Here is a 288,358-nt window from a genome sequence, read left to right as displayed (position 1 = left end):
TTGACATTTCTCTCTGAGTTTGGCAATTGGTTTATAGGTTCTCCTATGATTTATTATTTTTTATTATTTATGATTTATAGCATATCACTTTTAATACATTTTTCTAATTTAAGTTATATTTCTATACTGTGTGGCAATTAAAACAATTACTTTTATTAAATGATGTATTGGGTTGAAATGTCATTTTCCTTTATGAATTCATGCTGACTTGCTTGCTGTTTTTGACATACTTTTTCTTTACAGCATTAGCATTCTATGGTGCAGTTGCATTAAACTAACCGAGCTAGGCAGGCATTCAACCACAGGACTTCAATTATATGATGCTCAAAATTGTGAAATGTAGCTTCTCAGTTCCAGCAGTAGAATTTACAATGCAGATGATTAAGTTTGCATAAGCTGTGATTCCCATAAACTTCCTTGAATACTGGAGTACTCCAGATGGAAAACAGAAAATAAGAAGGGGATAGACTCAAGTGGGTTGTGTAAACTGAACTGTCATGGTCTGGGGACCCCAAGACAAGAAAGACGTCGACCTCTTGGAACAAATCCAGAGGAGGCCACAAGGGTGATCAGAGGTCTGGAACACCTCTCCTATGAAGACAGGCTGAGAGATTTGGGCCCATTCAGCCTGGAGAAGAGAAGGCACTGAGGAGAACTTACAGCACAAGTACCTAAAGGGGATCCACAAGAAAGCTAGAAAGGAACTTTTTACAAGTGCATATAGTGGCAGAACTATGGGGAATAAATACCAAATTACAGATCCATCTACTTTCCGTTGATCTCATAAGACTAACCATCTCAGCTAGAACTTACACCTCTAAAAGTTATGAGAGGTTGTGAGAAGATGCAGCCACAAAGACAACTTTGGGAAAGAGTGCAAATTAAGAAAATTAACCGGGGTCCATATGTATATATTGCACAGCTATGTTCACTATGGCTCAATTTGTTCAGCAGACAGCTTTTTTTAGTGCCAACTGACACTTTTTATGGCTTGTAACTTAGGTTTCAGTGCTGTGCTAATCAAATCTTGCTGTCATAAATACCTTGCAAAGTGTGACATATCTGACTTTGACAGAATAGGGTACTGTTCACTTTGACACTTCATCTGCCATTTCATCCACTTCATTCAGGGGAATCTGAAAATTACAAGGGAGTTGAAACAGATGAAACTAATGTGGTTATACAAAGGATGCCAAAAATATTTTTTAGATTTTATGTAATACAATATATTTCCAGAAGTTTTTAAAAATATCCTGTAATTAGCAATTATATTCTCTTCTGCCATTCAACAGACTACATTAAATTATTATTTCTATTGTCCAAATTATATTTCTTGAAGAAATATGTTGATTACTTTGTACCTACAAGATTATTCTTTTCTAATTATCCACTGCACAAACGGTAATCAGTTGTGCTGCATTGCAGCATCAATTCAGTAAAATAATGGTTTATAAAAAATTGTCTGTCAGTAAGGGGGAGAGAAGCCTCCGATCTATAGGACTTCTGCTAGCTTTTATCATGTTTAATTTGCTTCATCATTCACATTATTTTCTTTCTGATTCCTTAGAAATTGATAAAGAAGAATACACAGAGTACTTAAATAATAAAAGTGCAGATCCGTTCTTCTATACAAATTAGCCACTGAAAAAGTTAAATAAATTACAGCCTCAGTGCATAATTCCCGTCTTATTAATGCTGTCTAAATCCCAGTTTCCAAACATATCCTCCATCAAGACACATCTCCTTCATTTCACCTCTATCTGCTGCTGTTAATCCACACATTTCCTCCACTTACGAATTCAAAAAACAGCATTTCAAAGAGCTTTTCTCTGGACAGGAGCATACTGAAAATATTGCTGTTACAGTAGGAAATAAATAAATAAATAAATAAATACCTATTTCATCTCATTTGTATGGCAGCAAAGTCTTCTTCTAGGGAAAACTATACTATCAAAGTGTAAAATATATTTAAACAATTAGGTTATTCAGGCAGAAAAGAAGAACAGGTTCTGGAAACATCTTTTGATGAAAAGAATTTATATTCACCTTCACTGATTCCCTTCTGAAACATATTTAACTTCATTCTTCTTTTATATGTCAATTTGCCTCCTCCAACACAAGCACATTGGAATTCCTGACAGATACCTGTTCTGTAAAGCCTCCAAAGTTAGAGACTCGGCAGACTTGCTGTGGACTTTTCTGATGTCTCCTAGCCATTTGAAAATTTAAATAATAATTTGTTCCATTATTTCTTATGTAGTTCACTATGTATACAGGATGCAGGTTATTGCATTTGCAGGAAGCTTGTGTGGTTTTGAAAAGTATCTTCATGCCAGAGCCACAAGAACATCCACACACCCTTTTTAATCATCTTCCAACTAAGCAATTCTCACAATAACTTAACTCATAAATGACTTTCAAGTGAGTTGGAAAAACATAGCAAATATAAGTAGTGTTAAAATACAGAGGATTGTCTAGGGACACCATACCTTATTATTTTAAGTTAGTAAGTGGGGATGGAATGCTTGTTTTTTTTTTTAGTGGACTACAGAATCAGCAGTACTTTGGAGGGTGTTTGGTTTCAAGATGACATGGGAAACTAAGAGCATGGCTACACAGGAGGTGCTACCTTTAAACTGGAACATTCAACTGCTTAAAGGCAGATAGGAGAATAGCTGACTAGTGACAGCTCTGACAGGAAGAGTCTGAAGATTAACCTGTGGGAACAATTTCTATATATTTCAAAGAAAAAAAACCCATTAATTTCAGAGGATCAAGCATCAATAAAAATAAAAGGGCAAGTAAAGACATCCTAGTGCTCTGCTTATCAGAAACATGTGTCCCTCCGTATGACAGTATTTAGGTAAGGACAGTACGTTCATAAGGACAGGTGTGCCAGTTAGAAAACCCATGGAACAATGCAACACAAACTCACACAATATACATCATAAAATGCAAAGTGAATGAATATTAATTTCAATCTTCCATGGAATTCATTACATTTTATTTTCTACTTTACCTTCAGCTGCTAAAAAAAATATTCATGCAGCAAAGCTATCTTTTTGAATGTCTTCATACCTGTACTAAACACTGAAGTGACAAAGAGAAAGGCAGTGGAGGGAAACCTTGTCCATCTCCCCATCCTTGTAGCTTCAGACCTGTGAGTGATTAGAAGTTGGTCACTTTATTTAAGATAAATAGCTTTACCAAGAAAGAATATTATCTAGCCTTTATATTTCCTCTTGGAGCCGTTCCACTTTGTAGTAATAAATTATTGACTCAGTTGGTGAGAAACAATAGCATTACAGCCATAGGGGTTAGAGTGTACTGATGGGAAATGAAATTTTCATGTTCAGGTTCTTGCTTCAGTGAATATTCAAAAAGTCATCAGAAAAAAAGTTCAAAGACCAGTAATCCCAACTCAAATAACCTAATTAGAATAGTCTGTATGCATAAGAGACATCAAACAGGTGCTCTCAGCTGTTAGGGGAATACCCAGTCAGTACATTATTGCCTAGTAAGGAGGCAGTAATTTCTGAAGTAATTTCATTTTTTATATTGCAAGTGAATGGTCAATACATTTTATTACTGGACAAAGTAAAATAATGACTTCTGGGTCCTTTCAGAGGGGAAGGCTACCTGGATCTAAAGCTGCTTAGCTCCATGATAAGATGCTTTGTCTTAAGAGGGAACTCTTTGTACTGTTGGATTGCTTCCATAGCTTTTCACTCATTCTGCAGATTAATATGTCTATTATCCCATGTAAATTTTTATGGGCAAGGTCACTGGATTCATAACTATTCCATTAAATCCATGAGCCCTGTTGAGATGGATCCACAAGTCCCAAGGGAGTTAGCAGATGTTATTCTGAGGCCACTCTTGTTAATGTTTGATGGATCATTGTGACTGAGAAAAGTGCCCAAAGACTGGATGAAAGCAAATGTCATCCCCATCTTCAAGAAAGGCAACAAGGAGGACTCAGAAAACTACAGGCCAAAGGGCCTCATTTTTATCTCTAGGAAGTTTATGGAGCAGCTGCTCCTGGAAACCATTGCCAGGCACATTAAGGAGGAGAAAATAATGTAGTCAACATGGATTCACCAGGGGAAATTCATGCTTGGTGACTTGTTAAACTCCTATGAGTAATCAGCTTTGCTGGTAGATGAAAGGAATATTGTCTACCTGAACTTCAGGGAGGTTTTTGACATTTATGTACAGAGCAGCATACAGACATACCTGAAGGGATAGTGCAAGGAGGAAGGAACCAGTGTCTTTTCAGTGATGCTCAGTGAAAAGACAAGAGGCAGTGGGCACACATTGAAATATGGGAGATTGCCTCTGAACATCAGTAAGTGATTTTTTACTGTAAGGGTGACTGAACCATGGCACAGGCTGCCCAGAAAGGTTGTGGAGTCTGGATCTTTGAAGACATTAAAATAATGCCCAGATATGATCCTGAGGAACTGGCTCTAGTAATCCTGGCTTAATCGGGGGGTTGGACCAGATGACCTCCACAGACCCCTTCCGACCCTGTGGTAGTGAATTCTCCTTGAGATGCATTTCAAGGACTGGCATTACAAATTTCACTGCAGAGATAGATCCAAATGGACATGGGATTTAAGTTCCTTAAGTTCCGTAAGAGAAAAAGAGTAAGCTTGAGTCTGCAAGCAATTTCTATAAGTAGCCTTCTAGAATACGGAAACCCAAGTTGCATTTCAAAGGTATTCATGCACTGTATTCAGTAACTGGTCAATGTAGAACCCGATCCTTTTGTACAACTTCTCCCAGCAACAAAAACTCCAACAGGTTGACACCACCATCACTCCTGTCCCAGGCATATTTAAAATGCAAATAATGGTCTTCTTGAAAATCTATTTGCATAAAAGTTGCAAGGCATTTCAGGGATTCTCCACATCCTCATTTCTCCATGTGGCTTGAAAGTATATTCGATAAAATATGTAACAAAGCATATGATTTATAAGATAGAGTAAAATGGATGATTTGGGAATTGAGCTCTTGTTGATATTGAACTTGGTGCTCACTCTCTGTGAAGTTTCGAAAAAAAATTATGGAGCTGAAGCATAAATCTGCCACTACAAGTTTTCCACACAACATTAGTACTCCTTTTGAAGTAACACCCCTCTTAAAAGGTTCAAGCCTATGTTTTCACTAACTCTCCATTTCATGTGTGTTGATACTATCCCAGATGTAAGAGTGCAGGACAGCTTAATGAATCTATTTGGAAATACATCATAAAGTGTATTATTAGGACCATAAAATTCTATGAATCATACAGAATGATATTGAAGAGCAAATAATATTCCAACTAAAGTAAAAGAATCTAAAATTATAGACAATGTAGTTTAGGAAACAAAACAGTGCTTTTATAAATATATGCCCACATTTGGCTTTTTTAGTCTTATTTCATTGCTGAATTCAAATACCTTTTTAATAAACTTGTCACATTACAAATACATGTAACATTCCAATAGAAAATAGGATAAGCAGAAGTAATTAGTTGGAATATGTAGAACAAAGAATTACCCTTAAAATATTTACAGCATTAGTTTTGATATTCCCTTTGAATAGTTTATTTGCTTAAATTAATTAAAGTTTTACAGGAGCTTTCAAAAGGATAGTTGCAATCTGAAATCTTAAACATCATATTTTCCATGTGTTAGAATTGACTGTTATGGTTTAAATTATTAACACAACAAAGGAAACAATTAGAAGGTTTGTTTAATTGAAGATGTTAATTTATAAATCATTGCTTCATAAATATATCACTTTTAAAAATAACTAGAAACAATACTGATAAAGGAAAATAAATGAGCAGGGTTTCAGAATTGTAAAAGAAGTATTATGAATAAAAAAATGGGTCAGGCTTTAAATTTCCAGCCTCTAAGGTCTATAACCATCATATACTGAAGTCAGAAAAACAAATTTCAACTTCCAAAAGTGACATTCAAGTAAACGTTCAGCTCAGAAGACTGACATTATATTACATCTATTGCAGTAAACAAAAGGAAGATAACAATTCATTGATGCAGTGCAATAAATGGACAAAGAAGAAAATTTAAAGGACTTAAATAAAATTAAACGTGCAAAGAGATGTCAATTATTTTAAAGGTTTAGTTACTTTTCGTATAACTTTATGACATATTTATTTAAATAATATATATACATTTGTTTCAGTACAGATCTTTTCTCAGTGTAAGATTTTGAACAGGAAACAGAAACTGGCATATTTATAACACTAGAAAGAATTTTATTCATGAATAGACAGTGTAATCATCCTGTCAGTGGAAGATAAAATATTTCAACATATATTTATATTGTTAAGACACACATCTAATAGACCCAACTATGTTTTTGTTATTCCATTAACTAGATTAACAATGTATGGTATGAACATGCCTCATGTACCAGTTATATTGCTTCGTACATCTTAATGAATAGCTGCTGATAAAGGGGGCAATAACACGTTAACAATGCTGATATATAACATGCCTTGAATGTTTTTTTTATCATTAATATTTAATAAATTAATTAATGTGTTGAAGTAATAAAGCTTACTTTGTGTTATAGCAGTGGAGCAATATATTTTGGCTACTAACAATAAAGCCACAAATAAATGCTTTTAGTTGGCAGCCTCAAAGAAAATTATTTACACAATGCTTACACAGCACTTCAAGGAAAAATGCAAGCACATTGAGTTGATAAAAAACACTCTAATAGGGTATAAGATGGAGAAAAGTTCTCCTTTATTCATGAATTTACAGTTTTTCCCTTGTTGCTACCCCACTAATTGACAAGGAGTTTAACTTCATGGAATAAACTAGCACAAAACAATAGAGAAAAGCATTAAAGCATTTGTCAAAAAGATTACCCTACTATCATTTTCTGTAGAAAAAAATAATTTCTCTGACTATTACTGATTTAAAATAATTTATTTGTTTAAGTTTCTTGACCTGTATAGAAGTTCTGCAACTGTTTGATACTCATATAGTAGAATGTGAAGACTACTAGATAATAAATCCATGCAAGAAAATTTTGAGTATTTAAGGAACATAAAAATGTCTGTATGGGGAGAGACCAATGAATTATCTAGCACAAAAGCATGTCTATGCCAATGTTTAGGAAAGAATATAATAAAAAAAAATGAAGAAGCAGCAAATCCAATAAACTTATGTTACATATAATTTTGTAGAGTATTAGTGAATAAAGCATATATGGTCCTCATTTGCAATTACTTACATATAGATAATAAGAAATAAGACAGTGACTTAAATTGCTGAGAGTGTCAAGTTTTATGAAGACTACAGAAATCACTCAGCAGCAGCCTCAGTGGGCATTTGCCTTCTCCAGATCACCTGACAACAGCAAAATGAACTTGCAGTGCAAAACTTAAAATAAGTATGGACTTCTTCATAGTCAACCTTGAAATGGTCTCATGGTAAGGGAGCACTGCTGTGCAGTGGTGTGGAAGCATTACTCATGTAAGAAAGAAAAGGAGGACCAAACAAGATCTGTTTAGAAGCTGACTTTGTGTAACATCTGTCTACAGGTCTGAATACAAACCAATACAGATTCATTTTCATTTACATTATGAAGGGTGCTAAATTTCTCAGAGGAGATGACAGCATTTTTATTTGCGGACAGTGGAATGGTATTAAAACAAAACAAACAAAAATGTCCGGTTCAGCTGTTTTGTTAGAAACTGTGAAAAGTGTCAGTGCTTAGGTCTTCTGCAGTAACTGTGTGATTCAGGAATAAATTGGGCCAGTGACACTTTGAAATAAAGGCAAGTTACAGCTTCTGTCTGTAGGCACTGAATTTATTAGCAAATGTAAAAGTACCCACTGCCACACTGTGACATTCTGTGTTTCTCCATGTCCTTTCAAAGTGTCCTGTCCATGTGCTATATTTAGCATCATATAGTATAGCAACTATGCCACTCATATCTGGTTTCTTTTTCTACTTCAATTTAGACTATAACTGTGCCACACCCTGTTTTACCTTCCCTGCAGTGGTTACTCTTATATGTAGTTTTTACAACAAGTTACTTAGGAAATAAACTAAAATAGAATAAAGGTCTATGAAGCATCAGTGAGCCCAAATTGTGAATACAGTGAGAACATCTGCTTAGTAGCTACTTGATGCTAGCAATATCACATTTTTAGCTCTGGTAAAATAATAATTATAAATACATAAACCAAAAAGATTTGCAAATAAGACAGTGTAGGAAATGGATGAACTTGCACTTTGGGACAGATTTGGAATTCTTCTTGTTTAATAATGTAAACATCATTTGATAGCTAAATAATAAAAAATCAGTCCCAACAAGCTGTATGTAAAAAAGTCCTTAAGTGAACTGCTGTTAAAAATCAATGCTTTGACGAAAGACAGAATTTTCAGGAAGGACATTGACCAGAAAGTTTAAACTTTTTCTTAATGTCCAGGGGCAGAAGGTGCCCCTGCCAAACCTCCTGTCATTTGTGAGAGGCATCCAATCAAAATATTGGTGATAACCAATGATAATAAATAAATATTTTGTAACACTGTAGAACAATATATATATATATATATATATATATACATATATATATATATATATATATATATATACACACGTACATTTTACTTCAGGATGTGAATGGTATGACCAACAAAGGCACAAAGAAGTGTGCAGTTTTCTCTGGAAGGCATAGTAAAACTTGCAAACAGTGACACAAGTAGCAGATATGGCAGACAGAGAACATAAAAAATAAGATTAACATAATGGTCTGCAAATAAGCAAGGCATCCTGATAAATGTGTGAGAAGGATGAAAGGAAAATGAAAACCAAGAAAATCAGTGGGCACAGATGAGATTCCCCACCTTTTAAGAGGGACAATCATCATGAAAACACTAGTCTTGAATGAGGGAATCCAGGTAAAAAGAATACTTCTGCTTCATTCCAATTTTCTTTGTTCTCAGATATGGTAACTAAGAATAACCAAGGACCATGGGCCTCAGTGCTGTTTGTAAGGCAGCAACTCCATGCTATTGTGTATACATTTAATTTGGGGTATAAGTTTCAAAGAGTAACAGCTGTGTATATGAACTGCCCAGTAATAGCAGTAACTGTCAAACTGTGCTCCTAACAAAATTCAGTCAAATATTTAAAAGAAGCCAAGTGAATCAGACAATTGTCACAGTGATTCCTAAACCTCAGAGAGACATAACATGAATAGGTGTATAGAAATATTTACATACATATGTGTGTGTATGTATTAGTCTGTGTTCTCTATATATGTACATGTGTAAAAATATTCAGATTTAGTAATACATATTTATTAACTCCATTCAGTTGTGATTTTCATGGACAAACCAGAACAAAATCAGTTTTTTGAACAGTTATTGTACTTCTTTCAAAATGGGTCAGCTAAAATCAATGGATGCTTTCCACTGACTTCCAATGAGTCCCAGGTAAGGATGCAATCTCTGGGAGTTCAAACTGTGGTAATAATTGCTGATGGAAAAATTTTGAAGCATGTTGAAATGTTCCAATTTTAAAGCAAACTTTTTGATATTGATTCAAACTTTCAGGTCTAGTAATGAAAAACAGAGGGAAAATATTAGTGGATTGCTGGCCTGTTCCACATGGTAACACCATCAGCAACGTCAAGATAGCACAGTCTGTTAGTGGACATGCAGCAAGGTACATCAGCATCACTTCAAGTCCTAACTGTTACAACCAACCCCACTTCAAAAACAGCCAGAACAGTTTTTTGTTACAGCCAAAACCCCACTCTGTACTGGATATATTAAAAAGGTAAGCACACGCAGAGATCTTCAAGGGTCAAAAGGTATTGAGCTATAATAGAGGTAAAATTAGTGGTAAGGAGTTACTATTTCAGTAATAGTAATAGACTTTTAATATCTAATAATGCATATTGCATCTGCATAATAGTGAAAGTAGACATCACAAAGGTGGCAAGTAAATTAGTGAAAGAGGTAGTGGTGTTTGAAAGTTTGACACCTTTTATAGGTGAAAAAAACTGAAGGAGTAAAAATGGTTAAGATAAAAACTATGGCATGCCTTTTAATAGCAGGCATAAATTAATTTAGTATTATTAATAAAATAAATAATTAATGTCAGTGTGAAAAACATGAAGCTGCACAAATTAAGCAGTGTGAAGGCTACTACTCAAATATATTTACCAAATCATTCTTCAAAGAAATTTATAAATTAAGAAAACTGGAGAATGACTAAAAAATGTTGCTTTGGTAGTAAAGTTGTTGCTTCATTGGAAGAAAACTGTGCAAATTTTTTGCTGCTCTTGTGAAAGCTGGAAAGATTTTGTTCTTTTTTTTAATATCTTTACCAGTTTACTATATACCATGTGAACCTCCTGTCAAAAACTGTCTCTTCTTTCATGGTTTTTAATCTATAATCTGTGCTCCTTCTCTATGTCACTGAGCAAATTCAAAAATTTGACAATCTATAGTACACAAAAGCATAGCAAGCTATTTATAACTATAATTCAGAGGCTGACAGATTCTACGTGAGACAGGGCTTGCTGCCTGCAGAATCTCTTTTCCATTTGACAGTGTACAAACTCACCAAATCCTTTGAAGAACAATAAAAAGGCATTTGGACATGTTAGATGTTTCAAAACTAGCAAGTTTCCAATAAGTTAATGAATTAAACATATTATTCTGTCTTACTATTCATTCCTTTCCCCTGAAAGGATAACAGACAAAATAATCTGTGTTCTATACAAGAGATTTATTTGAGAGGGCACTTTTTTACAACTACTTCATTGTGGAGGCTGTTAAACGGCAAATGAACATGAAGGCGTGCTTAAGATGGAGTGCCACTATTAGTTGAAGGGAGATGGACAGGAACTGTTTATGAAGTGAAGGGGGGAAAAACCCCACAATCAACAATCATGGTGAAATTGGTTCCCAAAAGCTGCTGGTTTGGATATTAACATTAGAAATCTTGCTACTGTGTGGTGTGAAATTCATAGTGTTCTGAATACAATGGATATAAATACAGAATCACAGAAAAGTTGAGATTAGGAGGGTCTCTTGAGACTGTCTAGTACAAATGCCTTGCTAAATTACACCAACTGGAGCAGGTTGCCCCTGACCATATGCAGGAGGTCTTGAATGCCTCCACGGATAAAGACTGCACAGATTTTCTGAGCAGCCTGTTTGGCACTCTCAGAATAAAAATGTATATTTTTCTTATGTTCCGATGGAATTTCTTGTATTTCAGTTTCTGCTCATGTCTTTTCTACTTTTACTGGATAGAGCTGAGCAGAGTATGTCTCCATCTTCTTTATCACTTATAAACACTACTAAGTTTCCTTCTGTCTTCCTTCCCTTCTCCAGTCTGAATAGTCCCAGCACTTTCACCGTGTCTTTGTACCAACAGATGCTTCAGCCCCTACTCAACTTTGTGGCCTTTCACAGGAATATTCATATCTCTATCGTATTTGAGAGCACTGAACTAGGTCTGGCAGTTGAGATGTATCTCCCCAGGAAAAGATCCCCTCCCGAACCTACTCGCAATAGTATAGCCAAGGTAACCCAGTAGGCTGTCATCCTGGTTTGCCAAAGGAGCACATTGCTGGACATAGTTTCTTATTTGTGGAAAGGGATTGGTTGAAAAAAAGGGGAGGCAATACATTTTAGAGTGACCACGTCTTAAAATTGTCTCAAACCAAGGCAACCAGGAAAAAAAAAGCCTGTTGAAATAACAGTAAGGCTTATATGCAACAGTGTGTTTCATCATAAACTAAAGCAGAAGCTAGATGCTAATGCAACAGATGAAAATTTCCTCCCTTATGAAGTTTAACTAATTTAAATCTTATCCTAAAAGTAGTTCAAAATTCTGGTCAAATTCACCTTCTATTAGAGCAAGATTAGCAATTCAGAGTTGTCAACAAAAAATCAAAGTTTATCAGTTAATATTTGATGGAAGAAACATGCTATATAATCACAAAGTTATTTAGATTAACATGTTAGTGCAATGTCGAATAAAGACTAATACAATGAAGATATTTTCATAAAATTAACATATTAAGCAGTGAAGGTGCAAAGGGCTCGGTTGAAAGTGATGAACAGTCACAATGCTTTCTGAAATCAGGAAAATTTTAAATTACATTATGCATCCCAATTCATGTCTCATTAATATTAATATTGTTTAGACATCTAGGAGAGGGAGAACTGAATATATACTTCCCAGTTGTTATCTTTATCCAAGAATTGTTTTCAGAGGAGGCAAATGAGCTCTTGTGGCAAAGCAGATCAACAGTCTACTGGGTTACTTTGGCAATTCCATTGCTAATAGGTTCTTCCAGCTGATTCTTCTAATTTCACTTCACTCCTTTGTCTCCCATTCTCGATACCAAAACTCTTTTCACTACTCTTCTGTGTCTCTGACAAATAGTGGGTAGAATAGCAGAAGTCACAAGCATATCTTTCTTCCCTTTAAGTCCAAAATTGTTACTTTAAATCACTGGGGTCCATGAAGTACTTGCTCGATATCAACAAAACTTATTTCTTTTTAAGATGTTATGGATATGTCTTGCAACCAAAAAAAAACCAACAAAAAACCCCAAACAAACAAGCAAAAAAACCCCTCCAAAACAAACAAACAAGTATGAAAGAAGTCCATATCAGGTCATTTCCGCTTACAAAAGAGAACTGATAAAAACAGGAATGTGTCTGGATAGTTATGAACCTGCTATACCATCTACTATTTTAGTGTGAACAAATACATTATTTAATAAATAAATAAATAAACAAACAAATATCCCTGCAAAATATGTTACCTTTTTTATAAAAGTTAATAATATGATATTGGTAAATTAATAATTTAAGAATACTAGAAAAATATTGTTCAGGTGTTCTCCATGAGGCTCAGACTGGCAGGAAAAATGTAGCAAGAATGTTTATAGGTTAAGATGTGTATATGTTTGTCAGACCATGACAGGAGTAAAAAGTTTAGAAATTCACTTATTTTGATATATACATGCTTGGTCTTCCAATGATCACACTGGACTATGGAAAAAAGTAGAAATCCTTACCAGGGCAACATACCTATACAGAGATCAACAAGTTAACTTCTGACTTAAAACATACACAAAACATATATATTGAGATAACAGATGAAAATAATTGATTTACTTTTGTTCTGGAGTGTGGCAAAAGTGAAAGTTCAGGTCAAAAAATGCTATGCAACAGTGTTGCTATGTGTGAAACATCTGCAGTAACATATGGGAAAAACCTCAAATTAATATTAGCTCACCAAAAAACCCACACAAACAAAAGGAAGTCTGAAGATGATATTGAGTAAAGACAGAAAGAAGAAGTGAAAAGTCTAAACATCAAGGAACCATCACAGATATAGACATAGAAATTGCATAAATTAATTAGGAAGAAAGGGATAACAGAAGTAACAGCCAGCAAAATTTCAAGAATGACAAACAGAAGTTGCAAAATATGAATTTAAATTAATGGCAGAACCAAGACTTCATGCTTTGCCTTTACTTTGCAAAAACTTAAATATCCCCCCCCAAATAACAAGCAGGGAAGGTTGGTCTTCTGAAATCTTGCCCTTGAATGGTTTTGTTGGGTTTTTTAAAGGAAGATTTTAACGTGAAAGAAAAAATAAAATTAGCATATATTAAATTCAATAAGTGCACTTCTCATCCAGTAACAGAGTAGGTAAAAAGTAACTTTGAGAAGACTGCTAAACCAGTAGAGGCAGAACAGGAGCTTTGAAGTTGCTTTAGCAAGAGAAGATAGAAAAAGTCCTTTGAACAACTTACGATGAACTGTTTGTGTCAAACCAACAACTGAGTTCTGTGGTGGTCTGTGTAATTCACTGAGAATCTAAGAAAAAAAGTCAGGTATGACAACCATTAGATTGTCTTTCTGAAATTCCTTCTAGCTTGTGTATATGCTTCTTAACCTACTTTAGTGTGACATCCTACAGATCTATCCCTTTTTTTAACAGAGCCTTTTACCTCAGGGTGGATTGATAAAGGGAGCTCACTTGACAGGAAACCTCTTATGCAAGATTAAAGGCAGGATTTGCTTTGTTTTTTGGAGCCTCATGAAAAGCTGACATCTATGGGACAGAAGGGCACATGGTCCCGACTCTGAGGCTGTCATCACAGACCATCTAATGCCATAGAGCATTTGAAGGTTTCACAAGTCTGTTCTAAGGTTTGGAACTATTTTCTGACTGGAATATTAAGCCTTTCCAGAACATTATGTAATTTTGTTTATATGGTAATTGAAAGGTAAAACAAGTATTACCTTAGGCATAAGGAGATGATATGCTAAACTAAATTTTCCGTAGGTGCTCCTGGTGCAGATATCACATTTTCTTAATACTAGCTTGTCATTTCTTGGACATTGTATTAAATGATATGAAATTATATTTTATAATTTTTGTACAAAACAGCAACTTTTGTTGAAGCAATGTGTAAGATTATTAAAATCAACAGGGAAAAAACTTTAAAACTCTTTGTGAAGATTCATTTGGCTTTCATCAGAAAATCATGAAGAACTAATCCGATGATAAAACTAACATGTGAATTCTCTCTTTATACACATCTCTTTCCATACCAAGAAAATGATTAAACATTACTAACTTTATTCAAGAACACAATATAGAGAATGGAAGAATTATTTTCTTCCTCTCTACAGCAGTGAGGGTCAGCACTTTCAGCTTTCTTATGTTAACTAAAATATTTTCTGTTACATACAGGATATTGCTGCAAGCAGGTTTCATGTTATAGAGATTTCATGGTTTGTCAGACTGGGGGAACCACAGCACAAGCTGGCTCAGGCAGTTAAGTCCAGGGCCAGCAGTCTAAACAGGCAAGGGTGTGATAATCCAGTCATTCATGGTAAGGAGACAAGAATTTAAATACTCTGAAAAAACGGTTCTAATGAAAACCCCAGTTTCATTATCAAAACAGATATGATATCTCTGGGGTTCTGAGATCCCCAGTACTCAAGACTTCTTTTTTTCTACTGCAATCTCAGAAAAAAAAAAGCTTTGGTTGCATCAGATGTTTTAGAAATCCCAAGTTAATTTAGTGCCAGCTGGAAAGCCTATTCAGATAACTAAGAATCCATGAAGTTTCAGAAGCCATAAAGTTTTTTCTGGGATTTTGAAGTTTCTGGAATTGTCTTGGGACTCAAGAAACTACAGAGCTATATATGTATTTAACATGTAAGAAATTACTCTGTATGATCCCCTATGGTTTTACTGTCCTGAGATCGTCACCTGGATTTGTGCATTAGTAAAACCCTTAACACCATTTCTCACAGCATTCTCCTGGAGAAACTGGCTGCTGCTAGCTTGGTCAGGTGTGCTCATTGCTGGATAAAAAACTGGATGGACAGTTGGGCTGAGAGAGTGGTGGTGAATGGAGATACATCCATCTGCTGGCTGGTCACAAGTGGTGCTCCCCAGGGCTCAGTACTGAGACCAGCCCTGTTTAATGATTTAATCAATGATCCCATGGACAAGGGGATAGAATGCACACTCAGTTATTTTGCAGACGACACCAAGCTGGGCAAGAGTGCGGATCTTCGTTAGGAAAAGAAGGCTCTACAGAGGGATATGGGTGGGCTGGATCAATAGGATGAGGCCACGAATTAGTGGTGGACTTGGCAGTGTTGGAGTCAATGATCTTATAGGTGTTTTCCAACCTAAACAATTCTATGATTCTGTGATTTACCATCTGTTGTTTACCCCACTCATAAAGCAGAGAGAGTTCCTTCTTTGTCTAAGGAACACTTAATAACATTTAGATTAAAAATTGTGTAAATTTTCACCATTCCAACACTAGCTTAAAATAGTCACATATACAAATAACACTTCTTTCCAGAGATAGTGCATGATGCCAGAATGATGTTAAGCATAACAAAGAAAACTTCAACTCAGCATAAAGGGAAACATCCTGAAAATGTTGGAGTGATGTTTGGGTGTCCAAAGAAACATTCATGGCTGCCCCAGCAAGGCCAATGTGATGGGCTAATCAGAATGGTGTTAATGACATCACCATCTTCGAGCAGAAAAAGAGAGTTCAGCACATATTTTCCAAAATACAGAATTTCCAAAGCCTTTTCAGTTTTTTTTCCGCTTAAATGATGTCTGAATCTGTATTATTGGACCCAAAGCAATCTGAATACACACCCTCATTGTGTTCTGATTTTTGCCAAAAAAAACCTCTAACCACTTTCTTTCGACTGCCAAATCCAATTGATGAGATCAAATTCAGGCCATGAAAATTTTCCAAAAGCGAGGAACAGCCCCATAGTCAAGGGTGTGCTAGATGCTAAGGACACATTTATTATTGTTCCAGAAAATAATCAGAGAAACTTCTTGATGAAAGGCCAAAATCTGAGAATTCAGAAGAATCTCAATTTTGACATCTGTTTTAACAGATGTGGGTAAACCATGTCAGGGATGTTTTCCTGTCTTTGAAAATTGTTTTTTAGCCTAAAAGCAGAAGAGGATCCACTGCATCATTGGCAATATTAGGTGTATTAGTTTGCATTTCAAAAGCAATGGTTTAATGCAGCAAATTAACCTAATGTACATCCTTTGGGAAAAAAATAAATGTCTCTCTTATTGTTTTTTACAGGTAATTGAGCATAATCTGTTATTCTATAATATGAGGAGAAGTTTAGGGTGCCCTTGCACTGCAGCAGTAATTTGGAGGAATGGGAACTCATTTCGTGTCCTTCCCCATCAAGGTATTTATGAGTCAGATCTGAAAACCTAAATGCTGCATGACTGGGTAAAATTTCCAAAAGTTGTGAAGGAATAGAAGCCAGAATGTAAGAAAGAGGCTTTACAGTAGAAGGACTGTAACTATAATTCTATGAGAAATAGATTTTAATGAGATGGAATAAGATCCTGCAACAGGGAATCCCAAATTAGATATTTCCAGGACTAGTAGGCAGACTTTTACATAAGCCTACACATGTTGGGGCGGCTCAGCCTGCTCTCGGGCTGAAACCATCAAATGTCAGTCACCAGAAGAGATCACTGAGGTCTAGGTTACCTCCCCCTGGGTGGCTCCAATCCTAAATTACCTCCCCCTGTTCCAGAAAGTTCTCCCTTTTTTAGTTATTAATTGGTTCCCTGTTATGACTCCTGCCTCCCTGTTTTCCCCATTTGTTCTGAAAAATTGTATCCTCCCCTCTGCTTGTACCCCATTGGTTGTTTTCCCTTTTCCTGCCTTACTCCACCCCCCTATAAAGGGGGCTAGCCCGCGTCTCCTCGGGGCTTTTGCTGGTCCCTGGTCCTTCCTGCAAATAAGCCTGTTGGAACTCACACCAGGAGCCCCTCCCGCCTTCTTTGCCTCCGGGCTAATGCGAGCCATTCCATCGGCTGCCCGACGTGTTTCCTCTGAGGAGGAGCCAGCGCACGCACCCATCCCACGCCGATTCCACTGAGCCGTGCAGCGAGGACGCTGTGGCGGCCAACGCTGCGTCCCCTCTGCCCGAGGGCACACCGGGGATTGTGCTGACAAGCCCCCGGTTGCGTTATACACATTCTTTGATCCACATGCTAAGACTACTTAGAGAACACTTACAAGCCCTTACTCAGATTTAGCTGCCTTGCCGACAGCGGTTACACTGATTTTCATGCTTTTGTGCATGTTTCTTACAGTCTACATCAGCAAAAATGGTGAGTGGCTTTTTTGAAGCCTTTACTTTCCCAATACCTCCTGAAATAGTTAATTTATATGGCCTTTACCTTCAGGAAAAGAAGAAATCTTAGGAGATACGAAGAAAAAAACATTTATTTTGCCATATATCATGGTTCACCTCTAGGCTAGAAGAGCCAAAGGGGAAATAATAAAACAAGAATTTAAGGGTGAAGTCAGAGGAAGAGATGATAGCTATTTATGCTGCCTCTGACCTTTTAAATAGGGTCTTAGAATCTGGCCCTAAATTTATCCCCATAGAAATTATATGTGAAATTTATACTCAGAATTTTTGGGGGTTGTACTTAGTCCACAATTAGTTTTGTCTCTGGTGAGTTCACTATTTGTTAATTTATGTAACCTCTTGTTTCGTATATGTATCCATGTCTCATTACTGGCTTAGACCTTTTTGCCTTCCTCTTTTGAGTTTTTATGTTTATCCATGTATTTTTCAAATTCTTATGATTCACATTTAAGAACTGATTCCTGTTTTCAGATCTCTGTTAACCTGTTGACTGTATTTGTTTACTGCCCATTTCTCATCAGGAGTCTTGCACAAGACTCTGTTGAAGTGCTATAAAACACAAAATAATACACAGTTCAGAATAGATGCATCATTAGCACAAACGTGCTAGGAGACAAATACACACAAGATATTTGCACATTTGTTATGGTTCACATTGCTTTGGTAATGCTTTTATTTTACCAGTTCCTATGCATCTTAGAATATTTTTTCTGTTTACTTGCTGTCTTGTTAAGGTGTGACTAACCAGGATGAGTTAATGTTCTGCAATGCTGAAAGTAGCCCACTGTTTTCCTTGTCTACTTCCAGCTGCCTACCTGTTACAAAAACAGTTTTTCAGTACTTTACATCAGACTCTGTGAAACACAATGTGCAAAGGCACAGTATCAAAAAAAATAACAGCTTTTTACAGAGGAACTTCTTACAAAACTACAGCTACACCTGCCATTTAGAGCACTGGATGTTAGGCCTTGTTTTCATCTTCAGGGAATCCTCCCTGCTTGACTTCCATTTTAATGAGAACAGCAGACATCACTGTGGCCAGTCCTGTTTATCAATGACCTGGAAGAGAGGATCAGGTGCAGTCTCTCTAAGTTTGCAGATGACACCAAGTTGGGCAGCAATGTTGATCTGCTGAGGGTTGGAAGGCACTACAGAAGGATCTAGACAGGCTGGATCAATGGGCTGAGGCCAATTGCATGATGTTCAATGAGGATAAGTGCTGGGTCCTGCAATCGGTCGCAACCCCCTGCAGCACCTGGGGAAGAGTGACTGGAAAGCTACCCAGAGAAAAAGGACCTGGTGGGGCTGGTGGAGAACTGCTGAACATGAGCAAGCATGTGCCCAGGTGGCCAAGAAGGCCAATGGCATCCTGGGCCGCATCAGCAATACTGTGGCGAGCAGGACATACCAGAGCGCATTTGAGGTGTTGATGCTGCACCTCAGGTCCTGTGTTCAGTTCTGGGCTCCTCACCAAAAGAATATTGAGGTACTGGATTGTGTCCAGAAAAGGGTAACAAAGCTAATGAAGGGTGTAGAGCACAAGCCTTAAGAGCAGCTGAGGGAGTGTACTAGTTTGAAAACAAACCAGTGGGAGGCACCAAGTCAGAATAACAATTTAATGGGGAAATTAAAGAAAAGGAAAAAAAAAAAAAAAAAAAAAAAGAAAACACTGGTTCAAACTGACAGAGTCAGGATACAACCTGACACCCTGTTAGTCAGGGTGCTGGTAGCAGTCCAGTAGAATGGTGACTGCCATCTTCCTGAAGTGGTGATCCTGTAGAAAGGGTCTGCTCTTCCTCAGATGGTCCAGTGGTGGCTATATAGCTCCTGTCCTCTGGAAATCCAGTGGAAAGGTTGTCTCTGGTGTCCAGAATCTCAGATTATATCCTGGATGGAATGCTTGGTTCCTCCCTCTGGGTGGAGCATCTCACAATGGGATAATTAGTCATGAGGCCAGGTGTTGATTAGGCTCATTAAGAGAAGATAGTCCGGAGCGAGTTATCTCTGAGTCAGGCGGCAGGACAATGATGGGCCATTAGCAGAAAGATAGTCTGGGGGGAGGAGGCAAGGAAACACTGCCCCACCTGATTTCAGCAGCTCATGAGGATGGTAATAGAATACACTGCAACCCAGGACAGGGAGCTGATGTTGTTTAGCCTGAAGAAAAAGTGGCTCAGGGAGAAATAGCCTCAACTTGTGCCAGGGGAGATTTAGATAGGCAATCAGGGAAAATTATCTTCCAGCAAGAGTACACCTGCTTTGCTCCAGCCCTTCCCCTTGTTTTCTGTGACCTGGGGTTAGCAAAAACTGGTCTCACTAACAAAGAGTGAGGGAAAGAAAGCATTCAGGACTTTCATGGAGAAGATGTACATGCTAGGTATCAGTCTTGATGTCAATGACAAAATATACAAATATATCAGGAGAAATGGAAGCTGGGACTTAAAGTACAATATTTCCAGTAGATTAGAAATTCACTGCCAGCAATGTGAAAAAACACCCCAAACTCCCAAATCTATATCTACAGAGTATCTATGTGTAAAATATATAAACCTATGGAGAAGGAGAGATTTTGGGCTCAGAATACCCCGAACAGTGTCTGTTTTATTTGCTTAGACAAATAGCTAGCACATCCAGAGGGACTGAGCTATGAGCAAGATATATGCATACTTAGACTCACAGTTTTGACTGAGGAATTGAAAAAAAGTGTTTCTTAACATATTTGCAAAAATCTTCTTAATAAAAGCTCCAGACCATTCCAAGGTGCTATTAGGAAACGAAACATGTTTTCACATGCTCTAAAATTCTCTATTAACATATATGATTCAATATTTGGCTGTTTCCTAGATAAATTAGACAGAGAAAAAATTCTCTTAGTGGACTTCACAGACTTAAGCCACATTTTTTTTTTTTCCAATCTATATTTCTATGGAATAGTTATTTGTTTCAACACTACTTTGCATTTATATTTTTGTGGTATAGATAATGCAGAAATAAATAACTGCCATCAAAAGCTTTGTGTGCACACAAAAACACACACACACACAAACACACACACAAGATCTTCCAGCTGAACTGGAACTGCTACTGTTATTTGACTCCTTAAAAAATACCTCTTAGCTATCTTTCCCTCTGGATGCTATCTTTCTGTGGCTTTATTTTATAAGTTACACTGCCTCAAACGAGCAGTGTAGGTTATATGTGTGGATTTGACACACAGGAATTTGAAAATCTCTTAAGATGGGGTTGACACCTGAGCTGACAATAAAAGTAGACTTGATCAACACAAGTGACAATGAAAAATACTTGTACTGACTAATTTCAATGAGGACACAAGAAATAAACACTCTTTAAAGCTTTCAAGCTCAGCTTCAAATAGAACACATGTAAGTAGACATGATTTTTGTCTCTCTCTGTCCTCATCATGAGTAAGGTATTAAGTTTACTGATCAGTTTGTCTAAGAACTTTGATATTTTACTGCTGGTTCTGCATCATTTAGGGGCAAAAAACTCTTTTAGCAACCATTCCCAAATTTTTTTTTTTTTTTTTAAACTATCATTCATATGAGCACATTTTTAGATATTTTGTAAACTACTATGGAAAATCCTGCAAAAGCTCATATGCACTTTTCAACTGCTATGGAATGTTTAGTATTTAATCTGAAGGATAAAAGGGTAAGAGAATGGAAAAAATTCTTTGAAAACCTAAATGCCCTGGATGTCTTATAGCAACATAAAGAAAAACAGCAGACACCTAATTGCCATCTTCACCTATACAGCTAAAAGAGGTCTGCTATAAAAATTACATGTAATCAATATGAATGCAGCTATAAACAGAACCACACATGGCACCCTGCAATTTAATTCTGTCCTTACTACTGCTGGGTTCCACTTCTATATTTATAGTATGCATAATGAATGAATACATTTTAGAACTGATCCAAGGGGGGAAAAAAAATCGCTTTCCTTTTTGACATATTCAGAATCAACTACTTGTTTTTCTTAAATACAAATTAAAATATATTTGGGTTGTGGCTGAGCTGAGGAAGAATTGAGTTTGGTTTGTGTAGCAAAGAAGCTATGTGAAGGAGAACATTTCATTAAGCAAAAGAAAAAATATATATATCATAAACATAATAAAAATTCAAATAAAATAATAAACAAATTTGCAAAAATAATAAGCAGTAGGAAATGCCAAATAATTAACAATTGAATATATATTGTTTTCAGATGTACAGGTATTTGTCTGTCAATCACTTTTAAAATCTGTCTTCCGGCTTACCTTAACAATAACTTTAAAAGTATTTACCATTTAAATATAAGATACATAATTTAATGGATAACGTGTTGAAAAATAATTTTCCAGGTGTTTGTGATTTTGGGTGTCTTTCTATGGTCACCTTATGCACCTCAACCTTAGTTAATTTTTCCTGAAAACTTGGGTCCTGAAGCATCTATTGGGGATTCATTTTCTGACCTGTGCCATTGTGATGGGTAAATTAATCCTCTGCATTCAGATTTTTGCTCTTCTTTAGTGAAAAAAAAAAAACCTCATAACTTAACAATCTCTATGTAACTCAATGAGAATTTAAAATACAAGCTCCGTGACTTATTTTTAATTAATTATGTAAAATAAAATTTTAAAGACAATAGAGCTAGAGAGTAACATGAACATTATCAAGAACTAAGTAAAAATACTTCTCTGTTTTCATAGCAAAGGAGTAACAACACTGTTGTTATGTCTGAGATGCATAAAAAGATGTGTGGCCAACAGCTGAAGGGAAGTAAGCAGGTCGCTACTCTGCTCCTATGAGACTCCACCTCAAGTATTACATCCAGCCCTGGAGTCCTCAGTACAGGAAAGGCCTCTTGGACGTCTTGGAGTTTGTCTTGTGGAGGAGGGCCACAAAATCATCAGAAGACTGGAACACCTCTCCTATGAGGGAAGAGAGGCTAAGACAGTTGGGGTTGTTCAGCCTGAAGATGAGAAGGTTCCAGGGAGATCTCATTGCAGCCTTTCGGTATTTAAAGGGTGCCTGTAAGAAAGACAAGGACAGACTTTTTTAGCAGGGCCTGTACTGATGTGCCAAGGGATAATGGTTTTAAACTAAAAGAGAATAGATTCAGATAAGATGTAAGAAAGAAATTTTTTAAAATGAGAGAGGTAAAACAGTGGAACAGTTTTCCCGGAGAGGTGGTAGACGCCCCATGCCTGGAACAATCAGGGTGGACAGGGCTTTTGAGAAAGCTGATCTAGTTGAAGATGTCCCTATTCACTGCAGGGGCGTAGGACTAGATGATTTTTAAAGGTCCCTTACAACCCAGACTAGTCCTTGATTGTGTGATGCTATTGTTACTGAAAATAGTAGGTTTAGAATGGATATGTTGCATTCACTATTTGTAGTTGCCAAAATCTTTGCTAGCAGGAAAACCATGAAGAAGCAAACGTTTTATAAATATGCAAGAATCTTTTTCTGCATGTTTAAGAGGGTGAGAGTGCATGCCAAACAGAGAAGAGATTATTTTGCTTTGCAGTTTGTGTCCGTGATCAGACCCAAGGTCCCATAGAGTGTGCACAGAAGACCTGACCAATACCACACACATCACGTCTGCCTCTATGTGTTGCATTATTGTTTCTATATGTGCTGCAACTCTGAAAGCTGAGATCTGTGCTTTCAAGAGTCTGAATGTGGCAGATATGCTCATGTCATTGTCTATGCCATGGAAAAACACATTACATAGAGACTGAACTGCCCATGTTGCCATGGATCCTGGTGTCACCTTGGAAAAGCATATGTTTTTCTTTGTTGTTGGAAACTACTAAATATTCTTCTGTTCAGACTCCATAGCACCCTTTTCCATGCCTCATCTACTGCTCTGATATAGCTGCCATTATAACTGATCTTGTACTTTGTATTCACAACATTATTATTCAATAACCTTTCTTTTCTGTTGAGAAATTGCCTTCTGTCCTTGTGTTTGACCTTTGAAGTAATTCTACCTAGCAGACCTTTCTTTTATTTTAGTATTTATAAAGCATCATCCACTCTTGCAAAATGATTCATAGAATCACAGAATGGTTTGGGTTGGAAGGAACACCTTGAAGGTCATCTAGTTCCAACTCTTCTGCCATATTCAGGAAACTTTCCACTAGACCAGGTTGCTCAAAGCCCCATCCAACATGGCCTGGAACACTCCTAGAAATGGGGCATCCACAACTTCTCTGGGCAACCTGTTACAGTGTCTCACAACTCTCACAGTGAAGAAATTGCATAAAAACATTCTAATAGAATAAAGATACCACCTCCACTGTTGCTGAAAGACTGTTTATTCAAATTCAAAGTTCCTAAGCTCTAATTTTCTCTGCAATTGATTTGCTCCATAACCTCAGATTTTTCTGTGATTTAATTGGCTCCGTTTTACTTTGGATTGATATTAACTAATTCAGTGTGATTCTTTTGAAGACTTAGTAGAGCATTGTTCATGATATGAAAAGAAAAATGTTACATGAATGCATATTATCATGTTTAGATGCTTTGCATCAGCCTGCTGCTCATTGATGTTGCCTATAAGCAAGAATTAATGAAGTGAACTGTATCTGACAAAAACGTCTTCAGCAATTGCTAGAAGTATAGTGCTATGAATATACTAAAAGCTATGGCACTGTCATTGCACTCAGGCTGACAGGCTTTGCTAAGAGGCAAGGAATGTTAACTTAGGCTTAGATCTGTTAAAATACTGTACTCTGGACATGGCTTCCTATGTTTGGCTGCTTTGTTGTGCCAGCAGGATGAACACCTGACGATCTGCAGCAGCTAAAGCCTGTGAGCTCAAATATATTGATCTGCTCATGCTGATATTGTTTATTTGGCTACTGGAATGAAGCTGATTTATGCCAAGTTGGTTTAGAAAACTTAGAAAACACTGTATAACAACATGCATCTATCCAGAACCGACCATACACATCTGTCCAAGCTTTAATCATTCACCAGTCTTTCAGATTGAAGGGAATTCTTTTTTTATGTTTTTTTCAAGTCTCAGGTTTACAGTTTTATTGTTGAATAGTTGCATACATTGTTGTATACATTAAAAGTATAGTGTATTTCATATTAAGGAGTTTAATTAATGTTTTACAATATAAGCTCCTGAAAAGATTTTACCTACTCAGAATTCTTCATCTGGTTTAATATTTTAAATAGCAGGGGTTTTTTCTTTAATTAAGAAAAATTAGTAGTTAATGGACTGATCAACTGTGAAACCAAAACCAAGTCCTTTTTTAAAAAGATTTTATATTCAATGTGCCTAAATTTTGCTTCTGCTTTGAAAGGTACAGATAGAGAACAAATGCAGAAGGAAGGCCATGATTTATTCTCCTCAGAAGACACATTTGAATATAAAATGTTCTTTTCAGCAACTTTAATAAATATTTGTAAGAAATATACATATGTTTTAGGTACTGACATAAAACTATATATTCTGAGCACCCTAATCAATCATTTCTTTACTAATTCCTGCTGACCGTTTGTCTGGGAAGCATAAACTTCTTAGCTGTGTTTTGGCATATTTATTCTACAGTTGGTTAGTATTTTGAGACAGAATAATTTCCTCAGTGTATCATCTGAAGTCTACTTATGCTCAAATAATCCTTTCTTTCTTCTAAAACTTTAGTATAATTTTTGACATTTCCTTATCCTTTTTGCTATGATACATTTTATGAGATACAAGAATTCCACTTGTGTCTAAGAAAATCTCATTAGATTAAGCTACAGCTACAGCTTCAGCATTTCAGCTTCACCCATGAAAGATCTTCACTATACAAGATATTTTTCTTTGAATTCTAATTTCTTCTTTGATAGTTCCACTCCTTCTTTGTGGGTCCTTGCAAAATAAATTTTTTCTTAGAGATATTAGTTGTGGATGTTTTGGTGTGTTCTTGCTGCCAGATCTCTTTCTGTTTAATATTCTTTTTTCTTCTGGATGTATGACAAAGATTTGATATAATCTTGTATCTTATCAAAAAACAAACTACTTTCTCTAACTTTAAATCAGGTTCTTAATAACCTTTCCCTCACTTTTGGGGATTACTATTATAACACTGTTTACTGAGATTCTAAATGCCTTCCAAAGATCTCTCAGTAATCTCAAGACTTCTTTTAAGTCTCTTTTATGAGCTTCTTACATAAGACTTCATATTCTCTCAAATATAGACTCTAATTCTTTTAAAGGCTTACATTTTTTAAGGTATCTTTGAATTTGTTTTATACTCTTCTCAATAGCTATGAATGTAATGCAATTGTATAGATTGGAGTTTTTACCTATGAGTCCCTTATTTAAACCTTTTATTTTTTTTCCTATAGGTTCACTTCTCATTCTATCTCTGCTGCTGTTACCTTGAAGTGCCAAATTTTGCTCTAACTTACAAATTATAATTCTGTTAAATCCTCAAGATGAAAAAGGAGCGAATTTTTTTTTTCTTTTCCTCAGTTAACAATATGAAATTAGTTTTATATAGACTAGGATGCTGCAGAGGTAGTTTTTCTAGCTTGAACAGTCAGTATGTATGGCTTATCTTAACATTTTTCTAGTCTACAATAATACTTTTAAACTTTTCATCAGAATAGATAGCATGCAGTTTTTATAGTAATATCTATTTAAGGCTATACCATAATCCAAAAATACGAGAAGCAAGTGCAGTAATATATACAAAAAAAAAAAAAATTAAACATGAGATGTATGAGAATCAGTGTAATAGAAGAGCTCTAAGGTACTCTTTTTTCAAGTGTGATCAAAGATGATTGACCACTATTTATTGGTCTGCAGTTCTGTGTGTGATAGAGAACAGAAAAAAGTTGATCATTAGAGGAGTGGAAGAAAAATGAAACTGTAGAGAAAAAAGGCTAAATTGAATGCACTGGTAAAAATTAGACAATGACAGAAATCAGGACAAGAGTGAAATAATTTCACTTGAAAGTTTCTTTTAAATGATGAGAAATGCTGCAGTGTAGACCTTAACAAAGGATAAAATTCCCTTCTCCAATCTGCACTGCAGTTCTTAATGGTACATTCTGCAGTTGCCCTGCATACAGGGCTCCCACTGATACTAATAAATGCTCTTTTCATAGAACTATTGCAGAATATGAATAGAAATCAAGAAGATAAAAATTTTGCTGTATAGAAGGGTTTCCTGATGTTCAGAGGGAAGCTCCTGTGTTTCAGTTTCTGCCTCTGGTCCTGTCATTAGGCACCATGGAAAAGACCCCGGATCCATCCGGTTTACACCCTCCCTTCAGATATTTATATACATTGATCCCTTTCCCCACAGCCTTCTCTTTTCCAGGGTGAAGAGTCACAGCTTTAAAATACCATTTTAAAATACCCAATTAAGGAGTGTTATTAAAGAATTTATAGAACAATAGGTAAAAGATTTTTATGATTTATTTAATTTGAAATCAACACTGGTATCAATTTAAAGAATGTATAATTGTGGATGCTAGCAAGGGCTAGCAGAGGAATTTTCCTGTGAAACTTTCCTTTCTCATAAGGAAGCAGTTAGAGAAATCCAGCTTCTCCCAGCTTCTCTGTGAAAGTTCTTGTTCTCATGAGAACTGGGTGGATAACAGTTTTTAAGAATGTAAATCATTTTTGCAGCTGTAAATTGTTGTGGAAGCTGTAGAATTGTTTTCAGTCTTGAGAGAAAAATATGCGGAAATGGGTGTCTTACTGCTCAGCCTATCACCTTGGGAGGTGGAGCGCCAATAGGCCAATCATGTAATTTCTCTTTTGCCAACCATGGTATAAAGGTTATGGATGATTAAACGAGGTCACTTCAGCCATACCTTACAACCTGGATTTGTGTCGTGACTCCATCGTTACTGGGGATAACATCGACATATAATATGTTAGTTGACAAAGTAATTGCATTTATACACATGTGGTGTATTGCATATATTTAGATCTGAATGAATTTGTAGAATTACTATTAAAATAAATCTTCATTTTAAAAAGAAAAACTAATGCAGTATTTGATTGATTATTTTTAAGGAATTTCAGTAAACAATCTTCATGATCCTTAGTATTTCATATATGACATGTTTTAATACTTGTACTCAGTACAAGAACTCAGTTATAATAGTGAAATGGATTTTCAAATACGTATCAGTAATTTCTTTCAAAGACCAGAAAATTAAAAAAGTTACAGGTAAAAGAGTAAAATTGTACATTTGGTAGACAAAGACGGGGAAAGGAAAGAAGGAATTTTTAAAATTCAGACTAGCTCAATCTAAACTGACTGGGAGTCTAAAATAGGTGAGCAAGATTTTTTTGTTGTTGTTTGTGGGTTTTTTTATCCTAACTAAGATAAAAACAATAGAAAAACAGAGATTATAAGGAATCCAAAGGAATTTCTGCTCAGACAAAGCAAATAGCTTATTCCAAAGCCTAGTAATTAAGGAAAACCTTCAACTTCTCATCTAACTTCAGACATACGCAGTCTGCTTCTCTCTTTGATGTATTGACTCAAGGATTTTTTTATAATCAATACAGAGTAGCAGGAATTTTTAGGCTGTGATTTAGCTCATCTTAAGTAGATATCTTAATTTAGATGAATCACATATTGCAACTGTCTGGTTTTTTTCATTAACAATAAACAAAAGCTGAGAACAACTACCTAAGATGCAGACTTCTCCATTTAATTGGATAAACCCTCTCTCACTTCATTGGGTCTTGGATTTCTAGAAGCAAAAATATGTTTTTTTGTAACTGTATAATGAAACATATCAATATGCTAAATTAGTCCAAAATAACCCATGAGGGGAAGAGGATGCCTATTAAACTGAAAATGAGTGATTCTGTTCACTCTAGGACTGATTCTGCTAGTTTCCCACGAAGACAAATTGATTTGGGGATATTGAGCTGACCAGCTTGTATTTAAGTTTTAATTGTAACTGAAGTCCTTGGTGCAATAAACTTTCCATGGAAAACAGTAATAAAAAGTAGTAATTTATTATCCTCAAGTTTCTGAATACAATAATTTTTAAATAATTCAACAGTTAAGCAAACACACACGTTCCCCTTCACATGCATCCCCTTCCACATCTACCCAGGTGCCTCCCCCACCCCCCCTCCCCTCCCCCCAACCAGCCAGGATCAGCACAGCAGATATTTAACACCTTAGAAAAGACTGAAATGCTAAATAGATCTCTTCCTGTGCAAAATATCTGGTACAATCATGGGAAAATTTTATTTTAATGTCTACATCATATTTAAAACACAGCTTTATATTTTATTTCATTTGCAGAATATTTTCATTTAATTTGTTTAATTAAAATCACTTATTTCTCATGCACTGTATTTCTATGAATATTTTCTTCTAAAAATAGAAAAAAAATTATGTATTTTCAGGATAAAACATTGGCTTATACAATTTAAACAATAATGATATGGAAGCATTTATTTGTCCCTCACTAAGGTGGAATAAGTATTTAATCACAGACCATTTACAATTAAATACTTTACATTTATAAGATGGTTTCAAAAATTTTTGATCCTCATTGCTTATTCATTGTAAACAGTAATTTTTCAGTGAATGGAAAGTATGTGTGGCATATGTACATCAGTTAAAACACCAGTTACTACTAATGGCCAGGCCGAATTACAGTAAATAATGCCCTGAATGATGTTATGCTGCCTTCTTTGTCACTTCATGACACAATAAAGTGTTGAAATAGAGTTTACCTCTTTGATAGTCTCCCATGTTGAAACCCATCCCATCTATTTTATATTGTAGTTCTTATACCTTTTAAAATTTGATATGTTCTACATGGTTTTCATTAGCCTTTCTGTTATAGTAGTGAAAATCACAGATAATAAAATTTTGTGCAACTTTGAATATAAACCGAGAGAAAACTTGCTCCTATACTTAAACCTGAATTTCTTCTGTATTCAAACTTTATTTCACAACCATCAAGAGTCTCATTTGTTGCTGCTCAAAGCCCTGTTCAATCTGATCTTGAACACTTTCAGGAATGGGACATCCACAATTTCTCTGGGCAACTTGTTCCAGTGCTTCAGCGTCCCCCCAGTAAAGAATTTCTTCCTAATATCTAATATATGCCAGAATTAATAAATCATATAAAATCTGAGGAAAGTTTTGAAATTATTTTGATTTGAAACCCTTTTTGTATTAATAACAACTTACAGATGACTAAATTATGTGGATGGACATTTGATCTTGACACTTTTTGAACAGTGCATGGAATTTAAAATTAAAACCAGTAAAATTACAAACTTCTTACAATTTACTCTTTCCTCTGATATTCAAAGTTGCATATGCCAAATCTCAGACGCTCTCAGAAGAAGTTTTTCTTTCAGACTAAAATACGGTTTATATAGAACACTAGCACTAGTGAAGGTTCTCTGGGCGGTAAGGCGGAACGCCTTCTCATTGGGTTTGTGTACACAATGCATTTTATCCAAACTGGAGAATTCATCCTAGGTGTGTTACATCCATAATTCTTACTGCACCAGGCCTCAAGATTCTGTGAAAATGATCCTGTGGACCTTGAACATAGCTCATGTGAAACAGATGAGAGGTGGTGCTAAAGAAGTTGAGGGAGAGAATAAAGAGCATATGGCCCAGTAGAGACACCAGAAGCTACTTTTTCATATGATCCACAGCCTGAAAAATTGTTTAGTTCGATTTAAAGGCTGTGTTTGACAAACAGGGCTGAAATAGATCTTCAGAATATCTTGTAGATCAAAATCCCTTTAAACAAATTACCCTGGCCAATTACCTTGCTGCTGATAATTCGCACTTCACCCCAACTGATCAGGCCAAACAATGTTGTTGCAAAAGTATTGTGAAAAAGGTAGGCACATATTCACAGATGCAGGGGAAAATCCCCTTAGATGATGATTCCTTAGGAAAGTGTAACAAGTTATGTACCCTTACCTACAGTGCAATATCGTTGGTGGGTTCACCATATGTCAGCACCACTTTAGAAAATAAAAGTTTGATCCACAAAAAATATTTAATATGTCCTGTCTTATCTGCTTCATTTCAGCCAATGAATAGGCTATGTTCCATTAGCAAAGTGTTTATAGTCATATTTTATTTAAACTGTGATAATTCTTTATTTTTTTTCTAAATCCAGCCACTGTCTATCCATAATGTCCATGGTAGGGGTGTAATTAAGTTTCACATTCACCGAGTCAAAAATATCATTCTCGTTATCCTTTTATTAAATTCCTGACACCTAACATCAGTCTGAGATCTGAGAAACAAACGTAATTTGCTGTTTGCCAAGTATCATCTATGTGATACAAATTCTACTTGTAAATCACACCCACACGCTGCCATATGATACTACTAGTAATGTCTTCACAACCTTTTCTTCATCGTTAGTTATTTTGGTGAAGTGAATGTTTAGAACATAAGCAATGGCATTTGTTCAAGATGTGCCAGAAAGAGCTGCAGTCTGTTCACTTCTTCGCTGCCCACGTTAGCACTGTGCTGTAAAAAAGAAAGATTACTAGGAAAAGTGTTACTTTTAGTCTAAATTTGTAAATGATATTCGGAATGCCCTGTTAAATGGCAAGATGCTATTTTAAAATATGGCATCTTAAGGGAAAAAGTCTGCTTTAAAGAGGTTTTGAGATGGTTGTTTCTGGGGGAAAAAAAAATGGAGGCATCCCAAGGTCTTTAGCTATTTTGAAGATTGGTTAAAAACACAGTTCCTTCATATAGGAAGAAAAGAGGACAATAAACGCAACTCATTTTAAAATGGACCTATATATGTTTCTGGTTGGGATTACTGGACATAATTTCTTGTAAAGTCGAGGGACTGCAGTTAGCTCTCTAATATTTTCCTTGCTTGAAGTTCATCTGCATTTGCTCCTATATCCAGAGTCTCAATTTATTAGTGATGCTATAGTCCATCTATGCATTGAAATATGCAACTAGAGCATGTGTCTCATACTTTCTAGTTAAAATTGGCTGGAACTGAATTGGTATTTACAGTGACTTATATTACAATATTCTTATTTTGACAAGTTTTCTTTAGACAATCTTTCAGCAGCAATATCAAGTAGTACAACTTGCAGCAGGGAAAGCCTTGTGAGAAGAGAAAATAGCTACACTCCTGCTTTCTCAAGTTTCCTGTAGTTAAATCAATGCCAAAAGGCTTTTCATAGTAATACTACTGTCTTGCAGGAGTACTTGATATAATCCTACCTTTGATAAAATTACTAATGGGCTACATTTTGCACACGGCAGAAAATTTTTGTTTTAATAATATGGTTTTAATAAGTTGAAAACATGAACTTATGCACCAGTTATATTGACATTCCATGTGGAATGTATGACTACTTCCTAAGTTTCACAATCTAATTTAGAAAATGTTCACTCTGTGTGACTTAAAAATAAGAATTCTAGGCATCTTCATTCATGCTGTTATTTTTTTAAAATAAACTCATTTTACCAATAGAAATATTTTTCCATGACAGCTATGGAAAATACCTATGTTTACTCAGTATTGCAGCATCAGTATATTGTTTATAATTATTTCAACATGGTCCCAAACATTTCTGACTGTAGACAGCAGAGGTTAGCAACAGTGAATGGGAATAACTTCTGAACAACTTCAGTAGGTTTCTCAGGAAAAGGCTTGCTTTCTGCCGCAGCAAATTTTCCCTGAGATATTGTCTGGTTAACAGTTGCATAAAAAGAGTATTTTTGCACAAATCTTGAGACAAATTCTGTCTCAACTTTACCAGTGAATTCAAAGAGGGTAAAGATGGGGCTTCACACACCTCTGTGCACTTTCAGTACCCAGAGGGGGGTGACCCCTGAAACAAGTTTTTTATCTCTCTTCAGTGCACAATGCATATCATCACTTCATACATCTTTTTCTGGGACTCATGGCAACTAAGTACTAAGAGGCTCTCTTGCTTGCTAAAGTGGGTTCACCAAAAAAATTTGTACCGTTCGCAAATTTGAACACGACTACAATAGAATGAATTCAAACACTGGCAGGATAATACTCTACCCCAGTAGTAACATGCCACCATTAGAAGACTGTGTAAAAATATTGTGTACATGCCCAAGTTCTGGGTTGTTTAAAGTCTTCACTCTAAATATATTTTACATTTCGGACATATTAAAAAAAAAATTATACTGGAAATGAGCATCTCTCACTGGCTCAGGGAAATATGAACTGCACATCTTCATGATTCTAATTCATTGGATTTCAGGCAAATTGACACCAACTCTTTTTCCACAGGTTTTCTATGAAACTAAGGAGTGGGAGAAAACTTTAAACACTGAAGATATGATTTTGTACTTCACAAGTTGATGGAAATTTTGCTATTGGTTTCAACAGCAATCCATATATCAATTCTTGCCTTTGACCCAACAGCTTTTCCTCCTTGGTAATTCAGCTCCTGGTTTTGGCAGAGTAAGGAATACTTTTACTTTGTGTTCTTGGGTTTTTTGAGGTTGAATATATATGTTTTCTAGCTGCCTTGCTCTTGAGAACAAATCATATGTAACGTATTATCACAATCTCTATTTATGGCACATTTTCCATTGCAAATTTTTACAGATTGTGTAGGAAAAGACAACAGCTTCAAAGCCTTATATAATTTTGACTTTCGTGCCAAATGAGCCCTCAGAGAAGAACCACTCAATTGATTCTTCTTTTACTCTATTCCCTTCCTTTCAAAGCACTCAAGACACAGTGCCTTTTCAGCCATCAGTTGCATCAGGGCAGTGGGAGAACTTTATTTTACTGAGAACACTCAGTATGGTCCAGGATTGTAAATCTGTAAACAGTAAGCTTGGGTGTTACATTAGGTGTCAAAGGCTGCAATAAGACAGAGTTCCAGGACAGCCACACAGATCACTATCGACATGCTGAATCTCACTCGAAGTACGTGAGAGAATTATATCATTTTGATTTTTGTTCCAGGAGAAGAAAGCAACAACATGCAGCAGCTGTTGTTTCTCATGTGGAAGCTCAGAATGAGACCATGGAGTCTTCATTCCAGCAATGTTCCAGCCAAAGTTGCAGGTAACTGTAGCAAGAACTAGATCTGAAATGTTTAAGCAGATCAAGGAAGAAAAGGAGAAACTTATTCATCTGTAGAAGATTTTGAAATTCTAGGGCAGGGAGTGTAGCACATATTTTATATGGTGGGCTCACTGGTCTGACACTGAGCCCAAGCAGAAACATGATGTAAAAAAACCCAAACGCACACGTATTTAAATACATTATTAGTAGGTAGTTGTCCTTCTGTGCTAAATGCCACTGGGTCCAAGAGCAGCACTGTCTTTCCAGAAAGCCTGTTTTAAATCTTCCAACTTGCAGCTCTAGTCCAAGCAATCCCTGTAAGTAAGGAAAAATAATCCTAGGATGTCTGTGTGATGGGAAACTGTTCCATGAGTCATGTATATGTTATAGACTCTCCACTTGGAAAGCACCTTCGAATTCAAGACCATGTCCTGAAAAAAAAGTAGATAATCTCAGCAATAGGAGTCAGTGAAATTTTGCTCCATTTTTCCCTTTTTATCTTGCAGAGATTAAATCTTACCTATGTTCCACTCAAACACAGTGATGGACAGGAAATTACAAAAAAGCTGAAAACCATTTTAATTTTGATGGAAGAAATAAACTGAATTTTTAAATTTACCGTTTTTCTTTCCCAGTAAATGTTGCTGAATGTCTATCAGGAAAGGAGAAAGCAAAAAGTCTGAGAAAATCCTGAAAAATAAATTTATTGCTGAGACAAGTGTATTGTATTACCACTGTCACATGAAATAATCAGAGGGAAAAATTTAATTGGGAAGAACTGCACATCGTTCTGGAAAAAACCTCCAGCAGCAGTCTTACAGACATCAGTTCCTGGTACCAGTTTTAATAGTTGGGGTTTTTTTAAATTTTGTATAAGATAAAAATATTATTGCACCTTTAAGTTTTCTTAATATAATTGTACACATGGCCTTTTTTAATACATATGCTATAGGACACTGTGAAAGTAATTAGCTATAAATATAAATGCAAAAATTTATAACTATTTAGAATAAAGTAAGTCTAATGTGATATAATAAAAAGAAAACAGCAGTTTTCTTTTGATGAAAAAAAAAACTAAGGAAATTGTAGAGTGCAGGCATATTATTTCACTTCCTGATGAGTAGGTTTGCTATGGCCAATGGATTTCATTAGGAAGAAAGAAATTCCTTTTGAACCAAAAACTCAAATTGAATTTACATGAATGCTATGATGTTTAATTTCACCAATCATGAACAAAAATTCTCATCACTTGATATGGAAATCATGCTGGTAGTGGACATCAGGATACCTGGCCCATGCATCTGGAACATGAAAAAGCATTAGCAGGCAGGTAAGACTGTGCTCCTGTACCAGTGAGAAGAGAGTGCAACAAGGACATTTTCCTTTAAGAGTCTTCAGGATTAACAGCAGAATAATTTTTTTCATGTGAAGTATTTATGAATATAATTAACCTTTAAAATAACATTGTTTTCAAAACCTTGTTTACAGCATCTCTTATAGACAGTTATTATAGATATAAAAATAAAAGCATTTTTTTCAAACTGTTGTGCACTCTAAAACAATCTACAATAAAAATAGTATTTTCTCATGCTGGAAATTATATGAATTACAATAACGCCTTGTAGCACACTTGGCACTTTAGTCTCTTGTTTAACATAGTTTTTTATTCATCTAACAAGTTTCACATTGACTATTTTTCAACCTTAATTAGTGGTGCCTTTGTACTTATGCAGCATCCATGGAGAATTTCTTAGGTTTTATTCTGTACGTGATCCTAAATGGCAGGTTCTGTATTCTGCCATCTGTCTAGCTTTCCTGTTTGATGCAGCTTCTGAGAGGTATTTTCAGATTTGAGGACTACCTTCAAGAATGATGTTAAATATATGCATTTTACTTCTTGGTTAATGCAAAACTATTTTTCCTTTACAGCACAGTAATAATAGGAGAATAATGATGATAGATTCAATTCTCATACTAATATACCAAGAACTATTATCATCATCAGAAACCAAGCAAGTCATATTTATTGCACATGCAGTACCACCACTAATGCACATTACCCTGTAAATTCAAAATGAATCTCTATCGTAGGAGTGGATTGAATTTTTCTATTGATATTTTGCTTAAAATGGAAAACTAATTATTTTGACAGCCAATTCATATTTCCAACCTTTCAACTACTGCTTTCAAACAATTGAAACATAGCAGTTTATAAAACTATACAGTACAGTACACAATACCAGGTCAGGTCAGACACATTAAAAAGAACAAAAAACAACGGACAGATTCATTCACATCTGCAAGTCCTCAAGAATATACAAGCTCAAATGTCTCCAAAAAATCAGGCTGGTAGCACAAGCAATCTTGCTTACATCACCCTCCAAAGCAATCTTCTGCACCCCTGCCTAATACACCTTCTGCTCTATTCCTTGGACTTCACATTTGCTTATCTACAGAGTCCTGCCAACTGAGTCAAAGTTTAGATAATAGTTTTCTGAGATTTAGAAATGCTGTGTTACATTTATTTATTTCATCTCCAAGATTACTGTAAGTTTCTGAAGTTAAATATGTGGAGTATGTCACACACATATTTTGCATATTAATTCTCCTTCACATTAAAACTTCTCACAGAGCTCTGTGACACCTTACTGCAAAAATATATAGCTGAAAAGAGTGGTTAGGGGAAGTTAGAATAGCCAGAAAACCATGTAAACAATCTAACAATAGAGCCTTGAATTTCTGAATTAATTGTGAATATAATGAATTCTGAATATAATTACACCATGTAAGGTCAAAATATAATATTTAAAATATTTTCATATAATAATGAGCATGGGAAGAGAGAATCCAGACAGACATCTTTTTGAAACAGTTCCAGGAAAAAAACATAATCTTAACTTGAAAGTATAGCATTAAATATTTTTATACAACCTGAATTGTCATTACTTATGACATTACTTATGTCATAAAATAATATGATTTGTATAAATGAATTGGAAAACAGGAAATAAGCTAAGAAAAAGATTCAAGCTATAAAAGATATGAGTTTGTCTTACTGTTTAAAATTTTCCTTCTATTCCAGATTAAAAATATTAGGTGGCTAAATGGTCACACATTATTTTAAAAAGCATCTGGATATAAAAAGCACATAAATTTCTGTAGGACTCAGATGTCAGGTATTTCTGAAAACCTTTATTTGACTGCTTCCCAACCCTGACTCAGTCCACTTAAACCCAGCTGTATTTCAGATGTGAGTGAAACTGTACATGTAATGCATATAGGTTACATATAATCTGCAGAAAAAGCTAGATAAATTTGAAGATCTTTTTCATGTCATTTTAAATGGCATTTAAGTTCTTTGTACAAACACACAGATGGGATTTCTGCTGTCTTCTTAAGGCCACTTCCTCCAGAGACCTCTCCATTAAATCTCTATAGTTCTCCTCTTCTGGTGATCCCCAGTCAGCACCAGGATTGTCCAGCTGTGTGTAATTACTGTATGCTATTGCTGTGCACTGAGGGGTTCTGTGTGACAGCATCACGTGAGCCATCTTAATGTCACCCTATTGCTATAAACTGAGGTACCTCAGCTGGACCTAAAGGGACAAGATTGTGCAATGATTTCATAATATAAATTAGGTACTAAAAAGGGGGCTGGAGAATTTAAATATTTCTGCTTCCAGCTTAAGCAACACTAAGTCTTGGTCTTTATCTGAAAAATTACGTGAATTAACCCATTCGGCATTCATAGGCCAGTAAAAAATTGTGAATAATATACTAAGGACTGTCAAAAGAGCAACAATTGCAATAATTAACTTATAAAAATAATTTGTTTGAAGAAATCAGGAAGAAGGAGTAATCATGCATATATCCTACCCTGAGTATCATTCTGTTTATTTATACAGGTTTCTTATTATATTCCCATCTAATGCATTGGATGTGTGCTTGTGATGACACAAATACTTGCAAAACTTGCCAGATAAACCATGCATTCTCTTCAAACAGCAAAACATTTATTTACAGTTGGATTTGCTAATTATATTTGGACTTAATGTTCTTAAAGGTCTTTTCCAAGCTAAATGATTCTATAATTCTCGAAGTCACACATCCTGCTCTATTGAGATATGTCATCAGACTATGCTAATACAAATTTTTGGAACTGCTAATTAAAATTCTACAACCACAGTGAAGCTGGGGAGGGAACACAGGTCACTACCATTACCTTGTGGCATGCCAATACTTCCTTTTAATCACAATGCTTTTCATTTTTAAATCCATGACATCAGAGGCACTAATTAAATGTCCTTGGAGCAGGAAGGAAGCCTTCTTCTCATTTTACTGATGGGTAAGCTGAAATGCAAAGCAGTTAATTCAAAGTGAAAAAGTAATAAGGTCAATACTAAAACTCATCACAGTTTTGTTTACTACCTTAAATGCTTACTATCCCAAACACAATAACAACTGTAAAAACATTGTGGCTACTTACTTTTTTCCTATACCTACATGGCAGGTAGGTATATATTGATTCCAAACAATGGTAATCCACAATAAAGCATCCTTGACATCATGTTCAGGTTTTGCATAGTGAGCTCTTCATCTGATAAAGTTATTCCATTGCAATGGTTTGGGGAATATCTTAGAAGGCTGGGTGTTTGGTTTTAAACCATCTTGACCATTCAGGTATTCAGCAGTCATAAGAAAGTTTAAAATAAGATATGCATTGATTTTCGTATATGACAGACATACTTCTACAACAGAGAAGGCTGACCTAACATTTTACTACATATGGGTGAAGTGGTGTTCTGTTCCCCATAGGTTTTTCTATTTATTCTTAACTGCTTTCCTACCAGATTAGTGAGCTAAACTAGCTCAAAAAGGAATCAGATGAGTGCCAGAGCTTTCAAACAAAAAAACAGATGCAAAATGGTGATTTGTAAGTGCCTTTGAAAATATAAGTTTTTGTAGTTTTCATAGATACATGACATTCTCTAGAATGATATTGCTCCAATATATTTTTTTAGTTTCTAAATTTTATGCCTTCTTTTGTCTATTTTAGTAAATAAATTTTCTTTGATATGTTCTTTCAAGCTGAAACTGGTTCTAGTAGGTATAAACACACTGGTAGGTAAAAGTAGACTATAAAAGATAACATTCAGAATGTATTTCCCTTAACTTTCCATTAAAGCAAGTGAAAAAGCAGGCAGGAGATATTCAGATAATATGCTATGTGAATTGAAAAGAACCTGTCCTTATTTGAAACAACTGAGAAACTCACACAAAGAAATACAATTCAGAGAGATTAAAGGGTCACATATGATGTCAAATCTATACTTTTAATGATTGAATTAAACAAGGTTTCTCTAAGTACAATCATATAAAATAAAGGTGAATTTGCAGAAGCAATTGAACTAGATCTGTTTTATAAATACAGTGTTTTCTAATTAAACTGAGGATTCAGGAATCAACCATGAAATTAAAAGGATTTAGGAACATACAAATACCAAGACTGGCAGATTATTAGATTTAACAGTCTCTTTGAGATAACATTTATTTTTAACTTCTTCTTGTAGTGGGTCTGATGCCATTAGGAATGCTGCAATTAAAAAAAAAAAACAAACAAAAAACCCCAAAAAACCAACACTCTCAAAAAGCTTTGAGAAAGCAGAGAAAAGTATGATTTATAGTGGTTAAGTAGTCCTTTAAAAGATGTCTCTTGGAAAAGAGATAAAAAAACTCTAATGACTGTGGAGTACATTACGAAATTGTAATGAAGCATGTAAGGGGCAAGAGCCTGTAATAAAAATAGTATGCTGGGTTCATCTGTTGAAAACATTCCAGAATGGTTGAAATTATGATTCATTTGTTATGGGAGAAAAGAAAAGAAGAAAACATAAGGAAAAAAAATATTTTGAATGTACTTTCCCTATTCCAAGATGGTATGGTGGCTTTATTTCATTTTGTCACTAAGGCTATTTCATATCTTATCAAATGTTTTGCAGTAGAGAGTGAGAGTGTTCACACTAACCATACAATATTGATGGATCTCTATACAGCAGCAGATATGGTTTAGCAGTCCTTCACAATTTAGTCCTCCAAACTGAATGAGTGTGGCAGATTTAACCTCACTGCCCAGTCCACCAGAATCCTTAATTATCTTTAAAAATGCTTTTCTATATCTCATTATCTGGACATGTCTCCCTATCTCCACTTTGAGCTCCTTGATCTTTCATCTACAGGACGAGATCAAATTTAGTCTGCCAAGGATACAGCCTTTCAAAACCACATATTTTATCTTCTGTGTTCTTAAAAGTATATTCATACTGCAGGGATCAGTTTGGAAGGTCCTAGACTTTTTGTTTCTCAGATCTGTTGCTGTGTAAAATAGCTCTTATTTAAATTTTTTCTGTGCTAAAGTATATGGTCTGTGCTTAAATTATTGTGATGCTAACGCATTATCATATATTCTGTAGTCTTACAGAGTATGCAGCAAAGTATTCTGTTCTTCTGAGGATATTTTACTATTTTTATGAGAAATGCTGAAGGTCTGAATTTAGTTGCAAAGGTCACTAATTCGCAGATTGCAAAATTGTTAAGTCTAGTAACAGTAGGGAAAGTGTGCTGTTCTGTGTGTGTAAATGTCAAGTCAGCTGCTGTTGGGATAAAAAGCATGAACATAACCAAAGATCTCTGCATGGATATAAAAGAAACAAATAAGAAGATATTTATTGTGATTTCTGCACTAAGGAACAAGAATAAGTATGAAGCGCTAATTTCAGTGGCTAGACAGTATCATCTTTGGGCCAGTTCTCTTCAACATCTTCAGTAACAACTTGGGCACAGGACTTGAAGGAATAATGAGTAAGTTTGCCAAAGACACCAAATTGTGAGGAGCTGTCAGCTAACTCCCTTGAGGGCAGAGAGACCCTGCAGAGAGACCTTGACAAATAAAAGAGATGGACAATCACCAAACATACGAAGTTTTACAAGGGCAAGTGCCGGATTCTGCACCTGGGACAGAGCAATCCTGGTTGTGTACGTAGACTAGGGAGCAAGAGGCTGGAGAAAAGCGCTGCAGAAAGGGACCTGGGGTCCTTGTCAATGGCAAGCTGAAGATGAGTCAGCAGTGCCGTGACAGCCAGGAGAGCCGGCCATGTCCTGGGGCTCACCAGGCACATCATCGCCAGCCAGGCAAGGGAGGGGATGGTCCTGCCCCATTCCCCACTGGGGCAGCAAGTGCTGGGGCAGTTTTGGGAGCTATTAGAGAGCATCCAAATGAGGGCTACAAGGACAGGACTCGAGGAAATGGCACGAAGCTGAGTTAGGGGACATTTAGGTTGGATATCAGGAAGAAGTTTTTCATCCAGAGGACGGCTGGGCACCAGAAGAGGCTCCCCAGGGAAGTGGTCACAACATCAAGTCTGTCTGAGTTTGAGAAGCATTTGGACAATGCTCTCAGGCACATGCTGTGATTCTTGAGGATGGTCCGGTGCAGGGCCAGGATTTGGACTCAATGATCCTGATGGGCCCTGTCCAACTCAGCTGATTCTATGATTCTATCCTGGCCACTAAAGGTATATTGCTTGGTCTCACCAGATTTTGATCTGCTATTGTTGGTTAGAATTTGTTTACTAGTGACATTCTGTAGCATATACTGGGTAATGATGTTTATCACAAAAGACAAAGTGCCTTTTCTCAACAGAAAATTGAACATACACTCTATAATCTTGAAAAAATCTTTTCCTTGAAACAACACTGTTTTATGCCAAGTATTCCTTCCAGACCTTAAGGAGAAAGAAGGCAAAATGATGGGTCATATTGCAATGAAGTATTGTAGATGTTCCAGTTCATTAGACCTATATTTATACTTCCACTATCCTTTTGTAAAAAATCATGGTTTTGTATAGCATGTAATTTTCTAGCAAGACACATTTTTGCAACTGAGCCCATCAGTCTCTGTGAAAATATATTTTAAAAAGCACATGACATATAAGTAGGCAGTGACAAGTGGAGGAAAAAAGTATGAGAAGCAGCTCTCTATGATACTAAGGTGAGACAAGAAGGAGGAGGAGGTGCTCCAGTTGACAGAGCAGAGGATCTTCTGCAGTCCCTGGAGGACATCATAGTGAAGCCAATTGTCTCCCTGCAGCCCGTGGAGAACCATGGAGAAACAGCTACCTACACTGCAGCCCATGGAGGACTCCACACCACAGCAGCTGGATGTGCCTTGAAGGAAGCTGCAGCTTGTGGAGGGAGGACCAGAAAGCCATCCTTGACCTTTACCACATAATGGAAGAGTATGTGCAAATGTCAAAGAGCTGCTCTTATCTACTCTTTCCAGTTATTGTCATAGGTAAGTAAAAAGACAATATAGGAATTAGAAGCCTAAATGCTTTAGCTTGAGGCTCCCATTCTCCCTGCCTCCCCCCCCCCCTTCAAAATTTAGTTTTATATGATATAAAATTCAATATAAAGTTCTTAAGGCTTGGTGTTCAGGTATTATAGAAAATTGGAAGTGCAAATAACTCTTATCATTGTACTTTTTTTCTTTTCACAGAAGTAAAAAATAAAATTACTGTTTGCTAAGGATTTATGGAAATCAGTTGGTAGAGGTGGTGAGAATGAAGAGTATAATTAATCTGAAATGAGAATATCATTTAGGTACCTCAGTTGTGTACAAGTTCTTTGCCAGGAACTCTAGACTTTTAAACAGACTTGGGACACAATAATTATCTCTGGCAATATTTTAGTGTCTATAGTACATTCATCTTTAAATAGCTCTATCTGTTTTATAGTTATGACTTACATTTTAAATTTTATTTGAAAAGAAATATTTGTGATTCAGATCATTTACAGTTCTGAAGCATTGCAGTTGTTGACAGTTTTTGCTGTCTCCTGAGGGCAGGAAAATAGTCTTTGTAACAATACTGAAACAAACTAGTTGGAAAAAATATTTTTCTTCATTCTTTTCTGTCTATTCTAACAGGCACAGCTATGAGTCTTACCACTGCTATGAGTCCGAGCTGCCTTGCCATGGATGGCAAACTTGTAGTGGCTGGCAGTTTATTTGCACACATTCCTGATCCTGGTTGTTAACTGTTGTGCAGAAGGATCTGTCAACTATTTTCACAGAAGGACATTCTTGAATTGCTTCACTTGTTTCTGAACCAGAGAACTAAGCTAGCACTGCATTTCTGAGATCTTGCTGTGCTAGCCCCCAAACTCATTTCCTTAAAATGAATTTTACTTTAAACCAAAGCTCTTCATTACTTCATGATATAATCCTGTTCTTAATGTTCAGGATATTGTTTTATAACCACAATAATATATTCCAGTAAGCAAATATAACATCTGTCTTAAGTAGTATACATCACTTGGCTTTGTTTCATGGATCATAACATATGCAAGAAATGTAATTAACAATAAATGTACAGGGTGGGGTAACTGGCCACAGGTTTAGGATTCTTTCTCCAATTAATTTTGCTTTGAAATTTAGCTCTTGTCATTTCAAGTGTGCCTTTATTAAAGCAATCAGCCTGTACCACAATGAAGAACAATAAACAGTGGCTGACCATCACACATCAGTTCTAATAAAAATACTGGTCCAAGCCCCAGAGTAGCACAGGGGACTTGTAATAAAGCCACAGTTCTGCAGGCATTTTCTCAGCCTGGAGAACAGCAGACTGGGGAGATGTTATAGCAGCCCTTCAGTATGTGAAGGCAGCCTAGTAGAAAGAGGGAGATGGGCTTTACACAAGAGCATGTAGTGATAGGAAAAGTGTTAATGGCTTTAAAACCTGAAGAGGATATGTTTAGTTTGGATATTAAAAAGAAATTCTTTACCATGAGGGTTGTGAGACACTGGAAGATGTTGTGGATGACCCATTCCTGGAAGTATTCAAGGCCAGGCTGGACAGGGCTTTTGAGCTTAACCCAGCCTAGTGAAAGTGTCCCTGCCAGTTGGCAGGGGGCTTTCATTTAGGTGAGCTTTAAGGTCCCTTCCAACCTAAACCATTCTATTATTCTATGATAATATTCATACTGTGCAGTAGCAGTAAGTAGTTTAAGATAGAAATAATAACAGACAGTATTGATTCTGAGAAATCGCAGTCCAATGAGTTTAACTGTTTCGGTTTTACATATATGGTCAAAATAGCTGTATTATTTCTAGTAACAGGCCTGGCACTTAAATATTGTACATACAAGAGTTTTATAATTTTTAAGGGTTCTGTCACTTGGGAGTTCCTTTCCTTTCCTTTCCTTTCCTTTCCTTTCCTTTCCTTTCCTTTCCTTTCCTTTCCTTTCCTTTCCTTTCCTTTCCTTTCCTTTCCTTTCCTTTCCTTTCCTTTCCTTTCCTTTCCTTTCCTTTCCTTTCCTTTCCTTTCCTTTCCTTTCCTTTCCTTTCCTTTCCTTTCCTTTCCTCTCCTTTCCTCTCCTTTCCTTTCCTTTCCTCTCCTTTCCTCTCCTTTCCTCTCCTTTCCTCTCCTTTCCTCTCCTTTCCTCTCCTTTCCTTTCCTTTCCTTTCCTTTCCTTTCCTTTCCTTTCCTTTCCTTTCCTTTCCTTTCCTTTCCTTTCCTTTCCTTTCCTTTCCTTTCCTTTCCTTTCCTTTCCTTTCCTTTCCTTTCCTTTCCTTTCCTTTCCTTTCCTTTCCTTTCCTTTCCTTTCCTTTCCTTTCCTTTCCTTTCCTTTCCTTTCCTTTCCTTTCCTTTCCTTTCCTTTCCTTTCCTTTCCTTTCCTTTCCTTTCCTTTCCTTTCCTTTCCTTTCCTTTCCTTTCCTTTCCTTTCCTTTCCTTTCCTTTCCTTTCCTTTCCTTTCCTTTCCTTTCCTTTCCTTTCCTTTCCTTTCCTTTCCTTTCCTTTCCTTTCCTTTCCTTTCCTTTCCTTTCCTTTCCTTTCCTTTCCTTTCCTTTCCTTTCCTTTCCTTTCCTTTCCTTTCCTTTCCTTTCCTTTCCTTTCCTTTCCTTTCCTTTCCTTTCCTTTCCTTTCCTTTCCTTTCCTTTCCTTTCCTTTCCTTTCCTTTCCTTTCCTTTCCTTTCCTTTCCTTTCCTTTCCTTTCCTTTCCTTTCCTTTCCTTTCCTTTCCTTTCCTTTCCTTTCCTTTCCTTTCCTTTCCTTTTTTTTCTCTTTTCTTTTCTTTCTTTCTTGAGTTGTCTTTTCTGGTCTTTTTCTTTTCTCATCTTTTCTCACCTTTTCTTGTCTTTTCTTGTCTTTTCTTTCTTCTTTGACATTAATTTGCATACCATTAAGTAGTTACAGTTAATGACTCTTCCCTAAATATCATTTTTAAGTATAAAAATGGATAAATAACAAAATTGTGAAGATAGAGCATTTCACAGTGATTGTAAAGTCAGAATTAGAGTTAGATATTGAAAAATCAGAAATACAAAATTAAAATTATGGAATAGATGGTTTTAAGGGATTTTATCTGTATTTCTGTGATACAGATTATGACTTCAATTTTTATGGAACATATCTTCTGAGAATACATATTAAAAGTTACTACTTTAGATAATGAAAATATTTCCAAAATAAGGAAATTAATTTATGCAGATGAAAATATAATATTCAAAATATTCAACATCCAGTACAAAGGACTACCATTATATATTAAGCTTCATGGAGATTTCTAATCTCACAGAAGCATAGGAAGGTTTTTCAGCTGATTAGAAAATCTCTAAAAACAATTTATCTTTGAAAAAAGATAAATAAAGATCAGAAAATGGAACACATCCACACTTACTATATGTTGGTTACTAAATATTAGGTCTGTTGAGTGGATGAGTACACTTCCTGTTCACACACACATATTCCTTCCCTCTTCAAACAGTTGTGTGATTTTGGGTCTCAAAGAAGGGACTGTTTTTTCTGTTCAGTATGTTTTGGTTCTCAGAGTCAAGGGGTATTCTTCCTGGATGTGAAGTTCATAAAATTAATAAAATATTTGGTAAAAATTGTTACACCTTCATGTGAACCATTTGGGCTGCTTACATACAATTCTTTTTCTAAATATTATGGCAATTAAAGAATAATTATGTCAACAACAGATCATCTTTTGTAGAAAGACATCCATGGCATGTTATTACACACCTATGGCATACATTTTTTATTAAAGGACTTTTTTTTCCAAGAAATCTCTCTACATTTAATTTTTCCAATTATTGAACTCTGGATTCATTAAAATATGAAAAAACTCTCATTAAAACCAACACCTTGCTTTCCAAGCATCAGCTACCACAAATATATTTGGTTTCTGTCTAGATAATACCATTCTGTATAGGTAAATTTTAGGTATAACCTTGAAAATAGATTTTCTTTTATCAGTTTATATTTTTTCAAATATCATTCTTCTACAAACATTGTTAAATTTAATATAATAATAATAATTGTTTCTAGACATTTTGACAGCTAATAAGATAAGAAATCTACTATGGAAACTTGCCTAAGCTCATTTCCTTTACAAGACCCTTGTGAGATGTGGAATGTAGCCAACAACATGGTGAGAAACCCATTCCGAAATTACCAACTGAATAACTTGATTTGATGAACTTAGAAAATTCTTAAGTGTTATTAGCAAAAACACAGTTTGAGCAAACAGAGTTCAGATTAAGAAAGAACAGGTTTGTTCATTTGTTGGATTTCTGGAGGTCGATATTGGAAGCATATCGCTACAAATACAGTGAAAGAAATATATATTGATTCCTCAGCTCCATAAAAATGTCCAGTAGAGGCTTTGTTTGTAAGAGGTATGCAATAAATACACACTTAATTAAATTACAGACACATACTTTTGAATGGACAAATCATAAATTTACCCTCTTGAAAATCAATACATCAATCATTATAGAAATAATATGAGCAATAAATGAAATTGCAAGCTGGTTTTAATTAAAAGGTAATAGTGCAAATATGTCATGTATATTTTTTCAAGATCATATTGCAGTGCTTCTGCCAACTATAAATACTACCAGAAAAGCTGAAAATAAATACCTTTCATGGCACTTAGTTTAACTACAGCAGTTTTCACAGGAAGCACTTAAATAACCAGCAGTACATTAAAGTTCCTATCAGGCCTTCTGGATTAGTACTTGCAAGTTACTAAAATGTATGGACCATGGTATAATTTAAAGTAATTCGGTAAGAAAATATATGCTGAGCATATATGGTACCCTGTCCTTAATTCCTATCTTGCAAAATAAAAAAGTAGCCATCATTATAAATATGCAAATTAAAGCATATGGAACATCTATGCAAAGAATGCACTATAAATTCAGGTAGAAATTATAATCTATTGAAAAGCTGATCAGTGAAGAGAATGGAGCAGATGCTGGGCTGCATCACATCACTACAATTGTTTGTCTTCATCTGACAGAAACCTATTGAGCTGGAAGATCCATTTTAACCTTAGTTTAAGTAGTGACTCAGAGCACATACATTTAAATAACCTTCTCCAGATCTTTTCATGTCTTCTATTTTCTTTATGAATAGGGAGAGCTTATGCTACAGATTGCAGAGACACTAAGTAGTGACTAAAGGAACTTGCCTATCAACTGCTTAAAGGTAAGTGGTTTTCCCACCATCCTTCTTTTCTTTTCCTTTGGAAAATCTAGAAAGATTTCACTAGAAACAGTAAGGTCATCTATCACAATATCCAATACATCCAATGAATGATGTAGAATAAATATTGTTCTCCATAATGTCCTTATTTTACCCTTTCAAAAACTTGACTTTCAGTGGGAAAATTTGGTTATTTAATCTTGGATGTTTAGACTCAGTGAAAATTAAGTTCTCCACTTTTCAAAGGTAAATTGTTAGGAATTGTTGTGAGAATTGCTTCTTCAGCAATACGTTTTAAAAGTTATTGCCAAAAGGTAGTAGTGAAATTTGGAGTGTAGGAAAAATCTGAAATAAATTAAAAAAAACCTCACCTGATTTGTAGAATAATGTACAGACACATATAAATATACATAAATAAATGAGTATTTTATTCCTGTAACCAAACCATCCTGCACAATTTAAGTTGCTTAAAACCATAGAAATATTACAAGTAGTATTTTCAATTACAATAGAAGAAAGCACTGCTATTTACTTAGTACAGAAAATCATATTAGAAAAAATATTCAGGCCAAAATAGTTTCAGAAGCAATATGGTTTCAAATAGACTTGGATACTTTCTACTCCTTAAACTGCCAAGGGCTACCCTTACATTGTGGAAGATAAGTGAAAAAGTGGCAACTGAATAAAATGTATCATTTGATTGTTTGTTTGTGAGATTGAGTTTTTATTTTTTTAATTTATTTTGTTTTGTTCTATTTTGTTCCTAACACAAAACTTGTTTATTATTTGTAATGTTAATTAATCCTATCAGGAGATATTTAGGTTTTGATTTTGGAAATATATAAAATTTACAACAGTTTTTATAGAAGTAAGTGGCTAGAACGCAACACCAAACAACTATCTGGAAACACATTTTTAATGTCATGTTTTTCAAAAACAAACTAATTCACAGAAGGCATGTTTCAACCTTGAACTACAGGTACAATTTACTAGCTGGGCATTTTTGTTTTCATAGCTCTAAATACGATTTGATTTGGTGGCAACCCTATTAAAGAGAAAGGTGTTTCAGAATCTTTGGTTTCCATAGGACACTATCATCTAGAATACTAGTGAAAAACTCACTGAAATTAAAATTCTCACCTTTTTCAGATGTGACCAAGTAATCATTGTACCCCTTTATTCCTAGATACTTGAGACTAACCATTTATTTACAGCAGAATTCCTTACATTGCTTTTTAAAGGTGGCATTTTTTTCTAAATACTTTGACTTTTCTGAAGAACAGTGGAAACCAAAGTCTATAGGAGTCAGTATCAGAGCATTACAAATTAATTCACCAGGAAAAAGAACCAGATAGCAGATGAGGAGATGTACTTATTTTTTCGAGTCTAGATTCTAATAGTGGGATAACTGCCCTTGGAGCAAGATGGCAGAAATAGACATACAAGCAGGTTGCTCTGAAAAGTCTGGATGAGAAGCTCTGGTTTGATAAAGTGCAAGTGTGTTCTGGGATTCTGGAAACAAAACAAATGGTTTTGATCAATGACGGGAGAAATAGTGGAGAAGTACAATGGGAATACTCTTATTTAGTGGGCTTGTCTTCTATAGACAACACCACAATTGTTTTATAATATTGTACAAATGACAGAGCAGTCAATTAGACCATTTCTGGAAATTTTTGCCAGTGTTCCAAACAAAAAAGCTTTTGCAAATATTAGCAAAAAACCCCACCTGTTTATCCAAAAAGCATTAAATTATAGATTGTAAAGGCAATTAAAAATGCAAAAATTGCCAATGGAAAGCTAATGGGTGGCTAAACATGTATCCACAGGGTACATGTCTCTAAAGAAATACTAAAATACATTAATTCTTTATATCATAATCCTATCCTCCTTCGTATTCTAAATGTGAATTAAAAAACATAATTAAGGACTCTATACATATATGTCAGATTCATCTTATATATAAAGCAAAAATGTTTTCACTGGTTTTCTTTAAGTTCTGCTGACTGCATTACACATTAATTTACATGCTTTTTTGCTTCTTTCTGCTATCAATACTGTGCAACTCATGCCATCTACAAAGTATGATTTCTCTCACCTAAGTAAATATATTTAATCTTTAGGGTCCCTTTATATTAAATTGACAGAAAAGTAATTAATTTGTTCCACCTAACATTGATTCTTTTGGTAAAGGTCACCTTGAGAAAACTTTTTTCTGCTAGGATTCAACTCAAGGATTGAAATAATTGAGAAGACTGGTAGGCACTGGAGCATGGAGAGCCCTTCAGCCTCTGTGGATATATATTACAGAATAAAATTATCAACTCTCTAAACTCTATTGACTGTACTGAACAGAATTCTGACTATAATCTGTTTCACATGTAGATATCCCCTTTAAAGATATATGGTAAGATTAATCTCACCTCCTGTTCTGTGCAGGTATTTGTATTTCTATTGACTATTTAGGAAACCTAGATGAATTTCAGATGTCTAAAGTTAGGTGAAGCCTAAGTTAGGTGAAGCCCAAAGTTAGGTGAAGCCCACTCTCAACACCTAGAAACTCCTCCCTATAAACTGCAAAACCCACAATGCTGCAGTTCTGTAAAATTTGCCAAAGCAATGACTATAGCATTAACTGAGGTTGCAAAATACCTGCACACAGACATTTTTCAAGATATTCACAAGATATTCTTTACATAGGAAGATTTGAAGACACATCTTTTATCTCTTTGCTGAATAAAACCCCCAAAATATATTACATTTTTGAATTTAGCACTATTTCTATTACAATTATTTAACTTTGCATGGCTTAATTAAAAATCATCCAATTCAGAGAAAGATTGGTAAACCCAGATAGGAAAGAAAATCAGAAACTGGTTACTCAGAGTGTGAGTAGGAAGACAGGGAAAGATTTAAAAGAGTAAGGAAACTAAACAGAAGCAGTGACAATGAGAGACATCCTGCAAGTTTCCTGCAGGGATTATGTATTATTTAATCAGTGACAAAATTATAAGAGCCTGCACATTTGATGTCTCACCACAGGAACACAATAGGCATTATGCATAGTCATAATTGCCAAAGTAACATGGCAAAGAGAAGGAAATACACAGAATAATATAACTGAGTAATAAGACTTTTTCAATAATTGAAATTCAGGTGGTGAATTATTCAAATAACAATTTTTATATTGTAAAGCAGCAGATATGGACAATCTGGTAAACTGCATATATGTATCACTTGAACTCAGAAAATGATTCACAGAAAACTACAGATTCTAGTTTTGATCAAAAGTTCCTGAATGTCAAATAAGAAAGTATAAAAATGCAAATCAGAACATTTGTGTAAGGTACCAGGATCCAAGGATCAAGAAATTTGTCAAGGCTGAAAAAGCACAGCTGAATCCTCACAAGCTCAGCCTATGCTAACAAATTAACAGTGAATCAGAGTTTTGTCTATTACTAAGGGCAACTCTGTGGAAAAACCCTGCATTCATACCATTAAACTATTAAACTCCCTTATGCTTCAGGACATCATGAATACATCCACAGTGCCTTTTGGGGGTCATCCATAGTCAGTGCTAATTCCCCAAATGTCCTAAGAAACGCTTTAGGAGACTGTAACTGGCACAAGCTTTTCAGGGATCATTCCTACAGACTAACAGAATATGAAATACTGTCCAGGAGCATTTCCAGGAGCTTTAAGATATAGATGCAACCCAAGGCTTCACTACCGACGTTGTTTACCATTCCATTTACTTTTCAACTCTTTACTTCAAGCTTAGGCAGCTTTCACAACTGTGCATTCAATAAACCTCTCTATCTGGTCATTCTGTGATTTCTCAGTCTGATGCCCTTGAATATTAAGTGTGTATCTTGCTCTCATTAATAGCTTTCCTTCTGGCATGCTGCTTCCCTGTACACTCGGGTGTACTAACTGGAAACCACTTCCTATCTGTTACACCAGTTTGTAATCCCAGGCTTACTTGTGAGGTGTGAAGACTAAGGTATGGCTCAAGAAGGCTTCATTAGAAATGCCTGATAGTCCACTATATGATTTTCATTTTAAGTTGCTTAGCAACCTTTCTCTGGTATCAATCCCTGCATACAGATTGGCAAAAGGCTCTACAAAGGAAAGGCAGATAATCAAGGAAAGGGAGAGATATATGAAAGAAAAATCTGCATTTATTAAACTTATTTTTGTGAATTAATTCATGCCTGTTCATTTTTTCACTGATTATTAGTAGAAGAGCAAAGATGTCATTGTAATCTGTGCCCCTCTCCAGTTTAAGATGATGCCAGGAATTAATGGATTAAAAAAAAAAAAAAAAAAAAACACAGAAAAAGAAAAAGAAAAGAAAAGGATTTGTGTCATGACAGTTGTAGACTGAAGGATCTAAATGCAAAAATCCATCCACTCTTCCCTCGAACTTCCTAGTGGGCTATTTAGATATTACTTTATGCTTTTTAGAAAGGAAATTCTTGAGAGTTAATAATGGGCTCATTTTTAATGCTTTCCAGCTTTTTTTTCACATTGGTACAAGTTCTATAAATGAAAAGCTGTGGAGTTCTGGAAACTGGAACTGCTCTACAACACAGACTGTTATTTACCATAGGCTTGAAATTAAAGACACTTTTAACTTGTTTTAATTTTCATAATTATATCAAAGGCTGAATTTGTGGAAAATCTTGCATCATTATCATATTATGCATATATATCAGGATATAGATACTGTACCGTGACATAGAATAATATCAAAATTATCTTTTTATGGTTATGTCTACTTATATCTGGAGTCTAGCAACAGAACCAACAGAAGTAACATACCCAAAATAGTGCAAAATCAGCTGCTTCCAAATGAAGGCCAAATGTTGTACCTCCCTTTGACTACCTTTTGATAAAGGCCATGTGTACTTCCCTTATGTATTCAGCTAGAGCCCTAAAACTTTGAAGTACAGTTTTATACAGGCATGGGAATGGATCCTTGAATGAACAGTTATAAAGCACAAAGAGTTGTGCATCCAGCTTCAAGCACTTCCCTCTCAGTACGTGACTCCCATGGCTCTTATCTCAGATATCCCTTTGGTGTACTCACTAATAGTGTAAGGAAATTTAATTTGAAAATTTCTCCTCTTTTTTATATTGTACAAGATAGAATTTTGCAACTGAAGGCAGTGATCAGAAAAAGACACAATACCATTCAACTCTCAAACTCCAAAAATTTAGACTAATGGTGCGGAAAGGATTGTGAGCAGGATAAAAATTATAGAAGTATTAAATCTCTCATAAAGCCTTTTTTTTCTATTCCCTAGGTATTCCACATGTCAGAGGGATATGGACTCAATTCCTAATAGCTACTGAAAGAAAAGACATAAATTGGGATTTACCTCAGTAACATTTTGATTTCTTAGTCTTGTGTCTGAGCCTCTGACATCTACTTCCCTGTCTATTTAAATAAACATGTACCTTGTGTTACTATATATTTTGACTGGTTTTGTTGCAAGAGAAAGTGAACTCATGTAAACTTGGGCTGAAGATGAAGGACTTATGATGCTGACCACCTGAAGCAAACACTTCCTGCTTTGGGTAGATTAAATCAGTACAGGCTTCTTGAGGCTTGTGGGCAGCCATCCACAGTGATGTGCCACTGGGAGCTTGGTCCATATTACTGATTATGCATGGAACTTGAGCAGTTTAGCTGGTCACATGAATGCTGACACCACTACAGAAAAGATCAGGCATGGCTGTCAGGTCTGTGAAGAGACTGTGTTACTGTAGAAATCTGTCAGTAATGAATTCTTGCAGTAAGTATTGCATGCAGTACTTCTGACTCCTATATCCTTATCCAGTACACAATGTGATGACAATGAAGGAAGAGGACACTGTGTCTGTATATCCTCCCAGGCCCACGCAGAACATCCTTTATATGTTTTCCTTTTACAATCCCATCTATTCCTACTTAGCCCCCCTCCTCGTCTGTGTCTTATATTATAAGTCTTCCACCTTACAGGGCAAAGTGGGAAAACACTACCATCCTACATTCTAGTCAGTGAGGGAGCAATCTTCAGCTGCCAGCATCTGTGTGCTCTTAGAGCAAGAAGCTAAATCATCAGCCACACTGCACTATAGATAGCAACTGTAATATTTATTGGCTGAGCATATGTGATATCTGCATGATCCACCTAATTGGTTTTTGCTGTGACAGATGGGAACCATGGTGTCCAGGTGTGCTGGGTTTTGCAAACTTTCTGCTTCTGTAAGACTAGAAGTTGTGACTCCTCTCAGAATTTTCTTAGAGAGATGACAGCATTTTGTCCATGAAAACTGAATCTTCTACTTTCTAGGTAGTTCATCTGGGGTTAGGGGAAAGAGGTCTTGCTAGCAGAGAAGGAAAAATAAACCTCCAAAGTTTGTGGGTTTTGCAAAGCAGGGTAATGATGGATTTGAAGAAGGAGCAAGACTGAGCAGAAATGTGGAGGGAATGAGTAGGAATAGGAGGTTTTAGTGTGATGCCCTGCAGCACTTTCCCTTCATGGTGTTGTATTGTCATCTTGATAAAGCTGAGTCACCTGAATGACTCCAGCTGAAGGCTGTCTATCCATAATATCTTCCATTGTGTAAATAGGGAAGTAGGATGTCTGCCTGTAGGCAGTCATCTCATGATTAAATGCAGTTTTGAAAACGCACTAGCCTAAACTGACATCTCTATTTTTAGGCAACTGAATCACATCCCAACAGGAACTAATGCGGAAGTATGAGTGGTCATTGTGAACCAAAGGATCTCCCTGCAATCTCTCTCAAATTTCCTACAATGAATATGAGAATACTACTTTACAGAATTACAAAAATATGGTTGATGTACCATGGAACCTTCAAGGAAAAGAATTATGGTGAAAAAATAACCCAGAAAATCATTATGAGTTTAACAATTAGCAACTGAGAGGAACTACAAAGTCTCTGAGTCCTACTTAGGTATTGCATGTAAGAAATGTTATAAGGTGATGTCAATTAATGCATTATAGATGCTGTACAGCCATCACATCTCTTATTATCACATTTTCTTTTGCTGCATTTGGCTAGAGTCTGAAACACTGACATTTAAAACTAATCTGTTGGGAGAAGTGCTTCTAAGTCTAAAATTAAAATTGCGTATATATGTTTCAGGAGTTCAGTTGGGAAGTAAGATATTGTCTAGCATCTAAATATGTAATTAAACAAAGGCTCCTTAATTATACTATGCTCATTAACTCATACCTATAATAAATGCCCATCTTTAAATATTTATATGATTGAATTCATGTTGTTGAATAATGTACTTCAGATGATTTCTGTTTAAAACAAAACCATTACTGTGCATATTGCCATTGTAAATGCAGTGAGGTGGTAATAACTCAATGTATTGCAGGGCTTAGGGTTTTTTTTTAAGATGGACAACTACAAATTATATTAGTGTAATTTTATGTCAAGTTTTATATTAATGAGGATGACCAAAAATGCCCTGCAATAGGGAACCATGAGATTTATTTGAAGGGACTGTTTTCAATAGAATGTTATTTCAGCTTCTGGTTAAAGCAAGCCTTGTCCCTGCAGACCTGGAAAACTCAAGGCAGGTAGGTGTTTCTCCTGTCTTATTTTTCAGTATATCCAATATTGTTTTCAGCTACTGTGAGGAGATATATTCAGTTATGTATATATGATATAGTCAGATGATAACAGTTACGCTGTTATCATTCTGTGTCGCAGCGGGGATTACTGCAACAAGTATATTTCAAACCAGGAGTCCCGTGGAAACGAAGTATATATGGACAGATTCGTGGTAGATGTTTCAGAGATGTTCATTTCTCCAGCCGCATGGCCGGGGCTCTGCCAAGGAGCTGCAGCAATCACGGGACCCGAGGGTCCTTGCCCGCTCAGGGGAACCCAAAACAACCAATGGGGAACGAGGCTGACCAGGGGCAGGGAAACCCCGTGTCTCCCCCCCAGGGCCCCTCTCCCAGGGCTCCACGGCAGGGGGGAAGGGACCCCAACATCTCACCCGTTTTATTTTAGTAAAAGGAGAATGAAAACAACTGGATAAACATAACAAGAACAGTTTCAAGACAAAACAAGCCACCCTCCTGAGTCTTTAAATGTCCAAACAGATTCTGTGGAACATCTTAGGGCTGACGGAAGGGAGACAGAACTCTCCGGGCATGCTTTGTGGAGAAACTGAGGCAGGAGAGGGCTTAATTTCTTCCCTCCTCCTTTTCATCCCCCCCATGGCATCGGAGAGGAATTGTAGGGAAAGGGAATTGTATAGGGAAGCCATGGGGTGAAAAACGGATTAGGAATAAACTGGGGATAGGGTAAACTTAGGAAAGGGCTCATATTGGGTATAGGGTAAAAGGGGAAGTAGGCTGTGGGTAGGGAAATTGCTGGGATGGATATTGTTTATAATTTTGTGCATAACGGCTGCCTTTGACTGGAATACCCCCAGGCCCAGTAACATTTTCTGCTTGTAAACCCTTCTTTCCTTGCACTATATCAAACTGTACAACTTCTCCATCTCCTACACTTTGCAGGTAATTTTTAGGGTTATTCCTTTTAATGGCAGTTCTATGGATGAATAGATCTTCCCCTGTATCATCTCGTGTTATAAATCCATAGTTGTTTTTTACATTGTACCATTTCACAGTTCCTGTGACTTTCGTGGCTACAATTCTGCTATTCTCATGTCCACCGCATCAGCAGAAGACTTCATGTATTAGTTTCTCTCTTGTTTGTGAACAGGTATGAAATATAATTTCCAAGTTAGACTCAAATTTGTTCTTAATCTATAATTGCTGTATAAGAAGGTATGAGTTCTGAGCTTTTGTGCACACCCAATGCACTTAAGTCATTAATTTTTGGGGTGGTCCAGAAATTCCCTGTGAAGCTATCTGCATAGTTCTGATAATGGACTGACTGGAGAAAAGTTTATTGACTAAAATCTTAGTCATCTTCCCAACAAAGCCTATGACTAATTTGCAGAGGACCTCTCCAGGTTAGAATTTCAAACTCTCCCTATGATTCTCCCAGGTGAAATATTTCGTCCGTACCAGTCTTTATGTGCAGAGTATTGACTCACATCTTGGGTTAAAAACCTGACCTTTTCAGAAACCCCAAATGGTTCCTGTGCAGAACTGACCAAACTTTGAGTAAAGGAGATCCTTGTAAACAGTCACTATAAAGTGTTTGTGGAGATACAGAAATGGTCACATGTGAATCTGTTGCGCATACCGAGGATAAGCAGGAGATGTTTCGCATGTGGTTTAAGTAATGGATCGTACACATCCTGGTCATGTGGTCATGCATGTCAGGGAGCAGCAAAGAGCAGGGCTGCCCCCTGAGCTGAGCTGGAGCTCTGGGTGACCCTGGCATAGGCTGTGGGCAGTCATGGACAGGGCCAGTCCCATAGAACCTGATCTAGGCAAGCAGAGCAGGGGTGGATGCTTTGCTGGAGGATGCAGGTGAGGCTGCTGGGGCATGTAATGCATGGCCATCTTCTTTGAGATTCCCCATGTAATTCCCATCCTCAATGCAAGGATCTCAATACTCAATACTTTTTTCTTTTTTCTTTTTTTTTCTTTTTTCTTTTTTCATTTTCTTCCTTTTCTTTTGTTTGTTTCTTTCCTTTTTCTCTCTCTCTCTTTTTTCTTTTTCCCCTCTTTCTTCTTACTCTTTTTCTTTTCTGTGGAACACTTAAGCTCTGCTGGAAAAGCTGTTCTCTGATAATGTACACGATCAGAGTCAGCACTGGGTACTAAGGAAAAATCACTGGAGAAAGCCTGGCATGCAGTCAGTAAGATGCTAACTAGATCTAGGTATAACCCCCAAATTTCTCTTTTGTTTGAGACAGTATATTTTTACAGGTCCACTTCTAGGTAAAAAACAAAAAATCTTACATGAGTAGCTTAAGGTACTTTTGTCCTTTCTTCTGCTTAGGTTTATTTGTTGTTAACTGACATAATTATTTCTTTGTTTTTGCTGATTATGTTTTATAGTGAGCATTCAATTCTTTTTTTTCCTTATTTTTACCATTCTTTCTGAGAATGAGGGACTTATTCTTTTTAGCCTTCTATTTTATTTTTTACTAGACAATTTTCTTCTATCTTATGACTTAAAAAATGAAGTTATTTTTAATGTAAATTCTGTGAAGTATTAAGTAAGCAAATAAAGTATCCCATGTGTGTCTGACACATGAAAAAAGTTATTTCGACTTTTGAAACATAAATTGTTGGTAATAGAACTAATGATATCTGTAATTCATATTCTGAAATAAGTACACTGAGATGAGCTTGTTACAGTCAATATTTTAGGGTAAGACTTCAATAATGTATAAATTATCTGAGGTTACTGGTGTGCTGTATTACTAGGCCTGTTATAAAGCTGTGCAAACAAAGCCCACACGGAAATAGAAAACCAAATAGTAATCATGTAGCACAGCCAAATTTCCTCCCAAACATTTCTGGCAAACTTGCATGCTGGTATCAAATACCAGAATGTGTATTGCCTTCCTAGTCTATTGATTTTTTTGATCCCCTTTATTTTAGTCCATAGAGTAAGAATAGAATTGAACTTCTGAAATAATAGATTTAACTAACACAAACTCTATGTTTGTTATGATGTAACCCTATCCTTCAGGAGAAATTTCGTATTTATATCTCAATGATTAGCAGACTTGTTTTACCATTCAGATAAAAAATACAAGCAAAATACAAAGCTAAGCTTCATTTTGTCTGTTTTGGGTTGTTTTGGTTTTTTGTTTGTGCTTTAGATTTTTTGAGTGATTGATTTCCACTTTATCTTGGTCTTTTCTTTCTGTCAGTGAAACAAAGCATAGAGCTTTTATCAGCAATAAATGGTTACTTTCAGTTGTCTTTAGGTATCTAAGCAGAGATCTGTACTTAGAATCACAGAATTCTTTAGGTGGAAAAGCTCTTTAAGATCAAAGTCCAACCACTTACAGCACTTCCAAGTCCACTAAATCATGTCCCTAAGCACCACAGCTATGCATCTTTTACATACCTCCAGGGCTGGTGACCCAACTGCTTCCCTGAGCATCCTGTTTCAATGCTTCACAATATGTTTGGTGAAGAGATATTTCCTAATATCCAATTTGAATTTCCCCTAGTGCAACTTGAGATTATTTCATCTTGTTATCCCTTGCTATTTGGGAGAAAAGACTGATCCCCACCTCACTGGATTCTCCTTTTAGATAGCTGGAGAGGGCAATAAGGTGTCCCTGTACCTCCCTCTCTCCAGGCAAAACAACTGCAGTTCCCTCGGATGCTCCTCATTTTGCTCCAGCCACTTCCCCAGCTCCATTGTCCTCCTCTGGACTTGCTTTGGACTTGCACTTGCTTTGCCTTTCTTGTAGTGAGGGGCTCTTACAGATGGAGTGATACACTTCACTCATAAGAGCAAAGCAACAATTTACTTTATTGATATAAAACAGCGAGTTGAACAACTTTAATGGTAAATGAGACAGAAGTTTAACAAGATTTGATGACCAGGTACACTTGATTATTTACTATATAGGGTCAGATAAAACTATCAACAAGACCCTCTAAGTCATGAGGTTTTGGAAGGAACCCCCTGCTTTTTAAATTCCCTCTCTGGGAGGGACCTAGGTATGGCTGGATCCAGTACCTGCCCCTAACTTGTTCAAAGGCTTATGTCTACAGGATTAGATGTGCAAAATCATTTCTTTATAGAACTCAGCTAAGATTTCAAAGTTTAGCCTGCTGTTAATCTCTTACCAAGGATCTGCTGTGGAATCTCTCAGCCTCAAGGAATAAACTTGAGAGGCATCACTGCTAAAGGGGAGATCCTGGTGTGTAGCCCATGGTTGTGTGGGAAAGCTCAAAGGGCCCTGAGCTGTCCACTATTTATAGTGTAATTATTGACCTATAGTCATATCTGCATACCAGAAAGAGGTGTGGGTCACTGTCTCCAGACAGACCTTGGCTACCCCATTGCTCTTGGTCACCTTGTCATAGAAGGAGATCATGTTGGTCAGGCAGGAGCTGCCTTTCATAAACCTGTGGTACCTTGCTGTTATCCACTGGTTGTCCTGTACGTGCCATGCGAAGGCTCTCAAGATGATCTTTTTACACTGAAACAATAAAACAGACCAATTCTTGTCTCAGCAATTCTGCTATTAAATGAAAGTTCAAATTTAGATGTTAACTTTATTCATAGTCATTTTATACCCATTTTTTCTTGCACCAACATTTATCCCACAGCTCTAATAACTCTTATTTTTATGCTCTACATTTTACTACTGCCTTTTCGAGCTTCTTTTCACCTGTTTTAACAGTGCTAATAGCTCTTGTAGCTGCTACTCCTAAACATAACTTTTATAGTCTCCTAATCAGTCAAGTCATCTTTCTCTGGGCACAAGTATACATTGGGAGAAGAGTGGCTAGAAAGCAGCCATGTATAAAGGGAACTGGGGGGCCAATTGACAGCAGGCTCAATAAGATCCAGCAGTATGCCCTGACAGCCAAGATGACAAAATGCATCCTGGGGTGCATCAGGCAAAGCATAACCAGCCAGTCAAAAGAAGCGATTATCCATCATACTGTATTCAGCATTAGTGCGGCCTCACCTGGAGTGCTGAGTGCAGTTCTGGGCCACACAGTGTTAAGGTAGCCCAATGCATCCAGAGGAGTTGGAAGGAATGTCCTCTGAGGAGCAGCTGAGGACTTCGTGTTTGTATAGTTCAGAGGAAATGTGGATGAGGGGTGCTATTGCTCTATACAGCCTCCTGGGGAGGGGGAGAGGGAGGTGCTGAGCTGTTCTCCTTGGTATCTAGTGATAGGAAGCATTTCTTTACCAAGAGGGTGGTCAAACACTGGGACAGGCTTCCTAGAAAGGTGGTCAATGCCCCAAGAGTGTCAGTGTTTAAGCATTTGAACAATGCCCTTAATAACCTTTGTTCAGTATTAGTCAGAGAGCTGGACTGGATGACTGTTGTAGAGACCTTTCAACTGAAATAGGATATTCTGTTCTATTCTGTTTTCTAAACCTTTGTAAAATAATTCTGATATCTACTGGGAGTAGCAGGGCACTTTTGAAACTTTCCCTTCATTTTTTTCCACACCTGTATTAATTTGGCAGAGTACAGTCATGGTCACAGAAGCAATATTCTACTGATAAGCTTTCAGTTAATCCAGCAGAAACTCACTCTATAAGTTCCTATACACATGACCCCACTAAATTTTGTCCCATTTATATTACTGTATTTTGGAAGTTCATCTCATTATTCCCTTATATAACATTCAGGTCTTGTTATGTATTAATGATGTCTCCCAAGAAATAAGGGTAGGAAGAGTTTAGAAAAGACAGAAGCATTGCCTGATATTTTTCTGTATTATTAATGTGAAACAATAGAGAAATAATAAACTTTAGTAAACATGAAATAAAAAGTCTAACATTATTAGAAATAGTATCTTCCCTTAATTTAACCTTATTCTCTTTTCAATTCCCACACTGTCTCTCCCAGTGTTACCTCTGTTATATAGCATTTCTAAGAAGCGTATGGCTTCCATTCTATTCATTTCAGTGCTCTGCCTGAGGATAGAGAACTATGATCCTAAGTCACTTCCTCCACTAATTTTACAATTATGACCTACAGAGCATGAGTTAAAAAGTCACTTTTGAATTAATCTCTGTTCTTATTCATTCAGACTTGGAAGTTTATGCAGGATAGATTCAGTGTAATCCTTCCTAATGGATTTGGTAAATACAAGATCAAGCAGAGAGTCCCTTACAAGAATAACCGTGCTAGGATAAACAGATTACAGCATGTTTAAAGAACACAGTATCCTGATTGCTGCCTTGACATCCATTCCACTTCTCTTTTTATAGGGTAAAGCAGCAGTCCATGATAGTGTCTGATATGGAATAGCTGAGAGCTGGGAAATAAAATCTGTTTTGCAGGCAGACTCTTTGTAACACATAACTGATAAAGAAGCTTCCTCATGCACTGTTATTCAGCCTGAGGCCTGTGTTAAAAATTATTTCAGAAAATTCAAGATATTAAATGTTTAAAAATGGATGAGCGGGCATCCATTTGTTGCTATTCATCACTTTTCTAATTTTCAAAAGCATTTTATGAGTTTTGGTAGTCATGTCCCTAGCACTTGCTGAAATAAATTTAAAATGTTAAGAATGCTCTAGAACTGGAGTTTTTACTGCAGTAAAATGACACTTATGAAGGTATTAATTTTATTTTCGTAAACCTTATGAAACATTTCACCAAATACTCATAAGAGTTTAAAAAAAATATTAATCCTCTTTAACAAAATATTTTATTGAAAAGCTGGTAAATGCTTTCTGCTGTTTTTGAGTAAAGCTGGCAAACTGATTTACACTGTTTCAAGTACTAATGCATAGAACCCAAGATGCAGTTCTTCTATAATATATGATTTTTAAAAAAATAATTAATAAATAATGTAGTTATTGGGTTTTGATGTTCAATTACATTTTAAAAAATTAAAATAATCTATTTTCTCGGAAAAATATTTTAGGTAAGGTACACTGGTTTTACATCTTATTGTGTTACCACTGAAGTCAAATAAAAGTTCTGTAAAAGATTATGTAACATAAAAGAGCCCATAAAATCAAGTACTTCAGATACATAGGATACCAATAAACTAAAGAAGACATGTAACTTTTCATTTTTTCTGGGTTACACTGGCATGCCTTTAGCTATGGACTAGTGTCAAAAGAAATATTAATCAACTCCCCTGTAATGACTCATATTAAAATACTGCAGTTGGATAGGATATGTTAATTATTTTGCATTTTGTCATTCTAAGAGTAATTTTCAATGCCATTTGCGATGTATTTTTTTCAAGATGTCTATTGGAGAGAAACAAATTTTTAATTTGTTAATATTCTTTATTAGACTTCTTTCTTTGCACGCTACTTTCCAGACAGAATGTTCTTTGATTTCTAAATTTGAAGGGAGAGAATTGCATACTGAGAATATGGCTGCTCAAAAAACCACTTTGCAAATAATGACAAAATTACTGAATCTGCACCCCTATGTGTTTTGGTTTGGGTTGGGTTGGGTTTTTTCTTCCTTTTGGGAGTTATATGACAGTAATGAAGGTGTTGATAACTACATGCTATCTGGTAATGAAAAGCCATGATGTCAATAGACTTATGGAATTAGGTCTCTTGAACTTCACTGTTTGAGATGACATTGGCAGATAAAAACCACTTAAATCTCAGACATGTGCACTTTCAACAGTTACATAATGTATCTGTCTCAAGGGGTAGACGAGGAGGAAGGTCAGATGGGTCAAAGCACCAGTCACAGCTGTGGTGTGTGATCAGGGAGCTGGGCTGTGAGCTCCTGTGGGTGTCACCTTTGTGCCCTTTTCTGCAGTCTGAGTCTCGTGCCTCTCTCTCTTTCCTAAATACATGTGAGCCAGAGCACATGGGGGTCCCCTGCCTGGCTGCAGTTTGGGGTGAAACGGGATATTTATGGCAGTGTCAACTGCACCCTCAGGATCTCCTCCTTTCAGAGAACCTGGCAGCTCCCAGCTACCCAAACCTGCCACTTGGCTCCTGTCACTTTCCCTCCCTCCTTACTTTTTTCAGAGCTCAGTCTCATACTTTGCTGCTAAGATTTAAGACTTTCTTAGTGGATGATGATTTTCACTGTTTCTACTATATGTGAAATACCAACTTTTTCCTTGCAGTAGGCAGGTTTACTGTTTTTATTCACTTGTAAACTAGTTACTTCCTGATCTGAAAAGGAAGGATTGGGTTGTGGCTTTTTTTCTTTTCCTTCCAAACACATAACTTTCCTTAAAGCAACAAATTTTCACTTTTTGAGTCAGTCCAAAAAGGTGCTTTAGAGCAAACTATTAGCAGCCAGAGCTAAAGGCAGGACAGAAGATTGTAGATTGTTAAGGTTACTAGTATCAGTATTTTGCAAATACTTGAGAGAGATGTCTTGGCTGTTTTTCAGGGGTAAGATTGAGCTGGACAAATGCAGTGCTAAATGACATTTTTTAACTTTTAAAGCATATCAGATGGTTTTTATATATATATATTATAAGTAAGACATTAAAAAAAGGAAAAAGGAAAAATTCTTGTTAGGATTTGATTGGAGCATAACTACTAATTAGATTCTTGGTATAATGTTTCTGTCTTAATATGAATAATCACCTTGTTTATGCATTTCTTGCTTATAATTTTGTGAGCAACAAACTCAAAGAAAATGAAAACAAAGCAAGCAGGATGTGCAATTCTCAAAAGTGTCCTTTCTTGCTCCTGATGGCTGGTTTTGTCATGATATCTGTCTTTCTTTACATTTTGATATTTGGCTTAGAGAAGCTGTAAATGGCTGACAGGTTCTTTTTACATTTAGTTAGATTCCAGCTGGGACTTTATGTATGGATTAGCTTGAGGCCATGATAGCGAACAAAACATTGAAATATAAAACGCTTTCTTTGCATTGGAGGCCACCTTCTACAGAGATTATGTATAAAATTAAAAAGTGAAAAAATATTCTACACCTGGCAGAAAGTTTAAGAAACTCTTACTGTTAGATGCAGATTCATATGCATTGTATAAAGATGTCTATCTATTAAAGAAAAACTGAAGTGTCCTTTTACAATGATTTTCTCTCTGCTTCCTGTCTTTCTGACACACCTGTTTCCTACAGAGTCTTAAGACACATGAGCACATGGAATTTTCTTCATCTTTGTGTAAAATCCTTATTTATATCAGGAGGATTTAAACTGTGAATTGAAGGTGTTAATTTTACATTTCCAGAAGCTCACCAGCCCTAAAGAAAAGAGATTTGACAAATCCTCCCTACAAAATGACTGTGACATTCTAGTTCTGGGGTTTTACTCTGTGAAAAAGTCAGGAAGACATCTAATTTTTAATTAGTTCTCCTCATTTGGGAGATCATCTGATTTTACTGGCAGAATTAGCAAGTGAAATCACTCAAGAGCTGCCATGTAAATGTCCCCTACCCCTAGGGACTCAGTATATTAAATGAGTACAGTGTTAACCTGGAAACATTATTATTGATTTTAAATGAGAGCAGCTCTGAAATTTGGGGGAAATCATTAAATTGAAATAATTATTTTGATTCCATTCTTGATCACTGATAATGGAAATTAGACGTGTATATCTCTTTTATGCATAAAAGATGACAATTTCTGTCGCTCTCCTGCATTTTGCTAATTATAATAAATAATTTAAATTAATTCCAGACAAATTTTATAGTGTTTTCTGACAAACAAGAACAACTTGCAGGACATATCAGAGAATAAAAAAGGCCTTAACGCCTTGATTTTTAACTTCTTTTGCTAACTTATACATAATATGACATTTTACTAAAACAATTTAGAAAAAATATTCTGAGATTTTGTTAATTGGTTTATTTTTCCAGTGCCATTTAAGTATTCAAATTCAACCGTATTTCTATGGCAAATTTTCAACACTCAATTTGATTACAAATAAAGACCATTTCTGGAGTATCAGAATGGAATCTCATTTACTGCAAAATTTACAATGCTTATGTAAATTCTAAATGACTGCACCCTGGAGCCACACAGACAGCTGTCACATATTTAAAGCTCAGCCCGCCAAAAGTTCTTGAATAAGGACCCCAGCCTTACTAGAACTGTCATTCTTATCACTCATCCTTTTACTGCTTGAGAACAAACAATGCCCAGAGATAAGCAGAGATTTGAGTAGCTATGCTTCTCAGTCACTATTTTTATTTTTCACTAATTTTACTGCTAATGAAAAAGGCTTACTTAAAAAGAATCAAGCATTTCCAGTTAACTATTAAGACTGAAAACTAATTTATGTAAAAATTCACCTGTAATGACATGTTCTTTTAATGTTTTAATGTATACATATATATATATATGCATATGCATATGGATTCATACACAATCATAGACTCATAGAACCCTGTAGTTTGAAAATTACCTTTCAGATCATTGAGTCCAGTAAATGGTAGTAAGAATATCTGATATAATCACAAAAAAAATACATTCAGGCATAATATAATAGCATAGCTTTCCCAAATCCCTTCTATCTTTTACTCCAAAGATGACACGTCTCCTTAAAATAATTATGCATTCTTACATTTTAAAACATAAATTACTGTAAAAAGACTAGCAAAAAGTGGTCTTTATTTCAAAAATCCACTCTAAGTCAATGGGGACTGCATCTTCTAAAATCAGATAAGTGGTATGCAAATCTAGCACAATGCAGAGGACTAATTTTAAATGTAAGCACTCTGAAAGGATAAATAGAAGCAGAGGGGGGAAAAATTTACATATTACATTTATTGTCATAAATGAAAATACAAGAAATACAACAACTCTTCATGAAACTTTGCAGTCTTTAGAAGTATAGAAAACTAGATACTTTCACCAGGGAGAAGTTCATCCAGTTTTTGACAGCCTCAGATATACATTCCTTTCTTAGTCACTAATCATTTTTAGAAATAACGTGCAAGAGGAAAAAGGTTGAAATAATGATAATGAAATACAAAAAAGAGAAAATACTGCATTTTTATTTAAGGCAAATTTTAAGATTACATTTTTCAAAAAACAGATTCTGTTAGAAACTGCATCATTTCTTAGACAGCTTTATTGTATATAGTCCTACAAAATTTAGGGAAGTGTTCCAAATTTCATTGCAATAGATTTTGGTCTTCTTCTACTAATACATTATTAACACCTTTAATACTAATAAAGGGGAAAAAATAAGAAGCAATTCTATCAGGAAAATGTATTATTATTTTCAGTAATAACTGCATCTGCTCTCAATGACTAAAATCAAACTTGTCGTTATATAAAACACTATACCTAAAAATGGAAATTTGTTTCTAAGGACTATCAAGGAGGATATGAAAACTCATTAATGAGTTTAAAGACTTCTGTTAAACAAAAGCAGAGCACTTGAAAATGCTTAGAAATCAACACAACTACATACAGCCTGGAAAAATATATTAGTAAAACAGAAAGGGATTCAATTCTATAGTGCTCTTGATCACATAGTCATTTCCAGCTGCAGAATACTGATGTAAATCATTATAATTTTAATATTTCTAAGAAGGTAAGTATGTATGTATACTCAAAAACCAAACTCATTGGAATCTGTGATTTTAGATTTCTGGGACTTTCCACTATTTCTTTCTATTGTTGGAAAACTGAGTATAAAAGCACCTCCTTTATCAAATTTTCTGATAATTTTGACTTGCAAATAAAGCCCAAAATGTCAATATTTGGATGGCCCATAATAAATGGATACTTTCTGCATATTTCACTGAAAACATAGTCCCTTTTACTGCTTTTTTCAGAGCTTAAAAAAAGAAACCATTTTGGAAGCTTTGCCAATAAGCTTCCCTGAGTAATAATTCAGTGAATAATATGTTGGAATATATAAATAAGTGATAACCCATTATTTACATATATATGTTCTGAGAATATTAATTCCAGTAATGAGAGAGAGTATCTGTCTGATTTATAGGCCAGTCACTATAGTTTTATACAAAATAAGGGGATGATTAATGATTTCCTTTTCACTTAATTTCAAACTTTTTTATCTTTTTCTGTTATGATTTCTCAGAAAGTTGCATCTTATGTCCCTTCAAAAGAATACATAAAAAAGTATTACCCTAACAGAAAGATACATTCAGCTATGAAAGAAAAAGATCTCCAGGTAGCTGGAACTCAACAAGGTATAATCAAAGAAATATCTCGAGCAGAAGCTGTTTCAAACACTTGAAATGTACAGTAGAGTTTGTAACTGTGTGTCCTCCACCTGGCTGCTACTGGTTCTTTGGGTCTTTTGAGTTACTGATTTTTATCCAGCTACAAAAACTTTCCAGCAGAATCATGTTTTATTAACCATTGCTATGTCGCAGGTCTCAAATTGCTACACGCAGACCTATCGTTCCCATTTACTACAGACTAGCATACAGATAGTAACTATGTAATGAATGTTGATTTTAAAGTATGTACAAACGTTATGATTCAAAAGTTCTGTGAAGAGATCATCTAAACTCACTATGTGCCTCCCTAGCTCTGAATTTCCACAGAAGTACTTTGGTGTGACCTCCTTGGGAATCTTTCAGTTAACCAGCATGTACATCCCATGGACCTAAAAAAAGTATGGTTGCAGTGTTATTTCCAAGCCATTGGCAAGACTTTTGACTTTTTGAATTTTAAATAACTGCTGAGAGACAAACTGGTACCTCACTTCTAATTGACATGATTTCTCTGCTGTCAGAGGAGTAGCCCAGGCTGTCAAAGAGCTTTGTTTACTCCACACTGTACACCAACAGGGTAAAAGTAACCTCCCAGACTTCCCAGGAAAAAGCTTTAGAGATTATATTAAGAGATGTTAGGTTGAAGCAGATAAATTATCTTGGCTTCTTCTTTTGAAGCGGTGCTTATATGCAATAAGAAAATATTTAATGTGTTAGAGACATACCACAAGTGTAAAAATAGCTCCTATATCCTCTCAAAGTTGATATGAACTTGAAATTCTGAATTAGGAGGGATAAATGAATCCAAAATTTTCAATTTCTCTCAGCTTTTCAACTGCTGCACTATTACTGTGGATTACTTTACTACTACTGGTAATATTTTTTGTTTATTATTACAGTTTATGAGGGACAAATATGGTGGCAAAGTTTGTTCACTGTGGTTTGAGATATCTATATGGCCATTCAGAAGACATTGGATTCAGTACACAGCTTTGAGGTTAAAGAGATAGGTTATGCAAATGGATCAAAATGAGAGTCCCTGCAAGCCTGCACATAAACAAAGCAGTGATACTAGTGATTTAAAGTCAAAAAGGGACAGAAACATATTTTTTGACACTACATGCCAAATCCAAATTTTGGGTTTGGGCAAAGCCAAATTTCCAAACCCCAAATTAAGACTCCATTGTGTCTTGCCTCTAATCAGATTTCAGGGGTAGCATTTGTTTCAGGTTGGATCTATCAGTTACTCATGCAGTTACCACTTTAGACAGGCCTCCATAAAACATAGCTACTTTCCAGCCTGGATACATGGATCTATGTATCAGCTTGTAATACTCAAATCTGTAGGCCAGCAAGACTTCTAAGACTGTACACTGTAGCTAATTTCCACAGTAAATTTTGGGAAGCATAATCTAAGTGTGTTCAATATCACAAAACGTGAATGGATGAGAACAAAACAAGAGACTTATCTCTGCCACTGCAATGCAGAGAAAATACATCTGTAATTAAAATTATCTAACTATAATCTAATGTGGATGTTTGTTTGTCAGGATTAATTATAACACACAAATGTTGTTTATGGTTACAAGTACACAATTAAGGACAACACAGTATAAAATTCAAATAACATATGGCATTTGTAGAACCAGCAGTGCCACCATAAAAAACATACCAGTTGTCATATTTTATTAATCTTATGATAAACCATTGCTGCATTGTAATTAAATGAGCAAGACAGTCAGCCAACATCATTATCAGAGCTCCTGTTTTCTTTGAATCTCTTGTAACTTAGAAATCCAATTATTTATGAATATTACATTGTTTTATTGAATGTGAATTACTGTAGGGATAGCAGACTTGAGTTATTCTCCAGTAATATTATTCCAATATAGCAATGATTTATGCCAAGTATTAATTCTGTCATGTTTCATATTGTATCTATTTATGCGTAGTTCTTGGCAAGAATAACTAGCCCAATATTCCTTAGGTAATGAGCTATTAAGTTCAACAAGTGAAGTTACAGTGTCCTTCGAAACATAACATTCACATTTAGCTCTCATTCATGTCAGAGGTTAATAATTTCACAATTTAATAACTTCCATCAATCAAAGGTAATCAATATTATTTTGTTTCGTATGGTGGAACGAACATAAAATTTGGTAACATATCAGTAGCAACCAAAACGTGAAAAAAAAAAAATTCTTTTCATTATTTGAGAAGTTTTTAAGAATTAAAATACTACTGAAAATGAAATGAAAAGCTAACACATTGTGAAAAGATAACCCTAATTATTTTCATTACAAAAATAAAACCTGGAGATATAATCCAACAACAGATGAAGTATCTTAAATTAATTTTGTGTTGCAGTGCTGACCACTCTTTGGATAAATAATCATTAAAATAATGTCTAATCCTATATTACTGATTCTGCAACAACAAAAAATCAAGAACCTTAAATCTTTCAGGGTCTTGTACACATCTTGTAAGTGTTCATCTTAACATTGAGGGGTACCAGATAAAAGACATTTTGCCCCAGAATGTCTTTGGTATTACTATGTAGACAGCTAAATAAACTATCATCCTATTCTGATTTTAAAACTCAACAATAGGTCAAGTAGACACTCCAGTTACTTCACTAAGAAAAAATCATTTGACCTAAAATGGGTGAAGTGGTTCAAATGGCAAACTAACAGTTGCAAAAACAATTTCTAGTAAATTCTTGGAGATCTGAGATAAAAAAGAGACTAATTATAGGTGAAATACTGAACATATTGCATCCAAGAAGAAATTAAGCAGAATTTTAAACTTAGACGACTGTCATACATGTTTTTCTTGTTCTCAGTGAATATAAAAATATGGGCCACAATTACATTATATAAACCTCTCAATTGAGAAGTTACAATGTCCAATCTGCTTCTTAAATGCTAAGTATTTTCAAATTACTTAATTTTGTGTACCTAAATCTATTCAATTGACATAAGGAGTCAGTTCTCACAGCAGAATCCTTTCTGGAAAGGGCTCTGCAAAGGATTTATCTGAAATTGAAAGGATTGTGGGAGAAGCTCTGGCATGTGCATAAATAAACAAGAACAAAACACCTCACATAATGAATCACATGAATTTTTATCAAAACACATGATATTTTGTCTAAAACTGCATTGATATCTGGATTGCAGAGTAAACCTGACTGATTAAATACATTTTCATGTGCAGGCAGAGAACTACATATTTACAACTCTTAAATCAATAAATTAAGATGCTATGAAGGACAGAAATAATTGATATGTGGATAGATACGATCATTCAGTAGCTTATGCATGTTTTGGGTTTTTTTTTTAATCAAGACAAAGAAATATTTTAAATCTTGCTTTTCAAATTGCAGCTTTATTCCACAATAATCTATTGACTGGAGCACAGGGCATGTGACAAACAAACAAACCAACCAAAACAAAACCAAACCCACCAGAAAACAGTACATCTAAAACTGCAGGGAGAGTAGGAAATCTGAATCTACAACTACTATATCCTAATAAACTTCTATTGAAAGGGAAACAAAACTCTTCTTGCTGTGCTCTGTATCTTAAGAAGAAGGACTGTTAATCATGCGTGGAGAAAACAGCCTCCCTGGGGATTGGTATTGTCTGAAGAGTAATGGCACTAAACAGATACTTCTCACTACTGGCTAACTATTGGCTCATCATTCAGCACTCTAGTCTTCTAGTCAGTCTCAAATATATCAACTTGTTTAGGAAGCTAATAGTCCACCAAAAATGACTGGGATTTCAGTCTACAATGAACAGATCTGAAAAATAGACTTAAAAATAAGGAACCACAAAAATATTCTGCAGTGCCTAGTCCTTTCCAGAGCTGAACTCAAATTAATTTCACACAACACTTACCCTGTTTGTTTCTTTCTATTAATGGAGTATTTTAATCATACTGGAAACATGTTTGTTATAGCAATGTTTTGTAAATAATATTTTTTACTGTTTCCAAATGAGCAATTCATAAACAAAGTATATAGAGAGTAATTACATGAAACAATGAATTTTGGAACTACGAGAGAAGAGAATTTGCTTTTAATGTAATTGAACTAATTTTTGTCATGAAATTGGATTGACATATTTTGGAGTACACATCTGTAATTGCTTCTGCAAAAATAAACAAACAAACAAAAATCAAACCAAACAATCAAGCAAAAATAATTCCTAATCTGCCCAAGCAGTCTGGTGAAAGAGAGGAGACCTAACAAGTATGACTTATCTGAATGAGAGCAAGAAAAGGGATTTGAGCTCTCTGAGACCTCAGAAGGCAGTCCTGAGTTTTCTGGACTGTATACAGCTCTGGATAAATTATATTTGTGGATCATAATGAGAGATGTTTGTATGACAGAAAAATACATAATTTTAATTATATGTTGTGTAATTAATTCAAATTTCTATACAAGCAGAGTAAATATTTGGGCAGCTCCAAAAGGAATTTAAAAATTCAAATAATTTAAAAAGAATTCAGTGCTTTTTTATGATTCTGGGTCATCTTATTAAATGCCAGGCTAACATATTGCAAACCACTATCCTCTCTTTTTAATGAAAATGAAATAATGAAAAATACTTCCAAAACCTTCTGCATAGATTTTTAAAAATGTAAATTAAACTGTACACTTCAAATTGAATTAAAATAGGAGAAAGAAAGATTCTATAAATCTTCATCAGTGAACTCATGCCCAACTCTAACAGAAGACATATTTCAAGGAAAGGTTTCTTCTGTCATATCTTCTGACACCTTCATTTCTTCCAGTTTCTTCCATCACACTGCCAGAATACTATTCCCAAAAAGTGCATGAAGATCAAAAAACCTTTAGAACAACAGAAGGAACATAACAATTGCCATATCAAAAGGGGGGGGGGGGGGGGCGATGCGGGTGTTATTTTCTTATTTTTTATTTTGGTTTGGTTTTAATTTCCCTTCTTAGCCATTCTTCATCTCATCATTTACATGGCCATTTCTGTAGCATCACTGGTTTTCAGTCATAGAGGACTTTTATTTCTCAATTTCACTTGACCAAAATGATTCCATACATGATACTCTGCAGGGCACATTACCAAGTTAGACTTCTATCCAGCCAGGTAGCTTTCTATCAAGGAGGCATAATATGACATGGGAGTCTAATGAGGTTAGTCTGTGCGTCAATAATTTCTGTTGGACACTAACTTCATTGAATTTATCTGACTTTTCTGACCAGTTATTCTTTCTAGCATCTATATAATTCCAAATAAATAGGTTATTAAAGTACAAGTAAAGAAGTACTGACAGGAGAACTTAGTGGCTGTGGTGCCATTCAACTTTCAAGTGCATCTGAGACTCAGACATCATATTTCTATCTGTCCATATAATACACTTGGTTAAGAGCTAACACAGCATTTATGAATTTATGTTGTGTAAACACACAAACACAATGCACAGGCAAACCAGACTTCTACAGGGTTTGAATACACTATAGCGAGAAATACCTAAAACCGTACATAAAAAAATTCCAAAAAAACAGGCACTAGTAAATGAAATATGCCAAATATTAAAAAAAAAAAAATACTGCCAGTAGATGTGTCTTTAGGTATCTTAAGCAGCTGCAACTTGAAGGAGAAGGACACAAGGGACTGTGTTATATTTGTCATGTCACTGAATGGTAAGGCAACTGGATGGTGCCAAGTCTTACCATTGACTATAACGCAAAGCACAGATTTAGCTTTCAAAACTACATGTGATATCTGAGCACAATAGATTTTGAGTGTGTGCAGTCTGGAGCTCATTTGCAACTTGCATGACCCTACACTTACTCTGTCCTATGTTCTTACCAATTTCTGTCATTTGGCCACAGAACTATCCTTTAAAATCTGCCTTACAACCTAAACTACATTTGAAAAAGGACCTGGAGACAGCAGAGGGGAACTAGAGATTAAAGACTTTGCCTCTGTTAGTAGCAAACCCAAAGACTTTAAGTGTGAGAAACATTCAGAGAAGGGTCAAGTTCCAGATAATATCTGTACAGAAAACCAGATCCACTGATGGGCTATTTCCACACTTGGAAAATATACAAATATCTTTTGGAGTTTAGTGTACAAAATCATAACTAATAGGTATGTTTCAGCTACATTTTATTCAATAAATAAATAATAAAATGTAATACACAGCTAAAACAGAGGTAATAATTTTAAGTTCTCAAAGTAAAACTCCAGCAATTGGCGGTAATTTTCTTTATAGTTAAAATGAAGAACATGGAAGGAATAATCAATACTTCTGAAAGCAGAATCGACTTTTGAGTGCATTTTTTAATTAACTTCTTAAATCACAGTTTGCTCTTAATAACATTTTAACATCATGAAATATTTTGTTTGCAGTGTTCACAAATGTAGACTATTTTTTTAATTAGCTAAAACCTTTCATTCTCCTACTTGATGACAAATCTTCATACAGAAAACACAAATACAGTGGACTGCAAAATTCTCAGCCACAGCTTTGTAACTAATTTTTTTCCTTTCAAAGTTTTTAAGGATCATTTAAATGAAATCTAAAGGTCTAGAAGAGAATTTACTTTTTTTTCTAACAAGAGAGATATTAAAGTATGTTTTTACAGTACAGATAATTTTCAGTGAGAAGATGATGTCAAAGTTGATAAACAAGCAACAAATAAAACATGGCATATAACGATGATGCATAAATATGATAATAGCATAGAAGTAAAACTTTTTGCAAGGCTAGAGTGCTTGAGAAAATTAATCAAAGCCAGATGGCTCTGATAGTTATTTGACGTCTCTCAATGCCAAACACTACTAGTGGTGTTACTGGAAAAGTTAACTGACAACAGGTATGTTACGAAGAGAGGCACAAAAGTGATGGGCACTTATTTCTACCTGTGCTATAACAATTTGGCATTTTAGTCCCCTTAGTTACCTGTGTTAATGGTATAAGAAAAAGCTTGTACTTAAGTGTCCATAGACATGAAGATTGGCTTTAAACAGCTGTGAACTTACATAAAAGGTGAAATCCTGTTAGGGTTGCAGGTCCATGGCTATGCTGCTGGCTATAACTGTGTCCCGAGATAAAGTTAACTGAGCTGGACATGGCACGGCAGGGGAAATGGCTGGATGTGACAGATAACAGTATGAGAATCTGAAATAAATTACAGAGTACCATGAGTCATGGCATGGGGTGCAGAGGTGGTTAAGGCAGAATTATCCAAAAAATGACCAAAATTCACAGCTAATTGGAGGGATAACTTGGCATCTTCATGATGGCAGTTTCTCGCAGGCAAGCAGTGACAAGGCAACCACGTCAGCAATGACCTACAAGGCTGAGGTTACAAAAGGAATGGTCACAGAAATACCCAATTTGGATAAAGATGCAGCAAAACAGGGATCAATAGGGAAGAAGTAATTGAGGTCTTTGTAGATAGGTAGGTGGACATTGGGGCATAGAAAGGGAGGTGGCAAAAAGAGAGTTAAGATAAAGGAAAAGCAGTAATAAGGTATGTTAATGTTGAAATTGGTGCAGCCTGGGTGTACCTTCTGGGCAGTCCTGCACTTAATCACTGTAGCCTGAATCAGGACTGTAGACAAAGCCTGCTGCTCTGAGCATAACACAGAAGGTCAGCCCTGAAGGAAAGACATCTTGAAGGAGCACACCTGGAAAACCAAATCTACAGTGTCTCCACAGGAGGTCTCGTTCCTGACAGCACCCACATCTGCCCATCACCTCTAACAAGAATAAAATTTTGATACAAACATTCCCATGCAATTCAGATTTCAGGTTTTTCAGCTGCAGATGTAATTTGAAATAATAAAAAGAGATTCACTGGAAATATGATGTCAACATTTATTAATTTGGAGATGTCAAAGGAATACTTTTCTTAAATTATTTTTTTAAATTGCTAGTGTTCATGGCTTAGGATTTGTCCAACCACAATTAACAATTTGTACTTTTAATAGTACCAGAATGCTTCTTTTTTGGACTTATAAAAAGATAGAGATGTGAAGCAAGCAAAAGGCAGACAACAAAGACTGCACACACAGGATAGATTAAACTACTAGGAAAATTTTGCCTGAGATCTGAGACACTTTGTTTCCTGTACCTGAGGAAGAACTTGGATTAGTATCTTGAATTTATTGTAATTAAATGGCATTTTCTCACCTTAATATTTGGCAGTATATGCATACACATATACAACATTGCTGGGCTGCAACTCTCTTAAATGGTACCACCAACTAAGCTATAAAACATAAATACATAAAACATATACTAGCAAGAAGAGAGAAAATTCTTTTCAGAAGTATTTGTTAAATTCTTTATTCAGTTTGCTTTTTTTTTTAATGGAGCCTTTATGACCAAATGGAGAACTTTCAATATCCACTGCCTACTTTAAAAAAAATTCGGAATAAACTGCAAAAAAAAAAGTAATTTATTGAGCTAGAATCAAGTGCTACATGTTATAGAATCCCTTGCTTCAAGAAGACTAAATATGTATAACCTTCCTTTTTATCAAGTAAATTTCAACAGAGCCTAATTGTGCAGTCTGTCTACCCATCCATCTCTAAATGACATTCTCTCTGTGCAAAATGCTTTTTCCATAATTTTTTAGTAAACTAAAATATTTTCACCTCATTTACCTTAGATTTATACCTCTTGCTCCACAGAAGCAACACATGACGAACTCTGAGCAAGAAAAACATAAACTTTCAGAAGGAAGCAGCAGAAGTCTACCCCAGCAATAATAATTTCTTTTCTTGATTAGAAACAATTAAATATGGATTTAAAGAAATGAAATTTCCCATCTCACCTTCTACAGATTTATCCTCCATTTGAACACTATGAATTCCAATAAGGATTTCATTCTATAGCACTTTAGTGTATTCAATAAAAAAGTAAATTTATCAAAACATGAAATATTTAAAATTTCATACAGTACAGGATAAAGAAAAAAAAGGTTACCATGTGACCAAATTATAGGATACTAGTTATTTTAAGAGATAACCTGGTATGGTTTCAATTTTAAACGGGTAGGCAAAACACTCAGCTGTCCATTACCAGTTTCTTTTTCCAAGTGGACATGAGTCACATTCATTAAAATTGTCATATTTCAGCAACTCTGACATTCAGAGACAGTTTTCAAAAGTATCTTTGAAATAGTCGCTTCTGTTGTCAAGATGCCATGGAAGTTACAGCCTCCATGGCACTCTACAGTCAACTGTTGGAGAAATGGATGCATGCTGGAATGGTGGCAGTGACTTCACAACTCATAAGCAGGCAATGCTTCTTAATTAATTAAATAACATTAATTAATAAGATAAGACAAATGAATTCATCTCCTTGCTGAAGTGCCTTGTTCAACACTCTACCTTACATTCCTTGAAGGAAAAAAAAAAAATGTGACAAAACCCAGAAATCAATCAAAAAAGACATGGACTTAAATGTAAATAATGTTTTTTCATTTCTTTCAACATATTCCATCAAATTTTGAGTTTTGCGTTTGTATTCTTACCAAAAGAAATATCCTAGATAGTTTTATGATCCAGTTTAAAAAAAAGTCGCACCATAAACTCTTCTATAATTTGGTCAAAAGCTTATGGTTGGGCTTTCAGCTCTGAAACTCGTCCATGAAGATGCCTAACTCATATCCACTAGATCTATCTCAAATCCTGTAGAAGACACTTTCAGTTAAATCCTTTTCATAGCTGTTACTTTATATCTCTATTGTCTTTAGGTTTCCTTGTCATCAGGGTTCTTCATATTTTCAACTATATGATACCTTTATATATACTGTAGATGTAGCTAAGGAGCTAAATCTGCACAACTAATGCAGCTGCAGTACTAAGGCTTATAAAATTTCTTTTCTGTGCCTTCAGTGCTTTGCTTATCAACTGTTTTGAGATGGAAAACATGAGGCAAATACAACATATTATTACTTTCCATACAATCTAGGTTAATAAAAATGAATGCTATATTGGGATATTTTCCAAGAATTGTTTACTGCCAAATGTTAATGAATACTAATTTGAATTTAATCAGGACAGAATTTCCCATAAATTTCCAATTAAAAGGAATATATTTTTCTATTGCCAAGAGATAAGTGGTGTTCAACAAAGTTTAAAATATATCTAAAATTCAAATATGATTGATACACACTTTACTAAATACATATCAAGAGGTATAAAAGCCAGTTTATTGGAGAATGGCATACAATCTACTTAACAAAGAGATTTAATTTATGATTAAATGTTGGGTGTGTTGTGAATCAGATATCAGTGGGCAGCTATCTTTAAAGGTACAAAGATAAATATTCACTAATAAGAAAACCTATATTTAACATTGAGAAATTTATTTCAATTTTTTGTTTTGGAAGATGAGTTATTCCTTAAAAAAAATTATGAATTCCACCAATGTTAATAATCTGAAGACAAATTTCAGATAACTATTGAACCTGAAATCCACACAGAATCATAGAATGGTTTTGGTTGGAATGGATGATGAACTTGTTCTAATCCCCCTGCCAATGGGCAGGGAACATTTCATTACACCAGGTTGCTCACACTTCCAAGAATAGAGCATTCACGACAACTCCAGCCAATCTGTTCTAGCGTTTCACCACCCTCTCAGCAAAGAATTTTTTTCAAATATCTAATTAAGCCTTCCCTATTTCAGTTTGAACCCATTCCCTCCTTGTCTTCTCACTACATGCTCTTGTAAAAAGCCTCTCTCCATCTTTCTTGCAGGCTCAGTTCTAGTACTGGAAGACCACAATCAGGTCACCCTGAATTCTTGTCTTTTCCAGGCTGAACAAACTAAGTTCTCTCAGCCCTTCCTTGTAGGAGAGATGCTCCATCCCTCTAATCATCTTGGTGGCTTTCCTCTGGATTTGTTCCAATGGGTCAAAGTTTTTCCTGTACTGGGGACCACAGAGCTGGATGCAGCACTCCAGGTGGGGTGTCACCAGACAGGAGTAGAAGGCAGAATCACCTCTCTTGACTTGCCTTTGATGCAGCGCAGGGTATCTATAATTTCCTTGCCTGTAAGCGTACATTGTTGGCTCATTTCTCATCGCTCATCCAGCACCATTCCCAAGTCCTTCTCAGCAGGGCTGCTCTCCATCAGTTCACTCCCCAGCCTGTGTTGATACTGGGGACTGTCCCGACCCAGCTGCAGCACCTTGCACTCGATCTTATTGAACCTTATGATATTCCCATGGACCCACTTCTCAAGCTTGTCCTGGTTCCTCTGGATGGCATCCCCTCCTTCAGGTGTGTCTACAGCACCACTCAGCTTGGTGTCATCTGCAAATTTGGTGAGGGTGAGTCATCGATGAAGGGATTAAATAACACTGGTCCCAGTATGCACTCCTGAGGGACCCCACTTGTCACTTATGTCCATTGGGACTCTGAGCCATTGACCACTTCTTTCTGAATGCAACTTTCCAACCAATTCTTTATCCACCTAGTGGTCCACCCATCTCTCTCCAATTTAAAGAACAAGGGAAAAACCTTTACTCCTGGTTATCTGCAACGCTTAACTGCTAAATTCCTTCTGGCTCCATTTTGCACATCTGTCATTAGTCATCTTCAAGACTAATCCATTATTAAAATGGCTAGCTTGCAGCAGCCTTTCTCCGTTTGGTCACTGGGCTAGTATTAATTTTCCTGTCTTCAGTAAGTTAACAGTAGCCAAGATAGCCATGGCAATGGAGGGGATACATCCTGTCAGCTTATTGGAAGCAAAAGGATAAGCAAGAAAGAGCTGAGTCATTACTTAAGGAGTACCAAACATAATTGATGCTGGGAAGGATGAAGTGTTTACACTTTCCTGCTTCAGCTTTCATTAAGGAGGTTATGGATTAATGGACATCACACCAAGACAAAATAAGGAAAAAAGTTACTTAGATATAGGTCAGATGAAATTTCATCAAGTTGATGAACTTTTCTGCACAGGATTTAGAAAAATGGCTGAGAAAAGAGAATAAATGATCTTCCAAAATATTAGGAAAAAGCAAAAACTTTTTTTTTTTTAAAGGAGGAAAATCGCCCTGGCAAACTGGCTCCCATTGAGGAAGAATGTTAGTACAAAAAATATGGAATATCAAAAGATGTTTATTGTTGGCCAGTAAATTATTCCCTAACAAATTTCATTCAACCAGATACCTCATCTCATTGATATGTTTGAAATATTAAGGTATTTCATATAGTGTTTGGTACTATTTTCTTAAATGACCTAGAAAATTACAGTGAAGAAAAATCTGCCACAAGGTAAGAATATACATGGTTGGAAAACTGTACTTGGCTGCTGTTCATTGCACACAGTAGCACAAGAAAAAATGTTGTGCATGTTTACATATGTATTTGTCTTCACTATTGTTTAATACATTTATCATTTTATAACAGAAAATAGAGTAGACTATTCAATTTGCAGATCACTTCAGACTTGGAGTAGGCTTTGGAGACCACATTAAAATTTAAAGAGACTTGAGAAACTGAAGTTGTTTATCTTCCAAAACAACTGCAAACTGAATGCCAACAGTAATGCACTTTTAGCTTAAAAGAATATGAAAGATTACTGTTGTCTTCACTTAAAAACTACATCCTAATAGTCAAACTGCACATATGAATATTTGGGGCAAATAAGAAAAGTGCCCAAAAGTTTACCATAATGATTCTATTACCTGGTATTTTCTTCAGTCCCCTTCTTTTAGATTATCAGAAATAACAAGCCTTCTCTTTTTAGGTTTTCTAGGTAGCAGTACTTTGTACTGCTGATATAATTTCTACTGGACAGTCAATATGTGTTCTGGCCATTGCAGTATCCTAATTACTGACCTTCTTTGTTAATTATGCCTTCTTATTAGTTATATGCTGTTGCAATCAAAGTGCCAAGCTCAGGTTAAAACAAAATAACAAAAAATATTTCACTTGCAGCTACAAAGTTTCGTCTCAATTTTACATCTAAATTTAAGTTATATGTAACCTTATGGAACTGCTAAAACATAGTGGAATACATTAAAAAAAAATACAGACTTTCCATTAAAAGCATTTTCTAAAAAACCAAAAAAAATCTGTCAGTTACAATTTACTCAACTTTGAGGAGAAAGTTGAGGGTAGAAGGAGAGAAAGAGAGTTAGAGAGAGATTAAGTAGAAAGTTATCACCACCATGTAGATTTTTGCAGCATCCCGCTGGTCCTTCTTCACCCTGGTCTTCCATGGTGGGGTCCCAGAGTCATTCTTCTGGAAGTAATGCTTTTGTACAGTTCAAGTCCCAGGTTCCAGTCCACAGGGCAGAGATGCCATTCCCACAACCTGGGTTATCATGCGTATCCTTTCCCACAGTTTCCGACCATATAATTTTTTTTGTCTGGATAAGTCTTATCTCAAGTTCCCATAGTCTGCACACTATGGTGTACTAATTCCAAGTCTTCACTTTTGTTAGACATGGAATGAAGGCCTTCCTGTTTTGCCACCTGTGCTTATCTCAAGTTCCTGATGTGGTGTCTTATCTTATGGGAACTTTCTTCTTTAACAGTGTTTTGAGAAATGCAAATGCATTCTTTAAGTCCTCCCAACATTTTACCTCTAAAAAAACCTCTGGGCGAGGGATTAAAAATATAGCATAGTTTTTCAGGAAAAATCAGAGAAAACACAGTAGGAAAACAATTCTGCAAATAGAAATAATTATAATCATGTGAAACTTCAGATATATACTTATGTAAAACATTTTTTAGAGAGTCCATAACCATAAAATCAAATCTTTCTGCTTTTGTACTATGTACTTAAAACCAGGAAATTTCAAGCAATTTGTGATCTTAAATTGTTAACAGTTATTACTGTAAGCGTCATGACATTTGGATGGAAAACTATCCTTTCAAGTTGTTCAAACAATTACAATCCTCTCATCTGAATCACAAAGCATTTTTTTCAACGGAAAAAAACCCCAACGGTATACACTTTGGGACACTCAGTTCAAATGAAAGTGTGAATAAGCAGATGACAAAAAAAAAAAAAACATTCTCAAATATTTGGTTTTTCAATGTGGTCAGACACTGAATGTAAACAATCAAAAGATTATTTGTACACATAGTCATAGACAAAGCCCCGTCTTTCGTTTTCAAAAGGAAGGACAAGATAAGCAGACAAGAGCTTATTTTATTGCCTTATGCTCAGTGCTGAAGAATTTTTTTAAAGAAATAATAAATTTCTGTAAAAAATACTGTAACTTCTTACACTCTTTAATGCTTTGATTGTGATATGAGATGCGAAAGAATGAAATGCATTGTAAATAAAGATTTCATTGTCGTTAACAGTTACTTTAAAATTAAAATGGCAGGCAGAGATCTCCAAGAGCACAACTACATCCGTATTTTATTGTTAGGATTCCCAGAAAGAGCATGAAGTCAGAAGTTGTCCAAACATCTACCATTTCTTGAAAACAACAGAAAAATATCTGTAACTATGCAATATAAAATTTTAAAGTACTCTTACTCATGCGGTGACAAGGCACTTGATACAAGCAATAAATACATTGACTGAAACTAGAAAGTTTAATTATCATGGAGAAAAGGCTAGTAACTTCCTAATCTGGAAATACACAAGTTTTCAGTCTGGGAATCTGTCTACTGAGACCAGAAAATACAGGAAGGATAAGGTATTAAAAGTTTGATGCTAAACAGTAACTCAAGCCAGAGAATATATCTCTGTGAGGATAGGGGTCTTACATACCATGAGAGATGGGGAAAATAGGGAAATGCTTCTCCTGTTAGTGTGTGTATTCACAAGAATTTATAGTAGTAGGGACAGAAAGCTACATCCAAAGGGAAGTGAAACTGTGAGCCGAAGAAGAATTGAGGGGAATTCATGATCATCATGTTACTTGTTTTAATCCATAGTATTAGACATTTAAGGAGCAACAAGATTTGCCGCTTAAGTAATTGTGTGAATGAGATGGAAACAAAATTTTAGATTATTTGATTTTTTCTTGATTCAGCTTAATTACAGAATTTTGTTTATATTTTTCAATGGCAAAGAAAAAAATAGAGGTTCATTTTAAACGTTAATAGAAGTTAATCTCTCTTCTGTGCTTCAAAATATTTTACTCTAATTGTAGGTTGCAGGAAGAAAATGTTAATTTAGAAATGCATACAGTAATGCTGTTAGATGGTAAATTTTTGCTCTTCATTTTATTTCTGAAATAGCATAAACTTTAATATAAAACGATATGATTACACTTGCTACTACATATTAATCTGAGCAACTATATTATATTCATCCATGTATTCCTCAATTAACTGTCTATATACATAATGTAGTGCAGTTGAAATTAATTAATTTCTACTTATCTATTTTTCTACTTAGATGACAAAGTTTGCAATTTAGAAGGTAAACAATATTATCAGATGGGATTCTTTAAAACAACCCAATATTCACTTACTTAGACAAAACATTTTGATTTTTATGGTTAAATTTTTTAGGTATATTATGTTTTCCTAGGAAATAAAACAACAAAGTAAATCATAAGTCAGATTCATTAAAAAAAAAAATTCTTTTAAAACAACCTGTTCACAGAGGGTCATTACAAAATATCTCACAAATGTTTTCAATGGCAAAATTCGCTGAAATAGTATTATTTTTAACTTCAAAAGAACCTGTAAGCTGAAGTATAAGCATCGTAAGGTCATGTCTAGAACAGTAAACAAAATCTCCCTATGCCTGTTCTCTGCTCTGTTCAGCCTCTGGACCCAGGCCAAATGGCATGGCACAATTTACCTCCATATGGCTAAATGCTCTTATCCTCCAAAATGCTGCCTGTATTCAAAGTGCCTACTGAGTATGTTCCCTGACTTATGCTAACTTCTGAATGAGTGTGCAAGATGCTGGTATGTACAAGCCAAAACTGTTTTAAGACTGTGATGCCTTATCAGTATTGACCAGTATGCCAGTTACATTGGCTGTTTAATTTAAGTAAGTCTAATATAATTTACTACTACATGTGTAGTTGTAAAATTCTAGCAATTCCCTTTTTATAGAGCCTATTTTGCAAACCATTGGTGTCTACATTACTGTGAGTTGCCAACATATATTTGGAAGTTTTCAATTCAGATTAAAAAATAAACATTGAATAAAAGATCAGCAAGAAACCGCATATTTTTTGAACAGAACATGAAAGCAAACCAGTTCTAAGAAGATTCTGAGTCACAGAAAAATGACAGCAACTATTACTGAATCTAGCGAAGAAAAACCACCCTATTTTCTTTGCATCACCAGTATTTCCACAGAGATCTATATCATTCACAGAAATACCACTAAAAGTGTTAGTTTGAGATCAAAACAAAACAACATAGTGATTTTTATAAGATATTCTACCACTTAAAATATATAGTAACAGCATCTACGTGAATCAGCAAGAGGTACGATGACCAGCCTCCAAATGCTAAGGGCTAAGGATATTATGTGGAGTATGGCATAGGAGCAGAAAGGGGTATGCTCAAACCTGCAGTAGATGGAGTTCAGCTGTTTCTCTTGACCATAACTTAGGAGAGAATCCATGACACTTTCTTCAAATAAGGAGGATTTATAGCCAGCTTGGGAACTGTGGGTAAAAACTATGTATTTCACAAGAGAACTGACAACTGTTACAACCAGAGAAATTGTGGGAAATGATTTAGGAATTTAAGAACCTTAATATTCCTTAACTTTCCTACTTTTTGAAAATAATTGGTGTCATAATTTCATGTTGTCTAGCCTTAGTTGTGAATCTTTATCCATGACTAATCCTGTAGCATTTACATTTCTTAAGTGAAATTCTCTGACCATTTAAAAACTGCTTGAGGGTGTGTTTATACAACTGCTTGTGATCATGATGAAATGGATTAAGAAATTACTGTCCCTCAAGCTTATATAAAATAAGCAACTGCTCTTCTAGGCTCCTGCAATGCAGAATAAAATGTATCTGTTCAAGTTACCACTAGGGGTAATTCATATATCATTTTTTTATCCGGCATTACTAAGGAAGCACTCAAAAAGAACAACTGTGGAGAAGCAATTTTTTTTACCAACTGAAATAAATGCAGTTGGTCATGTCACCACACTTTCAGAAACCTGGCCTGTACTGTGCTCTCACTTTTAATTTTGAGAAATGACGCCATTTAACTTTTTAACTTACTGAAGGTAAAATCATTCTCAGAAGTTCAATCTCAGTTGAAAACTCACTACAAAATAAACATACATAAGGACTGACAAGTGAATCAGCTCTGGTTTATTTTTGTCTGGTTTTATTATTCCTTTCTTGCCATTAGAAAACAATCATAGTAAATAAGCGTAGGCATATCTATAGTATTTTAAATATGACTATGCATACTACTATGGGAGGAAAATCAGCTCAACAATTTGACTCAGAGGAATGCCAAAGCATTATGTGTATACATTATAAACAATGTAAGAGTTTAATTTCCCCCTACTACCACCTATTCCCAGTGTTTCTCAATTTACTTACCAAAACAGACTCAGAATATATCTACACATCATAGAACTTGTTCAAAAGCTTTGTACACAGCAAAAGTTTAAATAATAATTCTAAAGCATTATTTATTTGCTTGAATCACTTAGCACACTGACATTTTCTGCACAAAGCTTGATCTCTCAATGGATGTCCCATCCCATCAATTTCTCAACTTTCTTTAGCTTGTATTCTACAGTTCTGTTTCATAGCATCTTTTTAACACCCTCTAGCTTCTGAATGTATAATTAACCACCCACAAAATAAGCATCTTTATAGCTGAAGTGCATGTTCATTCATTCATGCGAGAATTCCCACACTGAAGTGAGAATTGTTGTAAAACTATTCATTCTAGTACCATCCTTACCCAAAGCACAGTGCTGTCTCTTAATTTTTTTTTTTTTTTTTTTTTTTTGGTGCTTGTTCTCATCACAATTTAGTGTCTTCTGGATTAAAAGACAGGATAAAATTCAGTAACAAAAATATGCCTTATCCTTTTAATTTGCTGAGAGGTATATCCCTTCTCTTATTAGTAACTATCATTCCCCAGCACACCCATAAGCTCATCAACCTCAGACTCATTTGCTGTATCTTTCGACTTTATGTAATACAGAGACTCACACAGACTAAGACCACTCTTAACCCTAAGGGGTTTCTTGGCATGATGGTTCCTCTGTTGCTTGTTTTATCAATCAGTAACTGCAACTGAAGTCAACTTCAGTCCTAATCCCCCAGTTCTCCCTGGAGTACCACATGTAAAGAACTTGATGTAAATCTTGTACCTAACAATAAACTGTACTCCAAACCTTTGCAACAGGAAGGAGGAAAAAAGAGGGTTAATAAAATCTGACTCGTTTAGATACCTACTTCAAGTTTCTTCTCTTTGGAAGGGCTTTTTACTACTTGAAAGATTTATTAAAAGGATATATATCCCTAGGCCATTTTTTCTACAAAACACGAGCATGAGACTTCCTTAGCGACATGATTATGTGAATTTATTTCATTTGAAGAGCATTAGAAAGGCAAAAACACAAAGGGAAAGTGTCAGGAATCTGACTCATAACAGGACCATAAAGATTAACCACTTTCATCTGTTTGCTTGACTAATATGTAAAGAAAAAAGAGCCATGAATACTTTCAAGCAAAGTCTGTAAAGTTATTCAAGATTTGAGTGGCAATGAATAATCCAGGAAAACTACATCAGGGATGAAGTTAAGAAACGCTGTTTAATAAACAAAAACACAATGTGATATACAGCGTGCAACCAACACACAGGAAAAGTTTACCTGTGATCATTATTATTTTGGCTATACTTTATGGAACACATAAGGTACAGATGGAAGGCTGCAAGACATCAAAATCTTTCCCTTTGACAACTTAAAAGACAAGTGTAATTTCATAGTTCTGTTCATATGTCTATGTCAATCCCATATGAGTAGACTAAGACATACTTGACTAGTAAGCTAATTACATTAGAGTAATTCCTATGAGTAAGGTCCCTAGAACTCCAGTAGAGAACCATTTTTTCTTCTTCTGGATGGAGAAGCAAGTCTAGGCAAATTACAGAGTTAAGTTAATCTTTTTATGTACCAGAAGTTTCAACTGAAACTCAAACACATTTTGTGTTCTTGTCATGCAATAATTTAGAATATGTTCTTAGTCTCACTGGCATATGTCAAAAGCATTCACTGGGAAACATGAAGATAAGAATCTGTGAAAACCTAACTAAACCAACCTGTTTAATTCTTTTACTTCATGCTCAGGAAACCAATTTATTAATTAACTATCAATACTGACAATGACTGATTTTTCAATGTAGCTTTTCTTGGGGGTAGCTCTTGTTTACTGTACATTGACAAAGTAATTGTGATTGTGATATGAACTACGCTAATCAAGACAATTTTCCAGATTTCATTTTATGATACTCAAGTGTTCACTCATCTTTATGTAGGAGAATCAGGCATACATGCCAAATTAATGCATCTCTTACTGCAAAAAGTATTTATGTACTAAAATATGAAAGAATCAAGTAATGCTAAGAAGTATGTCAGTGCCTATACATGGTATTTTGAAGTGATTTTTGTTATTTAAAAAAAAATTCAAGACTTTATTTCAGTTACTGACATAACTGAAATAAAAATATATGAATAACAGATAACCTGGAGTATTTTCTACCTTTTTTCCTTATAATTGCTTGATAGCTTGTACTGTGACGGGTGATAAAAAACCTAAATCACTTTCTTGGGTGATACTGTAATATATATTCATTGAGTGACCTCTGGAGTATATGTAGAAATATACTTTGTTGGAATGCACTGTCATTTATATTTATCTATTTTGGTGAAGATAGAATGTCTAACCTATCAATTGTTCACATCAAATGATCAATTTAAGTACTAATGCAGATTTTAAAATGACTAAGATTTATAACATGGCAAGGAAATGATGCAATTCTCCTCAAATCAGAGTATCTGAATTGGCCTAATCAGTTAAGAGGTATTAAACACAGAAGAGATAGCAACCTGTCTATCTATATGTTCATTGATTAAAACTATTTTATATGTAGATATCCCCATCTTTTAGAGCATGTAACTAGGCACTAAGTAGCCAGTATTCACTATAGATGATTTTATATATTTCATCATAAGAGACGCATTTCTAGACTCTCAGAAATTATTGAAGTTTCATCTGTCCTATTCTAGATGAAGATTTCTAGGCATTTCTTCCTGCAGTTCTCCTAAGCAGCACATAGTCAGATCAGTTCTCAGATAAAAACGAACTGTCTCTTTTGTTTGGTTTAGAATGGTTTGTGTCTCTTTTTTTATCACTGAATACTGAGAGCAAACTTGAGGCACCAGGGAGTTTTCAGTCCAGCTGTGGTGGTATAAATCAATCTTTAAAATGCACAGTGGCAATTTTTCTTCCTTTGAAAGTAGGACTTGGTGCCTTGAATTCTTGCACTGTTAAATCCAAGACTTTATCAGTATTAAACACAAACCCTAATATTGGTTTGTATCCAGAAGCAATACTTCACTGATAAACTAAACAAAACAGTAATATACTTCAGCCATGAAGTAAATATAACAGTAATAAAATTTTTAATTTGTGTTTGATTTCTGTGCTTCCCTGGAGGAATTTTCAAGCTATAATACTTTATGAATGAGGAGTTAAAACAGACCAGCTTGAGGGAAATAATTTCTTCAACCTCTTTTCGTGATTTCACAAAGAGTTAGAATAACAGACTTTTGAGAGCTCATGAGTACATGGGTAAAGCTGGCCAATGCAAAGATTACTGGATGAAAATACAATCTATTTCATCATTTTCTTAGGGATAAATCTTCTTCTAAAATATTACTTGGTAAAGTACAGGTGAATTGCAGGCATTCTGTGTATCATCTTATTGCCACCAACTTTTCACGCATGAGGTTTATGAGCTAGCAGGTGACGATGTGCAGTTTTGCTGCCATATCCTCTCCGACATTTCACCATAGAGCTTTTAATTCTGTAATTATGTCCCCAATGCAGTGTACTCTGTGACACCCCTCCCAAGTGGGCAGATGTTCCTAAGCAGATTTCTTATGTTATGAAAGGAACCTCCTTTGGGTTTAGCACTGTCAGACTGCACTAAGAGCAGGTATGAAAGGTAAGAAGCAGATGTGTTGTGCAATTTCTGTTTGACACACTGTTCCTCTAGCCAATGTTTTCTACTGGTACAGTAACACTGAGCCAACAGGCTAATGAATGGAGCCGGCAGAATACATCGTTAACCTGTAACCTCATCCAGGCTGCATGCAGTCTATTAAGTCTGTACTCCTATGATTCACATTTTTGTGTTTACTGCTGCTGATACATTTGTTGTTGCACTTTATTTGGCTATATTTGGTATATATACAGCTGTCTCAGAACTAAAATACCAAGGTGAGGAGACCTGCACTGGAGACAGCACGAGGCTGTGAGGGGCAGTTAGTGACCTGCCGACTTACTTGCACGAGGAAGCCTGAAGCATCTTTTTCCCTCTGTCTCTTCACACTGACGGCCCCAGAGCACATCTGCGTCACATGCAAGGGAGGGGGCGGCTTGGTGAGAGGCGCCGAGATAGACGGAAAATTGTATACTGAGGACCTTGACAACCTCACGGGCGGGATTTTTTTTTTTTTTTTTTTCCCCTCCTACGTACAGTGCATATAAAGGAGCTCCGTTCTCTTTCTGTGCCAGCTCTCGGGCATTGCCATCTCAGATAACGGAAGGCATGGGACTCCCCAGAGAAACGGGATGGGAAGGCGGGACGTGGAGAGAGGCTTCCAGGTGACTTTTTCCTCTCTGTCTGCACTCGGTCACGGAGCTGTAAGAGACTGAGGAAGTGCCACCTGCCTCCCGCTGTGGCTGCCGCCGCCGCCGCCGCTCCTCTCCGGGCTGTAGCTCGCTCCCCCGTTAATCAGACTAGCGCGTCGTCGCAGCCTCCCCCGCCCGCTCTTCCCTCGCAAGTGTCCGTCTCCCCTGAGAGGTGTCTCTCATTTCTGCCTCTCTCTCCTCCCCTTTCCACTGATCACCGTGCGGTTCTCGTCAGCTCTGGGCATCTCTCTCTCTCTCTTTCTCCCTTTCCTGCTGGGTGTCTCTACCTCCTCTTGGCTCTGTGCATCGCTCCATCCATCCTCCCTCTCTCTCCGCACTGGTGTGTGCGCGAATCTCTCTCCGCCCGGCAGCTGCCACCCCTCGCCCTACAAGCCCAGCGCCGCCCGGAGGAGCCGCCGCCGCCGCTGCCGGAGCGGGGCCGCCCCGCGCTGCCGCTGCCGCCGCCGCCTGGCCCTGCCTGGCCGCCGTGAGTCCCGCCTCAGCCCGCGCCCGTCCCCCGCCCGCCGCGGCACCATGTCCGGCTCCGGCAGGAAAGACTTCGACGTGAAGCACATCCTGCGCCTCCGCTGGAAACTGTTCAGCCACCCCTCGCCGGCGGGCGGCCCGGCGGGGGGAGGCTGCCTGCCGCCCGACAGCAGCTTCGAGCACTGGGGACCGAGCCAGAGCCGCCTGCTGAAGAGCCAGGAGAGAGGCAACGGCGTCTTCTGGAAGAAATCCGCCTCCTCCGCCTCCTCCTCGGCAGCCACCACGGCCAGCCCGGCCAACGGGACACTGCTGCCCGCCGGCGGCCGGCTAGCCACGGGGCACGGCCCGGGACCGCCGCCACCCCGCACCGTCTTCTACGTGGAGTCCCTGGAGGAGGAGGAGGAAGAGGAGGCGGTGCCCGGCGGGATGGAGGTGGCCCGCGAGCCCGAGAAGCCCCTGGAGCCGCCGGAGGGGGAGGAGGCGCCGGGGGGCTGCGCCGATGGAGGCAGCCGGGCAACAGGTGACGGAGGCGGGCACAGGTAGGGGAGCGCGGCTGCTCCGGCGCCACCTGCGCGGCGGGCGCGGGCGGGTCCGCGGGGGTCATCGCGGGGCTCTGCGGCCCCGGAGGACAGTGGCGGGGTGGGTGCAGCCGGGCCAGTGTGCCGGCGGTGCTGCGGCAGGGCGGAGGTCTCGGGGCGGGAGGATTCCTCCGTTTGAGCTGGCAGGGTTTGGAGGCGGAGAGAAGGGCGGCCGGGGGACTGCCCGAGAGCCCCGGGAGAGACCGGCCAGCCTCATGGTCAAAGTGCCGCGGATCACGGATTCTGCCCTTGGCCTTCCTCTGACCTTGCCCCTTCTCTTGGCCTGCGGCTGCTTCTGACCTGCCCCTGTCCCTGACCTGTCCCTGTCCCTGTCTCTGTCCCCGCCTCCGGCCCCGCTCCTGGGCTGCCCCTGCCCGCGGGGCTGGCCCGAGAACCGGCGCTTGTCAAAGCCGGCGCTCCGCGCTGGGGATCGTCGCTACCCAACTTTGTCAGAAGTTTCTTAAAACGCTGGCGGGAGGTAGTGTTGTTCTGGCTAGTGGGATGACAGATGAAAGCTCAAAAGTAAAAGTGTCCTATTTCCTGAAACTCGGTGACTAAACCGTATTGCACCCTACCTCAGAGAAAAATAAGAATTATAAGAATTTTCAGAGTCATGAACCCAGTGACACCTGAGAGGATGTGAGAACAAGCAAGACACATCCAGATTCTTGTTTTTCATACAAATGTGTTAATGTTGAATTGCTTTTCTTTCTCAATCCCTGCCCTCCTTGCCCCCAGCTGAAACAGAAATTAAAATCATTTGAAGAAGGAAATGTAGTTAAGAGAGAGCTTTCAGAAAAACTCTGATACAGATAGTCCTAAGGGTAAAATGATTCATTGCTTTAGCTCTGCTTGCCCCCACCTCCCCATGGTTAAGATTACTTCATTTTCATTTCCCTTGTCTTTTTTTTTTTTTTTTTTTTTTTTTTTGTGTACGGAGAGAAATGTACAGTTCGGTTTCTAAACATGAAAAGAAATGAAAGGAATGATTTGTTTTTTTCCTATTGAAAGTTAAACATACAGTATTAAATATTAGATGAAGGGACAGTACCGTGTGTATGTTTGGATTAGTACGGCTGGAGATAAACATACATGTAACTGAGTATGTTGCACCTTTTCAGAGAGCCCTAAAGCATATATTGTCTCCTTTAATTTCTTATTGTTTTGTCAGTTAGCATAGTTCATTTAGTAGGAGCTATATAATTTAAACATGTGGAATAGCTGATAAGTGACTTAGGGTATGTTTTTAAAGAAAAAGCAATACTGAAGTTTTTATGAATATTGGAAGTTGTTCTGAGCAACAAGAAGGTGCTTATCCTAGGATTCAATTCGAATTTTAATCAGATACACTACAAAGACAGGTAAAACACTAGCCCTAAAATTATCTTTTCAAGGCTTTTGAAGAGTGAGTGGGAGAGGTTAAAAACTAGTACAAATATAGTTTCATTATATAGACTTTTCATTTAGGTGTGTCACTGATCTGAGACTCTGTAAAGATCTGCACACTAACAGAAACTTACTGAGTTTTAATGGTACCCCTTGATTTGCACATAAGAGTCGACTTGGTAGAATTTGTGTACTCTGTGACGTATCTGATTACTGCACTTACTGCTCTTGATTTTTATAATCCATTTATTCCATGTTCTTCTTTCATTGCTACTGAAACAACACATCTAGTCATCAGTAACTTGTAGTCCTGTTGAAGGAATATGCTTAAATTTGTTCAGATTTAAAGTAACTGTGTCAGGAGAGATGATTTTATTATTAATGAAAATGCAACCTTTTGAAGTATGAAAATGTTTAAGATAGTTTTAGTCTAAGACTTTGCTATTTCTCATCAAAGAACTTTTCATTTACCTCTATGAACTTTGTATGTTATGGCAAGAGGTGGGCAAGTGCTGCAAAAATGGCAGTTCTGTGCCTGAAAGTCCTGTAATCCAGGTCTTCTAATGCCCTGGAAGTTTCTGTCTCACTCATTCTGTAGAGATAAGTCTTATAAATGGTGCCAACTTCTTTACTTCACTGTGACTGTAGGATATGTAAATTACTCCCCAGTCCAGAATGACAGATACTATCAAATACATAAACAGATGAACATGTGGGACTTCGACCAAGCCTTTAGGCATATACCTGGATTTTTGGTACAGAAAGTGATAACTTCTGAATTTCCATAGTGTTAGTCCTGCCCATATTTAACAACTGCTTTAATATTTGAGGACTGTATAGTAAACAATATTTTTGTTATGTGAAAGTGGTGAGAATTCAATATTTGAATATGTTCCAGTATAGACCGTGTCAACATTATTTCAAATGTTGTGAACAGGAGGTCTCTGGGCAGTAACAGCTCGAAACCCAGTGGTAGGACATAATATGAGGAGCAGTTTGACAAGCTGGCTTTGGTTTTATGCTTGGGATTTCTAATTTTTTTTTGTTATTTCTGCTATTGACATATATGTACAAGTGAAAATTACTTTTTGGTTTTTATTTTTAGTGTGTACTTGGGATCCTTGTATCTCCCAAAGAGTTTTCATTTGGTTCTTGTTTGGGTTTTTTGTTTGTTTGTTAGTTTCTTTTTTTTTTTTTTTTTTTTCCCAGCTGGTCTCCTCAGCTTGAGACATGAATTTTGTACTGGTATCCTTTTTCAGCTCAGCTGGGTTTGTTTTTCAGTGGAGTTTTAGTTACTGTTTCTACATCTAAGCTAAACACTAAGCTGGATGATCTCAAATTCTTAATTTTAATTTTAGTGTTCTGTTAGATATTGTGGAATAAGAAGTACATTCTACTTTACTGATTTGGGTTTTTTGCATGTTTCTAAAGAACATCCTGTCTTGTCAATTGTACAGTACATCTATTCATAAGTAAGGCTATGTGTATAGTCCTACTGGCATTAAGAAGACTGAAGGGTTAGACAGGGCATGTTTTAAAGTACGTACTTAATTGTTCTATTTTTCATATTGTATCTGTAAAAAGAAAAAAAATGTTTTATGGCTAAGAATTAGTGTTAGAACACTGTCTGCTTGAAATTGCTTGGAATTGCTTGGAAACATGCATATCAAATTGGTTTAGAGCTGGCATGACAAAATTGTCAATAGATACAGTGGATATTTAAAGATGGTTTTTTTGATCTTCATTTCCTAAGACAAAACTGTTAGGAAAAAAAAATCTATAATGTGAATTTATAATTAAGATTTACAAATCAGCCCCAAAATGCTTGGAAAATACCAGTGCAAAGATTTGCGATATATCCATCAGATCCTCGCATTTTATAATGGAGGTTTTACATGATCATGACAGCTCTTTTCAGGTGAGGGGTTAATCAACCCTCAACATGAATGGGATTCACTTAATAGGCAAAGAGTTACTATTTTAATCCCTCCTTCCTGAGTGGATGGTAGCATGTTTTGCTTGCCTTGCACTGTTCAAATCCTGTGTAGATGTAATTCCTCATGTGCTCTCAGGACTATTCACCACTATACTCAGTACATGCCTCACAAACTAGTAACAGGTTTATTTTTACAACAGCCCTATTTTACAGTGGAGGACTGAACCAGAAAGAGAGAGAAAAGAGAAAAAAAACCATTGAATTGATTGGTTTCAGAGCATATAGCACTTTTCTCCCACTAGTTCCTCTGTTCTCAGTTGCACTCATAAATGATGAGCCCATCTGCAAACCAGCCCCAGAGTCCTCTGGTTGTGTGCAAGAGGAGTGGAGAACATGGGATTCAATTAACATTTTGTTTAAGAGACAGCTCCAAGAAGGATATGCCAGATATGCCTAACCCACATAAAGGAAGCACTGACAATGCAGAAGTCTTTCATAAAACATACAATAATTTGAAAATAGAGCTTCTGAAAGAAAATGTCAAATCCTCCCACAATTAGATACTAATAGTGTACCTTGAAGCAAGAACTGAGAGGACTGAGTACTGTGCCTTCCTCACACAGCAGTTTCATGCTCAAATGTTGAATTGCTAGAAAAAGTAATGAGGAAAGCATTTTACTCTGTTGCTGTCGAGTTCGTCAATGTGAAGTAAAAAATTCAGTATTAATGGGAATCCAAAAGGCTAATAAATGAGAGAATGATATTCTAACTCAAACATTAACTTAGAAATTTAGTTTGCAAGTCTCTGTGGTCAAAACTATTTATTTAAATTAAATCATTATGATCAGTGTAGAATCAGGAACATAAAAATGTACATGATTAAACTATAGGATCAAAGCTTTTGTACAAGCATTTCTTTTGTATTTTTCTGTTCTGAGCCCACAAATCCTGCATTTTGACTCTTTTGCCCATTAGTCTCTCCCACTTCCAAGTCTTCTTCCTTTTCTTCTAGCAACTTACAACCTTCTGGTTGGCATGCATCTATAGAAAGTTATGAACTTGGAACTGGTCAGGATGAGCAACATTCTCGATGCTGCTTTCTAATTTATTGAGAAAATATTTTGACCATATTAGAAAATGTAGATAAAATTGTCATAAAAATTTGCTACTTAAGTACTTCATGTACTGTTGTAAGTGTATCTAGTCTCATGAGAGGTTTCTGGTCTCTGGTTTCTACGTAAATGGAGTTTCCTGTTTACAGCTTTCATCTCGTTACCTGAGCTTACAAAAAGAGGACAATCAAGGTACCTTCCTATGTCTTAGTCTATCCTGTGAGCTCTCACACCTTCAGGTATTTTCACAACTGATCATGGCTGTGGCCTTTCTGAGGTGATATCCACATCTGAACCATAGCTTCTGCTGTGATAACCAGATCCTAAAATTAGATACTAAAGAAGTCAAATTAATAGCTGTGTATGTTTTTATACTATCTCATATAGACTTCTTTGTTAAGAAGGTAATTTAATGCTTAGGGTGGAATATAGATCACACGATTCTGCATTTCCGGTGATAAAAATAGTGCAAGATCACATAGCTGAAGACTGTATATATACATGTATGGAACTAAATAAGTTACAAGGAAAATCCAGGTCTAGAACTTCCTAACTTTAAAATCTGGCTCTGCTACTTGTAGAACAGCATTTCTAAAGCTTGGCTGTTTGTTTTGGTTTGGTTTTTGACAAAAGAAGCAGAAGAACGCACAAGTCACTTCATGTGCTGTCATTTCTTTTGTCCACCACTTGAATGCAGAACTGAAACTTGAGGATTCACTGTGTATCCCACGGTCACATGAACTGACATCAAAAGAAAGTTCTTAATTTTTATGTGGGTAATTACAATGGTGATGGTGGACTCTCTGCAGAAAGATTGAGGAATTCAACATCTGAAGAATGGCAAGTCTTCAGAGTCTTCCGCTGCATTTGGGATTCTAGTGACAAGCAAGAATTCATATAATGTTCTTCTTGGTGCTCCCAAACTTACTTTCTTTTGTTACATCCTCTTTACATTATTTTTGTTTTGAGTATCCATTCTCCTGGGTCTTATTCTAGCTTTTTTTCCTTCTTTCCACAGTCTCAAAGGATTCCCAACTGCCTTCCTCAAATCCTAGGTTCCTTACCCAGAAAGCATTACTTGGTTTTACCAACCTCTCTTCCCATCTACCTTGTTGATTTACTTACCAGGTTACTTTCTGTCCAGCCTTGTCTGTATCTTGTCAAGATACTTTCAAAAATAAAGTCAAATTTCCCCTAGTTCATTATCAGCTTCGTGGACCTCTCATTCTTCTGTTTCTCCCTATTTCGTAATCTTTGGATTTCAGTATCATTTAAACCTTCCCTTATCTCCTTTGTCAGTTTTAATAAAACCCTGATAGAATTCCCATTCCTATGTTTTTACCTCAGCTCCCCATTTTACTATGTTCTCTGACTTGTTTCATCACCGGCTGCCAAGTTGATGATACTATTTACTATGTTTAATGGGTCAGCAAGATACTTTCAATTGAGTAACTCATTCAGTCCATGATGGGGATTTATCTTCTCTCATCTCATCGCTTTCTTAGATGCACATATTCGAATAAGGTGAAATATCTTTCAAATGTTCCTATTTCTCTTCATTGAGTGTAACAGTTATCTAAAGTGGCTAGTTCAGGTTCAAATGTTCAATTTAAATGTTTAATGTTCAATTAAATTTGATTAAAAGAACATAATTTGAAGTCTACATTGCAAATTCAAACTGTTCTAAAAAGACAGAATAAAAGGATAGAATTAATTGAATCTATTATATATTCACAGCGTTAGTAAAAAGCATATCTCTCATCTCATTAAAAGTATGGATGCTGCTAGAAAACATCAGCCCATTAAACACACTAGAAAGGAAGGGACTTGACCAGTTTTTTGGTTGTTGTTACCCGTGTACTTTAAACATTGACAAAGCCATCCATTCTTTTTTCCTCTGGACTAACTTGCACTGTTTTGCATGAATATTTCAAAAAATTTCAAAATTAAGAAAAGATTTGGCAGTGAAAATATCAGTTGCATGGAGAGTGACTGAATCAGTAAAATACCTCTAAAACTATGGACCTCATATGGGTAACATCAAAGAACATTACAAAAGGGAAATGCTTTTCAACCTGTTCATAGTCAAAGTGAAAGCAAGTACAGAGAACAGCCATCTGGAAAATCCAGTTGATGGTGCATCTTTATAGATAAGTCTCCAGAAATACTGTTGGCTTGAATATATTTTTTTTTTCCTTGATGAAACCATTTCTGGAATAATAATAGTAGGGACATACATAAGTCTATACAAATAAATAGATATCATCTACATTTCTCTCTGTATATAAACATCATAAGATTTACATATAGTAAAAGTGCATTATGTATATAATTTATATAGTTATTAATAAATAAATTAGAGTTGATTCCTTTATACCCTTTTTGTGAGCAGTGAAGTTCACTTAAATATTGTGCATGGAAAAAAAATTAGAGCATATTGTTGGAATCTGTTCCATTCATAAGAATGGTGCTGATACATATAAACATGCTCTTAACACATGATCATTTCTTTCTAGCAGCTACTTCTTATCCTTGTGACACATTTTTTTTATAACCGGTTGGAATCAGTTTAAAAGTTTGCTCTTTCTTTTTATATCTCAAGCTTGCATTTTTTAGGTGAAAACTGCTCCTTAAATATTATGCTATGATGTTTTGGCAGAATTTCCTAGCATACAAATTTTCTGGTGTTATTATAACAATTTTTTAGAATACAGAATTGATGACCTAAAGTAAACTATTTACACTAGAGAAAGAATTAGATGTTATTAAAGTTTCAGAAAGGAAATTTCTCCTATAAAAAGTTAAGAGCTGCTACAACTTCCTCAGAAAGATAAGTAACTCTGTAATCATCCCTAGTAAAAAATAGAAAAAAGATCCCCCAAATTCCCAAACCTTAATTTTACCAAACATTTAATTTCAGCAGTATCTAAAATATCTGATTTTTATTTCAAAAAGTCATAACTTACCAATAATTTAAGGCAAACACAGATCCAAAATACTAAAATATTATGATTTTTTGGTAAGAGTTTTAGTAAAGCTTATAATTTTCTTTAGATGTTTTTCCATTAGTATTTTAAATCTTCTATTTCAGAATTTTTGAAAATGTTAATTTTAAATGTAGTAACAGGTTAAAACATTATCATCATTTACACTTTAAAAGTACTCTTTTAATTTATTATAAAATAATAAGTGAAAACATTTTTCTGCATAATTAAGTATGTTTCTCCAAAGCTCATGTTAAAATTTAGCAGGAAGCTTCAATACATGCTTCAAGTTTATGTCACATTGTTCTTTCCATATCTCCTATTTCCAGCTGAAGTCTTGAATGTTTGTACTGGCAATGCTGAGGATTACTGTTAGTTTAGACCAGTGTTACCATTCTCTTGTCATAAAGATATATATTCAAGGCATCAGAGGTGATTGTCATGAGTAGCCTGGTTTTCCAAATCACATTTGTAATCATACCTCCTATTTCTTCCCTCTTCAGGCCTTTACTCCGTATCTCCCTGCCACATTTTGGCTGTTGTGTAGACCTGTCCTACCCATTAGGATCCTGAATCCATTCTTTAACTTACACAGGCACATCTTATCTCTTGATTTCCATTTTCACTACTTTGTATGAAATTTCATCTGTTCCACTTGACCCATAAAAAATATTTACTTTAATTAATGAGATAAAATGGAAAATAAATGATCATTACTTAGTTCTCAGAAATGAGCCAACAGAAACAGACATAGAGAATTAAGACTTGGTTCAATGTGGTGTGTATTCCAAAGTTTGGACTTCAACTTACTATATTAAAATGGAATGTTAGAAATAAAACATGTATGATTGTGCAGAACTGAAAATAAGAGATTTTATATTTTAGTGTTTGCCATTATCTCAAAATGTATTTGAAAGATGGAAAAGTCTTTTTCAAAACTTAAAAATTATTTCTTGAATCTAAACCAACAATCTGTATCACATGGGATTGATTTTCTGAGTTTATTAGGCAATGATTTTCTTGCTCTTTAATAAGTAGCTGGGTGTAATTCATGGAACACATCATCTGCCATTCATTCTTTTTTTAACTGTATCAGTCAAGTCTTCTGTTTTACTATGTTTCATCAACATTAAAATATCCAACCTTTTGTAACATCTGTATTTTCCTGTCATCTGTTTTCATCCTTCCTCCCACTCTAACCATATGGAAAAGCAGCACTGGTTTGACACCTTGGTGTCTTTTTGCTCCTATGTAGGTTTGCTTCGTGCAAAACTCATGGAGGAAAACAAAACCAAATCAAATAATCTCAAAAGATCCTTGAATCTGAAAGAATATAGTCGCACACTCTGTCTTTGCTGAATATAGTCCTAGGATTGAATCCTATTTGGGCTCCTAATTCTTTCTAGAGATTCTTCAATGGTGTCGGTGATCCATACCTAAAAATAGAGTGTAGAAATATGTAAGGAGAGAAAAGTACAGGATGCATACCTCATGTGTAGTTTTGTTGTGCTGCATGATTTTGTTGAAACTATTCTTTCCCAGATTATTTTATATTCTAGCCGTGAGTAGGTTCTTTCAGAGCATAGAAGTTTGATCTTCAGCAAGTATGGAGAAAACATGATAAAAACCACTGTGTCTGTATTTGCAGGAATATGTGGCACTTCAGATACTCAACTTTCAGTTCTTAGACAGACTTTCGATTGCCTACAGAGATGTAAGTTCTTTTCATGTTCTAGACCAGTCAGGTGCATCACCAGTCCAAGCCTTCAGGCTTATCTGCTCACTGCTTTTTTCCCATATTCCTTGTTATTTTTCTACTTATAAACTGGAATCTGTAATGTTACAGTACATCCATCCACTACTAATCTCCACATGCGTTGCTATATTTTTATTAATGCAATCAAATTGTGATAGTTTATGAATGTCCAAAAGATTAATTTTTTAAAACTAGTTATATTATAGAGTTTTATTATGCTAATCATCATGCTAAATGCAAACCTTCTGCGTGTAATGTCTGTTGGCTGTATTTATGCTCCATTTATTTATTGAGTTCTCTTCTGTCAGTTGTTTCTTCATAATTTTTGCTATTAACTTATCCACAAAGATAACATACTTTTTACATCGATTTTATGAAGTTCAGAACAGAAATACCCCAAAAGAAATTCCGCACCCCCTTCAAAGGGGCAATAGTAAGCACAACTCCAAAGTATATGAGAGATTGAAAATAAGGAAGGAGAGAGGAGAAAGAAGGGAAGGGGGAAAGTAAACAATATGGAATAAACTACTCAATATTTTCAGTCAGTGGAAACAATTTTTAAAATATTTTTAGTCTTCTGTTGATAGACAAGGATTTCAAACTACTGTCACATCTCAGAAGTTGGTTTTTTAATAGCAAAAGCTTAAATTAATAATTGTTTGCTAATAACAATGCCTGCACCAACATATTTGATGATAATTAATCCTCCTGAATTAAGTTTTTGTGTATCTTGACTCTGGTATTTTAATTTAGAAGATTAATGACTTTTGTTTAAAAAGTAATAGTCTTTGAGAAGATAGAAGTTTAGATGAAAGTGAATGCTTCACTGTTCATCAGAGATGTAAATAGAACTTATGAAAACTGCTATAAAAGGGATCGAAGAGGAAAGCCTTGACATGCAAAATTAGGAACAGTAGTTGTATCAGTAGGAATTTTTCATATGTTTCTTTGCACCCGGTACTGTCATTTTAGTCAATAAGGACTAAATAATGAAGTAAAGCATATGCTTCTTAAAAACAAAACAAACAAAAAGAGTCTTAAATGATTCACCCATATCTTACAAGAGAGAACTAAAGTGCACAATAATCTTGAAAAAAATAAAACACCTCTGAAAAAATGAATATGGAGTAGTGCAACTTGCTATCCTGTCACAACAATAATCAGCAGAGATGTCAAGTAGGATCAAATGTCTAGATAGCATTCTGCAGAAGTGTTGCACTTAGTACAAAGCAAATAAAATATGAATCAAGTATTCCACACTGCTGCTAAAATTCATAGGAGTAGATGAACAGATACATAGCCCACAAAAAAAGAATTCCTATTCTTGGATCTGTTTGGGTAGAGCCTCAGCTCTACTGTATTGTCCAGAACAATCAAGAAACACATGGATTGTCTGAAGAAATTCCACATAAAAAAAATCACTATCATTTTAGGAAACATGTTGTATCAAGAAAAGATTATCACAGGAAATAAATTTTATTATATTTTTTAAAAACCAAGCAGATTTCCTGGTAGTGGTGTGGACTCTTTGATATCTGGGATTATAACATTATAATAAACTAGACAAACTTCTGTCAATCATGACATGTTTAGACGTGACAGTGTTTTTGCCTTGAAGAAAGAAGCACATTCAATAATTTCTCACAAACTGTCAGTCAATATCTTTCTATGAAAAGGTTGCCTGCAGATGCTGACAAAGATTAAAAAAAAACCCTAACCTTTTGTATGAGGACTAAAAGTTTTTTGTTATCATTCCATTTTTACAACAATCATCGAATATATCTTTCAGAATTTAAGTACATCCTCTCTTTATGTTTTATGACTTCAGCTGAATTGCTTTTCCACTGGACTACTGTGGTATGCTAGATCTCATGACTACGCATAACCAAGATCAGTCCCCATCATATTAGACATTTAACATAATGCACAGACTCATGTCTTAAAAATCTTGGTGTTTAATGAAATTGCACTAATTTAAAGTAAGTGCCAGAACTATTATTTGTGGGGGTTTTGTTTTGTTTATTTGTTTTGTGGGGTTTTTTTTTGTGTGTTTGTTTGTTTTTTAAGACAGAACACTGAAGCAAAAATACCTGAATTGCATGGGGAAATTTATAAACTGCAACTAGGTATTTTGAGTCTGAGTCCTTAAAGACAAGATGCTAAATCTCCACCAAATAAATGTTATAGTAAAATAAATTTATCCACAGTACTCATTAAAAAAAAAGTTTAAGTACATAATTAAAACTTCTGTATTTAGTTCATCAAGCTGTAGCTCTTTAATTAAGTGAAATTTAGTGTGTTCCTTTTAGTGCACAAGCTTCGTTGTTATCCCACCCAATTATCCCACTCTATGTCATATTTCTCATTACATTATCTTAAAAATATTGTGGAAAATATAATGAAGTGTATTGCTTCCAGAGAGTGAATTAGATGCGAAATAAAAAGTTAAAAGCAACTTCGTATGGTTTCCTAACAGCACTAAGTAACTGCTAGTGCCATCTCTCTCACCACCATGTAAGTTGATAAGTTGATTTCTCTTCAGGTGGCACTGTTTTCATGATGGGCTTCAAACATTACTAAAGCTGAGAGTTGAAATAAGATGTTTTTATGTGTAAGGCTCTTAATTCTCTCATAATAAAAGAGTACGCATCATTAAGAGTGTAATGCACATGGTTGTCTAATCAAGGAGATTTCTGTCTGAAGTGTCCTGTTTCCTTTGTAGTGGTGACTGGAAATGTAGCAAAAAAGAGGAAGTGAGTAATTAAGAAAGGAAGGAATGTACCTTGTCTTATGAACTCTAAGAGGCTTACTTCAGAAGGAGAAATTCATTGGAAGGTTTCTTTCCAAATTCTGGTGATTAAGAAATGATACAGATGTTTCTTAAATTTTTGGTCTGGTGTTGAAATTAATTCCTTTGTGCATGACACAAGAACATTTTGAAAAGATCAGTGAAAAAAAAATACAAAAAACTAAAAATAGTGAGATTAATTAATGTCAAATGAAACTTGGAAAGTACCCTTTTTTCTTTTTTTTTCCCTTCAATCTAAGTGTTCTATTACAACAGAGATGTGTCTAGGCATATGTTATTTTGCAAGGTGAAGTTAAATAATGTCTCTCTTTGAGGGCTTGTTTTTCTCTCTTGCCTTTTTGTGTAGTCTAAACAGAGCCACCCATGTTTATTGTACTGTAGGAAAAGCTCAATATACTTCAGGATTTTTACTTTGCTTAGCTTTTATGTTAACATATGAAAACAGCAGTTGAAAAAAACAACCCAGTCCAACAGATGGTTTGTGCATTCTGCTACAAGCAGATGATCGGTTCTCTCTCTAGTGTATGCAGATAACACTGTCTGCTAAAAGTTTTCAAGAAAGTAAGATTATGGCCTAAATTAAGCAGAAAAAAAGTCAATATGTCTTTTTTTTTTAATTTATGTTAAATGGCAAGGAGTCTACATATTTCAACATATGTACAGTTGTAGGTTTTGGTGTATATAGATATAGATAGACAAACCAGAAGAATGCTGATTTCTGGAAGTATTGCTGCCTCTCTTTGCAAATATCATGTTTGGATTATCTCTTGCAAACTTTGCTGTTGGGGCCACAACATGAACCTTTTATCTCTGTATGTTTGAGTATATTGAAATAACTAGTAGATGGGTCTCACTTTCCTCCTTGATTTGTATTGATTTTTTTTTTTAATATATATTTTTCATTATTTATTCCCAAATTTCCTGGAGAAAGTACAGACAGTAATATTGGGTTTTTTATCTTTTGAAAAAAACACTACATTGGAGGAGACTCTGATGGAGCTCAGAAAAATACAATTCCCTTTGGTGTGCAGGTGAAGTTTAATTTATCTAAGATTCCTTACCATTACCATAACAGGCAATCTTTTGTCAGAAAACAAATTCCAGCATCATATCGGAGTAAGCAGCAGTTGTAATTGCTTTTGTAGAGGTTTTTCTCTTCAAGAACAGAATTTCGTCTAAAAATATCTAAAAAATGCACAAAACCAACACAAACTTCATATCATGTACAGTAGACAATTTTAAGAATATCAAAACTCAATCTAATGCTGATCTAATTTGAAGATAAATTATCTATCAAAACCAGGTATTCCTAATGACTATTTTTGTAAATATGTTGCATGCCTTGTCTTTGCTGTGTGGTATTTCAGAAAATATGGTAAAATTATGCGTATTTTTGCCATAACCTTTGTTTTCCAATCCCTGATTTGCTGTATCTCATGATAATTCATATAACAATGTCTGATGAATCCATGTAGCAAGTGATTACATTAAATGAGTTCATGTAGCAAATGTCCTTAAGCTTGTTTGAAAATTAATGGAAGCCAAAATGTGTTGAAAGTAGGAACAAATAATCCCTGTGTGTACAATTTGATCCTTCTACTCCAATTCACTGTGGATGGAAAGGTCAGTCAAAAAAGATCTGATGTTTCTTTCTTTAAGCAAAGCAGGGATGAACATGGAAAATTCATGGAAATATTTTTGTGATAAAATACTGTTTTACAAGAAAACAGTGGGAATGAGTGATTCCACTGCTACCATTTACTGATTTAAAATTAATAATTAAGATTTTCAGAATTACTGAAACATCTTATATGGCATATGAAAAAAACCCAGTCTCACTAAAAAAAAAAAAAAAAAAAAATTCACAGATCATGATTAGATACTTAAAAAGCCCAAAGACTGTGACAAGAACTAGTACTAAATTACTCAGATTAATATGTTGGATTGAGCTGATAAGGACTTTTTATTTAGTAATTTTTGCATTCTGGTTCATGAAATCATCAAGGTTCTGACTGCATTGTTAGAACTTTGGAAAATTATTTGTCTCAAAGTCCCATCAAATAGTTCAAGAGATGATTGCAAATTTAATGGAAGAAGTAAATATATATTTTATTATTAATTCTGAGATCACAGATCATATTTTGGGGAATTTGGCCACCACATGAATTTTTTTTAATGTGTACTTTTTCTGAGCACAGAAGTTCTTCTCTGTGAATAGTTATCTCGCTTAAGTAATCTTTTGGGTTTTAGAGGCTGCTATGTTTATATATACTTGCTGTAGGATTGAGAACAGTGTCTTGGGGTGACTTTATGATATGTATCCCCTGTTGCCACTCTATGCCCAGACATGATTCCTGTGCCTTTCTGTGTCTTTAAAACTGGATGTGAGAGAAAAGAAAAGAAGCCAGATGAACTTTTCAAAAGAAGTTCATGCTCCAAGGTCACTCTATCTTCTCTGTGTGCTTCTGTGGAAGCAAGAGCGGAGGAAGCACCCTTTTTGCAGCTTTTCAGGCAGCTTTTGGCTCTGTTTCTCCATAGAGAGAGAGAGAGTTAAACTTTTTTTTCTCCCTGGGACTTTGACCTCTTCTTCTTCTCTTCTGGACTGTTCAACAATACCAGAACACAACGGGAGACCCTACAGTGTTGGCCTGGAGGGAGGCCTACGCCAACACAGCTCCGAAGAGGAGAGAGAGACCATGCCCAAAGAAAGGACTCTAAAATCTTCCCAGGTTTCTCTCCACAGCGAGAGGTTTTATTATTTAGCAGCATTATTCTTTTCCCGTGTGTTTGTTAAATAAATAGGGTTTTTTTCCTTCACTTTCCTCCAAGGAATTTCTTCCCGAACCTGGTGGGAGAGGGGTGGCTGTAACCTGCCTTCTATCCGAGGATGTTCAAATTCAGACGTTCCTCCAAATTTGTCTCAAACCAGAGCAAACAAATAAGGCTTTCAATAACAGTAATAAGTTTTAGATGGATGAACTTCACTTTATTCCATGCCTTTTGAAGAAATATGCTAAATTAATCTTATATTAAAGTTTATAATTTACTATGAGCATAATATTTCAGTCTTATTTTCCATTACTGCTGATAGCTACTCAGTAAGATGTAGTGTCAAAAGGAAATGAGCCATAACAATCTTATATATAGGAAATAATATATTTTTTAAGAGCTCAATAGGGGCAAAAAAAGTGCAATATTATTCTTCTGCTAAACCTTTTGTCACATGCTGTGTATTGTCCCTGCTCTATGACCTTTTCAAATGGCATTTCATTTTAAATCTCCACATTGTTCTAGAAACTAATTTCTGAGATTAAAGCAACATTACTTAGGTTTTATAATTAGAAAATTTGGTAGAACTGACATGCAAACCAGAGGAACTAGATTTTTAGTAAGCTTCTTCTGACTACTGTAACTTTTCTTACTGTTGCTTTTGTATATTGGATTATTAGGTCAAAAACAATTTAACAACTTTTCCAAGTTTTCTTTGCTAAAACTGCAGGCAGTAAGCTTTGATGAACCTCTTTCAGCCTTGTTTTTCCAGTGATACATTGGATATCACATTACAGTGATACAATTTAATTTTATTCATCTAAAAGAAATACATCTAATTCAGTAGTAATCTTGTCAACATAATGTACTCAGTATTTGAATACAGCTTGTCTGAAGAAAGAAGATGTGGCATATACTGCACAAGATGAGTTCTCTATCTCTGTGATGAGAGGGAAGCAGGATCCCAGTTCTTGAGTGAGATCCTTATTGAGGTAGAGTATCTCAATGGATTTTAGCCATTTACATTTAGATTACCCATTTTGGTGTATCTTTCTATATTCTGTAGTAAATGGAGAAAAATATATACTTTAAGCCATGGTTCAGCTGACATGTATCAGATGACTACAGTAGTATGGATTGGATTGTGCTTAAAAAGTGCTTAGATTTCTGTGCTATCCATTCTATGTTTCCATAAAGATTGTCCGTGAATAGTATAATGAAGAATAGACTGGGGTAAGGCAGAATCTGAATTTTACTCTTCTAATGCGCTTTAATTTCTGGGAAGGCAGCCCAAGCCTTATCATCTTAACCTAAAATGATAAAAGAATGAATTAGAAGAGAATAAATATTCTTTTAAAGGTAGAGATAAAGAATAATTTTTAGCTGCTGTCTTTCATGTGTAGATGAAAGATGAAAGTTACTTCAAATTACAACTACTACCCTGTAATAGAAGATATTAGGATAGAAATGTAACTCAGAAGGTTCTAAAACAGATAGAAAACAAGAATTTCACAGTTCTGATAAAGAAAATTGTGTAAACTGTAATGAAAATTCTGCAAATTAGAAAAACATATACAAAATGAAAATTTCAGAAGTAAATTACTCTTGCAATTGAAAGTGTTCTTTTCAGTCCTAGGTACATATTTTCACCTATGGAGAAGTAAGAGAACCCCCAACTTTTTAACAGTGCTGAACCACCTGCTGAGGCATCTATCTGAATTATTTTTAAATGTGCTTAAGAGCTACATATAAGAATTTCATACAGAGATACTTTTTAGAGATACTGGATTTCTGAATTCAAACAGAATGTATTCCGACTGAGGCTCAGCCTTACAGAGCCCCATAGCTATTGAGAGGTCTGCTAACGGTATCGACTAAAATACTTTTGATGTCTGGTGACAAGTAGTGCCTGATCAAATTTTGAGATTGGCCAAGACTAACTAATTGAAAGTTTTGAAAGAAAGTTTGTAACAATTTCATTTTACTGGATCTCAATGGTTTTTTTTTTTCCTGCTATGCATCGACCAAAAATAAGTATAGCGTGAGAAAGAAGTATCAGAAAAGCATCTCCATAAAGCAGCAATGCAATAACATCTGTATTTCTTTCCTTTCTGGTAGATATACTAGCTGTCTTTTAAACAGAGGTTATCACGAACTCAACTCTTGTCTTAATATTTCATAACCTTAAACCTTATAAAACTTTAACTCTGATATAAAATTTTAATAGATAGCAGAAGATGCTGAATAAGAATGTTTTGAAATGGGTTCTTTAGCACAAAGAAAGAAGCACTGAAGTAATTGTGAATATTTCATGTTATAAGAACTAGCTTCAATGTCAAGCTTCATTTTTTCGAGAAAAAAATATCCATCAAAAGGTTAGTTATAACCTTTGGAAAAGGTTACTTTAATAATACCAAGCAGGGAAGCATATGAAATGTTTGCAAGCTTTTGTGGTTTTAGTATGCATGTTTCTGATGTCAATTAAAAATATCATCATGCAGGGAAAAGTGCATTTTGAAGTAAACACTGGTAAAAGCTTTATCCTCCAGAAAATGTTTTAAAGGAAAACAAATAAGGGGCTAATGATTGACATGTATTTCAGGTTTAAGTCTGCAAGCCCCAGTTTATTGTGGGAGTTAAAGAGTAACATTTGAGTTTTCCGTTAATTCTGACTGACTACACCATTTTGCTTGGCTTCATTGGTCCCACTAAAATTAGAAACCAAAGTCGTGAATGACAACAACAAAATTTAGGAAGGTCCGTTTAAAGAATCATGCCTGATATCAGGAGTGTTTGATCACAGTTAGATGGTGTAGTCCATTTATACCAAGTTCCTCCAGCCATGAGTAGGTTGCTTAAAGCTATATGTGATGGGACTATATTAACAAGTTCTTGGCTAACTAGTATGATTGATGGCTATCCAATGTTTTTGTGTTTCCTATCCTCAACTCAGAAATAGCTTCAAGGACTGAAATGAGGGGCATTTTGTTTTGATCTGTCATTTCTTTGCTTCCTTTCCATGCCCCAGTTGCTCTGTAGCTTACAGCGCTGTCAAAAATGGGTCACCTTATCACTGATTACACAAGTTGTGACAAGCATTAATGTGAAGGAGACTTTTACTCAGAACAAAGGAAACAGCTTCTCAAATTATCTTTCCTCCTTCTTTTCTCTCACCCTTTTTCTCTTTTTTTTTCTTCTCATTCCAAAGCATTGAGCTGTATTGCTGTCATAGCCCTGTGAAAATACTGCTTTGTAAACTGCAAACGTAATAAAATTGCCGGTCATGAAAAATGACTCAAGTCAATCTTTCCTGTTAAGTCCATGTAATGGCTGCAGTATGTACTGTGCTGTACTGAGGAATGAGAGTATAGTCTCTGCAGGAACTAACCTACCAATATTTAAGCAGAAGTAAATCAGACAACGATGAATGGTCTTCTTCTTTAAGAGTATTCATAAAGTCTCTACTGTGCATTTGCTTTGGAGGCAAAAGTTTCCCAGACTTCTGGAACCTTGTGCAGCTTCTGTGTACTAGTTTTTCTTCTATCAGGTTCTAATTTCATTGCATACAAATTTCCATAGGGGCTTTGAGAAGGTTTGATTCAATAAAATGATATAAAATTGACTCTTCATTTTACATCTGGAAAGTGTGGACTTTAGAGACATTACCAATAACTGACAGGGATAAGATGCTCACCAAGGTATGTATGCTGCATCATCTAAATGTATGGTTTCTGATTCAAGAGGTGATTGTAAGAAATATTTATTTTAAATAATATGACTGTGGTGGTATATTATGCATTCTAGATTACATATAGACACATACACAAACAGATTAATCTTCCATTCCCACAGAATAAAGATACTGAAAATCTCTCAAAAAGAAACTGTGTCTGTATTTTAAATTTTTAAGAAAAGAATAGTCTTTATTAAGGGAATGCTAAAAGACGATTAAAATGAAATTACTGTCATATCACCTTTTTGAGAAGTTAAAGACAAAAACTCACTGTCAGATCAAAGATTCCAATATCTGACTTAGTAAGTGGCTGCTAGCATATATTAACATAAGGAGAGTATCAAATGGTATACTATATTTATTAAGAAAATAAAATTATCCACAATGAATCCAGAGTTATCTTCTAAGTGGTAATAGCCAATTTTTAGCCAATTTAGAGCCTATTGTTTTCCATATGTGGTGATTCTTCCCTAGTCTCCTTGATTCTGCAGTTATCAACACTGAATTTGATCTACTGTTGTTATCATTCACATGTATTACTCAGTCATCTGGAAGCATGAGATCTTTCTTATGCCTCTATGATCAGGTTAGATGTGATGATAATTAATAATTTAAATAAAATACTTTATATACTCATTTTTCTTGGGTAAATAATTAACAACAAGCCCAACACACAGATTGTTCAGGGATGTTTCTGTGGAGATCTCTTCAGTATTAAAAATGACCATTTATTTAAATTCTTCTAAATTCCAATCTTTTAGCTGATCATTAATTCATTAAAGATCTTCTTCCTTTAAAACTGGATAGATTCTTTCAAAGGCTCTGAGGGGACAACTTAACAAAAGTTTTATTGAAAACAAAGTACATATTGTTCATATCATATTCATATAATTGCTGATCCCTTTACATACTAAAATTTGTAAGCTTAGGATTTCTTCCTTGTAACCCAGTTTGAAAATGCAACTTCTGTATCCAAGTGTATTTAAACATGTTTCTTATTTTATTTTTATACTAATTTCCTTTTAATAGAGGTAAGACAATGACTAGACCTCTTTTTAAAGTTGATTTCACACTAATAGCTTCTGTCCGTTATTCTGATATCAAAGGTGGTTTAAGTAATAGCTTAACCCACAGCTGATTGCTGTGTATTTCATAGAAAATTAGTGGATGAATAGCAAATTATCCAGACAATTTATCATTTTATATTTTATGAATCCTTTTCTTTTAGCAATTTCATTTTGTGACTACTTGTCAAATTTTGTTTCCAGTAAAAAGAAGACATCTGGTCAGAGAATCTACATGTGTCCCTCTGTGACTGAACTCTATTGTAAATAGAAAATTAGAAAAGATACATTAAAAAAACAAAACAAAACTGCACAAAGCATAGGACTTTCTGTATTTAAAACCTTGAAAAACACATATTTTTATGCAGTTTCTTTCCAGGTATGATTCACTTTTTCAGGGTGTGATACTACAATATTTCTACTATCCATTTCTTGTTCTTTGCTAGAACTATCATCTTCATTTCAAGAGAGTCTCGAAAAAAAAGGAACAGGCATCTGAGAATATGAAACTAAAAGATTGTTCGGTTTTAGAGCTGTCATTCTGTCAAGCTTTTTTAAAGTGCATCAAAAAATACAAGTTCATAATAACAGAAAAATAGAATGGGAAGAAAGAATTTATTTCCTCTTTTTTCTATCATTTTCTATCATTTTTCAGTATATAAAACAAAGCTAGAGATATGATAAAGACTTAATTTTTAGTAAAAGTTAATCCAAAGATTAATTTTTGTAGGAATGCATAATTATGAAATTAATTGTCTTTAATTTCTGTTATCAGGTGTTTAGTGATGACTGTTAAAACCTCGGCAAATAGCCTTGTGGCTTTGTTAGTACAAGGAGATAATGTGTCATCTCACACATAGATCATTTGATGCCCAGTGAAGTTTATTTGAGCTACTGAAGTTTTACCATTTATTTAGGAAAAGGTTTGACTTCCTCATGACTTTACATTACTCATATGTAACGAAGCATCTTTGGGAAGGAAGAGCAGAAAGAAGGAAAACAGGAGTCATTTAAATGCTTTTTAAATGTTCTCACCATTTGGTTATTCTCCACATGAAAGGTCTACTAAAGTATACTATCTCCTAAGATAAAGGCCAAAGTTCAGGAGACAGTGCAAGCCCAGGGCATACATCAGAATATAAGCATGCCTGTTACTGACTAGTTTGGGTGTCTAAACTCTCTGCATTCTGTGACTTTTGGTTGGTTGGTTTTTATTTATTTAATTTCTAAGTTACTTAGCAGAAAGTGATCTGCTTTAATGCTGGAATTCTGATAAATAACTACTATTTAACCATATTGCCTCTTAAGTATTCTGGAAGCTTCTGATTTTTCTTGAAAATGCAGAAAAATAGCATGAGAAAGAGTTCCTCCCTTTTGAAGAAATCAGTTCAAATAATTTGTTTATTAATCTTTCAGTGTTTATGTTTGTAGAATACTGTGACTGATAAATAATTGCAGAATTACAAGAACTTCAGATATGATGGTGCATTACGCTGCTAATGAATTCTGTGCCCAAAATTTTCCTGTGAAAAATTTAGGCAAATAGAACTGAAAAATAATTCTTCAATAAAATGCAGTCACCTACATTGTAATTTTATTTCCTTTTTTAAGAAAGTTTGAACACATCTCTGCATGACTTGGGAAAGACTGTCTTTATTCTTTAAAGGGGTCTTTTGATATTATTTGTGCTGACTAAAGGATTATAAAGGTGTTAATAAACTTAATAGCATAGATTAAAAGCATAATTAGGGAATTATGTAATCACACCTCATTTCCTGCTCACTTTTAAATGCATCTACTAGGAGAAATTCAGAGTAACTTACAGCAGACAGCTAACAGGAAGCACAAGCAATCTCATTAATATAAATATTTTCTTAGGTTAGTTATGTACAGATATGTATGAAAATATATACACATACATATGACCTATATGATCAAAATATATCTTTTTGTTTTGTGGAAACTGTATGGGAAATAGGCTTGGATGCTTCTGCACTCTAGCAATCATTCCTCCCCCAGCACAGAGGGCTGAAAGACTGGGGAAGAGGAGATTGAATAACCCCATCCAATCCTGTGGAGAATACCAGAATGACACGTAACTTGAAAAAAATGAATTAGTTTTAGTAAAAAAAAAAAAAAAAAAAAAAAAAAAAAAAAAAATAAAGCTATGCGGTGCAATAATACTCTAAATTATTACTATAATTGATAAAAGGACTCCTGCTCTCAATGCATAAATTCCCACTAGCCTCACAGAGTTTTGAATTAAGAATTCATCTCTAGAAAGACTTACTTATTTCAAAATAGAGCATATGTGCTGTTATTTCAAAACAAATTTAATGTGTTAAAATTTTATTTTAAGAATAAGATATATACATTAAATACTAGAAAATATTATGCTTTTTTTGGTGTGAAATACTTGATATCAATATGTTTTACTGAATATATGAAAATAGTTTAAAATATTTATATCATTAAAAATTTATGACCTTTTTAATAATTGTGATTTAAATTAAATAATAAATCAAAATATTTGGAAATAACATGCCAATTGTTTTGACTCACAGAAAGATACTATTTTATGAATTTGTGCCAGCCCTGCAATGCTATTAAAAGATCATCTTGACTTCTATCTAAGAAACATTTTGTTACCTCTACAATAGTTCAAGTTTTTAAATAGTTTTTAATTATATTATTTATGCTATATTAACTTGTGAAATCTACTGCAATTTTGAAGTAAACAAAGGGAGAACAGAGATGTGCACGTGTACCCAGGAAAACAGTGCTCTGTGGGAAACAATGGTTTCACTAATGTAAATCCCAAGTCTCAAGGATACATTTATTCCTGTCCAAATATTCTATGGTTTCTCAGCCTAATCACTGTTTCTTAGTTAAAAGAATATGGATTGTTAATAGTGACCTGGACAATACTAACTTGGGTAAGTCTGCGCCACACTGTTCTGCAAAGCATAAGCAAACACACTTTGGATTGCTGAAGTGGATATAGCTGGATTTTGTTTCTTAATTTCAACTTGTTCAAAAAAAGACCAGTAATTCTGTAGTCTGTAGTTTTACTAATTGTCAATAGTCTGTAGATGTTCTTGTGTTTTGGACAAACTCAGAAGCTGTAAATACCAATGAAGTAAACCCCGCATTCCTTCTCTCTCCTAAAGAACAATTGCGTCTTATTAATATTAACTACATATACCTTTCAAATCCATCACTGAAAAGAAATTAGAAACAAGAAAAGTGCTGTGTTTGCCCTCTTTCTGAAGCTTGAGCTTTATTCAGGAAATATGTTCCAGAAAACTTAGTGTTGAAGTCCCACCAGTTTAAATAAGAATGTATTTCCTTTCCTTAATGAGATCTTACATTAATAGTATCTTCATTTCAGTTGCTCTTCAGTACACAGGAAAAAGCTAACACCTATCTATGATTCCTTCTAAATGAGATTCTTACAAAACAGCAATAATGTTTTCATTTTTGAAAATTTTATTTACAACTTCTGACTACTGAACCAAACAGAATTGAAGAAGGCAGTCCTCTTCCTTCATGAAAGCTTTACACAACAGTAGAGTTAAAAAGGGAACAAATAATTGAGAGTTTTAACTTTTTTTAATAGCTACTAATGTTCAAAATGCTCTGTAAACAAAACCAGAATAAGGATTCACCAGAGAGGCCTCTTGAAGATACAAGTTGGAGTCCTTATCCTGTAAGGGACAACGAGCTGTTAAAACTTATTGGTGTTGTCAATAAGTAAGGTAGAATGTGTGTGTGGGTTTGAGGACCAAAAGCTTTGTTGGTTTTCTTTATACTGCTAAATAGGGAAGCAAGAGCAAAAGGTGTTTCCCTCCTATATATCTCCCCACTATGTTCACAAAAGAGCCCATGGTGGCTCTTAGCCTTGAATAAGCACACACCTGCCTTTAGGCATCTGGTTGAGGCATAAAAGTGAGGAATACAAGAACTTGCCATAATGGCAGTAGAAAAAAGAAAAGTATTTCCAGGTAATCTAGCACATTTTTGGTCCATTACAGCAGCTAACTCAGTGTGATAAGTTGAGCCTTTTCCTCATTAGCACCTTCAGCTTTGTGACTCCTTCAAAGCGAGGCAAGAGAAAAATAAGGGAACATATGGTAGTGTTGTAAAATTACAGAATCAGTCTCTCTTTATGGAGGTCAGGGAAGACTGAGAAGTTGCTCCCAGCAGACACCTGCTGGTCTATGCACTCTAAGCAATTGCTCTCAGGTCAGTATTAGGCCATGAAATGCAGAATCCTGCTTGAAGGAAACATAGTTGCATACTTCCATGAGTCCAAGATTATTCCAGAAAATTAGATTCGCTGTGGTAATAAATTTCTTGTGGTCTTCTTTTGCCATCTTTCCTTTGTTCTACCTTCAGATGAGACTATGACATGAACATTAAAGGAAGATGCAAGTAGAATTCAATATCAGGCAGATAAAATGACATTTAGAAACAGCTTTGTTTTTATTATGGACAAAGATCCAAATAGGTATAGATTTTTACATTCTAATTTAAGACCATAAATCTCCTGACCTTTAATGAGACTGTTACTGTCACTGATTGTTGAGATTTCAAATACCCTTTTGAAAAATGTGTGAGGTTTTAGAAACTCAGAAACAATCGTGTTTTTCTACTAATTAAACTGAACAAATTTGGTGTGGCAGCCACATTTAATTGAGCGTGTTCTGCATGCGTATGGGTTCAATGCTCCAAAGCTGTCATCCATTATGATGCTTTTTCTTAGCATAATACCAGAATAAACTCAGTCAGTGTGCCTAATGTAAACAGGAATAAAAATATAAAAGCAAATTGATGGCCTCATGCAGGAGCATACATAAAGTATTCCAAGGAACAACACTCTAAAAAGGCACTCTTTGAAGATGTACTGAAATGCTGCAATGGTTATTTCTTGTTTAAAAATGGACTGGCAAAAAAAAAGTATTTCTAAACCAAACAGCAGGCCTGTGGACCCTTAAATGTTACTGAGTTAATAAACCTAAAGTAAATCTAAACTGCCACATATTGGAAATCCTTGAATTAGGGCTATCCATTAATGTCTTAAAATTTTCTATGCTTGGATTGAAGCAAATGAACTCTCTCTTCTCTTTTACTGTTTTGTTTGCCTTAAGGATTGTTGATCAATCTATCAATCAACAAGTATTGCAGGTACCCCCTTAGAATAAAATTTGTAGCTAAGCTTGCTATCCTTAAGGTTTAAGCTAGAATTGCACACAGTTGTACACAGGCAGCTAAATGTCAATATGTCGGTCAGGCATTGATCCGTCTAAGTCTCTTCAAACATCTCCAGTAAGAGATTTTTTAAATAGCACTGGTAATATGTCATTCAACAGAATAAAATACTTAATTTTTTACCTTTATTCTTTTATTTCATGTGGGTTTTTTTAGAGCAAGAGAATGCACTTTGCAATTCTGATACAGAGAATATACTTTAGAAATACTCATTTGTTTATCACTCGCATGAAGTGATACATGGGAAATCATAATATTGTCATGTGCTTGTTATATGAGACAGCTGATGGTTTGTGTGCCACCGTCTACCAGCTATATACAAATAACTGCTGAGGGTGACAGTTGTGGTACTCCCACTTAGCAGCTTTGGTGGGACCCTCTCAGCTTCAACAGAATGTCTTATAGAACATTCATGAGATGTGAGCAGTTAGGAGAATATTTATCCACTGACTACCCTGTTTGTGGCTCTTTGAGCCCTAAGCAGTGTCCTTAGTTAATGAAATGGGGAATTCTTTTTTGCAGGCTTTACACAAATCCAGAGCTCAGGGTTTATATTTCATTGTTTATAATTCCTATTGCATAGCTGGATGCATGTACTCATCCACATTAATGCTGTTGAGTTTTGCTAATTTTATTAAATATATTATTAAGAGTGAGCAGTAGCAATGTAACTATTAATCTCAATAAATAAAAAAAAAAAGTTTTGCATTTAGTGGTCAAAACAATACATGCTTCAGTTCCTTCTTTATGTAATTTGAAATCTTTTTACTGACTTTTCAGGAGCAGTAAAATTCTACTTGCAACTTCTGACCACTGAACCAAAGAGAATTGGAAAAGCCAGTCATTTTACTTTACTTCAGTTCCTGTGATGTAGACATTTGAATATGGTCGAGCAATTGAAGCACATATTGTTAGAAGAAAAGCTGAATAATGCAGTCAGAGAGCTCATAATATCCTTGCTAAAGGAAATGGCCATAAATGTCCAGATGAATACTGCTCTAAGCTCAGTTAACAACTAAGTTCAGTTCCTCCTGCATAGATACCTAGTGCCATTTGACATGTCTTAAGATGTCTGAGGTATGTTCCATGAGGTTGACAGATACTGTAGTGGATTTAGAGGATTCTTTATGTGATGCCATCTGAAGACAAGACAAGACACGTGAGAGCATCTTAAATTGCTTCAAGATGCTGGAATGTGGGCAGCTGAACTGGTATCTTATAGCATAAAGAATGCTATAGTGACACCTTTATCCTCAAGGCATAAAGAGTTTTGTCAGTAAGAAATAATAATTTTAAATACACAGATGTATCTTGTATTTACTTGGTGAACAAGTGTCCGATAGAAAAGCTATTTTGATAATCCCACATGAAACATTACACATTTTACTAATTTTTCTATTTTAAAATAGCATGATAGGGTGATAATTAACATGTTAAAAAATACTTGTTTCTTACTTAATACACACATACAGCAGACTTCATTGATAATTTTAAAAAAATGAACAAACAAAAGACCCCCAACCTATCAAAGAGGAGATGGATTGTACTGTAATTTGGTTTTGACTATTGTAATTTCTTTTCTGGAAAAAAACCCCACAGTTATGGGCCATATTATATTAGGTTTTATGATCACATAGCACAACTATAGTAATGAAAAACCATGCCGATTACCAGAATTAGGTACAATGCTCCAATAGAAAAATAAAAGTTGTTAATTGTGATCATGAATAGAAAAAAAACTTCCTGAAAATATTTAAGATTCATATATCACACCTGTTTCCAGTTATTATTTTCTCGCCTATATTCTAAAATAGGGAGCAGAGATTCTATTTAATTTTTGCTGTGTTTCTTTACTTAAGTTCTTCACTTAAATTTGTCCCTCCATCCTGAATTAAGTTATTCATGCTCTATATTCATTTCAGATGCCTTGAAATTGCAAATCTAGGGAGCAATTTTTGTAGATTATTTCATTTTCAAGGGACTCAAATACAAAGGTTTATTTAATGGGATGCTCATTGAACATGGTGCTTGAAAGAAATACTGTCTCTTACTGCAGGAGATTGAAAGCAGTGAAGAAGTGATGGATTTATAACAATTAAATGAAGAAGGTATCATTTTATAGGCTTAAGACACACAGAGCACATATACAGAATTTCACTGAGGTAACTTTATTCTCAATAAATAAGCACCAATTTTATAAGGTTGCGATCGAGAGATAAAACCTATCCTCCTATCACCTGTATTTGAAGAATAAGTCATGTCTAACCAATCTCTCTGTTAGATGGGCTTTCTCAATTAATTAAAACCTAGGAAAGATTTTGGCACTTAAGCTAGCTGATAAATGAACTATTGATATATGATGTAGGTGTAATCTGCCTCTGGTAAGTGTTCAACTGCTTAAAAATCAATCTCAGGATAATTATTAAAGACTTGTTGTAAGCTAAAAGGACATTTATTACAGTTATGTTCTGAACCCACTTTCATCCACTATTTTAATTGCTTGAATAATAAAATAAAAATTCATACAATCTGCAGGTGAAAGACAAAAGAGTTTCAAAAAATTACTTCAAATATAAGTCTAATCTCCCATTGATTTTGAGCCATTTGGAAAGAAAAAGGAAAATAAAAAGAAGAAATCTAGATTTTGAAACACAAGTCTCAGATACAAGCAAATTACCCATGGGTAGTGTTTTAATAATCACAGATGTGTATATCCCACAGCAAATGCAAGGTAATTTGTATGAACATATTTCTCTTCAAACCATGAATAAGCTGTTTCACGTTTCTAGTGTCTGGCTAAGAATAGAAATTTTGGTCAGCTGATGTGTACTATCTTTTGGGAACATGTTTAGCTAGAGATATAAACACTGAGAAGGATTATGACAGATATCTCTAAATCTCATTCACTGAACAGTTTTGAGTTTTGAGAATTAGGCAGATATCTTCCAGTAATTCTCAAGGTTTGCTTAATTTTTACTAGGCAGATGGTTAGGGGTTTTTTTATTATTTATTTCATTTTAATATTTAAATCACTTTTAGTTTAGCTCTTTGCCTACTATATCAGAATCATATCTCTTCCCAGTACAGCTAATATAATGAGTGTTTCTCATGTCCCCTGCTTGGCCAAATGCATCCAAATGATGAGCACTTGTACTGTTCAGCAGAACCCCTCTGACTCATCCTGAGGAATGCTCCCTCCCACCCTCGTGTAATTTACAGAGTGCACAAGGAAGACCAGGAACAAGAGTGTCACCCCTGCCACCCATATTCTGAATGTGTCAGGCTATTTAGTGTGCAGCTAAACTAATCTGCCTTGCGTTCCTAAGTGATGTGTGTGCACAAATGCTGTCTTGATACCTGTCTTGGTATCACCCCAGGACAGTACCAGTGCTATTTGAGAGATACAACGTCCTCAGCTTTCCCAAGCAATTCCAGGTCTCCTAAGCAACCTGCAGTGACTTGTTTACTCTCCCTGTGCCTTCCATTAGCCTTCACGACCTGCTGTCCAAGGACATTGGGAGTGCTGTACCTCTGAAGTGGCACCTCCTGGTGCACAGCTGATGTACATATATGTCTCCTTAGTAATCTCAGGTCAATTTAGAATTGTGCTGCTTACTGATAGTATCATTGCACAAAGAAATGGGCTGCAGCAATACTGCATGTGAGAAAATAAGGAAACAAGGTTTGCAAAACAAATTAGCATCTTACTGTAGCTTCTTTTGAGAGCATGATAGCAGTCTCCCTCTGGTGTGTGTCTTTTCCCATCTCTGTATCCCAAGTCACACTACATGCTAGTTCAATTATTTGGTGCCGTGAACATTTCACAAGAACTTATCCACAGGTGTCAAACTCCCAACTATCATTATTTTTATGAGCCATCATCCCTTCTGGTAACTCAACATCTGTCCTGCAGGCTCACCCTTCTCCCTGCCTGATTGTCTGCTTCTAAGGATTGCAAGCAGCCGCTCAGCTGTCCTCTTCAGTAACACTGGGTTTCTATGTGCACTTGCCAGTAACTTCAGGAAAAGGAGAAAGAGCTCACCTTACTGAGCAGGACCCCAACACTGGAACCAGGTGGAAAGGGAAGAATTGGTATAAAAATATGTGGTATTGTTATTGTCAAGCTAAGATACTTCCACACAGAAGCTCAAGAAAGGAAAATGAATTCTCCCTCAAAAGATGTACAGTCGTAAGACTATCCTCTTTTCCAGTTTATGGTGCAGTATTGCACCTATGCATACGTGTATATGTACACACAAGAGATATTTGTGCAGTGCAAGTGCAGTGCAAACTGTCTTGGCAAAAGTCACTATCTACACCTGCGTGAGGTCTGCACTGTTATGAATTTTTTCTGAAGAAGGAAAAAGGAAACCTGGAATTAGATTTTTTTTTTTTTTCAGGAGTTTCAGAGCACTCTGACAAAGCTATTTACCACACAGTGAAAAACCTCTGCTGCAATTGTGATAGTAAATTTATTCTTCTGCTCATCTGCTCTCTCATTTCATACAGACAGTGATGATAGAACTTATTTATCAAGTGTAAACAATTTTTGTACTTACCTTTTCTTACTTATTTCTATTTTTCAGCTTTATTAACATCAGAGTGTTCTTGTGGTTTGGTTTTTTTTTAATCCAGATCTCTAAATCTTTGCAAGAAGCAATCCTTCAATAAGCATATAGGTTTCTCCTTTTTAAGATACAGCTAGATAGCAAAGTAAACAATCAATCTGTGGATCATCTGTTTTCTCAGTTCAGCATATTTTCCCAGGAATCAGCATGATTCCTGCCATAACAGTAGTTAATGAACCAGTACTTCAAAGTGCTTCTATTTGTTGTTATTTTGGCCACTGGTAAGTAGGCTATTGCAGCTAATGCTTAACTGTGGCCAAATCTATCAGAAGAAAAAGACAGTCTGTATAGTTTTATGTAGGTAGCAATGAATTTCACGGAAGCTTAAAGGGTTTTTTTCCTGAAAAATCAATTGCAGCTGAGCAACTCTATTTTTGCTGTTGCTGTTGTTAGATCTATGCTGAATGATTGTCTCAAGTTAAGAATGCACATCCCAATCAGAAATGGAGTTTCATGGAGCGTAAGTGCAGTTTTGTTTTAAAAGTGGTTATAACTTTATAACTAGATCACATTAACAAATGTAGATAGTAATAAGTAATTTATGCTACTGCTTGTCCTCATCAAACTCATTACTGCGAGTCTTTCATCCCTCTCCCTAATCAGAAATATGAAAAATTCTCCCAAAAGGCCATCTTCATATCTATTCCCTTTCCAACCCCCACCAGTGAAATTTTCCTCTAGAAAAGTCATGAGAACAAGCTTATAGGACATGAAGAAAACAAGCTCTGGAAAACAAGCTCCAGCTTTCAGTTGCCATTTTATTCAAAGTAGTAATTTCTCATGGTCAAAGCATAATTTAAGTACATGGAGTTCCCTGTGAAAAAAAACATGAGAACAGGGGAGAGTAGAACGGGAAGAAAAAAAAATAATAAACTTTACAGAATATTTTTGTAGAACTACCTTTAAATTCAAACAGAAAACAACTAATAGGTTATCTTAAAATTTTCACTTACCTTAACTGCAAGATTGGGTCTTCACAAATGGTTTTACTTCAAAAGTGTATCTCATATTTTTGGGAGAAGGGAGGTCAGGGACTGCTGCCTAAGGGAAGGGGAACAGTGAGCAGGGGGTGACCACAACACGGATGCTGATGAAGTACAGCCCTAAACTATCTATACACAAGAGACAGAGACCAGGGCTTGTAACTGGGTCTGTTGATACCCCCAACACAGCAAGTAATGAACCACAGCCAGGGTACTTCAGGGACATCAAGATTGTAAGGGGACAAGGCCAAAGACCTGGAGACAAAGCTTCAATACAGACAGCAGTGTAGTTTTACTTTTAAAACAATTCCATTTCCTCTTTCATCATTTTAAAGTACAAACTATATTCCTGCATGCCTGCAAAATCAGCAGTGACTCAGAAAGCTTGAATCAAGCCTAAATGACCACCAGTCTCTGTAGACATTAGAAGGAAGAGTGTTGCCTTCCAGTTTTTATTCCTGCATGGAAACAGTCTTAAGGTGCTTGTGGATCCTTCAATTTCAATATAGTTAGAAACATTGGAAAAATGCAGTCAGGACTATAGGCATATAAAGGAGGTTAAATATATCCATGAAAAATTCTGAGCAAGACTAAGAAAAAAAGAAAACAATATTTTAAATATTAGGAAAAAATAGACTTTGCTAGCATCAGAACTTGGTAGACAGGCCATACTGAAAATACAGCAATCATATGGCCAATATGGTGCATTTGTAAGTTTTCTTTCACTGAAATGCTATCTGATCTGGTTTTAATTTGTGAGATGTTAATATTGAACTATTAAAAATACATAATAGATAGCAGACAAAGTAACAATATATTTATTAGAAGTGAACTTTCTGATCAAATCCTTGAGCTAGTCTAAGGAAAATTTTGTTTCTTCTAATACTTGAAAAGGCCAGCTTGATGTTACAGGCAAACTAGTCTCAAGTTAATCCTAAGGAAAGAATAAAGAAGTTGATATGGTATGCACTATGAATTAATTAGTGCAAAACAAAAGAACTTCATGAAAGATAAGTTTTATCAACTCAATTAATTATCTTTGTACAAAGGACAAAATGGATACAATCTTGTAACACACTAATAATACATTTTGACACCCATAAGGTTTTATGTTAGTCCTTCATAAGATTCTAATTTAAAAGAAAATAGTTTGGTATGGGGTTTTTTTATCAGATAAATGAAGTATGACTTGCACTGAATTCATTAATTTTCTCTGCTCTAGACTTTATGCTGTCAGCATGCATAAATATACAATTGCTTTAAAGAAAATATATAAATTTATTGATGCAATCTGCAGATAATTCTGAAATTATAGAATCCCTCATAATAATTACAAAATAATATGGTCAGCATCCGTACTAGTAATGGAATATTGCAAAGAAAATCTTTTGAATACAAGCTATTTCAAGGTATCCATGTATATTTGCTAAGAACATAAAATATATTCCTATGATAGGAAATAGCATCCTCGAAGATATAACTATTTTAGAGACGACCAACAAATTGTGAATGCAGAAAGAATGCAGAAGATTAAGTAAGAAAATACATGGCAACAATGATGCCATCACAAGAACTATACCTCCTATGCTGGTATGTGCTTTGAGGAAATCATGGATCTGAAAACCAAACAAAACAAAGCAAAAAACAGTAGAGGAAAAAAAAAAAAGAGTGATCTGATAATTATGCATGAGAGAAAGTTAATAAGCAGAATAATTTATTTTCTTGACTGAGAGTATTTTCAAAGAATTTGATCATGACTCAAATATTTGTACATAGGAAAGCATTTTCTTTTGGAACCCTAGTGCTCATAAAGCAAAAGCATCACCATGTGATTTCTGACTTTCTGGGTTTCAGAACTGGTATTTGAGTTGTCTTGTAAATCCTGAATCCTTTCGGAGCAAGCAAAATAAGTAGGAATATTACCCACTTGAAGCATGTGTGTGTTTCTACTGCAGTGAATTGAGTTCTCATGTATGTTTTTCCAGATGATGTGGGGAATTCAGTACTAGGCTGCTGCTTCATTCCCTTCTGCACCATGTAATGTGTTCCATGTGCATGGCTGCATTCATCTTCATATATGCTGGGGCTCTTGGTGTCTGTTGCTCTCAGGCATGTTGGTAAATATGCATTTAATGACGGTTTACTGTACCTTTGACTTAGTAAAGTGTTTTTTCCAGGGATACTGGTAACAGTTTGGTCTCCTGAAAACATTCAAGGAGGCATAATCAAAGAGGCTGGTCTGAATCAGCTTAGAAGCTCCTGACAAACATGCACAATAAATAAAGAAGCTGTGAATTAATATATATTTGGAGATAATAGTATTTTTTCCATTTATTCTTTTCTTTGCGTATTGTAGCAACAATTCAGTTGTTTTATTTTTGTGTTAGTGATGCCAACAAATTCCATGTATATTGAAAGGAAATAATATCTCTAACCCAATAAAAAGTATTGTGTGAAAAGAGCACATGTTTTTTTTTTCCCCTTCAACTCCCCACACCCCCTATTCACATTGTCACTGTTGAACTAGAGTATTTTTTAGAGGAAGCCAGGAATTTCTTATGTAGACTCCCTTAAATAATATAATTATACCAACTGCTAGAGATACAGGCTCTGAGGTTTATTAATATTATCCAGTTCTTCCATGTCTTCAGAGAAACAATGGAATGTGGAAAGGGACAGAAGAAAAAATAGAGAGAGCATAATTTATACTTATCTCTGATTCTTATTATACCTTGACTGAGAGACCATTATTCTAATGAGAAGCATGGGTCTCAAGCCACTGTGAAGGGTTTTACTTCAGTGACTCTAGAAAAATATTTAGCTAGGCTTTTTTATTCTTACATGGTTATAGTTAACTTTGTGAAATACAAGATTTACGTAAAAAGAAAGGATGGTTCTGTCGTTGAAACGTATTAATAGACAGGAGACTTAAGTTTAGGTTTTGGCTTTACTTCAAGCCTTCAATGTAATTTTGCAGACTAGTCGCTTAATTTCAAAGCTTCCATATGATCTGTAATATAAAGATATCCTCATTTTTCTTTTTATTATGCTTGAAGGGTAGTATTATTCTAATAACATATGATATTAAGCTCCTTGAGAATAGGGTTTTTTGCCAGATAGGGTGAAAGATTGTCCTGGGGTGATGTTAGGAAGCCACTTTATTCCTTAACCGCACGCTCAATGCCCAAGGACGCTGTGCCTGTAAGACGGACCCGGGGGTGGGGCTCGGGACCCGAGTGCGGGGCAGTTGAACGGCTCAGCCCAAGGGCTCAGGGCTCTGGGGCTCAGCAGGGCTCGGGAGGGAGTGTGCCAGGAGCGCTGTGCTGCTTTTTTGTTTTTCCTTTGTGTTCCAGCTAGCTGGGAAAAGGTTCTGTTGGTTTTTCTTGTTCTTTTTTCCCTTCCCTTCCCCTTGCCTCACTACCTCCCTTCCCTCCTCGCCGGTCCAGGGAGCCTGCAGGGCGGCCCCGGCAGGCCCGCGGGGTGGCCCCAGCTGGTCCAAGCCCACATGTCTGTTCCCTCTCCGGGAATTTGTTGTATTTTGAGGTTTTTTCCCCTGGTCTACCCTGTTTTGTTTGTGTGTTAATAAACAGTTTGAGGGTTTTTTTTTCCACTCTCACTGTGACCCACTTGTCTTATTGGTGGAGGAAAAGGGGAGGCCCTTGTCCCTTTGGAGGAGACACTCACTCCCGAGTGTTTCCTCCTGAAGTTTTGTCTCCAAAACCAAGATGAAGATATAATTCTACATCTTTGTAAACTCTTTACATTTTGGTAAGCTGCCCTATAACTTAAAAAAAAAAAAAAAATACAAGAGGCAAAAATAATTACTGGAAAAGAAGAGTTGTTTAAGAATTAGAAGAAATCTGATAGATCATTCTTTTTATATCAGAGGATTTTCTTAGGATACAGCTATGAATTCTGATATGTAGACACATTTAGGCATTCTGTCTCTTCTACAGCTGATCTGTTAAAACTTGTTTTAAAGAGAGGGATAACCTGAATCCATAGGATCATAGACTGATGGAATCATGGAATGGTTTGGAATGGAAGGGACCTTAAAGGTTCTTTAGTTCCAACCCCCCTGCCATGGGCAGGCGCACCTTCCAGGTTGCTCAGAGCCCCATCCAACCTGGCCTGGAACATGTCCAGGGGTGAATGGAAATGGTAGCATTGTGACTTCTATGCGCTACCAGTGAAAATATTAATTATTCTGATAAAAAGACTTAACACTGAGAATATTAAGTAATTGTGCAGCCAAAGGCGTTTTCTCACCATAAAGTTATAAGTTTAAATTACAATTGGCAATCTTTTAAATCTTTGATTTTGTCATTTCTCTTTCTAATGTTTAAACAAATCAGGAAACTAAAATCTTCAAATATGACAGAATAAAAGTCTGGTACAAGTGAAGATAAAGTCTGTGGTTAAATATAACTGAAAGATACATTGACATAATTTTTAACTGCTGTACATTGACCTGCTTTTTCGGTTTGCCCTAAACAAAAGCAAGAAAGAAAAGAAAAAACTGATGACACATAAACTTCTTCCTTATTCATAGTGGAGAAACAAGACAGAGCAATAAGAAGAAATAATTCAATTAATGGTTAACACTGCTCAAATCTCACTTTCTCCAAAGAGTGGTGTTTCTCAGCCTGAACAAGAGTGCTTCATAAAGGCATAAAGTCAGACATCAATAGACATCATGAAGAGAGGAGATAAAACTCTTCTAAGCCATGTCACTCAACATTTATGCCAAAGCATAATTGTCTATTTAGAGTGTCCACTTATGTATTAAAACAGAACTTTGAATTAGCTGCATTCTGCCAAGGAATCTTAAGATTTCAAAATGGTTAATTCTAAGTTGCAAGCAAGTAGTGTGAGGAGGTTTTAAAAAAGGGAAAAATAGTGAGGTGATTCAGCTGTGCTGGAAAGTGAATACTAAATACATATCTGCAGAAGGGCAGATAGCTTTGAAGAAAAATAATTGGAAAAAAAGTGATTATGATTAGAAGGATTAAAGTATGTTTAAATGTATGCAGTATATTAAACAATAAATGTGTCTTTCCAACATTTCTAAAAGGAGCTGGATTCATTGTTTCCATCAAAGATGTGTTTGCTATTGACAAGATGGTACAGAACAGCTTAAAGAGCTTTCAGAGATTAATTATGAATGCCGGTTTGAATCCTTTAGAATACAAATTTTATCAATATAATAAAATGTATGCACTAAACATCTTTTAAAAACACATTAAAAGCTTGGGGGGAATAACTCAGCCAACTGATGGCTAAATCTTTATTTCTACAAAGCTTAAAGGTAGTGTGGGGAGGCTGGGGAAGGCACACTGTTTCTGGTCCTTGGTCTTGAAATGAAGCATCCCAAAATGACGTTTTATTGTAATTAATTTTTTTTTCTCTGCCAACATTAAACTTGGCATTATATGCATTAAAATCTCAAGACAAATTATAAAGGCAGAGGTGCGAAAATGCAGTGTAGTAACAATTTCATGTTTAAGAAGTGGAATTTGTGGTGACTCAAGACAATCTTTCAAGTGACTATGGTTTGGAAATGTATAGTGAGCAAAAGTGGTGTGAAGTACACTGAAATAGGCTTTGGGCTTTTTGTCCAGTATAAAGTGGCAGAATTATGAATGGACAGCAGTATAATATCATTCCACAGAAGAGATGCTGTTACATTTTTATTCAGATAGCCATAATATCACTTATGCATAATACTATATTTCAAGCTTAGGAACATATCAAGTTCCTAACTGAAATTCCGTCTCCCACACGATCTTCTCTACAACCATAAATAACATGTTTCAGTTACATGATGTTACATAGTCAATGTCAGTGGTCAGTGTTGTCTAGAGAGGGCTTCCAGTTCAGGATAGTGTGTAATCATAAGAAGCTTTCCTGGGCTGGACAGTCACAGAACCCAGGGTTCTGAGCATAAGACCCAGATCTCCCACTGCATGAAGAGATTCCTATTACCCAGAGCCATTACAGACTGTTACTCTTAACAGATGGCCTCAATGATATTAAAGATCTTTTCCAACCTAGGTGATTTTATGATTAGTAAGTCCAGAATGGGTATGTGTCTCTTCACCTCTGCTTTATATTTATGCTAGTCTGGAGTTGTGAGGGAGTCTGTCTTACGCTGTATGACTGTCTTTTCCAATCACACAGTATAAGGAAATTGCATCTCGTTTCTTTCATTGGTATTCCCTGCCGGCTCAATTAGGTGTTCCTGTTGCTGGTTATCTGAACTGTTAGGAAACAAACAAGTTTTTCTGTCTTCTACAACTCTACCTGTACATGCACTTACTAATTTCATTTCTGGAAGGAATAGCCATACTGTTAGGCATCTCATTATATCTATGATTGTAATGAACTCTAATTTAGGCTTATATCCTTTGGATTTTGTTCACCCTGCAGCAGATTTTACTGGTGATTATTTTCTTACCAGCTGTAGCCCTCTTTGGCCAATCAAGGATGAACTGATGCAAGGTTACAGTATCTGTTATCTTGGTGCTTAAAATCTGCTAGATCTCTGGTTTTATAGGTCAATCAGCCTGCCTTGTTGCACAGATTTGCAAAATCTATATAAGAGGCAGGTCACTGCTGAGACGGTATTTCCAGGAGTAAAGAGAAAGGGTAAATTTATGTTTGTTTCATCCATTGACAGGGGATGGCAACAAACAGCTGTTAAGTTCATTAGGGGTCATATCATATAACATGTTTCATCTGTGAATTAGTATGCTTTTAGGCAGCATAATAGAGCTTGATGGGAAGGCTGTATTGGCTCTATTTCTGTTTAGGTTTAAAGGGTTTAAAGCTCTAGAGTATAATAATTTGGAGTTAGTAATTTATCAATGGGAACAGGAATTGAATTAAGGTGCAAAGTTCATCTTAAAACAACATAAATTTGCTCCTCTGTTTCATTTGGTTCCAACAGTAGAATAGTTGATGGTTTGGTATGTAAGGATAAGTATTATACCATGATTAATATGTGTATGTTATCAAAACATCATTAGGACAATAAGAACCTTTTAATGATTGGCAGGTTTGGGGTTGATTTAATTTTAATTGGGAAGGATAAGGATTAGATTTCAGTTGAGTTTTTTTAATTGCTTTTTCTTTTCCTTAACAACAGTAGCTTATATTTCCAATTTAATTTTTATTATAAAAGCTACCAGCATTTAAATGCATATCCATTTCATCTGAGAGTAGAAATGTTAGGTCTATAATTGTTTTTTTGTGCCAAAACCTTTAAATAGATTAAGTATCATCCTTTCAAAATCAAGTAAAATCCTTTTCCAAGGATACAAAGTAAGTTAATTTTAAAAGTAAAATTTACTTCATAGTAGTATATAACTTTATGTACCCCAGAACTTATCCTACTAGATTTGCAACTCTGAAAAGTAGGAATTTTTCTTGTGTGTTGATATTACAGTTACGCAAAAATCTATTCTGTCTGCCCATTTTTAATTATTCCACAAATATGGATGTAAAATATATCTGTGCTAATGAGTAAGCACTGACAGTGAAAAGTGCATATTGGACTATAAAGGCAAACCTTATTAGGTGGATTAATGTTAGGAGCTCTGAGAAGTTAGGAGTCCTTCCTTTCCCTTTGCTAATAACTAGCATTCTCTTTTCCGCTTTCCTTCTTGGAGAGGCTCTCTGAGTGTGCTTGTAAAGTGTGAACATTCAAGTATATGGCTATTTTTACCTAGAACTGATTAAATACATTAATCTAAGTCTTTTAATGTGATTTAAATGCTTTGATTTTTCAAAAATGTTGTTTTCCTTACATTGTTTATATTATTGTTCTTTAAATTGGCTCCTTGGTTTAATGTGCTTAAGCTGGTTGCTTGTGGGCTTTGAAGCTAGTTTGTCTGTAACTCAGAATAATCTGCCAGTATGTTTGAACACACAGGCTTTCAAGAATACACGACGTGACAATTGAGACAAATCCTTTTTCTTTCTGGAAAAAATCCTCCAAGAACTTTCAAAATATAATCTATCCTGCTGTCAAAATACCAAACCCTATTGCTTCTCGCCTCAAGCCATGATTGCACACAAGGAAGAAATCTACTCAATGATCCTAAGTTTCTTTTCCAACCTAAGTGATTTTATGATTCTATGTTTCAACTATTGCAAGGCATGTGTTATGTTTTGTTTACTAATACGGGTGCAGCTATTGAAATTTATTACATTTGGTTGCCTACATTACATTATTTACATAAAATACAGCATTTTGCTAAACTACAAACATGATTTAGTTAATTCTGGCATTTATTGCTTCATTTTTTTCTTGGCCAGGTAGTGGATTTTTGGAAACACCACTTCATATGTTGATGACACAGCTTCTCCATTACTAAAATGCAGTTAATAATGACAGCATTTTTTTTAAGAACAGTGATGCTGAATGTGCAGACTACATCTAGATAATATTTGAGTTTAATGGAAATATTAGATTGGTAAGAGCAAATTAGTATGAAGGGTCATATAAAGTCATGATGTGCTACATTAGTGTTAACCTTTTAATTTGTTCTCGTTTTGAATGTAAGAAAACTAAAGCAGTCAATTGCTTGCATATTTATGACTTTCCTAAATGTGTCACACATGAAAATGCATTGTAAGAAACTGAGTTTTTTCATTTTTCAATAATAGGTGAACGAAAATGTCTAGTTGAGAATAGCTTGACATAAAATCCAATCAAGATAATGCGACCATGAACTCATTAACTGGACTTGGCTGAACTGATGTACAGTGGATTACTGGTATCTTCTGGGAACTAATGCCTTAACCATACAATCCTTGAGACCCATAGTAGCATCTTGAACTGTACCTGGAATTCAATAGGCAGATGATGCAGCTTACAGTGCAGTCAGGTCACAATGCATCCTTGGAAGTTGGGGTTTTTTTCCTTTTCAAAGAATTGTTAAGAATAACTAATTACAGCTGTCCAGGCTAGAGGAGGTCAAAAAGCCATGCTCTGATCTGACAGCTATGGTCATAATTATTGTGCAAAATGTATGTGAAATAGATGAACTTCACAGTGAACCGCTTGAAACTTCACAGATGATCACTGACCTTATTGAATTCCTCCTGCATGTGTAGCTCACTAATACTGCTAACAGTGCTTGATACAAATTTACTTTCATTCCTTCTTTTGAGGTGCACTGAGAATTTTTTTGCGTTAAACTAAAAGCTAAATGTGATATGCCAAAACTCTTGCTGAGTGAATTGTATAAGTGTCTGTGTGTATGTTTGTTCATATATACATATATGCACATATATATATAAATATGAAAACTCACACATACAAAATGTATTATGCACAAAACTATATAAATATATAAATGCCTAATAGATTAGAGTCAAAGGAAAACCCAGAAGAGAAAATGTTCCAGCACATCAGATGCGTGAGTGGTCTGTTCCCTCTCTCCATTCAATAGTTTTCCTCGAGTGTGGAAAATGAAAGGTAGAAAGCTAGGTTTTTACTTTTCTTTTAAGAAAAAGTAGCCTCCAGTTTCTGTGTCTCAAGATACCACCAAAGGACTGTAGGAAAATGTTAACGTTGTATTCATATATCTTTTCCTCTAGTGCTTGAGGAGCCTTATATGATGCTCATGTGAGGAAATCTTGCTTAGCCTGAGATTACCGCATTTTTACCTGAGGGAGAAGCACTCTTGCGCTCCTTTTTCCACTAATTGCTGTTGACATATTTTTTTCCGTAACTTTTTGATGTGCCTTACATTAAAACACTTTGAATTGGGGAACAAAATGAAGTTTCTTTGTGTGTGAGACAGAGAAGGAATGAGGGGGTCTGTACGAGCAAGCAGAGTGGCCTTTGACCTTGGTATATCCAGGTGCCAGAATCTGGGCAGTTGGGGTGTCTGTGTCCAGCTGCTGGAGACATCCAGGAGCTGCATTGTGCATAATTTCTTTCTGTTGGGTTTTCTTATGCTCTCTGTTTTCTTTTAATGACTGTGTTATAATTATTGGTAATAATAATTTAATCGCAATTATTAAACTGTTCTTATCTCAACCCACATATTTTACCTTTTTCTGATTCTCCTCCCCATCCCACTAGGGAGCAGGGTGGGGTGGGGAGTGAGCTCAAGGTGACACAGCAGTGTGCACTCCGCCATTTAGAATTTCTATTAGAACCAAAGTGTTTTCAGATACTGCAGTTGTATCCTAAATGTGAGAACATAGCATTAGAATTGACAAGCACTTCAATGAAGGCATTTAAGTATTAAGGTAAATTTGTGATGGGTGATTTGTAACACAAGAACATGGAATAGATACACCTTTGCGTTCAATGTTTAGTTTAAACTTATTTTGCATTTCAGCAACGGTGCAGAAGTTTTTCCACAGAATTAGGAGTTCTGTCATGTTATAATAAACTTGCTAAATAAACTAACGTATTAAATGATTTCCTAAATATTTTTATAGTCTGAGATGCTTGCGAAATTATGTACTAAATTGATTTTTCTTAATTTCTATTATAACTGATTTTTAAATCATCAGAAAAGGTACTCTCAGGGAAAAAAGTGAACAAATACAACTTCCCGAACAAATACCCTTTTAGTGTCTTTTATTGTAAATAGAATGATATTGTGCATGACATTTTTTAATCATGTACTTCTGCTAGCCATGCACATATATCACTTAAATTAATAAATTTGCATTAAATTAAACACATAAGGATAAAGTCATCATTAATTGCTTAAGGGAGGTGAGCATACTATTCTGAAAGCAAGAAAAGTGATAATAAAATGTCATTTTAAGAAATTTGTTACAGAGACAGCATATAATGGCAAGCATAATGATTGAAAGTTAGACTTTTTCAGTGTTAAGGTGTTCTGGTGAAGTTTTAGGGATGAGATTATTCCAGACACACACAAGTAGAATAATCTTGAATAAGCACAATTTTGGAAGAAGACTCACAGGGTTGTTTTTGTTGTTTTGTTTTGTGGAGTTTTTTTTTTTCCCCAGCATAACATGTACCTTTGAAATAACTTCTGTTAATGCCTTGTCAGTGGTGGTGTTTTAAATCGGAAGGGTCTGTCCAGAAAGAATGAGTAGTATTTTACAATGTGTCGCAATTACATGTTATGATTGAGAGATTTCATATCATTATAGGATGAATGAATCACTCTTTTTGACAGCGAGAAAAAAAGATCATGTCAAGCACACTGGAAAAGCTTCAATGAAATATGAATCTTGTAAGTCTGTGCTTGCCAATAGCGTAATGCATCCTTGACAGATGCCCAAATACAACAGCTGAGAAGCCCAAAAACTAGTGAGCATGCACATATCAATATTTTAAATTGAATTCTCCATCACAGCAGAGCTTGTCAGAAATCAAAATCATTAGCAGGTGTATTTCATTAATAAGAGTCAGTCTCATACACAATTGTACCTAATTTAATGATATGTAGTATGCAATGATTGCAACAAACATGTATTAGTAACTGCTATATTATGGTCACGCAGTCTACAGAGAAGATACACAGGTTTGTTGCTCTGTTTCGTAGTAATTCTTGTTTTAGTTTCTGGCTAATAAAATGTGATGAGAATTATTATTAGGATTGTCAAAATAATTTGGAAATAAAGACATTGTACTCCACCATAACATTCATAAAAAATACAAGTGTGCTGTCTTAATCTTTCATTAATGTGAAGTTAAAGGTCCTCTCTATTAAAAAAAAAAAAAAAACAACGAAAAAAACCCTGTGTCTAGTTGGGAATTTACTGACATGGAGTAAAGTTTCTTGACTTTTTATTGGAAGTCTCAGTGTTTTGTTGATAAGCCATGAAAGAAATGCATAATCAAACAATTATTGTTAAAGTAATTATAGTTAACATTACTTCTTGTTGAAAGAAAATATTACATGGTGTAAAGTGGTAGACAATTTATCTTTGCTTTGGAATAAGAAGATTGGCAGAAACCTTGTGTTTGTTTTACAGCACTCCTAATGAAACCTGAGGCATGCTTACAGGGATTGATTCGTCTCCTAATTTTGTGAATGCAAGTTGCTCAGGTACAGGAAGAAAGCTGGCAACAAAGCCCTCATAGCCTACAGACATCTCTGGCCAAGATATTGCCAAGTTGTCACATTCTGCCCTCAAGCATGTGTACAATAGTTTGATGTATTCCACTTATAAAACCTTTTTATACAAGCTGGATTTTTAAGTGACAACTAAATGAAATGAATTCCACAATTAGGTCTCTTTAACTATGCATTTTCTAAACTACTCATCCCAAGCAGCAATTTCAATTGTGAAAAATTGTCATATCTGTAATCATTCTTAGAGGTGGGCTAGTAATTAGAGCATTAATGCCTTCTCTTTTGTCTTACAGCTGCCAAAAATATGGAAACATTCAGTCATGACTGGAAATGGCTTTTCAGCAAAATAATGTCAACCAAATAAATGTATATGACAGCGGATAATGCTTTCGATAGCTAATGAATATTAGCTGTTGAATTGAATAAATAATGAACCTACCAGGGCAGTGCACAGACTAGACAGTCTGTACAAATCATAGAGCTATTGAAAATGTTTTAGATGTGATCAATTACCTATAGTTGGGGGTTTTGTTCTGTTTCTTCAATTTTCTTGTTTTAATTTTATTTAATTGTTTAAATTAAGGGCAGAATTTCCTGTTAATTTACTTCTTCCCTCCCCTTTAGACTTCTGATATGGAGGAACACTCTGGTAGCAAAAATTTTGACACACAGCAACAAACCCTGAGGACATAAACCCACCATGTCAGTTTTGCTGACATGAGATTGCTCTAGAGCTATTCAAATTTAAGGACAGAAGTGAACAGTCCCAATAACCTTACAGACTGAAAGGTTTCTCAGATACCCTATGCTAACATATTCATTTGGGTTCTATATGAAAAATGGTGAGGTCAGGCATGAAATACGACTGGTTTTGTTGCACTGATGTGAAGTAATTGTAATAAATTCAGTTTTATAATACTAGTATGTCTGTAGCTGGACTAGCTCTAAAGTGATTGAAGAAGCAACTTAGTTGAGCCTCTATATTGCTGTTCTATAGATTACTGTGTTTGATTTGTTGAAAAGCAAATTTTATATAATTCTATATATCTTATCTTTATGGAAAAACAGTTTTTCACTTTTCAAATATTTAATTTGTTTTAATTTGTTTTGATTTTATTTAATTTGACACTTTTGAAAGTTACTAGAAAACACAGGTGAAGACTGTATATATGCATACATTCATAACTTCCATTTGAACTGATATAGTAAAAACAAAAATTCTAAATATGGATCTAAAAGACTGTGGTACCTACTTAATTACATTCTTCATTATTTTTGGCTGTTTAATCCCAGAGGGATGTTGGTATTATTGCTCAAGAGTGAGGCATAAGAAACATGCTCTTTGCAGTAGGCAGGACTTTCTATGCCTTCTGAGTCATGTGAAGGAACAGCACTAAATATATTCTTAGAACATTTTTGTCTAAGTAGGATTACTTTCATCTAAATAGGCATTAAAATGTCATTTATTAATGAATTCAAGTAATGTCTACATTCTTTCTAGCTTAAGAAATAATTTGCCTTTGTACTTTATTTATTTATCTATTTATTTATTTATTTTTAAGGCATTCAGATGTTTTCTACTGTATTTGCATTTCATCCAAAGAATGACAAAGAAATCAATGAAAATCTTTCTTTCTAGTCTTGGGTGCAGACATAAACAGTGTTACAGATATTTTTAAAGTGGGTTGATTAGAAGTACATTTCTGTTCTCTGTTTTTATATTAATCTTCCCATTTCCTTTGAATATTAGATTGCTCAAGAAAGACTAGCAAGTTATAATATTCAAATGCACTGCTATATTTTATAACATTTTATAATAGAATCTTATTAATGCAATGCATTTTAATAGCTAGTATTGTGATGAAGAGAACATTCATGACTTATAATTATAAGATATTATTGCAAAATTTCAGATATTTTTCTTTTAATAAGTTGTGTAACTATAGAAATAAGTAAAGATATATTCTAAAATCAGTGGTCATTTTTAAGTATGTTTCCTGAGATACTGGGTCTGATGGATATCACATTAATTATGTTGAATGAATAACCTATGATAAAACCATTTAATTGATTCATGAATGATCTAAAAAGTTTGAGAAATTATTCAGAATTTGGCTTTGGCAATCATATCTTTATGCTATTTGATAGCTTTGTAAAGGTTGGAGATGTTCTTAAAGATGTAATATTTTAAAATATTTTCTTAATGACTGATATGAACTTTAATTTTTTGTCTTTTCAAGTATACTTGGACTAGAATTTTATTTTTAAAATAAAATTTCAAAGTTGAAGAAATAAGTGTAAAAAAACCTATCCATCACAGGTGTTAACTGCTATTTGAATAGCAATATAATTCACAGCTACACTATTCTACGCAGACAGAGTTTGATTCAGATAGTCAGGGAATGCAAGGCTCTGCAGATTAGTCCATATGCACTGAAATTAGCTTGGCATTAGAAAGCACGCATTGAGAAAGCAAGAGCAAGTACATGCAAGAAAAAAATCAAGTAGACTTGAGACTTGACGAAGCAGGCACTTTTTGAGATGCAAGCAGTGACAGTATAAATTAGCCTGGTTTATAATGAGCCTGATTAAAATAAATCCTATTCTAGTCAGTACTTCTTACTTTTGAAATGGTGTGAGGTTCACTGAAGCCAGTCGGAAGTGCATGCGTACAATTCTGTAGACCTGAGAATTTAAGGGATTACGTATTTTATAATAGAAGTGGGTATTTTTAAAACACTTGACAAGCATATGAATATTCCATATGGATTAAAGGTAAAATACAGCCAAATAATTGTTACTACCATGCTTTAAAGCTGTCCTGAGATTATAAGGGAATTTGTACAATTTCTTTTATGTCCAGTCATCAAAGAAATGCAAAAGATGTGAATAGGTTTTATCTCTATCTATATGACCCGCAAGTTGTTTCTCTTGTTCTCTATCTAAATATAAAGTGGGAAGGAAAAAGAAGGAGAATGGCCTCAAAACAATTGCTGTGATACTATAGCCTAAGAAAAAATGGGAAGCATAAGCAGCAATCAGTGTTGTTCCAAAATACTCCTGGACACGCCTGTTCGCATGCACCACTGCTGCATTATACTGAATGCAGGTGGAAACATAGTTGTTTGGAAATATAGACATTCCTTTTGTCATCACTGGGGCTCAGCTTCCAAAGGCGACTGTTGCTGCAATGTTAAGTAGTGAAATGCCTAAGCACTGATGATGAAAGATCAGGTTCCTTAAATGTTTAATGCAAAAGGCTAAGTACCACAAAATGGAGATCCATAAAAGCCATCACACTTAGAGTCCTCATAAACTAGCCAATTTAGGGCAGGTGAAAAGAAGATATACCTTTCTTTATATCTTGCTTTCTTTTCATGTGTATTTCTGGAAGTACCCCCACCTGTGTCAGAGTAGCAGGCAGGCTGTCTCAAATCTGTATCTCTTTAAAGATATGAGGAAAAAAAAGTGCAAAATGGCTGATCACAAAGGTCTGGCTTCTTTGTGCTATTTGCAGTTAATTCTGTGGTCAGAGCACTAATGCTCTGCTCTTGGTTCCTCCTTCAGGGAAAGGTTTTACTTTGGGTTTTACAGACTGATCTATGAAGGAGAAAATAAAAGTATTTCAGATACTTCATCTTTCAAGAAAAATTAAGCAAAAGGCGGAGGGGTACAAGAAAATAACTTTCCCCTAATGGAAAAAGAAAAAAAATCTAAATTCTACGTTTTCCTTTTATGTTTGTGTCACACTTTGTATAAATAATAATAAAAAAACCAATTTCAATCACAAGCAGTAACGTGAGAAAAATAATGTTGGGAGTTTTTTTCAGTTCTATGAGGTAAGCATTAATTATGCTACAGGCTGTTCTGTAGCTCTCTCTGCACATAATATTGAGGTTTTGACTGGAGGTTCCATACCTACAAGTTTGCAAATTAAGGGCAGTATTTAACGTGGATGTGTGTGTACTTACCTTTTATTTAATTCAGTCTAGCATATCACTCTTATTGCCTGATTTCAGCCTCTCTAGATAGTAATTTTAAAAATACTGTGGTAGACAAAAGCACTATTAATGGCTAGGTGTTTGTGCTACCATGCATGCATATGAAAAATTCATTAGATGTTTTTCATATTGATCGTAGGATGAAGAACACAGCTCGGGTTTGTGCTGGGTTAATGAGTGGTAGCTATTATGAAATACGTAGTCTTTAATTGCTTGTGAGTTAAATGCACAGTGTTGTAGTGATCCTGCAGCATAGAAACTGAAACCATCAAATTAATCTTAGACAGGATTCACCAAATTGTCAATTTTAATTGCTGTTTTCAGAATTAGCAAAAAAATGTACTGACACTTCAAAACATCAGAGCAAATTCACCTACAATTTATTTCTGTATTTCAGACATACCCTTCTCACTGATTTACAGATGCTGTGAAATTTGTGAGAGTCGCCGAAAGATATATGACACTTGATAGATCTGTAACAAATAGCAGGAAGAGATTGTATGCTGCTTTCCACTGAATGCTGTGCAGGCTCCATAAAAGCTTGTCTTGCAACAGGGCATGGGTTGAATCATTCATACGGTTTACTGAAGGGCAGCGTGTGCACGCATGTGTGTTGTGATCTCCCACCTCACCAAGTGCAGTACTTAACTGAACTAGAATTTTAATCTGGGAATTTTAAAGATTCAGCTTCCAGCGGTCCTTGACGTGATTTCCATTACAGTCATAATGTGTTTTAAGCTCTGACATGCTACCTATGCTGTGGAATATCAGCACATAATATAGTAGCACAATGAAATTTTATTGAAATGTATACTAAGCACAATATTCATAAAATATTTGCTTATCCTTTTTTGAATGTCATTGCCATCACTCACATATATAACTTCTATTTATATAAAGTCCCTATATCACAAATGAAATGCTGGAAGAAAATGTCTCTTAATAAAAAAGCGATCTGCATCCTTGTATGTATTTGTGCACACACTCTGAATGAGCTAATTTACTTGGTTTATCCATATAGATATGGCCATTTGTCATGACAAGATAGTTAACACATGACACAAGCATCTCTCTTAGGCATAATGCAGGCCATCCATTCAGAAAATAGGGCACTGTTACAGAAGGAAGCAAAAGCAGCTCTATCTTAGGGGTCTCACTAGTAAATCCAGCACTGCTGTTTTATAATCTGAAGCTGCATTATTCTGAGTAGCATGGGATAGAAGAAAGCTGCTATGTCAGTGGCAATGGTACTGATTTTATGAAGTTTTAAAATGGCAGTTCTTGGAGAATTATACACTACTGATAACAGCTGCTAATGGAATTATAGCCAGAGCTGTCTGAAAGCTATGGGAGTTTTCCTCCATAGTACCTTAGAAAACTCTCCTGTGTGTGGTGTTGCCTTCATCAGTTTCCGAATGTACAATCTTTAGTGTGTATGTTTGTAAAAATCTCATTCTGTTTGGAAGTACATGCATAAATGCTGAGTGGTGATACTTAAATGATATAGGAGAACTACTTATGTTATGTTACGTTATGTTATGTTATGTTTGACCACTTAAGTAAACCACAAAGGCTTGGTGCAGTTTGTCATCTGGAATAAGATGGATTAACAACTGGGCATCAAGGAAACTGAAAGTCTGCTTTGAGAGAGCGTGAAGTCTGTGTTTTTGCTAGCAGTGCTCAGCTGATAGTGCACAGTGGTACACAATACATCGCCATGAATTTTTTGAGCTATTAAGAAAGGAAAAGGAATTTCTCTCATTTTCATTGTGGCATCTACCACTTGGTTTTCTTCCTGCATCTGTCTGCTTGTGGCTGCTTGTCAGGCAGAGGAATGAATAGACGTCATGAGCACTTTAAATCTTCAAGAAGACAGGGAAATACATCTCTAACCCCTTGCATTTAACAGGCCAGTAATAGCAGCCTCCTGTACAGTTTTTACCCTTTGTCTCAGGCTTCCCAGATGATAACTCCCGCTGAGAGGACTTCCACTTCTGTAGGTAAGTTGAGGTTAGCTTAAAATAAGTTTTGAATTTCTGAGTCCTAATAATAATTTCAATTCAACTTTCGATTGGTAGAAATGGGGAATCATAAAATCCTAGAAAATACTTAACCAGAGTATTAAAAAAGTTTTATGGTGTCAGTCTGTCTTCATAATGGAGGTAGTGTATCCCCATTGCATTACCAACTGGGTAATTAAAATATTAATAGACTGTGAATGCATTGTGAATACTTGATGCCTGTGATGAATGCAGGACACTTTCCTGTTTTATGTATTTATTTGCCATAAGAGCATAAGAGGCTTGGAAGACAATAAATCAACTTTTGTTGGTTTATTGTTTTTTTTTAATGAGAAGCAAGCGGTCTCACAAATGTAAGGGATTTCATTTTTGCAGTGGCACAGTTATATACATATTTTTTTTCAACTCAGAGTCAAAATCTTCATTAATTGAACATGGTGAATGAGGGCAATGATTTTGATGGATTGGGGAAGAATGGAGAAAGAAGGCCTATCTGAAGAAAGAACCTTACTTACTTCTAAAAGAAGCTTGCTCCTGATCTAAAGAAAAGTTGTTTCCTTTCAGGAAAGTTGTTTCCTTCCTGTAGGAATTTTGTCTACTTCTATGATAATAAAAGCAAAGAGGGAAGGAAAGCTGAGCAGCTGGGTTGTACTCTAATGAAGCAGGCTCGCTTCACTCTTGTGCTAGAAGTAGAGAAATACTGCTGCCAGTAACTTAAGGAAAGGTGGTTGTTGTTCTTGGTTGTTCTCCAACAGTGTATGTCTTTAAAAATTGAGGTTTCCTGTGACGTCTTTTCTGGATTGTGTTTTCAGGAAGAACAGGTTGCGTCCTTTCAGGAAGCAACTTGTTTTTTACTAAACTAGCATTTTACTTAAAGCATGCTTTGGGGAATTTTGCATAGCATGAGCAAAACAGTTGCTAAAAACTTTTTTGACTTGAAGGGGTATATAAAATGGATATTTTCTTGGTAATGGCATCATTTCTGTCTGGGCTATCTTTCATTTTACCTCTCAGAATACATAAATTGGAAAGTAAATGTCTCCATTAGTAGTACAGACCTGTAACTTCACAATAGTGTAGGTTTACAGGCACCTAGGATCTGTTTGCAGGGCTTTTGTAGACTCTTTGTTTTTTGTATCCTCCGTGGCACAAAAAATAAATTCATACAGCAAGATCCAATATGATAAAAAGTTCTGTTAGCAATGTGAATGTGTAAAATATATCAGTATGTGTCCAAGTCATTAAAATATGACTGTGTGTAGCTAGGAGACCTCTGTTCATTTTAGTTAATCATCGGTTTTCCAGGAACACCTGGAACAAACTGCTGCCTCTATTTGGGCAGCTGAAAAAGCAGTGCATGTAGCATTAGCTCTGTGTGGGAGAGAGCAGTTCAACCAGCATCTTTTGCTGTTGCATAGCAAGACTATTTAGAGGCAGAATAGGTCAAAGATAAGGGGTGGGGAGCAGAAAGTGTAATTTGTCAAGGAAGTGATGGCTGCTAACTTGTGACAGAGGTTTGTAGTGGTACCATTATTACTGTAGCTGTCAGGTGCCTGGCACAACCAGCATAATGAGCCTTAAAAAATCAGCCTTCCTTCAACAGTTTTTTCTGGATTTTAAGAAGTGTTTGGAACTTGAAATAGGGTTTATAAAATGATCATCTTTGTGTTGAAATGAGTTTCAGAAAGGATGAGAATGATTTTAGATATGAAAGAATTTTTGGCTGTGTTACACTACAGTAAATTGTTGTGTTTTTACATGATGAGAAGAAACACTAAGAGATCTTAGTTATGTTTCAAAGACACTGTAAGAAACAATGAGTAGATTTGAAAAAGAATTTAAAAAAATAAACATGTTCCTTTGTTTGGTGAATGTTGTGAAGAACACAAGAACACAGAACAAAGTATTCAATGTCTTAGATCCTATGAGGCAACTCAGCTATCAGGAAAAGAAATTCTTTTACTTTCAGTTTAATTTTTATTTTTATTTATCATTTTTTAGTCATGATTTGGAGATTTTGGATTTTCAGGGAAAAATAAAAAGTGAGAACATGTGAGAGAAACAACCCCGCAGATGCCAAGGTCAGTGCAGGAGTGGGAGGAGGTGCTCCAGGCACTGGAGCTGATTCCCCTGCAGCCTGTGGTACAGACCATGTTGAGGCAGCTGTGTCCCTGCAGCCCATGGGAGACCATGGTAGAGCAGAGATCCACTTACAGCCCATGGAGGACCTCAGGCTGGAGCAGGTGGATGACTGAAGGAGGCTGTGACTCTGTGGGAAGCCTGTGCTGGAGCAGGCTCCTGGCAGGACCTGTGGACCCATGGAGAGAGGAGCCCACGCTGGAGCAGATTTCCTGGTAGGTAGTATGGGGGATCCATACTGAAAGCTCTTGAAGGACTGCACCCTGTGGAAGGGACCCACGCTGGAGCAGGGCAAGAGTGTAAGGAGTCCTCCCCCTGAGGAGGATGGAGTGGCAAAGTGTGATGAACTTACTACAACCCCCATTCCCCATCTCCCTGTGCTGCTGAGGGGGAGAAGGTAGAGAAATTGTGAGGAAAGTTGAGCCCAGAAAAAGGGAATCATTGGGGAAGGTGTTTTAAGATACGTGTTTATTTCTCATTATCCTGCTCTTGTGATTGTTAGTGAATTAAATTAATTTCACCAAGTTGACTCTTTTTTGCCTGTGATGGTGATTTTTGAGTGATGTCTCTAGTCATCTTATTCATTAGATGTCTCAAGAGCTGTTAAAATGAGATCTGAAATTCTGAATTAAAATGAAACAAAAACACACACACAAACAAAAACCCCATCCAAAATACAAAACTAATACTGAAAGACCAAATTGAATCAATTATCATATGTGAAACTAAATGAAGTCAGTTCCACAGACTTACTCTTTACTAAAAGCATGCTTTGAGGACTTTTGCATAACTTGAGCAAAACAGTTGCTAAAAACTTTTTTGACTGGAAGGGTTGTATAAAATGGATATTTTCTCAGTAATGGCACCATTTCTGTCTGGGCAACCTTTCATTTTACCTCTCAGAATAAATAAATTGGAAAGTAAACATCCCCATTAGTAGTACAGACCTGTACATTTTCAGTTGGAAACTTCTGCATCAGCATACTTTTATGTATAACATCTTTGTGAAAATTCATAAGTGAATAAAGTTGATAAAAGCTTTCCTTATGAGATAAGTATTTTGGTATGTCTTTTAAGACAGTTTATAGTTGTAATGTAAAACATTATCAAAATGAAATTTTTTAACCTTGTCAAATAAAAGCATTACAATGTGGCATTTTTCTGTCTGTTGAAGAAAAAAAGCCCCACCATCCAAAGCCCCCAACATTTGACTTAATTAAAAACCACAGAACCAGCAAACTTCAAATTTTACATATATTTAATTTTTCTGCAAGTATTATATTATGATATTTTAGTTCCTTTTTCAAAGTTTGAAATGACTCTGTTGATGATTGCTGCTGCTCACTCTCAATCTTTATTTGGAAATTCCATCTTTTGAATATCAGCCAAGGCAGTGTTGGACTGCTGAGCCCATTTAGTTGTTCCTCCCTGGAATCTAAATTGCTGGGAGCTGTAAGTATTGGAGAGAGATGCTGAAAGTAATACTGACAGAAAATAGAGCACAATATTGGTAGGAGTACTAGTGGAGGTGAGCAAAAGCTAGTGCTATTTTTAAGTCTGGACACTGGACTGTGGAGAAAGAGGAGAGGAGATAGGAATCTTGAAGTAGCTGTTTAGAAGACTGTAAAGGGTAAAAGGTGAGAAAGTACAAAGAGATAAAGGATCAATTGAACACTTAAAGAACCAGCCACACATCCTAACAGTTTAAGTGGTTCCTAGGGCATAGGACATGGAACAAACTCATTTCATCAATAAAAGTAATAAATTCTGGAAAAAACTAGGGGAAGACTGAGGGAAGCTAAAAAATTTGTCATCAATATTACTGAATTCTGTAAGTAATTGCTTTTAGAATAATGAGATTTTTTAGTAATTTATCATTATTTGAATTAATTTTATTTAACATTTTATTTTTACAACACATAAAGGCAAAAATAAGACATTTTAAAAACAACTGAAATCTAAAAAACCCAAGTATTTCAGGAGGCTATGGAATTTTATGTGTTGGTTTATCACCACTGACAAGAGAGGTCTGTGCTTGTAGCTTAGGTTAGGTCATTATCTGGTGAAGGATCATAGATAAGAAAAAATCCAACTGAGAGTATTTTGAATTGAACTAAAACAGATGCCTAGCTTTGTATATTTTATTAGTAACCTGGAAAAATCATGCTGCCAACAAAGACTTCCTTCTCTAATCATACTTCTGCTTTTTTCTCCTGTCAGATACTGTAGTGGGTTGACCCTGGGTGGACATCAGACACCCACCAAAGCCATGCTATCACTCCCCTCTGCAACTGGACAGGGCAGAGAAAATATAGTGAAGGGTTCATGGGTTGAGATAAAAACTGGCAGAGATCACTCACTGAATACCATCAAGGGCAAAACAAGCTCTGCTTGGGGATATTAATTGAAATTATTACTAACAAAGTCAGAGCAGGATAATGAGAAGTAAAGTAAATCTAAAAAGCACTTTTCCCCCACCCCTCACTCCTTCCCAAGCTCTACCTCCTCCCATGCAGCAGTGCAGGGAGAATGGGAAATGGGGGTTACAGTCAGTGCATCACACATTGTTCCTGACACTTCTCAGGGAGGAGTCTCCACTGCTCCAGCGTGCGGTCTCTTTCCTGGGAGACAGTTCTCCGTGAAATTCTCCAACATAAGTCCATCCCACAGGCAACAGTTCTTCATGAACTGCTGCAAGCAGCTCACTCTTCCACAAGTTGCAGTGCTTCAGGCATAGGCTACTCCAGCATGTGTCCCCCAGAGGGTCACAAGTCTTACCAAAGAAAATCTGCTCCAGCATGAACTCTCTCCATAGGTCTGCAGGTCCCTGCCAGTGCCCTGGTGTAGCACGGGGCTCCCACAAGTTCACAGCCACGTCTCGGGCATCCACCTGCTCTGGTGTGGGGCTCCTCCATGGGCTGCAGGTGGATCTCTGCATCCCTGTGGTCCTCCATGGGCTGCAGGGGCACAGCTGCCTCTCCATGGGCTGCACCACCGGCTGCAGGGGAATCTCAGCTTCAGTGCCTGGAACACCTTCTCCCCCTCCTTCTCCACTGGCTGGAGTGTCTGCAAGGCTGTTGCTTCCACATGTTCTCACTCTGCTCTTCTGTGGCTGCAATCACATATGTGCAATAACTTTTTTCCTTCTTAAATATATTATCACAGAGGTTTTACTACTGTTTCTTATTTGCCCAGCCTTGTCCAGAAGCATATCCATCTTAAAGCTGTCTGGCATTGGCTTTGCTGGACATGGAGGAAGCTTCTGGCAGCTTCTCACAGAAGCCCTCTCCCTGTGCCCCACCCCCACTAACAAAACCTGGCCACGCAAACCCAATACAGCCACTGAACAAGGCAAATATTTCTTCTCTATTGAAGCAGTTTGCTGTAGTGCAGTAGTCCCTCCTCGCTGTCCTTCCCGTGTTTCTGAAGAGCTCCTCAAACAATTAGTCTGAGATCACACAATAAACTGGTAGCTGGCATTTTGTGTCTGGTAATGCTCTTAAGATGTACAGGAATACAGAACAATGGAGCATTTTTGCTGGGCATACAGATGTCCTATGACTGTATGATGCCTTATGGTGTCCAAAGAATGAGTTACATTACAAGTATCTTGATTCACAAATTGCATTTAGGAGGAAACACCATTGTAAAGTATACATTATACAGATTTATCTGTAGAACGAAGAGTTTATAATGTGTATTGGACTCTTTAATTTTTTTATCATTATTATTATTATTTTACAGAGAAAAAGAATCTCTGAGACATCAGCAATACATCTCTGGGTGAAACTGGTGAAACTAAAAAGTCCTATTTGAAATTCTGATTTTTTTTTTTTTATCTGGCAGTTCTACCTGCTGAAACTGGGCAGAGCCTGTAGCTGCAGATACGTTTGCTGGTAGCAGAGTGAAAAGGATAGCTTTTGTTCTCAAACAGAACTTTAGCCTTGCTGTTGCAGTAAGAAAACTGTTTAAAGTCTTTATAAAACTCCCTCTTGCCTTTTTGCAAGTGATCGCTAATGAGAGCCATGACTTCTGACAGTCCATCTTAGATGGTGCAATTCCACAGGCTATTGATTTCTAAGCATTCAATAAGTAATTTTTAGAGAATGAATTGTGTGAAGATTTTTTTTCACTCTTATGGAGTACTTCTTCTAGTTTTGCAAGTTATAAATAGCAAAGCAATGTTTTTTTCCACTGAAAAACTGAATATATTTTGAGTATGTATTTTGGATATGTACCCGATAATATACACTAAATTAAATTGAACAGGTTTTGAATAAGTTTGCATGATCAATACTGCATAAGTGAAAACTGAAAAAACAAGTTAAATACAGCAGGATTTAATATTCCAGTAATGATGAAATTATATGACATTTTCTGGTTAAAGAGTTCTTTATTTGGAGCCAGGGCTTCAGTGGCATGAAGAATAAATGTATTCAAATTGAGTATTTAAAATACCTAAGTACTCTGTAAAGTTTTCTGCTATACACAGTGATATGAATCTGTTTTTTTCTGCACTTCTATGAATATTTCCAGAATGAAACATTTCTAAATCTAAGCCTCTGTTTACACAGAGAAATGTGGTATAGTTTCAAATCATATGAATTCTCTATTTCAAAATACTTCTTTTTTATTCTTTTGTTCAGGATATGGTTTACCTACTGATTTTATTATTTACTTAACAAGAAAGATATAGGTAGCTAAATCTGTGTGTGAAGTCCCTTTTTCCCTGGCATTTTCTCTTTAACTCCTCGCCGACATTACTGTATACTAAAGGTTTTCATTTCTCTATTCTTGTTCAAACCAGTGGGTTTTTTCTATTAAAAGAGGAGCATTGTGGCATCAGATGTTTTAGATTCTCTAAGGGTTTTTTTCTGTTTACACTATTTTAAGATCTGGGATGGCTCAAAGACTGGATTTTTCTCTACACCTTTGCGCTCTTAAATCATTTCTCTTTTAAGGTTGGGATGCTATTCTTAGCAGTGAAATTTTTTTCCCCCTTTTTCTTTTTTTTAATTATGCCCTATGCACTCTGGCTTACCATTTCATAGAAAAGCATTTAAGATTATTGGTTATTTGCAATGTTGGTAATTTTTGTGAGCCATTTAATATTCTCATGCTGCAGTATCACCCTTCAGTATAATTGCTGTAATCTTGAGAAAGGTTTGGTTTCCTTATTTCTGTACCATAAACTAAGTTGTTTACAGATAAAGTGTTTTAGTCTGGACAAGTCCCAAATGTTTGAAATTTCCACACTGAGTTCAGGCTCTGCACTTGCCATCTGAGGAAGATTATGGAAAAATTCTACCTGGAGTCTGTCCAGTTCACTGATTACAGGATTTTGAGGTACACAAATGCTAAAAAGGGTTTTGAAAGACTCAGGGCATATTCAATCAAATTTGTGTTGGAGTTGCTGCTGAATGCAATCAACAAGCCTTTCACTCCATTTGTGGTTCCATTTGCTTGCACCTAAACAAGACCAATATATGCAAAGATAAAATGTGATTTTCATATTGCTAATTGGCCCTGAGTACCTATATATGCCTTTCACAAAATGGTAATTGGTAATAAATGGTGTTTGCTTTAACTAATTCCTACTTTAACAAGTTGCTATCTGAATTTAAAGCATTGATTATGCAGACAGAGCATTTGTAATGAGACAGAGATAGAGCCTGAATAGGATGAGAAGCAGGCTTTTTATCTGGGCTTTCTTAGAAAATAAATAAAATATTAATTTACTGTCTTCTACTAAGCTTATTGCTTGCTATTTTTCATGATAATATTTAAAATATGCTGTGTCTTTGGTGGCTTGCATTTGAGCAGTCAGTTGCTGACTTGCTAAGTCACAGATATACTGAGTTAGAGGGTAGAAAGTGTTGCTTATAAATGGCTAGCAGGAAAGAAAGCCAAATTAGTGGCAAACACTACCTAGCAATTCAAGAACAAAATAGACTAAGGTTATTACAGTCCAATCTTACTTCACAGGACAAGCATAAATTAATTGGGGTATTTTTTCTGACCTGGAAAAGACAGCATTTTGAATTGCCAAAAAGATTCAGGACTAGTATCCTATCTGTTCAAATGTAAGCTGACCTAGACCTATCTTCTGAAATAACAAACAGTATGAACCCATTAAGATCTGCTCATTCCTGTTACTTTCCTCTCTCAGAATTGCTGTTGTTGTCACTTCTAAATTCCCCAGAGGACACGAAGAAATGGGTCTGTTTAAACCTATCAACCTCATTTATTAGGCATTAATTTATTTCTTGTAAATTACTTGACATTCTAATTCTCCAGCAATAAAACTAAAGAAATCTGTGTATGGCTGCAATCAAAGTTAAATGGGAAAAAAAAAAGAAAAGCTGAAATAGCTGCCTACTGCCCATTCTAATGAGCTTAGCTCTATCATTAGTTTTATGGCAAAGCATCTGTTAATCAACCAAAGATGTGGAAATAAACTTGGATTTCTGATCAACATGGTTGGAGTCCAGATTAGATAGAAACACATAAGCAAATTATGTCACTCACAGAATGAATGTGTTTGTTTTATCCAGGAGGAAATATCTGGCATAAAGTACTTGACAATATAACAAGATTAGCTATAACAGAATTAAACAAATGTTTCTTTCTAAATCACCACTTTATAACTGTTTCTGGTGAGGAATCATGTTTAATACCATTTTGCCAGTTCAGTTTCCTATAGACAGGCTCATGCAAATTGTAACCTTTGCAGCATGAAAATAAAAATATCAATTAATTTAAACCAAATGATAATTTTTCATTATCCAACTTAATGTTACAAAAGTGAGTTTGCTTATTTTAAAATAAGTTTGAGTTATAATTTAAAATTAAGTAACTTCACTTTACTTACTCTCTTAAGTTAGTACCTGTACATGGCACAGAATAGGTGGTGGGGCAGTGAGATACAGAAGTAGCTGTGTTGGTTCCCTGTGAAATTATCTGTATGCCACCTTCAATTATGCAGGATTCCAGCTACTTTAAAGGAGTGCTGTGAAGCCTAGTGATTACTGTGACAGAAAGATGGACCAGCTCTTCCTCCTTATACCTGTTGAGCCCTGTACAGTGACTGTAGGAGACTATGTGGAACACTTCCAGACAAAACATAATTCAAAAGTAAATTGCTAGCATATCTCAAATTTTTTTTGTTTGGTTTTGGTTTTGGGTTTTTTTTGGTTGGTTGGTTTTTTGTTGTTTTGTTGTTGTTGTTTTTTGTTGGTTTTTGTTGGGTTTTTTGTTTTTTTTTGGTTATTATTTTTATTTTAAAACTACATTTCATTCTGATTTTTAAGAATTATTATGTTTATGCACTTGTCAATTTTTTTCCCAGCACTGGCAATGCAGACTGCATTTTCTTACAGGTCTTTCAATACCATTTTTTGAATGTAGTACCTACTGAATCCAAACCTTGAGTTTTGTATGGATTGAAAAAAACCTTGTATTATTACTGTAAATAAGCAACATTTCTTATGCGCTCCTTAATAGTTATATTTCAATAGAATCTATATAAAATGAGATTGGTTTGAATTAATTTATAATATTGTTTCATATGCTGGACTAAAATAGGTCTTCTATTGCTCTTTTATTGATTATGTAAACTGTTTTGTATGTATCTAGTTGAAGAAAAAAATCAGCCTCATCTGTGAAATCCATAATTTTCAGCACTACAAGTCATATATAATCTTAAGACTTTCATTTGAATCCATCTCATTACATATTTGTAAAAGAAGAGGGTGTCATCTGTGTTGAGAACTATTTGGAAACTCTAGCATAGTTTCCTAGTTTCCTCAAGGACTAGTGGCAGGCTAGTCAGGCTGTCCTGACACTTTGTCTTATTTTCCACTGCAACACTGAACTATTCGAACTAGGAATAGATGCCTATATAATGAAAAAAAATTACATTTTTCTCCCGTTTCTTTCTATTTTTCTTTTAAATATAGATGTCATTGTCTTTGCAGGCTAAATTCACTTTGTATTAGTATGTCTTCTGGTTAAAAAGTAGGTTTGTAGTTTTTCATTGTGGAAATAATCACAGTTGATTACAAATTAAGACAATTAGAATTTTATTTTTCTTTCCTGGGTGGTATAAAATGAATGTGAATTTGAGGAAGTGAACTAGAGTAGGCACTCAGAATCAATGGAAATATAGGATTGACTTTTCCATTTCTCTCCCAATGTAGTAAGATTTTTGTACCTTGCATTTCTAGTGATGAAAACAGGGAAAGGATGCATTGATTTACTTGTATCAGGTTCTAGAAGCTGTGATGAGGTCAACACATGGTCACATCTTATCAACATGGAGTTTCTCTTGTGCTTTACAGACTGTCAGGAGCCAGCCACCCCTTGCCACCCCACTGTGACATGGATTCGTGCAGCTCTGAGGAATTCTACCAGGCTGTTCACCATGCAGAGCAAACCTTCAGGAAGATGGAGAGCTACTTGAAGCAGCAGCAGCTCTGTGATGTTATCCTCATTGCTGGGGATCGCAAGATACCTGCACACAGGTAGGAGATAAGCATGAAATATTGAAATTACAAAAGTAAATTGTTTTGGGTATGCGTATTTCTTAGAACAGTGTCTCTTGTTGCCCCTTAATCTTCTTCCCTCTTGGCTTTAAACATGAGTGTAAGTGGCTCAAAAAAGTGGATTTGAAGGTTGGGGCTTTGAAGGTGAGGTTTTTTTGTAGAGATTTCAAAAGTTCAAGTAGCACTCAACTAGCAAACTGATGGTGAGTGTGACAATTCTCCCTGCTGTGATGCTGTTCTTATGTGAAGAGAATGGAAGTTTCTGAAATGGGATGCTGTATAGCTACACTGAACACAGCACCATTTCTAGCTTAAGATCCTGATCCTCTGATAAGTCTGTTGTACAGTCTCTCAGAAACTTATAGTAGAATACTGAACACGTTCTTCTCTTCCCATGACCTGTGCCTTTCAATGAACTGAAAAATACCATATTTAATTTTAATGATAATTATTGGTCTAAAACTTAAAATTGCATTATAATTTCTAAAATTCTGTAAGATTGTCTGGTATTAAAGCAGCCAGTATTTATGAAACTATACTTAGTTTTAGATAACAATTAGAGTTTAAAGTAGTTATTCTTCCTTGAGATTTTGGTCTCAACAGTAGTCTTTCATTTAATGCATGCAAATAAAAATCTGATCCTAGAGTTTGGATTAAAATACAGAGAATAATTCAGAATTTCTAGGTGAGCAAGTATTTTTGCAGATGCATAAGGCTGCAGACCAAGGGTAATCTATTCCCTGCTTGTGTCCTGATTTCTCTGCTGAGATACTAAATTCAGAGCAGGACTATGGTTCTGCAGCAGGAAGTCAGAAAAACAGCCAGTGCATTTCTGAACTCATAAATTGACTTCCTGGTGCAGGGGAATACTATAAGGTCATCTTGGCAACTTGCACCTTACAAAGTTCCTTTTGCCCTAAGTGAATATGGAAACAGAGACTATTCCTGTTAAACAAAGAAGCTGGACAGTCTATAATCCAACTCCCACAACAGTAAGTAAGAGAAAAAAGGTGCAATATACGAGACTGCAAAGCCAAAGTTATTGTCCAAATGCTAGTAAAACCAGACAGAACCTTCATTAAAATATTTAAATCATGGGTTTTTTTAATTAGTTTAGTTCAGCTCCCCTACGAGTTTTAATACAGCTGTTCGTATTTGGATGCGCACCTTTTAGTAGTAAATTTAATTTCACATTTGTCATTTCAATTCTACAGTATATATAAATCCTTCCTGAGCTGGAAAAATGCTCTAATAGAAATTGACAATTAAATAATAGCCATAATCTTATTTAGATTTTTATTAAACCTTCAGACACCTTTACATTTAATTTTCGACTTCTCTGTGGTCTGCAGTCAAAAGTCCAAATCTCAAATAACTGGAAAAGTTTTTTTAATAGTGTTTATTCTACGTTGTTTTAGACAGGTGTGGCTGGAAAAGTACAGGAAGCTGCTTATTTTACTGTGGTCATTACAATCCTAGAAATTACAGATCCAACTCTCCCTGCTCAAAGCAGGGTCAACTGCACAGTTAGATTAGACCATTGAGGTCATACCCAGTTAGTTTTTAACTATCATCTCTTGTGGAGGTTCCTCTCTTGTTAGCCTGTTCCAGTTTTTATTATCCTCACTGTTTTTAGTGATCCAGCATGTGTGTTCCTGGCAAATTTGCTCCATAATCTTGGTAAGATAAACCAGTCTATAGGTGCCTACATCTTTCGTCTTGAGGATGGACATAGAAATTGACTTTCTCAGTTTTTAGAAACCTCCTCCAATTACCATGATTACAGATGGGACAGAGCGGCCTTTCAGTGACATTGTAGAGCTTCCTCCAGTATTACACCTTAAACTTATCCTCAAAACAGATCATGCTAAAAAAAACCAAAAAGCAAGCCAAGCCAAATAAAGCTTTTTAGAGCAGTGCACAAAATCTTTCAAAAATTTTGCACTTGCTTCCAAGGTATTTACAGACACCCTTCTTTACTATCAAATCCCTTGCTGACTTCATCTGTACCTGACCTTTGTATTTTTGTATGTTGGGACAATGTTTCTACACATCGCCCATGTCATTCATCTCTGCTTTCATTTTCCATGCACTCCTGTTGTGCATTTGAATTTCATCAAGAGGCACTTCTGAAGTCCAGGCTTGTAATTTGCTGTTCATTCTACTAACTTCTCTGAGGATGCAGTGTCTAAAATTTTCTTGTCTCATGGTCACTGGAGCCAAGTTTGCCAACATACTTCACAGGTCCTTTTTTTCACACCGAGACCTGTCAGAAGCAGATGCAGTGAAGTGTCTCCTCTAATTAAGGTTTTTTGCAGTTTAGACCAGGTAATATATACTTTGCATTCCTGAGAACATCTAAAAAAGCCTGCTTGCAGTGTACAATGACATGCAGTATTTGTGGAGTTTTTAAATTATAGGTAGGAGCTCGGTAAAATATCCTCTGTATATGTTTATAAAATCTGATCCTAGATAAAATGAATACTCTTTTAAAATCCACTTAAAACATATTACAAGCCATAGTGTATACTGAATATGTAACAAATTAAGAAATACAAAATACTCAAAATTATTGCTAAAAAATAATGATCCTCATGTATTTTCTCTACTTTTTAACAGAATAATGTTGTAAAATGCAATAGTTTTAATATACTACAAAAATAACTTTGTAGAAAGTCTTCCTCTGGTTTTCTGATTCTTCAATAACAAGTATGAAAATTGTATTTTTCTTCATTTTTCTCTGATTTAGAACAAATTAAAACAAAACAATAGTGTGAAAACCAAGCATAGAAAAATATTTTATGTAGTCTTAATGTATCTAAATCTATGAAAGTAAAACCTCAGTTAAGAAATTCCTGTATATTGCATCAAATGAAGTTAAGGACACCAAAAATAGTTACACTGCCTTTGGTTCTTGTGCATCTCTGAAATATCTCCCAAATAGTATCTGTACAATTTTTAGCTTCATTCCTGATACTGCTTGCTCTTTGTTCCTGCTTTACTAGTCTTTATTATGCTATTTGATGATCTGTTTAGATAACTTCTTCTCTAGAGGAGAAGCTATTGCTGTGCCATAAGATTTCTAAAGCCTGATACTTCTGTAGAAAGAATGTCAGGTAAGCTCTGATCCTAGCCCAAATGCCCCCAAGTTAATTTTTGTCATTAGTGTTGAGGGGTTTCCGTTTTATAAGTTTATTTTTTTTTTTTTTAAATTTTTTAAAAATTTTTTTCCCCACATTTTTATTCCTCACAAGAAAAAAAAAAGGGGGGAAGAAACTCAAATTACAAAGTATTACAACAGCTTTTCGTTGTTTGGTTGTCTCAAGCAGCTTTAAATAAAGTTATAATGTGTTTAAACTTTTTGTTAGCACCTGAAAATTACATTTGTCTGATCTAATAATCCATTAAACAGGCATAATATTTTGCATGGAGGAATAGTAAAAGGAGGTACAAACCAACCAAGTATTGTAGTGATGAACCAGAAAGGATTCTGAGAAAGTAGGAAGACCTTTTAGTAGGTATTTCAGTGGGAAAAGTGACTGACATTTAAATAAATTTCAAAAATTTAGCAAACCTCTTTTTTTTTGTTATATTGCTATAACATGTATAAGTAACAATTAAATATAAAAATGTAAATACCTTAAAAAGAGAAAGAATGCTAAAATAATAATTTCCCTTCCCTTAATTTAAGCTGTTGCACGATTAGCAATCCATCCTAATTTATTATGAACGTGGAGTTTGTAGTTTCTCCGCTCATTCTGGAGAAGCATGCTATATATTTTTTTCTCATTTTCTGTACCTGCCATTTAGAATATAACCTTTTTCAGACAAGACACATATTGTAGTTTTACAGTGGCTGGAATAAGATGAACTTGGGCATTGCTGCTACAAAACAAACAAAGGAGTAAAACCAACCCACTTTAATTGACACTTCCTTCTATCCAGTTCACAATCAGCCAAACACAGTTGTATCTAGAAATCTGGACTGCAGGTAGAAAGAGTCATCTAAACCAGAAAAATACTGGGAAGTAAATATTATCCAGACCTATAGTGATATGATCACCAAGGAAACCATGGAACACCAAGTGTTTCCAAGGTAAATGAAAATTGTTAATCAAGCAATAATCCCATGGGTCAACATAAAATTAAGAATATGTGTTTGCCATAAATGATTTGGTTTTTTTGAGTGAAGGCAACTTAGATGAATTATACTGGTTTTAGATACTGTACTTGAAATGCTATATTCTACAGCTGCTGAAGAAACATCAAAAATGCTGCAAAGAAAAGAGCTAAAGTCACTGCAAATGATAGATAGACCTTTAATATTTGCACTGGAGGGTTCATTAAAACTTCCATCTAGGACTGCATAAATGTTAGAGGCATCTCTAAACTCAGACTGTAGTTTAAGACATTTTGATTAGTAATGCTGCACAAAACAGTATAGAACTCAATGCTGAAAGGAAACAAAAAAAGAACAAATGTGAAATAAGGATAGAATTTACCTACCCCTTTCCAATTAAAACAAAACACTCCCATATAACAGAGACTGGATTCAATAAAACAGAAAATTCAGTAAAAACAGAAAATGCAAAGAAGATGTACAAGGAGAGTTACATCCTTGGGTTACAATTCTGACTTCCATTGCACTTGTTGAGAAACCAAGAAATTACTTTGGTGGTTGTTATAGTATAGTCAAGTATAGTTGAGTGTATAAGGAGAAATCCAAGTTTTTATTTTCTGTTTTCTCTTAATATCAAAGAACCATAGACTTTTTTCTTTCCAATACTCAAGATAAGGATTACGGGGGGCTCTTACCATGGCAGAAGAGGTAGTACAGAACTATTGGGAAATTACCAATAACACATAAAACAAAGTAAGTAAGTAAGGTTATGCAACTCTTTCTACAAGTATTTGAATGAAAAGTGAAGATAAATTTAATGAAACACCTTCAACAAAATGCAATTAGCTTTGTCTGTTTCAGTTCTCTAAGGAGTGGTAACAACTTTTTCACTGCATTTTGAGTGCTACTATAGAGAGACAAAGTTAAAAAAATAGTATTAGTAAAATGAGGAAAAGTTAATGGAGAAAGTTTAGCTGAAAGGCAAGATGAAAGAATAAAGAACCAGGCAGAAGAGAAAGGACAACCAGACAGAGAAGGAAGGAAAGCCTAGAAGCAGGGAGTGAAAGAAGAAAAATGCACATTATATAGTCTGAAGACTTGTTTTCTGGCACTAGTCAGTAACAGATACACGTGGAAATGCAGAGTGAAAGCAGTATGACAGTGCTACGTTATTCCCAGATATCTGTAAGTGTTGGGGGACTTCCCACAAACACTACATCTGAGCTGTGTTGTTTAGTACAACCCACTGTCCATGAGTTTAAAAAGAATTCATTCAAGTAATATGGTTGAGACAGAACAACAGCAATTGGGACAGAACAACAACAACAGCAAAAATTCCTGCTATCAGAGGGAAAGCAGCAAGGCAATTGAGATAAGCTTTTAATATTAACCTTGATGGATAATCTTGGTTTGGAGGTTTGGGTTGCTGGCAAGTTGAGTATGAGTCAGCAGTGCCCTGGCAGCAAAGGGCCAACCATGCCCTGGGGTGCACCAGGCACAACATCACCAGCCCATCGAGGGTTGATTGTCCCTCTCTGCTCTGTGCTGGTATGGCCTCACTGAGAGTATTGTGTGCAGTTTTGGGAGCCACAATATAAGGACATCAGACTGTTGGAGTGTGTCCAGAGGAGGGCATCCAAGGCGGTGAAAGGTTTTGAAGGAAAAATGTACAAGGAGAGCAACTGCGGTCACTTGTCTTGTTCATCCTACAGAAAAGTAGGCTGAGGGATGACCTCATCACAGTCTACAGCTTCCTTGAGGGGAGCAGCAGAGGGGGAGGTGCTGATCTCATTTCTCTGGTGACCAGTGACAGGGCTCAAGGAAATGGAATGAAGTCAGGGGAAGTTCAGATTGGATATTAGAAAAAGGTTCTTCAGCAGAAGGGTGGTAAGTCACTCCAACAGGCTTCCCAGGGAAGTGGTAAGAGTTCAGGGAGCATCTGGATCATGCACTTAATCACATGGTTTATTTTTGTTTTAAGAGCCTTAAGGGTCCTTTCCAACTAGAGATATTTTATTACTGTATTAAACCAGAATACTAATGCTATTACTTTATGGACTGGAAGTAGGTGCAGTAACTGAAATGGACTTTGAAGGGTAAAAGAAACAAGGATGAGGTGTCTTAAGAAAGCAAAAAGAATTGTTCAGCCAGCTAATCTCTGAGACACCTTGAGTGACCTGTCTGGTTTAGATCATGTGGTCCAGAAGGGTGCAATGTTTTTATAGGTCAGCTTTAAACCTGAATAAAAAACTGGTTCTGACATCGATGTTTAGGGGAATGATTCCTGTTTCAAATTGAATTATTAAAAAAAAATGAAAATGAGGGAGAAGATAAATGATACAGAATATGAAAATAAAGAAAAAAAATCAGGTAGATGAGAAAATAACATATAAGAATTACTTGGGTCAGGAAGATGTGACAGCTCACCATCAAAAAAGGGACTGAAAATCACAGACAAGAATTAGAACAAACCAGGCTCTATAAAGGAATGGGTTGTGAAGATCAATTAATAATGATGCTCTATTGCATCATTTTATACAAACAAGTTCTAGAATAAAAGAAAAGGATGACAAATGGATTTTAAAAAATCTAGATACTTAAGCAGTCACTTACTCTAGTGACTTCACAGATCTATCTCTATACTTTCATCAAACCTTGTGTCTGTGTTTCTGACATTTCTGCTGGTAGTTCAAAGATGATAAAACTGAAATTTTTCTTCTCCTGGAAGCTATTTTCCTCTTTTTCTTGTGGAGATTCAGTGAACAAATTAAATAATTAAGTCCACAAATTTAGTATCACAGTTGATTGTGTTGTCTTTCTACAATCAAATATGTGTGCTCTGTCTGAATATGTGGGTTTTCTTCTGGAGAAGAACACTGAGCTCTGATTTATATTTGGATCATAATGGATCTTCATCAGCTCTAATCTTCTTCACTGTGATTTTTTGCCTGTTATGCCTATTCCCAAATACTGAGAAATTACTAAGATTCGTGTGTCTCTTTTTTTTTTTTCTCATCTTTCTACTGGTTCAAAACAGTATGGAGTTCAAAATAGTGGCTGCAGTATCAGGTATCTTCAGAAGTTGCACAAGAACACAAACACATTGAAAAAGTGTTTTGGAATATTGACTTTGTTATCAAATCTGTCAACTGAGATATGTGCATTACTTGCAGTTTCTGAAGAAAACTAAAGCTCTGGTAAACATTGTGTGTTTGGTGGAAATGATGATGTCGGATTTGTGTACCATTCCTAAAAACATTGTGGCAACATAAGAGATATAATGAGATGTATCACTGTGGTGCAGTTTGTACAGTACAAGAGATAGAGGCATTTACTGTATTTATGATTAAGTTTCAGAGAGACAATAAAAGACTTAAAAGAAGACAAAGAAAGTTAAGAATGTAAACTCAAAAGGCGTGGCTCTCAATGTAAAGAGAAAACATCACAGTGTAGACTATTGGTGTCTCTTATAGCTATATGTTATATAAATAATTAATATTAAAGAAAGCTATGTTTGAGTAAAGAATAAAAAACACTTTCTTGTTTCAGAGTTAATAAATTCTTATCAAAATTCCATCTGTCTCTCTATTTGGCTTATTTGGGGATATTATTAGTAGTAGTAGTCATTAATACATAGTTGTTCTCAAAAAAAATTGCCATGGTATTCAGCAAAGATAATCACTACCAGTGGTAGTCCAAAACAGTTGATCTGTTCCACAGCTTGCTCCTTTGCTGTGTTTTATTCAGAAAAGATGCCAGTCTTGATTTTACGGTCAAAATTTTTCTGATTATTTCAAGTGCATGCATGGATATTCCTTAGAATATGTTCTGCAAGCCTTAAAATTTTATGAAATCATGGAGCCTTCTGTATGCATACAGTGAAAGTTTAACTCCTGCAAGAAGACCTGTGGAGCAGCTATCAGTATGGAGCTATCTGTAGAGCTTTACTATTAGTAGGCACACAGAGTATCAGCTAATGTCCCCGACAGAGCAACTAATCACTTTTAAAAACAATGAGTCATAGGGTTGGAAGGACTGTAAAGATCATCTTGTTCCAGTCCCCCTACTGTGGGCAGGGACACCTTTCACTAGACCAGGTTTTTCAGAGCTCCATCTAGCTTGGCCTTAAACACCTCCTGGGATGAGGCATCCACAGCTTCTCTGGGCAACCTGTTCCAATTCTTCACCACCTTCACAGTAACAAATTTCTCCCTAATATCTAATTTAAAACTACTCTCTTTCACTTGGAAGCCATTCCCCCTTGTCCAATCACTACATGACAATATAAAAAGTCCCTCTCCACCTTTATTGTAGGCTCCTGCAGGTACTGGAAGGCAGTAATCAAGTCACCCCTAAGTCTTCTCTTTTCCAGGCTGAAAAAGCCAAATTCTCTCAATCTTTCCTAATGGGAGAGGTGCTCTACCCCTCTAATCATCTTGGTGGCCCTGGACTCACTCTAACAGGTTGATGTCCTTCCCATGCTGTGAACCATACATCATTCATTGAAAGTGAGATTTTATTTCTTTCAGAATTCAGAGCTTAAAACTGCAACTTTTAAAAAGAAATAATACTTATGAAGCATATATGTGAGTATGTATATATATATATATATGCACAATGCTATCTGTCAAAAAGGAAATTAAAATGTCATGTGGAAAAATTCGAAATCTTGCCATTTTTTCCCCAGAATCTTTGTAAATGAAAGCTGTTCTTATGCAGTGCTCCAGGTGGGGTCTCACCAGAGCAGAGTCGAGGGGTAGAATCCCCTCCCTCATCCTGCTGGTCACTACTGTTTTGATGCAGCTCAGGACACATTTAATGGCTTTCTGCGCTGCAAGTGCACATTATCGGGTCGTGTCCAGCCTCTCATCCACCAGCATCACCAAGACCATCTCAGCAAGGCTGCTCTCTATCCATTCATCCCTCAGCCTGGATTGATACCAGGGCTTGCCCCAGTGCAGGTGCAGCCCCTTGCGCTTGGTCTTATTAAATCTCATGAGATTCCCATGGACCCAGTTCTCGAGACTATTCAGCTCCTATGTGTACTAGCATAATATATGTGGAAAAAAGTTGTGCCTTGCCTATGAGTTTTCAGTCCAAGTAACATCTGATATTCTACTCAGTTGGCAGTAAAATATTGTTAAGAGTTTTCTTAAAGATTTTAAGTGATCAAGGTTTGTTTGCTTCTTTTAATTAATAAATGCACCATCAGTGTTGAGGCAATTCTGTGTCAAAGATGTATATAAAAACAGTTGTGAAAATGGCAAAGAAATATTCTATAATAAACTAAAATAAAATCTGATATCCTGGGAAAAAAGGTCACAACCCTAATCAGTCATATGGGTTACTTATAAAAGACACCAGAAATTTATGCTGAAATTAGTTGTAAATGTAAAGAAGTCCCTTAATCTGGAGAAAATCTTTCTGGTCTTACAAACTCATTTTAAGCCATGAGTTACCTGCTATGAGTCTCAAGGATGAAAGAGTTTATTATGTATTCTCACTGCCAGATCAGTAGTTGAAAAAGGTGACATCCTGAGACACCTGACCTTTCTTGATTAATAGGTCAACGTGCCTTTAAACCAAGATTTAGGGCTGTTTGGAGCCTTCTGATCTACAAAAAGCAGCAGATCATTACAAATTAATTGATCTCTCTGATTTCTCACTTTTGATGTTCTATCCCAACCCTGAAACACAATAAAGATTTACAAAAGGTGTCACCTTTCAGAATTAAGTGTAATTAGCAAGTTCCTCTCACTTCAGTTCAACTTGTGGAGCACTTCCCAAGGTAAAAGTTAGTGTCTTGAAATCAGTTAACTTTTTTGGTATAGTAAGTTGATGAAATAGCTGATTCAGTATTTCTGTTAACTATTGATTAACATAAGACAGTTAAAAAAACCAATCCTCTTTCTTTATGACTCTGTTCAAAAGCTCGTCTTGCTTCTGTAGGTGAGCTGCTACATCACAGAACCTTTCTGCTCATTTAAGCCATATTCTTTGGTAGGTGGTGCAAACCAGTAGGGATAAACCTCTAAGAAAAATGGGTAATGCTGAGGGCCTGATACCTGTGTTATTTTTTTTTCTTTTTTTTTCCCCCACTTTGGACTAGATCTTGTGTGTTCCTGTAGACTTAATGCTCCCTTGCAGCTGAAATCCATTAGATAACTTCTTTGACTTTCCTCACCCAAACTGTGGGAAATCACATATTATTACAGAAGTTTGTGAGAGAGATTTAATCCTCCTGTTATTTATTTCCTGTCCTCCCTCTGTTGTCATTTCTTTGTTTTGTATTTGACAATATATGCATGGCAAAATTATATGATAAATAACAGCTGAACATAAATTATGTGAATTAAAAATATAAGATACTGCTGTTTTAAAATATTTCCATTGATTATTAACTGGTGTATTAAAATTTCTGTTCATTCATTTGTCCATTTTTTTCATGCAGCCAAGGGTTTTGGTCTTGCTTTTAGCAAGTGACCAAGTTGAATACCTGTAGTTGAATTTAAATTATGGCTAGTAAATCTGAAGCAAAACCTAATGGAAAATGGTCTTGAATGAAAATCTCAATCACATACTTGTATTACAGCTCTGCTATCTGTGAGAGTTTTTATCTCATAGAACATCACCAATATTTCATGGGTTTTTTTCCTTTCTGTGATTTTTGTGATGCTTTTATTAAAGCATCTATTAACAATAAAGTTACTTATTTATAAGTGGTCAGAAAAAGTGTTAGAAGAAGATTTATAAAGATAATAAGTAAGATGTCAATAAGATAGAATAAATAAACAAACATAGACTGTAAATGTTCCTCAATGGTGAAAAAATAGTAAACTAGTAAATAGTTAATTTTGGTGGCAGCACCGAAATATATTTCTAAGCTTATCTTTTTGTAGTCATCTATTGTCTTTTAGTCATTACATAAATATAAATGTGAACTGTTTATGAATTAGGATGTTTACTTCTAAAATTCATGATTGCTAGAGTTGAGCACAATATGAAAAGTGATAAAACTGCACCTACTCAGTCATTTCCCATCATTAGAGGCAAAGATCATATATGTGTCTTCAAGCTGCTTTACTTGCTGGTAAAATATAGTAGCTTAAAGCACTGTAAAATTATGAAGCCAATTCAAGCTGTCATATTTTACTTAGCTATTGGAATGAGCTAAGAGAGCAAAGACAATCAATTACCATGGTGGCTGATAAGAACTTGTTTATCTTCACTATTTTTTTCTATAATAATTTGCCCTAGATAACAATATAAAAAAAGGCAAAACAGTTTTCTCTTGGTTTCCAAGTTCTCCAGTTGTGATTGTTGTGGTTTTTATTAATGTGTTTGTATATCATGTTTTCAAATTAGTCCAGAAATGTGACCATCTTTATGGAAGCACACGGTACACTATTTATAGATGTACCACATCTCTATCTCAAGATCATCTGTGAATATTCAGTCCTAATAAGATCACAATTTCACTGTAGATGGTATTTGGAAGAATGCCTTAACTTAAAGCCCCAGTAATTACAATCATACCTGATACTTGCTGTGGTATTGATTTATCTAGATCATATCCATAAACAGCAAGCTATGCACATTTTGTAGGTATTTTCGAATTATTTTCCTTGGACGTGTTTATTAAAAAACCCATACTATTACACAGTGATGCTATTATATATTTTTACTGAGTAGCATGTTAAACTACTAACAGTTTAGTGGAAGGTTTATAGACTATCTAAAGTCACATGCTATAATTAAAGTTTGTAACAAATAAGCCTTTAAGAACAAGGAAGAGTACCTCTGGAGTATGAATTGCATGTCATTAAGAAGTTGTCTTTGATACTGAGAGATTATCTTGTTAACAGTTGGGACATTTGCATGATTGGAAGATTATCAGAAAGATTGAGTGCTAATTTCTATGTCTGTTTCATAGTCATATGCTAAAGTACCACTTGGTTCATATCACAGGAGGCAAAACCAAATTAGAATTAAATGTCATGCTGTGTTTTGCTGCCAATGTGCATTAATAATACATTGCTCCTAATGATTTTTAATTATTATGAAAATAATTTTTAAGGAAGTTTACATATATGTGAAATTTCTAATATGTACATGCAAGCAAATTACACCAGCTTCTAACTTTTTTGCAGACTTGTCCTCAGTTCTGTCTCTGACTACTTTGCTGCCATGTTTACAAGTGATGTTTGTGAAGCCAAGCAAGAAGAGATCAAAATGGAAGGCATAGACCCCACTGCACTGTGGGATCTTGTTCAGTTTGCATATACAGGTATTGTACTGCATACATTATACTTCCTATAGAGGCAGATGTTGATATTCTTGTTTGCTGCATTCCAATGAATTGTGGTTTTGTTTAAATATTTTTCTTTATAATCTTAATAATCAAAAATGTTTATTTACAATTTCTAGGGATGAATTCAGACTGTTACCTCCAAACTATTAAATATTTCAGGCTTGTCAAGTTCAATAGGACAGTCAAGAAAAGGATGTATTTTTCTTGGTTTTCAAACACTTAAAAGAGTTGACTCATTACTCACATAATTCAAATTACATAAGATCACTGAAGAAACAGTTGTATTTTTTGAAGAATAATCCTATGTTGCTGTCTTAATCAAATCTCAGTTTAAATAATTGAATAAATCTTTAAAATTTTGAAAGATTTGAAAGAAAAAAAATTGAAATTTAAATAAGAAAATGTTTTAAAAGGTTTTATTATGAGCCGGATGTTTTCACTTTCATTTCCTTTCATAGGCTGGTACTCTGTTTTGAAGTGTAAACTTATGAATAACTCACAATTCAGAGTTAATAAATCAAAGCTCTCTTCTGAATAGTTTTTACATTTTAATGCATTATAGATTTGGGATTTATCCTTCTTAAGCAACTTGTTATGCACAATGTAACTGAAGTGCATTAATCTGAAAGAAAGAATGCTAATGTTACAAAATAAGGTAATTATAAGAGAGGAAATGCTTATAAGATTTGTCTTCTATTGCCTTGGATCATGTAAGTATAAAGTATATACTGTTTTCTATTTATTTCCTAAAAGACATCCTTATATTGTTTAAATTAACCATATTCTATCATGATGATTCTATCATATATTTGATTTAGATTCAATTTTAAATGGATACCCCAAACCCTGCAGTTTTAATCTTCTCTAAATACACATATAATAACTCAATCACGAGTTGCTGTTCGCTTTGATATATTTAAGCAGTATATGTGCTGGGTTTTTTATGACATAATAGCTTTAACATGCACCACCATGTTTTAGAAAACAGAAATGGCAAATAAACATAATTTAAGATAAAAATATTCTTTTTGAGGCTAATGTTTGAGAAATACATGTTCTAGGAATGTAAGCAATGATTTACGTGGTACTCTACATGTTCAAAGGGTAGTGCCTACTCCTGTCAGCTGTGGCTTTGCCACTCAGGAATGTGCATCATCCAGACGGTTTCAAGCTAGGGATCCATGAAATGAAGTAGTTCTTATGAGGCATAAGAAGGTTACAATCTGATTCCTTGGTAAATGAATAGCACAGAAATACTGGGGCTAAATCAAAATACCTTGGAACAAAAGAGCAAAAAACACTACTGCTAATGTTAAATCATTTTGTAAGAGGAAGGTAAAAGAAAGAGGAGGTAAGAGAAAGGACAGTGTTGTTCCTCTGGGAACAAAACTGTGGAAACACTCAAGTACTGTATGGTTCTTTTACCTCAGCTTTCACTAAAATATCACATGGAAAGATACAACAGAGTTGTTATTGACAACAAAAGATAGCTCATAAGTGTAGATTAAGGAAAGAAGGGGACTCAGAAGAAAGGGAAAAAAGAAACATTTTCAAGATGAATGAAGCTATCTAAGAACTTTATGGTTATCTCTGAGAACTTTGGAGACTGGATGAGACAATGAAAAAGTAGAAGCAAACCTCTGCTTTCCAAAAATGTTGAAGATTTTCAGCTCCTTTATGCTCCTTGATTTCTCTATGCCATGTACTCTGTTCATTAGATGAGGTGTAAAAATTGAAAGTTTCTTTCTGGTGTAAGGTAAATATGGGCCAGACTTCACAAATGGATGAAAAGAGAATTCCACAGCTAGTATAATTCCCATGTTTTCTAATTTTCCTTCTGTGAATTTGCCTCTATCATATTCGTTAATTTAAACAGTCACAAAGTCCAAACTCCCTCAGAAATTGCAACATTATGTGCTATTGTAACACCTTGAACAATTAGAAACTTAAGATGATAACTAAGATCTATAATGTCTTTCACATGCAGTGGTAATACACCATTATCCTTTTTTTCTAACTTATTTTGGAGACCAAGTAAGACAAAAAATGTCTTAAGTTCACACTTGCAAGTTTCACAAATACTTACTGACAATAGAAGAGTGATGAGATTCAGGAAACGTGAGACAATTTTACATGCTAAAAGAGTGCATGTATTGGGTGCCATGGATCATTCTGTATTGCATGGCTCTTCCACCAGGTTCTTTGTCCTGACTTATCCTTATTTATTATCCTGACTTATCCTGACTTATTCTGATTTATCCTTATTTAATCTTAGCTTATGTCCTTATCTCTTGAAGTTCATGTGGGATTATTTCTTTCTCTATTCCTTTTCTCTGCACCAGATGTCTTAGCAGATACCTAAATTTCCTAGTTACAATTATGCTAATAAATTAAACAGTGCTGGGGAAGGTTTGCAGGCACTGGAACACAATTGTCTCTATTGATCCTGGCAGTTTTAGCCAAATCCAAATAGCATTCTCTCTAAAAAATGGTGGGTATAGCTTGGATACACAGCTCATTATTAATGTGGCCAACCTTGTACAGAGTGTAAGAGCAGTCAAAAGTGCTATGGAGAATTCGGTAATAATTCATATGATTAGTGAATTCCTAGAAAATAGTCCTAAACTTATTTAGTTTATTGAAATTAAATAAAATCTAGGCTTCTCAGTTAATCATTCTGAAATCATAATTTCCCTTGACCTTGCCAGAGCAAAACCTTAATTTTTTCCCTTCCGTTTCATTTCCATCGTCTTACGTGATTTATCTAGCTTCATAATTTCTTATTTCTTTTCTTGCACTCTGGTTCCTTATTTACCAGCAGTCTAGCTCATGTCCCCTTTCCCTTTGAGTCGGTTTATTTTACTTGTTCTGCATGGATGTGGACAAGTGGAAATTTAAGAAAACAGCCACTGTTCTGTTACCCAGACGCACAGCAGCCAACAGAAATTCCCTTTCAGACTTTTGATTTGTAATCTGGAGCATATGTCTGTCTAGACTTAGACAGAATATCTGGAGAATTTTGCTGCCAAATTCCAATTACTGACTGCACAATATGTGAAAAAGTTTTCAACAACTCATGTCTGTGACCAGTTTAGCTCTTTATTGTTCTACCTCAGGAATAGAAAACAATTTTGACCAGTGGGCACTTATTGACTCCTATTTTCTTTTTCCTGTCACTACCTTTATAGCTCAAGGAGCTTCAAAAAAAAAAAAAAAATCACATATAGTTGCTGCTCTTATAGAGAAGGTTTTCCCTGGGGAAAACTGAACATGTCAGAATAAAAACAGCTGAACATGGACTTGTTTGCAAAAATGTGGAGGTGTATTACAGTGCAAATATGTTTAGATGTGATTTAAAAGAGGGAACCATTTTCACATCTTATCTGTAATTCAGTCAGGTTTATATTTTTTTAGAATCTAGTGAAATTATTTCATTTTTACTGTGAATCATACATATTAAGTATGAGTTTAAGACAGATAAAATGTATGTATCTATGAAAAGTACTACTATAGATGCGGATATCCTAAACTGATACCAGACCCTTCACCAATATAATCTAATACTGTTGCAAAATATCAGAAATAAAGTTCAGCAAGGGGAGGTTTTGTACATCACACACTTATGGAAAAAATAATCCGGGGGTGCATCAGGCACAGCATTGCCAACTGGGCAAGGGAGGGGATTGTCCTTCTCTGCTCTGCCCTGGGAAACCCTCACCTTTAGTCCTGTGTATTGTTTTGGGTACCACACTATTAAGAAAGACATTAAATTATTAGAGAGTGTCCAAAGGAGAGCCATGAGATTTGTGAAGGGGCTTGAGGAGAAGCCATATGAGGAGCAGCTGAGGTCACCTGGTCTGTTCAGCCTGGAGAAGAGGAGACTGAGGGGAGACCTCATTGCAATCTGCAACTTACACATAAGTGGAAGAGGAGGGACAGGCACTGATCTCTTCTCTATGGTGACCAGTGACAGCACCCAATGGAATGGCTTGCAGTTGTGTCAGGGGAAGTTTAGGTCAGCTGTTAGAAAAATGTTCTTCACCCAGAGGGTGGTTGGGCACTGGAACAGGCTCCCAGGGAAGTGGTCACAGCACCAAGCCTGACAGAGTTCAGGAAGTATTTGGATAGTGCTCTTAGGCAAAAGGTGTGACTCTTGGGGGTCGTCCTGTGCAGGGCTTAGAGCTCAACTCAGTGATCCCTGAGGGGCTCTTCCAACTCACCTTATTCTGTGATTCTGTGATTCTGTAAGCAAATAGATTTCTAAATAATTGGCAAGGTAGAATTACATGATGATCAGCAGAGCATCAAGTCTTGTACAGCCTTGATTAGAGCAGCTCCTTAGTGAAGGCACCAGCCAATCTAAGAGTAGTAACAGGAAGACAGAAAATTAGACAACCAAAAATACTGATTTAAAAATAAGAAAAGGTGTTGAAGTTTCTGTGAAGATTCAACATGACTAATTATACAATTATCAAGTTATGTGATAGATAAACTGAATTTGAATAAAGCTGAAAAAGTTGACATGTTAAAATATGTACTATTAGCTCTGTGTTAGGTCAGTCTTGAGGTTGTTTTTGGAAGTGTTCTGGGGTTTTTTTATATATTTAGAACTTACTCTTTTTGTAAAATTAATAAGGTAGTGACTATATATTGTTTTACCTGAAATAAGCACAAAGTTTTCTAACTACATAAGCTACATTATACTGTAATTACAGCTTGTATAATTTAAATTATGTAGATGATGTAAATTTATTAGAAAAACACTCCATCAAAATTATGTGCTTCTTGTAATATACACAGGCTCACAAGGATAGATCAAAAGAGTTTTACCACTGTTTGTTGTGAAGGATATATTTGACCAGTAAAAAAATATGCAACTTCACTAATCTATCCACACTTTGCTGCATTTTATTGGTTTATTCAAATAGAAAAAGTATGTTTTCTCTGTGATATAGCAGAACTGTGACTTAATAGGAACCAAAACTTCCTCTTTTGCATATCTTCTCCTTGTGAGTGAACTGAAGAAATCTGAAGCCAACACTTAGGTGCAACAGCTATGCAGAAAATATGTTTCAGTTTTGGGCAGCAAGATGATTGATAGCAAAAAAATCTGTGATTGAGATCTTAGTGCCCTGGGATAGATGGATATGTATTCTTTGATCTTTTAAGAATTCAAGATAAGCAGTGATACAGAAGAGTGGTTTTTTACCTCATTTTCTTAGGTAAAGCTTCTTTCTTGATCTTAAAGCTTGAATTTTCATTATTTTCAATTGTGCTTCAACAGGTCAGAGAAGACTGAAACTGTAGATTGATATTCTGTTGTTTTGCTGCTATCGGTGACTCTAGGAGCCCTCCTTTGAAGTTACAACAGAGCTGTGAAGTTACTACAGATTTTGTATATTGGAAAATCTAATTAGCATCGGGATATCTAATTAGCATGCATTCCCAACAGTGATCAGAAGAGTAGGTTGGTGCTTTCATACCGTTAATGAAACTGAAAAAGTAAAACCCATTTCAGTAATAGAAAACAAAAAATCCTTGATTTATTTATACATATCTGAAAAAAAAAATAGAGAATGGATCATACATGGAGGAGGTTCAGCTCTGCTGTATAGCTTTTAATTAGATCTTCTTTGGGAGCTTCTTTAATTAAAGTACTGTCAAGTGTCTTTGTCATGGTTACAGCTAATAACACACACAGGACTGACAGCAGGGATGTAGCAAGTAGGAACATGCCTTTAAGCCCAAGGACCCTTAGGTCCTGCAGCACAGAAACTATATTAATTAAATATCCCAGGGAGGTTTCTTTCTTGGTTTTGGTTTGGGGACTTTTTTTTTAATTGCTGAAACTCAGTTGTCTATATGAACAAACAATGAGAACAACTCGTAGCATACTTCGGGCTTGTGCCAATTTACAGTGTGAGAGTCCAGGGGTTATAACAGACGCAGGACTACGCTACAACATGCTCTTTGAATGTGACTGCCATGGTTTGGAGGATGACTTTGTTTGAGGTAAAACTGAGGCCATTTCATTCCCGTTAGCCTCAGTGCTAGAGGGAATTTCCAGACAAGCTTAACTCCATAGATATAATGTAAGGCTGTATGTATTTTATTAAAGGCTTATGCTCAGACAATCTGGATTTGCTGGTGGCATGTTTACAGTGTTTCAGGCTACTCCTCTGTAGTAGGTATTGGTCACTGAGAACTGGAGTTACCCTGATGCTGTAAAGGTCCTTGCCTCTACGTCTGTGACATGTTGAGTTTGTTCAAGGGTTATTTGTTCTGTAGTATCACGTTAGAGACAGCTGTGAACGTGGACCACGTCTAACTAGCACTTCTTGCAGGAGGCTGTTACCTGCTGCTGTCCCACTACATTTTCTCAGCCATGTATTTGATGGTTGACTTTGCACTTGCAGAGAATAGGCCCTTAAATTTCCATTCATATCAGATAGGAGATAATTTGTTCCAGGAACTCTGGGATGAGTGATAAAGTGACAAATTAAGGTAGTTGAATTGATCTGAAAGACTTTGTCAGCTGTTGTGTAATGGAGAGTACAGAAAAATGGTTTTGTATCATAGTAGATGCTCATAGGCCTTGAATAAACTTAACTTCTGGATATGGACGATCCCCTGTGAAATTCTCTTCTAGAAGTAGATACTTGTCATAATACGTCATATTTTTCAGGAGTCAATAAAGAGAGAGTTGCAAAAGAGCAATCCAAAGAAGCCCTCTTTATTAGGGTTTCTCCAGTTTAGGAGGTGATAGTTATGGCACGACCTGTAGAACCATTCAAGTTATCTGTCCATGGATGTTCTGCATTGACTCTGCAAAGTTCATACATACCTTTGCTCCAGTTACATTTCAGATTGACATTTTCATGTATACTGTTCCTCATAAAATTCTTACTTATGCACCTGGATTAAATTCTCAGCTATACTGTCCATGTGTAAAATGCAAGAATCTTTCAAAGTTCCTCAGTGTAACTGTAAGCCCAGATTGTTGTCTTCTTTCCCCTGTGGATGTCAGCCTGCTTGGAAAAAAATACCTTTCTTCACTGAATACCTTTCTGATTCTAAAACAAACTGTGGGCTTTCACATCATTCAAGTCTGTATGAGAGAACTTCAGAGTTCTCTTAAAGAACTGCAGAGAGTGATTGCCTCCTTTTTTTTTTTTTTTTTTTTTTGAGCAAGCCATACTCTGAAGACCTTATTTCCATCTGGATCAGATGTTTTCCATTCCTGTCACTGAAACACAAAGTCCTTGCTTGTTCCTGGAGTTCTAAACTCCAATGAATTGTTATTCCTCCTTTTACCCTGTATACTTCATTAAGGGACAGAATTGTCAATTATTAGGAACCAGCTGTTGTCTCATTCTTTTGGCAAAGTATATGAGAATTGTTTAGACAAGAGCTCTGAACTGAACTGAATATCCATAAATTTTGAGTATTCAGAATGATCTAGAATATTATGGAGAGATAGATAGTGACTGTGTTTTGTTGTACTGTGATGCAGTCTGCTATTCTATAGAAGTCAATAAGTATGAAAGAGGGCTTTGGTGGATCGATGCCACGAATATTGCACAGGGTCCCTCGTGGAGACGCTCAGGCAGCACTCCAGTAGCACCCACGCGTGCGCACGATCTCACCTTCGCAGGCGGTCGCGAACAGCCGCTCACACACACAGCCCATGCACGAGCCGGAGATAAAGAGGCGAGAGGGGTTCTCTGCATGCAATTCTGAGGCGTTTAACGAAACCAACACACTCAAAGGAAGCAGGGACAAAGAACCAAGAACGAAACGCACGCGTCGTTTTATCCCGAAGGGTCCCAGGGGTGGGCAAAGCATCAGAAAACAATGGTCTGAGGGCTAGGGGGCAGAGGCAAGGGTGAGTGACATAACAGGAGCCAATGGGAGAAGGGATGGGAGGGGGGAGAGAGTCAGTAACCAGTGGAATCTTGGTAAAAGGAGAACTTTCCAGCTCAGAGGTTTACAGAGAAACTGCTTTCAAAGCAGCATGGGGGTGTAAAGTGGACTTTGCCACTGCAACAAATAAGAATAAATTCAGGCAGACACAGGGAAACGATGAGTATGGAGGGGAAGAACAGATAACTGAGTGCGCTGCAGGGTGCATTTTTGAAGCTGTCCCTTGCTAGGTTCAAAGTTCTTCATCTCCAAAGAGAGATTTAAACAAGTACTGAACATGGCTGGAAAATGAGTGCTTTTAAGTGAGTGCATTTAAGCCTATTGCTTAAATGGCATCAGGGAAGTGATCAGACAGGCTGCTGTGCCATGGTCTTCCTCTTTAATGTGTTTCTTTCTGGAGGTCCTGCAGTGGAGATGTGTACCTGTATCCACTCTCTTGAGTTCAGCTGCCTAGCTGTGTATCCCCAGCTCCAAAACAAAAGCAAAAGAATCATGTAAATTGCAATGGTAGTTTGTGAAAGATGTCCTCACCTTTCAGGTGTTTCCTCCTGTTCCTGCAATGTAAAATACCTTCACTCCCTTTCTGCTCTGTGCCAGCAGTTGTGATGAAATGTACCCTCAGAACAGGATGCAACTGGAGTACTCACTTCTCCCAGCAGTGCAGTCCAGCCCAAAGCAAAATAGATTTCATTAGGCTGTAAGGTGGACTCTTAAACAAAAATATTTTCTTGGTAATTGGTGCCTCCATTTCTGTAACCTTTTGTTCTCTAAGCGTGGATTTTAACTTCTCTGTGTTACCGTAGCAGAAGCTGCCAAATCATTGCCTGAGAAGTTAAGAAGCTTATTCTGGAAGAGGTGAGTGTTCCTACTTCGGAGCTAGCCTCAGATGTGGAGAATAAAATACTGCTCCTTCAAACCTGAAAGCTGAGCTCCTTTGTCCTTGAGACCTTTTTTTTCCTTTTTAATTTTTTTTTCCCACCAGCAGCCAAAGCTTGACTGTGTAATAGAAAGGTTGTATCTCTCTGAGATGTACTCAATATTTGGTACAAGTCTTGTGGAATGAAACTTCCCCCCCCATCCTCAAGATGAAGTTTGCTTTTCTTTACAAACCTAAATTCCTGGAGTGGCTTTTGATGTGTGCAGCATGATGAGTAGAACCTACAGTCTGGAAGAAAACATTAAGTACTGAAGTCCATTGACAAAAAACAGTTAAGAGAAACTAAGGCCTTATAGATGAAATGAGCTTTTGGGAATAATTTTTGTCATCTCCCAGCCTATTTTGTGTATGAGTGCAAGATTTGTGCTGAAATTTAATTAGTAAGTGCTGGTTATATTTGTGTGGTTTTTGAGGTAACTTTTATCTTGGCTTTTTTTTCTTTGTTTTAACCTGTGAGGTTTTTTTCCTCTATTTATGTACAAAGCTAAGCTTAAAATTTACAAAGGCAATGCCTGTATATTGGCTAAATTATTGGTGACAAAATTACTAACATAATGGTCATCTGTACAAGTACAAACCAGTAATATTTAGCACATAATCCCAAGAATGATGTTCATATTTTAACAATTTTTCTATAACTAATGGAAAAACATATCTTCTATCTCAGACTGCTAACATATCTTTCTTCACAGTTGATAAAAAGGTTTTATGAAGATAAATGATTTACTGCTTTTAGTCCTGTTATTTGTATGCATATCTTACAGGGGACTAAGTTCAAGTATATAAAGTGAGCTAAGGCACATGAATGGCATAAGGTGAAAATAACATTTTAATGTCTCTGTCTAAAAAGCTGATGTATTTGAGTCAGTGGAGAAATTTTCTCTAAAACCTGACATTTCCGTTATACAGGAGGTGTTTTGGTTTGTAGTTTGAGGGTTTTTTTCAGAACAGAAAATGAAAAGGTAACACGTTGGGGATTATTTTGGCTAATAATAGTTTTCTGATCTTTAGCCAGACATTTGCAAGAAGTTTCCTGCTCGGGGGATTTTAATTTGTTAATAGCATTTTCTTATCGCTCTGCAATGTTGTAATTTTCCACGCTATTTAAATAAAGGACAGTTTGGAAGTACTGGCCAAGGATCACGTGATTAGGCCAGTTTAGTCCACTTATTCAAAGATATGACATGATTAGGGTGTAAATAATTGTACAGTATTTTAAAAGAGTGACTCTAGTTAATTTATAAGAATTCTCATATTACTGTGATGAAGGCTTTTTCATTTTTCGCAAGCTGCATATTTATATGTCTCTGGAATAATTTAAGAAATTATTTTATACATAATAATACTTAAATGAAGGGAGCCAACATGAAAGATGGAGTGGGAATATTTACAAGGGCCCATAGTGACACAGCAAAGGCTTCAAACTGAAGTAGAGTAGGTTTAGATTAGATAATAGGAAGAAATTCTTTTCTGTGAAGGTGGTGTGGTACTGCAACAGGTTGCCCAGAGAAGCTGGAGATGCCCCACCCCAGAAGTGTTCAAGACTAGGCTGGATGGAGGAAACCTGGTCTAGTGGAAGGTGCCCCTGTCCATGGCAGGAGGGTTGGAAGTAGATGATTGTTATGGTCCCTTCCAACCCAAACCATTCTATAATTCTAAACAAACACAATTAGCCATAGAATGCCTTCTTCCTCAAGTACAACTTAGTAATGTGGTCTGCAGCAAATAATTAATGGAAAATAAAAAAGAGTTTGATCAGGAGAAACCTCTGCTGACTGAGTATATTGTTTCCTATTTTCTTTTCTGAAAACATCTTCACCTTTATAATAAGTATGGAAGACAATACAACTTAGAATTTATCTATTACGGCATAGGTCAAACTGGAGACTAAAAGATGTTCTGCTACACAGAAGATACTTTTTGTAGCATTCTTCATTGACTGCTGTTCATGGATAGACGTGAGGTGATTTTACAAAATTCACTACCAGGAATTGGCCATAACAGAGAGAATTGATCATCAGAATTGAACCCAAAGAGTGTTTCATCACCTGAAACCTGATGACTCTGATGATTCCAGTGCTGTGTTTGGGAGCAGATTAACTGAATTCATATCACAAATATAAATATCAGTAGTGTCTGAGTAAGTCAAATGAAGGTGCTTCTTTTGTCTGAAATCAAGAAATAGCTATTCAGAGAGTGATTCATCTCATTCTGCAGTACATGACTAAGAGAGAGCGGGTGAAAACTGCTCTAACACCTCCTATTTCTCTCTGTGGACTGTAAAAGGAGATTGTGGGTGATTAGGTCAGGGGGCTGCTTCAAAGTACCTAAGGAATGATTAAGATAAGCAAAAGGTCTATTATAGCAATGTGAGGCACAGTACCTTTTTTATAAGCTTTTTCAGCTCTTCAATGGAATTTGATGCTATTTCAGAAAAGCAATTTCTTATTGTAGTCATGTTTGTAGGCAATTAATCTACTATGCATAAGATGAATAAATATTATCTTGATACCATTTGCTGCCTTTTTTTTTGAAAAAATGAGACCTCCTAAAACTGATTAGCCTATAGAATAATTCCATTCAGCAACATTTCAAAACTGCAACACAACTGATATTTCATGACCAAGACACATGAAATAGAAAGGTTAAGAAGATTAATACCTGATTACAAGGAATTAGTTTTAGCCTTTGTTTCCAATTCCTTGACACTTCCCGTGATTTCCCTTGTAGACGCTTACAGTGCTCTTAGGAATGTTGAGGAGTCTTGCTATGAAAGAGAAAAGAAAAAAAACTACGGTCCTCATGAGGTGAAAAGATGTTACCATGTGTTACAAATTTAGGTGAAAATTCATTGCTTATGCACAGAGCAAAGGAACTGTACCTACTGAGTGGTCCCACCACAGGTCCAATATGTTGGTCAATAGCTGTGGGAGGCTATTCCTGTGATACACACTGATCTTATTAACATCATACAAAGGTGGGCAAAAATTTGGTGATTCCCTCTAAACAAAAATAGTTCTAAAGTATAGTCAATAGTGTAGAAGTCAAAACTGTCCCTGAACTTGGGAAAAGATTTAGCGACAGAACAAGAATATCAGAGAATTCTTATATTATCTCTGCTTCACATTTGGTAATGAGGTAATAAAATTTATGTAGTCATTATGAGAATGCATGCTAAAGACAGGCATTTTAATTTCTGCATAAGCAATGTGCATAATTTTTTTCACAAATACAGCTATAATTTAGAATAACAATTAGAATACATTAAAGTTCTTTTGATTGTTTTTTCCTCATATTTTTTCATCTTAATTAATGTAATACAAAAGGAGATTTTAAGCTCTGGTTAATTTGTTTTTGTCAGACTAAGCCACTTGAGCAAGCTTCTTATTGCATAAAAATGTGAGGGGGAGGTGAATTGAAGAAGCAGTAATATTAATGCCCCCTTGAATATCCCATTAAACAGTTTTAAATGGATGCTTGGATCTTCTAATTGCCAATATAAAACTGTCTGAAGATTTGATATTTTATATACGGAGCCTCTTAACAGCTTTCTTTTTTCAAACTTTGACCATGCTAAACACTTGATATCCCAGAGGAATTTGCATAAGAATGTCATAGCACTCTTCTAAAAAAGTGAATACAGCCCTTGTGAACAATTTATGAAGCTGTCTTGATGTTTAAAAAAGAAGATAAGATTTGGAAAACATTTAGATGGATTAAAAACTTATCTATCATTGAAGAATGAAGAACAATAAACTCTAATTCATACTGAGTGTACTCTTCTAGCTCTTATCATAGATATATTAAGTAGTAAATTAGTATTTCTGAATTTAGTTAAAAATAAGTCAAGTTGTAATATATTCATATCTCCAGATATCCCAGAAACCACTGTATGTTTACTTCCTCTATTAAATTGTAAAGCAGAAATGTGTTCACACTCTTCTATAAAAATGTGAATCATTTTCTTCAAAATGTCATGCTAGTTACATAAAGAAATGTCTAATTCATAAAACAGGTTATATTTTTTATTGATTTAAACTTAGTTTAATCCCACTGTTTCCCAACTAATACCATACCAGGACTAGTGTACCTTAAAGTAAACAGAAAATATCTTCAGTTTGAAAACAAATAGATTGATATGGTTTCAACTGATTCCTTTGGGTTCTTCTCCTAAGGGTAGCTACCTTTAGTGATAAAAAGCCAAACGATGAGACTGTTACCTTTCCTCATAAAAGATGGTGATTCTTTCTATACTTACATCACTTTGCAAATGCTGTTTGGATCAGTTTTGTAGGGCCAGAGACTTTTTCGAGCTCATTGTTGAGAAATAGCATGTAAGAAAAGGAGATTTTTCTTCTTTTTTAAACTTATTTTTGTTTCCATTTCTCAGTTCATCTAATTTTCAAAGGTGTTTTGCACAGTTTTATTTTTTTTTTTACTTTTGGTGCCAGGATGGTCAGTTTTAAGCTGAAAACAACTATCTTTTGAAAGCTTCCACTTCACGCAGTGGAACTGTGTTCCAGAGAATAGATTGTGTGTTGAGCCAGCCATTACCTGCAGGGATGCAGCAAATGAGGGAGTGTCATTGATAAATATATGGGTCAGCCAAGAATCTGCTGCTGAGTATGCCTTCTGACCACATTGCATAGAGATGTGGTGTACAGAAATAGTGAGAAAATGTCAGATAACATAAAGAGAAACACATGTGACATTAATAGAAGAATAAAAATAAGCAGAGGAAACCCACTGAAATTAGGCTATGTGCTTGATCTCATGCTCTGACCTTTGCAGAAGGTAACTAAATCTAGTAAAGTATAACTTCACAGTTTCCATCTTATATTAAAAGCTCCAGATATAGTGAAAGGAGAAAATATCAGATGTGCAGTGTTAATGTTATTTTGAATTTGGTATTGCAATATAAAGCATCTTTTCAAGGGCATACTGTTGTGAAGTGGAGGATTTTAGAACTCCTTAGTGCCATGCAATAGAATTACTAAGATTTGTAGATTTTTTTTTTATGTGACAGCAAATAAATGTTTGTATGTGGGAAAGAGTGAGTTTATCTAAGTGTTGAACTATAATGCTTTTAAGAGAAAGATCAATATACATTTAATCCTTTTATAGTCAGAAATGATTTTTCCAAGCACAGTAAAATAAAATCAGAGGTATTTTTTGACCATTTGTATTAAATTTGTACATCTTATTTTCCTATTCTTTTTTTTCCTGCTCTCCAAAACATCCTTGTAATCTTTGGTTTGTAGTTTTTGAAGTTATTAATGTAAGAGATTTATAAGATACTAATGCAAAAGTAAGGCTAAAAATGTTGGTTGGGGGGAGCACTATAACAAGAATTACATATTCCAGCCTAAAATAAATTATTTTTAAAGTTTATTTTTTTCTATTTTATCTTTTATTTATTAAAAAGTGTGTCATCCTTCAAGTTGAAGATAATGACTTGTGAAATTATAGAATTAAGTGCCATATAAGTATTAATTAATGGTTCTTTTCCTTAATATAAATTATTTTAGAGGAACTGTGTGCTATGAGAAGCCTGCCGTATGTTATTCAGATAACATTAATCCCAAAGTCACATTGCAAATAAGCAACACAATGTTTGAAGACTGTTAAGCCTTGTTTTGAAGATATATTTATGGGTTTATTCATACTATACTAGGCAGTTAGTTCATTCTTTTCAGGGAAGTAAATGGCTGTGAGGTTTGCTCTGTGCCACTGAAGATAACACAAGTTTTATCGCAAATTTCAATGAAAAAAAAAAAGAAACCCGACAAAAAAACCATCCACAGCCGAGTTGATATCCAGATATTCCAAGTCTTCTCTTCCATTTCACACTGTACAGTGTCTCTTTTTATGCTTGTTATATAGTTGAATTAATAGTAGTTTAAAGAGAAATATTTCTAATACTATAATTTTCAGGTCACATAGGTGCTCAGTCAGGGAGATTAATCCTTCTTTTCTTCCCTTTTTCTGTAGAGTTATTTATCTAGAGCTATGATTATTTATACAAACATCTTTCAATACTGTATGTTTTGTAAAGACCAAGTAAATAAGTTTGCATTTGTTATCAATCTTTTTTTTTAGGCTGCCTGGAATTAAAAGAAGACACCATTGAAAACCTCCTAGCAGCTGCCTGCCTCCTCCAGCTCCCACAAGTAGTAGAGGTTTGCTGCCATTTTCTAATGAAGCTTTTGCACCCATCCAACTGTTTGGGAATACGAGCATTTGCTGATGCACAAGGATGCACAGAGCTCATGAAGGTGGCTCACAACTACACCATGGTAAGGCAGTTTTGGAATATTAAATTATAATCTTGTGAATCCTATATATCCTCTACAAGTAAAAATACCTTGTTAGTTTTTTTCTTGAAATTATTCTGTATTCTAGTCTGTATTTCTATGGAACTTTTTTTCATAAGTGGTCCTTTTGAAACCATAGCAGTGATGATTCCTATGCAGTGAAGTTACGAGAATTGGCCTTCTATGATGGATGCAGTCTCCTGGGCCAGCACTGTATAAGACTTATTTAGATACATGGTCATATACAGGTGATAATAGTAAAGTATATGTAAATCATTATTATACTTTTAAATCACTTTCCTTTAGTTAAGCTGTGTCATAGTTCTGCATGTGAACACTATGAGGGGAAGTTTTGTTGGGCTGTGGGTTTGGGTTTCTTTGTCAAGAATTATCCCTCCTTTTAAGCATCTGTGAAGTAGATTAAGCCAGGAAGTTCTAGAAATAAGGAATTTTATCTGGTAATATTTAATATTTTTCTAGTTACATCTGACAGAACAGGTATGGAATCAATATAGAATTTTAACCAGAATTAATGAAGCAGCAATACACTACTTATTCAGAAATTCAATCATACTGGTAGCCATTTGATTCTTCATAGTTTGACAAAATTTAAAGCACCTGGCTCATGAAATTAAACTTACATAAAGAGTAGATTATATATCATTTATGAGAAATAATGGTCCCTCTAGGTCTCTACTGAAATTATTATTGAAGTAATAGAGCATTTTTCATTGAATCTGATTCTCTTTTTCAGCATTTATGTCCTTGTTTTATTTATTCTTTTCTGTAACTAATAGCACATTGTAATTCACATGTTTAACTGTGGTGTTTTACCACTACAGTTCTGGTAGTTATACCCATTTTACACTTCTGGAGCAAGCTCTGTTGTTTCTCTGTATTTAGGCATTTAAATTATAGTGTTACAGGTCCAAGCTAGTCAGTTAATAACCTTCCTCTGTCAGTGGAGAGAAATAAGCTGTCAGAGCAGAATTCATGTGATCTTCTTTCAAATGAAATTGCATTAGGACTGAACAGATGTGTTTTGAAAAAACCCAACCTTTTATCAATACATTTCTTAGATTTATATATTACATTCATATTTTTGTTTTATTTTGTTGTATGAACATGAAGAAAATAGAGAAAAGCATTGATGTTAAAAAAAATTAAAATTGCTTACGATTCTTTAGAAGAACTTACTGAAATATTTTTGGGTGAATGAAATTACTCATAGTACATTTGAAGACTTGTGACTGATACATACCTAATGTATCGCAAAGTTCACAAAGATTAAGATATTTGATATATAATCTATTATTCTTTTAATGCTGAGATTTAAAATCTCAATTATGTGTAATGGGAAAATCACCAACAGAAGATGTCAGATCAAAAAGGAAGTCACAAGACTTCGTTTTTGCTTGTAATTAACTTGCTTGTAATTAACAAGCAAGCTCTGATTTATCTGCCATGGATTTGCAAGCATGCACAAGTCATACTTTCTCTTAGCTAAAAAAACAAATAATCACAATGAAATGACAATATTTTTTTCTGACCCAGTGAAAACATAACCCTAAAAGATAAGCTTCATAGTGCATGAGATTTTCACAGGCATTGTGTTACTTAATTCAGGTGTGAGTCAGGTCACATCTAGTTGACTGTTTTGTATTAACATGTGTGGAAGACCAGTTGTGAGTGGGGAAGGAGCACCTTATTGCCTATCTTCAGCACAGCACTCTCAATCAAAGAGAATCTACATAAGAGAAACATGATTAGTTCTTCTACATGGATACATGACTAGGAAAAACTTACACAGTTCAAGGAAGATACCCTGAGGAGTGTGATACAGGAACACCAGAGACCTGGGAATGTGAAGAAAGGGGAGGAAAGCGATGAGCACAGGCAAAGAGCAGATGCATAGTCTCCGAGGTGACAGAAAGCATTCTTTCTTCCTACAGACTCCAGGAAAGTAGTATGGACTGTGATGAGGGCAAACATAAAGTAGGGCAAGAGCGAGTTTGTTTAACAAACTCCTCCAGTCTTACGCAGAGGATTTGAGGGGAAGCTCTGGCTAAAGAAAGGATGGGGAAAATCACTGTTTCTTTAAAAAAAGTTATCTTGCTTTCAAGAGAACTTCAAGGCCCTTTCTTTAAAGTTTTTCAGGGTGCTTTTTTTAAAAGTTCAAAGTGATGTATCTCAAATTCTGGCTCTGTGAATCTTCTTCCACAGTGTTACTGCAAAAGCTTGTTGTGAATAGAAAGTAGTAGTACTCCCTTAACTCTGGAATCTTGTGCAGATGTTTGCTTGAGATAAAAAAACTCAGAGAAACAATAGTTCTATACTGGTGTAGGAATGCAAGACAAAATTTTTCAAATAATCTTGCAAAAATAGATTTATGCATTAATGAATTTTTTATTTACATCACAGGACATACCTGTGAGCACCATGCAAATAAAAATTTGTATCCTTTGTTTCCAAAGGTTAGGGAAATAGAAGTTATTCAGTGTGACAGAAATGGTTTATGCAATAGATTGTGTAATTATTTTGAGATATGACTCAAGTTAAATCTCATCTTTGAATAATTTCTTAGCTAATTACATAGTTGAAATTAAATATTCATTGATTCATTTGAAAAAAAACCCAAGTAATAAAATAATAGATCTCTGCCTGCATTTTACCTGGCAAATGTTATACAGCTTTTCTCCGACAGTTACTTTTAAGTAGAAAGTAATTCACAATTGTCTTCACAATAGCATTTTAATGAAAATCAATATATTTTCATGAAATAGTTTGCTTCATTGAATCTCCATAAATGTTTTAATCTTCATTTTTCAAAGAAATCTGCTTGCCTAGTCTCAGACTTGATGTAAGTTCCAAACTACATTGTTGTTATATACATATATGACTTGTTTTGTGCTTTCACATAACATGTTATGAGGGCAAGACATTTGAGCTTGGAAATTTCTTTATGTTGAAGAAGAAAGAGCTTCTAAAGAGCAGACCAATTAATTTTAGAATCCTGTTGACAGGAGACAAATAATTTCAAACATGTTTTCTGTCACATTGAATAACTTTTATTTCCCTAACCATGAAATCTGTGGAAACAAAGGATACAATTTTTTATTTGCATGGTGCTCACAGGTATGTCCTGTGATGTAAATAAAAAATTTGTTAATTTAAATAATGTAAATAAAATTCATTAACTATAAAGTTATATATCCCTTTCCATGAGCAGAGGCATAATATCCCTGGGGATAATTAGTCTTCAGTGTCAAATATCAAATTATTATTTTGAAATGCAAAATCCAAGTGAGGAAAAGCAAATGTGGTCATAGAAGAGGGGAGAAAGTGAGGAAATGAAGATAAGAAAAGCAGTGAAGGAAAATCAGATAACATTTGAAAAATCTTAGAAGATACATCTGCCATATAGCAAATTGTGAGGTTGATGGAAGTAAAGTAAATTTCATAAAAATTTAGTGAACACTGAACGCTGGCGATTTCTATGTTTGCATTCCCTGTACTTTTTAGAAGTGGAACTTGGATGGCAACATTTTAAATGAAAGCTTTACAAGGAAGGAGTTAATAAGAGCAAAAATGTAAATTGTCATTGGTTTCTTTTTTAGACACATCAGATTTAATGTAGTTTGTTTTATTTCTGAAGTATGAAAATGCCTTGCCAGTGTTTTATGGTGTGATTTTAATTTTTTAAATTATTTTTAATGAATCTTCTAATTTAAATGGCAGCACAAATATCCATGTCTCTTGATTTAAGACTTCTGTACTTCTTAATTGCAATCTGGGTTGTTACTAGCTTGTCAATTTCTGAAAGCTTTCAATCTGCAGAGCCATATGTCTGATAAGTTTAAATTCCTAATTTATTGTCAGAGTTAAGTTAGATAGTAGAGTGAAATGCATGTGTGATGTCTTTTTAAGAAAAATAAAAGCAGCAAAATGGAATATATCAATAAGCTGAAGCAAATGATTTCTTCTAGCAAGCATTTTCAGTGACAGTTCTTTATTCTTCTAGTTATAAGAGGCTTCATATGTAAGGAAGCTAACCTCTAAAGTCCGCAATTTATCAGCTTGTCATACTTGCCAGAAATTAAAGTCGTACTGTTGGGACTTATCTGTCTCTTTAGAAAACAGAGTGTAGTGTAATTTGAAATTGTGATGGCCACCTTGTTGGGATGCAATTATTTTTTGAGTAGAAGATGTTTTAAAATATGTTCTATTTTGAACCATTGTATGTTTATTGGTTAAAGTTTGTAATAGACAATACTAGATGAATGGACTCTGTGACTTTAATGTACCATTAGCCCTTCTTTCAATGAGTACTTGGCTACACTGGTAAATACTGAAGAAGGCAAAATAAGCCATATTTTTCCCTAAAAAGATAATTGCAGTTTGGTTTTAGAGCATGGGAAAATATAAAAAAAATACTCATACTTGGTATGGTTTTGAATACAAATGTGATTTGCTTTCTCTCAGCAAAGCCCATGGTTCTGCTTGTGTTGCAGTGTATAGATAATGCTTAGAAATTGAGAGTGTTCCCTTCAAAGATATAGTACCAGTTTCTTCATCTCATTATCATGCCATTTGACTGAAACCTGATTGCTTCAAACAGAAAACTGAAATACCTCATAGATATAATTATTTAACCTGTCAGTGATTCACTTTTCAGGAAACTTCACTTAAACCTCAGCTATCATTTCGCATCTTATAACTGCTGTTTGAGAGTTGAAATGATAAGAGCTTGTTCCACATTTTTATTTCACCGTATTTCAAAATGAATTGCTAAACATAAACTTGGAAAATCTTCAGATTACTTTGATGCACTGAGTAGAAGAATGGCCATAAGTAAAAATTCCTTGACCAGAAGAACATAAATGAATAAAGTGATTGATGTGTCTGTAACCCAGTCATAACTTCAGCAATGTAAAGGCCCCTAATGTATGTTACAGTTCCAAGCCTGGGAGATGCAGAATGTTTGCAAGTGCCTTTGAATGAAGTGGTGAGAGGTGTTTAGCTTCTCAGAGATGCAGTTCTGTGCTTTGCACTGCAAGGGCCATTAGTCCCAGCACAACAAAACATTATTCAAACTTAATTAATGAGCACATAGGTAATCTCAGTGACATGTACTGACTCTATATGGACTCTAATTTACTGAGAATTCTGATTGTACTGCAGACGGAGAAACCATTTCATTTAGTTGAAGTGTATGCCTTACGCAAATTTTTTAATGATCTTTTATGGTGAAGAGTTTCAGTGATTATTTTATTAGTTATGTTTATTATCTAGGTTTCAAAATTTCACAGTTAAAACCTGTTGGGGTGGAGTGGGGAAGGAGTGATATGTAAAACCTTTTCCTTCCATTTACAACAGTTAATCCTGAAGCATATTGAAATATTGTAACATTACTCCATATTCAAATTAAGAAAAATATTACTGAGATATTGGCAGGTGATGATAACAGTCATTAATGAGTTGTAGTTTTACATTTAGATGTTAGGGGTTTATTTCAGTGCTAATATAGCTTTAACTAAAGTCAAATAATAAGTAAGGCAAGAAAACTCTGGTATTGTAATTTAACAGTTCTTTAGTGTCATGGTACGGAACAGTATTTCCCAATTTAGTGTTCCCACTAAATCACTCCAAACTGTGCACTGCTCACTCACTCCCCCTTTTCTCTCCCCCTCCCCCCTGCACCAGGACTGGAGAGGCGAATTGGAGGCACAAATGGTAAAGATGTTGAGATAAGAACAATTTGCTGGAAACAGCAGAGAAGAACAGGAAAAGTAACAGCAACAATATTATACAAATGACAAAGTGTACAAGAAGGAGGCAAATTATTCACGTTCAGCATGGGGAAACCCCCCAACAATACTCAACTGCTTCATCTGCTGCGCTACCTGACCTGGAAGGGAGCTTTTCCCAAGTCCCTGGAAAATGATATGAGGTGATATAGAATAATCTCCAGGTCCTAGCTATCCTTCCTTCTGGCTACTGCAACAATTAACCCTGTCCTGGCTGCAGTCAGGACATTTTTCATATGCTGTTTAACATCATATATATCTACAGGGTGATAAATTGTCTTTCTACTATTTAATATAGCTGACCACATGCTGCTCAATAGATACTGATCAGATAACAGGTTTTTTAACTTCAAATTGTACTTTGTTTCCACCACTTTGACCTCCTTACCACCTTACCTCCTTACATTGGTGACATATGGATAAATAGACAATGAGATGGATGGAAAACTGACTGGACAGACAGGCCCAGAGACTTGCGATCTATAGTAAAAAGTACAGCTGGTGACCAGTAAAGAGTGATGTTCCTCAGGGATTATTTCAGGGTCCAACACTCTCTAGTAACTTTATTAATTATTAGATGATAAGATGGAGTTGTCTGTCAGCAAGTTTGCAGATGTCATCAAACTGGCAGGAGGAGATGATTGATATGTTTGAGAACAAGGCTGCTGTTTAGAGGGCATGCTGGAACAATGGGCTGAAAGCACAGAATCACAGAATCACTAAGGTTGGAAATGACCTCCAAGATCAAGTCTTACTTTGAATAAATACCACCACACCCACTAAACCATGTCACAAAGTGCCACTTCTACTTGTTTTTTTAATACCTCCAGGGATAGTGACTTCACCAACTCACTGGAGAGCCTGTTCCAATGCTTCAGCACTCTATCAGTGAAGAAATTTTTCGTGATATCCAACCTGAACCTCACTTGGTGCAACTTGGGGCAGTTTCTCTCCCCATGTCCTATCTCTAGTTGCCTGGGAGAGGATGCCAAACCCCACCTCAACACAAGCTCAATTCAAGTAGTTGCAGAGAGCAGTAAGGTCTCCCCTGAACCTTCTTTTCACCAGGCTAAGCCACCCCAGTAACCCCGGTCACCCCAATAGGATTTATGTTCCAGACCCTGCACTAGCTTTGCTGGTTTTGGCCACTCAACCCCAGTGTTGCATGGGGTTGTTGTGACCCAAGTGCAGGACCTGCACTTTGCCATGTCGAACCTCATACCACTGGCCTTGGCCCATCAATCCAGCCTTTCCAGATCCCTCTACAGAGCATTCCTATCCTTCAGCAGATGACTCTCCTGCCCAACATTTTGTTGCCTGCAAACATCAAGATGCACTTGATTCTCTCATCCAGATCACAAATAAAGGTATTAAAAAGGCTTGGTTCCCAAAAGTGAGAAACATCATGAAGTTCAGCAAAGGGAAATGCAAAGTCCTGCAATCTAGGGACACAACCCCATGCACTGCTACAGGCTGGGGAGCAACTGTCTAGAAAGCAGCTCCGCAGAAAAGGACACCAGGTTGAATGTAAACCAGCAATGTACCCTTGCTGCAAGAAGGCCATGAACATCCTGGGGGTATCAGTGAGAGTGAGAAAGTTGAAGAAGGTGATCCTTCCCTATTTGGCACCCATGAGACCAGATACAAAGTGCTGAGTCTCCTTTTGTATTCCTCAGTACAAGAGAGACGTGGATATAACGGAGTTAGTCCAGGGGAGGTCACCATGCTGATTGGATGCTGGAACACGCAGTGCATGAGGGAAGTCTGAGGAAGCTGGGCCCGATGAACCTGCTGTACTGAGGGGGACCTTGATGCTCTCTGCATCTACGTGACTGAGCCATACAGACAAGAAGGTGCCAGACTGTTGTTGGGGGTGCAGATAGGCAACAGACACAAAGTAAAATATACAAAATTCCAATTGGATATTAAGATTATATATTTTTTTAGAACAATGGGAGTAGTTAAATACTAGGAAAGCAATGACCACTGGAATTTTTGGGATCTGTTCTTGGAGGTATTCAAGACATGACTGAAAATGTTGCTAAGTAACTTGACCTAGTTAAGACATGCACTGAGTAGGGACTGTGACTAGATGAGGTCACTTTGAACCAAAATTATTCTGTAAGGCTATTAAATGTATTTCTTGTATGTTTTTGGTGTTCTTAGATATGAGCTGTGTATCCAGGGATGACATAAAGCAAAAGTTCCGATTTTTTGGGTTTTTTTAATTTTACTTTTCAAGCAATGTGCGACAGATGGGTTTCCTGGAGCTAGCATTTAATTGACTTTTATTAGCAATAAGCTATTGGTAGCATGTTAGCAACAAATTAACAGTAACACACTAAAATTTTAAAACATTCTGTAATTTTCTGTTTCTTATGCTTGGAGTACTAGCTTGGAGTAAAAAGTTGAATTACATCTCTATTCAAAATGCTTCCTAGATCTACATAGGCTGCTAATTTTAAAGAAAACAGATCCCTTCACTTGACTAGTTAAATTCTGATTTAACTAACTGTTTAGGAGTTGTTTTTTAATAAGATCTGTTTAGGAGTTGTTTTTTAATAAGATCCTTCCTCTCTCTAGCATCCCTTGGTCAAGTAAAATGAAGTTGAAGATATTCCAAAGAAACAAGAATACTTGAAATAAATAATATTACCCAGGATACAGAAATTAGAATTAAAAATATTTTTGCAACTTACAATCCAATATCAATTATGCCTGACTGGGAAGTATATCTTTTGAGGTTTAGAATTTTCTCTGGTTTTCCCCTTTAAAGCCATACTAGTGATAAACAAAAGTGAATGATCTCAATAGTGCAAACATAAGCAAGAGTCACAAAATCCTTGCAACTTTCAAATGAACCACATAGTTTAATCTTTTATTTCTCTTGATAAGGATGACTTTCTTAAAATATTTCAGTAGCTTTTTTTTTTTAATATAAACTATTATTACTATTATTATGACTCCTCCTCCCAATTCCTTTTTTTCTTTTTTGAGAAGAATTTTTACTTTATAGGCCACCTTTCACACATCCAGTATTTTTAATATTCTTGTTTGAAAGTAATAATCAGCACTTAGCACAGTGTGCTGCTTTCATTTTAAGTTCTCCTTAGTACAGCTGTGACATAGCATGTTACAGTACCACTCCATCAAGACACAGTTGGAGAAGAGGAAGGTAAGAGCATTTCAAGAACTAGCATATGGACAGCAAGACAATTAATAGAAAATAGAAAAGACAACTGCTGGTAGTAAAATGCTGTGAAATCTACAGGAAAATAGTTAAGGAAATAGTCTGTAGTGCTTTAATCACAATTTGATGGCTTCTTAATCATCAGGAACTTCAATTTGGTTGCTTAGATGCTACATTAAAAGGTTACTAGAGCAGAATTTTGTATTATTCTTGAGAGGGCTGCTCTGAAAAGCAGCACCCTCAGCTGAATAATCTTTTTACATTATACACAAGTCTCAACTCTTCCTATAGCTTTAATTTGTTTTTCAAGTTTATTCTAGTTCCAGAAAACTGAATATTCAGCAGCAATGTTAATGTCCCGTTGAACTAATAGCTTTTATGCTTTAGACATATAATTGCATACTAAGGGTACTCTGGTATGTCTGTTCTTCTTCATGTGGTGTCTGTGGGGTCAGCAGATCTACATCTCAATCTCTCAAGTGAAGGATGTATCAATTCATAAATCCTGCTTCATCTCACTGAACTGTAGGCAGAAATAAATTACTGTTCTTAGAGGTAGCTCAGGACAAGCAGACTTAACCTAACAAGCATTGGTGAGTGCCTTAATCAGTGTGAATCTCTGTCAGTACTACAGAACTGCAAATGTCAAACTAAAAAAGCACTCCAAAGACAGTGAATCTTTGAGGATTTTCTTGGCATTCATGGAAGACATTGAAGATGAGAAACAAGACAGCTGAATTTTGTAGCTGTAAATTCAAACCTTTGAGTCTGCATACCAGTGTAAAATCAAATACCTGGCATTTTCCATGTCTTTTGTAAGATTAAAGGATGAGTCCCAGTACTGGGGATAAGCGTTCTTTCTTTGTTTTCATGAAAGTATTCAAGGATGGTTAAATACAAAACCCCACATAAGTACTTAGATTGTGTGTGTAGAAAATTAATTCACTAAATTCTTTGAGAATATAGTATGTATTGAAGTATGTACCCCAGTTCAGGGGTACCAAGAAAGTGTGACATAAGCTTTAAGTGCATTTTCTGTCTGCTATTCCCAACACTTTAAGATTGAGAAAAGATCCTTTAGGGTAGAAAGAAGACTCACTATTGCTTTCTGTGGGCTTCTCAGATAACAAAGAATATAGCCTAACTGGAATATGAAGCTCATGGGAGATGAAAAAGGGCTAACATTGGACAGGATGATTGAACTGATACTGGTATGGGGAACTCTGCTAGGAAAAACAGAAGACGGAAAGATACAGGAACAAGACATGATAGAAAAGAGAATCTTACTTAGGACTATGGCTGAAGTAAACATAAGAATATATAACCAATAGAAATCTTACTCTGTAGAAACTCCATCACTAAGATTCTTGTCCCTACTCATTGCCCTGCTTTCTGAAATCATCAGTGGCTCATATTGTTAAAATGGCTTGAAATATTCAGTCTGATTCTGGCAATAATGTGTTCAGTATAATGCAGGGTGGACTTCTCATTTCTCTGTTGACTAAGAAAGAATTTGCAGTCATATTAAAAAAAAAGACAATGAAATCTCAAGGAATGATACGTTTTTGGTTACTTCCAGTACTGGGAAATAAAAGATAACATTTGAGAGTAGAGGTTAGCCCTGGTCTTTCCTGAACCAGTATGAGAAACTGAGGCTTTACAGTGTTCTGTCAATGTAAAGGAACCCTTCAATACAATAATGACAGACGTTAGAGAATCATAATACAGAGATACTGAGAAAAAACATTACCTGCAAGTATTTCTTCCTAACTGGAGCCAGGGGGACAATAGAGTGTATGTTCTCACTTACACCATCGACATTAAAAAAAAAAAAAATCATTATTAATAGACAAGACTTTGGGCTTTCCATTTCATTGGCATATTACTCTGTACTGAGACTTTGTATCTGCTGGTTCATAAAATATTTCATTTTATTCATATTCAGAAAACCTCTTGTTGTATTGCAAACTTTCAAAAAGTTTTTTCTGTCATGGAAGCATCACAACCTTGCCTTAATAAAGACTTGGGTGACTGGATATAATGAGCCATAGCTGACAATACAATACTAACAAAGACAGAGTGTGATAAGCCTTGGTACAGGCTGTGCCTCAGCAAGCAAGAGAAGAGCAAAACCTGAAGCTGCCAGAAAGTTACATCATATCATCATGGACTGATTTTATTTGTGGCCTGTGTGATACCTCCTCAGTAACAGGGATTGGGACCACAAGAGCAGGGGAAGGGGCATACTGTTGTGCAGGCATCCAACATTGAGCTGCAGAAGTTATTGCATTCCCCCAGGCTCTACTGTGCCAACTCACATTTAAAGCCAGCTTCAGGATCTGGAACTGTGTGTGGGTTGTACGTGTGGGAGTGTGAAGTTTTTCCTGACACAGCTTACCCACTGCTTTGGTTCAGTTATTAGACTGAACTTTGCAGCATCACACTGTCTGGTGCTCTTTCTCCCTGCCCCATCCTCCTTGACAACTGTTCATTGTGGATTTTTTTCTTGGCACTAAGAAATAACAGATTATCTCATATTGGCTAGAAAACATCCTTACCAGAAATACTTTTTTTTTTCTTTATGGAAACATATAATTTTAAAACTGTTATATTTTTGTAACTCATTTAGACTTAGGTTTTAAAGGTTTTAAAGACATTGTAATACATGATAGCTACAAAAGAGGACTATATATATATATATAAATATTCTAAACCATATACTTTTATCTAAAAACAATAAAAGTACAATTAAATCTTTGCAGAAAAGCTCATCAACTACATTGTATCAGCTTTTTTCTTACAACCTCTTCTGAAGAAGAAACAACAAAACTATACAGCAACAATAAGGTGTGATTTTTATATGATCAACATATAAAATGCAGGAGGCTAAACCTGGAAATATAGCTGTATGTAAAGAATTACATAATTTCATTTTTTCCCTCTCCCTGTCTTTCACAGCATCATTAATTCCTTTCACTTTCCCCATGTCCTTCCCCTCTCCTTCCTCCCTCTGTTCCTTCTGCTCTCTCTCCCCCCTACTTCCACCTTCCCTATATCCCTTTCCTCTCCCTCCCTCTTTCTCTTCCTGCTTGTTGCATTTGTGTCTTTCCTGCTTGTTGCTTGGTTTTCTTCCTTCCTTCCTTCCTTTCTCCTTCCCTCCTCTTTGATTTCCATGCTTTACTGTCTTTCCATACATGATGGGTTTCACCTCTTGGTCACTTAAAGTAGACACACACCTTAATGGTTGTCAGTAGTAATTCTGTGCTACACAGAGAATACTTAATGGAAACCTTGGAAATTAGCTGGAAAGGCAGTAGATATGAAGAAATCAAAAAGGATAACTGGAAATGACAATGTATGTTAGCTTCACTGTTCAGGTATCCTGTTCATTCATAAGTGCATATATCTATTATATGAATATGTAATTATGTACATATATAATACATAAGCTATATTATATATAATTACAGTTTTCAGGTTCAATGTAATGTAATTATAACTATAAATGTCTTGACACTGTGTAAACACTGCTCTGCAATAGCAAAAACATCCCTGTGTTATCAATGTTGCTTTCAGCATATATGCAAAAATAGTCCCATGCTAACTACTTTGAAGAAATATAGCTCTATCCCTGCCAAAATCAGTACAACCAAGAAATTTGTTAGTTTCTAAATGGAAATGAGAGACTGATTGACCACATCACTTAAACCCCTCATAAAATAGTTTCTTAGTTTTTCAGTTTTTCTGAAAATTTAACCAATGCTGGCATGGAATGAAAGCAGTAGTTATTGTTGCAAGTGTTGAAATTTTCTAGGGAATGGGAAACTGCTATCAATTCAGCATTCCCCTAGGTAGAGAAGATTTTTTTCAATTAGCAATTTTAGCTGATCCTCACTTCTATGTCTGGATATTTTTTTTCTTTTTTCATGGTCAGGCATATCTTACTACTTTATGATTCCCTTTGTATGTGACCTCACTTTTGTGACATCCACTGTACTTGCACACTAGCAGCAAAGAACACTTGTTTTATAGAATAAGATTATAAAAATTAAAAGAAAGAAAAGAAGGAAGGAAGGAAGGGAAGAAGAAAAAACCTCTTCGTTTGAGTGATTCCTTTAAATAACTTCTAATCTTTCAGAATTGCATTTCCAAAAGCCTGTCTGAAGATGACTGCTTCCGAATTACTTCAGAAATTAAAACATGCTTCAAAAAAAGATGAATCAGATGCTTCTTAGAAGGAAATAGTCCTACTTGATTTTGAGATCATTATCACATCTAGTACTTTAAAAAGTATTTCGAGTAGCAAAAAATAATGTAATTTAAATGGACATAATTTCATTAGTCATTAAAACTAATGCTTGTTTATACCAGCTGGCCAACACATATACTTCTAGAATCACCGTATTAAGATTTTTTCAACTTATTTTAAGGGTATTGCATATTCCTTCATGACTCTTCTTATATTGTTTCTTTGCTTGCAACCCCTGGAATTATTTTTTCAAAATGGTGCCGTATTAACATCATACCTGGTGTTAACCTGTTTAGCCAGTGTGTTTTACGGGGTTGAGCACACTGGTATAATCTGAGTGTCTTCCATAAGCGAAACATTGCTGAGAGCAAGATGTAGGGAACTGTGTGGGTATTTCTTGGGACTTTTCTGTGGGATGAAAAAGTTGGGAAATCTATCACTTAGCACTGATGTTGCTGAAAACAGAACTTATAAGGATATTCTGTACCACTGAAATGCCCATAATAAAAGATTGACAGATGAATCAAGGTTAAATATAATGTACTTTAATAATTACTCAAAAACGCTCATGCCACTGAAGATTAGACTTAATATCAAATAGCTGCATGCCATTCTCCCCTATGTCATTGTTTTGGAACACTGGCATTTTCAACTTCAATATGATTCCATAGTTACTAATCTCTCAATTTCTTGTCATAGGCTTGACTGAAAATTTTAGTGCCCAACAGAAAGTGTAAGTCATGGCAGTTGCATATTTAAATTATGTTTTTCCGAGAGTTCATGTTTGCTGTCAATATTTCTATTTCATTCTTAGAACTCCCCCTGGTGGATTATGTAATATATAAACAAAATCTAAAGAATATGGCTGTAGAGGCTAATTTTGCAACTTTCAGTACTAAGAATATTTCAGTTAGTGTTTTATAAATATATGTATTATTTATCTTGATAGTGGCTATATATATTTCTTAACTTGATATTAATTCTCAGATAATCTCTGAGGCTTTTTATTTGTCTGTAATGTGGGTGTCCTCTACCATGAAAAGGAGAGTTTATTAAAAAAAAAGCCAAACCCAAACAAACCCAGTTCTAATAAATTGAACAGTCTCAAGTCTGTCAAAGATATAAGGATTGGCAGGGCATTCATGAGAAATACCAACCATGGAGAATTGCCTGGGCTGGTTGCTTAACACTAACATTATTTTTTAATGTGCCCACAGGTGAGTTAGTTACATACCCTAGGGAAAAAAAAGATGAAGAATGAAGGGTCTGAATTTGAAATGATACTTTATGCAAGAAGGACCAAGAGAAGAATGCTAAAGCACGGGAAACTGTAATGGACAAGAAATTTCATAGTAACTTGTAATTATTTATGTGCTTGGGTTAAGACAGAGCAACCAACTGGAAAAGTTTTTATTTAATGTGTGAAATTGGATTTTATACAGCTAGCAACAAGCTGATTATTGTGCATATCTTCCACAACTATAAGAACATATGACTTATTCATTAAAGAAAGAAAGTGACTAGTAGTGGTAAATGGAGTGGGAGGCAGGCAAATAGTAAGAATTAGCACTTATGAAAGAGATTATGATAAATTAAAAATGGAAGAATACTAAGGTAGCGAGAAGTGTCTGTTGGAGACCCATAGACCTAGATTTGTAAAGAGATGCCATTGTCTTTCAGGCTGTAAAAGTGAGAGATTTTATGAGGGATTTTCATTATGGAAGATTTGAAGATGTAAAAAATGTAGTTAGTAAATACTGCCAATAAAAGTAGGACTAGTCATTTCTGGAGGTAGTAGTTTCCAGGTTTCTTTACCAAATAATTACTAAGCCAAAGCAAATCCATGACCTTGTGGTTTTAGAGCATCATTGAAACAGTGGTTCTCAAAGATAAAATTGATTCATGTGATGACTTTGCATAAAAAGAAGGATAAACAAAGAATGAGGAACACTTAACAGTCTTGATTGCAGAATTAAAAAGTTTATTATAATAATTAGTCCACTTGACCAAACAGTTATTAAAAAATAAGATATTGAGGAGATTTAGATCTTTAAAATCAAAGGTAAAAATAAAATTAGGTGTTAAACTACTTAGATTTTGCATTCCCAGAAAGAGAGGAAATGCTTGCACAGAGGATTATAACCAAATACATAATTGCATCAAACAACATAAACCCATGAAAACAGCATAAAAATGAGCTAAGAAAATACAAGTAATAAAAAAATCAGTGCAGAAAAAGCAGAAATCAATAAATACAGACATACAGTGGAAAGTGCCAAGAGCAGATTTTAATTATTTCTTTTGAACATATATATGAAAAAAATAGAAGATTTTCACTGCGAGATCAAGAAAATAACAGTGTTAATTACAGTGAGATGGTGAGGGTATCTACAAATAATTGCATAAATGTCATAAAACTTAACAGAAACATGAATTTGCTTATAATAATTACACTAGTTTCAAACATGTAGACCAGAGTAGGATGTGCTTCAAGGAAAACTGAAGTTCTCGAAAGGAAATTTACCACAATTAAGATGAAGGTAAAACTTGGAGTTAAAAATATATGCTAGTGATACAAGTATATTTATGTGTCTTTGTACATACATATACATATATATATCTGTATCTCCAAATATCATACATATACATACGTATGTGGAATAGATAAAGAACTCCTTTCTGTGTCAGTCTGGTGCTGTGAAAAAGTGCTAATCTCTGGATGCAATGGTGGATTTTGGAATATTTTGTATAATTCTCATGCCACCATTTTTAAATAGCACTTGACATTTGGAGGGTGTGAAAAGGGGAGACACACAGGATTATAGGACAAGTGAAAATGTCTTGCAATAAATATCTTAGAGTGCTCAGGCTCTTTCAGTTTATTAAAAAGAAGAGAAGACGAGGTTCTTGATGACAGTGTATCTCCACAGGGAGAAACTACTGTGCACTAAAGAGCTCTTTAATCTAGTTGAGAAATCTTAGCAACAGCCAATTCAGTCTAGATGGATTGGAAATAAAGTACTTTTCCATCAACAAGATTGCTTAAACACTGGAATGAACTGGGTTAACTGCAGAGAGAAGTGTTGAATTCTCTATCTCTAGGTATTTTCACCTCAAAATTGAATATGTTTGAATAAAATTGAGACAAAGCAGAAATTATTCTTAGTCAGAGAGTAATTGGTGAATTGTATATGCAGAATGTATTTGATATACAAAAAACCCCCAGATTAATGACCTAACTAGTTTTCCTGCCTTTAATTCCAAATATCTGTATCATGCTAATCTATTTTTTTTCCCTGTTAGTGCTTGATATATCCTGTTAAAAAGGTGCAACAGCGGAGCAGGCTGCAATTTTGTTAAGTCATGAATACTGAAAATTGAGTGAAGGTGAATTTTGTGGGACAAAGGCCAAGTTCTCTTTAACAGGTTGCTCAGCAGGGGGAACATTTTGTAGTTTAGAATGTCATTAGAGAAATTTTGCTAGACAAGGTATCCATAGTATCAGAGAAGATAGGAAATTCCTTAGCTCAGGAGGAAGCTTAAGCTTAGAGGCAATGGACTTCTTTTCATGGCATCACAGAATATGCTGAGTTACATTGGAAGGGACCCACAAGAATCATCAAGTCCAACTCCTGTCCTCACACAGCACCATTCCCAAGAGTGACCTGATGTGCCTGAGAGCATTGTCCAAATGCTTCTTGAGCTCTGTCTGGCTGCTGCTGTGACCACTTCCCTGGGAAGCCTGTTCCAGCGCCCAACCACCCCCTGGTTGAGGAACCTTTTCCTGATAGCCAACCTTAACCTCCCCTGACACAGCTTCAGGCCTTGTTTCTTGGGTCCTGTCGTTGGTCATAACAGAGAAGAGACTTCTTGCAGGAAATACATAGAATTTGTTGCAGCACAGGAAATGTTGCAGTTCAGTCAACAAGAGTATAGTTGGCTATGGTGTGCCTACTAATGGAAAGATGCAAAGAATTTACCTCAGTGCTCCAGTGATTCTGGAGCCTTTCCTAAAATCTAACCACTCATGTAGTCTTAAATAAACTTGAATAGACTAAATATCTTATTTAGTTTGAAGAATACTTTAATATATGCAATAAAAAAACCTTCTGAACAGAAGTATGTAAATTCATGTAAATTCACATAGGGATGCTGGCTATCCCGGGAATGAAGAATTGGTTTATATAAGTAAAGTGTCAGTATTTCTGATACTGGAGAAATTAGCTACTTAGATGTTACACATTAGAAACTATCCAAGTTTAAATTCAGGTGATTAGTAGTTTACATGATGCAGTACTTCTAACTGCTGCCATTATACCATAGTGGTAATAAAGAACAGTTTCTATTTCATTTAGGAAAGAATAGCAAGATTTGTTTACAGCTAAAATGTTTCTAAGGTGTATTTATAAAAGACTGCTGCCAGGTTTTTGTCCTTAGGATGGCAATACCTAACTTCCTTTTTTCTTGCATACTTAGGAATTTATCTTTCCATCCGAAAATACAGAGATATGTAAAATGTGTACAATATGCAGCATCATTTAAACAGAACTTCAGTCCTTTTACAGAATTCAGATGGTAAATTTGGCTTATTATTAAATTAATAGAAACAATGATGATTCTTTTTTGTGTTTTGCTTCTATTCATGTCCTTAAAATAGTGTATCTCAAGCTAGAAAGCACTGTAGAAAATGAGACAACATTAGATCAGCAAAATGTCCTGCTATTTCTAATATGTTTAAACAAATGGCGTGGCATTAAAAAATGCATACAGCCCACACCTTATTTTCCATTTTCCTTGCAAACATAATTGTCAGTAATGAATAGCCTTATCCCAATAAAACAAATATTAGTTCATCCATGAATTCATACTTATACCAGTACACACTTATTATTCACCATTTAAAATTCAGAATACAAACAAAAAGCCAGACTTAGCTTGCATGACTTGATCATGTTAATGTTGGTTGTCTGGTGTAAGCTTGGTTTCCAGGCTTCTTCTGTCATCAGTGGAGAAATAGAAGGTTCTCCAAAGGATATTTAAATGTCATCTATCTTCAATCTCAGGGTAACAATAGCTATTCAGAGATTAAATATGAAACAATTATTTGTATTGATTACATAAAAGGTGGCTTCCACATTCTCATTTATGGAGATGAGTGAGCACTGATTGTTCCTTTCAAAGTGTAATTCTCTTCCTCATGGTTCATTCAACTCCTGCATCTAGATCAGTGATATGTGGCCAGTCACTAGCCCGATGTAGCTCCATCGCTACAACTGTTTGAATTTCACTGTTCAGATTATTTCGTATGTGTAGAAATCCTAAGCATCAAAGACAGGCTCCTGAATTGTGCTCCAGAGAGCAGATACTAGAGAATTTGTCAAAGTATTTAAATTCTTTTCAGTGTTTTCAGATTTCAGTGGAAAAGGTCATCCTTTCAAACAAAGACATTAAATTCTAGTGGTGCATTTAGATCCACATAAACAAGGATAGTTACTCCGTTTTCATTAGTTAAGTAAGCAGTGATTTCTTATTTGCTATAGTGATTTAATATTTACTCAGTACATGTATTTGTTTTGTTAGGGAGCAGGTTGTAATTTCACTCATCCATTCTTTTCATAATAGGAAAACCCGTGGATTGATCTAAGGAAAGTGAGGTATAAACACTGTCATGTATAATACATTTTCTTCATTGATTAGGCTTAGAACAAAAAATATCCTTTTCATTTCCATTTAATTTCCATTATATGTCCATTATATATCTTTATGCAACATACTCTTCTTAATAATAAGAAAAGAAACATAAAATAATTGCACATTTTTAAGATTTGTTTTATTCTAGGCATTGGCTAATGTTTATTTAGCCTGTATGTTCTTTTTTGCATATAATAAATGTTATATGCTTTATAAATATGCAAGTTATATCTGGCAGGTTTCTAGCCTGATGAGATCAGAGGTGCCTAGGTTGGGAAAGCTTCAAGAAGGAGACTTACAGGTTTATTTAGCTACTGAATGCTAGAGACAAAACACAGTTCATTAGTTCATGTTAATGTAGATTTAATAGATAAATGTAAGCAAGAACTTATTTCCTAGTGTTTCATAACTTTCTTTCTATCTTTTAGATTGTGATCTCTTCCAGGTGGTGCTGCTTCAGTGTGATGGCACTACCAAAATATTTTATTTTCACTTTGACCAGTGTTTAATTCTCATTTATGAATTGACACTAAGTGAAATTTTAATTTAATCAGATATGTGGAGTATTCTGTGCAAGTTTAAGGGTGATAATTTGTAAGTAAAGGAATGCCGGTCTTTTTTTTTTTTTTTTTTCATTTAACTAATTACGTATGCTGTGGAAACAATCTGTAGTCTTGGAACAGAGCCTAAGCTTTTGTGTCCACTGGAATATTTTATCATCATTAGAATCAATAGTGAAAAAGGACTCTTAAGTTCTACCACCTTATTCTGTGACTACATCTTAATTAAATTATTAATTACAATAAGTACTCCTTGGGAGGTCACAAAATTTCTTTTTATTTATATTTTTATTTTAGTTCAGCAATTAGTTAATTAGGCTTATATACTTTTGTTAAATTAATAATGAATTAATTTCATGTGTATGAAACTCATCTTTCTGAACCTTCTCTCATCAGCACATTTCCATCAATGTCTCTTATGTTTTATTTTTTTACGTCTGTGTTAGAATTCTAAAGTCTTCCTCACTGGCAATGAGTTGCCTAGACAAGGCTGCTCAAGAAATTGAGCTCTGATGTGATTTATAAAAGAGATCCTACTGAAAAGACATTAAAAATCAAAATATTTTTCACCTATTTTCATTATATTAATTTGAGGTCCTGTCAATTCTGACATGTTATTTTAAAGTTCTTATGATTTAAATTGATCTTTCTAAATACAAAGTTTCACAGGCATATTCTATCCTTTGGCATAAGTACTGCTGTTCCTGTGTACTGATGATTAATAAAATTGCAGAGAATCTTTTCCATTTGTGAAACTGGGCTACATCTGGGTTTTTTATGTATCACTTCCTATTGCAATGAAGGAGTTGAATTGTGATTCCTGTTTATGCTAATTAACTTTTAAAAATAAATTATGTAAATTGGCAATGTGTGTTTGTTTAAATCTGCAGTTTCACAAAACCAAATTTTGCCAGTGGCACTGATGGTTTGGTATAGCCTAGTGCAAAGACTTAAATAGGTCTAGACCTGTCTGATTTTTTTCTTGTAAGAGCAATGTTTTGTGCTTAACAGTAATATAACTTTTCAGAAGGTGAAGTGCTGAGCACTGCTAACATTAACTAAAGAAACATCCCTCCCTTCAAACCCTTTCGGCAGGGTTATATCCAGTCAGTGTAACTGCTGTTTGCAGTAGGGTTAAACAAAATACAGTAAAGCCTTAGGACACTGCTATCACAGCTAGGCAGATAAGGAAATTGTTTTTCCTCAAAATACAAAGGTTAATGAGAATTAATAGTTTCACTTGTGTTTCATTAAAGACTTTCCTAAAGGTAGTATAGTCTAATTCCCTTCTTCTGTATCCTACATTGCACTAGGTTTTTAAGACTTCTAGTTAAAAGTTCAAAACTGTTTCTCAGACAGTTATATCCTTTTCATTTTCTTAGACTTCCATTATCTGCCAAGAAGGTGCTGATACCTCATCTCCCCATATATTTAGTTTATACAGAAGGCCTCTTAGTTGGCATGCAGTAATGTTATAGTTTGCTATGAATAAATTCAAGCTGAGTCAAAGGTGTTTATCTCATGTAGTTTATGTTGTTTATTGTTGGCTTTGCTGTTGTTTGCAGGGGTGGGGGAAGTTCTTTGTTCTTTTTTTGCTTTTGTCTAGGATGCTTTGTATTTTCTGGAATGCTTCTAAAGGTTAATCAGTGTTCCTGTTTCACATGTTGGTAAGCCATACCAGAATGTTTTGGATTTATCTTGGTCTATTCTTATATGAACTACTTTCTCTAAGATTTGATTTTAAAAAAGGTATTATATGGGTCTTCATATTGCCAAATGGAGAGCAACACGAATGACATGCAGCTAAAGTCAACATTATCAGCTTTTAACATGTGGACTCTCTACTGAAATAATTAAAATATTCTCTTCTGATGAAGGTTGCTGCTGCATCTGTATAAAGACCAACCATATATTCAGTTGCATTAGCCAGGGATTGAAAGAAATTATTACCCCCCTCTGCCCAGGACTCATGATGCCATAATGGAATGCATTTTCCAGCTGGTGGCATTTCAATTGGTGAGCAAATTGAACCAGCTATGAAGCTGAAACAGGAAGGACACAATATATGAAGAGAACCTGAGGGGGCATTCATGAAGAAAAGAAAGATAAGAGAGATGGTATTTTCAGCTGCCTATCAGGGGTTATGGAAAAGATAAACTTATTCTTTTCTTGAAGTTGCACAATGAGAGGACATTGGGCACCAGTCCCAAGTTGCAGTTTCCAAGTGAAAAACACATCCTCACAGTGAGAGCAGTACTCATTGCAGCAGTTTTCTCTGACAGGCTGTGGAATCTCTGTACTTGGAAATATTCCAAGCTAGACTCAAGGCTGTGAGCATCCTGTTTCATCAGTCAACCTGATGCAATTAAGTCTAAATTTCCTACATAGTATTGCTGTGCAATCAAGGGAAAATGTAATATTCACATAACACTCAGATGTAATTCTTTGTGGCACTCTGCAATTTTCAATTTTCAGTAGAAATTTCATGAGATTAGAGCTGTGATTCAGATCAGATTCAAAAGCCTGTGGTGGAATGTCTTCAGTACGGGTATGTAAGTGTATGTTTATACATGTACATGAACATATGCTCATGCATTTTTAAATGTATGTGTATGTTTATGGCATTACTGACCAAGTTCCAATTATGAAAAACACCACGTAATTGATAATACCCATAATTTTGGACTTGCTACTCATGTAATTGAAATGAAGATAATTTAAAAGAAATGTGCTAATTCTTGTAAATTATTACTAAATAGTAGCCTCTACATCGGTGACTTGATAAACTAAGCACATTCTGCAGATAAATTTGTGGTCAGAGAAATAAAAACTATATCAATGGCTCAAAAAGCCTAAACTATCAGCCTAGGAGCGCAACTGTAAATTCTGTTGCATTCTGTAATGGGCTTACTGTGGAGTTAATAATTAGTGTCTCTCACAGAAATTATGCTACCTATTTAGAAAATAACGACTTGTACATGCAATCTCTTCACATGAGGGAAAACTGTCAAAACTGTGGAAATCACTATCTGTAATGAAACATCTCCTTCTACTTGGAATTGGACATCTGACAAGATTGTGTCCAAACCAAATCAATTTTCCATCAGTCTTCTGCTTTTCATAAGACTGAACACCCTGATTGTTTTGATTCTGAAGACATAAGCCATGTACTGACACACAGAGCAAGAACTAAAAGTATTGCTAAACTTCTCTGCTACTCTTCTGAGGATCAGCATTTTAGAGACATCCAAGCTTTTTCTTTAGACCAGTTTAATTCAGCTGTAAAACCTATACAGAGTTCATTCTGATGGCTTTGCATAGGTTTAGACAAAATCTGAGATAGAGCTGTGGAATTCCTAGGGGAGTAAAGTAACTTTATGTTAATTAGGATTTGATAACAATTTTAGAAAGATACTATCTTAAGAATTTATTTAGAAGTACACCTGATAGTTTTCCTATTTGCAGTGAATCTTAGAAATGTATTGCTATGGCTTCCTCATGAAAGTTGTTGTCACAATGTGCATCCACAGAAAAGATTTCGCAAGCCTGTTTTTAAACACTTGTGTTTTTTTCATGACAAATTTTATACATATCAGCATAGATTCGTGAATTCTGTAGAATAAATTCCTGAATCAAAATCCACTACCTTTTTTTTTTTAACATTTTGGTAGCTAAATTGCATGTGAATAACATATGTTCTAAACATATGTTCTTAAGTCTTAACATTCTTAATCTGTTATATGCATCAGAACCTGCTGAGATGTATTGCAGCTGACTTATTTATCATAGGCTTGGTAAAAACCTCTTCCTTTTAAGAAGTGATATCCAGAATATATTTTGGAAATGCATTAGATAATTCAGTACCACTTACTAAAGATCTCTGTCAAGTACCTGCTGAAGAAAGTATATATGTGAAAATACAGATACTTTGATTCTCTTTTGTTCAGGATGTCCCTGTACAATGAAGTAGAAGTGCAGAATAATGTCTACTGCTGTCTGGTTTTATGTTTAATTAAAATTGAGAAGAGACAAGAGCTTCCAGAATTTATCAACACTTCCAAGTTTTCAGTAAAATTCGAAGTTTTCTGAAAATTTCCTTATTTTAAATAAGGTTGTATTTGCTATGCAGTATCTTTCATAATAATAAGAAGAAAAAATTGACTGAAGGGCTGTAATAGACACTTAAGACACAAATGACCTGGAATGAGAGAATAGGATATTATTTCCCTCAATTCAAGAATGGAGATTTCATCAAATCTATTTCAGCCACAGGTTTAAAAGTAAAAAAAAAAAAAAAAAGAATATTTGCCTTTTACAGACGTGCTTAAATTGTGTAGTTGGCTGCAAGGGGTTATATGAAGGCAAAACCTAAATAAATTCAAACTCACAAATTTTCAAAATTTGTGATACACAGAGAAGATAGAATATTCACCATTTAAACTCCTTCTAATCATTGTCAAAACTACATCTGGTCACTGGTAACAACTGTATCTCTTGCTGTAAGCCCGTACAGCCCTTTTTATGTCCCATGAGCACTTAAACACTGCGTATCACCTAAATACCTAAATTCTGTGCAAGACCTTATCAGCTATCAATAAGCTTACCTGAATAAATACCAATTAAAAATATCATTTTTAAATGTAATGGGTAGCTTCTAAAGCACAAAGGAATCAAAAGATCCACTACTAAAATTTGAACAAATCCTCATGTTATTTCAAATCTTCATTTTAAAGAATGTTCATATTTATCTTCTGCTATGCTAGGAAGCATAATTTCAGGTGAAAATATCATGTAATACTTTCTCTTTATTTCCAGAAAAAAAATTGTATGTTTGTTTGTGTTGGTTCCTGCACTTGGGTCACAACAATCTCATTCAGCACTACTGTCCTGGGGAAGAGTGGCTGGGAAGCTGCTCAGCAAAGAACCTTGGCCTGCTGGTCAACAGCCATCTGAACATGATCCAGGTGGGCAAGAAGGCTGATGCCATCCTGGCCTGTATCAGCAATAGTATGGCCAGCAGGACCAGGACAGTGATTGTCCCCCCCGTACTCAGCACTGGTGAGGCCACACTTTAAATACCATGTTCAGTTTTGGGCCCCTCACTACAAGGCCACTGAGGAGCTGAGACATGTCCAGAGAAGGAGCTGGTAAAGGGTCTGGAGCACAAGTCTTAAGAGTAGTGTCTGAGAGAACTGGGGTTCCTGGAAAAAAGGAGGCTCAGGAGTACCTTATCACACTCTACAATTTACCTGAAAGGAGGTTGCTGTGAGGAAGGGATAAATCTCTTTCCAGAGTAACAAGAGACAGGACAGGAGGAAGTGGCCTAAAGTTGCACCAGGGGAGATTTAGATCAAGCATTAGGAAAGAATTCTACACTGAAAGAGTAGTCAAGCATTGAGATAAACTACCCCAGTAAGTGGTGGAATCATCATCCCTGGAAGTGTTCAAAAGGTGTGTGGGTGTGGCTCTTGGGGATATGGTTTAGTAGTGAACACAGTGGTGCTGGGTTAATGGCTGGATTCAATAATTTTAGAGATCTTTTCCAACCTTAATGATTTTGTATTTCTATGAACTCGAACATAGGTTAATGAAAAAACACCTAGACAATCAACAGCAAGACACAGCTATAAAGTTCTCTTTGCCTTCTTCCCCTTCCTAATAGAAATTATTCTAAGAAATTATTGCATATTACAGTTAGTTGACAGCATGAGATTATTTGATGTTAACATGTTAACATAGTCTTGGAAAGAGTGAAACATAATGTCTGTTCCTTCCAAATTTGTAATTTCAAAGCAGCAATAAAACAAGAGTAACTGTCAGTTTAATCAATATTATGTGCAGTATGACAAATGTTTTGCAATTTCATTTCAGTCTGAAATTTTTCTTTTGGGAATTTCACAGCATATTTTCAGCATTCATTTAATAGTTTTCAAAAGTGTTTTATCAAACAACTTAATGTGACAAGTTTTCAGCAGCCTTATGTCTTGACAATCACTTAAAATCTAAATACAGTGGTTGTTCTACATTATAGTATATACCATTATTTTGTTGAAAAGAGTGTGGAAATTCCATTGTTAATGGTCAGACGTCTTTGTGTGAATCATTCTATTTTGTGAAATATTGTGGAGTACAAAAATTTCAGTCATCTAGAAGAGGGCGCATATTAATATACCATAATACTGATACATAATACTGATTCTTTAGCATTAATCTGGATTTAATAATGTGTTTGAAGGTTTTAAGTGCTGTCAGAAAGGGATTACCATATGAGTTTCTTCAAACGTGTTTACAGTGCAGAAGTCTTTGGAGGTCCCCTTTCAATTGTGAGATGGTTCTTTCCCAGAATCATGCTTGCATTTTGACATTTGTCTAATTAGTAATATATTCTCTTGTTCCATACTAAAATTCTCAGGAATGCTTCAGTTTATGCTGGATGCTAGTTGAAAGGTGAATCAGAGTTCAACAATGAGAAGGAAAGTATGTGAGAGAATGTTTCAGGCGCATAAGTCAGGCCTTTCCTGAACTTTGTATTTTCCCTATGACGGGCTTTTTGTTTACTAGAATGCTCTTGGCAGTATGCACTTTTTCAATACAGTGATTTACTATAAATTAATCAGAAATGCTAACATTTTCATATGTCTCTGATATGATATTTTAAATATTTGGTTTCAGTTCAAATGACTACTGTATAAGAAATACTAATGTCAACTACCATTTGTAAATACTTCACTCCTCAAACAAAACTTTAACTAAAACATTCTCCAGAAACAGCATATGTGACATGACACAAAACACATAGGCTTTGAGATGCATAATGAAGATAGAAGAAACCGAGTTGTTGCAAATCTTTATAGTGTGGAGAGTCATAGAGAAATGCATTTTTCCTCTATGATCTTGCAATTACCTGTGACTGCATTTTGATTTTAATGGCTACCTGTTTTTAATTCAGGTTTAAAGAACAGGAATAAAAAAAAAAAATCCACTCTAGTGCTCTTACTGAAGTTCCAATTACCTTTTGAAATATTATCTTAATTGCAGTATTTATTAATCATTTATGAAAGTAGAGGCTTTTTTTATAGACATGATCTTGCATATGCCTTCAGCCCTTGCTTTGTGCTGTATTCCATTACATTTCAAGGCTAAGTAGGGTCAGGACAGGTCAGTGAATGATTATGAGATTATAAGTATATTTTTAGGTGTTACCACAAAGAAGAGTGTTAATGATTAATATCTTGTTTTCACTCCTGAACATTACAACAGTTACAGGACTGTGAATAGATTGTAAAAGCAAGGCCATAACCACTCAGCCGCTTTGAGTTGTTAAAGACCCAAGAGATTATTTTGAGGCTTTTAAGTTTTGGTGCTAATGGGCTCATTAATCAGACTGAGAAATTCATAATAAAAACCAGTATGTATGAGTAGAAGACAGACAAGTTCAAATGGGATATTAGACACATTTTAATGTTTAGAATGATTGCTTCTGAAAGCTACCATGAAAGCTGCAAATTATCCATCTCCGCATGTCTTTGAGCTGATGCCTTTATAGGAAGCAATCTTCAGTGAATCAGATGTTATTAGGCTCAACAGAAGGGTAACTGGGTTGAAACAAAACTGAAAGGGATTCCAAGGCAGTTTCCTGCTTTGAGAAACTGTTCAACACAAAGCTGAAAGGAATGGCTGATAACTCTAGAGAGCTGTGCAGCCCTTCAGAGTGACCCAGACAGGTTGGAGAGAGGAACTGTCTGAAATTCAACAAAGGCAAAACAGTGTCTTGCACCTGGGGAATAATAACCCTGTGCACCAGTACAGGCTGGGGACTGACCTGCTGAAAAGCAGCTCTCAGGCCATGAAAAGGACTTGGGGGTCCTGATGGACAGCAAGCTGTCCATGAGCTGGCAGTGAGCTCTTGTGGTGGCCAACAGATGGCCAACAGAATCCTGGAATGCATTAGGAAGAGCCTTGCCAGCAGGTCAAGGGAGGTGATCCTTCCCCTCCACTCACCTCTGGTGAAGCCACACCTGGAGTACTGTGTCCAGTTCTGGGCTTCTCATTACAAGAGAGACAGAGCTCCAGGAGCAAGTCCAGCAGAGGGCTATGAAGAGGATGAATATCTCTGTTATGAGGAAAGGCTGAGGGAGTTGGGCCTGTTCAGCTTTGAGGAAGAGACAGCTGAGAGGGGAACCTAATCAATGTATATAAATACATGAAGGGACAGTGTGATCAAGGCGATGGTGTGAAACAATTGGACAAGAGGCAATGGGCAGAAACTGATTAACAAAAAGTTCCCCAAATATGAAAAAGAACTTCATTACTTTGTGGGTGACTGCATATTGGAACAGGTTGTCCAGAGACCCTGTGGAGTCTCCCTCACTGGAGATATTTAAGAACCATATGGACATAATCCTGTGCAATGTGCTCTAGGATAACCCTGCCTGAGCAGGCAGGTTGGACCGGATGACCTTTCTAACCTTCCCTAAACCTTTCTAACCTTCCCTTCTGTGAACTGCATCCTATGTTATTACACTGGTTCTAAAAGACGTGTTCTCATCCTATCCACTGGAAATCTGTTCCCAAGCTTAATGCTTTAACAGCAAGAAATACTTTTTTTTCTGATTTCCAGTTTTCTTTCAATCAGATTTAATTTATGTGAGTTTCCTGTTACACTTGTTACCCTCCATTTTCCTTGTTTTCCTCTTCTGTGCCTGTAATCAGTGTAAACAAGACAGGGGCTCTATTAGGACATAAATATCCTCACCTTTACATAAATCAACATAATCATAAATCAGCATGTTCTCTACATTATTCTCATACTGAATCCAAAACACAGCACTGCACCAGTTATTAAGAAGAAAATGAGCTCTATCACAGCCAAAAGCAGTACAGTAGGAAAGAACGAAAAGTTGTGCTAGAAGAGTAAGAAACTGAGATTGTCATGGTGACTACTTTCCTGAAGTGTTACAATTTAAACCCAGAAAACTGTCATTCTGTTATCTATGTGAGAAGGGTTGCATTCCTGCTGTGGAAACAGAGCAATTTAAACAGCTGGGGCAGCTCATATTTTCCATACTTGGGAAGTGCTAAGGGTAAATCTTAGACAAGTAAGAGCAAAACCAGACAATCACCAGAGTCAGTACCAGTATGTACCCACACTATACGATACTGTACCATTGTGATAATTTGCACTGTGATTCTGTATTTTTGCCACTTTCATCCTTTTAAATCCAAAGTGCCTCTGGATGATTCACAGTACTGATCTCTTCTGCTATTTACTTGAAATTGTGCTGTGAACCTATCCAATGACAAATATATCAATCTGGGCCAATTCAAGTCAGAAAACAGAATCATAGAATACTTCAAGTTGAAAAGGACTCTCAGGGATCATTGAGTCCAACTCCCAGCCCTGCACAGGACAATCCCCAAGAGTCACACCATGTACCTAGGAGCATTGTTTAAATGTTTCTTGAACTCTGTCAGGTTTGATGCCGCTACCACTTCCCTGGGGAGATTTATTTTGGGAAAGTAAACAAGCATTAATAAAGACCCCCAAAAAAGGGAAAGAAAAAAAAAATAAAAGAAGGAAAAAAAGAAAGATGCAATAATTAATAGTGATAAAATTGGTTTACAGACTGCTAGAGTTTTGTTTTTCCTAGATACCATGGTAGGAAGAAAATGTTGTGCATACATTGAGGCCTAATGCCGAGAAGCTCCAGGATTTGTGGGATGCAGGACCTTCCAGGACAGTGTTGGAAGATTGTTTCAGTTAGGGGGAGCAAAATGTGTACATGTCCTCATCCATCTAGCAAATTGCGCCTGTTTTGTGTACAGGTTTAGGCTTCTGGAATCTTACTAGATGTGTGTAGCGGGTTCAGTTTGTAACTGGGCAGAAACACCAATTTAGTGTAGTGGTTCTGTTCAAATTATCACTTACTTATCTACCTTCTGTGAGATAAGAGTTAGGAGAAAGCAAAGCAGGCACAAAACTTAAAAGAATATAAAGAAGTTTATTAACAGACCTAAAAGGAAGGAAAAAAAAAAATCATACCACACCTTCAAAACACTTCTCCTCTTTCTCCTACCTCAGGATTTCAGCTCTTCTTGCTTTACTTAATGTCTGCAGGCTTCATCTATTCTGGAGGAAACTTACAGCACTAAAAGGGTTAACCTCACCTGGGCTGTGCAGCTGGAATTCGCTTATCGCTGTTGGTCACATGATCTTTGCTGGGCAGTGGGCAGCTTCAGCTGAATCTTGGCCGCACTGGAGGGGGGGTGTAGAGCCGGGCCGCGCCGCCTGCACAGAGCAGGGCTCTGGGGGGGCCGCGGATGGAACAGGGCCTCGCGGCTCCAGGATGGCTGTGTCCCAGCCCAGCCTGGCCTGAGCAGGGCCCAGCCCAGCCCCGCTGGGCTGGGCCCTGCTCAGTTACCTGTCCCAAGGCCGGAAGCAAGAGAGAGCTTCCGGGGGTTTGTCCATTCTTAAATGTGGACCACAGAGGCGGTCAAAATTTTAAGTGGCTTAAAAAATTGTCAATATTCAAACTAGCCAGTTGATTGGTTCTGTTAAGTCATAGAGGAAGCTGTAAGCACCTCTTTGCAAGAAAATCCCTTCTGGGACTATGCTTGCTAACCCATGTGAAAAAGAATATGTGCAGGATGTGAGACAAGATCCTTCACCAATACAAGAAAAAAATATTAATCATTCTGACATAGCTTGAAAGTTTTTAGCCAGTTTATCATTAATAAACCAACATGGCAGCAAATGTCTGTGAGCAACTGGTTGTGAGCTACACTTAGAATGTGGTATCCCAGAATGCTGCATCATATTGACAATGAATGACAGTATAGTATGGCTAATTCTGTAGCCTCATATCCTAAAACTCAATTATTATTGTTATTATTATTTTTAATTAATTTAAAAGTTGCAAGTAAAAAAAGAAAATATTTAGATTTTGAAAGTCTAACTTAGTCATCTAGAAGTCTCATACTAAGATTTCAGTATGCTGTGTGAGATGGTACCCACAGTTGCAGTCTCTTCTATCCTTAACATGCTGTCTGCTCTCCCCAAAAAGCAGCAGTTTCTTATCTCTCTTCCCACTGACAAAGTTCAGAGGAGCATACACAGATATGTAGGATCTCTTCCACCGTCCTTTGAACACCCCAGCCCTTATACCCCTTTTGTAATGATTATATTGGGCTGGCATCTGGTGCTGGAAGAAACGTAGATCCTTGGATTACCTAGGTCAGCTAGAGCTCACTCTCAGATAAAATCTGAGATTTGGTTAGAGATTCAGGATCCGAGGTTCAGGTTTCCAGATAGAATCTGGGATTTGGCAGGAGAACCAGACTATAAGGCTATTAATAAATAGTGGTCCTTTTTCTAATGGGAGTTCACAAACCTGAAAAGCCCATTCTTCTTAGGGAAGAAATTACACAATGTTATAAAGGGGGTGTAGTATTATATGATACACAGCTGATATGGAAAATCAGGCATAAAAACAAGAGGTTTGAATTCAGTGTAACACAGCAGCAGTAATTCCAGACTGAAATAGCTTGGGAATTGACCAATATCAAAATTTGCTTTCATGTCTTATCACTTCAGAAAGTATACTACCAATATGATTTAATATGAAAATCAGATGCACTATTTATTCATTTATTTAAATCTTCTCATGAAAACCTCAATTCTAAACTAAAAGTAGTATGAGCTTAAAATATTATGGACATTAGTGATGTACTAAGTGAAAGCCTAGTATATGGATATCTTAGTTTTGGCATTAGTTTATTTGGTGTAAATTTTTTAATTGTTAAGATCACAGTGTCCAAATCGCAAAAACATAAAACATTTTAAATAAGACCCATACATCCAAAACCAGAAAACCTGCTAAGCATTTTACTTCCTTGGCATTTCTGGTGTAGCAGGTTCTGAATAGCACTCTCAGAATATGACATTCTTTGTCAACATATGAAATTATTTAATATTTTTGAGGTTCTTCATTATAACTGATATATGCTGATTAGTGAAATCAATGACATAAACATCAATGAAAACTAGCTTTTGCTAGATAATTTGAGATAATTTGATAATTTGATTCCATGTGGAATAATGATCATTACAAGTTAAGATTAAAAAAATCTAATTCAATTGTGTTGGTGACATCATTATAAAGATATGTGGTATTAAATTTCATTTGCTAATAATTTAATTTTATTAGAGCCTTTATGTTTATATGATGCACACTCTATTAAATACTTGGGCAATTGCTTATCTGCCTTTAAATGTAGATGTGTTTTGTTTACATGGCTCTACTGTTCTGATGCTTCATGCTTATTTAATGCTAACCCTGTGTACTGCTGAAAAGCTTTACAAGTGAAACATCTCTGCCATTGAAATGCTATGACTCCACAGCAATGGTTGCTGCATGGTCACTTGGAGAAAGTGGAAGAGCAGTCAAGTGACACAGCTTTGTCCAAGCAGGTTCAGAGACTTTCATACTTTCTACTGTAGGTTACATTTTCTGAATTAAAAGCAAAAATCCACTACTCCACTTATTTAAAACATGGAAAGGCTATGCAAGTGATGCATGCAGAAGGGGCCCAGTGCATCTAGTGAGACTTATGAGATAATGAAGACCAGATCTACAAATCCTCTTAAGTATTTGAGTCAAAAATTACAGGTCCTGGAGACTCATACACCTCTGTCACATAATCTTCGGCACACTTTAAGGTTCAGTACCCTTGTTCTCCTAATAAAGTTTTATGTGCCCATGAGGACCTAGGCATTCCTGAAAGCACTTCACTAGAACAGGATGAGAGGAAATGGCCTCTGCTTGTGCCAAGGGAAAAGGACACTGAATATTAGGAAAAATTTCTTCCCTGAAAGGGTGGTCATAGTGTGGAATCACCATCCCTGAAAGTACTCAAAAAACATCCAGATGTGGTATGTGGTACTTGGACATGGTTTAGTGCTGAAGATGCCAGTGTTAGGTTAATGGTTGAACTAGATGATCTTAAGTCTTTTCCAGCCTTAATGATTCTCTAATTCTGTAACTGTGTAGCTCAGTTCCTATCTTGCACCTTAATTTCAGGAGAACTTTAATTTTATTAAATGTATCATGGAAAGATGTCACAGATATCTGTTGTATCCTGTAGAACAGTTAGCCATTGAAATATGCTTTGCTGCTCCAAATGAAATTAACCTCAAGAAATTAAAATGTTATCTAGGAAGATTTAACATTCATTAGTCTGTTCAGGAAATGCTAATGAGTTGAAGGAGAGAATTTTTAGCTCTGAAGATCAAAAACCTGGATTTTATAGATATATAATCAGAATTATATCCATGACACTTATATTATATATATGTATATATATGGCATATTTATTACATATATGGTATATTTATAATATATATGGCATATTATATGTATAAAACATAATATATATTTGTTACTTTCTGCAGTACTCATGCCTGAGTAACATGAAATTAATGTAAGTCCAGATGTTTAGTAGAAGAGATTTGAGCTCATATGTTTTGTCTGAAAACTTTGTTTGATTCTACTTTAAGTCAATGGTCAATCAGTACAGAGGGTGGAGTAAGTTCTCTTTAAGCATATATGCAAATGAAAAACATTAAAAGATGACCAAAAAGACCTTAATCAAACCTAAAATTATTGTTCTGAAGTTAGAGCTCCTGCTTTGAATGCTATTCTTAATTAATTGAGTTCTGTGAGTTCCTGAAATGTGTTCCACCACCACAATGCTTCTCTATAGTACTGGGTCTTTGGATTAATATGCTATTGCAGAGTTTGATGTTGGTTCCTATTAAGAAGTAGAGTTATATTTTTTTTCATAATGGGATTTAATCTCAGTTGAACCACGCTTAATTAAACTTTGTCTTATAAATCATTTTATTGAGAAGTGCAATGAAATTTTGTGAATTTTATGACTTTTTAATTAAAATGAATTAAGCCAGCTTGTGGTTAAGTGCCTGCCTACAAACTAGTTCCCTTACATTTCCAAGATATTCTACAATGTTCTGGACACACAATTTAAACTTTATCAGGAGGTAATAGTTTAAAACCTCATTCCAGAGAAATCTACATTTTTAGGGTCCTATTGACATTTAATCTAGTGATTTTGAAAATAACCGAGTCCTGTTTTGATCCAATTATCAATTATGTTAAGGTAATTTAACAGCATGGTTAATGTAGTCCATGACCATATATATATACCTTTGATTTTCTGTTGTGTCAGCATCCTATATATGTAGAGTTAAAAAGTAACTGATTGAAAATTAAGTTTTACCTATCGAAGCATTCACATTCATAATAAAAAGCATAATTTTTAACTATATCTGATTTATTCCATCTGCACTTACGTATTTTATCTGTAATTACATTACACATTTCAAGGATCTACTGTCTCATGATTTTGTCATGTCTATGTCTGCATTATTCATCTCTGCTACCTTATATAAAATAGTACGCAGTTAATTTTTAATAAATATGCTTAAGCAGTAAATTTCAAAAAATATGAAGTTGGAGAATGAAAATAAGAGTTTCCTTCTATTGCATCAGGCAGGGAAGGACAGCATGTCACATACTAGAGCCGGAGTATAATTCTGATGTTGCAAGTCTTGCGCATTTTTTTCCTGTATTTGTTATAATGTCTTAGCGATACTATGTTAGTTCTATTTCAGTTTCCAATGACCAGTCAGTCCTTCTCCTGGTGCAGACCCAAACAAGCAATTACAGATAGCATTGATTTGGATTTTGATAGCTGAATTCAGCTAAAAACTGAATTTAGTGGGTGTAGCAGTGGTATTATCCACTTCCCTCAGTTTCGATATTCTTACACTTAAGTCCTTGATTAACGTTTTGTCATTCTTTCCCCACTTCTCGTCTTAGAACATCTATCCAAAACAGAATAATGAAATTCATTACTATCTATTAGATGTTGTAACTTACTGCTCCCTCTATTACTTTTTACATTTTTGGTTTATATAAAAATTTTGTTCTTTTTTCTTGTGCCTCCAGTCTTCAACTACTTCACTTTCGTCTTATAATTGTCTGTGGATCAAGAATATGAAAACACATTTACAATTTCTCCACAGATATGAAGCACCCTACAAGAAATGTTTGGAAAAAAATATCTGTAGAACTGTGATTCTGCTGTGTCCTGTTGATGTAGAGTAGGTAGTTCAGGGAGTGCTTAATTCAGTCAGTAGGATTCAGACAGCTAAATGCAACACTTTTTTTGTTGTTTATGTTTTATGTCGTTTATAAAATAATTTTATAAAACCAATTTAGTTTATAAAACCTATTTTATTAGTCCTGGTTCTGTCCAGGACAAGGTTAATTTTTTGCAGGAGTGGGGCATAGCAAGGACATGGAAGTTGGTCTGTAAAACCTTATGTCATTGCCAGGAGTGTAGGGGAAAGGTCTCTTCCAAGGGGGAGCAGTTCCTTCCAGTCAAGTAAATGTGACAGAGGGATCCATCTGGTGTTGTCTATTGGGGATGGGGGGGTTGGTGTGGGGGCTGTGGTTCTGTGTGAATCGTTTCCTTTCTTGTAGTATTGTTGCTGTTACTGTTTGTTTCCTTACCTCATTGCTTTTTCCTGTAAATTGTTCCTATCTCAACCAGTGACCTGTACCTTTTGTGCCTCCAGTTTTCCTCTCCAGCCCACCACAGGGAGGAGGGGTGACGGAAAAAGCAGGCGAGCAAGAGAGTGTCATGTGGTTTGGAGAGTCTTGGTGGGAGCACTGAACTGGGGAGTACCATTCCTAAACCACAACAGTATTAGTTTTCAATACTGTGGGATTTTAATTGCTGTAAACATTTTGCATGATAACTGGATATTAACAATCTGTTTTAAACAAGGTCAAAAAATAATCCTTAATTCATGGTGCTATCTTCTCCTCATATGTGTAGACAGAAATCTAGATATTCATAATATAACTACGTATGACTGACAAGTTATTTAAGAAATAGATCAGACAGTGAAAATATCCAGGAAAATGTAGTATGTGCATGTAAAGACTTACAATATATTTAATGTGCTCAACTACAACTGAGTTTATAAAAAATTCAAACAACCGCCTTTACTAATTCTGACAATTTTTAATTACAGTATTATCATATAATCTTCATATTTTTTTCGGAATATATTTATATATGAATTGCAACTATGGCTGTTGAACTCTAATCGTTTATGTTTCGTTTTTCTCATGAGCTGCAAGGGTATGGCAGAGCATACCCATATCTGGGTATGGCAGATATAGACTAATCTTATGGCTTATTAGCTTTAACAGTTATTTTTTATTTTCTTGCTGGATCTGAAATTACTGGACTACTGGATCTGAAATACCTTTTTCTTCACAGGAGAATATAATGGAAGTTATAAGAAATCAAGAATTTTTACTTCTACCAGCCGAAGAACTCCATAAACTTCTTGCCAGTGATGATGTGAATGTTCCTGATGAAGAGACCATTTTCCATGCCTTAATGATGTGGGTGAAGTATGATATGCAGAGGCGATGCAATGACCTAAGTATGCTGCTTGCTTATATCAGATTACCACTCCTTCCACCTCAGGTATTTTTAGAATTATGCAATCATCATCATCATAACAACAAGATCGTCATAATTATTGTGTTCTTGTGAAAACTCTCATCAGTTTATAATCTGCAACTTCTGAATACTCTGTGTGTTTAAAAGCAAACCTGTTCAGAATCAGAAAAAATAGGTGGTAGCCTTTCACCCTGAGTGATCTCTCTTGAGGATTGGGCCAACACATACACAAGAAGGGCAGAGTTGTGAAACTGAAGAGGAGTAACTGCAGATTTCATAACATGCTAAGGATAACAGGCAGAATAATAAATATTCTCAGTAAAAAACCCAGCAAAATCTAAACAGAACAAACAAACCAACAACAAAAAACCACATGGGGCTTATGACAGATACCAGGCTGAGTCAACAGTATGAATTAAGAGAACTGTATATTGTTCAACAACAAAAAATTCTGTCACCAGGCCATATGAAGTTATTATTCCTGTAATAGCTGGTGCTGCTAAGGCTGCACCTGCACTTTTGTTTCCAGTTTTGTACTCCACAATTTGATAGGCATAGGAGAAAATTGGAGAAGGTCCAGGGGTGGGCTACCAAGATGGTATGACAGCTAGGAAAGGAGAAGCAGAAGAAGTGGGCTTGTTCAGTCTAGTGAAAAGAAGACTAAGCGATGACCTAATAGCAACTCAAGGCCTGAAGGTAAGATCATGGAACCACATTCTTGAGCGCACCACAAAATGTAAGAAGAGGCAAACGTTCCAACTTGCAGCATGGGCAGTTCAGTTTGGACATTGGCTTGGGGAGGAATCACTTGGAATGCAATGAACAAATGTAGCAGTTTTTTCAAAGGCTAAGTGATCTTCTTCATTGAAGGTTTTCCTGAATTAGCTAGACCAGATCACTAAATCCAGTGTTGGCAGAAGCCCTGATGTGACTTGACCTAGGTGACCACTGGAAGTCAGCTGGATCTCCTTTCTTATGAATGCTTCTATGAATCTGTGATTCAGGCTTCAGCTCCTGATTTTTTTTTTTTTCCCCAGAGAACTAAGTAGCAATTTTTTTCCATAATTCCATACAACTGGTCATTCTCCTTTCAGTTAGTGTACTGGGTCTGCATGGAGTGAAGTTAACTTTCTTCATGGCAGCTGATAAGGTGCTGTGCTTTGCACTTACTGATAAAACAGGTGAAAGTAACCCATCTTGTTAACAGATCCCTTGGGGCAGATTAGAGTGAAACAACACTGAATGACTGGTGTTTTTAAACATACATGCGTAGGCTTTATTGTAGAACAATTTGGTTGTACAGGAAAACAGGTATATAGCTATTTACAATATAAAAGCATAAAAATGTCACTTAAGAAAATGTATAAGAAAGAGAAGGAAGGGATAAGATTAGAAAAATTTCACCACCTGTAGGCCTCAAGATGAGACTTGTTTTGATGTCTGTTGAAGTGATGGTCACCACATACTGATCAAATGAAAATTTCAGACTGGATCACCAGCTGACAGAGGAAATCCCAGGAAATCCACAGGACAAAAAAGCTACTTGGTTTATATTCTCTCTGGTAGGAAAGCCCAGGTACCTCCCTGGGAGTGGGGAATTTCAACTGGATGATGTAATGTTGTGGATCATGGGACACTTCGGGAGTCTTTGGCACCTTCTAAGATACACCTGCCTATTACATCAATGAATTTGAGTCCCTTAAGACCCATTATGGCCCATCAGCAGAGCTCAATACCTTCAGGCTACATGTGGATGCCCCAGTACTTCGGAAAAGGGGAGTTATCACAGCTGAGGCACTTGAGTAGAGACAGTAATGTGCATGGAAGGATTTGCCTCTGTCCTTACCTGGTTCAACACCCAGCTATAGCCTGAGGTGTCAGCTGTGCTTGCTCTCTGCACCTCGGAGGTTACTTTGCACAGGTCAGCTTGTTCCTGATTGTTTGAGCCGCCAGCATTCCAGTCTCTCTTCCAGTATCACTTGAGGAGTGCTCCCTTTACCTTATCTCAAGTTCCCCTCACAGTCCGAATTCCAGACAGTAGGCATATTTGGGGAGAGATGGAGAGATGGGTTTCCATGGTCCCAGATGAACAGCTGCATCTTTGCAGTTTTCTACTGTGGGCAAAAGTCCTCCAATGATTTTAGCAATTTAAGCCATTAACCATTTCAGTCTCTTACACAGTGCTGGTAACACACGTGTTTTGGCTATTGCTGAGCTGCACTTATATAGCAAGGGGGTAGGTGACTAGTGAGTTGGGTACATGAAAAGAAAATGTTTAAAAACTGTTTATAAGGAGATTTAGAAAGAAATATTTTATAGTGATATACTGGCAATTCTTTTGAACTTTCTGTTCTATTTAATATGGAAATTAAGTCATACACACTGGTGCTGGTCTGTACTTGAGAACTGCTTCATAAATATATCAACTATAATGCTAAAAAAGCAAGGTGTTTTTTGAAATTAGAAATAAGATATAACAAAATTTCAGCAAAAAATTATTGAGACCTGAAAGTGAAAATTTACTTTTTATTACCAAAAGGTGATTTTTTTCTTGCTGTGGTTTATACTTAAATATATATCAAATAAAACCCTCTATCATTTTCATTGCACTGGAAATTAACTGAAGAGCTCTCTGGAAAGAAGCCAGGTCAAAATTAGCAGCTAATCATTGGACCTTTGAAAAAAACCCGATTTATATTCCTTACTTTTAAATTCTTTTGAAAAATATGAACTCATAGACTACAGAGATTATTAACAGATTGGAAAGATTGTACTGAGATCCTCTTAAAATGAAGCTTTAAATTTGTATCCTGGGTTTTCATGATACCTCATTTCACTCTCAAGGCGCAGTAATTATATTGGCAATGTAGTCAGACTTAAGTACTACAATATCAAACAATGGGATTCATAATCCAGTAGGTGAATTTAGTAGAAGTCAAGCCAGTATTAACACGTTAAAAGGAAACTATAATGAAGCTGAAAATGAAATAATAGAACCTGCAATGTTGCCATAGAAACTTTTTTGCTTCTTTGATTTGCCTGGAACCATCTTCTGAATTAAAACAGTTCATATTTCTTCATTCAAGTCAAAAAGCAAATATTGGTAGCTTGGCCAATATAAGAAATTATTTCACATTATAATAAGTAGTTACATAGGTAATAGGCAATATAATAGCTAATATAATAATAAGAATACTTTCCAATAGGTGTTCCAGACATTTTATGTTGATCCATACAGGAAACATAATTTATGCTCGTTTTTGTTCTTAAGGGATTTGTAGAGGGTAAAAATTTGGTGGCACTCCTAAAGCTTATTAATGCTGAAGTATTTAGATTATTTAATTGAATTGTTAATTTACAAGCTTATTATGAATTTTTTTCACTGTAACTTTTAATAGCATTCTGTACAGAGAGTAAGTTAAACAAGTTAAGAAACAAGCAAAAACTATATTTAAAATGACATTTAGTCAGTTGTTAAAAAATTATGAGAAGCTACTTTTGTGGCTAAGTGGTGGTACTCTTGCCCTCAATTTTCAGCAGTATTTTTGAATGAATTTTAAATTAAACCCTTTTAATGTTAAAAAATCCCAAAAAATTAGTACATGTAAAACAAAACAAAAACACTACAGACAGTTTATATACAGGTGTGTGTGTGTATGTATATATACATATATATGTCTTTTTTTTTTTATATGATATGATAAACATATACATAGTCACAGCATCAAAATGACAGGATGCCTGAGGTTGGAAGGGACCTCTGGATAACCTCTGGTCCAACACTTCTGCTCAAGCAGAGATAACCTGGAGCCATTTGCACAGGACTGTATCTAAATAGTTTTAAGTAATTCCAAGGATTGTGCCAGTGCTTAGTCACCCTAACAGTATAAAAATGTTTCCTGATGTTCAGCAGAAACATCCTGTGTTTCAGTTTGTGCCCATTGACTCTGGTCCCCTGGGCACCACTGAAAAGAGCCTTGGTGTCTCTTTTATGCAGCCTCTCTTCATGTCTTTATGAACATTGGTAAGATTTCCCAAAGGTTCTGCTTTTCTGGGATGAACTGACCCAGCTCTCTCAGCCTTTCCTCATAGGAGAAGTGCTGCAGTCCCTTCATTATCTTTGTGAGCCTTCACTGTATTCTCTACAGTATGTTCATGTCTCTCTTGCACTGAGGAGTCCAGAATTGGACACAGCTCTCCTGGTTTGACCTCACCAGTGCTGAGGCTGGGGGAAGAATCACTTTCCTTGACTTACTGACAATACTTTATCTAATGCAGCTCCAGATAACTGCCTGTCTTCTTTGAGGCAAGGGCACAGTGCTGGCTCCTGTTCTGCTAAGCTACTTTCCAGCTGGGTGGCCCACAGCATCTATTAGTGCATGAATGTACGTTACACATACACATGGGCATACACACATATATATATGCATTTATTTAATTCTTTCATAGTAGAATGTAGTTAAGAACCTTTTCCTTAGAAGTGAAAATCTATAGTTTTGGAAAGATATATCCATTAAGGTATGATTAGAGAATAGCTAAAGGTGTTCTCACCTTAATCTCTGATGACGTGATACAGTGATTGCTATTCCCACCCCTCAGGGAGCAAAACAGTTCATCTAAATCCTCACTAAATGGATATAGACAAAAGTCTAACCTTGCAGCTGAAGCTGAAATATTAACTTCTGGCCATGAAGGCACATGGTGTAGAAGAGATTGAATCTATTCCACTGAATTCTCCTTATCTTTCTCTCCACCTTTCTCAAAACACAATAGTTTATTCTGTGTTTGTATCTCCTGTTCCCTGACTCAAGCTGTGCTGTGAAGCATTCGATGCAATGCAGCTGTGTATTTGAGCCTCTGCCTATTTTGATTACTAATGATGTAATCATGTTTACTAAGATGAAAAGCTGGTTGCTGCTGTTTGTCTGTACACAATGTAATGTATCTGTTAATGTTGATACTACAGCATGAGCCAAGAATTCTGCAGCTTCTGTTGGGCAAAACATTATTTTTATGGTGTTTTTTAAGAGTCTGAGAAGTTGCTGATGGTACTTGGGCTGCTGAAGGAACTTACAAGCAAGAGTTAGAAGTTAACACGATACTGAGTACCTAGAATAGCATGACAGTAAAGATGAGGATGTGATACTGTTCTAGTGTTTTTCAGATGTGCATGATAAAAAGAGCACAAATATTTCATGGTAGAAATGCTTAAATTAAAGCTAACTTGTATTTCAGAAGTGTGCTGGGTTTATAAAGGCTGTTATTTGCATCCACTTGTAACAGTAGGAGAGTTAAAAAATATCATAGAGTAAAGCAGAGATATTACTGTCTTTTCCTCTGCAACACTTTTAATAATACCACTTTCAGAGGCTTGCAATTCACATCAGTAGGATAATGCATAGTCTTTGAGTATTAAATACATTGTGGCTCAGATCCAGTGAACCTGTTATAGGCATCTAAATTAGATTTCTTGCCCAGGAGCAGAAACAATGCAGTCCTTATAAAATGAAGTAAATACCATGTAAGCCACTGGAGAGAAAGTAAACAGATCCACATGAGTTGTCCTCTTATTTATGCAGAGTTGCTGTAGGTAACTTGTAGGAAGCACTGAGCCTCTAAATCCCCTTAGAATTCACACATTACATCTGACTGTACATGATCTGAAAAATATATATGAATTTGCATGTAATAATTGAGTCGAAACCCTTTAAATCTTACCTTAGATAACTAACATGATGAGGTAAACTTGTAAATTCCTTCCACAGCTCAGCTGGCATTTGGCAAGGAGTTATTTCTTTGTACTGCTAAAAAAAACCCCAATTAACCAGGCAGTTGTCAGACAGGTTCATTAAGTTCTGACCTTTTCAATATATATTGAGCTAGAGGAAACAAGTGAATGTTTCTTTGCTTAGCAAAAATGGAGGGTATCATTCTATGTCAGTCAATCTTTAAATTTGTCTTTGAGAGCAGTGTGATTGATAATATTAAATGAGAAGCTTTTTCAGTTCTCTGACTGTCTCCAGCGTCACTAAACAAGTGCAGCTAATAAGAACTCACACCTGAGTAGAGTTCCAGGCTTTTAAGATTGGTTCCTACCAATTGATCTGGGGTAAATCCTAAGTATGTGTGTAAACTCAGTCATCCTCTACACCATTTTGTGAATTCTTTCAATCATTTCTAAATAATTGCATACCAGGAGATTATAACTTGAATCTGAAAAGACTGAAGGTATGATTCAGTTTCTTACTCACCTATGTGTAGAGGCTTCTCCACATCAGCTAGATTCCTAACCTCTCACTATAGTGATGCCTTTTCCTGGTCTTAGAATCAAGAGTCATACACGGTTAGAAGGGGAAAAGGGATTTTACCTTGCTATTTTTTTTAAGGATCTTTTGGTGCACACATCCAGGTCAAATGCACCGAAATGCACCCCGCCAAATGCACACCCCCAAAAGATTGGGTATAACATTATAGGTCTCACTAATTAGCATATTTATCAAAGATTCCCCAGTGAGAGGCTCAACTGAGCCCCCTCCCCAAGGAACCCTCCCCTGGATGGCTCTATCTTGGTTTACAGAATGTGTTCTGGAGAGGAACTTGGGGTCTGGGGCACACTGATCCCTAGCTACGAAGCTTCTAAAATGTTTAGTCTCTCAGCTTGGCAAACAAGTCCAAGAATGTAGGCATAAAGCACTAGGAATACAGAAGTTGTAAAAAAAGGTATGACGGGGTATAAAAGAAAAGGCAAAAAATGTTCATGGCATCAATAGGCAATGAAGATCTAGTGCCCTTCCCAACGCTTAGGAGCAAACATGTGTGCTGATTTGAGAAGTTCCATGGATTATCGTGCTGCCTGGCTCCAAGCAATTTTTCTGGAAACATTTCCTCATAAATCCAGGGCTATATTTACTGGCTCTGTGTGGATTCTTAAACACCTTGTGGCATCTCAAATGGTGCTAAATGCTTGGTTTTGTGCAAGTGGATTAAGCATCACTCGATTTGAACGCCAACCTCTATCAGAATAATATAAATTAGGGAATGTGAAGAAATTTAACAATATTTTTAAAGTAATATTTATGTTAATTTCAAGTAAATAAAAATTAATTACCTTAAGAATTAATAACTTCTCAGTCCACAAAAAATGAATTTTGATCAAGCTTCTAGGATGATCTCCATATTCCTCTATTAACTTACCAATGTAGGAGAAATTTCAGCTTGAAATTTCAGTTGCCTGTATAATGACAATTAGTGGAGTATAGCCAGTAGAAACACAATAAGCTGTTACTTTAAAAATTTTCTTATATAGATCATAGAGTAAAGCTAACTTTTTGACTTTTTTTATAGCAGCTTCTCTGGCAGTGGATGTAGCTTGTCAGCTGATACTTTACCTGAACAAAGATATGATACTTCAATGCAGTGTGCAAGATACAATCCAAAGGATTTCTTTTTTATGCCTTTTAGATAGTTCTAGAATTGTCCAAAAGTCCTGTCAATATGGCTGGGAATTTTTTGTGTAGATAAATGACATGTGAACATTTGTAAACATGTAAACAAGTGAAAGTGATAACTGCTTAACATAGTTATGTGTGACATTCTTTTCCAAATGCATTTTATTATCAGTAAAGTTTAGTAAATACCAGTAAATACCAGTAAATGCTTTGAAGCTCTTACGAGGTGCTTTTCAAATAAAAGGTTGTCTCAACATAATACTCTTTCTTTATCCAACACACAGGCAACTTACCTGACTTTTTATTCAGTGTCTCATGATATACTGAGCATATGGTTCACTACTAAACATTTTAGGGTAAAATTATTTAGTGGAAGAGTGGATTTTCATTAATTAAATCACTTCTTCATGTGGTCATAAAATTATTGGGGAATGATAATGATGCATAGAAAATAAAGACCTTGCCCCTCTTAAACTAATTCTGTGTTGTGAAATACTTAGAACAATAGTTTCATAAAAATGCTGTACTTCTGTTGCTTATTCTATGCATTTTTTGTGAAACGCTTATGAGAATATATGTTTCATATATGTCCCCACTAGAATGTATACACTGTGTCCATGTGAAAACAGATATTTATGGATAAACTAGATTATATTAACTGTTAAATCAATTAGAAGCTCTGGTCATGTAAATAAGAGGATATCTTCCCTTGACCTTTGAAATAGCGCCATACTTAAATGAGTAATACATTTGAGCTACATTCGCATAAAATGATGTCTTCAGTTTTGAGAAGACATGTTTTGCCTTTTGCTTATGTTTTTACAAGGTCATATGATCTATAGTCATTATTTGGCAGGTTTATATCTTTTTCTCTCTTACTGACTGTCAGATTGTAGATTATTGTTGTGGGTTGACCCTGGCTGGGTGCCAGGTGCCTACTAAAGCCACCCTGCCCTCCTCTCCGCAACTGGACAGGGGAGGGAAACTACTGTGAAAGGCTCATGAACTGAGCTTTGCTGCTAGTTTTTGGTGTTCCATAAATCATGCCTCCAGAGGTCAGGCAACCATAAGTTATTGAAAGTAATGAGGCCAAAGATCAATTTCAACAATTGTTAACAACAGGTAGTTTTAAAAGCAAAAACCATTATTGCTAATGATGTCACTGAAATCTGTCACTCTTAAGTAAAGAAGGAAGGAAAAGGGAGACCTAAGAGACGGGTTAGACTTACCCTCCATAATGTTAAGTCCTTATTTTTTGTAGTGTAGTGCTGTTTTCTGCATGCTTCCTTCTCCCTTAGATTGATTCAACATAGTAGACAAGCACAAAATTATAAACATTTTCTCTTCTAATTCTGGTTGAGTCATCTACATTTCAGAGATTGTGTATGTCTTCAAAGAATTCATCATATTTAATATTTGTAACATTTAAACATTAAATATATCTGGAAAAGGTACTTAAATACAGTTCCCCTTCTGTCATGTTTTCTTATCCATCTTTTTTGTCTACTTCTAAGACTGAAGATCGTATTTGCATCAGGAGAACATTATTTATGGGAAAAAATGCTTCTTTTATGTTCCATTTCTCTGTACTTATTCTCATATAAGAGTTTTATGAAAATTACATCAATTTTGGTAGACTACAGCTAGCTGCAGTTAATAGGTAACTACAGTAAAAAATAAAAAGCCAGTAATTTTTAAATATGGGCTATTAGTTCTTATTGACTGAATAATGTTTGTATTCCATTTGTTCCATCTGTCGTGCTTTTACCTAATCTCCTATTTATCACTTTCAGAAAAAAAAAAAAAAATATTCCGAAGAGCTTCAAATAAAGAAATATGCCTTCAAACAAAAGGACACTAGCCAGTAAGAACATTTTGTGAAAGGCCAACCTTTTTATTGCTTCTAGTGTTGGGGTATTTTTTATATTTTCTCTTTTTTTTTTTTTTTAATGTGATTGGGTTTCTTTAAGTTTTTGTTTCACTTCCTTTTGAATGCAATTTGACCTCTTGAATGCAATTTGACCGTTTCTTATTTCTTATGTAGTATTTTAACAATATTGCAAAATATACATGGCTCTCAGAATTATGAACTTAGTTTTTTCCTCAAGGAGTAAAGAAGAAAAAGTACAAGGTACTCTAAGAGACATTGATCTTGCCTAACTTCATCTAGAAACTTAACATTTAATTTAAGAAGAGATTTATCTTGAAATAAAGATGTTTTTTCTTCTTTTTCTGGAGAGTGAGCATACTTTGATGAAGTAAAATGTAGATCTGTGCATCAGTAGAATTTTGTAGCTAGCTTGCATCTTAGATTTTGCCCTCATTTCAGCCCCTCTGTAAAATACGTAGATTGATAAAATTGTTGTGAAAAGACATCACTGGAGGCAGAAGCTGGGGTGGGAGGGTTTAAAACAATTGCTGTTTTCCTAAAGTGAATAACATTTGAATCAGTAATACATCAGGTTGATAAGTCAATTGGTCAAATTAGTACCAGTTTCAAAGACAGACCTGGTTGTACAAGGAGTCCAACAAAAGTCAGTATATGTGCCAAAAAAGTGTGGGCATATTTACAAATTAAGCTATAATTTTAACAGTGTCATAAAAGATAACATGGGTCCACTTACAGAAAATAATACTGAAGATTATAATAAATGGGTTTGTTAAATCATAAGCTTTGAAGAAGAGTTAATGTTGTGAAAGTGATTTCAATACCACAGTTTAATTACTTGCCACAGATGCTACCAATGAATGCTCCAATTCCATTACTTAGTTTATTCGAGAGGAAGGGGGAAAAAGTCAGTTTCTTTATTTCTGTATCAAATGTACAGCCTCAGAGAATGTGTGTGTACGTGGTTGATTGTTTCTTTAATACATTCTTTAGTGTAATCTAGTGATAAGGAAAACAAACTTCAGCTATGCTATACTCTTTTATTGGTTTGGTTTTTGTACCCTGACGTGGGGGAGGAATAGGGAGGACTTGTTTATAACTGAAGGGTAGAAAGCCAGTTTAAAATTTTTTCTGAATATTAAATAATTTTTAGTGTGTTGGGGAAAAGGAATTACAAATCAATTAAATACTGAACACATTGCTGCTGCCAGTACTATGATCATCAAAAATGCAAGCTTAGGAGATGTCAGAATTCAGATTTCAGGCAGAAAACATAATTAGATTTTTCTTCCAAAATTGCAGTCTGAGACTAATCACTATTGCTGCTACGTGACTGATGTCTTTGCAATATATTATCACCTGCATGCATACAGAGATCACAGACCTGTAGTCAGACTAATGAAAGTATGTGGTGTCTAAGCAGTAAATCCTAATGTAGACTATTCATAATAGAAATTATTAGCTGTATGTTTCAAGGAAGAGCTGGTCTAGTTAAGATCGTTAAGTCTGCTGCATCTTATTGCTGAGGAGAAAATAATCTTTGTCTGAGAATACAGAAATCTAAGGGATTTAGTGTAGTCTTTCTTCCTGAGTTGGTTGAGCAGCTGGCTTGACTAACACATCATGAATAATTTAGTCCATAAGCAACACAAATATTGAATTTCATATACTGAGTATTTGTCTTACTACAGAAAAATGCCTGGAAATCTCTGAGCTGAAAAAACTTTACTGAAATCATTAATTAAACATGAACAAGAAAAAAGAATTTAAAACAGATCCAGAATGTTCAATGAGCTGAAAGAAGATGGTAGAAAAGAAAATGAGACATGCTAAATTTGAGGTATTATTAATTGCAGATATTTTTCATTATTTTATTTCTAAGACAAAATATTGGAATGGTTGTTTTAAAAGCTAACAAAACCTCAAAATGATAAATTAGAAATAAGATTATTTTAAAAAATTAATGTAAGGCTCCTGATTACAAGTCAAATGAGCAAAGCAGATGATTATGTTGGCTTTAGCTCAATACATTCAATTCCTAGCAAAACCAAAAATGTCTTTTAGTAATATTGCTAAGGTTCATATGGGTAAAATGGGATTTAGAAATGGAGTTGAAACTTCAGCTACATACAGGATCAGTTTGAAACCTTGTATTCTCTATATTTAGAAGTTCCCAAAAAAAGTTAACAACTTTTGTAGTTTTTTCACTGTTTAAAACCTAAAGGGGAGACTGAGGGAATATTTAGGTGTTTTCATTTACTTTAGATAAAATCTACTTGCAAATCAGGATCTGTATAATAAATGACACTATTGATAGTACCTCAGAGTGCAAAAATTGGCAGAAAATAATTTTATGACTGCAGTACATTTTATTTTCAAGATATAGTAATTTAAAAGCAAGTTAAGTGAGAAATATTTTTGCAGTAAATTCACAATTTTACAGTTCTTGACGTTGTACCTTCTGGTATGCAAAATGAAGGGATTTTTTGTGTACAAAACTGCCCCAATTTTTAAATTAATGCATAATTAATGTCTTTTTATAAAGACATTATATGCATAAAAAAAGTCTTTTTATCAGGACCATTCAAAATTTTAATGTTCTCTGATTATAATTCTTAGAGATTGTAATAATGTATGCTTAATCAATAGTCCAAAATACTTTCTCACGTAAACAGTGCAAACATGATGCTCTTCTCATTCCTGTTCTCAGGATTTTTTTCATGAGTACTTAATTTTGTATGTATAAAAATAAAATTTGTTGTATATTTTTCCTTATTTGAAAGTATTACTGATGACTGAAATAACTTGCTGATTTTACTTTTCTTTAGTTTCTTTTACTTTATTTTTCTGAATAGCTAATAATACTACTGCTGGAAACCACTTAAATTTCTAATGCAGGCATGTAAATGAATACCTTGCATTGTCAAGAAAGCCAGAATGCTCTATTGCTAAAATCTGTTCAAGAATAAATGTTAAGCAGGATATTTATTTAACATTGAAATAGCAAAAATTAAAGTGATATTGAAAGTAGCAAACCATACCTTAATTCTATTTCCCAGTACCTTTCTGTGATTAATTTCATAGTTATCTTTCATTTTTTACTTGAGCAAAGGAAGAAATTTAGAACTAATCCATAGTATTGGATAACTTTGGATTCTGATATAATTTTATCCACTTTTACAAGCATGTAAGCACCTTCACACAAAAAGTATGTGGTTTGGATGCCAGATGCAGTATGGATGTTTAAGACTGGAAAAGCTGGTGTTGTGGTTTAACCCCGGCCAGCAACTCAGCCTCACACTGCTGTTTGCTCATCCCCCACCCCTGGTGGGAGGAGGGAGAGAATCAGAAGAGTAAAAGTGAGGAAACTCATGGATTGAGATAAAGACAGATGATTAGGTGAAGCAAAAGCCATGTGCATAAGCAGTGCAAGGAATTGAACACCAAGCAGGTGTTCAGCCATCTCCAGGAAAGCAGGGCTCCATCACGTGTAACAGCAGTTTGGAAAGACAGACACCATCACACCCAATGTCCCACCATTCTTCCTTCTTCCCCCAGCTTTCTATAAGAAGCATGAAACACCATATGATCTGGAATATCCCTTTGGTCAACTGGAGTCAGCTGTTCCAGCTGTGTCCCCTCCCAATTTCTTGTGCGCTTCCAGAGTCCTCACTGGCATAGGCTGAGAGGCAGAAAAAGCCTTGATCTTATGTAAGCCTTGCTCAATAATAGCTAAAACATCCCTGTGTTATCAACACTGTTTTCAGCACAAATCCAAAACACAGCCCTATACCAGCTATGAAGAAATATAACTCTATCCCAGCCAAGATAAGCAAACTGGTAAGAAAATGCACTGTAAATATTCCACTGAAATAGGAGAAACAAGGAAACCTGTTCCAGTTTCTCACAATGAAGCAAAAAAAAATTAAATTACTTAACTCACTATTATGTTTATCCCACAAGTTCAAAGGTTTTTAACTAAGAAGTTTAAATACATTAAACAATTGTCTTTATAACAAGAGAAGTGTTATCCAACAGAAGTAGCTGAGAGTTTATTCCTTTTGTAATAAAAGTAGTAGCACTTCTCAGGGGACTTTATTCCTCTCATATTTGCAGTGAAGCATAAATAGCCTGACTGATATTTCTTAAAATGGGTATATTTATTTATAGCTTTAATCAGAATAGCAATTAAGTTGAAATCTGCAGTTATGATAGTATTACAGGCATTTCCTGCAATTGTCTTATAGACAGAAAATACAAAGTGTCAAACAATTTATTCCTTTCACCACATTAATCAACAGAAATACTTACATTCATATGGCAGTATTATGATGTAGGAATAATGACCCCTACCAGCTTTAGACAGATAAAAATTTCTTCTAGTTGGATCTTTGTCCATAGAAACACAGTGATTCCTAACATCTACAGCAGCATCAGCATGGTAAGACTTTGAAAGGCTGAGAACTATTTTTGTAGAAAGTTTCAAAGCAGTATTTTTATTCTTTCCAGAAAGTCAGATAAACCCCTTATTTGCTTTTCATTTTAATCTGTACAAAGAACAATCGTGACCTTACATTTCAGAGGTCTCCATTCTTTTCTGGTAGCTGCATTACTGTGATCATCAACAATAACCAGCCGTAAAAAAGCTGTACATAGAAGAAGACTCATAAAAGGACAATGATGGCTAATCAAACATCTCTCTTGAAAAACATTCAAAGTGCAAACTTTAGGTCATTAATTCTTCAGATATTTGTTTCATATGGTAATGTGATTCTCTGACTCAAGGTTGTCAAGTGACTCCAGATATATTTTGGATCAAGGAAGAGACTTACGGGCTTTCTTAAATGAAACGTGGCATGAAAATCCACATTTCATTAATTCACAATTCATTTAAAGGACTTTTAACTTTTGGTTCTTCTGTTACCATTTTTAATACTATTAAGATAATTCTAATCCTCTGTTCCACATGACATTGGCATGTAAGTTTCTAAGGGCACAGAACACTTTAGGGCTTTTCAGAGGGAGAATGCATCTAGATACTGCATAATTTTTAGAGAACTGGAAGTTGCTTTCTGTCTGTGAAAAAATTAATGTGTTTGGGTATGAAGTTCAATACTAATCAGTGTACAGAATAATTATGTTGTTAAGGACTATTCAAGACTCTAAATCATAATAAACAGACATGGGCAGATAGAGACCACATAATGCATTATTTGGAATGATGCTGTCCCTCTTTTGTAAGCATCCATCTACTGGATTACAGATTAAAACTTTTGCATGTGCTTAGTGTTTAATTTTGGCATGCAGGGAGTACTTTCTCACTTTGTTCACTTTTATAGACCTGATATTTGTCCTGGTGGAAATACCCATGTTTTTTCTTTTTAGTGGTAGGAATCCAATGGTGTTTCATCATCACCCCTTTTGGATAATTACTGTGTCTGAGGCACGTATCAAGGTGGAATCTGAGGTTAGTTCATCCTGACTGAGTGCATATTGTCACACCTTGCACTTTTCACAAGGTAGAAAGCTCTATCTAAATAACCAGGAGGTGTTCTGTGCCTCTTCAGAAGTATGAGGTCACTATGAAAGCTTTGGTGAGGCAGCTCTTTGCCTCTTCCATTGCCTTGTAGTCTCTTCCAAGAGTGGAGTAAAGGAAAGGAGTGGTCATTTTCTTTCCAGGTAGGTGGTATCCCCTTTTTCCCTAGCAGTGGCTGAATTTCATCCTAGATGACACATGTTCAACAGGGTAGAAAGTGACCAGTTCCATGTCTCAGATGATCGTTTATGTAGAATATGCATGATTTTGCTTCATATCATTCAAATCAAGTATTCAGATCCCCATGATCATAGCAGCAAATCACTGGGATAACAGAGGATCTGGGGAGATCTGTCAGGAAGCAGCAAATGCAGAGCTGCTCCTCAAGGAAGGAGGGAGCTGAGGGTAACAGCAAGGCAGGCAGCAATCAGTGCAGTCCCATGGTGCACCCACTGTCAGTCACTGAGCTGGTACCAAACTACTCCTTTTGTGCTGATTAGACTTGACTTTCCTTTTGGCAGTACTTGAGTACTTTGCACTCCAGAACTCAAATTGAATGTGCTTCACCGAGTTGAACATGCCTGTTCCCTGCAGCATGGTGCTGAGAGTCATTTGGAAGTATATCTAACAAAGGACTTTTTGGGGATTTTAACTGGGAAAAATGAGAAACATGATGACACGAAGTTACAAAAAATTCTCAGGATATTTCTAGTCCAAGAAGTTCTAGCAATGGTAATTAACTATGCTGGCGTAGCACTGGTATTGTAGTCTTTTGAGAAGCTACAGCTTTGTGAATTTCCATGTTACAAAGCCCAGCAATATTTATTTAATGTTAGATACAATTCTCTCTTAATGAAGGATGTCATAGACATGGAAAAGAAAGCTGAACATAATATGGTTTCCAGGGAAACATCCTTACTAACTGAATTTCCTGGTCAAGTGCATCCTGATTTAATAAAGATATATTGATTGTTTTGACATAATCAGGAAAGATAACTATGGAGTAGAAAAACTTTGAAGCAGATTATTGAAATTTAGACAACATGAAACATCTTTATATAACTTCTGGTTACTAAATAGTAGCTTCAATTTAATTTTTTTTTTTTCCGCTATTCACAAGTTTTAGCCTTTAGGAGATTCAGAAATACATTGTTTATCACAAGTTAGCCCATGTTCTGAAAAAAGTGAATAGGAGAGAGGAATGAATAATTTATTCTTTTTTAGGAAGTGAACAAATGTTCCTGTCCATTTTAAATTTTTTATGTATAATTTTTCCATTATTTTTTCCATTTCCTATTCATTTTTAAGGTGAATTTCTAACTTGAAAGAAAAAGAGATTAAGCTTTTATTTGTGGTTGGTGAATTAAGTCTCAGAATTTTGTGACAGAACAGTGTTCATGGATTATTTCTTCTTTATTTGAAACACCTGGCAACTCAGTTGAAAGATTTCAAAGATGAATATTTGCTTTAAGAGCCTAAGGACCTCTGTGTAAAGGAGTCAGTCTAAAAAGCAGTCTAAAAAGAAGTCACCAATATTATAGTTGGACTTTGATCCTTACTGATATAATAAGCTTGCCATAAAAACCTTTGCCATCAATTTCATTAATTCCGTTAAGCATTAGAAAGTCTATGTAACTTAATATTACCTCAAATTTGTGCAGAGAAAACTGGTAATTTGATTTCTTAGCTCTCTTGTGCCTGTGTTCTGTTTAGTTAATGTTGACAGAGTACTCTGTTTGGTTCAGTAGTCCTAAATGTGTGTTAAATCATTTTGCAAGAGAAAGCATCATCCTGCCTAAAATCTGGACATGGTTTGTTTTCAGATCTTTGATTTTATAGTCTCCTGAGCAGTGTGCTGAACACTTTAAAGGCAAAAAATCACAAAAAGAATACATGAAAAATCTAAACATTATGAGATAAAAATTAACTTAGTGTTATGAAATATGCCTAGCACCCCTGTTTATATGCATACTTTTAATATTCTTATTTAGTAATGTTAATTGAATAATAACCAGAACAGGCACACACAAATACACAGAAACCTTTATCGCAGAATGACAGAATCACAGAATCATAGAATCATAGAATGGTTTGGGTTGTAAGGAACCTTGAAGATCATCTCATTCCACCCCTCCTACCATAGCAGATGCACCTTCCACCAAATCAGGTGGCTCAAAACCCCATTCAGCCTGGCCCTGAACGCCTCCAGGGGTGGGGCATCCACAATTTCTCTGGACAACCTGTTCCAGTGCCTCACCACCTTCACAGTAAAAAATTTTCCTCGTAATATCTAATTTAAACCTACTCTCTTTCAATTTGAAACCATTCCCCCTAGTCCTGTCACTACATGCTCTTGTAAATAATCTTGCCCTATCATTCCTGTAAATTCCCTTCAGGTCTTGGAAGGCTGCAATTAGGTCACTCCAAAGCCTTCTCTTTTCTAGGCTGAAGAATCCCAGTTCTCTCAGCCTTTCCTCATAGTAGAGCTGTTCCATCTGTCTAGTCATCTTGGTGGCCCTCCCCTGGACTTGCTTGCACAGGTCCATGTCCTTCCTGTGCCGGGGACCCCAGAGCTGGATGCAGCACTGCAGGTGGGGTCTCACCAGAGCAGAGCAGAGGTGCAGAATCCCCTCCCTGGCCCTGCTGCCCACGCTGCTTTGGATACAGAACATGTTTGGCTTTCTCGGCTGTGAGTGCACAGTGCTGGGTCATGTCCAGCATCTCATCCACCAGCATCCCCAAGTCCTTCTTGGCAGAGCTGCTCTCGATCTGCTGATACGAGGGGCTGTAGCACGTATTGCCTTTCTTTCAACCATAGACTCATTTCATGACTGATGCCTAAAATCAGAAGCAGATGACAACTGACTACACGTGCCAGCTGTTAATATTTTAAATGTCACAGAAAACGTGTTATCTGCCAAAGGCTGATAGATTGACAAAGGACATTCTAGCATTCTTCTGCAGCCATTGAAGCCCATATGAAATAGCTGAGACTTCTTAAAAGGAATCTAGCTTCCTGTCTTTAGGCAACTGCAAAACAGTTTGCATATGTTTACATATATATGTCTGTGGGAAGATACATCCTCAGACTCTGGGAATGAAATTCTCCTGCTTACTGGCCTTTAGCTGCTTCTCTGAATATAATTTGGTCTCCTAGATAGATGTTCTACAATATCTAGAAATTTACCACACAGTACAGATATGCTGTTATATGCAATTAAAATTTGCTCTAATTTGGATGACTTAGGTTATCTGAGATATCTACATGGATCTGGCAGATATGGCACAAAATCTGCATGAGCATTGCACTCTTCTGGCCTGACATCAGTCAGATCACAAAATCAAAGAATCATTCAGGTGGGAGTAGACCTCAGGAGTTCTGTAGTCCAACTCCTGCTCAGAGCTAGGTCAGCTGTGAGGTTAACCCAGGTTGTGTAATTCAGTGGGATCTTGAAAACTTACACGGTGATTTATGACATCTCAAAAGCTCGTAGCTATGTATATACAGGTAAGTGAATCACACCCCTAACATTTACAACTCCTTCTTCTTTGGAAGAATAGAATATTCTTTCACCTGTATGTACTGAGCACTGTTGGTTTTGGGGTGGGGCATTATTTTGGTTTGGTTTTAAAAATAGGGGATCTTCCTGCAAAGAGATGCCTTATAGGCCCTTGCAGTAATATGCTGGAAACCATTAAAAATTTGTCAGCCTACAAGAGAACATTTAGTTTTCTTCAATGCCATCAGTAAAAGATTAGTAAGATTGTAGTCTTAAGCGCTGGTGAAACACTGGCCTTAAAATCCTTTAAAAATCAATTACCTATTTACTTTTTGTCTGTATTCCAAGAAAAAATAGCCCTGCATAACTGTATTTTAGCATGAAGAAATATACTTGTGACATCCATTTGTGTCTGTCTCTCATTGCATGGTATTGCTTTTCTAGGAATTTCTAGGATTTTATATTCATTTAATGTCATTCACAGATACTGGCTGACCTGGAAAATCATGCACTTTTTAAGGATGACCTAGAATGCCAGAAGCTTATTCTGGAAGCCATGAAATACCATCTTTTACCAGAAAGAAGAACTCTCATGCAAAGTCCAAGAACTAAGCCTAGAAAATCTACAGTTGGAACACTTTACGCTGTTGGAGGAATGGATAACAACAAAGGTATTATAAGATATTTGTTGCTTTATGAATTATACTTCACATGTTCTTTGTCAGAAAATGGTGAAATAACTTTCTGTTCCAATATTGGTGAGGGGGTGTTTAAACCAGTCAAGAAATGCTGTCAAGACTTTTGGTCCAATGAAAATCTATGGATATTTAAGGAAAAGCATAATACAGTTAGAGAAAAGAAGCTGAGTTTTGAGTTCATTCTTTCTTCAAAATTATTATAATTTTCAGAAAAAAAATTAGCAAAAAAAATAGAATGATAGTAATATATCTTAGTTATAGACTTCTAGAAATTATTTTTCCTTTATAAGTCAAATACTTCTCTCAGTTTCTTTAACCTATGAAAAAGGCAGTTTGATATGCAGTGTATTCCATCCTTAAGTAATTGTCTAAAATATTATGGATGATTCATGGGTCTTCCAATGCAGAAATTTGTAAGTCTTCTAGAGAAAAAGGATAACTGGCTTTGACTAGATTGCTAGTTTGTCATAAAGGAAGGTGAAATTACCCTCATTTTTCTGTGCAGAAAAATAGGAAGAAGAGGAAATTTTATTAAAGCATTTTGTTGTTATTTGTTGGGAATAAGAGTTATGATGATAGGTTGTGCTTTCATTTTAGCAAGTTTAATCCACTGAATTCTTGAATGGAATGAACCGAAATATTTGAACTAAAACTAGCTATATTATAAGCTTATATACTCAAAAAGGCTTTTTCTTTTTTGTGATATTAACCAATAATTGCACAGCACTTAAATTTTCACGTCCATATTTAGACTGAAGACCAAGCCTTCAGAAACACTAGTTCTAATATAAAATAAACTGTACTTGAAAAAAGTATTTTATAAAATTATGTCTTCAGTTTCACAACTGCGTCTTGGTGTTATTGCAGTTGTTTCACTAAATAGCTGTGGCTATTTATTCTCCAGGGAGACCTTATAACAAGTCACCTTCCAATACCTAAAGGGGCCTACAAGAAAGTTGAAGAGAGAGTTTTTACAAGGGCATGTAGTCATAGGACAAGGGGCAATGACTTTAAACTGAGATTGTAGGTTTAGATTAGATACTAGGAAGGAATTAGTTACTGGAGGTGGTGGTGAGACACTGGCACATGTTGCCCAGAGAAGTTGTCCCATGCCTGCAGGTGTTCAAGACCAGGCTGGATGAGGCTTTGAGCAATGTGGTCTAGTGAAACATGTGCCATCCCATGGCACAGGGGTTGGAAAGATGATCTTTAGGGACCTTCAAACCCAAACTATTCAATGATTCTATGACAATAAGAAATTGTTGATGAAAGAATCAATCAATACATATATATATATATATATTCTTAAAGTAGCTGCAGATTATTTTTGTCCTTGTAACATTTATAAACAATTGTGTAGCTAAATGTTAGGCAGGGGTGTGCACAGAACATTGTCTCTGGATGATAAAATACAAATTTCCTCTTACTTAGGACAAATTACAATACACAAGCATTCAGGTAGCAAATGACAGTAAACCCAATTTGAGTGCAGCTGTATTTGTTCTCATTTTCTATTGGTATCTGTTCCTCAATAAAAATACAGAAATATTTAGGAAGACAGCACAAAGTATAGCACCATTACCACATCAACACACAGCCTATTTTGCAGATTCAGGTCAGGCAGAAGCAGTTCATTTTTGTAGCAGCAGGAGAAAACACAGAGCAACAGAGGTTTAGCCCTCTGTTTCTGACTGAAAACTACCAGGACTTTTATGCATTTACAGCAGATAAAAACTGCTTTGAGAAGAGGCCTGGTATGGCAGAGGAGCATCTGCATAACAGGAGCCTGTGTTACAGCTGATGCAATGTGTATTCCCAGTCACCCAGGCTCTGCAGCTGTGCCATCTCAGCTTGAATCTGTTCAGCTCATCCCTCTTGTGATCCTGCTGTGTTCTTGACTAGCTTCTGTGCCCAGTGAGTCTTGTTTCCATACGTCCGTTCAGGAGACCTGTTTGCCTGTTTGGAAGAGTCACTGAGTTCATAAAGCAAGCCTGAATATTTGGGCTGGGAGATGATACTGATACTGTATTATCTCTTCTCAATAATTAAAAATTTATTTTTCCCCCACAACTTTCTTCACTGAAAGGCTGATATGGAGGGTTGCAATTCACAATGATGTATTTTTAATGCTTCCTGATGTTTGCTACCAAATGTGAAACTGTTGCAAATAATTGGATGAGCTAGACAAATTAGCAATTTATTAACTAGCATATAAAATAGTGTCTAAGTGCAAATATTATGAAAGCATTTGAAGGTTATGTGGCTTGTCACATAAAATGTAGACTAGCATGCTAAGTTTGTTTTGAAATGTCTTCTATAATTATCTTCCTTTCCATAAAAACGAAGTGATAATTAAACTCCAGCAAACAGCAACTGGAATTCTGCCTGATGTGAAAAATTAATGCAGCATAGTACTAAATGGATAGAGAGGAAAGTATCAAAGTTAGATAAATTTGTAATTTTAATTTCCTAGATGAACTAAAATAATTTAAGTCTGTTTCCACACACCTTCGCTTATTTATTAATTTAATTTTAAAGGTGCATCTAAGAAACACATTTTCTCTATATGTCTGAATTAATGCAGACATATATTGATTGGGATGCATTAATAGATTGGGGGTATGTGCTTCTGACAAAGTTCCATTCACTTTACCCATTAATATTGTCACACTGATTTCTCTAATCTGGATTAGCAGGATTCAATCATCTAGTAGTATACAAAAGTCCACACATAAAGAAGGATGATAGACTGAAATAAATGAGTAATTGCAAGAAGTGGGCATACAACAATTTTTAGGAATGATTAAGCACTGGCTTCCTGCAGCCATCCTGGAATCCCAAACACAGAGCAGAAGCCAAGTGGTAGAACATGATGTATATGGTCTATGTTAGATGGTGATATGGAAAATTATGAGCAGGAAAAGATGCAGCAAGCGGAGATTGGTGTCAATAATCAAGCAGTGTCGTAGTGATGTCAGAATGCTGATTAATTTCTCATGAGGTGTCCTAGCCTGTCTCACTAGGTAGCAGTTAGAATAAAAAGGGACAAGGGGAACTTGCAGAAAAAGAAAATAAAAGCATTATGGTATCCATGATCTAAAACCATTGGTATATATTATTTTTGGAATAGTCCTAGACTAGTTCATCAAAGTCCTAGATTAGTTGTTTACTGAATCCAAGTCTTGAAGTAAGTGCAAGGGAATAAGAAAGGAAAAGTTGCATGAGCAAGAAACTCTTCCATAAAAATGTGGCAGGTCATTTAATAAGAAGATGGAATAGTCAATTTACTGAAACACTGATATTAAATGTGTGCTTTTCATTAATCTTGTGACTAGATATAAAACCTGCTGCAAAAAGTGCCCTGATGGTAAACAGGTGGGGTTCATCATTAGTCAGTATCAAGCAATATTAAAAGTCCTTTCATTATTATTATTCATTATTATCTAAAATAACTTTTAGAAAGATCTTTGCTATTGCCACAGATATATTAAAAAATTAACTTTTTGAAATATGCAATTGAGGTCTCCAGTTATTTTTTCTTATACACCCATGTTGCATATTTTTCCTTTTCTTTAATCTATTTTTAATAATTGCAATAATTCTTTTTGCTTCACAAATATGATTTATCAAATGTGGTTTATTACATATATATATTTATTATTATTATTTCACAGGAATGTCATCTAACATAGCTACATAATGTTACTCTTGTTCCAGTGAATTTTGGAGATGTCTTTGTTTTTCTGGGCTTTTTTAGTTTTGTTTTTTTTGTTTGTTTGTTTTGTTTCATTTTTTTTCTATCAAGACATTTCTCAAAGCAGATTTCATTTAAACTTTATTTATTTTAATTTTATACATTCAAAAAACCTATTGTAAATACTGTGAAAGAAAAAAAAAAGAAGAAAGTAAAATCCATCCAGATTGTTATATGGCATTTTGCAAGTTGTAGAAATTGCTACAAACCACTTTGTCTTCACATACATAAAACATTTGACAGCATTCATTATCTATCCATTTGATGCACAAACCTATCTTGAGTAAACATCTTATCTTCATCTTACTTGCATTTTCATTCAAAATATACAGTGTATGGTAGCTGTCTTTAATTTTCAGAATGTGAGTGCTTAAAATCCTGTATTTGTATAATACACAAAGAGCAAAATCTACTTAAGAAGATAGAGTATTTTCCTTTAAAAGAAAGAAAAGTCCAAAGTTTTTATTACTGAATATTTCTCCCTGGTGTGCTTTTTGAAAAGTTTTATAAAAATGTGCATAATTTGTAAGAATACTTATGTATGTGTATATATCAGCCCCGGTCTGACTCCAGGAGGAGCCCCTGTCAAGCAGGAACATAAACAAACACGCTGTGGTTAACCATGGCATATATAGATGTTTCCGCAAAACAAAAGAACTGAGAAGTGAGAAATTGATGGTTCTTCTTGCAATCCTACTTTTTTTACTGATAACATCACCTATATGTCATTACCACTACTCTGTATGAGTTTCTTCTGCCTTTGGTGCTAATTTGTTTTCACCTGTCTTTTCCATGAGGACATTTGTTATCCTAAAGAGTCATGTAGTCATAACCTTAAAATACCTCAGGAGGACAATAAGCCAAAATAAATTGTGCCTCTGACATTCCAAGCAGCTGTCTGTATATCACTTTTTATTTAGATGCCTACAGTTCTACGCTGAAATCTTGTCTGCTCTCTTTAAGTAGCAGTTCTATCTCAGCCAAACAACTCCAGTGTTTCCAAGTACCAGAAGTGAGTAATTTTACTGAGATAGATGTGAAGGAGCAGCTAAGGGTACTGGGATTGTTTCAGCTGCAGAAAAGGAGGCTCTGGAGACATGTTGTCACTCTGTACAACTACCTGAAAGGAGATTATAGCAAGGTGGGATTTGTTGCCTTTTCCCTAGTGACAAGCAATACAATGAGAGAAAATGACTGCAAATTTCATCAGGGGAGGCTTTGATTGGATATTAGGAAAATTTTTTCCACTGAAGGAGTTGTCAAGCATTGGAACAGGCTGCCCAGGGAAGTGGTTGAGTCTCCATCCCTGGAGGTAATTGAAAGATACATAGATGTGGCACAAATGGTTTAGTGGTTGACTCCACAGTGCTGGATTAAGGGTTGGACTCAGTCATAAAGGTCTTTTCTAACCACAATGATTCTATGATTTTGTGTGTGTTTACTCAGTTCCATGTAATATATTTCACTGTTCTTTCTTATGCTTTCTGGAATTAATTTTTTCAAAATATTGATACATTTAAAGATTTTTTTTTAAACATAAAAATGTGTGCTGGCATAATCCAGTGTTTTCCCAGACATTCTCTAGCTAGCAGTGGAAAACACTGGAAATGGAAAGCAAGTTACCTTAAATCTAAAAGGCACTAACAAGTAACATTCCATTAGCTTTAGCTCAACATTGTACCAGTGACCAACTCTGTTTTCATTTTTCACGCTTTGTAGAAGACTCAACAGGAAAATAATAATGGAATATATAAACAGGAACAACAACACAGAGAAGTATACTCTTGTTAGAATAATCAAGATAGCATAGTAATGTTATCATGGTGGGTTTTCTTGAGAAAATTAGAGTACCAGAGTAAGTGGCAGGCAGGCTATGCAGAATGAATAACTAAAATTTTCAGTGTCTGTATTGCAAATATGCATTGAAACTTACTTTGCCTTTTAGGTTCCTTAAACAGAAAAGATGTAAGTTAGCTGTTAAAAAAAAAAAAAAAAAAATCCACTACTTTTTAAAACAGAAAACCAGACAATGGATTTTGAGAGAATTAATCTTTTGCAGAAATGTATACTTTTTAAATAGCCCAAGAGTTTATTATTGAATATACGTTTGATAAACTACAAAGAGAAATATATGTATTTCTTGTATTCAGATAGAAACAAAACATTCTGGAGAGAGAAACCATAATCCATGAAATAACAGGAAGTAACCTCATGAAGTTCAACATGGGGAAGCGCAGAGTCCTGTGCCTTAAGAGGAACAGCCCCTGGAACCACTATAGTTTGAGGGCCACTCAGCTGGACAGCAGCTTGGCAGAAAAGTACCTGGGGTCATTTTACCCCAAACATCTGCCTAACAATTGTTCAGGTATTTGGAAACAGCAATATTGCATGTGCAGATTCTATCCCTGGTAGCAGATCTAGGGAGCAGAGGAAGCTGTACAGAGCAGCCACCCTCTCCATCCACTGTCTGCTCCATGGCAGACCTTGCACAGGAATTTTAAAGCATGTGCTGCTATCAAAGAGGAAGATATGAGGGGATTATTTTTCCCTGTTTTCATTTGCTTTTGGTTTCTCTTGAAGGCACTGAGAAAGATTTGCCTCAATACTCACTGCAGAGGTGAGAGATGTTCCCAGTAGATCTCCCCCCTGGCAGAGGGTAGCATGAGAGGTCACTTTACATACCTTGCTACTAAGACAATGCAGTGCATCTCTTTGAGGACTGGGGCTACATCAAGAATGAGGAAACAGTCTTTTCCTGGGCAGTTATCAGAAAAAAAGATGGTCAAAATACCACTATTTGAGGTTTAAATACTCCTCTATCCCTTCTCTTTTCAGTCATCAAATTGCTTACATCTTCCTCACTCTGGTCAGATCTCACTGGAAATACTGCTCAGTCCTTTAACAGCATCTCAGACAGGTGATGAAAGGACTGGAGCATCTCTCCTGTGAAGAAAGGCTGAGAGATTTGGGACTGTTCAGCTCAGAGAAGAGATGACCTCCAGAGGTCCCTTCCAACCTCAACTGTTCTGTGATTCTGCAACATGTTAATGTAATTGTACAGTAAAAGTAGAGCTTGGCTAATTATTTCACCAGAGGAATATGAAATATACTGGCTAATCACTAATGAGATAATTAAATGTATAAATCACACTAAAATTCTCTTCTCGTCCAGTTCTTATAAGTATTAATATGACTACTTCTTTCTTTTCACCCTATGATTTTCAATATGTTCCAAAACATTCAGTCTCATAGGCTAATTAGCAGTTAAAGTACTTTGATTTAGCAGTGCATTTCAGAATAGAAAAAGAACCAACCCATATTTTAACACCATCTGGTACTTTTTCAGTACCTATTTTATATCACTAAATTTCTGGCTTTTTTTTTTTTTTTTTTTTTTTTTATTCAGTGTAATTATCTCCTGGAACTGCTGATTCAGTTACAGTTTGAAATAAAAAGAAGATCCTGAAGTTACCTATTCTGAAGCCTCCATGGCTTCAAATGTAAGAGAAGAGCCAAAGTTATCACATACAAGATAAATTTTATCATCCCACAAAATTCTTCCGTTGTCAGTCTGTTGCCCTGGAATTCACACCTGTTGGTACAAACCAGGGAATTATGCAGACAGCACAAGAGGCTTCTGCATCATGGGTGTGTTAGGGGGATTATTATCCTGAGAACAACCCTCTGTTCCTCCTCATCACTTCCCTGAATCTTATTCTGTTGTCTGACATTTCTAGTGCAGGTATCATATCACTTATTAAAATACACATAAAAAAAAAAAAGAAAACTTTGTATGTGGTCTAGAGAAGACACATGCCTGGCAGATGGATAATTTAGAGAACTTCTATACAATCAGAAACCTCGTATTTTTCTGTACACTAGTGAATTTCTGTTCCCTGATCATCGAAGTTTCATTAATGGTTGTCACCTACTGGTATTGGCTTTTGAGTAAACCACCACAAATTCTGAATCTTGTTCTGGAAACAGTTCAGTGCTGGAACCACCCTCAATAATCAGGGTGGATACTACTTAAAAAATGGTGGCACCTTCCAGTGCAGTCCTTCAACTCTATCTTGCACCTTCAGCTACGTCACAAATCTCCTTGCCAAATTCTAGGAAATGCTCCAAAAGTCTCTATTTTAAGCACAAGAACATCCAAGTAATCTTCAGTAGAGCTTTCACCTTATTTTTAACACTCTGAACTGGAAAACCAAATAAAAACAATTATCTTTTTGGACTACAGATGGCACCATATAGAATCCAATCGGTCTTACCTGGGTCCTACCCATGAAGGTTAGGAATAGTACCCTTTGCAGCAGGTTTACCTTAAAGGGAAGTAGTTGAAACAAAACAGAATCTCCCAGGAACTGAGCTAAGGGCTAAGCAGTGTGGATGAGCGTCTCTACATCTATAATGAAAAATAGTGAAAGAAGCCTGGGGGTAATGGGAAACTGGTTGCAGCACCAAACTGCTCTGTTCACATTGTTTAAGCCAAATCGTCATTGAAGTAGCTTATTGATTTTGTTATGGTATGCAATGAACTGCCAATCAGATGAACCATGTGTTTAGAATCAATATCAATCATGCAGTAGGTAAACTACAATACTAGACACTTACAAAATACGAATTTACATCTTTAAATTTCTTTACATTCTTCTTGAGCAAATCCCTCAAAATTCTATCGCAGACACACGTACATACACACACAAACAGAGGTACATAGTCTGTGTAGGTCACCACCACCTGCTCCCCACTGGTGGGAGCTCCAGTGAGTGCACACCCCTCCTTCAGAATATGTAGTTCCCCTAGCATTTGCTTTTGTCCACATGTAGAATTTTGTTTTTATTGTTAACACATTATTTACACAATTTTCAGTGGGACCAGAACTGTTTTAAGAAGAGGCACGTATTTTGTTGTTGAGCAAAGGTAGACTATCATCCTGCATGATAGAAATCATTAATAAAAGTAATTTTTGTAATTTTTAGACTCCATAAAAATATAAAATAAATGATGATTGTTTTATGTAATAAAACATAACTTTGTATTATAAAACAAAGTGCACAACATCAAAGACATTGCCTAAGATCACTGTTGAAAAGCTGTCAGTTCTGATACTCTCAAAAATATAAAGATTAGTGGAAAAGACTTGTATTGGTTTTAGAGAATTCTGCTCATATAGAATAATTGAATATTCCCAAAGGTTTCCTGATTTTTTTTTTCCCCTATCACTATGTGGCAAATCCTTCTGACCTTTTAGTAGATTTTTTCACTAAAAGAAGTAAGATTCTTTTTGTGTATGTGGTATAGATTTTTGGAGTGCTTAAAGGAATTTCTAGGAGTCTTATTACAGAGTAGTGAACTGCTACCCTATGCTACCATTTTTTGTATAGCTATTTCTTTACCAAAATATTCTCCTTGGTATCTGCATCAGTAACCTCAGGTCACATTTGTTCCACTTGAGTCACTATCTTTTCAGTTTGCAATGTAACGTTGCAGATCACTAGATCAAGGTCATCATTTTGTGCCTACTCACAGCAGCATCTCTAAATCTTGAACAACATGATCAGAGTACATGTCAGCAACAGCTTTAGTAATAGCAAAATCAGCAGAAAGTCTTACAGGAAAAAAAATGTAGACATTTTCTGATGATAAATGTAGAACTCCTACCCTTCTTCATGGGTTTAAATACTGAATCATTCTACCAACAAGGAAAAAAAAAGGTACTTTTATGTGGAAATGTCTACATTGAATACAAAGATAATTTGGCAAAAGGGAGATGTTTAGGATTTTCATCTGCTTCTGAAGCAATTTTCACTTTGTTTGTATGAAAAGTCCATTTATACCTAGCTAAAATAAATACATTGCATTCATCGTCTCAGACAATCTTTATTACTTCATATAGCCTACATCAGCTTAATGAAAAATACTGAAAAATATCTTTGAAGGACAGGTTTCTAGGTATTTCTGCATTTGACTTAAAATACTGAGTTGCAAATAATGTTGCTATATTATTAGTCTTCAGTCATCAACTATGCAAAAAATACGAGAATTACAATCAGGTTTCTACAAAAATCTTGATTTATAAGTCATTAGCAAGGAAATGAAATATGCTTAATTTTAGCAAAAGCCAAAGTTTCAAAGTTTAATACGAGATAACTAGAGGATCAATTGAAAGGTTTCACCAAAACAATTTCACAAATTCATGTGCTTAAAAATGACAACTAAAACAAAGAAAATAGATATTTATATTGTGCAATGGTGTACTGCTCTGAAGATAAAAGTGAAATTATGAGATGTAGTACTTTACTCTTTCATCAGAAACATGGGGTGGAAGGATCGTTTTAATCCCTACTGCATACACAGAGGAGCTGTCAGCAGCAGTTAGACATTAATGTAAAATTACCCTGATCATCTATGGCATTTAATTTCTGAAGTTTTCTTTCTCTGTAGGTCTCTCATTACTTCATAGACCTTGATTAATCAGGGTTTATAATGCCCATATGCACAATACACAGAACTAATTTCATCCAATGCCCAGCTGGATCCTAAGTAGAATTTAAGTTAGGAAAAAAAAAAAAAGTTGAAACGTATCCAGAACATCCAGACATTATATTCTTACCAGAAATTATTTGTGCTGGCACAGTCATGGTATAGTTTTTTTAATTTACTCCACACTTTTCTTTATCATGCAAATAGCTATTAAATGAATTCAGTTTCACCTCACTATGTCTTTTTCGTATACTCTGTCTTCCGTGCTACATCCTGGAATTAGTCTGTTTTAGAGCTCTGTCCATCTGAAAAAGCAGTTTGTGCATGCCTGTGTGTATAGAGGAATTGCGTGGGTGTGTAGTACTTTTATTGTAAAATCTTCAATATTCTGTGTATTTGCTTTTCTTTCATCTTTACAGTTTCATACCCGGTATCATAAAGGCAGTCTAATAAATAATTTATTTCCTTTTTACCATTAGACCACTCAAAACCCAGTAGTGATATGCAAGTGAAGAAAACAATAATAGAATGCATTTTAAAATATAATTTCATGTATTTTTTAATATAGTTAGTATTTTTATTTGGGTTTATGCGTGTTACTTATTCTGTGGTATTCCACCTGTTTTATTTTGTAGGAAAATATGTGTGTCTCTGCATAATCAGCAGATATACTGCAGCTCAAAATGAATAATGATTTTTTCCTTTATTTATTTTATTCCAATCTTCACATTAAACCTGTATCTGCAATTTCAATAAAAAAATATACCAGTCACTTTCCAATTGCTTCCTTCCATCCTCATGTTCTTGGGAAATTGGATTTTCTGGTATTCTGAAACATGTAATCAGAATTACTTTGGTTTGTTCATGGGGATTAGAAAAAGTCCTTGTCTACAGATTTCTGACATTGCTGAGACATCCTTTCACAGCCTGTACAGACTGAGGTAGGCAACATCAACCAACATTGCTTATTTGAGTTTGCACAGTTTGGAAGTTGCTTCAGTTAGGAGTTGGCTCTGCTGACTGCCACCTACTAGTCATGGCAGAGAGGAGAGGACTTTCTTATCTCAGCTGGCATGTGATGCTACCAATTTTTTCTTGTTGCTGGATCCAGCATCTGGGTGAGTGACTGTTCCTTCACTGCACCACAGCATGGTGGTTTAAAAACCCTAGATACTGATCACACCTTAGAAGTGATGAAAGAGATTGGGGATAAGGTTCTGTCTGTCTCTCTGCTAGTTGCACATGTCCAGGGGGTACCTTATAGTCTCTCCAGACTGGGCAGCAAAGAGTGGCTCCTTGTTCTGCAATGTAGCTATTGATTATGTATGCGCTGAGCTCAGCACTGGTGAGATCACACCTCAAATCCTGTGTCCAGTTCTGGGCAAGAAGGAGATCCTAGAGCTCACAGAGTGTGTCCAGAGAAAGGCAGTGAAGCTGATGAAAGGCCTGGAGTACAAGTCTTCTGAGGAGTGGCTGAGGGAGCTGACGTTCTTTAGCCTGGAAAAAAAGAAGGCTCAGGGAAGAGCTTATCACTCTCTACAACTTCCTGAAAGGAAGTTGTAGCAAGGTGGGTGTCAGTCTCTTATCCCGAGTAACAAGTGATAGGGCAACAGGAAATGGCCTCAAATTGCACCAGAGGAGGTTTGTATTGGATATGAGGGAAAACTGCTTCACTGAAAATGTTATCAGGCACTGGAATTTCCCAGGGAAGTGATGGACTACCCACCCCTGAAGGTATTTAAAAGATATGTGGATGTGGCACTTGGGGTTTAGTGGAGGATTTGGCAGTGTTGGGTTAAAGGGTGAACGATTTTAAAGTCTTTTCCAACCTAAATGATTCTACAATTCTACAATTCTATGATCCATTTAGACTTCTGGCAAAGACAGAACTACTACCCAAAGTCATAAAATATAATCAGTTGCTTAAAGTTAAAACAGAATTCCAAAATATTTCATGAAAACCTTGATGTTTATGAATTTCTTAGCTCCAGTAGCCTTATTGTAAGTCATTTTTTCAAGGTCAGTAGAGATTTAGCAGAAAAGGCTGTGAGAGACTCTAAGAATGACGTTGCTGTCCTTCTGAATTAAGGATCCTAAAAAACGGGAAAACAGACATTTCGTAGTCTTTGCTCAGTGACAGGAGATTTTAGCAAAAGTAGCTCAAAAGTGTTGTCATCAAGACGAAGCAATGGCCTTGTTGTTTATGCTGTGTTTGATGCACCCCTGGATGCTTTAGAGCTTCTACTTTTATTCTGTTCTAGAGCAAATTTGTGATGTCAACATTTGGCAATATAATAATACTTTCATTCTGAGAGTATTATATGCAAATATATTCAAGCCATAAAATCGATGAAAAATCAATATTCTAATATGGTATTGATTTTATATACCCAGAGGAACTGACTCTTAAATAGCTAAACTAATTTGTCTAGTAAAATGCTACTGGTATCAAGATTTTGCCTCCTCTCCTAGGTGAAGAAAATACTTTTACTTTCAAGATCAAAACAGTTGAGATAAAGAAAAAAATCTATTCCTTTGCCAGAAATACCCAATTTTCTTCCTAGGAAAGGTAGAAGATTATTCTCTCTTATAGTCTAAGCTGTGCAAATATTTGACCATATGTATGGGAATGAAGAACAGTCTAAATATTACAAAAAGAAGTTCTCTATAATCTGCAATTAAAGATATCCTAAAATCTTTGCTGATAATACCTTTCAGTTGTTCCACCACCTTTTTGTTTAAAGATTTTTCTAGTTTGAATGCTACTATTCCAGTGTCATTGCAATCAAAATAATTACTGTAATTTAAGAGGTCTTCTTTTCTTGTCTGAATTGCAGTCTAGAATGTATTATATTCATGTGCCTGATAATAATGATTTTATAGGACTGACACCTACTTCACTTTGTGTTGATTTTTGTTATTATTCTTGTTGCTGTTTTTATTGTTATTATTATATCATCCTCATCATCATTAGAAAATAGTAAGGCACCTTATTGGATAAACAGAATTTAAGCAGTCCAGGAACTCCAGGATTAGATGCTCAGTATGTAATATAATATAATATAATATAATATAATATAATATAATCTCAGCCAATATTAGAAAATATATAGCTGATCTTAATTGGAAGACTGTTTGTTATGTAAGTACAATTTTCTGAAATCAGAATGACAAAGCTTTTAAACTGTACTCTTTACTATTGGAGTAAATAGTTTTACAGAACTCATGTGCTACAGTTCTAGCTCTTAGCATGAATAGATTCAACATATAAAGCATTATAATTTTATTAATATGCATCATTATAATATGCCCTGCAGAACCCCCAAAAAACAGTATCAAATAATCTGTATATTTTGTTCTTTCAAACCTAAGGATTAATGAATTTACAGCTGTCAATTTTAAATGAGGGTCAAAAAGATAAATAAGTATGTGTCTCTAAATTGAATGCAAAATTTGCTTCATATATCTTGTGGCTTCATAAAACTGGGAGGGAATTTAATACATCCATTTGTAGTGCACATTATTGCTCCTCTGCTACACTTAGATACAAATTGAATTTAAATTATGACTTCTTTAGTTCAATTAACAAAACTATTGCTTTCATGTTTGTTTGCACTTGGTTCATTGCTCTTTTGTTTCACAGAATGAATGAATCTAAAATAATTATTTTCCATGGAATTGTAACCTTTTATTTTAATCCAAAGAATTAGTTCCAAAGAGTAAAGCTTCATAATTAGCTTGATTTTTTTCTGTAGCATATTTAAGCTTTGGAAATGAAGCACTGTTATGTGTATGTTAAAATGAAGCACTGGTTACATTTCAGATGAATTATCAAGTCATTCTCTTAAGCATTTATTTAAATGCATCTATAATTTTGATATTTGTAGTTCTGCTTGTCTCATCAGGAGCTACAACTATTGAAAAGTATGATCTCAGAACAAACATATGGATTCAGGCTGGAGTAATGAATGGCAGGAGGCTTCAGTTTGGTGTTGCTGTCATCGATGACAAGCTGTTTGTCATTGGAGGCCGGGATGGTTTAAAGACATTAAACACTGTTGAATGCTACAATCCAAAGACCAAGGCTTGGACTGTGCTACCACCTATGTCAACACACAGACATGGCTTAGGTAAGAAAAAATTATTTTTAAAACGTGCCACATTTTTTGGTTATGTAATTTTAAATGGAAAACTCAGTACTTTTAAGCTATGGTAGCATTCTGGCCAGTAACAATAACTCGGTTTTACAATATTGTTGTTACAAGGTATAGAAAACTAAATTGTTCATTATCTGTTCTGCTAAAACCACTGGTTATGATACAATTATTACAATGTCATGAAAAATAGAAATGGAAGACGCTGTTATGATCTGCTCCAGAAGGGGAGTGTAACCCAGGTTCTTCTTCAGAGATCCCTTGGGGCAGTTAGATGACAATGAAAGATCGGTGTTTGTAAATATGCACATGTAGGGTTTATTTTAGAATAATTTGGATGTAATTGGAAGCAAGTATGTAGCCATTTTGGTTATTATTATCATCTGTAGTAATATAGCAATATAAAAATATAAAAATAACATTTAGAAAAATGTATGTGCAAAAGAAAGAAAGAGAAAGAAAGGTTAAGAGTAAGGTTAAGTTAAAAATATTACCACCTGTGGATCCAATGATGAGGTTTGATTGCTGCAATTTAGATGTCTGTTGTTTGAAGTGATCACAGTCTTGATCTGTTGGGAGTGGGGGAAGCCCACGAAACACAGAATTCAATGGAAGGAAGTTTTACACTGGCTTTTGCAACACTGTGGATCACATGTTGATCTACACTGAAATGAGACAGGGAGTGCTTTCAGGGGCAGGTCTTTAATGGTTTATGACATGACAGCTGCCTTTCACATCAGCATAGCTGAGCCATGAGAACGGATGAATACTCCCAGGCCGATGTGTGAATGTCAATGTTCGTGTGAATGGGACCTTCCAAGGTAAAGTGGGTAGAGAGTGGGAGGAAGAGTTTTACAACTGAACCAGTTTGTGTAAGGGAGGACACTAGTCTGATAAAAAGAACTATACTGCCTCCACAAGGTCTGCTTCTTATTGGCGTCCAGTGGTGGGTGATCACCCCCTCTGATTTATGCAGACCAGAGGCTTCACCAGCACCCACACAAAAATTCACCTTCTCCCCCTTGGGTGATGCAAACCCCAGCCTAGTAAAGCACCCTACCACCTCCACAAATGGGCAAATATTAGACCCATTAACATCTCACTCTTTCACAGACACATTTAGGGATGAAAGTGTTAAAAGCAGGAGAATGGCAAGGAGGATGGCAGATTTGCTCACATGACCTTGTAGCTGGGAATGGCAAGGCCTGGAGAATAACAGTGTGGGAATCCCATATATATGTGTCTATTACGCCTTCTGCTGTTTATCTCTGTTTTGAGAAGTAAAATTTCTGTGTAGAGATAACATAGGTGTTTGGAGAGACTTGGAGACACTCTTTTGGACATGTTTGAGCTCGTTGTTTTGGGAGAGAGAGCAAAACTCAGCGGTCATAAAAAGCACAGAGGAGATCACAGCACATTGGTAAACCTGGATAAATGGGTGCAAACAGCAGCCTGGCCACCCACTAGGATTGGACTAAGTTGCCATGTTCCTGCTTGTGTGTCTCTGCCAGGGTGTTGCTCTGGTTGGGAAGGTAATAAATAGGAAATAAATTTACTCTTTGCATTTCAGCGGTGGTTTTGTGGTTATTCCAGCTGCCTGCCTGTGTCGACTCACACAACACTCTATGTTATGCTGTCCATTCCCCTGAGTTGCAATCAGCAAGTCCTTTATTGTACTATTGTGTCAATACCTCCCAAAATGACCATGCTTTCCTGCCCTTCACTTATGTCTTTGGACTCTTGTAATATGCATGTGTACTGTTGCTGTTAAACAAGTCTTAGAATAGAAAATAACAATGGGAATCTATATCAGATGGCATCATGACACTAAATATCTCGCTGATTTAAAATTTTTTCCTAAGTTTAAATTTAATTGTAAATTAGAAAATACGTGAGAAAATATTTGGATTACATGCAGAAATACATGTAATGTCTCTTCTGCCAGTGTTCCAGAATTTTATAAAATCAGTGCTGTTCCCAGGGGTGGTAAAAATGCAATGACTGCAGCTATAACTACAGGAAAGTAGTAATACAATATTACGGTATGCTTGATAGAAAAAAATATTTGTCTCAGTTACAAAAGAGATGAACCTATGATTGAAAACCCTTGGTGATCAGTTTAAAAAAATAATTCTGGACTATAGTTTTACATGTGCTTTTGGTCAACAGATTTAAAAGATACCATTATAGTTTAAGTTGAGGAATGTTGAGGTTATACCTGTAGAAAAACTGGTATGTTTTCTATAGTAGGAAAAAAGGAATAAACTAGGAATTTGACCATTTGTAGGGTTTTTTTGCTTACTATAAAATAATTTTTAAATTTTTATATTGAAGTAATTCAGGCTTTTTGTAAACAACATGTAAAATGAGGAGAGAAGTTTAAATTGGGATGATTAAATACAGTTGTTTGGGAGGTGTTAGAAATGTGTTCTTTATTTGGAGTTATGTAATAACCATATTCTTACCTGAGAAGCCTAGTTAATAGAATTTAATAACTTTTAATTTTTTTTTTCTAAGTATCTCATAAAGTTATTAATTTAGTGAGTGCTCTTTGTATGGAAGTCAATCTGAAGTAATTTTTTTTTTTCATTTGTTTTCTAAACTGTGTGCTCTGTTATATCCATGTAGCAAAAATGCTAGAGTAGTTTGAATTGGATTTTGTATAGAGGATGGAAATAAGCACCCATCCTTTACATGGATGTCTTTTTGTTGACATAGCAAAAAATTGTGAGGGGTACCCTATTGTAACTAAGGTCACAGCCAGATAATACAATTCACTTTATCCTGTCTTCACGTAATCTTCCATAGAACCATGTGTATAGAACTTGATACATGTAGAAACGAGTAAATAAAAGTTGACAGGCCTTGTAGTGAAAGTCCATAGTGTAGGAAGTCATATTTTAGGCAGTTTCAAAGCTGCCAATGGAAGATGAGTGAAAGCTCTTTTAATGGCAGTGTTTGAAATAAGTGGTGCTAAAGTACAAAAAAGAAAGGGCAGACTGTGGCATCCAAAACTATTATTTAAAGTAACAGTGATTCTAATATCCCTGTTGAGTAGTCCATAAAACAGAATGGAATATGAAAGAGCAATAGCACACCAGAAAGGCAGTGAAAGGCAGAAATGAAATATGGGAAAGGTGAAACCTGACAAACAGAAAGACAGAATCAAAATCCATATAGGGAAGGAAGAAAGAGACTGGAAGAACAAAGAGGTGAAAAATGTAAAACAGATTGTGGTTTATAAATTCAGCAGTTTTATGAAGCATCTGCATCCACTTTTCCAGTTTCTTTGCTGAACTTAATAGTCTATGTAGAGGAGGGGAGAGAAAGGAAATATGGAACCAATGATAGACTAATTAGAATTTTAGATATCAAATCCAGTGAAACTGTGATTTAAAAAAAAAAAAAAAAAAAAAGATTGGTACTTGTCTTGTCTTTCCAAAAGAAACAGTTTAAATGCCACAGTGAGAAAATTAGGCTGTCAGTATAATTAGAGAACAGCAGTCTTTTCAGGTAGGTGCTCTAAATAGTCTTGTTCTTTCCATGAACTATGTAAAGTGCATCTAAGCTCCTATTTAAAGTTTTGGCTTTGAAAATATACTGATCTCACTATCCATAGTCAAATACATATCTTCAAGATGATCAGTGTGGGAAGGAGGCTGACAGTGCATGGTATTACCTCATAAAATCCTGTACGACTTATAGTGGAGGCAAGTTACATATTTTTCCTCCTCCCCTCTTGGAAGAGAGAATCTTCCCAGTTGTAATCATCTGAGTGAAAATGCTATAAATGCTATAAAAATATTAATAGCTGATGGGAAAGCCTTAGATTTATTTACATAGGATATACGCCTAGGGTAGATAGGATTCACTCCACCCAGACTGAAAGGCCGTAGAAGACCTAAAGAGTTCCCAAGTCTCAGTTTACACATTGGATTAGTCTTCAACCTATTGTTCTGAAAAAGCTAAATATGTAATGTAAATGCATTTTAAAGGACCTGAGGGGTATGCTTGAAATTAGAGTGAATACTTTCTTATAATGTGGTTTTCATGGAACTGGTATGTGCAGGAATGAATACCTAAAAGACTAACTTCAAAACTCAGAAGTGGAAAGAGAATACATGAAGTTAGGGAGTTACAGGATAAAATATTCCAGAATATCTTAGATGTTGCTGACAAAATATCAAATGGCCCTATGTGTTTGCACAAAGGCCTGTTTCTATATTTCATAGAAAGGGAATGACCCATCGTGCTTCTTCGACCCAGCTTGATTTTCCACTTTCATGCTTACTGCTCTAGAGTCCAACTCATAAGTCAGAGGGAAGGGAAAAAAATTTACTTGGGAAAAATACAGGGATGCCTCTGTAACTTTCAAGTAGTAATGAGAAATACTAATAATTAAAAATACTGGAGTGAAAATTGTGGAGAAACTGATCTATCAGTCTTCTTATTACATGGTAAATCTTAGAAGTAAAATACATGTATAAATATAAGTAATATAAATAATATAAAAATATAAAAAAAATCTAGACATGCAAATTAATTATCAGACACCGGTATATTTTTTATATCACTAAATGATAATTTAGAAAATATTTAATCTACTTTTAAAAGTATTCGATTATTGACTATTTCATTGATTCAAAATTAATGAGATGCTTTACAAGTAATGTTTGTATTTTCAAAAGGAATTATTGTTTATCAAATAGTTTCCCAATGTGTGACAGCTTAGGGCGTAATTACAACTCCAGAATTTTAGAGATCTAAGAATTTGGGTAGGATTCAGCTGCTTAAGTAGGGACATATATGATTGAGTAGAGCAACTGAGATGGCATAATCTCATTTCCATGGGAAAAAGAAGTGTAGCATGTTTAGGATTAAATAATTTGTGGGAGCAGTTCCTGCTTCTCAAGGTAAAACAAATACTTATTGAGTAGACTGGAAACTGAGAATCTGGTAATGCGACTCTAACTTAGATTCCAGTTGCACTGGAACTTTTAGAAAGAAAGCCAAAGATTGGGTATTTATTGGGTATTTATGTCTGTATGTGGGTATGATTTGGGAGATATTAAAAATATAGATTTTTGAAAAACTATTCAAGATACAAAACTAAATGAAAAAATGTAGTAATATTTATATTATATAGTAATATATAATATTGCTATATAGTAATATTTATATATATGGTAATATATATTTATAGTAATATAGAAAATTTTCTATTTAAATAAAACTAGCATAGTAATGAAGTACATAATACCTTAAAGAAGTAGCAGTAACATAGTAACATCAATGGATGCACAGTTTAGTAATTTCTGGTAGAATTATTCCTTCATAAAGCAATAAGTTAAAAAAAATATTCTATATAATAACATTTCCCTATATAAATATTGACATGAAGCAGTTATTTTTAATCCCATTGCTCTCCCCTGGTAAATTAAATAAAGTAATTTTTAACAATAAATTTGTAAATTTCAATAGCTTTTTAGAATAAGACTTCAATGCAATGTCAGAAAATGTAGCAGATACTAGAAATATTACTAGATCCATAATAGTAAAACAGTATCTGATTACACTGAAACAAGTGAAGGAGAAACACATAGGTAACACATATTTGATACTACAAATTTATAATGAACATATTATTGCAATAAAAATTATGTATATTAAAGATGCATTTTGTTAGATAAATATGGAAAGTGATCACCTCTACTTTATTTTATGCCAAATAAATTTTGTTTGGAAACAAAGTCTTTAAAGAATGAGTGTTACTAACAGATTTTTTAAAACCGTTCCACCAGGAAAACAGGCAATATGAGCAGACTAGATCAGATACACAGCAAAACCACTAACTGTACAGGCTCTCTCACTTTTACTACTTTCATGAAACATAATATAACATAGATTATTGCTTACTCAACACCAAAAATCTAATGATGAATGATACCTCTCTTTAGACCTAGTTTGAAGGATAATTTTCAAGTCAGTGAGAGTTGAACTTTCATCTTCCGTTTTAAAAACTTTTGCTATGGCAGTTAAGCAACGATGTTATTTTAGATAGTGCTTAAGCCCCAATAAATACATGCTTGTCTATGGAGTTACGATCTGTCAGAAAGCATTCCAGGAACAGTAGAAACCACTAAAATAGACTAGGAATATAAATAAAACCTTGATATAGCCTTAACACTCCCATCCATGGTAACTGTAAAATAAACTATAAAAATGTAGAAGATAAAAGGGATCTTTGTTCTTCTTTCTCTGCTATCATGCATGAAAGTTTCTTCTTTTTATGTATCACCATTGCTGGGCTACCAAGGAGCCAAAAATAGCAAATTTACATCTTCCATTAACATACAAAAAAAATAAGTAGGGGTCTGGATTTTTTTTTTGTTTGTTTACATCATAATAAATCCAATTTTTTTGTATGTTGTCTGTATGTAAAAGAAACTCTGTGGAGATTAAAAAGTATAGAGCTGCAGAGATAGATGCATGAGGATCTGAGACTCCAGGCTGGACATCAGGACATCTATGAACCTGGAGGCCAGAGACAAAAGGCAGGAAGGAAGAAATGTCAGTAAAATGACGAGAATTGAATTAGCATTGAAACCAACAGATTAGGTCATACCCTATTAGTATGATAAAACTGTAATTATTTATGACTAATTGATTTCCCAATATTGTGGAGCAACTATTTATAAATAAAAGAATTCTTGAATGATATAATGATATTTTTTTCATAATGTTTATTACAGTGCCAAACAGCTAGAACACTGGATAAAGGAAACTTTTCCAGATAATAGTTTTTAGAGCATGCAGACAACTGAAAATATTATAGCACTTCATGCTATCACATATATGATACTGACCAAGTTCTACTGCACTGGGCAATGGTATTCCAGATTTCCAGAGCATGATGCCATACTCATTTTGGTCAGTTCTGGTCAGCTGAGAAAGATTCATGTCCCAGAAAGGTTCAACTCAAGACCATGTTGTAAATATCTTATGTTTCTGCAATGGTAGATCTTTCTGGGTGCATCAGCATCTCATAAAAGCAATGATCTAGTTAATGTGTATGTTCTCCATCTTTATGTGGTGATTTCTATGCACAGAATACCCCACAATCCATCGCCTCCGAAAAAACCCAACAAACAAAAACGCCCAAACCCACCACCTAAGCATTGAGTAGAAGAGTTCCTCAACAGACTAGCTTACCAGAACACAGCAATGCTCTGATATAGCTGTATTTTTTACCCCAGAATCAGCTATTAAGTGATTAATTTGAGAATCTTTCTTTTAAGCAACATCGACTGTACTATATACCTCTATGTAGTTAAATTATTGTTATTTTTTCATGTTAAATCTCAGGAAAAATATGCCATTCTGACTGCTTTCACTGTGGGTTGACATAAGGCCTGAGTATTTTAAAGTATTTTCTCTGCAACATTGATTTGCATGTATATTAGATTTTTGCTTTGGATTTTTCTCCTAATCATGGGGAACATTAGAGGGATTTTTTTTCTGCATTATTAAGTACCTTTTCTTTGTACTCTGCACCTTTAGTAAGTAGTAGATCATAACCCAATTCACTAAAGAGTTACAAATCTTAACAGCAACACTTACAATAATTTCTGAGCCATGTTCTCAGGATAATAGTGTGGCAGAGTTGAGAATCTAGTGTCTTATCTACAGGACTGAATATAAATAAAGGGTCAACAGACAGATCTTTACTTCTATAAATTTGCATTATATTAGCATGTTAGTGTAATATTTTCTAGTCCAAGAGGGCAGTGATATTGATATAATTCTTTAAATGAGCCTTGGTAAATGCTTGTGAATTTACATAGGAATAGGTATTTTCAACATTGAGTCACTGAATATTCACTAAGGAAGGTAGATCAGGTCTAATTCTCCAAGTAATGACACACTAAATTCCAAGCTTGGCCTATGGCAGTCCTATATGCAGCATCCAAAGAACAGTATTTGTATTTCACACTCAGTTAATATTATGGTTTTGAGAAGTAAATACGAGGTTTAATTCATTATTTAATTCATGGTGCATAACTTAAAGCAAATTGGACTTTACTTTCTTTGGCACCACTATTATGGAAGAAAAGTGGTTTAAGATGTAAAGGGGGAAAGAACAGAGTAAGAAAAACCAGGAATATTGATTACAATTAATACAAAGTTGTATAAATATGCTTCTGTGGGTGTGGGTGAGAAAGGATGTTGTTAGAAAAGTTCTTCTACCTGGACACTAAGTAAATACAGAGCTTAAAAGGGTAGAATTGGGTGTTATTTGATTCAGTTTAATACTTGGATAACAAACCACTGATTTGTCTTCTCACCTTCAGTGTCATGATACAGTGGATGTCTGTTATCTTCTTGAAAGCTAATGTCCTTATTTAAAAAATAAGGTGTGGGATACAAGTATATCCTTCCCAGTTAAAATTTCATGTCTCTACAAATATCAAAATGCAGAGACTACAGTGAAGCTAGCACCACAGATATTTTTTTCTTTGACATTTTGTATCCAAGTGTCAGTATGAAACTATATTTACAGTTGTTTTATAAAAAAATTACACTTTTTAAAATTTCACTCTGTAAAATCAGGTCCATTAGGCAGATAAGGAAATGCAGAGTTAAAAATATGATAGGCAGTGTTCCTTTATTTTGTAACATTACAGAAAAGCAATTAAAGTCCCATTCCAGTCTTCAAGTATAAATAATTGGAACTGTACAGATCTCAGCACCTAATTAGGCATAATAGGGTTTTTGCTGCATAGCTCTGTCAAGGCAATCTAAAGAAAAATGCCTGCCATTGCAAACTGGACAATTAATTTTTTAGATCTCCTGTAGTTTAAAAATAATACAGTTTACTTTTATAAATTCCTAAGTCAAAATGCTTAGAAGAATTATTTTCCAGGTACTTTTTTTGTTCAGGAAAACATTAAGGTTTCTCTGCACTGTACTTACTGCAGAGTACTTAACTACTCAATATATTGCTGAAAACGTCTCCTCTTAAGAAAAAAAGTTGCTTCCTTTCCTAAAAAGGTTGCTCGTAGTTGCTTCAGCTCTCCAACTCTATGAGAACTAGGAAAGCCAAACTGTTCACAGTGTCACATAAATGAAAGCAATTCATCAAAAGATGGGTAGAACAAATTACTCCCTCGATGCCAGAATTATTATTTTCTACAAATTAAAAAAGTGAGATCTGATTCCACCAATTTCTAGTTTCTTGTTCTTTATTTAAAGATAATAACTTTGGTTATTTAATATAATTCTCTTATGGTAAAATTCTCACTATCTGAATGTATTATTGCTTTTGTCAGAAAACAACAGAGCACTAGTATCATGTGAAACATTAAATCCAAGGGGATTTCTTCTTTTCTTGTGTCTTAAACTGGTTTTGCAAAATTGTTGAAGATGAGGTACAGGAAGAAAAGCTATGAGGGCCTCCTGTGCTTTCTCTTTTCTTAGCAAACTCTCCTGAAAGACTTAACAGTATTATTCTTCCGTCCAATTTGCTTAATAACAAATAAGAGTTTAAATGTCAGCTGGAAATAGCTATTTTCTCATTTAGAAACAGGAAAAGCTCATTCTATATAGTATATTTTAACAAAAAAACATTATCTACATTCTGAGTGTAAATCTAGGTGGACTTTTATTATCTTGTAGACATAGATGACAGAAAACAAAATTATGTACTCTGACGTCAGTTTACTCTAGGACACATAATGAACACAGAAGCCTGTTTCATGAAGTTGAAATGAACTCTGATCTTCTAACACACTGTTCAGTATCTTGACTACAAAAAGATGAGAAATCTTATCTCAAGAGACTAAGCTGAAATTGGCTGCACCATTTAGAAAAAATAAAAGGTATATAGAGTTCAGTACCTTTGCTATTTAAGGAGGAGGAATACTACAGTTTGCTAATAGGATTGGAACTCTGACATTTCAGCACAGTCTACTTACAATGAATTTAATTTTTTCTTCAATTAAAACAAATGATCTGGAACATTTAGAAAAGAGAATAGTCTTGTTTCATCAATTTTACTGGAAAATATTTTGTTTTGTGATCTTGGGGAATGTGTCCCTTAAGATTGTGGGGTTACCATTTGCTGTTATCATGGACTGTTCAGTAATTCCAGTTAGAGAAGAGATGTACTGCAATCCACCCTGTGTGATAAGGAGGCTACAAGCAACATCTTTGGGACTACTCTTTAGTCCATATGATATAAAAATCACAGAGAAATTCTGGCATCTAAGAATGAATTAAATGCTTGAATTCAATGCCTGAATATTGAATTCTTCATATACGATACAGTCTGCTGTAATATAAAATGTATATTTATATATTTGATTGGGGAAGACGATTACATTATCATTACTACTCATTAGAATATTTTGAAACATATGGTGCAAGCACTGCCTAATGGGGAAGGAAAATACTTTTGTATTGCTTAGAACTTTGCCAACCTGGCTTCTTAGAAAACATAAGAATCAGACTGTGGGGCTTCATAGATATGTGGGTCTGAGCACAGGTAACAGAGGCACCCAAGAGATGCAACAGTTTGTACAGCAGCTTCCACAAATGGGTGCCAGAAGCTACTGAGGGCAGTATGTTTGTTTCTGCAATGGGGAAAAAAATCAGAAGAAACTGTGCATCTCACAGTATAAACTCAGAAAAGTTCTCATGAGAACAACAGAGAAGCCATTGAAGACTATTTTCTGTATAAAGCTCAATTACAAGGGTATAACAAGAAAGGCAGAGAGAGAGCAACATTATATTAATGCAATGAGTTTATTAGCTTTCATTGTCATTAAAAAAAAAAAGTAAAAATCCATGAAAACACAGGAAGAATCGTGTTTTGACTAAGGGAAAATCAAATTTCCTACAAAAATAATTGAAATAATTGTGATGGCTTAATTTCCAGCAGGAAATAGATGAGAATAAAACTCAAATATGAAGTACTTGAAAAAAAACCTGAAATACTGAATGAGATACAAAGAATAATTGAGGAAAACTCTTTATACCCTAGTGAAAGTGCAAGTAAGTTATTTGAGGGAGTAAAGGCTAGAAATTTCAAAACTGATGAGATGTGTTTTTATGTGCATCTTAGATTCCTTGTGAAATTCACTGCATAATAATACAACTCTGTTTATGTGTGAAGGTGAGAGAGGGTTTGTGTGTTTGTCTAGACACCAATTATGTGTAAATGTATGTGTATAGATATGTTTACCCCCCTGAACTTTCTTTGAATATGATTCATTTTGTTATTCCAAAAAGAATTTGATTTTCCGCTTAACTTTGCATTTAGCAAAGAGTATATAGATGAAAAGCTAAGAAGTACCATATTTTTATAAGAAATCATAGTAAATAAGTTTCTGACAATGTAAACCTCTTTGTTCAGGACATAAGAGTATTTAAAAATATTAGATACTAGAGAAAACAAAAAACATCCCCAAACTACATATATTATCATATAATCCCCTAATTTTTATGTGAACACTGACATATCTTCCCACATGCTGTTACTGGTTGTGTTCTGAGATAAGATATTGAGCTATATGGATCATGACTTCAATTTAATATCCACTTTAATATTCTGGAAAAATTATAACTGGAGCATGTGATTGAATAGAAAGCATTTCTAAGCAAGACAATGAAAACAATTGGAGAATGAGTTCTATAGAAAAATATGAGGTTCAACCTTCATTTGGAGGAAATGTTTTTAAGGGTTAGTAGGGTTTTTTGAATTCCTTTCTAAGTTAAAAAATATTGACAAACGAAAACCAACACCCAAAGTGCAGGATCACTTTCTGTGAACACTGAGATGAAACATGTTCAAACTCATTGATAAAATATAGTTTTAAAGTCAAATAAACTTTTAGTTAATTACTTTTCTGAAATGGAACAAAACATTCCTACACTTTGCATTGTTTGAAATTAAAGAGAGACTTTTCTGCAAAAAAAAATAAAGCCATTCTCTAAAACTTTAATGATCTACTCTTTTCTGACTTTCTGATGAGTTCAAATCGTGTGAAATGGAGTGAGGAAAAAAAAACATTGACTTAGAAATAGGATTGGATTTAGCCTGAGATTTTTTCAGAGCGATGTTCATTTGGGATCACGGATTCATAGAATGGAATTACTGAGCTCACTGTCTTAGCTATAACTTATCTTCCAGAGCCTTCTAAGCTTAACTGAAGAGATTGCAAGATAGAATAGGGCGGGCGTTCCTTCAACTCGGTGATTCAAACCCCTCATAGTTAAAAATTTGTTTCTTATTTAAGTATTTCCAACTTTGGTCTTCACACTTAATATTTTGTTTACTTTTCCTCAGTAGATAAAAGAATCCTCATATAGCCAACATTATTTTTCTGTGAAGGTGTGGTTATTTCTTTTTTTTGATACAGTAAAACTGAGGAAGTAGCTTAAATTTCTCAGTATAATTACTTGCTCAAGCCTTTGAATGCGTTTTTTGATTCTGTACCAGTCCACAAGCTTCCTGCTACTGAAAAATTAATGTTTTCTTTTACATGATTGACAAAAATGGTGAAAAAACAGACTTCAACCACTGTAGAAGCTATTCCATTCAATGAAATCCCCCTTAGGTTGACAATAATCTGAGACCTACCAGGTATCCAGTCCATACTTTATTATGCGCTTTGCTGCTATTCTAAAGAGCGAATACATGATCAGAATGAGATACTAAAGGGAATACAGAAATCTGAGAGTATCACATCATTGACAGATTATTTTATGAAGCAAACACTCTTCTCAAGAAATGAAATTGTTTGTTTGTATGTTTTTCATAGAGCCATGTGGAGTGGCATTAATTTTGTTCCTGTTTGTTAATTCTTAATTAATCAGATCTCAGATTGGTGCTTCCTTTTTCACTTTGAATATACAAGTTCATTTGTTGGTTGTGTTTTGGAAAACTTTTTTATTTTTTACTACTGATAGAGGAAACATACTTTTATCTTCTCTCACTTTCTCCTCCATTTTAGGAGTTACAGTGCTTGAAGGGCCTATTTATGCAGTGGGAGGACATGATGGTTGGAGTTATTTGAACACAGTTGAGAGGTGGGACCCTCAAAGTCAGCAGTGGACATTTGTGGCAAGTATGTCAATTGCCAGAAGCACTGTTGGAGTAGCAGCATTAAATGGCAAGTGAGTAGGGTATGCTTACACAATTGAAACACTTTTTTTGAAAACCAGTGAAGCTTAATTGTCATTGCTTTCCCTTATTAAGTTGCAGTGGCATTGAAATGTTCCAGATTAAATCAAATGGTCAAAGCTACTTTAATAACCCTGTTACTCTACAAGAAACTGGTTTCAGTGGTGCATAAGGCCTGCAGCAGACTAGCAGAAGCATCATCTACACAAATAACCCTGGAAATATTGATCTACAGTCATGAAGAGCTGCATATGATTATGCATATATATTCCAGCTTTGTTTCTTTTTCACAGCTGACCATATATTTAATGCTTCCCAGTTAATAGATACTCAGTTGAATTTTGCATGAATTACATGAAACTTTTAAATTAAAAGAAATGTTATCTGTGTCCCAGAAAGGTAGGATGGACACCACTGAAAACCAGAACGCAGTGGTCTCACTGCAGCAAATAAAAATATTCTAGAAACAGAAATTGATTTTCATTCTTTTTATCTGAGTAACCATCTTTAAAAATATCCCGTATGCCAAGAACTGGAACTTGAAAACATATGTAAGGACCAAACCTTTCAACTCCCTGGTGCTAATTTGCTACATTGCTACACACAACTGACATGTGCTGCATTCCTCAGGAGATTGGAAATGGATATCTCATTGGGAAACAAGATGGTGGATTTAACATTCAGCAAAGGAAAAAAAAATATTTTACTATGGAAGTTCTGAGGAGTTTTTTTCTTGGTTATTCATTACGATTTCTTTCTTCTGCAGTGAATAAAATAAATAAATAAATGAAATGCATTAGATGGTCTTTGAAGTGAGAGAGTTATAAACTATTCTATGTGTGTATCTCACACTGCTTGGGGCACTTTGCGTACAATGGATACTGGATGCTAAATATTTCAATGTGAGTTTCTTAAAACACTTGAAAAAATATAGCCTCTTCTTTTGTGTTTTAATGTGGGAAACTATTCCATTAGTGATCTTCCACTGCTTTGTGGTTAGCTTAATTTGTTTTCCATTTAAATTAATTTTAAACAGAAAAATGAAAATTGTATTTTTCTATCAGCTTATGAGGGAAATAAATAAAAAAATTAAAGCTTTCATATTGTGATCTCCTCAGGCTCTGAGTGAGGTGATTGATTTATAAGTAACCTCTTATTAATTTCCAATGTATTGATGTGTTTTTGAAGCTCACTTGTGTAGACCGTGAAAGTAAATTATTAATTATTTTGCTGCTCAAACAAATTGAAAACAATACTATCTGAATTTGGCAAAACAGGGGCACAGAAATTAATGTTATTTCACTGAAGTACATTTTAAAATTTAAACTGAAGTTCTTATATCAACATCTTTCCTAAAACATGAAAATGATTGTGTCAACATGTGCATCATATTCTAATTTGAAAAAGATTTAATTATCGAAGCAATAAAATCCTACTGAATTTCTCAGAAATTCAGAAAAATAACTATTTGAAGTACTTTTAAAAAATTTTAACGTAGTCCTTTTGACAGGGTTCTTTTCTATAAATATGTTGCCTTATTACATTTCAAAGTTGCTCCTGTTTCACCCAGGAGAGCTTAATGGAATATCTTCTTCTCCCAACACAAAGGTCACCAGGTTGTTACCTCCAGATTTCCCAGAGTAAGAGGATAGAATAATTACTATCCTTCAATGAGGAACACAGGCAATATTCATTTCCTTAAATGTCTTTCTAGTTGTAAGGGGCAGCTAGAACAACTAATAAAAGATACAGGTTGTTTTCTAGATAAAAGACACGTGATGGATTTATTTTCCCAGAATTTCAACAGAACAATTGATCTGGTGCTACATAGGAAATAAATATTTAAGATTTTAAAAAAAGGTGAATAGTACAGGGATTTGAAGAAGAAAAGGACTATATGCAATAACTAGGATGTCACAGTTACCCCTGGATTTCTTTAAAGATCTGTCCTGGGTTAAAAGAGTCTAATAGTAAGAGCAAGTTCATTAAATTACCAGTCAATTCAGTGGCACCAAAGGGGGTGATATCATGTGTTTCATGTTGGACACATGAATACAGAAGTACTTGGATGACCTTAAGAAGCAACACAAATAGAATATTTAGTAGTTTATATGTGAATTAGCAAGCTTTGTGCTTGAAAAAATTAATGTTAAGAAGTGAAAGAAGAGGTAAAAACAGCTCCGTACGTTGTTAGCACAGAAAAAGAACACAAGAAGAAATCTAGGGGGAAAAAAAGGAAATACTACTGAAGAATACATGCAGTTTAATTAATATTGGAAACATTTATGTTATTTGGCTTACCATGTGGAATTCTGGTCATCCATACTGAAGGAAGTTCAAGTGAAATTGCAAAGCTCATATAGTGTATACCATTAATATCAATAATGCATGTCATACCAAAGAAAAGCAACAAAACTGTTACAGTTGACAAAGGAACAGATGCACAAAATAGCTACAATTCAGCTGGGAAAACAGAGATGGAATAAAAATAATATGGGGCAATAAGATCGTGTCCACGAAACTCTCATCAGGTTCTAAATGCCTGTTTATTGATTCATAGAAAGGGTAATATTATGTGTTTTTATGCAATACCAAAGACTGAAATCTGAGAATTTTCCTTTTCAGTAATATCTTTGTTTTGCCAAGTCAATGTATACTGAGGCTTTGAAGATTCCATCTCCTTCATCTTCATCTGTTTCTCATAGTCTAACAGTAATACAAGAGTGGAGTGTGTTATCCTTATTCTCTCTCTCTATACATACATATATATATATATATATAAATTATTTATTTTTAACTTGATGTCTTTATCAATTTTTAAAATACTTGGGTAGGTGTTGTAGGACTTGCCATGACTTTAGAATTTCCTGGGATGAAACATGGTCAGTAGTTCCTTCTGGTATTGAAACAGCATCATCCTTTCTGCCTTGTTACTGTTAACAACCCTGTTGCACAGACTGGAAGAGAAAGAGTGCATGAACTTCCTCAGATCAGCAATAGATATGAGTGTTAAAATATTAACTGTGGGAGGGAGATTTACACTTTGAAGAAACTGGGAGAGGACAGTGCTTTTTATATGCAGATAATGAGTCAGAAGTTGGGATGACTTATTTGAATCCTTTGGGGCTGACATACGTGGTGTGTAACTAGTGTACAATTTATACTATGTAAGACTAGCATTTTATGGTTGTCAGCAGATAGTGCTGAAGCAGTAGTACTTTTCTACAGTATGTTAGGAGCACCAAGGAACCAACAATATGAAAAATTTTATCTTTTCCAGAAACATTTCTACATTATCACTTACTATTTCAAGATTTTCCTAATTTCTTAATCTTTAAACTCAAGAAGAAAAAAAAAATCTAGTTGACACCTTCAATCCAATAAATACAAATCCTTTCCATAACTTAAAATGTAAATGGCTCCAAATTTATATCTAATACCATAGCTATTTATTAGCCTTCTATTAAAAACTCTCTAATACATGAACCACACATTCCCTAAGAACATTAAACCTTTACACTAATTTATTTTCAGAACATATTTTATGCTAATGGTGTAGCTCGAAGTAGAAATGAAATAAAGTTTACACACTTTCATCAGGAATACATAAACCTCAAAGACATTCTCTGTATCGTACAGCTTTATGTTATTCCAATTTTTGTGTCACTACCATAACCGATGTTTTTCTGTGCTGCTCTATTATATGGCCACAAAGACTGCATTGCAAAAAATATTCCTTCGTTTCTACTGGTATGTTCGAAATTATCAATATTTTTTTTGAAGCAACTGTAGCTTTCATGGCAGAGAGTCTGGCCCTTTAGTTTTGATCCCTTTAGCAAATATCAGTAAATCTGTGTTACAAAAGGATAAAATACTCAGCTGTTGCTATGACCCACAGGCTGACTTTAAATGGTAAAACATCACAGCAGTGCCTTAAGTGTCAAAAGTAATGACTTTGACACACACTGGCAAGCAGTTCAATCTCATGGTAACATCTTGTGGAGTTAAGAAGAAGGGAGTCCTGACCTTTATTGATTGCCATATCCTCAAATATGTGCTATAGTGAACTTGATATTTCCCCCTGCTGCTGTTGTTTTTATTAAATACCACACACTATTGTTGGTATATGATAGATGACAAAAAGCAAGGAATTGTTGAATCTTAACTTTTAAAAATATAACTGTGTAAGAATTCTTTTAAATAATATTTTACTTTTATTTGTGAAAAAAAAGTTTTATAAGTATTCATTATCTCTGAAGGAAAGTAAAAGAGCAAGGAGAAATGCTTCAAGAGAATATTATTCCCCATCAATATCTATCTGATCACTTACCAATTGCTGTCACAGGGAAATAGACTTGACTTGGGGCAAATTAATGCAATTTATTAGTAATAAAAATAGATCCTGTCTAGTGAGAAGCAATCCCAAATTTTAAAATACCACCTTTCTTCCCCCCTTTCCCCAGCTCAATATACGTCTTGTAAAATCTTATAGCCTCACCCCGAATGGTGCACAGGGATGGGGAATGGGGGTTGTGGTCAGACCATAATTGCTTCTGTCTGTCACTCCTTCTTCCTCACACATTTCCCTTCCTCCATCATGGGCTGTCTATGGGCTGCAGCCCTTTGGGAGATAACCTCCTACGCCAAGGTGGTGTCCTCCATAGGCTGCTGTGCCTCTGGCTGGTGATTATCTTAAGCAGGAAAATGCAATGCCAATACTACAGGCAAGATGCATAAGCTGACCCAGAGATATTTTCTTTTACAGGAACCTAAGCATAGATCCTCTTAATCCAATACAACATCTTTAAAACTGGAGTTGTCTGGCAAGCCTCATCTGTCTCCATCAATTATGTTTCCTTCCTTTTTCCTGTTTGCCTTAGACACTGATATTTTTCCATATTTTTGTTGAAAGACAGTCCAACATAAAAAAAACCCCCTGATTTTCTGGTTGTGTCCTTTAAGTAATTATTTATTATCAATTGGTAATGTCAAATTTTGCCCATTACTTAACTATAGCAGATAGAATTTAGATCAGATTCCGCATTCTATTAATTCTGCTTAAGCACTGGTATAAATAGAACATACTAATGATTACTTTAAAATCCATTTGCATATACATATTTATTATTCTTCCCTTCACAGTCATGCAAATTCATTTGTTACATTTTCAATTTTACTAGTTACGTAGAGAGACTTTAATAACTATGTAGCTTTAGGATTTTTTTTTTAATAATTATTTATCTATTTAGTTACATTCCTTCAGTTCCACCTCTTGTGCAATAATTGGATTCATTTATTAATGGATTTTCATAAATTGGATTATTGTTTTGGCAGTGCTTTCCTAGCTATTCTGTTTCATTTTGAATGGGAAACACAGAAAGCAGGCCAATAGAGATGTTGCATATGTGCAGTGGAATGTTTTGTTTTCAGATCATTTAATGAGAAAAACTGGAAAGAAACTTGTGTTATTTAGATCAATATTGTGCCTGCTGTAAACAGCAGTTGCTTTAGTTTAAAATATCCCTTACGATTATTATGCACTATTACAAAGTTACTATCAGAAAGTTTAGCCTGACAAACCTTCATTTTTAAGAAAAACGGAAAAATTCAAACCAAATTACTGTGAGCACAAAAAAGGTTCTCAAAATCATCTTGTAGTTAGTCACTCACCAGGAATATAATTGCTTTGGACTGACCTTGGAGAGACAAAGGTTAATAATTACACAAAGTCCTTAATAGTAGTTTAGTGTTTGGCTTGAGAGAATTAGCAATGTATTACATTCATATAACCACCTACAAAACTTGATTGTGTGGCTGACTACAACCTCCTCCAGGAGTTCTGCCCCTTTGGCTTTCATGCATCTTATAATAAACTATCTGTGGCATTTTCTCTTGGCAGAATCTTTAAGACTTATTACTAATTCAGTGCCCTGGTCTGATCTTTTGTACTTTTGCCCACAAATTCATGTTTCCTATGTGGAGGTCTCATGCAGCTCAGTGAATGTACAATTTAATTCAAAGTGCATCATATCCTCTCTTTTACAAGCAAGATTTAACTTGCTATTTTACATCCAGACTGTAAAATAAGAGACTCCGCACAGGTTTACTTTTTTTCTGTGGGGCTAGGCTAGCCTTAAAAAGATACAAGCTAGATAAGTAGATGTGACTCTTAGAAGAAAACAATGAAAAATCATGAAACTTTACAGTAAACCCACTATTTTTCCTTCAGTCCAAGGCAGATGCATATGCATCCTTCCTCTTTAGAAACTAAGTGATTGGCAGGAGACACAGCACATGCTATGTGCATGATCTGCTATATGCAGATCACACTGCTGATCTGCAGGGTGAGCCTATTTTCTCTGGCTATTCTATGGCCAGGGTCCCAGATGCTTGGACCACATTTCTATTTTGAAAGTTTACTGCACATGTACATCTTGTAGTGTGTATGCCCCCACTATGCCCTTCTCTTCATTCATCATCCACAAAACAAAGTTTTTGGACTAGCTGGCTGTTGACTGTAATTTGTGATAAGGTCTTTCATGCAGGTTTTGTAATAAGAAACATTTTGTCTGTTTATTATATTCTTTTTTTTTTTCCTGTAAGCTTTGTAATGAACAACAAATTCTACATAGATAATGCATATGTTCTAGTATGGTATGCATTAACTTGGACATGTGTGGGTACTTCAGACCAAACAGACATAGAGAGTAAACTTACTCAGTCCTAATACCTGGCAGAAAAAGGCAGTAGTGTCACTTCATCTAATTTATGCTTTTAGATGTAACATATGCACCAATCCAGACAGTGGGAAGCACTGTGGATAATGCCTAGAAAAATTCACACCCTATTTTTTAATTGTGCAGCTTCCACAATTAAGCAAAGACATTTAAAAAAGCATTCAGCAATCACTGTTTTCTCTCTTGTGCTCAAGACTGCAAAAAGTATTAATATCCTATATTAATTATTATAGTTAAAGTTTGGCTTTTCATTTTTATCTTTAGTGGGATATGAAGTATGAGAATCCAAGCCTGTCTCAAATAGTACTTGGTGCCTGTATGCTGGGACAGGAAAGAAGCCCTTGTTCAGTGCAGTGGGAGAAGCCTAGAGATCGTCCCCTGCCCAAATGTAGGCATTAACTTAAGTTACACACACACACACACACACGTAAACACATATGTATTCATGTGTGCATTATCCTGTGTATACAAATGCTTCCTTATTTCCACATATATGTAAATCTGGAAGAATATTTAAAGATGTACATCTGACTGAAATTAAAGAAAGCTAAACATTAGTCTAATACTCAACTAAATATCTTTATGAGCAACAGCCCCTACAGCAGCTACCAAATATCTACTATACACAGCAGAATAGAATAACAAGCTATCTCCACTCCTAGCTTTCTATTTTTCCAATTTGAAACTTGATTAACTTCTTAATAACTAATATTGGGATAAGATTAAATTTCTTTTGACTTGGCAGACCAACTTCAGCTACATCTTACATTATTGGTTGAATTTGTTGAACTGAGAAAAGTTTGTTCATTTTAAAGGTCACAGGCTAAATGATCTAAGACTTTTTTGCAAGTCATCCATATAATTGCAATGCACGGATGCTTTTTAATACTTCAGCAAAGACTAGGGTACTGCTCAATATTATTAAATAAAGGAAGCATTAATAGGCTTTAATTGTGTTTTTTAAGGCTGAAGTAACAATTCAAAATTTCATGCCAAACTAACAAGACAAGAAATATGACCAAAACCCATCATTTCCCATCAGTGCCATTTTTTTCTCATGGCTTTTGTGGCTTGAGGTTTTCTTTGCTCTTATGCTTTATTGATGATTCACTTGTCTTTTATTAATCCATTTGAACTAAGAAAAATACCTTAATAGGCATATATAGTTACTGTCAGGTAAGGAAAAAAAATGTTTCAAACTGTATGCTTTCTGCCCACAATATTCTCACTAACCACAAATAAATAGTTTTAAATCAATATATTAAGTATGACGTAGATATTTTGCATGATGATAAAATATAGCAGTATTTTTTTTCGGTCAAAAAATTCATGCAGTCATATGTCTGCTTTCATAACAGACTCTACATCATCTACCTAATCAGACAGTATCTCAAATTTGTCTTAGGAGGTTATTAGCTATTAACAAATTTTGTGAAACTCTTTTGCAATGGGAAGAATAACAAAAACTTCAAAGACTACCTCACAAGTTATCAGCCTTAGTAAGAACAGAGACAAATGTTTCAACAAAAAAATTCTGTTTTACTCTAAATGAACTTCGACCTATAAATAGTTTTAAAACTTAATTTGAATCCCGAGAAGTTATTTTGTGTTCTTTTATAACAGCTTTTATGATGTGGCTGTTTTATAAATATGTTTTTTACTAACTTATGGTTTAAATGAAACTCTTTTTTTTCAGAAAAAACAATTATTCTGCATCCAACTATAGTGAAAATGAGACACATATTGAAATTATTCTTCCTTAACTGTGGAAACTACAAAAAGGTGTAGATATTTTAAAATATTTTAGTCAAAATCATGGAATAAATGGATACTGAGACAAAAAATGGAACAACAGTATGGTCTAAAATTATTAAACTCACAAAGAAAATTAATATCATAAACACATTATCTCAGTCTAGCACAAAGTAATTCTATGGATTCACTAAAAATTTTATTTAATGACATGTTCACTGTGTGTTTTAAAATAAACAATAGAGCAAATAAAGGGTCTCATGCACATGCTGTAGTAAATCATTAATTTACAAAGGTAATTGGTAATTTTGCCTTACCTGCCTTAAAGCCTGATAAAGTCAACAATGTTTTTTTAACTGGTTGAATCTGCATTCAGTCAATGGTCTTGAATAGAGAATGTAGCCCACATAATTCTGATTACAATTTAAATTGCTTGAAACAAGTTCTTTCTATTAGGAAACTAAAATTTCTAGTGTAGGAAGTCAAGCTTTGTCATAATGATATTATCCATGCAAAAGGTGCTTTTCTCTCAATATTTTGTCACAGAATCGTAGCAGGTCTTGGGTTGGAAGGGACCTCAAAGATCATATAGTTCCAACTCCCCTGCCATGAGGAGAAACACCAGCTACTGGATCAAGGTCTGAGGACTCCCATCTAACTTATCAGTAATTACTATTCATTTAATTCTAGGCACTTACTCTATGACTTTATTTTTTTCCATCTTTTTGGTCAAATTCTATTTTTAATTTATTTCCCTACTGCATTACAAATACATAAAATGCCCTTCCAAATTCACACGCAGAAATAAGACTTCATTAATGCTTTCCATTCACAAAATTATTGTATTTTGAACTTTTGCCAGTGAACTACACTGGCTTAATCAAGGCAGCATGGGTAATATCTCTCCTCTCCTACAGTCTGACTCTTAGGTCAGGTATGGACTGATTCAGCAATACAGTAGTCCAGCACTGATGAAAATTATTACTGTCCCATCACTCCTACCAACCAGATATCTTTTGTACCAGAGTAATTTTCTGCTGCTCTTTCAGACACACTGAAAGGCCAGAAAAGGGTGAAAAAGAACCTAAGCAAAAGACTGGATGAGGTCTTTGATATTCATAGTGAAAGAATTTTGAAAGGGAAAACCTCATTAAGAAATGCAGCAAGGGCATGATTCAACTGTTTTCACAAGCTATACCGCCTCAGATCAAAGGCAGTCTGGTCTTTTGAGGTTGGCTTGTCAAACTTAATTTAAAACTGGCTTTTCAGAGTAGTTATCAAAGGTTTGTAATGGCAGAACTGAGATAAATGCTTTTGATCCAGCTGGTCGTGACTTCTCTTCATGCTTCCTACTTCGAAACCTCTACTTCATTTTTCTAGCCAATTTCACATACAGGTGTATATATATGAATGTACAAGAATCTCTCTCCATCTTAGTACAAGAAGTGACAACACCCTGAAAAGACAGAAGAGGCTGAGCTTGGTCTAATTTCGTATCTGTGCATCTGAATCAGCTGCAATGTAGGACATTTAGGAATAGAATTCTATAATAGCCCCACAGGCAGAACTTTCACTGTGGAGATAAAAGCGCTCAGTACTGGATGCTTTCTTTTCCTTGTTGATCTCTCTCTCCGAGCAGAGATATATAGTTATTATTTTTACAATAATTCTAGTTTTGATGGGATACACAGTGAAGAGTAATTCAGCTAATTCAGAGAAATACATTGTACTTTTCCCTGTAGAAATTTTATTACAAACTGTTGCCAAGCTAGACAAAGCTGAAAAAATTGATTAATTTGAAGTCCTCTAATAAAATAGGACCCTAAGCACTAAGAAGGAAGTAAGATTACTAAATAAATTTGGTTATAAGAATTTCAAAAGTTTCAGATAGCTGTACAGTATCCCGAATATTCAGTGCTTGTTCCAGAGTTGTTCTCCAGTCATTTGGGGCCTTTGTGAACATGGATTTGGAAATTTGGCTGAAGACTGGAAGCAATTCCTGACTGGGGTGTTCGAGCTCAACCACAGTCAGAGCTTTAAAACAATTACTTGATTTTCAACTTTTATTTATCTGAATTATTTTTATTTCACCTTTGTGACATTTAAAAAAAAAAATTATTAACGACTCCTTGCAGAGATAGAAACACAATCAAACTCTAAAATGTTAGTTCTAAAATATGATTTTGAAAATGAATTTTGTTCTGAATAGCAGAGCGTATTTTAGCAAAAGACTAGGTGGTCCCAATCACTGGCTGAAAGTTTTATCAGCTGCTTATGAACAGCATTTGCTATCTTTTTACCAGCAACTTGAGTGCCTTCAGCTATATTTTATTAGCTGTCTTAATTGGAATAGAAGAATGAGAAAGTATGTTCCACTTTCAGTGTGCAAATATCAGCTTAAATAAATAGATTTATTTCAGTTGAAAGACAATGGAATAAATAAGAACTTTTCATGCCAGAAGAAATATCAAAGCAGTGGGTATTTTGCTTAGGGGTACACAAAATTATTTGCACTGAAGTCTGCAGAAGTGTTGGTTCTTTTTATTTTTTTAAACAGTGTTCAGTGTTTGTGTGTCCAAATATCTACTTAGAAATATATTTGAAAATCTCAGAAGTGTTAATCGTGGTTTATATTTTTGGAGATCAATTCACTTACTGACATGTAATTGTCTACTGCCATTTAAATTGCTTCAGGGTGCCAGCAGTCATGAATTTTTCTACTGTGTACTATTTTCCATATCTCTCAGCCTGGATGGAATGTCAACATATCTTAAATGTCACAAAAAATGTTTTATCACTGTCTGTGGGTAGCTTAACCAAGTAACATCTTTGAAAATAAAGGTAACATCCTTGCAGACACCTACATGTAAATGCTTATATTTACATTTATATTAATGTAAATGGTTTTGGTCAGATGTTTAAATATTTTTAGTGCTGTTTTTTAGGCTCAGATGACTACTCTGAGCGTAACAACAAGTTAGACACTGTATATCCACAGATTAACACATTTGGGTGCCTTAATATTGATTCCATCTGTAGATATCTGATAATCATAAAGAAAGCTACATTATTAGGTCTGGATCCAAAGAAATTGTTGTTAAAAAAGTGTATATGCTTTAGTATCTCTCATAGAGGAGTATGGATTCTCCTGGGTGCTTTAGTCTGAGCACAAGTATGTCTGTCAGGCACTAGCAAAATGTTCTCAGGCTTCAGTGACATATTTAGTGGTTGTACAGCACTTCCTTATTCATCAGCATCCATACCAATGAAATGTAATGGCAAATGCACATTTAAATGGCTCTGAATTCATGGAGTGCTTAGGACAGTAAAAGCTTCCAAATGAGTAATTGCTTTACAGAGACAGCTTTCACATCCGAAATTGCTTAGTGGTTGGACTTTAAAATAGCCTGTGTTTCTATTAGTTAATCTCCAGGCACTGTATAAAAGGCAACAGACTGCAAAAAGATTCATATAAGGAATGAATACAGCATGGTATTAGTGGGAAAGAACAGTAAGAACCATTTCATCCTGGAACCCATTATAAAGAGTAGAACGAAACAAGTTTCTTGCCTGCAGATACTTACAAACACAACAGCTTTTTTGTTAAACCACATTTTTATCATTTCAAGTTTAAAATACTCTTCAGAAGTTGTCCATGACTTTCCAACATAACTCAATCCTCATAAAACATTCTGATGAAGAAAAACACAGTGCTTGAGGCTTATAATTTTCTTGCAAAGTAGACAATATTAGTGTGGGTAAGACTTTTCTTCAGTGTAAGCAAGGGCCTTGAAACTGAGGTAGTACTTTTTAAAAATCCGTGTTTAAAACATAATGTGATATTCCTATCTGCAATTCATTTCATATTTGATCTCTACTATATTGTCAGTGTAAAATTCATTCTGAACATGAGTTCCCATTGATAGATCTTTATGTGGAATTTGTTGAATATCAGATCTAATTTTCCACATTGTTTGTACTTCTTAATACTTTGATGCACAGCAGAAACAGAGAAACTATAATAAATGGATTGCATTTTTCTTATTTTTCTGGATTACCAATTATAAGTTGGCACTTCCACTTCCATCTCATAGAAGATGAGCTTAGGCAACCACCTACTTACAGGATTTGTAAACCTATAGAGACATACCTGCATGTCATTTGTCGTGCTCTTGACTGTATATGCAGTAATGAAAGAAAGAAAATATCCATTAGCAGAAAGAAATATCTTCCTTTCTATTCAGATGGGCAAAGCACTAAATAGCATGTGAGCTCGGTAATAAATTTGGTAATAACATCTGTGTTTGCTCGCTATATGAGATTCACATGGTTTAAAAATACCATATATTTTCTTTTTTTCTATTTTCTGAAGTCAGATAAAAGAACAGATACTCCTTGCTTTTATTTCTGCAATTCTGAGCTCTTGTTTTATCAACATTTTTATTTGTGTGGACTCTCTTAGGTTATATTCAGTTGGAGGTCGTGATGGAAGTTCATGTTTGAGTTCAATGGAATATTATGATCCTCACACAAATAAATGGAATATGTGTGCTCCTATGTGTAAGAGAAGAGGAGGTGTAGGAGTGGCTACATGTGATGGCTTTCTTTATGCAGTTGGAGGTCACGATGCTCCGGCTTCTAATCACTGTTCTCGACTGCTGGACTATGTGGAAAGGTATCAAATTATACATGCATTTTTTTTTTAATACAAAGTAATATCTGGTAGCATTATTTTCTGAACTTTGTTATGGTAAAATTAAACAGATATTTTTAACCCAAGAAATGCCTAGTTAGTACTTACTTGAAAAATTCTATAAAGGTCTGTAAAAGACAATTTCTTTGAAACTTATTTGTCATCCCTTTTTATTCACAGTACTATTATATATTACCACAAACACAAAAAACCACTTTTTTCACATCCCATTTAAGTAGTTTTAGGACACTATTTCATACATTGCAGTGTCACAAACTAACCACTTTAGTGATAAAAATTTTTCCTTGAAATGATTTTATAACTGAATTTACAAAATTAAATTGTGTTTAGAAATATTTTCTAACTCTAAAAACATAGCTAAGCAAAGAAGAAATAAATAACTGCTTAGGTGATGGATATTCCCAGTACAATATACTGCTTCCTTTAACAGAATTGCCACCTTCAAATGTGGTGACGTAGGCCTTATACACTGTATTTACAGTACCCTGAATTTTGCAAGTAGATTTTCTACAAATTCAAGAGTATCTAGTAGGGCAGTACAGCACAGATGAAGTGATCATGGCATTCAATTTAAAGATATTCTTCAAATGTTTCATGAAGGTTTGACTTTTTTTCTGTTTCTGAATGACATAAAATAGAATAAGGAAAATATTCACTCCAAATGTGTACAGGTTGCAAAAGTTAAAGTAGATGTGTTTGAGTAGTTGGTTATCTTAACATATAAGCTGGGGAGGATTTATGTCTTTATTTATTTTCTGAAGGGGTTAATTAAATGTCAGTTATTTCTTCTGAGTAGAGCTTGGCATTCAATATTTAATTGAAAAATTATAAGTTAAAACTCCTTATGTTATCCATATGATTTTGCTCAATCTTAGACTCATTGCCATCTCTACTGCATGTATGCAAAGATCATAGACTGCCAAATACTTCTCATCTCCAACAGAGGGACAATTAATCAGGGAAATCCCATGATGCCTCTACTTACAGGGCCTATCCTTGTGGACTTCTATTTATAAGGAACAATAACAAGAATTTTCAATTAAATAAATTTATATTAAGACTACTACTGACAGTCTTAGTAAGTACGAGGTCTTTTCAACTACTTCTATTTGTTGGGGCTCATAAGGGAGCTTTTCTTTCTTTTTTCATTCTCTCTTCCAGTGTTGAAGATGAACCATATTGCATGATATTTTTCTTTCTCAGGGGAGACTGCAGCAATGAGCTAAACCACATATCCTTGTGCTGGTTTATGTGCTGGTATTAGAATGACCATGTATAGTGTCCCTCGTCTAGATTTTTTTTCCACTGATAGCAAATGTGTGGATAATGCACTTCAACAGTCAGCTCTGAGATTAAAAGTTGGGACTAACAAACAAGAACTTGTAGGCTATTAACTTGCATAGAGTGGATGTGAATTAACTGGTGGACTCCACTGAAAGATGAAAAAAACTCTCATGGCCCTTGCAGTGATTAGTTTATAAGACGGCTGGAATGCAATTTAGTGTGTCTGGTTTTTTATTCCAAAATAATGCATCATATTCAAAAAACAAAAGCCCCTTAATATCTTAGGAAAACAAAGAATAGTAAGTGATGAGGAGGTATATTAGTCTAAGTTATTTTATATCTCTCTGAAAGTTTTTCTTTCCATAAATATCAAAGGCCTATGTTTTAACTCTTCTTCTTCAGAAATGAGGCTGCTTCAGTCATTTTTTCATTCTGATGCTGCCTGTTAGGATGTGCTTTATTCCAGTACCAATTTGCTCCTGGAAGACTGTCAAACCAGACATAATATTTTTAAATTTATTTTTGAGATTATGCAAATACAGTGACAGCAGATATGTGTTTTTTAAATGCTACTGCTAAAATCCTGCTCAATAGTAATTAAGTTTTACAGTTTAATCTCCTAAGTTTGATGCAATTTTAAAGGATTTCCTCTGGAATCAAGCATTCTGAAATAAAATAATAATTACATTTCTCTCATCTTCATAAGTTGTCAAAGTGCAATCTTCTATTCCCTTTTAAAGGCAAAACAACTATTTTCTTCATAAGAACTATACAGTTTTCAAGATATTTTGGCAGATTTCATAAAGCAGCTTTCTTTTTCAAATGCTACTCAAAATTTGACAGATGCTAAAAACATAGTCATTTGACCTATAGCTTTTTCCCCTTCATCTCACCTTGATTTCAAAATTGATTTCTTTCCACATTCAGAAGCTTTTATCAAAACCCTGCTCAGCCTGGGGCATACCTAGTTATTATGACATATACAGTTGCTTTTAGCAGCAAAAAGGATGTCAGAAATCTCAGGTATTTTCCTGGCAATTACAAAATCAACAAGTTCTTGTGCAGTTCTATGTTGTTGACAGAATTGAATTATAAGGATTTGTTTTAGCCTTTCATACCTGTTTATTGGAAGAAGAAAAAAAAAGGTCCAATGATGTCAATTGTATTGTTTTCCAGCTTTTCTGCCTTCTCACCTTGGCCCTTGTAATTTAAGAGCACTGCATGAAGGAGTCTATTAAACATTTATTACCTTTAGGCAGGCAAAGATACAATGCACACTGGTGCATTTCACTGGATGGGAAACTGTTTCACCTAGAGGAATGTGATTCTGTTGTTGAAAAAATTCACACAATCTTGAAAAAAAATCTATTAAAAAATATTTTTTTTGGCTTGTTACGTGTTCCTTTACCTTCCGCATATTCAAGCAATATTTTTCAATATTTTCCTCTAAAGTTAGGAAAGACATTTATCATAAATCTAGATATTTGACATCTTATTTTCTGAGAAGTCCCCCAAATGCCAGGATTAGCAGGTAGGAGGTGAGTAGGCTTTTTTTCTTAAAATGTGTTTACTTGTCAAGGACCATATAAACAAGGTTACAGACAATTCTTTTATTGACCAATTTAAAACTCATATTTATGAACCAGGAGGCTGTTACAACCAAAACACTGTAACATTGCTGTTTCAGTGCTTGTATTAAATATATATATATAATATTTCAGTCTTCAAATATGTGGGATTTCAAAAAGTATCCCTACAAGTTGCTTATTGATAATATGACTGACTAAAATACTTACACTTTCAAGAAAATTAATGTCTACAAAAGGATTTGTAGACTAAAACTGCTTATTTTCTCCACTGATCAAATGATTCTATAACATAGTAGACTTGCTTAAGGATAGATAAAATTAATTTTATTTTACTGTGATACAGTATTCAGTTTTAGTAATATTTGATATCTAAAAATGAGATATCAAATGTAACCTAATACTCCAGACATCCTCGGTAACAAACTATCAAAAGATAATTAATTTCTGGTTTATGGATGTCCAAAACAGTTACAATGGAATGACTTCTGAAATGAAATAATATCACCTTATTAAGGAATATCTAAATGAATAGCTAGGGTAAATATTTAATTTTTAAATTACCACCATTATAAAAAGGATTTGTACCCTCAGTTTTAAAAATTCAGTGGTGATTATGTCATAAAACCAGTATTAATTTCTTTACTTGAGCAAATATCAGGAGGAGACTCTAATGCAGTTAAGCATATTCCCTGAATACATAGGGTTGTTTTTACTATTTTATAATATAATTTCAGAAATTAAAATATGATGAAATTTAATTTTAGAAAGAATATTTATAATATTTTTGGTGTGCTACAAGAAATGCCCTACTTAAAATGTATACATAACATATAAATAAAATATATACATCCATCCACGTATTGTTCATATATCTTTCTCAGATCTTTTTCTGACACTATCCTACGAATACCTTAGTATATGCTAGAAGGTTAGCTGAGCAAAAGTTTCTAATCAACATCTAGAGGGTTGAATTGGGAAGAAAATAGATCTGTATCTTTTTGCTGTTAGGAAGAATACCTTTGGATAGGATGCTAAAGGATTTTTTCCACCCCAGGAAAACAAAAGACTATATTCAAGTGAAAATCAACATGAATTGATGCTTGTCTTCTCTCCACACACCCAGTTCCGTTCTTCTTTCCTCAGGTATGACCCAAAAACTGATACATGGACAATGGTGGCTCCACTGAGTATGCCTCGAGATGCTGTTGGTGTTTGCCTCCTTGGTGACAAATTATATGCAGTAGGTGGCTATGATGGTCAGTCATACCTGAACACTATGGAAGCATATGACCCTCAAACTAATGAGTGGACACAGGTAATTATAAAGTTTATTTTATATATACGCACACACACACACACACACGCACATATATATGAATTAGCCATTCTAAGTTTCCTTTAAAGTTAATGCAGAAAAGTGCATACTTCGAAATCATGATCTTATCCTAAAACAAGCATTTAAAATAGGTGAGATGTATTACACTCAAGAAAGCTTATTTCTTTTTATGATTGCAAAGGGGAACTCCTGTTGACTAGCTTAAATATAGACATACGTGATTTAAAGAAGCCCATCTTTTTTAACCTACATGTATTAATGAGAAGAGCTTTTTATGAAGTTCTGTAGGAAATAAGAAATGAATTTGGAAAGATTTTTTTTTCACAAAGCCACCAGTTCACATTAAAAACAATTAATAAGCATGCTTGGAGAGGTAGTTAGGAGACATGTAAACAATGTTGTGATTTATACAGTGCCACTAAGTACAGTGTGCTATTACGTACATATAAGCTGACTCTACTGTGATAGTTTCAGCAAGATTCAGTCTCCTAAAGGTATTAATCCTTGTCTTGTCTTGAATAGTGTTTAAAATTGCCAAAATTATTCTAAAGGGTACTTGAACCTCTTTAGGAATACTGGAACCATATATTTCTGTATTGGTAGCTCTCACCTTGCCTCAAGGACTAAAGTGGCAGCATCAGCCACCGTCTCTACAGAATATAGAAATCCCTTGCATATCAATGGTTCACAAAATTGATGACAACTCTAAAATTAATTTGTGCTTTCTGTTCTTGCACTTTCAAATGAAAGATGTGAGGTGTAAGTAATTTTAAATTACAATAGTAGGGTAGCGTGGGTTTTATTTATTTTTAGCAGTTTACACTCCCATTAGTTTTGACCATTTTACAATAACGTTGACACAGCACTTTGACAATCTTTGTATGGCTTGTTCCTGTTTGGCGATCTTTTGCATGGTTTGATCCTATTCGGTTAATTTGTGTCTGTTTTTCTGCAGATGGCTTCCTTAAATATTGGAAGAGCTGGTGCCTGTGTTGTAGTCATCAAACAACCATGACTTTGTCAGCACTACTTAGGATTTTACTGACTGTGAAATGATTATTTTTCTATGAGACAAAGAGAATGATAACTTCACAAGAACAAGGATTTACACAGTGAATACACTGTTGATCACAAACTTGAAGAAGTTTGGAAGTGACAAAGATTAAGTATTTATGCCCTATAAAATAAAACCGTTCACAGTCATGAACAAGGAAAAAAAACCAGAGTATTGTAGGCGTAAATATGTGAATGTAGAGTAGTAAGTTCAGGTACTGTTCTCATGAATGTATCCTGGAGAACTGGATAATCATGGGAAGGCTCTACACAAAGAGCAGAAAGGCATATGAGAACAGTTTTCATGGCTGCAAGAGAACTGCAGAAACATGAAAGTATATTTAATCAATTTTAAACTGTGTTTTTTAAAAGAGAAAAGTGGATAGTAATATAATTTTTTTGCTGTTCAGGTCTTGTCTTCAAATGGGTTATGGCCTTCTCATTTAAATGAGCAGTTTGATTTTTACTAAAGGGAACAGGTCAAATGGTCTGGATATTCATAGCAACTGAGCTGTGACTCTAGAGTAGGAAGAAAAACAAAACTAAAAGACTTTTTTCTAACTTCAGACTGTACCTCCTTGGCAGTATTAACGCATCTTATAAATGAGTCTATGAGGGGGAAGCCTGTGTGTTTAATCAACTAAAGCATAAAGCAATCCTGTGGCTGCACTTGGGCTTTGCTGCAAATATGGGAGTCAAAGGAACAGTTACCTAATTCTTTCTTAATCTTATATTCAGTTTAAGCATGTGGGCTCTAATCGCATTGTTTAATGCATCTACTGCATGTTGGAAGCTCATGACAAACTGGAAAATTGATATCCTTCTTTCACTGCATCATGTTAACTGATGAACTGTGACCAGAACAGTCTACATAGCCTCTTCTAGAATTTCAAGAGGGAAAAAAATCATATATTTTATTTCTTTCTGATGCTTGTACATACAAAATTTTGCCTAATTAGAGCTGCCAATTTATGACTTTCCTATTTATGACTGAGAATAACTGCAAGTCAGGAAATCAAAATAAATGCAAGTGGAATAAGGAAAATTAAACCATTTTTTCTAATAAAGTTCATATGGTAAATATACTAGTGTCATCTGTGCTTCCCTTTAGGGTTGATAATTTCTGCCAGTAATGATAACTTTGAGCTTTTGTTTTGGCATTAGATTTGATGCTGATGCTTTCTGTCTGCTCAGCTGAATCACTTTGAAGCTAAGGCCACTACAGGAATATGAAATTCTGCTATTCAGGGGCTCACAGTTTCTGGGAACAGGACACCAAATATACTTTCTAAAGCCCTGCTGATCCTATAGGAAACATTTTATGGCCAAAAAGCAAAACCTCTGTCACTATCAATTTTGAGAAGGAATTCTGGTTCCACTAAAATGAGTTTTCTTAGTGGAAACCTTTGCAATCATCTGAGATGAAAAAATACATAGAGCTTCTATCTTGGGACATCTGATTTGAAGATGTGCCTAACAGCATCAGTATTCATGTAGATCTTTGTTTACTGACATAAGCTGAATTACAATTCTGAAGCCTAAGTATACAGATTTGAAGATTTTAAATATTTCTCTGTCCTAATTTGGAATCAGCTGAAAACACATCAATATTCATTTTCCACAGCCAGTTGCTTTTTGAATTGCAATTAGTCTTTCACAGGCAAGCATGTCAATTTTTCTCCAACTACAAGAAGTTGTTGAATAAAAGATGTTACCTCTCTAAAGATTTTGCTTCATGTAAACACAAGTTTTGGAGACCGAATGAAGAAAATTCTAGAATTAATTGTAATTAAATATAGGCATTGGCATTCAGTTCTCCTACAGAGATACCTAATGAACTTAGATATTGAATTTGAATTCTATTCCCAGAACTTTCTTTTGATTTCATTATATTCATACACAACAGAAATATGATTGATCTACCTATATACTGATCGTCAAAATAAGATTATTTCTGTTAATTTCATTCTGTGGCAGATTTATTTTCTGTGCCTTGATCATTATCTTCCTCCATTTATCCTCAATTTTATTTTTGATTCTCAATTTTCTTTTCCACTTTTTCAATTTGCCTCTATTTTACCAAAATTATTCTCATAAGAAATTTTTCAGTCTATTTTACTTCTCTTATTCGAAAGAATAAAATTACTATTTGTTTTATTTTGATTATGTAAAATCTAGCCACAGTAAGAGCCAAAATTGGCTTTCATATTCTTTGTATACAACTGCTACAAGTCTCTTCTAAAGAGAATTAATGAAGAATTTTTAATTCATTTTTTTCTCATCATTATGTTTGCTCTTATTAAAAAAATAATAATAGTTTTGCCTTTGTTTTCAAAGGGAATGTATTTAAATCCAAATAGTATATCATTGCAGTCTTGATTTCTGTGATTCATTAAGACCCATTTTTTATGTATGAGTTAAAATCTCTTCTGATACACTGAATTGTGCTAAACAATATTAGGTTTACAGGAAAATCTGATGTCTTTTCAAAAAACAGGTGATCTTGTTGATCTACCATGGTGTCTTTTGTCTCACATAACGTCTTTGATTTCCAAGTATGAAAATCACAGTGAAATAAGAGCTGCAACAAACATTAATTTTAGTGAAATCAATGACTAAATGCTGCAAAAGGCTGCTTTTAAGGTTACTAGTTTAATGTTCTGGTTTAATAGTCTAATTTAATATTCTATTAGTATTCTACTCTAATATTCTATGCTCTAAAATGTTAACTTTTTCTCTGTCTTTCCAATTTTTTTTCAAGAACATCAACCAGTTTTACTAGAATGTTTATGTTTCACATTAGCCTGGATTTATACATGGAATTAGATCCATTTTTTCTTATTGCTGTCTATCTTTATACATGAACATCTTTTGAACTAATCAAACACAAGTAAAAATAATTAAAATTACAGTCGTCTGAAGTAATTAAAATTAAGACCCTCTGGGACTACTGAGAAGTCTTACATTTCTCTGTTTTATGTGTCAAAAATGCCTTTTTTTTTATTCATGGTTTATTAGAAATTTTAATAATTTTCTTTTTGCTGCCACTGGTTTTGAGATAGAAAGAAGGCCAAGGAAGTGAATGCTGGAAAAGTTATTTTTAATTGGATGAGTCCATGCAGATTTTTATAACAAATTAGAAAAAGCAATACTGTCAGAAAGCGATCATTCTCAGATTGTTGCAAAGAAATCATAGAGTCATAGAATGAATCACAGAATCAAGATCATCTGGTTCCAACCCCACTGCTATGAGCAGGGACACCCTCCACTAGACCAGGTTGCTCAGGACCCCATCCAAATTGGCCAAATTTGCTTCTTGAGGTGCTTTTGGAAGCAATACCTAAAAGACAAAATAAGCAGGTTTCCCAGAAGAGGAAATTGTTATGGCTGTAACAGTGCCATTAATATTTATTAATAGAATTATTAAAGAAATTATGAAAGAACTTACTTTTTTCAGGGCTTTAATTGGTTATTTAAGTCAACAAAATAAAAAAAAAATACTGCAGCACATTATGTCTCTGTTTTTCAAATTAATTAATCTTTCTGATTTAATTTATCTCAAAATGCTAGCTGGCTGAACTTCAAGAGTATACTTTTCTAGACACTCTTTGAGGCTGTATAAATATGGAATAATTCAACTTGAACTCAATAGAAAAAAATCAAGAAAAATAGCTAAAATTTTTATTACACTTTTGATGTGTTTTTACAAATAGTGTAGTGTTAAAAAATCCATTTCAAAAAATAAATACTAACATTGTGATCCTCTACTGCTTCTGGAACTGTTGATTACCTTGCAGTTTTGGACTATTCCTTTTAGGTATTTTTTATATTTACAGTTTTTTATTATTGACAGTGATGGATGCTAGATATATAATCCATATTAAGAAATATCTACATAGAAAAATGTCAATTAATAGCTATTCTTTAGTGGAGCTCTTTAGTATTGACATTATGTGATCCAATTTTATAGAAAAGTTTTGCATTGTTATCAAAGTCACAAATAAGGCAATAAAAAGATCTAAAGTATCTGAAGGTGACCTGTTATCTATGACTTTGCATTATTTATTTCATGAGGAATAAATAGAGAAGGCATTTCCACAAAATCTTTAAAAAAGCTCTTGTAACTATTATCAAATAACAATAATAGATTGCATAATTTAAATTCTTGAAATATAAAGTTCTTGGATTTTTTGCATTTACTGTACCAAGGAAATGTACACAGACTAGGTAATGCAGGCTTACTGCCAGCTCAGAATCTCAATATGTAAAAGTAACTACAGATATATTTCTTTAAAAACAGATCATCCATGTAGTATATCTGTTCTAACTTAAATGAGAATGCATAAAATATTCAACAGAATAATTATTCTTCAGCCTTGTTCTAACTGCAGTGTAAAGCTGCTCGAATTGGCATAACCTTGCATTTCATTGCAAATTTCCTCATTATAGTTCTGCTTCATAGTTCATGGGGATTGGCTACACTTTGGCACAGAAAAGCCACTGAAAATTGTTAAATCAGCAAAGGTTTGATTTCCAAGTGTAGGACTACAGCTGTTGGACACGAAACGATAAAGAAAATTACTAGCACAGATAAGAATTGCAGTGACAGGGAACAATACAACCTTGAGTCACTGGCTATTCACACCTTCACCTTGGGCAATCTATGGAGCTGCCAAATTCATCACCTAAGAGTTGCAAAAGTAGTCAAAGCTGAGGTATAAGCAACTTACACTTCTATCACCCTATATTTTTCCAGATTTCCCATGATGACATGATGCTTAAAAAATGCACTAAAATTAAAATAAGGATGGTAATAAATCCTCTCTTGCAGAAGTCTAGCACTCCTCAGAATTACGTCTGTGAATCAGATTAATGTTCAGTCTTCTTCTCTTAAGTGGCCTACGTTGTGTGTTAAGTCTGGTGACATCTTTAGTGAACTATTTCTAATGTCCCCAACAAAAGTCACTGAAGAGGACGGCCTTTAATGGCCTCCAGGAAGAAATGGTGTTCCAAAGGTGAGATGTTTCAATTAAATAGATGAGCATTCAGTTTAGCCACCCCACATAAGTGTCTGATATCATGTGAGATGCCCAAAACTATCTAAGTCATTCACACTGGGCTGAAGGTATGACACAGATGAAGTTATGTAGTGGTAACAGAAGTCTGAATGGGCTGTTAAGTATTCCAGATGATATTAGACACCTTTTTGTGGGCAAATAGAATCCACGATCCCATATATATACATATATATGCATGTATATATATATATATATATATATATATGTATGTATACATACATATGCAGTGCCACTATCTTACAACCCACCTGTGTGAAGGGAAAGGCTGAATTTCAAAATATTTTACTTCAGGTTGCTTAAGATTGAAAATATTAACCTTGATAGTCCAATGAATGATACAAAGAATGAACATAGGTGTGACAGCTCAATCCATTAATACTCATTAATGCTGGCAAGTATGGGAAATGCTAACTTGGAGAGATCCACTTTATAAGAAAAATCAGCTTCTGTGTATCACTTCAGTCAAAAATTTGTTCTGTAAGCAAGTCAGGAATAAATCACCCTTACTCACCAACATTAGTTTCTATCACCTAATGTAGGCTTTTTGGGTTTGCTTTTCTATTTAACAGTAAAATGTTTCTGAGGGCAATTCTGTAAAGGTTTGAGTGGCACATTTCAGTCACATTGTGGAAAATCTCACATGCAGACATAGTGTGAAAACCAATACTATATGGCTTAGGTTTTGAGTTTGTTTTTTCTTGTTTCTACATCTGTATATTTTCCAGGATATCAATTAATTTTAAATGGTCATTTGTTCCATATGAAAGGTAAAAGAGAAAGAAGACTTGCTATAGCAGGCTGAATGAATAAATATCCATTTCATAATAAAGAGTATTCTCAAATATGGATATCTACTGTGTAAATATCCACATCAGAATTATACATCCAAAGGATTTTCTTATACCCAGAGTAGCAAAATCACTATTTCCAGGACATGATTCATCTCATTAATATGGTGAAATAAATCACACTTTAAAAATGTGTTTCTCTCCATTGACTGCAAAAGTGCCTAAAATGACTAGTTCAGACAGAAATACTTAAGCTGGATAAGATGAATCTCTACCTTTGATAAATGCCTAGAAGGAACTGGTCCCACAACTATTTATTTCCAATAACTATGACAGGAATTTAATTTAGAATAGAACTGCAAGACTCAAATATGCATTGAACAAAAATCAATTTCTCTGTTCTGAAATCAAACACTCATGATATTGAGAGAGTGGATAATTTGGAGCTTTCAAATGACATGAAAAAATAAGCAAAAGATGGCTCTCTGTTAACCTAGTGGGAGAAAAAGTATTCAGAAAATTGTAGCTGCAGCCCCTGGTTACCTAGATTTTAGATATCCTAGATTTCAGGGATAAGGAAGCAATTTAATACAATAACCTGCAAAACATATCTATATATGATATATCTAAGTTCATATGTCTATATGAACTTAAACCTTCAGAACATGAAATAGGATTATTTAAAAACTTAGGATTGCTGTAATCAATGGGCATCTTTATTCCAGGCCCTTGTGTAGGAAGAGAAAAACTGGAGAAAAGCAGTTTCCTCCCACCAGATGGGTCACCTCATCCAAATGTAGGCATACATAAGAATCACCTGCTTGAAATGCATTGTTTTCCTCTTTGATTCATAAAGGAGCCAATGAGAATAACCCAGATTTAGGCACCTAAATTAGTAGAAATACCAATAATGAAGAGTAGAAAAATGCCAATAGTGTGATCTGTCTGAAGTTGTAAATCTGTTTGACTTTCTTACAGATTTATCCACATTATCATTTATCTCACAAGTAGGTTACACCTACTACATATTCTTGGCCAGCTCTATATATAGACAATTAAAGGATATATACTTTTTGTGACCAAATGCAACTTTTGAAATAATATCCATTGTACAGCTAGGTGAATTTCTTTGTTGTTTTTATGAAAGTTCACGGTCTTTGTGCAGTTCTGCTCAAAGTGCAAAAGCACTGGATTAATTGTTGGTTTCATCATAAATTGTGGATATTTAGCACCTTCCAAAATCACAGACCATTTTCTTTGCTCTTTAAAATCAGATGTTTATTTTTTTATTCCGTTTTTCTAAATTGTGGCTATATTTTACATAAGACATTTTTATGCAACACATGTTTATGTGTCTGGATCCTTGCAGAAAAATACATGTCAGGATTCTGCTGGAATGTGATTACCAAGCACATAAGGTTTTAAAAATGCATTTTCTGTGATAGGTACTTAACATATCTTTGGTTATGTGTAGTTGACTTTAGGGAACTGACTCAGAGTTATTTAAAAATATATAAAGAAAATGAAAACAAGATTTTCAATAAACTTTACTTGTTTGACTGTTATCTTTCCCCTCTTACCTCCAAAAAAAAGCAACAAAACCCTCCAAAAACCCAAAAAACAACAACAAAAAAGGCAACCAAAAAAGTAAACAGATAAGTTCTATGTACTTTTTAATGTCATTGTACATTCAATAATTTATATTGTCATTAATTATGATTACTTGAAAAATTAGAATTATACAGAGGAAGAGCTTTAACCAAAATGGGACAGAAGTAACTGTTATGCACGGATTGAATGCCTTCATTAACTGGGGAAAAAAAAAAATCATTTTTCTAGAATGGTCTAGTCAACCCACAGTGTCAGTAATCTTATGCTAATGGATGACTTGTTCTTTAGCTAAAATGCTTCTGCCTTCATCTTACATACCAAAAGAGCTTGTATCAGATTTTGGCTGCTTGCTTTGAGAAAGAGACTGGAAAACGAGGGCTGAGTCTTTAATGCAGGAGGGACATTGTTAAAGCAGGAATGATGTGGTTATCAGCATGTCATAAATATAAAATTTCCAGTGCTGTCATATGAGCATGCAACTGTTTGCAGATGTATTATAGGACTTTTGCATCAAATGGGTCCAGTCAGAAGTTTTGAAGTTTAGTAAAAAACAAAATCAGTATTGAAGAAATACCTTGGGATGCTGATGTATGAGTTTACTTAGTATGGAAAGGGACTTCAGAGCAAAATAAGTGTACAATGTTTTGGAAAGTAAGACAATAAATATATTAGGAAAACGTATAAATATGGTTGTAAATACATTCGATTAAGCTGTCCTAAGTTTTGCAATATTTGCAGAGCAGTTTACTGAATGTTTTGCTTTTACCATGGTTCTGTTAACATCTTGGACATGTATGTATAGAATGCAAGTGAAGACAATAGAGCACAATGTTAAACTCTTAACTTGACTTTGTTTGACACAAATTGTTTCTAATAAATTTGAATCTTGAAAATGTCACTGTGCAAAAATAAATATGCCTGTTTTTATGTGTTGCAGAGGTGATTCTTTCAAGTGGATATGATAACACAGTTAGGGGCTTAGCTTGCATATTTTAAACTTGCCCACACACTTGTGTTACACTTGTGTAGAATCAAAGGGCAAGAATCTTAAGACTCTGATAAACATTAGTATTTTTTTTATTCTTTTCTTAAGTCAGACTATCAAGAATATAATGAGATGACAAATAACATTATTAAAAATTTAGACTTCCAAGGTTTTTTGATCACCTTTTATTGCAAACATAATGAAAGATCTTCTTTCCCTCAAAAAAAAAAAAAAATGTACATGCAGCGCTATGTGGTTCAGGATTTAAGTAGAGTAAGATCATGAAATGCAAGTGAGTCTGGATGCTGTTTTATATTATCAATAAGAAAATAAATTTTCTGTGGAAAGAAATATACCTGTTGAGGCAAAAGAGCTGTCTTGGATCACACGTATTTGAAGAGTTTTCTTAAATCACACATATTTGGAATGGTTTAGTGTCCAAAATTTTAAACTGGGATATAAAATATATGTGTTATAAGACTTAGGAGTAATTAATATTTCTTGGGTCCACCTGTACATTCCAGATTTGTTCTGAATTCATCTTAGAGTGAGATCCAGCTGCCCTCTACTGTCTGGGTAGACAGTTCAGCTTGACTGAGATTCAATCCATTTGTTTTCCCAGTTTTCACGTATAACTTGGGACAATCATGTATTCTCTGTTCTTTAAATCCATTCCCTCACTCTGTGAAACATGATTTGTACTATATACTTAAAATACACAGGATTTATGAGAAGATACTCTAAAATATGTTGAGGAAGATATGAGAGGGATGCATGACATATAGGTTAAAAGTTCTGCCAAAGTCAAATTTGAATAGAGAGTCCAGAAGCATAAATAATGCATGTACTAGAATTTTCATTAAGTAATTTCAAACTCCTTGGAGAGACAAATACTTTAAACATGAGTGCATCAGTAAGCACGGATTTTGAATAACTGATATCAGGCTTTCTAAGGTGGACAGTTTAAATGCAGAAACTTTGCTGAGAGTGTACTTCTCTTTAACATTTATCTTAACCTATTTTGGATGAGAGCTGAAGTGTCAAAATTCTTTTTTATAAGAGATGCTAGAAATATTTAAGCAAGAAATTCTTTTTGTGTTCAGCTGAGTTTAACTTTGGGTACAATGAACCTTTGCCGCATAATTTACTTTCCTCATGGTCTGAATATTTCTCTTGAGTAATATACAGTCAAACAATGGTTAATTGTTTATGGTTCAAATTAATGAAAAGGAGGTTGTCAAAAGCAGCCATATATTCTACATCCTATTAATTAATGTAATTTTTGTTCTGCAAATACAGTACATGTCCAAACCTGTCCAATCTGTTAATATAACATTCCAAAAGAAATATGGTGCGGCTTGAGCCCTGATCACTGTTCTTCAGATCATAAAAAAGATAGTATAATTAGTGTCTTCTAATGTTGCCTTTAGCTGGAGCTCATAGATTTGTTCTTCCTCTCAGTACTTTTCCTTCAAATTCCTCTTTTTTTTGTGTGTATACATGTACATCATCAAGAAGTCCTTCTTACATTGTATTGAAAATTGTTATATTACAGCCATCTATCCTTTAAAATTCTTTCCTTTTGCGTTGGGAAATTATATTTATTTTTATGAGGATGAATTATTAGTAGTATTGACCTAGAAGAAACAAAATAATTGCCAATTATACAGTCATAAAGGCTTTGTTTTTCTTCATACTATGCAGAGGTAAAATACTCATGCTGCACAACACATTGCATAATTTCCCTGTCAGAAAAATTTCATATATGTAAAAACCAGTTGTTACTGTTCATTCTTCTCTGATAATTGTATTCAGTGAAATATCAAGG

General features: G+C 35.3%; 1 protein-coding gene and 2 long non-coding RNA genes across 6 annotated transcripts; 2 read left to right on the top strand and 1 right to left on the bottom strand.

The window, feature by feature from the left end:
• The first annotated feature begins 41,867 nt into the window (after positions 1 to 41,867).
• On the top strand, positions 41,868 to 52,997 carry LOC116436507. The gene is made up of 3 exons (XR_004237028.1): positions 41,868 to 42,177; positions 47,308 to 47,379; positions 52,686 to 52,997. It is a non-coding gene; the product is annotated as an uncharacterized LOC116436507 (long non-coding RNA).
• Positions 52,998 to 65,709: 12,712 nt separating this feature from the next.
• LOC116439850 lies at positions 65,710 to 89,455 on the bottom strand. 3 transcript variants are annotated; one of them, XR_004238328.1, is made up of 3 exons: positions 88,664 to 89,455; positions 74,188 to 74,326; positions 65,710 to 67,551 (listed from the first exon to the last, which is right to left on the bottom strand). It is a non-coding gene; the product is annotated as an uncharacterized LOC116439850 (long non-coding RNA). The 3 variants fall into 3 exon arrangements; XR_004238327.1 differs by lacking the exon at positions 65,710 to 67,551 and adding an exon at positions 70,524 to 71,970; XR_004238326.1 differs by lacking the exon at positions 65,710 to 67,551 and having other exon boundaries at positions 73,468 to 74,326.
• Positions 89,456 to 89,488: 33 nt separating this feature from the next.
• KLHL1 (kelch like family member 1) lies at positions 89,489 to 286,476 on the top strand. 2 transcript variants are annotated; one of them, XM_032099888.1, is made up of 11 exons: positions 89,489 to 90,037; positions 149,088 to 149,270; positions 161,562 to 161,698; positions 176,682 to 176,878; positions 212,765 to 212,977; positions 231,810 to 231,996; positions 246,154 to 246,396; positions 259,434 to 259,596; positions 272,555 to 272,767; positions 276,823 to 276,994; positions 277,971 to 286,476. In XM_032099888.1, exons 1-11 carry the CDS (start codon positions 89,547 to 89,549, stop codon positions 278,028 to 278,030), a joined length of 2,259 nt encoding a protein of 752 aa, XP_031955779.1. In that variant the 5' UTR covers positions 89,489 to 89,546; the 3' UTR covers positions 278,031 to 286,476. The 2 variants fall into 2 exon arrangements, with proteins under 2 accessions (XP_031955779.1, XP_031955780.1); XM_032099889.1 differs by having other exon boundaries at positions 89,490 to 90,037; positions 246,172 to 246,396.
• Positions 286,477 to 288,358: the final 1,882 nt, after the last annotated feature.

This window comes from Corvus moneduloides, chromosome 2, assembly GCF_009650955.1.
Source record: "Corvus moneduloides isolate bCorMon1 chromosome 2, bCorMon1.pri, whole genome shotgun sequence".
Classification (NCBI taxonomy): Eukaryota; Metazoa; Chordata; class Aves; order Passeriformes; family Corvidae; genus Corvus; species Corvus moneduloides.
The sequence above is the reverse complement of the archived record's forward strand: the minus strand, read 5'-3'. Positions and strand labels throughout refer to the sequence as shown.

What these genes read in the sequence shown, in the direction of transcription:
- KLHL1 (XM_032099888.1), top strand. Translation starts at nt 89,547, where the DNA reads ATGTCCGGCTCCGGCAGGAAAGACTTCGACGTGAAGCACATCCTGCGC. An exon ending in CGCAAGATACCTGCACACAG is followed by an intron (nt 149,271 to 161,561) that starts GTAGGAGATAAG and finishes ACTTTTTTGCAG; the next exon opens with ACTTGTCCTCAGTTCTGTCT. An exon ending in AAACTAATGAGTGGACACAG is followed by an intron (nt 276,995 to 277,970) that starts GTAATTATAAAG and finishes GTTTTTCTGCAG; the next exon opens with ATGGCTTCCTTAAATATTGG.